The sequence below is a fragment of the Sphaeramia orbicularis genome, chromosome 16 (genome assembly GCF_902148855.1).
Source record: "Sphaeramia orbicularis chromosome 16, fSphaOr1.1, whole genome shotgun sequence".
NCBI lineage: Eukaryota > Metazoa > Chordata > Actinopteri > Kurtiformes > Apogonidae > Sphaeramia > Sphaeramia orbicularis.
This window is the reverse complement of record NC_043972.1, coordinates 4,451,089-4,739,446: the sequence shown is the minus strand read 5'-3', so window position 1 is coordinate 4,739,446 and position 288,358 is coordinate 4,451,089. Positions and strand designations below refer to the sequence as shown.

The 288,358-nt window shown below is 37.4% G+C and overlaps 4 protein-coding genes and 2 long non-coding RNA genes across 10 annotated transcripts; 4 read left to right on the top strand and 2 right to left on the bottom strand.

The window, feature by feature from the left end:
* Window positions 1–33,655: 33,655 nt before the first annotated feature.
* zdhhc3a (zDHHC palmitoyltransferase 3a) lies at window positions 33,656–62,770 on the top strand. 4 transcript variants are annotated; one of them, XM_030157708.1, is made up of 7 exons: window positions 33,656–33,729; window positions 37,505–37,920; window positions 39,523–39,647; window positions 39,898–39,994; window positions 41,027–41,108; window positions 47,976–48,106; window positions 62,371–62,770. In XM_030157708.1, exons 2-7 carry the CDS (start codon window positions 37,573–37,575, stop codon window positions 62,575–62,577), a joined length of 990 nt encoding a protein of 329 aa, XP_030013568.1. In that variant the 5' UTR covers window positions 33,656–33,729; window positions 37,505–37,572; the 3' UTR covers window positions 62,578–62,770. The 4 variants fall into 4 exon arrangements, with proteins under 4 accessions (XP_030013568.1, XP_030013570.1, XP_030013571.1 ...); XM_030157710.1 differs by lacking the exon at window positions 62,371–62,770 and adding an exon at window positions 52,839–54,592; XM_030157709.1 differs by having other exon boundaries at window positions 33,680–33,844.
* LOC115435361 (uncharacterized) lies at window positions 56,532–60,526 on the top strand. The gene is made up of 2 exons (XR_003937687.1): window positions 56,532–56,929; window positions 60,497–60,526. It is a non-coding gene; the product is annotated as an uncharacterized LOC115435361 (long non-coding RNA).
* Window positions 62,479–71,762, bottom strand: LOC115435360 (transmembrane protein 42-like). 2 transcript variants are annotated; one of them, XR_003937686.1, is made up of 5 exons: window positions 71,525–71,762; window positions 70,021–70,167; window positions 69,740–69,947; window positions 67,568–68,001; window positions 62,479–62,608 (listed from the first exon to the last, which is right to left on the bottom strand). XR_003937686.1 is itself a non-coding variant. In XM_030157714.1 (3 exons), the coding sequence occupies exons 1-3, from the start codon at window positions 71,720–71,722 to the stop codon at window positions 69,804–69,806; spliced, it is 489 nt and encodes a 162-aa protein (XP_030013574.1). In that variant the 5' UTR covers window positions 71,723–71,761; the 3' UTR covers window positions 68,897–69,803. The 2 variants fall into 2 exon arrangements, 1 of the variants encoding a protein (XP_030013574.1); XM_030157714.1 differs by lacking the exons at window positions 62,479–62,608; window positions 67,568–68,001 and having other exon boundaries at window positions 68,897–69,947; window positions 71,525–71,761.
* Window positions 71,763–72,045: 283 nt separating this feature from the next.
* kiaa1143 (KIAA1143 ortholog) lies at window positions 72,046–76,025 on the top strand. Its single transcript, XM_030157712.1, has 3 exons — window positions 72,046–72,249; window positions 72,530–72,677; window positions 74,960–76,025. The coding sequence occupies exons 1-3, from the start codon at window positions 72,055–72,057 to the stop codon at window positions 75,172–75,174; spliced, it is 558 nt and encodes a 185-aa protein (XP_030013572.1). The 5' UTR covers window positions 72,046–72,054; the 3' UTR covers window positions 75,175–76,025.
* Window positions 76,026–84,320: 8,295 nt separating this feature from the next.
* On the bottom strand, window positions 84,321–249,582 carry LOC115435750 (dolichyl-diphosphooligosaccharide--protein glycosyltransferase subunit STT3B-like). Its single transcript, XM_030158356.1, has 16 exons — window positions 248,926–249,582; window positions 169,793–169,901; window positions 164,480–164,767; window positions 161,547–161,612; window positions 156,549–156,648; window positions 141,457–141,555; window positions 138,187–138,333; window positions 125,921–125,969; window positions 118,092–118,246; window positions 117,581–117,792; window positions 106,488–106,675; window positions 103,010–103,181; window positions 88,621–88,794; window positions 88,340–88,453; window positions 86,695–86,904; window positions 84,321–85,313 (listed from the first exon to the last, which is right to left on the bottom strand). The coding sequence occupies exons 1-16, from the start codon at window positions 249,261–249,263 to the stop codon at window positions 85,233–85,235; spliced, it is 2,502 nt and encodes an 833-aa protein (XP_030014216.1). The 5' UTR covers window positions 249,264–249,582; the 3' UTR covers window positions 84,321–85,232.
* On the top strand, window positions 219,226–227,379 carry LOC115435751 (uncharacterized). The gene is made up of 3 exons (XR_003937735.1): window positions 219,226–219,238; window positions 227,027–227,028; window positions 227,256–227,379. It is a non-coding gene; the product is annotated as an uncharacterized LOC115435751 (long non-coding RNA).
* Window positions 249,583–288,358: the final 38,776 nt, after the last annotated feature.

The following is a 288,358-nucleotide window of genomic DNA, read 5'->3' as shown; positions in this document are numbered from 1 at the left end:
ATGTGTTGATGTGTTATGTATGTTTTTGTACTGGAAATCAATACAAAGGAAAAAAAAAAAGTACAGGAAAAAAGTATATACACTACAAACAAAAAGTTAAGGATATTTAATATTTTACACACAAAAAAGTAAAAAGTGTTTTGCAAGAATCCCAACTGAAAAAAATGCCCAAAAATTTTAAATATCCTTAACTTTTTGTTTTTGTGTGTGTAGTGTAAGTACAGTATATAAGAATTGGATTTCAGCATAAAATCGCAGTTTTCTAGTTTTCTATTCAACATTATTTCCCGTCACTGCCTATTTGAGAACTGGTCACAGAAGTGCATTTTCTCAGCTGTGAACTATAACTGTCAAATCATCATCAAACCCTGATCTGTTGGTAATGGACTGACCTTTAAGGGCCTCTGCGCTGCACTGTCCATCTCTATTCACAGTCTTTTCTTAACACAACGTCCCAGAACCTCAGCTGTTATTGTCTTCATCTACACCCTAGTAAAAGCTTCAGTTTATTATTACCTGCGCTGGTCTTGCTCTCCTGTTCTAGGTCAGTCATGTTCAGCCATACTAATTTGAAGACTATTCATTATGAGGCACCTTTCAAGCTTTTAAACAGACAGAACATTAGGATTCTAGTATAATACGTGTATTTGTATGCACCCATGCACTAAACAAATGGAACATCCAGTCTGCATGTTCTCGCTGCAAATATCCCATGGTATTGAAAATATGAAAGCTTCAATTAAATAGACAATCGTGCAGAAAGCCTTACTTGTTTCATGGTCCATTGGCCATTTCTGAAACAACCTTGTTTGGAGGCCTTTGAGCAGCGTCACTTTTTGTCATTTTCCAAGAGCATGGAAGAAAAAGGAGCTGATGTAAAAGCTGAAGTAAACACCTCTTCGAGTGGGTTTCACACAGTGGTTTGGGTTTATATGGGAACGGTGGTGGACGCTGTTGTTGTGGCCTTGTTAAGCAGCTAAACCAAGGCTGAGATACGTGTTGTTAGTTTGACTTTTGTTTTTTTTCTCCTCAGCATGTTCATTTAGGATATCGGCACAAGGACGACCTGTGATGCAACTCTCTCCTCCTGTTTTGTCTGTCTGTGTAGGCAGGTATAACCTTTTCTGAGTAATGTCTGGAGATATTTCATATTTTTTACACAAATGTGGAAAGATGTTACAGCATCACAGAATAGTTCATGTCTCCTGTAAGTGGCTGTATCCTCCTGAGACCCCCTTAAATAATTGCACTGATTGGAAACAGCATGATACAACAATGTTTTCAGATATATTTTTTATTATTTTGGTTTTGTATGGAATATCCTTTGCAGTGGACAGTGGTTTTTTTTTTTTTTTTTTTTAGTATATCTGTGAATCTCTTGTCCCCTACAGAGGACAAAAATACATTGTTGGGTCGCAGGAGGATATATTAAAAGTGACTATAAATTAACCCATAAAGACCCAAACATCCACTGTCAACCAAAAGCATCTACTCATCTAGACTTGTGGAAACCACAAATAGAATATATCAAACGCAAAATGTCCAAGGCTGTTGCGATTCTTTATAAAACTCGCGACTTGTTAAACAAAAAATGTTTGCATATGTTGTACTGTTCACTTGTAATGCCATATATGTCATACTGTGTGGAAATATGGGGCAATGTGTATAAAACTAATTTAGACCCGATAATTAAACTCCAAAAAAAAGCTATTAGTCATAAACAAAGCTGGTTATCTCCAATCAAGTAATCCACTTTTTGTAGAATCTGGTTTACTAAAATTTTTTGACATTGTATATTTAAAAACAATGGAATTTATATTTCGCGTTAAAAGTAAAAACCTTCCTTTTTGTATTCAGAAAATTTTTAAGTTAAGAGAAGGACATTATAATTTATGAGGGATGTTTGTGTTTGAAAAATGTAAAGTAAGAACAAACGTTAAATATCACTGTGTTTCAGTTATTGGTGTCAAGCTATGGAACAAACTGAAGGATGAAGTGAAATTGTGTAGCTCACTGTTGAGTTTCAAAAAGACTTTAATTTGTCAAATTCTGAAGGGCTATGAAAGTAATATGATTACAAAATGATTTATAACACTGAATGTAGTATAATTTGTGTTTAAGTATTTACCTGCTGCAACTACGGGTGTAGACGTGAATTAAGGATGTGAATAGGAGAAGCAGAAATAAGCCTCCGGCTTCAGCTTCTTCCTTTTTCAGTTACAAAATGTGTTAATTTTATGTTTGTTTGTTTTTTAATATGTATGTGTTTTGTTTTGTTGTTGTTTTTTAAATATGTATATGTTTTGTATTTTGTATTTAACTGAAATAAACATTCATTCATTCATTAATTCATTCAAAAACTGCCGATCCACTAATCCAGGGGTGTCAAACTCATTTTGGTTCAGGGACCACATTCAGCTAAATTTGATCTGAAGTGGGCTGAACCAGTAAAATAATAACATAATAATATATAAAAAAATGTCAACTCTAAACTTTTCTCTACGTTTTAGAGCAAAAAAAAGTAAATTTACATTATGAAAATGTTCACATCTACAAACTATCCTTTCAAAAGATGTGAATAACATGAACAGACTGAAAAAGTGAGTGTAATTTTAACAATATTATGCCTCAGCTTATCATTTACACATGTACATTATAACTTACAGGTCACAGTGGATCTAAAAATACACAAAATATTTAAAATCAGACAATATTGTTAAAATTGTACTTGCTTCTTTTAAGACATTTCAGGTTATTCACATTTTTTGGGGGGAAATTATACTTTGTTTTAGTGTAAATACATGAAAATATTTACATTTACAAAGAGAAAATTTTGGACTTGTCATTATTTTTATGTTATTATGATCGTATTTTACTGGTCTGACCCACCTGAAATTCAATTGATCTGAATGTGGAACCTGAACTAAGAGGATTGTGCACTAATCCTATTAATACATGTACATAATTGGTGTAAAATGCAGTTTGTTATCTTTTCATGGTCATCAGATGTGACCCATTTGGACGTTCAGAGGCTCCGTAGCGATCGTAGAAAAAACGCTATTTCCTATAACATTGATTCGCCAGTAAAACAAATGGAGTTGGATCACAAACTGTGAATGGACACACTGTGTTTATGTTCAGTTAATGATATATTTTACATCTAAAAGTCACCTTTTCTTCAGTTTTTTTCTGTTTTGATACAATAACCTTTGGATTTCCCTGAGCTTTTATGAACATCTGTGTGATCAGTCAATTAAAAATAGGAAAAAAGACGATTTTCACTGGACAAAAATGATAAAATCAGAGGATAACATAATAAATGTTGATAAATCACTTAGGACAGGTTAAATAGAGAGAAAAATTCATTTAGGAACTGCCACAAAACTCACACTGGGTCCTTATGGGTTAAAAAGCACTTAAAACAGTATATGTTCCCAAATATAAATGCTTTTAATCTTGTTCTGTGTGAGTGTCATAAAGTGTTAAAGGGGTCATATTTTGCTAAACCCACTTTTATTAGTCTTTGTTTCATTTATTTGTGTATTTGGACCCTAATAGTTCATAAAGTTTGAATTTGAACCCTCCAGGTGCTGCAAAGCTGTCTTTATATTCATTATGGCAAAAATCAAATGGATTTCTACAACCTGTTTTAATTCCTGCTTCATTTGTTACGTCGATAACTAGTTATGTCATGACATTTGCACATATAAGGTCAAGACTTCCGACGAACATTTCTCCAAGTACGACATAAGTGTTAATCAGCAGCAGTGGTTGTAGTAAAAACTGAAAATATTTCCAAACTTCGAGACGATTACCTAAAATGTTAAGTTGTTGGTTGAACAGGACAGAGCAGCACAGCCAACAACCTGGAGGGGGAGGGGCCTGAAGTGGCTCATGTGCATTTAAAGGGCCAGCGCTCAAAATGACCTTTCTGTTGTCATTACTCAGAAATAGGGTTGAAGATGGACCTGTGAAGGTGAATTAATGAAGAATTCAGACCCAAGCAGAGCATTTACAGTTTATGTAGACCACAAGGAAATGTTTGAAAAGGCAGACTTCCATTTAAAACAGCAAAATATCACTCCTTTAAGACATTTTGTTGAAATAAAAGTTGACTCTTTGCCGTCAAACCGTCAAAACCATGATAAGGAATATCAGGACTGTAATGTAAGAGAAAACTAGACTTTTACTTCAATCAAACCAGTCCACCAAGAGATGGGAAAAAATGAAAATAGAAATAGGTAATAAGAATGTCATCAATTTTGTAATATTTTTTCTTCTATTCCAGTACATCCAAAATGAGAAACTGAACGATCAGGCATCCCTTTATAGGTTTAGAAAATGACTATTAAAACTCCTCATGGATTAGCTGGAATATGCATCAACACAAACCTGAAAATAGGCTTTTTCTTCGCTCATGAAGCGTTGACTAAGAGTAGAGTTAAAGTATACGGTTCTCACAGGACGGAGATGCTACAAATTGAAGCAGACAGTTTTAGAAATTGCCTGAGAAGCCGCCAGCATCTCCCGAATCATTCATTCAATCTATAACAAATATGTGAGGATATAATAGAAGAAATATTGCAAAAGATTAAAGCTGTAGGAGCCAGAAATCAGAGAGGAGAATGTCTCCTTTGGCAGCTCATTCCTCTATGGAAAAGGGAAGGTGAAATTTCACTAGCTGCTGCTGTGGAGTGGGGTAGTAGAGTGGTATCTGAATGAATCTAAGCAGTGATCAGTAATTGCAGCTGTCAATCATACATTCAACCCCCGTATACCAATATGAAAACACATGAAAATGGCCACAAATCGTCCATCATGGGGTCGATTTTCTACAGAAACATGATGAGGTTCTGAAGAGTAGGGGTGGAGTGGGCCCCTTTTACAGCCCGGGAGTTTCATACTCAAACCGGACCACGTTTTCCATGGAGGAGGAATTTGAAATGAAACCACAGCTAGCTCTTACAACATCTTTTTATTACCTACACCAAGGAACGGCAGAGGTTATGTTTTCATCAGGGTTTGTCTGTTTGTTTGTTAGCAAGATAACTCAAAAAGTTACAGACAGATTTGGGTGAAATTATCAGGAAATGTTGATAGTGGCAAAAGCAACAAATTATTAAATTTTGGTGTTGATTGGAGGGGGTGATCTGCCTTGGCGGAGGTCTGCACTCTCCAAGTGCTTTTCTTGTTGGTTATAAGTTCAGGTATATGTTGGTAAGTTAACAGAAAAGGCTTCACTTTAACAATATGTTCAATTCAAATTTAAATCAGATAAAGACTTATAAGGTAAAAAAAAAATATGTATGATAAGGATGAAAACATATTTACCCTTGTACAGGAGCAATAAGTTGAACTTAAAATAATTTAAAAATGAGAGCAACAGAGAGCTGCTCTATTGTTGGGGGGGAGGGGGGGGGGGGGTGCTAAATATACACTACCAGTCAAAAGTTTGGACTCACCTGTTTTTTCTTTATTTTCACAACTGTTTATACTGTAGATTCTCACTGAAGACATCAAAACTATGAATGAACACATATGGAATTATGTAGTTAAAAGAAGTGTGACCTAACTCAAAGCGTGCTTTATATTTTAGATTCTTCAAAATAACCACATTTTGCTTTTATTACTGCTTTGCACGTTCTTGGCATTCTGTCGATGAGCTTCATGAGACAGTCACATGAAATGTTTTCCATTAGTCTTGAAGGAGTTCCCAGTGATGCTGAACACTTGTTGGCCATCTGTGGTCCATCTCATATCATTTAAATGAGAAGGTGATTCCAAACTTTCGAGTGGTTGTGTACATACATATGATATCCTTCTCTGAATTGTCATATTCCTCATATTCCGGACTGCTTGCTTTGTTTACAGAACATACTGTCCACTATGGTCATATTTTAAAACACAATATACACTTTAATCTTAATTAACCCTGAAGCTAAAATAAAAACGCCATAGCCTCAAAAATACCAAGACAATCTGATAGGTCAGCCTTTAGCCAACGGAGATTTAGTTCAACAGGTAGCAGGTTCAGATTGTGACGTGGAAGACCAGGGTTCAAATCCCAGCAAATTTTCCTGCAGATTTTCTGGGGGGCTGCGCAACACCAAGGGCTAGTCGGGCCAGTCTCTCTTCAGCAGCTTCATTTTCTTTAACATGGCCTGCGTTACTTTTTATAGTATTCTAAAATCTGAACATATTCCAAATTTAACCATTTGATATCTATTCTATGTTTTTACGTGAATAAAATTTGGATTTATGAGTTTTGCAAGTCATTACATTCTGTTTTATTTACACTTTACACAGCATCCCAAGTTCTTTTGGAATTGAAGGTTGTAAATACTTTTACTGAAGTCAGGTTTTAAATGCAGAACTTTTACCTACAGTGAAGAATTTTCACAGTGTGGTGCTTTTGCTGAAGTAAGTGTCCAGGGATGTTACCTTATTCTCACCTGTGTGCGAATACCACAACACTCTCACACAGCAAAAGGTGACCCACGTGCACTGAAGTGATTTTAAGCCCAGTTAATAGTGAAGGGAGTTCACAGTCTCTAAAGTCAACACAGGTCCCGAAAAAACAGAGGAGGCAAACTCAACTGAATGAGGTTTAAAAATGGGCTGCTGGAAAAATGAAACCAAAATATTAACCCATAAAGACCCAAAAAGGCACCGATGACACAAACCATCTACTGATCTAAACTGTTAAACACCTGTTGATCCACTAACTTTATCAATCCATGTAAATAATTGATGTAAAATACAGTTTGTCATCTTTTCATGGTCATCAGATATGACCCATTTGGACGTTCAGACGCTCCATAGTTACCATGGAAACACTGTCATCTTCTACAACATTGATTCACCACTAAAACCCATGGAGTTGGATCAATGACAGTGGATGGACACACTTGGTTTATGTTGAGATAATGATATATTTTCCAGAAAAAATAAGCTTTTTCTTCAGTTTTCTCTTTTTTGGATACAATAACTTTCAACTTTATTCTGAGATTTAATGAACATCTACATAGTCAGTACATTAAATATAAGAAAATACCAGATTTTCACTTAACCTATAAAAACCACTTGGTTTATGTTCAATTAATGCAAGATTTTGTTGGAAAAAGCCACTTTTTAGTCAGTTTTCTCTGTTTTCATATAACCTTCACCTTTACTCTGAGTTTTTATGCACCTCTACATGATCAGTCAATTAAATATATGAAAATACACGATTATCACAAAAAAAGCACAAAATACAGAGCATAATATTATAATAAATGGTGATAAGTCACTTAATAAAAGTTAAAATAAAGAGAAAAATTCATTTGGTAACTGGCACAAAAGTAGTACTGGGTCTTAATGCAGCCAAAGTATCAAAGCAGACCAGACAGTAAACAATGATTAACAACATAAAGGAAATGGTAAACACAGTAAAAAATAAATGCTGCAGCAAATTGAAGCAAAACACAACCAGCAAAACATCAGCTGACAACATATCATTTAGAAACACATCATTATACCCAATGTCACTGCACTAAGCTCAGTGACAAGCTGGAGGATAGAAAACAGCAGGAGACTGACAAAACATATGGGCAAAGACATGTTTTTTATGCAGGATACACCATATTTTTATGTATGAAACCAATAGTTTAAGAATTGCTTAATATTTCTGGGTAAATGTCCCATTATGCCCACTCTGGACAATTCACCAGCATAAATATCCCATCATTCACTGAAGTCGTTACAACATCGGACAATGACAGAAGGTGAACAGAGCCCAGTGGTGTATAGTACCACACAGATGTCGGTACAGTCTGTGGTATTACACACACCTGAGGAAGTGAGATTTGCTGGTTACCAAGGTTACTGCCTCCAACTGGCGAGAAAGCTTTCATCGAGCAACATGAATTCACACCCTGAGTAGTAAGTCCAGAGAAACAAGCAACAGTTTCTTTATACAAAACTCTTCCATGTACTTTCAAGGAACCAAATGTTCCAGATCACTGATACGTGTAATACAACAATTAAACAAAGTTACAGGAAATGGATGTGTGTTACGCAGCAGAGTAGAGTTAGAGAGTTGACAAAATAGAGCAAAACAAAGGCTTTTCTGCTTGGAAAATGAGGAAAAGTGAGCATATCAATAGAAGCTAGAAGGAAACAGATTTAATGAACAGATGAGTCAACCAGTAATGAGACGGCAACATCTACTGAATTAACAAGAGAAACAAATGTCTGACAGTAGCCCCTTTTACACAGCACTGCTGTTCCAGGAATAGTTCACCTTTATTCCGGAACAACATCTGTGCAAACAAATGGCGGGATCACTTCGTCTCACCTCTGTCTGGAGGTAGTAACAGAGGTGTGATACAGGTGAAATCATAATTCTGAAACGCTATGTAAAAGGAACACCAACTATTTAAAAGGAAGTACAGACACAACTTTTAAGAGGTACAGGGATGAGGGAGGTGTTGGGTATGACTGGGGGTTATAAGGATGGACAAGTATGTGTATGTATATGAATGTACAAGTGTGTATGTGTTTGTATTTACATATATGTGTAATTGTATTGCATGTTTATGTAAATCATATTGTATTTGTCCGTAATAATCTACAGACAGAAACCAAATTATTTAATAAGTTATCAGTCATATCATAGTAGTTGGTATAGATATGCTTAGACTAGGAAGATTATTACTGTTATTAATTATATAAAGAGAAGGGGTGGGAGTGTATAAGTTATGCGTCATGTATTGTATGTCTTATATGTAAGTGTTTTGTTAATTTTCTTCTGTTTTGACATTCATATTTGAAATAAATACATCAATCAATCAAACACCTCTTGTTGCGCAACCAAGTAGTGACGTTTTGATGACGTGTTGCGTGTGCAAGGATTTAAAAATGCAGACTGATCTCATGAAATCGTGTTGTACGTCACACCAGTTCTTGTGGCATTTGGTGTGCTATATGTATGCATTTTAATCCATTCACATGTTATTCAATGCCATTTGATTGCCTGTCAATGCATGCCAAGATGTCCAATTTATCTGTAACCTTTAGGTCTAACCCTAACCCCTATCCGCTAATCGCATGGTATTTGACACGGCGTGAACATACATGCAGAGAGCTTATAATGCATACAGATAACACGCCAATTAAAAGTGCTGTGTTATCTGTACGCAATTCATGATATCACGTTGTAAAAATGAGTGTGGGCTGTGTACAGTAAACAAACATATCAACACGACCAGAAAGATGTCGAACTGGGGAGACGCCGAGATCTGTGAGCTGTTGTCACTTCAAGCAGAGGACTCTATCCATGCTAACATTTGTGGAACGGAGAAAGACAAACCAACTCTGCTCAGGTTATTTCCAACGTGCAAGTTATTCGTCACACTATACATTGCATCACCACCCCTTTGATTCCGGATTAATGCTCCGCATTAAGACAAAAGCGGTGAGTCCGGTGACCTGGCTGTCGCCTCTTTCATGAAACCGCATATCATCCCTGACTCACATTTAGTAGTTTTGGATAATTCACAAGTACAGACCAGTTGCTAGGTTCGGAAGGATTACAATAGGAACTAAAGTGAGTATGGAATGAAATAGCTGGAGGCATGAAATGAGCAACAATGATTACTAATTTGTAGAATGATGAAATAAGAAATAAAACAAATTACAATTTAACAATGACAATATCAATAAACTGACATGGAAAGAAATAAAACCCCATACAAGTCCTATTGAGCTCAATACTTTAGTTTGCCCTTTTAGTCAGATGGTCAAGTCAAAATTCTCTTTAGGCCAGAGTTCAGTTCTTTTTCCTGGTGGTAGTTTGAGTTGTTACTACTTTGGTGATTCCACACTGAAGAACAAAATAATGATCTTCAATGACGGATTTGGTTTAGTGTGGGCGCGGGCTCGCCATTTCTGTCCGGAGAGAATCCAGGAATCCGATCCACGGTTTTCTTAATCAATAAGTGCATAGGAGAAAAAAAACTTTGCCTGCACAACAACAATGGTATTACGGAATAGAGCAGGATAAAATCAATTATTCAATTCTTTCTCATAGTTATAGCTTGGTTTTTACCTTTTCTCAAATCATATTACCGTCATAATACTACATGGTAATACTTTACATGCATACTTTTAACTCAAAATATCCTTTATTGTACATGAAATTAGTTTTAACCCGTGTAAAACAAATAAATACATTTCTCTTTATATCATATAATATTATTGAACCACGAAACTATGATTATTATTTTAAACCAATTGAATTACTGTTTTTATAAGCATTTTTGAATTTTTGAAAATCAGGAAATAAAATTCAATCAGTTTATTACATTACCAAGGAGGTAATAAAACAACAGTTTCCTATATCCTCCTTTTAAATCATCCCTTGTGTAAGTAAAATCCTATCTGGGCTACTAGATTTAGCATTACTTAGGAATTGGGTGTAAGCTTTCACATGGTAAATCATCAAACTGTGCATTTAGCATTAAAATAAACATTACATTGACCCAAAAATAGTGCAAGAAGAACCAAAAGTGCTTCGAAATACTTTTGTGAACTTAAATCTCATTTAACAAAAGCATACATTAAACAGAAATAGCTCTTTCATTGCTTTTAAACAGGAAATTTCCACTCGCGATTAGCGTTAGCGTAATGCTAACATCAGCATGGCGCTAACATGTTCTCGTTAGCAAGTACATGGTCTTAACTGACCGAGAGGAGGCACCGGCACGAGCACGACAATGGACACAGTCATGCGGCCTCTCTTGCTCGTGCTCCCATCAACTTAACTAAATAAATACCTCCAATTAGCGTTCGGATAGAGCAAATACATGTTTACAACCCATTTCTGAATCACAACTCACCAATATAAGCCATATATTTCCACAAGGAAAGGTCTGACAAGTTTTCCATTCATTCTCAGAGTGAAAAAGGCCGACAAACTAATGCGACATTCCATCCGCTGTTCGGAAGGCGGGACTAATACTGTTAACAACAAATGAGAAGGTCATTATCACCCAACGTGACCGTAAAAAAAAAAAAAAAAGGAAGTAAAGTTAAAGAGAGAGGATCACACTTCCTCTTTTCAAAATAAATGTTTTTCAAAATAAAATGGTGCAAATGCATTAAAATAAATATAAGGAGAGTAGTGGTCATTTTTCTCTACTGGGTTACACGCAGCAATGCTTACAAGAGAAAAACTGAAACTAAACTATCGATCTCAACATGCTAGTATTGATCTGATACTGATACAAACTCGGTATCGATTAGTGCTGGGCGGTGATTAAAATTTTTAATCGAAATTAATCGCGTGGATTTCTGCAATTAATCACAATAAATCGCATAGTTGTGTGTGTGTGTGTGTGTGTGTGTGTGTGGGGGGGGGGGGGGGGGGGGGGTGTGCCGGCATCAACAGTGTGTATTGCCTTTAAGTGATATTTCAGACTCAAAGCACTCCGGTGATAAAAAAATAATTCCACATTGCAGTGCTTCCAAACAACCCCACCATCTGAAGACATTTAAAATGAAAATGTCCATGGAACAGACTGCTACTTTTCTCCATGTTTATGTCCACACCAGTTTATTTCCAGTTGTGAGTGACTGACAGGAGTCTTAAGCCCACTAATAAGTACTAATACTAATAAGCCCAGTAATATGTGACGTTCAGTTGTTAAAAGCCAGCAAAGGGGGCCCTCTAGTGGTCAGAATAAGTTGCACCAACAAATGTTTTATCCTTTCGGTGTTACCGTAGTCAGTTCAGACATAAGAAGGAACTAACAGACACGTTTCTTTCACTCTGTATGGCCCCAAAAACGTTTGCCTGTGAGTATTTTATGTTCAGTTGTTGTCAGAATGAATAGTATCAAATATCTCTGATGTGAACCTTTGTTGCTGGATAAAACTTAAGTTAATCTGTAAATGCTAATCGTTAGCGTGTCTATGGATTTTCCCATTCAAGTCAGCATCGAGCTAGCGATCTTTTACCCATTCATTTAAATGTATAATGCCATGTAAATGTACAAAAGCAATGAACAGAACTCAGACATATTTTGTTTGTATGTTGCAGTTTTACAGTGTATCTCAAGTAAAAGATTTGGACCGAAGTTTTGGGTGTCCGGCTTTTCTTGGTAAACCTGTTGTCTATCTGCCGAGCTAATCGCTACACGCACCCAAGCAGAGGCATAAAAATAGGAGTTAGAATAAAACAGCATTAACGTGAGATTAAAAAAATTGTCGGCGTTATTTAATGAATGCGTTAACGCGGTAATAACGCGTTAACTTGCCCAGCCCTAATATCGATACTATTGATATTTGGATCAGTCCACCCACCCGCTCAGGTAGTACGTTAGCTTTGAAAATATTACATCTATGACAGCAAACCTTAAACCTTGATAATGAACCAGTTCTTAAAGGCCCTGAATCTTTACACTTAAACAGTTATCTATACCAATTATACACTGAACAAAAATATAAACGCACGACTTTTGTTTTTGCTCCCATTTTTCATGAGCTGAACTCAAAGATCTAAAACTTTTTCTATGTACACAAAAGGCCTATTTCTCTCAAATATTGTTCATAAATTTGTCTAAATCTGTGTTAGTGAGCACTTCTCCTTTGTCCTTTGCTGAGATAATCCATCCACCTCACAGGTGTGGCAGATCCAGATGCTGATTAGACAGCAGGATTATTGCACAGGTGTGACTTAGGCTGGCCACAATAAAAGGCCACTCTAAAATGTGCACTTTTACTGTATTGGGTGGTCCAGGGGGGTCAGAAAACCAGTCAGTATTTGGTGTGACCACCATTTTCCTCGCACAGTCTTCTTCATGAATTCTCTGAAACAGCTTTGCAGATGGCTTATGGTAGAGAAATGAACATTCGATTCACAGGCAAAAGCTCTGGTGGAGATTCCTGAAGTCAGCATGACCAGTGCATATTCCCTCAAAACTTGTGACATCTGTGGTATTGTGCTGTGTGATAAAACTGCCCATTTTAGAGTGGCTTTTTATTGTGGCCAGCCTAAGTCACACCTGTGCAAAAATCCTGCTGTCTAATCAGCATCTTGATATGCCACACCTGTGAGGTGGATGGATTATCTCAGCAAAGAAGAAGTGTTCACTAACACAAATTTAGACAGATTTGTGAACAATATTTGAGAGAAATAAACCTTGTGTGTACACAGAAAAAGTTTTAGATCTTTGAGTTCAGCTCATGAAAAATGGGAGCAAAAACAAAAGTGGTGCGTTTATATTTTTGTTCAGTGTATGTGTATGTTAAAGACTTATGTGATGATATTAACAAAACAGAGAATGTATATTGGATGTTATGTCATTTTTCTTACTGCTTTTCTGTGTTTCTGCCACAAACAGCCCATGTTACAGGACAGGTGAAGGTCACCGCCTACTTTTGATCAGCAAATGTTCTGATTGGCTAAACACAGATCAGCTAACGAGGCTCACATCAGTTTTAGACATTAAGTTTCTGTAAACAAACGATAAACACATACAGTAACATACAGATATGGCTGTGATTATAGTTCATTATCCCCATCAAGTTACTACGCTGACGCTTACTGACGCTGATGACATTAGCCATTAGACACACTGTGGCTGAATAAAATATGGATAATGGTCAAATGGCTACTACTGTCTGTCCTTATGTTATAATTTTGACAAAGCTGACAGGACCTGTTCTTACACACAGTTAACCCTTAGCAACAACTAAATTACCATCTCAGAAAATAAGAAAAAGACTGGAAATAAGTTGAAATTAATCTCTAAAAGTCATCTGGTGTGCAGGATTTCTGACCTTTAGAGGATGTTCAGTAGTTTTGATGAACTAAAGTAGAAATAATCCACTTTTCAGAGTTAGTTGCCTCATTATACTCTGCTGTTACTAACTCATAATTGCAAATGTGATTCACTTTCTCTTAAAATATCACAAGGATTTTCATCTTAACTTGTTTTGTCTACAGGAGTGCTGCAGAAGTTTTTTACTTTCACAGCTTTTTCTTTTTTTTTTTCTCACCTCAGAGTTTATACAGCTTCAGAAAAAAATATTATTAAGCCACCCTTGTTTTCTTCAGTTTCTTGTTCATTTTAATGCCTGGTACAACTAAAGGTACATTTGTTTGGACAAATATAATGATATCAACAAAAATAGCTCATAAGCGTTTAATTTCAGAGCTGATATCTATTCATTTTCCATGTTTTCTTGATAAAAACCAAAATCACTTCAGTTCTTACATCAATATCTATGGCATTGTACTGACAAAAACAGCGCTTTTAGGCATTCCATGTTTTCTTTTCTGTCTGTTTTAGTCACATGATACACACAGGAGTTAGGACTTGATTGCATAACCATTTTTTCCCGCAAGTGTACAAACCTGAAACCTAAAATTGGCAAAACATTTGGATGGAAACCCACATACAGTCAGGTCTGGAGGCGGAAGTTCAATGAAATGGATATAGTTTCATAGAAATCAGACAAAAAAATAAAAAGGCTTGATAAATTAGAATGTTTGTGGAAGTTTGTGTCACATTAAGAATCCAAGTGTTTTTTGGCAGTTTTACAGATTCATTTAGTTTCATTATTAGTTTTCTTTTTTCTTCAAATGAATATCTAACATAAGCACGACTAATAATACTAACACTGCAGCAGCAACTGTAGGTTTTTTCTGCATGAATAAGTTTTTAAATTAGTCTATAACCTCAGTTGTTTGGGGTGGATTCATGCACTTATTATTTCACTGTTTTTACTGTTTTTTTCCATGAAGTATATCTGCAGAAAACATTTTTGCGGGCACATTTTAGACCAGCTTGTAAAATTAGTTTAATTAGGTGGCTAAAGTAAAATAAAAAAGGTGAGAATGTACCTTCAGAATGATCTGCACTAATTACGACATTCTTCTTTTAATGCTGTCATTTCAATGCGAACTGAAAAAACATTTTAGGCTTATAATGAGGCAGCAAAGGAAGGAAAACGTGCAAGCATGCTTTTTATGCCTGAAGAATTTCTATAATGACAAGAAGCATGCAGAGAAAAGACTGACACATGGGTCATCAAACACTAACTGCACCGCAAAAGCTGGTCTTCATCTGTCGGGTTTATCTTGCATCAGTGACCACGATTTTCTGCAGTAAAGACACAACTAAACCACTGAAGTGATTGCTTTATGAGCCAAAAATATGAGTCAGCACTGATTGCACTTGTTTGATTGATCAGATAGAAAGGCTGAGAAAAAAGCAAACACAAAATGACAGCTATGATGGAAGCACGTGTGAGCGGGAGGTGATGGGAGGCGGCAGTGAAGCAGACAATATCTAAGATTGCTTGTGATGGAGCCCCAGCGAGTCAAAAACGTGTCTTGAATCACACAGTCCACCTTCTTGTTCTTATTCCTGCATCACCCCAATCACACCGGACTCTAAGGAGGATCAACAGATGTATGTTACATCGCAGGTAAATGCAAAAATGATTGCACCAGCGCCCTGCTCACTTCAAAGCAAGGACAGAAAGTTGGTGGAAAATTGTCATAAATCAGTACAAAGTGGCAGATATGTGTGGGTTTGACATCCTTTCTTTCTGGCAGGAGGTTTGAAGAAATAACTACATGTATTCACTTCAACTGTCACGAAGAAAAAAAAAAAACAGCAAACACCAACACACAAGTGAAAAGGACTATTTTGTTACTGTATGAAGTACAGGTTTCAGGCAATGCCTATTTATATTTCCATCTACTATTTATCTGTATGTTCCATTCCTTACATTTTCCACCTTGTCACATTAACCCATAAAAAACCCAGGGCTGCTTTTGTGTGTGTTCTTTCTCTATTTTTAAACTTTCTTAAGTGATTTATCACTATTTACTCTAATATTATGCACTGTATTTTGCATTTTTAACCCACATAGACCCAGTGCTATTTTAATGGCCGTTCCAAACTATTTTTTTCCTCTATATCTAAGTTTTCTTAAGTGATTTATCACCATTTATGATGATATTATCCTCTGTATTTTGCATTTTTTCATTGAACATCATGTATTTTATTTTATTTTTATTTACTGATCATGTAGATCTTCATAAAAGCTCAGATTAAAGTTGACGGTTATTGGATCAAAAACTGAGAAAACTGAAGAATAAGTGACTTTTTCCTGTAAAATCGCTCATTAACTGAACATAAACCCAGTGTGTCCATCCACTGTCGTTGATCCAACTCCATGGGTTTTACTGGTGAATCAATGTTGTAGAAGATGACGGTATTTCCATGTTCGCTCCAGAGCCTCTGAACGTCCAAATGGTTCATATCTGATGACCACGAAAAGATGACAAACTGCATTTTACATCAAGTATTTACATGTATTGATAAAATTAGTAGATCAACAGGTATTAAGGATTTTATAGATAGTTTTGGTCAACGATGGCTGTTTGGGTCTTTATGGGTAAAATCTGTTTTGTTTTTTTTTAATATGTATTTAATGTGCTGATTATGTAGATGTTCATAAAAGATCAGATTAAAGTTGACGGTTATTATATCAAAAACAGAGAAAACTGAAGAAAAAGTTACTTTTTGTGTAAAATATATCATTAACTGAACATAAACCCAGTGTGTCCATCCACTGTCATTGATCCAACTCAATGGGTTTTACTGTTGAATCAGTGTTGTAGAAGATGACGGTATTTCCATGTTCACTACAGAGCCTCTGAGCGTCCAAATGGTTCATATCTGATGACCATGAAAAGATGAATAACTACATTTTGCACCAATTATTTACATGTATTGATAGGATTAGTGGATCAATAGGTATTAAGGATTTTACATTAGATGGTTTTGGTCATCGGTGGCTGTTTGGGTCTTCATGGATTAAGTGAAAATGTGGTATTTTCCTATATTTAATGTATTGATTATGTAGATGTTCATTAAATCTCAGATTAAAGTTGAAAGTTATTGTATCCAAAACAGAGAAAACTGAAGAAAAAGCTTATTATTTCTGGAAAATATATCATTAACTCAACATAAACCAACTATCTCCATCCACTGTCACTGATCCAACTCCATTGATTTTACTGGTGATATTGTTTCCATGGTAACTACAAAGCCCCTAAACATCCAAATAGGTCATATCTGATGACCATAAAAAGACAACAAACTGTATTTTACACCAATTATTTACATGTATTAAAAGAATTAATGGATCAACAGGTATTAAACATTTTAGATCAGTGAATGATTTGGGTCGTCAATGGATGTTTGGGTCTTTATGGTTTAATTTGATGCAATTTCATAAACGATCATTACTGATTATTTTAATTTTTCATGATTTTCTTCCCAATATCAAGAAAATCTTCCAACTAAACATTGAAAAGATGATCCCATGGCGACAAAATGGCTGTAAAAGATGAAATAAATCGGAAGACGTGACTGGACCATGGAGGAAACATACAGTAATGTTTTATTCAGGACTTTAATAGTTAACTGAGCTTCATTTAACTTTGCACATTAACTGCGTATAGAAATGTCCTTCAAAGACCCACTTCATACCTATATACTTAGACCATGGACTTAGTCACTTTTACTTGATAGCTGAATCAGTACTTGACCTTTGACAAGACATGTTTTTTAATTTCTTTTTCTACTTGATTAAAGAATGTCTGCACTTTTGCAGACTTTGACGTCTCAAGAATGGATGCTATCGACCTGTGGATGCTACGATCTGCAGTTCAGGAAAAGAATGTGTGAAATATTAACCCTTTCATGCATACTGGTCACTACTGTGGACAGCTATTCTACAGGGTGTCCCATAAGTCTCCATACATAGGAAAAATAAACGTTTCTTGACATAAACCATTTTTATTTATATAATATATTCTATATGACTGCCATTTCATCAGGAACACATTTCAATGCGTGTCCTCCACTGCTGAAGAACTATAAAGAAGAAATATAAAGAAATACATGTTAGAACCATATGTATTATGTCTCCTATGTATGGAGACTTATGGGACACCCGGTAGAGCTGTTCTCTTGTATATTCATGGGTTTTGTTGTTCTTTTCGCTTTTTGTTTTTTTTTCTTTTTTTAAATTTTTTTTTTACACATACCTTTATCAAAGTTTTAAGACACTACATATCTTATCTGACATGAATTGATAGCATTATGTAGATCTCTCCTGAGCATAAACCCCCAGAATCACAAGCTCTCCCCATACTTTTCACACAGTTTATCAGTAAATACATGTTTCGGTGTGTCAAAAATTAAACGTGTGGTGTCCAGCTGAGTGGACATTTTTGCAACTTCATGAAAAATAGGTTCATAAGATTTTTTTAATTTTTTTTCATTATTATTTTTTAATGTGTTTTTAAATATTTTTTTTTAACTATTTTATTTATTTATGTATTTGTTTGTTTATTTTTCAGAAGAAAATTTTCAATCGCTTTGTTTTTTTCATGCCTAAAGAGGAATAAAAACACTCAGGAAAAAATTTTGATTAAGTTTCTCGTAATTTGTGCATGAAAGGGTTAAAGTAATGTTTGCGAAACAGTATTCTGAGTTTATTTTTGTTCTTATAAATGGAACACTGTTTTTTTTTTTTTAACATTTCAAGACAACTACATAGTGAGGACTATAGCACCCCCCCCCCCCCCACACACACACACACATACACACACATATTTCACAACTACACACAAATAGTGCTACCCCAAGAGCCATTTCCAATTTTTCTTTAATAGGTTTTCTTCTACTTCAGTGTTTGTCACTTCCTGATAAAGACCAACAGACACTGATTAACAGCATAAAAGAAAATCATTGAGCTGGAAAATTCCTGTTTTTTTTTTTGGCAGCTCAAACGTGACACATTCCCATTTCAACCCTGATTTTCTGATAAACCTGCCAAGCACGTTTCACATTATTGGTACATTTCATACAACTTGTTCAACAAAATCTAGGACACCTGATTCACCCAAACCAAAACTGAACAGCTTCTCTATAAGGGGAACTTACAGAAGACTAATTCTAGTTTCAATAAAAGGTGTTGTTATTGAATTTAGGTGCTAACGGGGCTGGGCTACAAAGCAAAAGTGACTCATTCAACCATGTGTCCCAATACTTTTGTCTACGTATTGTGTGACGCATCGATATGGGACAGCTCTAACTGAACTTGGTGGATTTTGTTTTTATTGAACTAACAATTCAAACCCAACACATGTTCACTTTACGTTTAGAAAAAAAACATCAAATCCCTGCATGTTTTGTTAGGGTTAGGGTTTTGCTTTTACCTGCACGCTTGTTTCAGGTCTCGAACATAATAATAATAATAATAATAATAATAATAATAATAATAATAATAATAATAATAATACTTTATTTGTAAAGCGCTTTCAATCAAAGTGCTGTACAGATATAAAATCAATGACAACATAAAAACTAAAAACATTAACACAGTAAAAACAAATCAAGACATATAACACAGAGTAAACAAGTGGGTCTTGAGCTTTGCTTTAAAAACATCCACAGAGCATGCCTGCCTTATTTGCATAACATATTTGAAGGCATAAGAGAATGGTGAAAAACATTGTAAAGTTTACAACAAATAAATATTTTGAGCAATGAATTCAGTTGTATGAACACATGAACTGACCGGACTAATATCAGTAGCTGGGTTTCCATTACAGTTTTCCACAAAATAAAAGCAATATTTTTACAATTCTGACAAAGTACAGTTGCTGCTTGTAGGTGTTTCCACTGAAGAGCGTTTGGCTTCTGATGCATGATTCTAGTAAAGTCCCGTCTCAAGACATGTTGTAATTCTCATAAAATACTGTATAGTTCTCACAAGACGCTTGTTTAAGGAACATGTTTCATAACGTTGGCTACCAGGAACACACAAACTCGTTATTCTTACAGTCAAAATTACTCAAGTTCACAGACATTGTGGACGATCAAACAGCTCAAATAATGTACAAAGCTAAAAATAATCTTTTACCAACAAATACACAGAAATTATTCAGTATTCATGAGGGGGGTTATGATTTAAGGGGGAAAATTAACTTTAAAATTCCCTTAATATGCACGACAAGGAAGGGTTTTAGTGTTTCTGTCAGCGGGGTGAGACTGTGGAACAGATTTAATATAGAGTTAAAGAATGTCCAAGCATGAAAGCATTTAAAAAGAGGTACAAAGACACAGTTTTACAGACGTACAGGGATGAGGGAGGGGAGGGGGATCACTGGGTGTTCTAAAGATGTACAAGTGTGTGGTAAGTGTGTGTAAATGTATGTATAGGTGTGTATGTGTGTGTGTGTGTATAAATGTAGGTGTATATGTGTGTATAGATCTGTGTATAAATATGTATTTACATATATGTGTTATTGTATTATGTGTTTATGTAAATCATATTATGTGTGTTCATTATAATATAAAGCCAGAAACCTAACTAGAAGCACTCGGAGAGCGCAGACCTCCGCCAAGGCTGATCAGTGGCCCCCCCCGTCGGCCCCCCCACCCCCGATCACCACCAAAATTTAATCATTTCTTCCTTATCCCATTTCCAACAAACCCTGAAAACTTCATCCAAATCTGTCCATAACGTTTTGAGTTATGTTGCACACTAACGGACAGACAAACAAACAAACAGACAAACAAACAAACAAACAAACCCTGGCAAAAACATAACCTCCTTGGCGGAGGTAATTATTTACTACTAAGTATCAGTCAAATTATGGCATAGTGTATAGATCTGATTAGACGAGGAAGGTTATTATTGTTATTAATTATACAAGGAGAAGGGGTGGAGTTTATAAGTTGTACTTCTTCTCACTCCTTTTCGAATATATATTATATGTCTTATGTTTAAGTGTTTTGTTTATTTATTTTCTTCTGTTTGACATTCATGTTCGAAATAAATACATCAATCAATCAGTCAATCAATCACTGCGTTTGAAACCAAACCTCCACAGTGTTCCTACTGTAGTGTCTGTTCATCTACTGCTATTACAGTGACTGTCTGAAACAAAAGAAGAAGAGAATGTAGAATTGTCTCAAGGCAAAGTCCTCATTCATGGCAGCGCCCACGCAGAATGGATTTCTCGGAGAGAACTGTGCACCAGGAATTCACCAACGAGTTGTGGATCCAGAATTTCCGAATGACCCGGGTCACGTTTACTGAACCGTGTGATGTTATTGAACCTCTCGTTGCACCAGACCTGTTCTGCCCTCAGGATGCAGTTCCTACACAAAAGCAAGTGGCTATTACCCGATACCAGGGGTTCCCAAAGTGGGGTACATGTACCCCCAGGGGTACTTGGAAGAAACCCAGGAGGGACTTGAAATATTTTTTGGAAAAATCCAGTCAATAAGTCATCATGTACTGAATACAAAATAAAAAATGAGAATTAATGCTGAAATATAAAACACAATAAATACATTCATATAATAGTTTTATTGTCAATCATCTTATTTTAGCTTTGATAACATTTTAAGAACATTTTTATTTTATATTATTCAAAATGAGTTCATTTGAATAGCTAAGTAATTATTTGTTGTTGATGAAAGGTTCATTTATTAATTAATGATCAATTTATTTATTTTGCTTATCAGTGAAAGAGGGTACTTTTCAGTTTATATTTTGCACACAAAATCTACTTTAAAAAATGTGTTATATATTTTTTTTTATATATTATAGTCAAATATATGTTTTTTGTTCCCAGAGTTTTGAGAATATAAACAAACACCTTTGGCACAGGAACAAATTGTGCTTAATTTTTTTTTTTTACCTGAAGTGAGAGTTGGGGGTACTTGGCTAAAAAAGTATATTTCAGGGGGTATTCCACTGTAAAAAGTTTGAGAACCACTGCCCTATACAAACTAGTGACCTGTTCTGAGTACAGGGTTTAAGTGAGATGTTTCGTGTGAGCAAAACCACCGTGTAGATGTGTGAAAATGTGCAAAATGTGTTTCCATTACACTTTTGCACTATACTTCTATATCAAAATGTCTCAAAAAAAAAAAAAAAAAAAAAACACCTCATGAGAGCATAAAAACTTGTTTGCGATCTATGACAGTTTTTGCGACATTTTGGTGTTTCCATTACCAGTTTTCTATTGCGCAATCTACATTTTTTGCATTTCTGAGGGTAATGGAAACCCAGCTGTTGATGCAGCATGGAACCACATATGGAACAAATAAGGTCCGATGTATGCATGAAATCCCAGTTGTTTTGATAGTTTATCATAAAGCTCAGTTTCCTTGAACTTTCGGAGTGCCGTATTTTAACTCTGCAAGAAGTGCCGTTTTCACAGGGAGGGTGGAAACTTCTGAAACAGCTTTTAGTTCACCGCGGAGCATTTAACAGAAACAATATCTTTTCGTGATTGCATTGCATGGTTGTTAGGCAGCCCCAATAGGAGAGGCTATTAGCAAGAAATCAGAGTAGATGAAACAAATTGCTCTTGAAAGACTCTGCAAAGTCTTCCTAATGTTTCTCAATCAGAAACTTATTAATGTAGAAGCTCTTGGTTGAATCCAGGGTGTGCTCTTAATTCTCAAAGGAAAAGTAAATATCAAAGCAGGCTTTCAGTGACTGACCACTGTAAGGCGGGTTATTTCTGAGTCACTGAGCTTCTTCATTTCCTGCTGAAAGGCCGGTTAGATTAAGAAAGGTTGAGTAAAGTTATCTTATCTAAGGGAGAGACTGAGAGCACCTGGGCTTATATTTACTATAGATGACAAGATAGTTGAATCTCTGTGTTTTCTTGGGTTAAATAAAACGACTAACGTGATGGATGTGGTGTAATTGCTAAGTAGGTCCTTTATTTTAGTGCAGCGAAGTTACATAACCCACCATGTTGCTGTGAAGAGATGACGTGAAACTTCCCTTGTCTCCAGAGGACTGTAAAGCCGAGCTGTTTCTCATTTCTTTTCTTTATTCTTCCACTTGTTGCATCAAGGGAGCTGTGCACATCTATAGGGAATGAAGCTGTGAACAAAACACCAACTGTTTCAGGTGTGTGGGAGAGAAATATGGCATGAGTCTGTTTGAGATAAAGTATATCCCTGCTGACCTGAACCCTGGAGGCGATGCTGCAGAGCTCTGAGTGATAATGTTTTTTTTTTCTGGAAGCTAAGAACATGCAAAAAAAAAATATGACAGATGTTAATATTGCATTTATACTGCCTACCTTATATGGGAAATATACTGCTGTCTGGATGAAGGTGAAAAACTGTTCTTCATATGTTTATCTAACAGTAGCACTACATGTACTTCACACATAACATGTTTTTTCATATAGACATTAGAGTTTTAAAAAACATTACAACAACTGTTTCTCAGCTGTAGAAATCGACCACATTGTTTAAATACTGACAAAACCAAACGGTGTGCATGTTATTTTCCTACTCAACCACCTTCTATAGTATTAAAACATGAAATTGGTCAAGGGTAGGGATGGGAAAAGTTAAGAATTTAACGATTCCGATTCCATTATCGATATTGCTTATCGATCCGATTCCTTATCGATTTTCTTATCGATTCTCATTGGGTGAGGGAATAAAAGAGTACAAACAGGTGTGTTTGCATTAACTGTCTTTTATATTTCCATCTCTGCACAGAAAATAGAACATATACAGTATGTACAAATAATAATAACAGATGACGCTGGGCCCGATTCGGGGGGGGGGGGGGGGGGGGGGGGGGTGTACAATGAAAATGAAACTACAGACTCTTTACTAATTCCTCTATTGCTGCATTTCTACTACGTGGATCCGGTTCGACTCAGCTCGGCTTGTCTCCCGTTGTTGTGCACCTCATTTCCTTTCCCTTCTTACCTTCAGAAACCTGTATTTGAGGAGTTACGACATTTGTTGCCCACACTGGAACCGGCCCGGCATTCGCTCTGCCGCTACATTCACAAACGCCGCTGAGTAGAGAATCAAATATGTGACATTCCTGTAAATGAATCACATGCTGTGGACAAATGTTTAAGGACAGTGGAGGGATTCCACCCTTTTGAAGACATGGAAGCTTTGACAGTGTTCAACTGGACCTGGTGTCGTCTGTTTAGACCGTTTCTGCCTCAACGCCATGTTGGCTACGTTCTGACCAAAACAATGCAGCGTACGTGGGACGTCATCGCGCATGCACAACGAAGGCGGAATCGATAAGCAGAATCGTTAAGCGGGCAGGCAAACGATTCCAAGGAATCGAGCTACTAGGAACTGGTTCTCAAAAAGAACCGGTTTTTGATTCCCATCCCTAGTCAAGGGGTATTGTTTTTGGTTCGGTTTGTTTGTTTCTTTGTTAATACCAGTGGTGTAGTCCAGGGTATATGGTGGTATACGACGACGGGGGGGGGGGGGGGGCGTCTGTCTGTCTGTTAGCAAGATAACTCAAAAAGTTATTGAAGGATTTTGATGAAATTTTCATGAAATGTTGATACTGGCACAAGGAACAAATGATTAAATTTTGGTGGTAATCAGGGGGGTGATCTGCCTTGGTGGAGGTCTGCGCTCTATGAGTGTTTTTCTAGTTTGTTTGTGTGTTTGTCTGTTAGCAAGATAACTCAAAAAGTTATGGACGAATTTTCTGATAATTTTAAGGAAATGTTGATACTGGCACAAGGAACAAATGATTAAATTTTGGTGGTGATCTGGGGGGCGCGCTGAGTGCTTTTATAGTTATATGATGTTCTTATCTTCGCTAAGTTGCCATTTGTTGATCCACAGTTCAGACTAAACTGTAACAGTTCTGACCTTGTTTGTTCGATTCCCAAAAGATCTTTAGTTCGGCTACTGACAACACAAACCGTACAGAAAACAGAGGTGATTTTTGGTTTTACTGTGGCTGTTTTCTGTCTAAAAACAGAGCTAAGCTAACAGAGCTATAATAAAAACTATCAGCTGATGCAGGATGTGAAGGTTGTAGAGGGTCTGCATGTGACGTCACCGCTTGCAGAAGTCACCGTGGTTCCGCCCACTGAGTGGAAGAAAGAGGGAGATGAGTGACAGCACTGGCTTCAATACTGTCTAAACTGAAGAACAATACTGAATAAAAATGGGGCAGAGCTGTTGTGTGATTCATTGTATGAACAGGTTCTTAAAGCAGTGGGAGCTATCGTTTTACAGACACCGAAAGACAAAGAAAAGAGAAGGAGATGGATCCACAAATTCGGCAACAAATCCTAGATTTGTGAATCCTGTTTGGTGTCAGCTAACATTAAAACCTCTTTAGCCCTATCAGGCCGAAAAAATTATATTAATATTCATCTACTTTAAAAATATAAGAAATCAGGACAATGAATGTTTTTTTCAATTTTTGCTCAAAGTTCAGACCCTAATGTTAATAAAAGTACATCAAAAGTGTATTTTAGTGCAAACTTTAATGTTCAAACATGATTTTTAATCTTTGTGGGGGGAAATATACACTATTAAAAATCTTCGACACGAACAATTAATTTATGCATATCATCGTCAATCCAACCGAAAAAAAACAGGCGAGGATAAAAAAAATTCTAATTTCTCTTTTAGTTTGTTACAGTTTACTCAAGCATAGTAATAGATACAATATTTTAGACAATGGGAATAGATTCTGTGAGGTCTGTAAATGTCCACAGACACCAAGAACATCCATATGAACCTTATTATTGTGAAGTAATTGTTCATTTACTTTGGGTATGTCTGTTTAGGCGTTTTTCCCTTGAAAATATGGTCAGGGTTAAACAGGTTAATTTATTTTGTATTTTTGGGTCAAATCATATCTTAAATTATGTATTGTTTTGGCTAACGTTCCTTCTTAGTGCAGCTCTTGGTTTCATGATCAGATCTTTCTTGGTTTTTGTCTTCATTTTGTGATTCTGAACCTTGTGCTCCTACATGATTAGTAAACTAACTGAAACTGAGGCTAACCTAGTTTTACAAATACGGGGGAACTGGAGAATAAAGCTACGACGGAGTATCACGGACCACAGAAGAAAAGAAAAACACTGGTCACTACGAGTATAAAGTCATAAAATATCGTTATAATTTTAAGGGGAACACAAAAAGAACCACAATGTCATGGGAATAAAGTCATAGTTACCAAAAAAACTCATAATTTAACAATAATGTCATTCGTTTATGAGATTAAAGTCGTCATATCCCAACAATAAAGCCATAATATTACAAGAATAATGTTGTAATTTAAAAACTGGCGGGAAAAATATAATTTACAAGAATAAAGTCGTCCCCTGCTGGTCCACAGTAGTATCTGTGTTGGATAAAGGACTGGATCTGAGAAGAAGGGGAGAGAACAAGAGAGAAGAAGGTGGCGAAGACCCTCACAAGAAAGTATCAACAATACAAACAGTAACAACCATGGTGACAATTATAATGGTGACAATAACTACAACCAGAACTGAGTAAACTGGGCAGAAGAGAGAGAAAAAAAACAAAACAAACAAAACTACAAAAAAAAACAAAAAAAAAAAACAATGATGAAATACATAAGACCTATGAAATGATGAATATAAGAAAAGACAGCATGAACAAAATATCGTATACCACGTTCGCACAAATAATACCAATAACAAATGATACCAGTAACATTTTAACATATTCTAATGCTAGTTATTACTCTTTTCATGGAGATAATATGCAAAAAAAAAAAAAAAAAAACAACTTTTTTTTCTAACAGATAACAATTGATTTCCACTCAAACATGTTAGTGCAGATCAGGTTTATCTAGCACAGTACAGTTACAGTAATGGTCTGAATGTCAGTGTATTATTATGGGATGGTGCATAAATGTCCACCGTGTTGGCTGATGTGGAACTAAAACAACAAAACCCATGAATATACAAGAGAACAGCTGGAGAAGAACTGTCCACTGGAGTGACCACTGTGCATGAAAGGGTTAATTCTTCTTAGCTCTGGCTGCATGATTACTGTCACTGAACTCAACTGAACAGTATAGATAAATAATAAAAATTCTGCCTTTTATCTATATAGCGCTTTTGAAAGCAAGGTACAAAGAGCTTTGCATAAGAAATACAATAAAAAATCAATTAAGAACACAGTGGGTGGAGAAACAATAAAGCAGACAGTAAAAGTAATTATGTAAAATAATGATGATTTTTTTTTTTTTTTAAAGGTACTTGGATTCCCTGATCTCCTCTGGCAGGTTGTTCTATAAATACAGAACAGGCTCGGTCACCTCTCTGATGTGTTTGTGAAGGACAGACTGGAATCCCCTCCCAAGAGGATCTCCGGTTGAATACAGGCTCGCAGAGGTCAGGAGGTCAGCGATATACCCTGGAGCTATTCAACCCTCTACAAGCTGTAAAAAGTGACTGATTGAATGATAAAACAGGCTGAAGGCTGATGTAACTACAGTCATATAGTGGCTAGACCTTGAATAAAGGAAACTTATTAAGATTATGTTGAGACAAGAGACGTGTGCGCCGTACTCATCCAACCAGGAGGAGATTAAACTATGGAGGAGGAGGACGTTTTGGACGCTTCAGTACATCCTCTTCACTACATTCTCTTCCTCATCCTTATTCCACTGAACCACAGAAGCATCTGCAGTGGATGACTCACCTCCCTGAAATGCAGGACTGGGTGCTACTAAAGATCTTTCATTCCTGCTGCATCAGACTGGACAACACATTAGACATTAAAATAGACGGGAGATTAAACGGAACTTGGACGGATTGTTCTGTGAATAATTCACTTTTTTTTATTTTCTCCTTTCTATTTCTTTTCTTGAGCTAAAAGACAAATGAGTTTCCCCTGAATCTGATTAAAAATGCATTTATACATGTGCAAAAATGCATCTGATTTAACAAACAACTCCATGTAAAAGTTTTCAAATGCAGACAGTTCTACAGAGTCAACTGTACACTAGCGCCCTCTAGTGAACAGTAGATGTAAAGGAGCTGTCTTTAACCCATAAAGACACAGTGCCACTTATACTGTATGCCAGTTCCCAAATGAAATTCTCTCTATATCTAACCTTTCTTAAACCTGTTTAACCCTGACCATATTTTCAGCGGAAAAACCCCTAAACAGACATACCCAAAGTAAATGAAGAATTCCTTCACAATAATAAGGTTCATATGGATGTTCTTGGTGTCTGTGGACATTTACAGACCTCACAGAATCTATTCCCATTGTCTAAAATAGTGTATCTATTACTCTGCCTGAGTAAACCGGAACAAACTAAAAGAGAAATTAGAATTTTTTATCCTCGCCTGTTTTTTTTCGGCTGGATTGACGATGATATGCATAAATTAATTGTTCGTGTCGGAGATTTTTTAATAGTGTATATTTCACCCCACAAAGATTAAAAATCATGTTTGAACATTAAAGTTTGCACTAACCAACCTAACCAAGCTATCTGGTTTAGTTGCTATTTACATTTATGATCTTTTTCATTGTAATATGACATTGTTGTTGTTTGTCAATACTCTGTCATTGTTGTTGTTTTTCATTTGTTTATTTGTAAGAGTTTCCCTTTGTTTATGTGTTGTTGTTTTTCTGTCCACATTGTCTTGTTAACTATCACTAATAAAAAAAAAAAAAGGAAAAAAAAAAAGTTTGCACTAAAATACACTTTTGACGTCCTTTTATTAACGTTAGGGTCTAAACTTTGAGCAAAAGTTGAAAAAAACATCCATTGTCCTGATTTATTATATTTTTATAGTAGCTGAATATTAATATAATTTTTTAGCCCTAATATAATATTTTAGCCCTATCGACCTGCCCGCGGGCCGATAGGGCTAAAGGGGTTTAAGTGATTTATCACCACTGATTTATGATAGTGTCCTTTCTATTAGTATTTTGTCAGTATAAATCAGGTATTTTCCTGTATTTCATTCACAAGATGTTCATAAAAGCTCAGAGTAAAGTTGAGGGTTATTATATCAGAAACACAGAAAACTGCAGAAAAGGTGACTTTTTCATGAAAACATGTCATTAACTGAACATAAACTATACATTTCCATCCGCTGTCATTGATCAAACTCCATGGGTTTTACTGGTGAATCAATGTTGTTGAAGATGATGGTGTTTCCATGGTAACTACATGGCTTCTGAACATCCAAATGGGTCATATCTGATGACCACGAAAAGATGACAAACTGCATTTTACACCAACTATTTACATGTATTGATAGCAGTGGTGATTTCTCTCAGACTGCAGTGGAAGCCCGGCTTCCCCTAAAATTACAAAAATTAAATGGTTAAATATGTACTGTTGTGTTGACATTTCATTGACTACAAATGTGTTAGAACACGTTCATTTCACAGATGAGTTCGTTCAGAATCTGCTTTATCACAAATCAACAGACTGGATGTTGTTCACTTCTCCTCCATTCCCGTGTCTGTGTTTTCTCCTCCATCTCTGCTCAGTGCATTTGTCCGTAGACTGTGTCCGTCTCTGGGCTTCGATGGGACTGAGTGGAACAGTTTTTTTCATTGCCTCAAAACTGGACGGTAATTGGATAAATGCCACGATGTTGTCCCGCCCCCGGACGCCGGGCGTCTCTGGGGGTGAATGGAGCTGTGGGCGGAGCTCGGCCGGGCTGGACGCCAGAATCCCGCATGCTGATTGGAGGATCAGTGGAAAGGCTGAATCCCGTTTGATTGACAGCTAGTTTCAGATCTACTCCTTCACTGACACAGTTCAGTTTAATACCGTCACACATTCTGCTGTGAAAGAGAGAGAGAAACTACTACGAAACTACTCGTTAATTTCTTGCACTGTAAATAAAAACACACTCATTGGACTTCCATCCATCCATCCATTATCCACCGCTTATCCGGGGCCGGGTCGCGGGGGTAACAGTCTAACCAGGGATGCCCAAACTTCCCTCATTGGACTTCCTTGTTTCAATTTAACATAAGTTCACTGTTTTCTTGTTTCAGTTTCATAATTTAATCATTTCTCGTTCAAGTTTAATATCGTTTTGTAGATAGTTAAATCAATCAAACTGTCGGCTAGGTCGCAGTGAAAGGAGCATCTGTTTAAAAAGGCTGAAGTCTGACATCCACAACACACTGGGCCAAGGCCGTCTGAGCAGAGAGGACACTGGTCCAGTCCTTGGAAAAGACGCCTACTGTGTATGATAAGGTTACTGAGCATTTTCTTAAAAAGGAACGGAGGGCCGAATGTATGTTTAAATAACTTGATTTTTTTGTTTGTTTGTTTGTTTGTTTTGATGTAAGCTGACAATGAGCTTCCCCTGTCTGAAAGACGAGCAGCCGCCACTGATTGATAGGATTAATGGATCAACAGGTATTAAACAGTTTGATCAGTAGATGCTGGATGTTTGGGTCTTTATGGGTTAAAACAAAACTAAATAAAATATGACATAATTAGTGCAATTAGTGCATAATTAGTGCAGACAAAAAACAAACAGCAGAATTAAATCAGTTAAACGTATGGTATCAGACAGTGTCGTGTGTTTATATCTGTACATGTTGTGAACTCATTTTGGGCTGAAGTTTTATCTTTCTGACATTTCATGTCGACACATCTGTTCTTCATCTATAACAAATTTTACAATTTGTCAACTCAACCTTCAACTCACTTTTGCAAAGTGAGAGTGAAAAGAGCTGCTTGAAGGTCTACAAATGGAAAAATGAGAACAACCTCTGTCCTCTCTATTGTACCAGACACTGTTTAAGAAATCACAGCATTAGAAAATAAAGTACAGACTAGAAACTTCAAGGTCTGCTGAGGATTCATCACTGCCTGTCTCAGTTTCTCCTCTCTTTTCTTTTAATTTTTTTAAAATAAATCCAGATATTTATGAATATTCTTATATTTCATTGTCATTATTATATATATGCCATTCTTCAGTATGAATATTTATGTCTGATAATACCTGCATGATAGACAGATCTGGATAAAAATCCAACCTATTGAGGTTAAACCAAATAGCTGAATAGTATATATTTAGTTTTTTTTTAACATTATTATTTATTTAATCAATTTGGAAAATGGCTCTGTAAATAAAGATTATTCTAGAAGTAAAGTAAACAATAGTGGCATATATAATAACAGATTAAAAACTATACTATTGTAAAATTGTAAGAATTGCATAACAAACAGTTTGTTGTATTTGCTACATCACTTATAAAGCAATATTACATGTAAAGTGTAATAACCTCTTTGAAAATGCATCTCTCTTTTTTTTTCACTTGCACCTTGTGTACTTTATACTTCACTGTAATAAACTGTGTTCATGTTCTTATGCTGCAGATTAGCAAAATGCATTGGTCTGAGCACCCTAATTACTGTGTAATGACAGTAAAGTCAATTATACAGTCTTATTATTTCCTATTCTGAAGATTTTCTTTGCTAGAAAAACATGGAATAAATACCAACAAACACACACAAAAAAATCAAAAGTCTATCTCTGTTAGCTATCTGCCAAATTCTTTTTTTTAATAAAATGTATAAATTGTTGTGGGCTGAGAATTTATCAAGCTCTGCACCTGCATTTTTTTTTTTTTTTTATTGATGCAACTTATCACTTTACCATACACCTTATTCACAAAGCTGCAATACTGCAAATTTATGTATATACATTTATATTTACATTTTTAACTTGTATGCGTAATTACAATTTTACTATTGGTGGCAGGTATAAAAATACATTTCACTGTGTATAGTATTATCTATAATAGTGCAATTTTCTAATCTTGTTTTGTTTTAAAGTGTGAACAGACAGAAACTGTTGACACTGGCTCCTTGTCTCTCAGAGAATAGACTGTAAAATTCTCTTGCTAGCATATAAAGCACTGAATAATAATAATAATAATAATAATAATAATAATAATAATAATAATAATAATAATAATAATGAATTAGATTTATATAGCACTTTTTTGGTCACTCAAAGCGCTTTACATTATTGACCCATTATTATTTAGGCCCAAAATCCATCAGAGACCTTCTAGTCCAGTCTGAACCACCCAGACCACTCAGGTGGTCTGGTGCAGGTCTGCTCTGGGTTCCAAAAGTCAGAACTAAACCTGGAGAATCAGCGTTCAGTTTCTATGCTCCGTAGATCTGGAACAAACTACCAGAAAATATCAGGTCTGAGATCTGAGAGTCTGAGTTCTGTTCAGTCTGGGTTCCAGACTCATCTGTTCACTGCTGCCGCTGACTAAAAGGCTTTTGACTTTTTACATTTTATATTCTCCTTCCAAACTCCGCACTGCAACTCTGACTTTAATATGTGTGTGTTTTTATATTTTTAGGTTTTATGTGTTGTTTTCTTACTTGCTGTTTTTAATCACCTTTTACATGTTTCTTTTATAATGTTTTAAATGTGTTTCTTTTCCCCTTGTCATTGTATTTTAATGTCCTGTGTGAAGCACCTTGAATTGCCTCGCTGCTGAAATGTGCTATACAAATAAACTTGCCTTGCCTATTTTAATTCAAACCTGGTAAAAACACTGTGTTTGGTTGTGTTTCTGTTAAATCATGTCTAGTGATGTGGCGTTCACGAACGAATCGAATCTTTTGAACGGCTCTTTGAAATGAACGATAGGAACAGAGTCTTTGTAAAGAATCGTTAATTTTTTTTATTTTTTAAATTTTTTTAAGGAGAGACTGTCTGCGCTAGAAAAACATGGAATAAATAACAACAAACACACACAAAAAAATCAAAAGTCTATCTCTGTTAGCTATCTGCCAAATTCTGTTTTATAAAATGTATAAATTGTTGTGGGCTGAGAATTTATCAAGCTCTGCACCTGTATTTTTCATTTTTTTTTTTTTTTTTTAAATTGATGCAACTTATCTATGCACAACCCCACTACTTCCTGAACTTTAAGTGGGTCCTTTATTTCCTGTCTTTCATTATTGGACACACTGATTAATCCAGGTGTGCCTAATTAATCAGTTGTCCCTAATTAATCAGTTGTCCCAACAAGTAGCAGACAGATAAAATAAATAAAAAGTAAAAAAAAAATAAAAAAGTAAAAAATAAAAAAGTAAAATAAAATATTAATAATAATAATAATAACAACAATAACAATAACAATAATAATAATAATAATAATAATCAGCTGGACACCATGCGTTTCATTTTTGAAGCAACGAAACATATATTTACTGATAAATTGTGTGAAAACTATGAGGGCTTGTGATTCTGGGGGTTTATGCTCAGGGGAGATCTACACAAGGTTACCAATTCATGTCAGAAAAGATAAGTAGTGTCTTAAAACTTTAATAAAGATATGTGTTTAAAATAAATAAATAAATAAATAAATAAATAAATAAATAATAATAATAATAATAATAATAATAATAATAATAATAATAATAATAATAAAAAATCCATGAATACACAAGAGAACAGCTGTCCAGTGTAGTGACCAGTATGCATGAAAGGGTTAAATTGTGAAAAATAAGAAGAAGTTTTTTAAAACGAAGTGCAAAGTGTGCCTAAAAGGATACCGGAGGGTTAAAACCTTGGTGTTTCACAATAATGCACAAAACACCAAAGAGCCAACAGTCCCATTATTAATTATGTCGCAGTTTTTTAGAGGAATGTAAATATGAAGAGGTTCGTCTGCGCGTGAAAAGGCTGGAGACCTTTCCGATGATCCTATTGGCTGTTCGGCTCCGTGCGTCATGTCGTCACATTGTTGGTGAAGGGGGCGGGGGCAGCAGTAAGGGGGGGGGCGACCAGGCAGCGGTGGAAGCGACTGAAGGATGCTTCTTTTTCAGGTGAGATTCAGCGGGATATAATAATAGTAAATAGAATGTAAAGAGCCGCGAACGTTGGCCGGTGTGTGTCGCGTTACAGCCGGAGTCCAGGACACTAAACAGGTTATTCACAGAGGTCAGTAAATGCATCACTTTTTTCACGTAAGCTAGCTGAGCGGCTAAGCTAACATTACGGTAAATGTGTCAGGTATCATGTAGGTTAGGCCTTTAAAACGTCTCACAGGCTGTTAAAAACCTCTTCCAACTCACAGAATTCACTTGCTTGGCTAAAAATAGTACTCCTGCCTTACTTACTTCTCAGTGAAATCGAAGTAGTTTCACCCATCAGCATAAACACAACATCAACATCTGTAATTTTAATGTCATATATCACAACAGACCCTAGTGGTATGTAACCTGAATGGACTTTTGAGCCCAAAGGGTTAGAATTTGCAGTTATTTTTCTGGGTGCAATGGACAATGATAACTCTAGGTCACGGTTTACCACCTTTCAGGTCCATCCAGTCCCAGGTCTCAGTAATTTGAGCTGAATCAGGATTGTTTGACCTCTGACAAGAACATAGTGGGTGGAGAAAGTATTTTGGCACTTTAGTTATGTCAAAGTACTCAAACCATACTCTGAAGATACTGCATTCCAAATAAAGGTTCTGCTTTCATGCTGAAATAAAAGTATGTTCAGTGTGATGAGTAAAAGTTATTGAGCTGTGAAAGGGTCAAAGTATAAGTATGTTACTGCTGCATTCACGTGCATTTTGTTCCTGATGATATTTAAGGTTGAGCTAATTTGATCAACTTTATATACAGCAAGACTGGGTGTTGTGGCCAGAATCTTCCACTTTTAAATCACATTAATTCACTTCAGTTCAGTTTTAGTTACATAGCACCAGTCATAATACGTGATTATCTCTAGGTGCTTCACATACTCTGGTGAAGGCCTGTAGTAATACATATATGGAGAAGACATCCAACAAAACATCCAAGAGCGAACCCAGAGCACAGGAAGGAGGAAAAAGTTCTTTTATGGAAGAAAAAACCGAGCCTCTGGTAGGCAGAGAGAGAGAGAGATTTATAGAACCTCTCAGAACCACAAGTTAAACATACATTCTCAGAGCAGTGTGTAATTGTTCTGTAAATCAACGCAGCAGAAGTTTAAAATGATTGTACTTTACTTCATCACGTTTGATAATTTCCTCTATTTGGAACTACTGTGCAGGCAGAAACATCTGTCTCACATGAGTCAACAGTTGAGTCACAAAATAAAAGACAAACGCAGACTCTATGAGTGTTAGTTCCTTCAGTTGGAAACAGTATTAACAAATATTTGCTTGTGCATAATTTTCCATCATTGCACATCATCATACAATTGCCCAACCTTAGTCCAGATGGCAACTAAACTAGAAACAATACAGCATAATATGTTGACATAATAGTCCTTCTCATGAGTTATAAAAACAGCTGTGTTTTCAGCTTTGTGACTGTCAGAGCTTAAAGAAATAAATCAAATAAATAGGTTTATTGGTAACACGTTAATAACCCTGTTTGACTCAGATCCTGTATATTGTGCTTATTTGATGATTTCATGTACACATTCACATTTCAGCTACAAACTTTGCTTATCTGTCTCAACCTCTTATTGAAAAGCAGAACAATTGGAGAGCTTCATGTAGTGATGATTGATCAAGCTCAACCAGTTTTTCAGCATCGTGACAGTACATTTTCCAGGGTTTTTAGAGTTTATTTATACGAGTCTCATATATAAGAGAATGAATTCACCTTGATATCAAATACAGTCCTTATACAACCGTAGGTCAAATATCTGGGTATCTTTCCAAAGGTGTCAATGACATACAAAACAATTCAAGAACTTTATATAGTGCTGATTAATTGAGCCAAACATTTATAAGTTTATAGTCCCGTTAACCTCTGCCTACTTTTTTACAGTGGCGGCTAATGAGGTTTAGATTATACTGAAGTCAACTACTACTGTGTATCGGCCTGTTTCCCATCAGGAGGTGGTGCCAAAAGGGTATGCTACAAAGGAATACATAAAGAATAAGAGCATTTTCTTTACCCATAATCCTTCAAACTTTCAACATCACCATATTTGGAGATGGTTGAGTCCAAGTTAGGGACAGTTGAAGTAAATGTAAATGTATAATGTTCAATTATAGACCAAGGCTCATGATACTTTGTCCCATCTGCACTCATCAGTTATTGACTGTGTTTACATGTACTGAACATTCACTGAAACTGAAGAAGTATTGTTCAGTTCATTTGATGTTTCAGCTTTTCTGTAGCTTTTATTTTGGTTCTTAATTATGTGACGAAGTTGATTTGCTTCCTCACATGGACCGAAAGTTTGCTGAAGAACAAGAAAGTTGAGTTTCACTAAGCAGCTCTTGTTTGTTAACTCTACCCTGGCGAGTCTTACCTGTCTCAGTGCAGGTCAAGTTAACTGTGGTTTATTGTGTAGTGAAAACAAGTCAGCGAAGATTCAAACTCAGGCAAAACCCAAGAGATCACGGACTAAAAAACAGGACATTTTTACAGCTGATGTAGCCCAGAGACTCCGAAAGGGTTTGACCCCAAGTCTTTAAAGCTTCTCCGTCCTCTTTCTCACATCTGGCCAGATAATCCTGTGTTTATTCTCTTTTTATGACTCCAGGTAATTGGCCAATGCCTTAACTTCAAGAAATCATTTCCTCTCTTGAACCAAGCTGTATAACAGCAGTTTGATTCTGGGGCTTTTTGTAATACAGCAGACTTACTTTTGCTACATTTGAGATGAGCTGTGTATCTGAAATACAGTCGCGGGAAAAATTATTAGACCATGAAAAGTCATCAAGAACAATGGTTATGTAATCAAGTGCTAACTCCTGTGTGTATCATGTGACTAAACAGACAGAAAAGAAAACATGGAATGCTTAAATGCATTGTTTTTTTCAGTACAATGCCATAGATATCGATGTAAGAACTGAAGGGATTTTGGTTATTATCAAGAAAACATGGAAAATGGATAGATATCAGCTCTGAAATTAAACTCTTATGAGCTACTTTTGTTGTTACCATTATATTTGTCCAAACAAATGTACCTTTAGTTGTACCAGGCATTAAAATGAACAAGAAATTGAAGAAAACAAGGGGTGGTGTAATGATTTTTTCTACAACTTTAAGTGTTTATTGCTAGACTACATTAAAATAGTGATGCTTTAAAATGTTTAATCGTTACTTTACAAAGAAACAATGTGGAAGGTTGTGGTCACAAACCAAAAATAAAAGTTTAGAGGTTTAGAAACAGTTCCACAGATGTTTTTTTTTAATGAATTAATTGTGTTGGCTGTAAAACACTGCTATGACAGATGTTTGTAAATATATTCCAAAGTCAAAACCAACACCTTCTAATTAGTTTGGCTGATGAACAGTAAAAAAATTGAAGATGACATATTAGCAATCACAAAGCAAAGAGAAACACAACAAATCATCACATTTGAGAAGCTTCAGTGCTGCTCTTTAATCAGCTCCGACAAACAGATTACTGAATTGTTGCTGACTTATTTATTTTTATCAATGAATCGTGTCATGATTTCACCTCTTGAGATGGGATTTCTTCTGTTTAGTGCTTGAGGTTTATTTATATTTGTGAAACAGAAGAATACACATGCATTAAAGTGATTGAGTTTCCATATAATCTGACTCTTTCCCGTCAGAAATCCCCCACAGATCGAAACCTTGTCCTCGGCTCTTAACTCACCTCCTTCTCTGTCTTTCCTCCCAGCATGCAGTGACTGATCCTGGAGCCTGAAGGCGCAGTGGGTCCGGTGGGCACCTGAGCTTAGATGAAGGATGAAGAGCCCGGTGCACAGATGCAGGGATGTGGAGCACGGGCGGGGGCGGTCTGGGTCCGGATCCGGTGGAACGTCCAACTGCCTCCAGCCCGAGCAGCGCATCCCGATCTCCAAAGACGTCATCACCTCCTCGTCTGCCTCGGCCATGTGGTTCATCAGGGACGCTTGCGGCATCATTTGCGCCGTCATCACCTGGCTGCTGGTGTTTTACGCGGAGTTCGTGGTGCTGTTTGTGATGCTGCTGCCCTCCAAGAATCTGACCTACAGCATAGTGAACGGGACTCTGTTCAACACGCTGGCCTTTCTTGCCCTTGCCTCACATCTCAGGGCGATGTGCACTGACCCTGTAAGTTCACCTGACTCAGCTACTACACAAATTCCATATCCTCCATAGACGCAGGAAAGTAAAAGTTTTGGCTTCTTTACATTCAATAATTGTCTTAATTGGAAACGGCAAAATGCAACAGAATTTTCAGATGCCTTTTTTTTTTATGGAACGTCCTTGACAGCATTTTTTTTAGAAATTATTTTTAGTTAAGCTGTGAAACTTGTCCCCTACAGAGGACATACATGCATTTCTGGGTCTCAAGAGGATATGTCAGTAAAGTAGGTTATAGTAAAAAGTTCATGTATAGAAGTTATGCTGGAAAAAAAGATACCAACTAGGGTCATCCCGATCTGTATTGGCTGCTGATCTGGCATTTTTTAGAAGATCGGATTGGGGGGGGGGGCGGCAAACAAACAACCTGTCTCCTAAAATTAAAGTTTCTGAAGGTAGGGAAAAGGAAAATTAGCTGCACAACAGCGGGAGATTTAGAGGAATTAATAAAGCGTCTATAAGTTTCATTTTCTGGTAGTGATGGTAGTGATGCGCGAGTCGGGTTTTTTTTAACCTGTGGGGCTTTTGTGGAATTATTTGACCCGACCCAACCCACCCCACAAATAAAGTGACATTCTTTTGACCCACCCCAACCCGATCTGCGAGTAACCTGCTGATCTGCGCATCACTAATGTACAGCACGGAACACACCCCTATATAATCCCTGGAAGGACTTGTCCATAGATGCGCTACAGCTGTGGCAAACATATGGGCTACGGGCCAAAACTGGCCTGCCAAAGGTTCTGATTTGTCCCACAGTATGGATTTGTAAAGTGCAAAAATGATACTAAAGTTATTAAGAGTCAAAGGTGTCATGTCTCCAGGTAGGGTTTGTTTTGTTGGTTTTATGCACATGTGACACTACGGCTCAGGCTAATGACATGTAGATACACATCATGTTAATTTACTTTAATTTTATTAAATGAATTAAATATATACATGAAATAACCACAAGGATAGAACCTATTTCATACTCATATGAAATAGGTTGATCTGGGTTATTTTTGTAATTTTCTATTCAGCATTTGTTAATCAAATATGCAATATTAATGCAAATGTAAATGTATAAAAACAGGAAACTTGAACATTTTCCATTTTCTGCTGTTGTCAGTATAAACCTAAAACAGTCAAAAATATCATAAGTAAACATATAATGACTGTTTATTGTAGCAAACAAAAATAGGACAGGCTTAACACAACTATCATGACAACATGGAATGTGATTAAGTTTAAGCTCTAGCAACAAAATAAAGCTCACCATCTCAAGTAAATTCAATATAATAAGTAAACAAAACTTCAAATGTAAATACCTGTTTACGATGAAAAGAACTGATGTAAAAAGACGATATTTTTCATCGTATCGCCCAGCTCTAATACAGATAAAATGCATCAGTCTGGTTATCTTTCAGCAGTTCCGATGACATTCACAGCTTTATATAGTGTTGATTAATCGAGCTGAACCATTGTAAAGTTATAGTCCACTTATCCTCTACCTACTTTTTATTATGATGATTAATGAGGTGCGGATTGTGCTGAAGTCACCTACAATCTGAGCGTGTTTCCTGCTAGGGGGCGGTGCCAAAAGGGAACGCTACAAAGGAATACATAGAAAGCCTTCAGCTGAAACCAGGGCAGGTGGTCTACAAATGTCCCAAGTGCTGCAGTATCAAGCCTGACCGAGCACACCACTGCAGGTAGGACGGAAAGGACATGAAATGCTCACTGTCACATCCAAAACTTTCACACAACAGCGGCGGGTTGTTGCAGAGCTGCGAGGAAGGCGACTGTTGGCGTGAATGTTGATTGCTTGTGAAATGCAGTGTGTGTTAGTGCCCTTCACTGTCTCCTAACATGGACCTTATTTTTACCTCAGGCTCCTTCATCTGACATTCCTTTCATTTGACCCTTTCCCCTTCTCTGTTCCACCTGCTGTCCCTCGCACAGTGTTTGCAAACGCTGCATACGGAAGATGGACCACCACTGCCCCTGGGTCAATAACTGTGTCGGAGAGAACAACCAAAAGTACTTTGTGCTTTTCACAGTAAGTGCACTGAAACTCAGGTGATAAATAAGGCAAATGGGCGATGTTAAGGGCGTCACGGATGGACCGCCCACTACTTTTTGATTCATAACTTTTGAACCAGACAAGTTTAAGACAAATATTACACATAGTTGTAAAGGTCTAAATGCCATCTTAAACATACTCAAAGGGCAAAATTTAGTTTCAAATGTTTTTAAATGAAAAATATCAAAAACTACTGCGTCACAGATGGACAAAAAATTAACGTCTATTTTTGCAAGAATTACAAAGTTCTCAAAAGTGAAGTTCCTATGACATTTTCATCCTAAAATGTATTCAGTGTAAACCTTAAAAGCTCTATTTTACAACCTAATAATTGGTTAGAGGAAAAAAATATTTGATCATATCTAAGTAATAAGAGTTTTGACAAATTGCAGAGTCATGAATGGACAACAAAAGTAAATATCAAATTAAACAATTTTTATTTCAATTATCAATAAGATATATACTTTTTTTTTTTTTTTTTACAATATTTAAAGCATACAAATAACATTATATTCAAATGTATTTTGCATAGATATATGCATTTATTAATTTTAAAGACTGTGTTTAGAATATGACATAAATAATATAATAGTCAAATATCAATGTATTTGGAATAAATTTAGTTTTTTTATGAGAGTTTATAAAATGAACCCAGAATGACGACAGAAAACTGTCACTTTCCAAACATTCACGCTCATAAAACTCACATTTTTTTTTCACAATTTTTTTCTCATTTCAAAATAAATTACTTAAAATAGTAAGTTATTTGCAATAAACATAGATATTGCATGAAAACAACCTCACCGGGTTTTTTTTTGACTCACTTAAATATCTAAGGGTTAAGAATACAGACCAATACCAAACAAAGACATTTACTAAAGATGCAGGAGTAATTTGGATGAATGTACGCTGATCACAGACTCATGCTTTGCTTTACAGATACAACTGTTTTGATGTTTTAGACCAAGTTCATGTTGTAATCTGTGTATATATTGTTTCTTAATTCAGATGTACATTGCACTCATCTCTCTCCACGCTCTAATCATGGTGGTCTTCCATTTCCTCTACTGCTTTGAAGATGATTGGACAAGTGAGTAGTTTTTTTTCTTTACCTCCTTCAATCCCTTTCATTGAACAAAAACATGCTTTTCATCTCTGAACTGGAGTTAGATTATATTCTGGTTTTAAGTCCTTTTATTGTGATGCACATTAATATTAGTGATATGAAGCAATACAGTCTAATGCACAGGTTGCATATAAACAACAGCTGCACTTAAGTCTATTGCATGTTGAGCACATAGATGATCACAAAAGGTTCAGTGTGTGTTTGGTGACATCAGATTCAGTTACACTGAGAACAGAGAGCTACTATGTAGAACATGAAAAGCTTGAGATTTTAGCTTAAGTTTTTGTTTGAGGTGCAGTTGCAAATCAAAATAATGGCTACAGTATTTGCAGTATGATTTTTTTTGTTTACCAAATTGTGCACCTATAATCCCATCTAAAGCTCAGTGTGTAGTTAACAGATATGGAATGAATAGCTGGACTCATTTTGTGTCAATACTCAGTGGGTGAAATATCTAAATTTACTCTTCATTGATCGCTGAATGTATGAAGCCTGTAGCTGTACTCCATCAGAAATACAATATTTTGCAGTCGTGGAAGAAAGTATTAGACCATCAAAAGTCATCAAAGACAATGGTTACGCAATCAAGTACTAACTCCTGTGTGTATCATGTGACTAAAACAGACAGAAAAGCAAAACACGAAATGTCTAAAAGCGCTGTTTTTGTCAGTACAATGCCATAGATATTGATGTAAGAACTGAAGGGATTTTGGTTATTATCAAGAAAACATGGAAAATGGATAGATATCAGCTCTGAAATTCAACTACTATGAGCTATTTTTGTTGTTATCATTATATATGTCCAAACAAATGTACCTTTAGTTGTACCAAGCATTAAAATGACCAAAAGATTGAAGAAAACAAGGTTGGTCTAACAATTTTTTCCGCAACTGTATAGTAATACATTAACGGACGACATTTTACAAGCTTTATCTTCCATCTGGGCTCCAGTGTTGCTTCTCTTCCCTTTTACTTTGGTTTGGAAGCACACCAAGAATCAGCAGCGATGAGTAGCATGTGGTCGGTGTGAACATCTGTAAACTGATTCACTCAGTTAGCATGTGAGCTACATTAGTGAGTCAAGTCACCCAGGGTCCAGTAATAATGAAAAAAAAAAAATACTAATGCTACTATGTTAAGTTTTATTAAATAGACATCTGTTTACAGGCCCATTCACAGTCACCCCCATTTGTCCTTTTCCTGATTAGGGGTGTGCAATATGACGATATTAATTTGTGAAGGATTAGAACATATCGACAATCCAACAAAGCAGAGAGATCATGGAATCGTCTATAATATGATGTAGTCAGAGCCATAGAGGATTCAGCGGCTCAGGATGTAGTTGTATGCAGACGCACAGACGCATCATGTCGGTTCACATCCATGTCCCGTGAATTTCACGTTATGTACAGGGCGGCGAAGCAAAATTTACAATGAACATTTAGTTGTTTTTTCTCAGCAGGCACTATGTCAGTTGTTTTGAAACCAAACATATATTGATGTCATAATCATACCTAACACTATTATCCATACCTTTTCAGAAACTTTTGCCCATATGAGTAATCAGGAAAGCAAACGTCAAAGAGTGTGTGATTTGCTGAATGCACTCGTCACACCAAAGGAGATTTCAAAAATAGTTGGAGTGTCCATAAAGACTGTTTAGAATGGAAAGAAGAGAATGACTATGAGCAAAACTATTACCAGAAAGTCTGGAAGATACTATTAAAGAAGAATGGGAGAAGTTGTCACCCCAATATTTGAGGAACACTTGCGCAAGTTTCAGGAAGCGTGTGAAGGCAGTTATTGAGAAAGAAGGAGGACACATAGAATAAAAGCATTTTCTATTATGGACATTTTCTTGTGGCAAATAAATTCTCATGACTTTCAATAAACTAATTGGTCATACACTGTCTTTCAATCCCTGCCTCAAAATATTGTACATTTTGCTTCCCCACCCTGTAGAGGGAGTCATGGCTGAACGAGTTGCTTCCTAAAAAGAACTCCACTTCCATCATATGGAATTGGTTCGGCTTTTCCCCAAACAACAAAGCGAAAACAGTAATTTGCAAAATTTGCACAGACACAGTTCACATGTCGGATGGCAACACTGTGAACCAATCACCTGGCAACGTGATATCACGACTCTCGTAAATATACACGCCACTTTTACAATATGTTGTGCGCCAAACTGCTAGAAGACCAGCCACACCGCAGCCCGAGGCAACAGGTAGCATTAAACAAAAGCAAACAACTTTAACGCAAGCATTTAGTAAAGGCCTCAAAGATCAATGTAAAGAACAGTAAAATCGAAATCATGATTTTATTTTTAAAAAAATCGTGATATGATATTTTTGCCACATCGCCCCCCCCCTACTCCTGATACTCTTTTGGGTGAGGTAATAGTTAATTTAGGTTCCAAATAGAGTTTTTAACAAGTCAATAAATATAAACATGTTCACATTCATCTTATAAAAACATTGACATTTATCAGATTATTTTAAAGGACCTTTAGGGCAAACATTTTAGTCGATTATTGCCATGAAACAGTGATTTGTGAGTCACATTAATGTCACTTCCACATTTTACGAGGCTGAGAAAAACATTCCAGCAGCAAAATTTCACCCCTTCCCCTCACATCAAACATGAGAGCAGAGCACAGAAATGTTTCTAAGCAGGATGACATTGAAACAGCAGACGTGTAAACATGCTGCTGGCTGTTGTCAATAGATTGATCAGTTTTGTTCCGTCCTATTAACATGGACAGATCTGTGTCAGTGTAGTAGCCAACGGTAGCAAACACCAGGCTTTCAGATCAAATGTCCAGGGCTGTAATGTTAACATTCCACTGAGTTCTGTCCCATTTCCGAGGTTAAGATTTCAACTCCTACCACTTGTCGCTCTGTCCTGAAGGGCCACTACCTGGTCAAGGACACTCCAAAAGTAGGTTAGGGCCGAGGGCGGACTTGAAATCAGACCCTAGAGTCTGAATGGACTTGATTTATAAAGTACTGTTATCCAGCGTTTCTGCAGCTACTGTATAATTTACGATTCTTACCCTGTAACTCAATGGCTGACCAGTTCAGGCTGAGTTATGGTTGCACTGATGCCACATACAGTCGTGGAAAAAATTATTAGACCACCCTTGTTTTCTTCAGTTTCTTGTTCATTTTAATGCCTGGTACAACTAAAGGTACATTTGTTTGGATAAATGTAGTAACAACAAAAAATAGCTCATAAGGGTACTTTTGTGAAACAGTGTACTTTTGTTTCTGATATGTGTATTATTGTCATGAAAAGGACAGAGTTTTTTTTTTGTTTTTTTTTAATATGTGTATTTTTGTTATGAAATGGACAGTTTATTTTTGTTTTGATACGTGAACCATTACTGTTATGGAAAGGACAGAGTTTATTTTAATGTGAAATGCTGCTGCAAAATGGACAGTCTATCCTTGATATGTACAGCAACTTTGTGTTTTATGCATTGTCAGAATTTTGTCTGATACGTGAAGATTTTTGAGTTATTTATGGAATCTGACATAGGAATTTAAGGTAGGTGAAGGATGGAGTAAGGGGGCGGGAGATGATAAATTAAACTTCATCCCGCTCCTTTTCAAATGGTTTACTTTCTTTTTTATATAATTCTTTTGTTGTTTGATTTTATTGCAAATATTTGAAATAAATAAACACACATTTCAGAGCTGATATCTATCCATTTTCCATGGTTTTCTTGATAATAACCAAAATCATTTAAATTCTTACATAAATATCTATGGCATTGTACTGACAAAAACAGTACTTTTGGACATTCCGTGTTTTCTTTTCTGTCTGTTTTAGTCACATGATACACAAAGGAGTTAGTACTTGATTGTATAGCCATTATTTTTGATGACTTTTGATGGTCTAATAATTTTTTCCGCGACTGTATATGAAAACGTAATTTTTCATGAACTCCAAGATCCTGGTTTGACTCACTTTCCCTCTTGAAAACTTCATGTACAGGTCAAAATAGGACTCGGTGACACATTGAATCAAAATTAATAATGATTACAGTGAAGAATAAATAATTTTCTTTCGTATTTAAAGGTTGTTTTTTGGTTCGTCTCTAACCAGATGCTTATTTGCTGTTGACACCAAACATTTCAGCAATTTAGAGGTATAACATAATCTGTCACTGGAAATACTCTACGGGAATAAGTGTGAACATTTCAGTCGTGTAGTGTTGGCAGGATTGTCATTCCTTTTCCTCCTGCCATCGGTGCATTTACACTTTTAAAATCCCCATCGCTACATGACAGAACGACAACATCCGAGCTGCCAATACACACTGAAAATAGTCTTTTGTGTACTGTTGTTTTCTGTAGGGACATAGTTATATTAATACCAGGTCGTCTGCCTCCTGTGCTTATCCAAAACAACTACAACGACTTCCCTCATGACAATATTTTGCAAACACAGTTATAGTACTTGCACGCAAGGCTGCCCAAGAGCTAGACAAACAACCCTGGTAACTTTCACCCATATTCCAGAGCAATAGTAGAGAGTGTCTGACCTTTTCTACTGACCTGGCACAGAACTATTGTAGTGTAGAAATAGGTTTGGATATGAGAGATATGAGAAGTATCGTGTTGTTGTTATTCATATGCAGTGCTGTGTAAAAGTCCTAGTCCAACATTCGGTTTGTTGGTTTAGGAAAGTTCTTACGGCCACACACATGCATTTGTCAGTGTCTCTATTAAGATCCAATCTGATATATGTGAAGTACAGCAGGAAAAATAGAAGATTCAGGGTAAAACCAGCTTCTATAAACCAAAGTGGTCGTATTTAGTGTGACCTCCCTGTGCACTTAACATGTCTTTAACCCTTTTATTCAGACAGTGTGAGGTTTTCTGACATTAATTTTCAGATCTTTTATACTAGGTTTCATTCAACACGTCAGCTGTTTCTAGTTGTTTGTGCTTCTTGTCATGGGGTCAGAGGTCACACTAAATACAAGGTTCCTACAGGTTTCTACAAGTTCAAGAGTTTTTAAGACTACTTAGAACAGAATTAAATGCCTATTCCACAGCCTATTTCAAGGCCATACTTGCAAAAATGCTTTACTCCTAGAATTTAGCAAAATGTAGCCTATTGATTTACTTAAACACCTTGATTCCTAGTGTTCTGAGTCATTTCTTACCAGGGGCTGTAAAGTTAGTGATAATTGGTTCCTAATTCCAATATAAATTTTTCAGGTTGGAACAGGTGGAACTGTGTAGACTAACACTGCTTTCTTGGACTTTTCCCAGATACATTTAAAACACAATACAGCCAACAAGATTGTGGCAACATAATTTAAGACCTACCATATCAAATTTAAGACTTTTTAAAGACTTTTTTAAGGTATTAAATGCAGATTTGTAAACTCAAGACTTTTAAGAGTTTTTAAGATCCCGCAGGAACCCTGTAAGTAGTGACTTAAACCTTTACGACATATTTAGTTCCGTTTTTGTGTGTCTTTTTTTTATATTTTATTTTTTATTTGTTTTAAAAACAAAATGTACAAAACAAGCAGAGAAATGGTCACAGGTACATTCAGACAGGGACGGGGGGTGTTTGTTTGTCTGTCTGTGTGCAAGATAACTCAAAAAGTTATGGAAGGATTTTAATGAAATTTTCAGGAAATGTTGATAATGGCGCAAGGAACAAATGATTACATTTTGGTGGTAATCAGGGTGGGGGGGACTGATGTGCCTTGGTGGAGGTCTGCACTCTCAGAGTGCTTTTCTAGTCTTGTTGTATGGGAAGAAAAGAAAATCAGAAATAAGTATGTATGTTCATTTCAACTTTGCAGAAACTACAATAATAGATACTTTTGCATAGGGCTGTATACTGAAAAAGAGATTGAATCAAATGTTTTATTTGTCAGTGTTAACAAACATCTAAAGACAAACAAATCGCTACAATGATAGAATAGAATGATTTGTGTTTAGGGGTGTAAGAAAATATCGGTTCTTTAGTATATCTTGATATTTCATTTCACAATACTGTATTGATATTAAAAAGTACTGTATCAATATTTTTAGGTATTTATTTAAATGCCGATATTGTGGAGGTTCATTTTTCTTTTTTGTTTTTCTTTTTTGTTTATATTTTATTTAACACTCTTATTAAATAATGTCAGTTCCTTTGTTGGGATTGCACAAAAATAATGTTCTGATGTTAGTTCTGAACTAATAGAATATGAACATTTGAACAGGATCTTAAACCGTAATGTCTGTAAAACATAATTGAAGTTTTAACACAGGAACATTTTGTGATATAGCATTAGATCCTGTTGTGATCAAATAAAAATGTGTTTAGTATTTGTGCAGATTTCTGGTGTAATTCAATTCTTCAAGGAAATAATCATTTAAAAAAAAAAAAAAAATTGCCTTTTTAACAGTATCATGACATATCGTATCGTGATCCTTGTATTGTGATTTGTATTGTATTGCCAGATTCTTACACACCCCTATTTGTGATATAAAAGAAACAGCTCAGTATCATATAAAAATAATATTTCAATGTGTTAAATCCCATTGTTGTTTTATTGTACAGGCATTTTGTTTCTGTACAGCTGGTGAATAACTTTAGTCACTAAATGAGTGTGTGAACGTCAGTACCGACAACACTAATTACCCAGCATTACTTTAAAGGTTTAATAGAAGTTGAAATCTTTGCCTCCTTGTTGCTGTGGCGCTGTGGATGAGTCACGGCCGTAGTGCAGTAGTTTCAGATTCGACTGTGCAGCTCACATTTCCTGGTAGTCCTGATCCTCTTCTGTGCCCTTTCACATATCCCTCCACCCCCCAGAGTGCAGTTCCTTCTCTCCTCCAGCAACAGTCATCCTCCTCATTCTCCTGTGCTTTGAGGGCCTCCTCTTCCTTATCTTCACCTCTGTGATGTTCGGCACCCAAGTCCACTCCATCTGTACCGACGAGACCGTAAGTGACCCACTCAGCCTCCCACTAGCCTCCCCCTTTTCCTCTTAACAACTCCCTACTCTTCAGAGCTTCTCCACCTGCTGACACCTGCTTTTTTAACCCCTTCGATTCAATCCTCTAACAGCCAAGTGATATCTCTTTTTCTGCAACTTGAGGTAGAATAAAGTCACAAATTTCCAGCAGACTTTCATTGAAAAACATCTATGAGTAACTGCCAAAAGGAAAGAAATTTCAGTAGTGGGTGACACCTGCAGAGCTAAAATTGAAGGTATGTAGGAGCGCAGTGTTTGTGAAGTTACTGAATTAATTTTTTGACAGGTTCATGGAGCCCTGAACACTAGACCTGCAATAAATCTTGTACACCTGCACTGCCGAGAGCAATAAAACGAGATTTAATGCAGAGCTCTGACACTTTGAATTTCTCATTTTGTCTGCTGAAAAGATCCATTGTGCTGAAAATGACAACAACGTTCGAGCAGCACATCTTCTGAAATGATAGGGGAAACGACAGGATGATAGGGCTGATGATGAGTGAACATCTGGTGCTGATCAAAGACGCGCGTCGTCTTAAGAAATATGGTGTCTGGAGGTCGGATACAGCAGCTCGTAAACCTGGGCCAAGTATGTCATTCAGTCGTGCTGTTACTTCACACTTAAGGAAGATGTTTTTGGTTTTTTTATACTTTGTTTTGATTTGCTTTATCAACAGACAAACAGTACAACACACACTGTGTGAACACAAAATATTTAAATGACAGACAGCAGTAATTATGCATTGTTTTGTTTATAGTCCAGCCATTTTCTCCAGTGCTTCATGAAGATATGTTCCATGAGTTGTAGGTAATAAGTCAGTCTTTCCATAGACTAGATTTCCTCTGTTGTAGCCACTGATCCCCATGGGGTGCGTCCATTTTGAGCCAGTTCCTTGTAATGGCCTTTTTGGAAGCAATTATAGTTTTTGTTTTTAATGCATGTTGATAGTAGCTTTCCAGTTTGGCTTAATTTTTCCTCTAGTGTGACTTTTTACCCCTCGGCCAACTTCAGGCTGAAGGGGTATTGTAATTGTTTTGTTGTCCGTCTGTCTATTCAGCAATGAAATCACATTATCTGAAGAATGCATTGACATATCTGCACCAAATTTATACTGTGGATGCATCTTGGCATGGAGCAGAAGCCAATTGAAAATAGGTGAACTTGACATACTTTTTCAAGGTCAAATAGCGACATTTCCTTTCAATGACATAATCGCATTATTGGAGGAATGCATTGAGATACTGGTACCAAAGACAATCTAATGTAAATCATAGGGCAGTAACTTTCAACAAAATCTTACACTATATTTGGCCGAGGGGTATTAAAAGTGTACAGCACGTTATGTTTTATCTGTGGAATCTTGTTAAAAGTGCAACATTTAATGTAGCATTAGAGCGTCAAGGATTCATGTATTACTTAAAACCATAAAACCATAGCACTACTGCTACTATGTGTTATTCTTACCAGAACAAGATCATTTTCATTATTGCGTAATTATGACCAGCGATACGCCAATGATGGTATCGGGGGATATTTTCCTATATTACTACCGTCAGCCTATCGGCAAATAAGACGACGCCCAATGCAGCTGCAGCGGCTGATGTTTATCTGCAGTTGAACTGAAGGATGTGTCTGCAGCTGCACCACATTCACTAGTGTTCAGTCTACTTCATCAAACTGCCAAGTAGTTAAGTCCGTTACATGAATCTCCAGGGGGCGGCAGTTCATTTAAGCCAAGGTCATAGATGCAGGTAGTGATTAACAACAGAATAAGAAGGCAATTTTCCAACTGGACTGAAGCAAACAAACAACTCAAAAACATCAACATCAGCCAAATAGTCCCTAAAACCACCAGTATTGTTACCGGTCCAGAAACTGAGGATGTGGCATCATTATTAATAATGACTGTTATTACACCCCACCCCCCAAGGGGTATTGTTTTTGGTTCAGTTTGTTTGTTCACACTTCAGCAGCACAACTATTGATTGAATTCATACCATATTTGGTTTATAGATTGCCAGTGACCCAGAATAGATGTGATTACATTTTGGGAAAAGTAGGTCAAAGTTAAATTTTTTAGTGAATTTTTAAATCTTTTTTTTCCCCCCATTCACTTCTAATGGACGAAATTTTAAATCGCTATAAAACTTCAATTTTAAGTCAGTTTACTTAAAACGTTGCTGAGATATAGTGATTAAACTTAGACATCACTCTGCAAAATATCTAAGTGACAGCTTGTTTTTGCAATTTTTTGTTACGTTTTTAAATCTTTTTCTTTTCCCATTTACTTATAATGGGCAAAATTTCAAATGTCTATGAAAACATCAATTTTGTTTCAATTTACTTCAAACTTGGCACATATATATAATTTTTATTGAATATGGATGAAAGAGTAGATCGATGCCAAAATAAGCTACAATACGTGCGAGGGGCGGGGTTTGTTGTGCCTGGCACCACTTGCTATCTTAATGTAGATTAGATCACATTACGTTTGATGTGATGTGGCGCATGTTTTCTGAATTAAGAAAATTAGCCACTGATCCTTTTTGTTTGTGTCTCTTTTTTATTAATTCCAGTTAAATTCTGAATAAGAAACGGTATCCAGTTGCTGCAGTGTCTGACCTTTTGGGATTTGCTTAAATAACAGATGTAGTGACTCAGGGCTCTGGACCTGGACCAGCTCGTACTCTCTTTGCTCCTACAGTTTGACTTTTTACCCTTCACTGTTTCCTTTATTTTGGCAGTTACTTCATGAGAGCAGTCTGTGAACCACAGATTGTGTTTTTAGTAAAAACTCGAGCTAAAAAGAGTCTGTACTGGTTTGTACAGTACTTGTGATTAATGCAGTATGTCAGTGTATTCAGTTATACACAACAGGCTTTTTATTTCCACAATGGTTTCAAATGGTTTCAGGTGCTTTATTGTTCACCTCTTTCCATTTAAAGCTATACTTTTAACATTTAGGATTTAAAGGTGTTTGTGATGAACTTGAACTGAAGAGATATGTTTGGATCCAAAGGTAAAACTGTCCATGTATCAGTGGAAGAAGGAATCAGAGTCTTTTCTTTAATGTTTGGTACCATCATAGTCCTTCAGTCTGATGGCTCACCAAACTAAACTAAACCAAACTCCTTTTCCTGCTTTTAAGCTTCTTTTTGTCTGCAACTCTAGAGTAGAGTCATGGGAGGCATTGGCTTCAAGACTAGACATAGTTTGGATTGTTTTAAATGGGATTGTATATTACTCATCCGCAGTCAGTGTATTATCTGTTGAAGATTTAAACGAACATACCTTTACATGAAATAGAAAACTGAATCTGTTTTATTAGTGTCTTCAATGCCAACAGACTGCTTTGTTAAAAATGGTCATTTACCTTGTGGAAGATGGAAATCGCAGGTCAACTGTGCCTCGATTAGTTTGTGTTTGTGCATTATTGTGCAAGTTTTTCTGTGTTTTAACCTTTATGTAATCTCAGAACATACTGAAGCGAAGGTCCTTAAACCAAATGAAAATACGAGGGGAAAATATCCTTAAGTCTATAACGTCAGTGTCAGCAAACCAAGAACATTACAACCCTTTTACTTAAAATCGCTTCTATATGGATGAATAAACTCCATCCACCCTTTCCAATGCTGATCAAAGATACATGTTTCAAATCTAAAAGCAAATGTCCTTCACAAAAATGCAAAACATTAAACGGGTCTCTTAATGTAAGCACTCTTAAACTAAATTTATTTTTTACAACAGGTTTTTTTGTTGTTGTTGTTTTTTAACCAACATTAAACGTACATCTAAACATACATGAAGCTGTTCTGACCGATTATCAAAGTAAAAAGCAGAACTCAGTTGTCATTTGTAAGACTTTTTGTCTAATTCAAGGGCAAAATGTGGGCAGAATTCTTGTTTCCTCTCAGACCACTTAGATTACAATATGCTGAAAGAAAACTGGATTTTATTCTCATTAATAATAATAATAATAATAATAATACTTTTTATTTATAGGCACCTTTTTTGGCACTCAAGAAACAAGGAGAGTATAAAACAAGCAATAAAACATAGACTAAAAAGTAAAAGGCAGGTTAAAAAATTGGACAATGCAACTGTGATCCCAAAAAGAAAGCGGTCCTAAACAGAAGGGTCACGAGTTTGGATTTGAAGAGAGGGAGTGAAGTGATATTTCTGAGCTTCTATTAATAATAGACACTATGAAGCTCTGCAGTTCTGAACTGATTTGAGGTAAAATCTGTTTTGGCTCTTCTGTTCAGCATGTGCACAGTTGTAAATAGTATTTATAGCTTTTTTTGATTTGTCTTTATCTATGATTTTGATCTTTTTACTCTTGTGTGCTTTGGTTGTACTCCACTCTTGCTGCTGTAAATCTGGAATTTCCACTTGTGGGATTAATAAAGGAATATCTTATCTTGTCTAGAAGCATGCAGGTTAATATAATACACTGACTATGGATGAGTACCCATACAACCGAAATGAAACACACCCAAACCAGCCCTCTGACAGAGGCAGTGAAAGGCTCTTAACTTGTCAGACTTTTAGAAACAAATACTGGATTCATGGCCGTCCTCAGAAACAGGCAAATTGACATTTTTTTTTTTTTTTTTTTTGGTTGCTTCATCTTGGGTTAAATAGAATCTGATTTGAATACTGACACGCCAACTGAAGTTTGGTTGTCTCTCGTTTTCAGGGCATAGAGCAGTTGAAAAAGGAAGAGAGAAGATGGGCTAAAAAAACTAAGTGGATGAACATGAGGGCGGTGTTCGGACACCCTTTCTCCTTATTGTGGTTTAGCCCCTTCTCCACCCCCGACCACGGGAAGGCGGAGACTTACCAGTATGTGGTGTGAGATCAGCGCAGGGAACGAGGCCACCGGGTCAAAACCAAAGTGGGAAAAAGGGGGCGAGCAGAAGGTTTTCTTCCACGTCCCCCCCCCCCCTCGCCCCTCCCCCCCACGCTGAACATGACGTACGCTCTGTCTCCCACAGTAGCCATGGACAGCTTTGCACCTGCTTTTTGTGTTGCCGACTAACTGCGCTATCCGTTTGATTCTGTTGTGTTGAGTACACCGAGTTGCAGAGAAAAAGAAACACTTTGAGTTTGTGAAACACTGTGATGGATCTGTGTGTTTTTCTGAGCTGTTACTATTTCTGTTGTATCCGAAGCCTTCTCTTTTCCTGCTCTGTCTTTTCTCCTGCTGTTCTTAAAGGGTCAGTTCAACACAAACTCACATTCACTTGGTTTTTAATGTTGGACTCGTGTCATGCAGGCAGTTTCTGGAAAACTCCTCAAAAACCTTGTTGAGCTGTGTCAAAAGGAACATTTCTGCACAAATTTTCTTAATTTACTTAAAACTTTTCCTTAGGGCTGGGTGATATAACCAAAGAAATCTGTCTTTTTCCAAATTTTACGGACGACTAAGACTTTAAAGTAACTTTTGTCCATGTGAACGTAAGATAAATAGTAACAAAAAAGCAGAACTTACAAGAGTGTTAATGTGCATAGGATTAAATAAAACCTCGATAGCAACATTGAGAATGAATATATTTCATCCAACAATCAGGTTGAATTATTAAAAACATCAATAATTGTCAAACAAATGGAAAAAAATTGATTACTTGAATTTTAAATGGGCGATAGTGTTTTTTTTTCTGTGTCAAGGATGATTTATGATTGTGTTCTTGCTACATGAACTGAAGACAAAGCTTGATCCAAAAATACTCACTCTTCATTAAACCTGTCATGCAGAACTGTAGAAACATATTCACAGTTAATGCGTGGTTGAAAAACAAAGTCCCTGTTGATGGACCTGTGGGGTTGAATTAATGAAGAATTCAGACCCAAGCAGAGCATTTACAGTTTATGTAGACCACAGGGAAGTGTTTTAAAATGCATAATTCCATTTAAAAAAAGCTAAATATATATCTCCTTTGATGCTAAAGTCAAGAGGTAAATAAGGGACGCGTAACGTAAATTAAGGACAAAATAATCTGTACAAAATAATGATTTATTTAACACAAATACTCAGAAACTGGAACCAAAGAGATGAAAAAAGACAAGGAAACTAATGCCAAACTAAAGGGATGAACGTCCCACAATTCCAAGCTAAAACTAGGACTAAAGGGAAGGATGGTGACTGCTTATCTCTTATATAATGAATCACACTATTAAAACCATAGCACTTTTGGGTCAGACTGTGTACATTACAAAAAGCAAACAGGTTGCAATAATAACATCATAATATAATTTTCATTGAGCATCAAACTTCTACAGAGGAATTATGCAGATTCTGTCATTTGTATTATTTTCAGAAAACATAACCTGCATTAATTGAATGAATTTGGTTTATAGTCGCTGAAAAAATTATTAGACCACCCCTTGTTTTCTTCAGTTTCTTGTTCATTTTAATGCCTGGTACAACTAAAGGTACATTTGTTTGGACGAAAATAATGATAACAACAAAAATAGCTCGTAAGAGTTGAATTTCAGAGCTGATATCTACCTGTTTAACATGTTTTCTTGATAAAAACCAAAATCACTTCATTTCTTACATCAATAGCGATGTGATTGTACTGACAAAAACAGTGCTTTTAGGGATTCCATGTTTTCTTTTCTGTCTGTTTTAGTCACATGATACACACAGGAGTTAGGACTGGATTGCATAACTATTGTTTTTGATGACTTTTCATGGTCTAATAATTTTTACGCGACTGTATATTTATTACCCAGCCCTACTTTTCAAAGATGTTGTATTAAGTAACTTTGTCAAATATTTCAGATTCAGGAAAAAAAAAAAATCTAATCATTCGTTCATGTCTGATGAGATGGTATACATTTAATTTAATTTTTTATAGCAGTTTGACTTGAGAGGGATGAACCAGAACTGTGTGCATGACCCGACGCTCCCTGACAGATTCCTAAACTTGGGGTTAACTGGCCCTTTAAGCCTTCGTGTTGTCAGGCAGTAGTCAGCAGTGTGTTCCAGACATGGATGAAATAACCCTTTAAACGGTTCCACTGTAGAACGGACCAACGCTTCAGTCCTAACACATCCATTCTGAGCGGATTAAATGGAAATACACAACAGAAAAACAACAGTATGACCAGTAGATTTAAGATCATGACAGTTGTTTTATTTCTGTTAAAGTGTTCCTTGTATTTAAGCCTCACAGGATTGGCTTTATTTTTTAAATTAACATCAGCTGAAACAAACGTATAAACCCGTGCATTAAATCCCCGTATTCGTCCATGTTGCCTCCATGTGGAACACGCTCCCTGATTCCTCTCTGATACATGCTCGACATGAACGAAGCCGCCGACAGAGAGCACACATGTACTTTTCTTTCTATTTATGGACAAAAACGCCATGAGGTTTGTGTTTGTGCAGAATCTCCCCGTTTGCTTCGACCGTGCCAAGTTTAGCTGAATCATTCCCGCGTCGCTGAGCGAGGAAGCGGTTCCAGTCAGTACTACCTTAACCCGTCTTTCAACTACAGCGGAACGTTGTCAGAATGTTGTTTACAGGCTGATGTGAAACACTTTGTAAAATACTCCAGTTTTTTTTGTTTTTTTTTTTCCTTCTCATAGACGGGTAACACAGACGCTGCCTATCTGTGCATGAAAACAGCCCTTTGTGTTGTTTTGATGTTGTGAGCGTGTGCCAAATTCAACAGATCGTACAATTACACAAGATTTGGATTTCCTTCAAAAGGAACAAGAACTTTTCTGCAGAAAACAGTTAAATCCTGCATTTTCTTGGTAGTTTTTCTAGGGTCAACCGGATGAGTTTTGCTCTTTTGAAAACATTTTATCTCTTCTAAGGCTTCGTTCAGACTGCAGGCAAATGTGGCCCAAATCCGATTATTTTACCCATATGTGACCAGAATCCGATCATTTAGTAAATATGGGTAAAGTTTTGCACAGATCTCCAATGGAAAAGCGACTGTTGTCACATTCATTTAGACTGACCTGTTCACCTGTTAGTGCATGTCTGGTGTCCTCCCTCTGTCCACATAGTACACAAAGACTGCGACAAACTGCAGGCAAATGTGACCCAAATCCGATTTTTTTTTTTTTTTTTTGTCCATATGTGACCTGTATCCGATCTGTTAAAGACAGTTTGAACAGCACTAATACGATTTTTTCCAATCCGACCCAGGCCACTTTCATATGTGGTCCTAAATCTGATGTGTATCTGATATTTTGCAATGTCAGTCTGAACAGCCAGGTCGCATTTATCCGACCTTTATGTCATTGAAATGCGACAAATGTCACAATTCTGCATCCCTCCATATTTATTGCTGTAAACACAGTGTGTGGTCACATATTACGTCAGGACCTCTTTTGTGCATGCGGGTCACTTCAGGGTCACATTCAGTTCAGACTCAAAACTGATAGAAGTCGCATTTAATGTGGAATATGAACGAGCACACGAAAAAATCAGATTTCACTAAAAAATCCGAATTATGCATTAAGACCTGCTGTCTGAACGTAGCCTTAGAGTTCTTCAGTTCTATTTGCTGGTGAGGTAGTGTAGACTTTTAAACCTGTAGGGGGAGGGGTCTGTGGTGGTTGTTCTTCCATATCTTAAAAGACCCAGTGGTACTTTTATGGCAGTTACCAAATTTATTTTTTACTCCATTTAACCTTTAAGTGATTTATTGCCATTTGTCATCATATTATCCATTGTATTTAGCATTTTTTCAGTGAAAATCAGGTTCTTTCCTATATTTAATTTACAGATCATGTACTTTAATTATCATGATGAGACTACATTTGAGGGTTTTGACCCCACCCCCTGAGGGAGAGGCAAGGGGTATTGTTTTTGGTTCGGTTTGTTTGTTTGTTAACACTCTAGCAGCAAAACTATTGGTTGAATTCATATCAAACTGGGTCTATAGATTATCAGTGACTCAGAATAGATCTGATTATATTTTGAGAAAAATAAGTTAAAGTTCACATATTTTATGAATTTTTTTTTTTTTTCCCCCCATTTACTTAAAATGGGCGAAATATCAAATATCTGTCGTAGCAAAACTATTAGTTGAATTCATACCAAATTGGGTTCATAGAAAAAGAGAAAAAAAAAAAAAAAAATTGGGTTTATAGATTGCCACTGACCCAGAAAAAATGTGATTACATTTTGGGAAAAGTAGGTCAAAGTTCAGCTTTTTTATGAATTTTTAAAATCTTTTTTTCTCCCATTTACTTATAATGAGCAAAATTTTAAATGTCTATATAAAACATCCATTTTGTTTCAATTTACTTCAGACTTGGGACATATATAGAGGCAGTTGACATGGTGACATCGGCTGGATCGATGCCAAAATAAGCTACAATATGCGTGAGGGGCGGGGTTTGTTGTGCCTGGAACCACTTGTTGTATAAAAACAGGGAAAGCTAAAGAAAAAGTGACTTTTTCTCAGTAAATATCATTAACTTAGTGTAAAAACAAGCATCTCCAACCACTGTCATTTATTAAACTCCATGGGTTTTACTGGTGAATCGTAAATGCTCTCCAGTGTTGAACCATGTGTTTATGGAGGGGAAACGTTTCCAAAAGAGCAAAACTAGTCCAGTTGAACCCAGAAAAACTACCAAGAACAATAATGACCTGCGTAAATGAGAACTTAGAGACGTTAAATCCTGCTGAGTCAAAGGGAAACGTCGTAAACTATCCGACCGCAGCAGGACGTTAACCGAACTGCAGATCTAACCAAGTATTAACCCGTCACCTTTGACCTTTCACATCAGTTAACACGAGTACTAAAACGGCTACTGAAGTGCTCTGGTTTTAAACATGTGCATTTTCTTCTTTTTACTCTTTGTTTACATGATATTGTGTGTATTTTTGTTATCTCTGAATGCATGGTACAGGTGAAGGCTAGTTTAGTTTTTAACGTATGTGAATCCCTGCAGGTGAGAGTGACGGTGAAGACGATTTGTTTTTTACAGAAATTCTTTCTAAATATTCTGAAGATATTTCAGCACACGTGCAGAGAATAAATACTTCTCAGTTGCAATGCACAAGGCGTGTTGGTTTGCTTTTGTGCGTGGTTGTTTTCCAGGTGCAGGTTTTCCATTCCGACCACGTTAAAAGGCTTCTGCTGTTAATCCCTCCCCTCATCCCGGCCCCCTTCACTCCGTCCTTTCATTCTCCTTCCCCGTTGCCGTTTGTTCCGTCCTCTCCACACTCATGCATTTGTTTTGGTTGATAACGCTCTCTGCCTAGAAGCTCTCTGAAGCAGACAACTCTTTGTAAACTTGACCGAGGTAAGCTCACGACAGAGGTCACCTTTTCCATCCAGCTTCTCCACGTCATGAGCATGCAGATCCGACCCGGAGGCCACAGTCAAAGCTCCTCTGTTTCATGTCTTTTGTTGCTGTTTCAGATTCAACCAAACGTTCAGAATGAATGAGTGAGCTCCGAGTGCAGCTCCATGCATGTCCTGACTGCTCTGTCTTTGACCGTGCATGATGGGTTTATTTATTTATTTATTTTTTTAAAGTTTTTTTTTCTGCTCTTGGGCTTTTTTTCATCAAAAGCTAAAGAAACACAACTGATGTTTAACACTGAATCTCAGGAAAAATATCAATCAGTTTCTTTTGCCATATGTACAATTTAGAGTCTGTGGTTGATGGAGACTTTTTCACAAGGTGGAAAAGAACCCTCGTTTGTCTTTGAAGGAAGGAATCTATGTACCTGCTGTTAATTACACTGGTCAACAACAAATGTATTGTTTAAGTTTTTTGAGCTGATTTACGATAATTTTGGTGTGCTGAATCCAAAAATCACATTATTTTTGCTCAATCAGGTCAACTTTCTGAACTGTGCTACATATTGGCTTTTGAACATTTTTGCTTACATTTATGGGCATTTTCACATCATATGATACAAAATTCTTTCATATTTCTTGCAATAAACGAGTTCTGAAGGTTTTACTTTTGCCAATTTATGATTGTTTTTTTTTAATATTACAAGTCAGAAGATCTTGCAAAAATAAGCCTGACGTATTCTGCTACATCTGCGGTGAATACACCATTGTACCTAACAGGAATCAAGTCACAAGTTTCATAAAGTGTGCTTACCAATCTTATTTTGGTATTAATTATTATATTTTGTGAGAAGATCACATTTTTCAAAATCAAATTAGCAAAAAAACCTGACCTGATTGAGAAAAACAGATGTCATTTTTGGATTTAGCGGTGCAAAATGGTCGTAACTCAGTTGAAAAAACCTAGACAACTTGCAAAAAACATTTTTTTGTAACCCAGTGTTATCAGACACAAAATGTAAAATGGGGATGTGCACCAATAATAATTTTCTCCATTAGTTAAAACAGTTACCTTTTTTTTTTTTTTTTTTTTTAAGAGTTGACAATTTTTAGTTAGAGCTGGAGGAGATTAATGTTTGACTTCATATGGAACTAAGGGTTTGTCTCCTTTCTGTCCCACTTTCATAGACTTACTCAGAAATAGTTGAATTTTTGATTCTAAGAAGGATCCATCTAATGTTGACATATATTGATCTTCTCCAACTACACTGGTCTACAAGGAAAATGCTTCCAGAATAAAAGTAATGAAATTTTACCACGAGAGTCACTGATAAAGAAAAATCAAGTAAAAAATGCTGGTTGGCTGAACTTTCCAAGATACAGCCTTGGGTCAAAATGTGAAATTCAAGAATTAACGAGAGAATGGGTTTGACTCCAAAGGAATATTTGTGTCAGAGCTACAAGATCTACTTCAAAACACTGTCTGCACATTAGAATACATTCACTTTACAGGTTCTATTTAGTGGAAGATTTATAAAACTATTATATAAATGTAGATAAACCAATATATGTGTGTAATAACACTTTATCGTATACCTTGAAAACATCAACAAACCGGCACTTTTGTCATTTATTTTCCAATTAATCTTATTAAAATACGTAACATTTCGCACATTTAATGTCTGAAGCAAATCATTTCTAAAAAATTGTAGACCGGTGTTATCTAAACCTCCTGCAGCTGAAGTCACCCCCCTTTAGCATCACCTGCACCAACAATATTTCCTAAAAATCACATCAATCACTGAACATGGTCCAAAATGAATTTCCAGACATAATTGTGCATTTGACTGAGCCACACACACACACACACACCTATGTTTAACCCATAAAAGCCCAGTGTTACTTTTGTCTCAAATCCCAAATTGTATATTTAACATTTCTTAAGTTATTTATCACCATTTATTATAATATCTTCTTTATTTTGTGTTTTTTTTTTCAGTGAAAATCAGGTATTTTTCTATATTTAATTTACTGATCATGAAGATGTTCATTGAAGTTCAGATTAAAGTTGAAGGTTATTATATCAAAAACAGAGAAAACTGAACAAAAAGGGACTTTTTCAGTAACATCTTTCATTAACTGAACATAAACCCAGTGTTTCCATCCACTGTCATTGATCCAACTCCATGGGTTTTACTGGGGACTCAATGGGTGCGGTTACATGATGTTTTTTAAATCCGATTTATTTTTCCAGAAGAAATTAATTTGGAACTGAAGTATTTTCTCATCTGTTTCCATGGAAATGTTAAACCCGAATAAAGGTTTACATGAGAAATGTTTATTCGGTTCTGGCAGCCCTTCTGTTAGCTTAGCTTAGCCCTTCTGTTAGCTTAGCTTAGCATAGTCACTGCATTTCCATGGTCACACGTAGCCAGTTTTTTAAAGGTGATTTGTCGTCTTTTGTAAGTGATTTTGTGAAATCTGATTCTCTCAAATTATTTCGTTAGATCTGCGACTTACTGCACTCATACAATCTTGGGACTGTTGTGTTGACGAAAGTTGGAAAATCTTTTTGTTGGAAGGGATTCATGCGCTAAACTAGCTTTGCTTTAGTGTTTTAGCTTTGCATTAGTTTTTATTTCCTCAGATTTTATTCCTGCAGTAAGTCACATCGCCATGATTTGAGCCTCAGTTTGTGATCATATTGACCCCAGCGGACTAAAGGAATGATTAGGGAGAACTGAATTTACCAAAATCACTCATAAAATACTATAAATCACCTATAAACGCCTGGCTACGTCTGACCAGAGGAATGAAGCCATTATGCTAAGCTAGGCTAAGCTAAGCTAACGGAAGGGCTGTGACAACAAGGCAGTTGGTGCACTGCAGTGCAAACTGATTTGCCCACTTATCAAATTCATTAGTTCATGACAAATGAATTAATAAAAAACAGGTGTTGAACTGTTCCTTCAGGGTTTTCCAGGCTGGTAGATCCCATCAGAATATTCCACTGGAACGCTTTGGGAAGACTAGACTGCTGTGAATATTCTTCCACCAGCGCAGAATGTGTGCGTCATCGCCACAGGACAAGACACTGAGCATGTGCAGAATGGAAGGAATAAAGTCCAAACAGAATAAAGGCTTTACATGTCCAGGAAGAATTTAGACCGGAATTAAAAGGGGATTAAACCAGTGACTTTATTTGGATTTAAATTTATTCCGAACTATTCTTTTTCAACTGGAATAAGGTGTTTACATGGGTATCTGAAATAGGATCTAACGTTTAATCAGATTAAACCAGGAATAAAAGTTGTCACGTAAACGCATGGAATGTTGTAGAAGATGACAGCGTTTCCATGGTAACTACGGAGCCTCTGAACGTCCAAATGGGTCATATCTGATGACCATGAAACGACGACAAACTGTATTTTACACCAATTATTTACATGTATTGGTAGGATTAGTGGATCAATAGGTATCAAACAGTTTAGATCAGTAGATGGTTTTGGTTACAGGTGGATGTTTGGGTCTTTATGGGTTCAAATAAATCCAAAAAGGGTAAAACAGATAGGATACCAGAACGTCCTTTGTGATTTCCACGACTAAGTTACCATTAGACTCGCACTGAAGTTTCATGTGAACTTCGGCTGAACTTTAAATGTGTTTTTCAGAGCTAGAGCTGTGGATTTAGTTCCTAATCCGTGGCCTTCAGGGCAAAGGAAGCTCCAACTCCACCAGTGAAGTCCATATGGCAACAAACTGACATTCAAAGATGGGATTCGACGGATGTAAAGTGCATGAAAACTGCCCAAACAGCCGACCCGTGACGTGTGTGTGTGTTCAGTTTTCCCATCGTTGTGTTTGTGTGGTGCTTCTGAGTGACGTATTCCAGACCCCCCCCCCCCCCCCCCCCAGGTCCTCTCACCTGACGTCCTCTGTCGTCTCCAGGGAATCGAGCGTCTGAAGGGGGAGACGGGGAAGTGGGGGAAGGTGCCGTGCTGGGAGGCCATGGAGGCGGCGTTCGGGGGCCGATTCTCCCTGTCCTGGTGCAGCCCCTTCTCCGGGCTGAGCTGCCGGAGGACCCCCCCGGACCTCGTCACCGTCCCACAGGGGGAAATCATCGAGGAGGACGTCATAGAGATCCCGCTGAGCTAGTCCCAGCTCCACGGACGGACTCGATCAGGGCCTTAAACAGATAAGGAACACCACCGTTCGGAGTTTATTTATATTTTTAAAGCCTTTTTGAATCTAAATGTAGCCGGTCTTTAAATGTTTTATTACTGTACATAGTTTATGACAAGGAGGGAATGGACCACTACGCACGGCTACGTTCACACTGCAGGTAAAAGAGGCCCAAATCTGACTTTTTACAACACAAATCTGATTTTTTTTCAAGGTGATATCGTGAAATTGCGTAAATGTACACACCACTTTTAATTAGCGTGTTATCTGTACGCATTATAAGCTTTTCACCTGTAGGTTCACGCCACGTCAAATACCACGCACTGAGGGTTAGGGTTATGTAAACCGGAGATCTTGGCATAAATTGACACAGGATCAGATAGCGTTGAATAACAGGATGAAAATGCGTACGTATAGCACGACAAATGCCATAAGAACTGGAGTGACATACAATGCGATTTCATGAGATCAGTCTCTTTTTTATTTTCTTCTCTAATCAGACCCAGGCCACTTTCATATGTGGTGTAAATCAGATTTTTTTGTTTGAATTAAGCAAAAAAAAAATCTTGAATTAAGCAAAAAAAATCTGCCGATGGAACAAGTGAAAATTAACTTGGTAAGATTTCTTGAAATAAGATTTTCCAGATCTGTTGTCTAAAAATCAGTTCTTATATCTCACTGAAAAGTTACTCTTTAATTCAGGGCTGTCAAACTCATTTTAGTTCAGTTCCACATTCAGCTGAATTAGATCTGCAGTGGGCCGAACCAGTCAAATAATAACAGAATAATACAGAAATAATGTCAACTCCAAACTTTTCTCTATGTTTAGAGCGAAAAAGTCAATTTACATTATGAAAAGGTTTACATCTGCAAACTATCCTTTCAATGTGAATAATATGAACAAACTGGAAAAAAAAAAAAAAGTAACACTTCTGCCTCAGTTTATCATTTCCACGTGTACATTATAACTTACAGATCACACATATTTAGTAACAGGTGGAATATTTTTAAAATTGTACTTCTCTTAAGACATTTCAGGTTCTTCAGATTTTTTTTGCTAAATTTTACTTTGTTTTAGTGTAAATACATGAAAATATTTACATTTACAAAAAGAAAAAATTGGAGTTGTGAGTGTTTATAGGCTATTAGGAGATTGAATTGGTCTGAATGTGGAACCTGGACTAAAACGATTGTTAATATCTTAGTATAAGTGTAGTGTAGTTTGCATTTCACTCATTCATCCAACGGGCCAGACTGGACCCTTTGGCAGGCCAGATTTGGCCCCCGGGCCACATGTTTGACACCTGTGCTTTAGGTGATGGTTATGTCTTATTTTAACCCTTTCATACATAGTGGTCACTCCAGTGGACAGTTACTCTCCAGCTGTTCTCTTGTATATTCATGGGTTTTGTTGTTTTAGTTCCATATCAGCCAACACTGTGGACACTTAAGCAACATCTCATAAACTGACATTCACACCATTATTGTAACTTTGCTGTTCTTGATTGGTTCTTGAGTGGAAATCAATTGTTAATATTTATTTTTTGCATATTATCTCCATGAAGTGAGTAATAACTAGTATTAGAATATGTTAAAATGTGAGAAAACATCAGATTAGCTGCATTAAACATGGTTTCATTTCACTGTTTTCATATCACTTTATGATATTGGGTTTTAAATACATGTTTCTTTGCTTCAAGAATAAAATTCATGGTGTAGCTGAGTGGACATTTTTGTAACTCTGTGAAAAACAGGTTGATTTAAAAAAAAAAAAAATTCAATCACATTGTTTTTTTTTTTATGCCTAAAGAGGAATAAAAACACTCAGGAAAAAAAAAATCTTGATTAAGGTTCTCATAATTCATGCATGAAAGGGTTAAGTGTGATGAGATATTTGGACTAGAAATGAGAAAAATACACTGGGTAAGATTCCTCATTCCGTTCTCCAGCTGTAACTCTCCCTCCACACGTGCACATTCACTCCTTACGTTTACTACCGAATATGACAAAGACCTTAGACTGTTCACACACCAGTCCAACATTTGGATTATAATACGAACAAACCAGGCAAAAAAAACCAAAACAAAACGATTTCATCAAAAACCTGAAATGATCATTAAAACCTGCAGTGTGAACGTAGCGCCACTTAAACCCACGCAGCCAAACCTTCAGTGTTTTGCCTCAGATGGATGAAGTTCTGCTGTTCTGGCATAACCAAAGTATTTCTGAAAGGGAAACATGGAGCCTCTAATCAATAACGCCGAATATAAACAGTAGCACTAAACCTGCTTCCAACCACTCTGCCTTTTCATGAGGAGTTGAATTCACACTGTGCCTTAAATCTGATCTAAGGGGACAAACCCACTTTGTATTGTACGTGTTCATTCCTCTCGTCCTGTGTGTTTAACTTTACTCACTGTTTGTCCTGTGTTTCACTCTGTTGCACATATGACATGGAGCCTGTCGTCGGTTGAAACCCGCCCCTGGATAAGGGCTTTTACTGCTAAACGGGTGCTGGACGGACCACTCATGTTTACATTCTGTTCATTTCCTGTGTAATGTTACCGTGTGGGTTTTATTTTTTAAATAAACTGACATGTTTCATACTCATACTTTACTGGCAGCGTCTTGAATACTTTCACTTGTTACTGGTGTGGCCACCGGGATCACATACTGGTCTGAAACTGCCTTAAAGAGCTGGATTGAGTATTAGTTCAGTTCTGTGTTAATCTGTAGGTTCTATAGTAGGTTTAAATAATTAACAAACAATAATACCCCAGCTCTTAAAGGAGTGATATTTAGCTTTAAAAAAATCGGACCAATGGCCCTGTAGCTGACCGGCCAAATTCAAAGCTTTGGGAAATGTATCCAGATGCCATTTATTCTCCCCCAGTTCTGTGTATTTATTCTATTACAGAAATAGTCCATGTTTTGCTCATATTCCAATCACATCTGTAAAAAAAATTCTAATTCACACTTGATATCATTGATACTGATTTATTGGATCAATCCACTTCCTATCTGTTATAATGGGAAAATTTTTGAAAGTGGCACCAAATCCAGAATCAGATCCGGATGGAAATAATTCCACTACCTTGTGTTGACATCATCATACAGAAGCTGTATAACAAGTTTGAAGTCAATCAGAACTGGAGTTTTGGACAAGAAGACGACTGAAATGTTTTTCCCATAAGAGCCCATGTGAAATTTTGCGTCAGTTCCAGATCCAGAAGAAGATCCTGATCAGCATGTGGACATTATGTTTGGGTCATCTCCCCATCAGGGCTGGACTGGAGACATTTACACTGGATATCATTTATATTTACTGAGTTATTGCATCCATCCACTTCCTATCTCTTATAATGGGGAAATTTTTCAAAGTGGCACCAAATCCAGAATCAGATCCAGATCCAAATAATTTCACTAACTTTTGTTGACATCATCATAAAGAAGCTGTATACCAAGTTTGAAGTCAATTGGAATTGTAGTTTCGGAGAAGAAGACGATTGAAGTTTTTGTAACAAACGACAGACGACGACGGACACCGCATGACGACAATAGCTTACGGCCTGTCAGCTGGTAAGCTAAAAAACGGAATTACACATTTAAAAACATTTCCCTGTGGTCTACATAAACTGTAAATGCTCTGCTTGGGTCTGAATTCTTCATTAATTCAACTCCACAGGTCCATCTTCAACACTATTTCTGAGTAATGACACCAGAAAGGTGGTTTGGAGCGCTGGCCCTTTAAATGCAAATGAGCCACTTCATGCTCCGCCCCCTCCAGGTTGTTGGCTGTGCTGCTCTGTCTGCCTGTGGAGTTGAATGAATGAAGAATTCAGACCCAAGCAGAGCATTTACAGTTTATGCAGACCACAGGGAAATGTTTGAAAATGTATAATTCCATTAAAAAAAGCAAAATACCACTCCTTAAAAAAAAAAAAAAAGTGCAATTTTACTAATATTCTACCTCAGTTTATCATTTCCACATGTACATTATAACTTTCAGATCACAGTGGATCTACAAATACACCAAACATTTAGTAACAGACAGAACATTGGTACAATTACATAACATTTCAAGTTGTTCATATTTGTTCAGGTTAGTCAGTTAGTTTATAAATGAAAACATTTTCTTGTAATTTTACTTTGTTTTAGTGTAAAAAAAAAAAAAAAAAAAGAGACATTTGTAGTAGTCATTTATAGGTTATTATGATAGTATTTTATTGGTCTGACCCACTTTAGATCTGAATGTGGAACCTGAACTAAAATGGATTTAACATCCTTAATTTTTAATATGTTCAGTGTAATTTTTGCATTTCACAAATTTATGTACTTATTTATTTATTTCATCTTTACTTAACCAGGTAAATTAGTTGAGAACTGATTCTCATTTTCAATAAATTCACCCCAGGGGCCCATTGGACCCTTTGGCGGGTCAGTTTTGACACCTGTGACTTATGTAAACCTTTGCACAGATTTACAGTTGGAGAAGAGTTCGGGTAGAATTATTAATTTGGCAGCAGCACACGTGTCCAAACTGTAGTCAAACACTTTCTACCTGTAACTGAAAATGTTCAAATAGTTTTTATAAAGATATTCCCCCTCATACGTCTAATATTTTATCTATTTCTTGAATGTATTTCCATCTGATTCCTGAAAAGTTGAAGTTGCATAAATTATGTCTCACTTAGAATGGAAATTAAATCAAGATTAAAACATGAATTTGGGAATAGCCTTGGGATAATCAAGTGTTTCATGAATTAAAGTGAATTTCTTTTTTTATTTCACCAAACAGAATCCCACTGAGACTGAGACCTTCGACAAAGGTGACCTGGCCAAGAGGTCAAGTGAATATATTATGTTCTACTTTTGGTGGGCGTGGCCTAAACCCCCTCTACCTTCTCTGTCCTGTTCCATACACATCTTATTTCCCAGTGTTGGAAAACTCCAGCTTCCTCACCTCTGTATGGGTCGACTCCTGGATCCGCTGTAGGTTTTCCATAACCCTGATAAACGAACCAACACGCGTCATCTTCATCATCATCTTCTTCATCTTGCCTGTGAGTCGTTTGGGTCCATGTTAGAGAAACGTCACATCAGTGCAGGTGGGCTTCACACCAGCTCGACATCCTGCAAAAAATGAACAGAGAAGAACTGACAAAACCTCATCCTGGTTCAAGGATTCTGTCGCTGGAGAAAGAACATGAATGTGACCTGGTTACAAATGAAAGGGCTCGTCCAGATGTTGAGGTCAACACGTTCGTCTGTAACGGCGTCTCTGAACGGTTCAGTAGGACGAGCACCGTCCTCACAGATGGGCCCTGGTTCAGAGTTCTGATGGTGGTGAAGAACGATGTCCATCATGTTGGTCCTAAAACTCCTTCAGGCTCAGATCTGGTGAGTTAAGTTCATAGCAGCGACAGTAATGCACACAATAAACTCAACAAACCAACCAGTGAGCATCTGTTCCCTGTGGACGGAGCAACGACATCCAGGAAAAGACCGATTACGTTAGGTCAGACCATTACCTACTTACTTACTTACTTTCTTCCTTTCATCCATACATACATACATTCTTCCTTCCATACATTCTTCCTTCCATCCATCCATCCATCCATCCATACAGGGTGGGGAAGCAAAATTTACAATGAACATTTAGTTGTTTTTTCTCAGCAGACACTACGTCAGTTGTTTTGAACCCAAACATATACTGATGTCATAATCATACCTAACACTATTATCCATACCTTTTCAGAAACTTTTGCCCATATGAGTAATCAGGAAAGCAAACGTCAAAGAGTGTGTGATTTGCTGAATGCACTCGTCACACCAAAGGAGATTTCAAAAATAGTTGGAGTGTCCATAAAGACTGTTTATAATGGAAAGAAGAGAATGACTATGAGCAAAACTATTACGACAAAGTCTGGAAGATAATATTAAAGAAGAATGGGAGAAGTTGTCACCCCAATATTTGAGGAACACTTGCGCAAGTTTCAGGAAGCGTGTGAAGGCAGTTATTGAGAAAGAAGGAGGACACATAGAATAAAAACATTTTCTATTATGGACATTTTCTTGTGGCAAATAAATTCTCATGACTTTCAATAAACTAATTGGTCATACACTGTCTTTCAATCCCTGCCTCAAAATATTGTACATTTTGCTTCCCCACCCTGTACATACTTACATACATACATACATACATAAACAAACAAACAAACGAATAAATAAATAAATAGGCTTCTGGTCCTTGTATCCTTCTTTTCACAGGTGTTTTTTTAAAGGTCTGAACAGTAAATGTAGACAGTGATGGGGACGAGGCTGCCACCATGAAACCAAGTCCGTTTTGACCCGTCACTCATCTTGTCTCAGCAGCTGAAGTCACTGACACTCACTGAACACAGAATCTTTGCATTGCATCATGGCACGTACTTTTCAAATAATGCCCGTCAACATTCCATATGTTTTTTTTTTATTATCAAAATTTATTTGTAATGATGGATATTTGGATTTTTTTTTTTGTTGCAAACATGAATGTAAAAAAATCTGTTGGTCTCGAGGACTCGCTCTGAAATTACGAGTCCTTCTCCTCCCACTGGGGTCCAAGACCAAGTCAAGACCGAGTCCTTGAAGGGTCAAGTCCAAGACCAGACCCAGAAAGCAGAAACTGGTCTCGAGTCCGGTCTCGAATACTACAGCACTGGTAGACGTAACATTAAAATCAGCCACAAACTTCCACGGAAAAGTTTCCTCATCGAGTCTCAAAGATAAGTTCCTGTCATTCAGGAACAATAAATTACATAAATAACCTTGTGTTATTCTTGCTTTTCACTCACACAATCACGCTCCAGTGGGTTGTGTAACCATGACGTGGCAGACTGTTGGCATGAGAACCGTTTTGTTCATCATCCAAAAATAAACACAACAGCGTCTCCTGTTTGTATGTGGATTCAGTTTTCATTTAGGAAACGTGTTCAGTTCTAAAGGCTTCAGATTCACTCGGACTGAAGGAAAACAGAATGAAGGAGATCTCAAAAAACAAAGTGCATTTAGTTTTTAGTTTCAGACTGCTCTGTTCAGCTGCTGGTGCTGAATAATCATCTGTGAATTGCACTTAACAGTAAGACTGAGTTACCAAAGTGTCTTCAAAACTCCAGAGCGTCCATGGTTTGAGGAAATCTTCCACCAGGTAACAGATGTCAATTGTCCTTTTTGTCGCCCTCTAGTGGCTGAGTTTGAGGCGTGGATCCATGAAGCAGCAGCAGCCCACACAGAGTGAGAGAGATGCCCACCCACCACAGAGCGGCATGAAGCTCCCCAAACATGAGTCTGCCAAAGACGGCCTGAACACACAAACACAAACAGTCACAGAGTATCCAGAAAACAGGACGACGCAGGTGAAGACACAGGACTCACAGAGGAGATGAAGTTGGACGCTGTGGTGGTGACGGTGGCTCTGGCTGAGGAGGAACAGTGTCTCAGAGCTTTGGAGAAGAACGTCCACATGACGGCATTACAGGCGAACAGCAGAGCTCCACAAAGCAGACGGAGAGGGAGGTGGAGCTAAAGGCACGAGAGGAGCACAGGTCAGAAATAAACTATGAAGACTGAAGGATCTGCATTTATTTACCTTTTACACAGTTTCCCTCAGACCAGACCATCTATTCCAGGGGGGTCAAACTCATTTTAGTTCAGGGGCCAGAATCAGACCAATGTGATTTCAAGTGGAGCAAACCAGTAAAATAACAACAACAACAACATAATAACATATAGAAAAAGACACCCTCAAGATTTTCTCTTTATTTTAGTGCAAAAAGTAAAATTACATTATGAAAATGTTTACAACTACAAACTCTATTTAAAAAAATGAAAATAACATGAACATGTCCAGGACCAGCTGAAAATCACTGCATTATGTCATTTCTTTTTGCTTTCATCTGTTCCTCAGCCTCTAAAATTGCTCATTTTTCAGTGGATTGGGCTGAAATTTAGACAAAACATTCAACAAATCCTATGCAGCAGGTAAATCAAATATCTAATTCAATCCAATCTTATTTGTAAAGCACTTTAAAACAACCGCAGTGGACCAAAGTGCTGCATAGAAGAATATTTAAAACCAAAATAGAAGTATAAAATACAGAATAAATGTAAAGACATAGAAACTGTACAAAAAAAGAAAAACAGTGTTATACACAAGAATAAATAAAACCCAAATAGAAGAATAAAATACAAGAATAGATTAAAAAACATAAAAAGCCACACAATTAAAAACAACAAAATAAATAAAATAAATAGATAAATAAGAACAATAAACCATTACCAAATAAAAACAATAGAATAAAGATAGTCCCTTCAAACATCTCACATGGTTTCAAAAGCCAATGAGAAAAGATGGGTTTTAAGAAGGGATTTAAAAACAGACAGAGAGGAGGCCTGTCTGATGTGTATAAATACGTAAAAAAAAAAAAAAAGTCAGTTTGTTGTGCTGGACCTAATAACTTCTATCTCCATAAATACAACACAAACTGACATTAATATACTTCTGAGGACAGTGGTTATATTTACTGTCAGCTCCTTTTGGACTTTACATGTCTTTAACCCTTCTGTTCAGACAATATGAGATTTAATGCATTCATTTCCTGATGTTTTACACCAGTTTTCATTCAACACATGTCAGGTGTTTCTAATTGTTTGTGCTGCTTCTTGTCATGGGGTCAGAGGTCAAACTAAACAGTGACTTTTACTTTTCAACACATTTAGTTCAGTTTTTTGTGTATCTTTTGACACTGTGCACATATTTCTTGTATTTTCTTGTATGTGAAGAAAAGAGAATGAGAAATAAATGTGTATGCTCATTTCAACCCTGCAAAAACAAAACAAAACAAAAAAACATGTCATGTTTACTGCCAGTTGGACTCACCCAGTCACAGGTGGACTTTCCTCCGCCTGTTTCTCTCCAGTCGTCGCCGTTTTTCAGCCCAGACTCACATATCTCTTTCAGATAATCCGCACCGAGGGATAGTTTGGCGCACAAAGAGGCTGTAGCTCCCATAAACCCCGCTAATAACGCGTAAAAAGAGCCAGAAATCATACCTGCAGAGGCTGAAACACGCTTCATTCACAGGACACTTAGAGACAAATGTCACATCAAAATAAACGGATACAAACCGGAAGAAAAGATTTTCAAACTAATATTCCGCTAGATGAGTTTCCACGATAAATCCTACAATTTACATCAAATCAATACAATTAGTCTGAGTATTTAATAAAAACATTATAAATTTTTCCATACCTTGTGATAAAACCGTATTTCTGTGTCCTTTTTATTAATTTTATGCTTTTATTATAAAGGCACGAGCCATTTTCTTTTCCATTTCCGTTAACGTAATTTCCGGTTTTCATTTCCACCAATAGCGGTAGATTCTGAAGTCATGTGACAAACTCCAGCTCATGTTGATGACGTATATTTGTTGTGGAGGACACCGATGCTCCTTTAGCCCGTTAGTTATCCTGAACATTTTGACTAAAACAATGAATAAAGGTAAAGCCAGTGGGGTGTCGTGGGTAAAACCATCAGAACCCTCTTTCCTGAAGAAGTTTAAAAATGACGTTGGGTACAAAGAAGGACCGACAGTTGATACTAAGGTAGGAAGTGGCGGCTAGTTTGGCTAATAAGCTAGCTGCCCTGGACAGAGGGTAGCATTAGCTGTCATTATTAAACTGTCAAATCTAACAGATATATAAGACTGTGTCAGCTTCGAGTTATTTAGTGCTGGCATTTGTTTGGTGGATTATTAAAAAGACCTGGTATTCGTAGTAGACACAGGCCCTGCCATTCAAAGTCATTGCAGGAGCAGCTCTGGTTCCTTCTGCGTCCACAGGCTGTTTCTGAACCAGTGTCCGCTCTTTGTGTTCCCTCTCTCAGCGTCAGGTGATGCCGACACTGGATGACGACAGCGGCAGTGATAAAGAGGATGAGTTACCGCAGGTTGTGGTGTTGAAAAGTGGAGATCTGACAGCGGAGGAGGCGAAGAAGATCAAGGAAGGAACGCGTGGAGGAGCCACAGACAAAGGTATGAACAGATCACATAAAAGCACTGCGATAAAAGAAGTATTCAGCTCCGTTACTGAAGTAAAACTACTAATGGTATTCTCAAAAAAAGCCAAAAAAGTCAGTGTTTCACCATCATGATTTGGATTCATTTTACTGCTGCAATAGTGTGTTTTTCTTTTTCTTGTAGATATTTAAGGTTGAGCTCCTTCTCTGCCTTCAAAAAATGTTAAGGAAATTAATCGAGGTGAAGTTAGCAGCGGGTTGGATATTCGACAGACATTCAAAAGCCATCGCCTTAGGGACTATCAATAAATTACTGCTCTAAATGTTTTTCTTCAATAGATTCTCAGTCATGTGACCCAGAGACTCCAAACCAGTCTCAAATTATTATAATAAAGAGGATCTTTAGGAAACGCCACTTAATATTTCTCTCCAGTCTATATTAATATTTTTTGTGAATATTATTCATATTTTTTTACACAAAAATGTCTGTTTTTCTTCAAGGACCTTTAGGAAACGCCACTTAATATTTCTCTCCAGTCTATATTAATATTTTTTTTTTGAATGTTATTCATATTTTTTATGAAAAACTGTTTATTTCCAATAAATTCTCAGTCATGTGACCCAGAGACTCCAAATCAGTCTCAAATTATTATAATAAGCAGGACCTTAAATAAACACCACTTAATATTTCTCTCCAGTCTATAATAATATTTTTTATGAATATTATTCATATTTTTTACCCAAAAATGTCTGTTTTTCTTCAAGGACCTTTAGGAAACACCACTGTTTCCTAAAGGTCCTCTTTATTATAATAATAATTTGAGACTGGTTTGAAGTCTCTGGGTCACATGACTAAGAATCTATTGAAGACAAACATTTACAGCAGTAATTTATTGATAGTCCCTAAGGCGATGGCTTTTGAATGTCTGTTGAATATCCAACCCGCTGCTAACTTCACCTCGGTAAGAAATTACTGTCTTTCTTTGTATAATACAGTATAACCTCTGTCAGAATCATGTTTGTTTTTTTTTAATGATGCTGTCTGAGTATGTGTGTGTGTGTGTGTGTGTGTACCCATGTGTGATTTTGTGGATGCTTGTGTGGGTGGAATATGTCGATGACTGTGTGTGAGTGGTGCCAGTGGGTGGTGATGAATATGTTGGTACGTTGTTGGGGGGTGGGGGTTGAGGGGGGATGTGGGTGAGGATGTTGTCAGTTGCTTTGGTCCCCTATCCATAAGCACTCTTGCTTCTTTGAGGTTCCTTTTCATGTTCATCTGTTGTAAAGTGCTCATATGTAACATATTTTTCTTTCTCAGTGCATGAATAAAAAAATCTGAATCATTTACTACTTTTATTTCTGTATCATTTAATCTACAGCAATTCATCCTATTCTAGAATATCTAATGTTATTTATCAGATAAAAACACAACTTTTCATAAACTGAGTTTCAACAGCTTTGTTTTCATCTTTGTGATAATTCATTTTCCAGCTAATACAAAAGGATTTTTAGATTCTCTCCATCCGTAAATGCACCTGAAATCAGTGTAAATTACATGCATGAAAGCTGAGATGAGTACGTCAGAGGATTAGGGTGACTGGAAAAAAAAAAAAAGGTCCAGTGTATTTAATTTATTATTCTGAGATTAAAGTCAGCATTCTGGAAAAAAATAATTCTGACTTTAATCTCAGAACAATAATAAAAAAAATATATTTATAACAGTCTGAGATTCAAGCCAGAATTCTGACTTTTTTTCTCAGAATAATAGTAAAAAAAATATATTGGACCTTACTTTTTTTCTCCAGTGGCCCTAATCATCTTCCATTGATACGTGTAACAGATTCAGTTTCAGATTCAAATTTATTTATCATTACAGCATATAGAATACACAGAAATGAAACATTCTACTCAGGTCCCTGACTGTCAGCAGCATTTAGTAAATAATATAAATTACTGATAAAAACAATAAAATACTGATATAAAAAAAACAATAATAACCCCCCCTAAAAATTACCTATAAATAACTAAAAAGGTTTATTTCTAAAGTGCACAGCAGTGCCAGTTTAAAGTGCATTCTGGGGCTCAAGTTCAGCAAGAGTTCATTATTCTAACCGCCTCTGGATAAAAGCTGTAACAGAGTAAAGAGTAAAATATTTGACTCTGAGATGGAGTGAAGTTGCATAACATGGAAAATACCCAAATAAAGAGTCTGTACCAGTGCAATACTGAAGTAAAAGTTCCTTCCACCACCGCTCTGCACCAACAGGACTAAAGTATCACACACCTGTCTGTCCACAGATGACAAACCGGCCGATGGTAAAATCCTTTTCAAGAAACCGGTCAAGCGCTCGTCTTCGGACAAATTCCAGGGAATCACTGCCAGTTCCAGTAAAAAGAAGAAGAGTGATGAAGATGAGAAGGAGGAGGAGAAGAAGGAAGTGAAGTCTGGAAAGAAAGTTAAAAACAACAGCCTTCTGTCATTTGGAGGCGACGAGGAGGAAGATGAGGACTGAGAGTTAAAGGTGAAGAATGACTGAAGGGTGACGTTCAGTTGTGTTTCCACAGTACAATCACCTATAAATGGAGGGGCACAATTAAAGGGGCAACTTCTAACATTATGATAAAAAAAAACAAACTCGAATTACCAACACATTGGAACAACATTTAACCAGAAAACTGTTTCTCTGTAATAAAAAATATCATTATCTTTGACTTAATGTCTTTACACTGTGCTGGTAATTTTGGTTAATTTTTTAAAAGGTTTTTAAAACTGAAAACATCACAAATTGCCACTTTAACAGTTACTGGTTCTGTATGAATTCATCCAATGTGAAGCCTGTTGTTTTTTTTGTAATGTAAAGAACAGTTTGTGTATTTTTGCCTTCATTCACCTACTGAATACAGACACTGATGACTCCCTGTTCATTTAACAACACAATTAAAGGGTTAAAATCTGCATAATTAAGCAACAATGTGATGCCCTCAACATCACACTGAAGTTAAAAAGACTCAATATGCAAACTCACCAGTGTGTTCCTTCAGTAAGTCTATGTATTTCCTTTTTTTTGTTTTTTTACATGTGATGCAGAGTTAGTGACATAATCCAAACTCCTGCTAATTCATGCATCTGTGTCGTCGTCATAGCGATATCAGTGAGTGTTTATTGTAGAATTTTGTGATACATTCAATCATTGATTGAATGTATAAATATATTCTAGCTTCGACAACGGAGCTGCAACAGTTGATGTAGAAGCGATGCATTCATGTCAATGCAGTTTTTTTTTTTTGATGTGGATTTGCTTTTGTTTTTTGCCTTTTTATGGAATGTGTTAAAAATGAAAACATTAAATCGAATTGAAGACTTTTCCTTTGTGTTTTTGTGCATCAGTGATCCTGACTTTTCCATTTATTAATATCTGTAGATTTTAAGATGAAGGTCTTTGTAAATATGTTCCTGTTGTCGGACAGAGATGGAAAGTCTCAGAGTCCATTTGTCAGATCCTTCACATAAATGCAGTTTTGATGCAGTTGAACTTGATGCAATACTTCCATTTTCATCCTTTCTACACTTACACTCCACTGCATTCAGAGGTAAAAGTTGTATTTTTAGATCAATTTTAAGAACCTTTAACATAATGGATAATAGAATAAACAGGATGTTTGCTCTATCCAAATAAAAATTCCAGACTTTTCCAAAACTGCTATTTTTCCACCAAGACCTTGACTTTATGTACTTTTATATTTGTAAAAGAGTTTATTTTAATAAATGTATGAATGAATGAATCCATAATTCACAGTAAATTGTTTTACTGACAGAAACATTTTCAAAACATGAAAATCATATTTTTGTGCTTTCCACAAGTGTAATATTTACTTCCTGAACTCAGACACATGACCTCAAATTGAACACATAGGCTGCATGAGTTTTGATGGAATATCATTCCAGTACCGACCGGTTAGTGAAATCATATCCAGTTTTTTTTATGTTTCCTCATGTATTTCTTACATGATTATGTGCCTTTGAACATAATTTAAAATTCCAGACTGATCTCAATAAATGCCGTTGTATGTCATGACAGTCAGTAGACTTAAAATTATTAGATTTGGTGGATTACAAAACAGCACAACTCATGTTTAAGGCATCAACAAAATGTCTTCCAGGTAATGTTAAAAAATTATTCAAAGACAGATTCTCAACATACATTCAACCTCAGAGGTATTAATAAATTGTGCCAATCAAAGGTAAGAACTACTTTAAAACCAATGTGCATGTCAGTAAGGGGAGTAGTACTGTGGAATGGTTTAGCAGATGAATTAAAAGAGTGTGCAAACATTTGTCAGTTTAAAAGAATGTTTAAAAAACAAATAGTGAAGAAGTAGTTGGAGGAGATGCAGTGACATTGATGCTCTAAACAGTGTGGGTGCCATTAGGGGGAGTGGGTCTGGGCCTGTTTATGTTCCTGTCTTGTGAGGATGTGATATTGTAATGTTCTGTATTGATCTACAGGGTGTTTCAAAAAAAAGTACATACTCAGAAAAATGCCTAAAAAATGAAAGTTCCATAAGTTTCAGAAAATATCTATACGGTTATTGATAGATCAAGGTCTCATGCTTTCATCACCACAATGGCAGGTATCAGCCATACCACGTGAGTGAGCACGGTCCTTGTACTTAATTGGGATAGAAAATGGCTTGCGCACAGATATGAGAGGGATAAAAGAAGATCAGACACAATTGGAAAGCTTAGGCAGGTGCTTTAATGCTGTGTAATTTACAAGAAAATTCAGTTAACCCTTTGTCTTCCAGAAGCCTCCAAACTTTGCACCCAGGCTGTGCCTTCCTTCACTCAAACAGCAATTCAGTTCAGTAATTTTGAAGGCCAGGAAGTGCAAATTTTTAAGGCCATGGTTCATTGATTTGTCAAAGAAGACAGCCACAGTCCATTTCAATCTGCCCTTAGCTCTCCACAGGCCTAAAATGGACTGTGGTCTGACAAATGTAAACAGTGCTTCGTAGCTTCCGAGAAATTTACGTAGTCATGCCTGGATGGCTCAACCTGGGTGCAAAGTTTGGAGGCTTCTGGAAGACGAAGGGTTAACTGAATTTTCTTGTAAATTACACAGCATTAAAGCACCTGCCTAAGCTTTCCAGTAGTGGTGTCTGATCTTGTTTTATCCCTCTCATATCTGTGAGCAAGCCATTTTCTATCCCAATAAAGTACAAGGACCGTGCTCACTCACGTGGAACGGCTGATACCTGCCATTGTGGAAATGAAAGCATGAGACCTTGATCTATCAATAACCATATAGATATTTTCTGAAACTTATGAAATTTTCATTTTTTAGGCGTTTTTCTGAGTGTATACTTTTTTTTGAAACACCCTGTATAATGTCTTGTATTGTTTTGTAATGTTCTGTATTGTTTTGGTGCAGTGAAATGTTGTGATGGGTTGTGTGTGGTTGGAGATTTAAAAGCAATGCTTCTTCCATTCCCTTTTCAAACCATGTGTTATCCAGTCGTCGTCTGTTAAGTGTATAAATGTGGTAGCAGGTTTGAAATAAACATGTGAAATGAAAAAAAAAAAAAAAAAAAAGAAGACAGTTCTTATGGCATTTGGCGCACTATACCTGTGCATTTTCGACCTTCTGCGTGTTATTCAAAGCCATTTGGCCTTCACTGGCTGACATTAACTAGCAATCACATGTCAGTTTACACCAAGATCTCCAGGTTCACATGACCCTAACCTTAACCTTCAGTGTCTGGTATTTGACACATCGATTCAGTTTGGACAGGGGGCTACTAACGGTGTGAACAAACACGAAGAAAGCTTATAATGTGAACAGATAACACTTCAATTAAAGTGCTGTGTATGTTTACGCATAGTCATGATATCACGTTGATTTTCAGTAATTGTTTAACCTTACCCCCCCCCCCCCCCAGGATCCATTGCTCTTTGATCGGGCTGCATTTGTAAATAAGAACAGAGAGTTTTAACAGAGGATTGCTTGCTTATGTAAATAAAGGTTAAGAAGAAGAAAATTTGACTATGAGATAAACTTTTTTCCATACTTTATTAAGACTTTCACACAGAATTCCAGACTTTTCAAGGTCTGGAAAACAGTGCTTCATAATTCCATACTTTTTAAGACTTTCAAGACCTGCGCCCACACCCTGAATAATAAAAATACCACCAGGTCACAGATTAAAACACTACTTTCCATCGTTTTTAGGTTCTAATGCTTGATGAAATGCAGCGTATAGTCGCCTCATATTTCAGTCTGAGTTGTTAAAAGGTGTTTGTATTATTTTTTTTTTCCATCTTATTCTTTTATAAAGTGGATGTTTATTGAATTCAGGCTGAAGTGTAAACTCAAGATGTATGAAATAGAAAAGAAACCGTCCAGACGTGAACTCACACTGTGAAAAATATTCAGTTCAAAACAGACAAATGTTTAAAACCCAAGACGAAACAGAGCCCCGGCGTTATTTCAACCTCTTTATTCAAAAAGGCATGTTTCATTCTCACACCTGCATCCAGATCATTACAATTGATGGAAGAACCCTTGACTTAGAAAATCAAAACAAAATAAAATCTTTGCTTCGCCGCAGGACGCTGCGCTCGTCTGAGTCATCGCAGCCTCCATCGTCCATGTAATAAATACTGTGGCTGCCCGTCCCCGTCCGGCTGGAAATGATATGATTGGTTTTTGATACGCGTTAAGGCCGATGCGATCCTCTTTCGTGATTTGATTAGTTTAAGGTGTTCCTCTGACGGAAACTGAATCAAAGTTGGATCAAAGTAAGATGGGTACGTAATTTTAGGAAATTTAGAGAAGCGATATAAGGCAAATTAAAGCACAGGGAAGGTTTGATTTGCAGAGGGAACAAATTACACTCCCAAATAATATCACACGTTGTAAGAAGTAAGAGACTTTTGTGACACGGTTTGCATGACAGAACCGCAGAAAAGAAAAAAAAAAAAAAACTGTGGAGATGATAAGAAACACCACCGGAGGAATCAGACAGACAGTAGTCGCTTTTCCACTGAACCTCAAATTGCGCAAATAAAAATAAGCCTAATGGAAAATCAAAACTCTTGTTCTTCGATGAAACGTTTTTGCGCTTGTAAGAGGTGGTTTTTCAGGCGTAGTGAAGTTGGTATAGCGCACAAAACTGCAATGGAAAGACCTTTTTGCGCAAATAGAGTCCCATGAACAAAGAAAAATGCATGTTGATGGATGTTACAACAAGTGAATAAACATGGCACCGTATGTGGACACGCCAGGAAACCAAATTACTTTTAAATTTAATTCAGGATAGAGGAGTTAAGAACATTCTAGATTCAAAACAACAGATATTTATGTTCGTCGACATGTTTATGGAATGACTTCTCGTGTTATCTCGCGATAGTAAATAAACAAATCGTCGCATTTGTGATTTAATGGAAAACCAGACATTATGTACTTGTGTTTTTTCCACATTTAGTAAATGCACTGCAAAAACCCAAATCTTTTCAAGTGTATTTTTATCATTTCTAGACCAAATATCTTATCACACTTAAAAATAAGACATAATCACCTAAAGAGGAACTTTACAGTGAGATATAAGAACTGGTTAATAGACAGTAGATCTGGAAAATCTGATTTCAAGAAATCTTACCAAGATAATTTTCACTTGTTCCACTGGCAGATTTTTTGTTTAATTCAAGATTTTTTTGTTTAATTCAAGATTTTTTTGTGCTTAATTCAAGATTTTTTTTTTTTTTGCTTAATTCAAGATTTTTTTTTGTTTAATTCAAGATTTTTTTTCATAATTCAAGATTTTTTTTGCTTAATTCAAGATTTTTTTTAAATTTGCTTAATTCAAGATTTTTTTTTGCTTAATTCAAGATTTTTTTTTGGCTTAATTCAAGATTTTTTTTTTGCTTAATTCAAGATTTTTTTTTAAATTTGCTTAATTCAAGATTTTTTTTTGCTTAATTCAAGATTTTTTTTTTTTGGCTTAATTCAAGATTTTTTTTTGCTTAATTGAAGATTTTTTTGCTTAATTCAAGATTTTTTTTGTTTAATTCAAGTTTTTTTTTTCTTAATTCAAGATTTTTTTTTTTGCCTAATTCAAGATTTTTTTTGCTTAATTCAAGTAAAAAAAATCTGCCAATGGAACAAGTGAAAATTATCTTTGTAAGATTTCTTGAAATCAGATTTTCCAGATCTATTGTCTAAAAATCAGTTCTTGTATCTCACTGTAAAGTTCCTCTTTAGGTGATTCTGTTTTATTTTAAACATGATGAGATATTTGGACTAGAAATGAGGAAAAATACATTTGGTAAGATTTGGATTTTTGCAGTGTATTGGTAAAGTTTTGCGCAGATGTCCAATGGAAAAGCGTAGACTTAAGTGTGTCGTGTCTTTAAAAGCCTCTGAAGATGCGTGTCACTGTCACACAAAGCCTCGGTCTGACAGCTCAGAACATTTGACTGAATCGTGTACGAGAACCCTCTGGTTCCTCTGGAGTATCTGAGTGACCGATTAGAACTAAAGCTACACACACGTGCATTTCCTGAAGCTCAGAACTAAACGCCTGTTCCTTGGGGCCGTCGTACCTTAACTTCCTCCGGAGCGGACTCTGACAGTGGCTGTGGATGCCAAAGGATTCTGCTGATTCTGTGTGAGAAACCGTTCACATGCAGAGGTTCGTTTCCATCCTCCCTCCAAAGATTCGTCAAACATGGATCTGAACACCGACAGTGTCCAGGTGAAGGTAAAAGCAGGGGTGTCAAACATGCGGCCCGCGGACCACAAACGGCCTTCTGAGTGGTTCAAACCGAAATTTAAGACACTGACAGTAACGAGATTCACTGAGTCTTGATAAGTTATATTTTTCAGTTCCAGATGCCCGTTAGGAGAGGTAGACCGATATATTGATTTTTTTCAATATCGGCCTTTTTTTTTTTTTTTGAAAGCCGATATTTGATCAGTAGCAAAAATGTTAGAAGATTTTTGATCAGGCATCTGTGTGGGCAGCACTTGAAGTTCTAAAAATGTTAAATGAGTATGTGTACGTGTATTAATAACACTGGGTTACAAAACAATATTTTTTGTAAGTTGTCTAGGTTTTTTCAACTGAATTAGGACCATTTTGCACCGCTAAATCCAAAAATGACATCTGTTTTTCTCAATCAGGTCAGGTTTTTTTGCTAATTTGATTTTGAAAAATTTGATCTTCTCACAAAATTGATTACATTTTTGCAAACTTTATCTTGGTCACCAAGTTTAATACCAAAATAAGATTGGTAAGCACACTTTATGAAACTTGTGACTTGATTCCTGTTAGGTACAATGGTGTATTCAGCGCAGATGTAGCAGAATACGTCAGGCTTATTTTTGCAAGATCTTCTAGTCGAAGCCATTTCATTCACCTGTAGTATTAAAAAAAAAAACATTAATCATAAATTGGCAAAAGTAAAATCTTCAGAACTCGTTTATTGCAAGAAATATGAAAGAATTTTGTATCATATGATGTGAAAATGCCCATAAATGTAAGCAAAAATGTTAAAAAGCCAATATGTAGCATAATTCAGAAAGTTGACCTGATTGAGCAAAATTACTGTGATTTTTGGATTCAGCACACCAGAATTATCCTAAATCAGCTCAAAAAACTGAAACAATAAATTTGTTGTTGACCAGTGAAATTTAATTTATATTGCTGCATTGCTTGTTTCAATTGTATTTTATGGTCAATGTCCTTTCTTTTTTTTTAAAAAAAGGACATTGACATTGACATTTAAAAAAAAAAAAAAAAAGGCCTTAAATATCGGCTTCAAAAATCAGCTGTAGATATCTGTCAACCTCTACCTGTTAATAAATGTTTGTGAACTATAAGTCATAATACACACGTCTAAATGATAAGCGGATGCATTCTGTTGTTAAAATCCACTTATTTTTCTTCAGAAATTTCAGCTTATTCGCATTTTTTTGTGAAGGACTGCAGAAGCCAATAATGTAATAACAACCAATAACATAATAAAGCCTGATAACGTAATAAATTTGCCATTTTTAAAATGTAATAGGCCAAAAACATAATGTAATAAAAGTCCTGAACCGATAACGGAATAGCTTTTGGCCAGTAACGTTATAACTTATTACGTTATTGGCTCAGTTATTACATTTGGAAAGAATTTTTTTTACCAGGCCAATAACGTAATAACCAGCCAATAAGTTATAACGTTATTGGCCAAAAGGTATTATGTTATCGGGTCAGGACTTTTATTACACTGTTGGCCAGATATTACATTTTTTGGCCTATTACATTTTAAAAATGGCAAATTTATTACGTTATCGGCTGTTATTACATTATTAGCTTCTACAAGGACAGTTTGCAAATATAACAATTTCAAGCTGTAATTGTACTTCTTGCACTAAACCAAACAGAAAAATTTGGAGTTTTCATTATTTATAAGTTACAATGTTATTATTTTACCGGTCCGGCCCACTTGAGATCATATTTGGGCTGAATGTGACTGAACTAAAATGAGTTTGACACCCCTGATATAAAGGATCCACAGGTTCATCATGACGTCATTTCTTATGTACAAATCCTTTAACACCCCAAAAGTTGATATTTATTTACTGCAAACAATCCAGAATCTCGTACAAACAAGATAATCACCTTAAAAATTCTAATTATCTTGTGCGTAAAAGAAGAAAAAAAAAAAACAACTAAAATAACAGCTGAGATCTGGGAGTGAAGCGACATTTCTACAACACGGGACCTGATGAAACAAACCAAAGTGAAGCCGGATTGGATCCTAAACGAAGGTGAAATGTTCCAACAATCCCTCGATGCTCAGGATTATGATGCGCACACTCGAGTGTAATACGTTAAAGCTAAAGCAGCAGAGTAGTATGTAAACTGGATACACGATGATAACGGACACTGAGAGGAATTGTTTAACACTTTAAACCTTCATTTGGAAAATCCACAGAATATTCCGACAGATGATCAGAGATTCAAAAAGACATCATCTGTTGAATATCAGTGATTCTTTTGACCCTTTCATGAGTGGATTATAACAAAAACTATCAATATTTTTGTTTTTATTTTCCAAAACTGAACATTTAACTATTCTTATTCATCCTATTTATTAAATATTAGACATAAACTGTTGAAATGTTACACATACTCTCTAATCTCTCTTCAGAATGAATGAAATTTAACAGAATTTCACTTAAGTTTTGTGTAATTTACATTTTTTGCGGAAAAAATTATTAGACCACCCCTTGTTTTCTTCAATTTCTTGTTCATTTTAATGCCTGGTACAACTAAAGGTACATTTGTTTGGATAAATATAATGATGACAACAAAAATAGCTCATAGTAGTTTAATTTCAGAGCTGATATCTATCCATTTAACATGTTTTCTTGATAAAAACCAAAATCACTTCAGTTCTTACATCTATAGCTAAAACAAAAACAGTGCTTTTAGATATTCCATGTTTTCTTTTCTGTCTGTTTTAGTCACATGATACACACAGGAGTTAGTACTTGATTGCATAACCGTTGTTTTTGGTGACTTTTGATGGTCTAATAATTTTTTCCGTGCCCGTTTCTCCTGATGCAGTTAAAGGATCTATTTGTAGTATTTCTACTTTCAGTTTCTCTTTAGAAATGAAAACCACCCCCCGATCTCAAACTGTAACTAACACGAGCACAATATGAGGTCGTTATAATTAAACTGCGATAAACCAGATGGATCCTTTAAACCGACTGAAATAAAATGAGGTCGGCTGACGTTGGCACATACTGTGTGTACATGCCCGCTGCTGATAATAGACTGTAAAGACAATATGAGAGGAAATGAATCATGGTGAACAGTAAACAGACTGTAGAGCGTCCCTGTTCTCCCACTGTGAGGCTCAATGTTCCAAAAGCATCTGAGCTCGTGACGCCGGCTGCTGATTCAGACTAAAGAAGAGAGCGGTAGATTTTCTATTTCATTCAGATTAGGTTTAATATTGACGAAGAATTTGCCGAAGCAGGTGAAAGCCCTACGCCGCAGGGTTTCTCCTGTGTGTGTGAGACGTGGTAGAACAGTGGTCTGTTTTCTGTACCTCTCTGAAGGATGCGATGCGAGGAGCGGTCGAGAACGGCGGCCGCTCCGTCGGGGACGCCTCATCTCTCACGGCACATTCAAGTACAAAAAAAAAAAAAAAAAGAAAAAAAAAAAAAAAAAAAGAAATGCGAGTCAAAGGTCACAGTTCCTCAGGTTAAAACCAATGTGGGGAGGGTCTACAGGACTGGCCCGCCCCTCTCCATTCTCCACCTCCTTGACCCCCGCTGAGCTGAGCAGGTCAAAGGTCAGATCTCCGGTTTCCTGGGTGATGTTAAACAGTTCCGGCCTGGACTTCCAGATGTGTACGCTCGGGATGACAAGGGTCTGGAGAACCTCTGGTGTTCCGCGTTCGACTTGATTGGTGGAATTACGTTTGCTGCTTGTTTTCGTTGGAAGGTTTGTGTTGACGTCAGATTTTTCCCTCTCTCGTCGACAGCGGGTCGCTGCCTCCGCCCACCGCCTATAAAGATTTCTTGGTCAGTTTCTTACCCTTCTTGAAGCTTAGCTTGTTCTTGATGTAACCCCGCTTCCTCTTGGCGGTCTGCAGAGGAGACAGGAAACGGCACGGTGAGGCGGACAAGTCGACAGTTAACTTCATATATGATAAGAGTGGATTAATCTGACGTTATTACAAAGGATTTAGGATATGATAAGGGTAAGATAGGGAGGATAGAGGATAAGATGAAATATGATAAGATACAATAAGATACAATAAAGATAAGATACGATAAGATAAAGATTCAATACGATAAGATATGATACGGTAAGATAAGATAAGATAAGATTAAGATAAGACTTTATTGATCCCACCATGGGGAAATTTAAGTTTACTGTAGCTATATGCAACACACCAGTGCAAAAGAAAAGGCAGGTAGAAATAAAGGTTCTTAAAAGTATAAAAATTTAAGGATAAATTTTAAAATATTTACACATTTGCATAGTCATTGCACATATACATGATGTGCTATGGGGGTGGTGGAGGGTCACTGTGTTCCATATCACTTTCTGATATTAGGTTTTAAATACATGTTTCTTTCCTTCAAGATTTAAATGCATGATGTCCGGTTGAGTGGACATTTTTGTAACTCCCTAAAAAGAAAACCTCAATCACATTGTTTTTTTCATGCCTAAACAGGAATAAAACCACTAAGGAAAAATATCTTGACAAAAGTTCTATAATTCATGTATGAAAGGGTTAATGTCTGAAGCAGATGTTTTCTAAGACATTGTAGAGCATTCATTCATTCATTCATTTTCTGAACCCGCTTTATCCTCACTAGGGTCACGGGGGTCGCTTGGAGCCTATCCCAGCTACATAGGGGCGAAGGCGGGGTACACCCTGGACAAGTCGCCAGTTCATCTCAGGGCTGAACATATAAAGATAAACAATCACTCTCACATTCACACTTATGGGCAATTTAGGGGAGAACATGCAAACTCTACACAGAAAGGTCCCACCCCCCGTCGACTGGTGTTGGAATCGAACCCAGGACCGTCTTGCTGTGAGGCACGAGTGCTAACCACTCCCATTGTAGAGCAGTGATACTGATATTGTAGCTCGGGACACCTCTGTAGCGTCACAAAGTGTCATTTTTAATCATATGTTGTGACACATTGGATCAAAACACATTTATACTTTAGTGTAGTGTGATTTCAGTATTATTCTCATAAACAGTTCAGTTCTAATTCGTGCTTAATAATGACTAATATGCATAACAATGTATAATCCAGTGACATCTAGTTAGTTTTCACACAGGTTTTAACCACTATCCACAGAATACAGTCGTCTTCAGGTTCTCATCTACTGTTACATCAGTGTTGGATAAACTACACCTTTGTATCTGTGCCTGTGTGTAATGTGGAGTGCGTTCAAACACACCCGCTGTGGCTGTGAACGTCACATTTCCCGCCTGAAAACGTACCTTTTTCGAGGTGTACTTCTGCTTAACGGAGTCGGTGCTCCTCAGCTTGTGCTCCAAACGGTCTCTGTTCTCCAGCTTTTTCACCTTATAAATCCTGACCAACCAGTGCTCGGAGGTGAACGCCTCCTCCAGGTGCTTCAGCTTTATGTCCTTGTTGCCGATCTCAGCGTTACGTGTCCTGTCAAAGCCTGGCGGCGTCCGGAAGTCCAGCTGCAAATGAACGAAAACGGATACGGATGAAGATGAATCAGGCCTTTAACATCTACGTGAGTCTTTAGTTCAATGAGCCTCAGTCACCAACATCATTAATAAGGTTTTCCGTAAATTAGACAGATTTATGATATGTTTACATTTTAGTTCTTATGTTTCATGTTTTCTTACCCTGGAACGGAATAAATGATACAAATGTTAACCTACTGAGATCCAAGAAAATAAAAATTTTGGCTTTTCTACATTAAATATTTGTCTTAATTGGAAACAGCACAATGCAACTTTTTTTTTTAATGGAATGTCTTTTGCAGTGGACGACATTTTTTTTAACCCATAAAGACCCAGTGTTAGTTTTGTGTCAGTTCCCAAGTGAATATTTATTTCTTAAATGATTTATCACCATTTATTACAATATTATCCTCTGTATTTTGCATTTTTTCAGTGAAAATCATGTGTTTTCCTATGTTTTATTCACTGATCATGGAGATGTTCATGAAAAGTCAGATTAAAGTTGAGGATTATTATATCAAAAACAGAGGAAACTGAAGAAAATGAGACTTTTTCAGTCAAATATATCATAAACTGAACATAAACCAAGTGTTTCCATCCACTGTCATTGATCCAACTCCACGGGTTTTACCAGGAATCAATGTTGGAGAAGATGACTGTGTTTCCACGGTAACTATGGAGTCTCTGAACATCCAAATGGCTCATATCTGATGACCATGAAAAGATGAATTAACTACTGTACACCAATTATTTACATGTATTGATAGAATTCGAGGATCAACAGGTATTAAACAGTTTAGATCAGTAGATGGTTTTGGTCGTTGGTGGATGTTTGGGTCTTTATGGGTTAAATTAGACAGATTCATGACACGTTTGCGTTTAATACTAATTCATATACCTGCCCTGGAACTGTATAAATAACAGAAATGTGAACCTCTTGAGAGCCAAGAAAGTAAAAGTGTCTTTTTTATATTAAATATTTATCTTGATTGGAAATAACATAATGCAAAAGTTTCGTCTGATACATTTTTTACTTTATTTTTCATAGAACGTCCTTTGCAGTGGACAACTTTTTTTTTTTGTTTTTTTTGTAAGTAAAGCTGTGAAACTCTTGTCCCTCCAGGATATAAATGTATTACTGGGTCTCAAGAGGTTTAATGCAATTACATCCCATAACTTAAAGTAAATGTACTAAACTGTGTAATGACTGTGCACTGGAATGAGTCTAAATTCTGTTTTTACTCATGACCAAATCTCAAATGAGAAAATAATGGAAAATGTCACAATCTTTTGTAAAAACTGCACATGTTATAAGCAGAAATGTCCTCCTATGAACAGTTGGCTCATTGTAACTGTCAGTAGTTTGTCTGGTCAGTTATTTTTACACCCCCACAGGTAAAAAAAAATAACCTGGATATTGACGTACCTGCATCTCTCCGAAGCGGTAATAAGACATTTTGTACATAAGGCAGTTGAGGAGGGTGGGGGAGCCGGCTTTGTCCACTCTGAACTCTCCCTGTGGGGTGAAGTAGTCACTTTCCTGGGATGACGAAGACGAGACAGATGGAGGGAGAGGAGCAGAGATGACACTTTGATTCATGATGTTATTTTATTTTCCGGCCGGTAGCATTAAAGTGCATTTAAACACGAGGCTCTCATTTCCTGCCTGTGATAAATGAAACCCTGTCGTTATGATGAATGCCTCACCCTGATGTCCCGCGGGTGCTCCCCCTCTGCGATGCGGACCATCCAGAGGAACTTGTTGATGTCGTCGCCCGAGTAACCGATCACACCCCCGAAGATGATGAGGACGTAGTCGACGTCCAGTGACCTCATGATTTCGTAGGCTGCGCTCTCATTGGACGACATGGCTTTTCCCACCTGGAGGAAACAAAACACGAGACAATATTAGAATTAGAGCTAATTTATGTCTCTGATTGTACCACTTATATTGCATGTTACTGCCCTGTCATGTAAAAAAAAAAGGTGTCTAAAAATATTTCTGTATTGAGTAAAGCAAAATATGTGTTGGACTATAGAGCAATGAGAATTTTATATTGTTCACTTATTCTGCTGTATTTGAGTTATTGTATTGAAGTATGGGGCAACACATATATGAGTAACACAGAACCATTGTTTTCATTACAGAAAAGAGCAATAAGAATCATGTATAATGTTAATTTCAGGGAACATACAAATGAGTTATTTATTAAATCAGGGTTGATTAAGTTTAAAGAGTTGGTTGAATTAAGGACATTGCTGATTGTGTTTAGAGCAAGAAACTGACTTTTGCTGCAAACTTGCAGAGATTATTTGTTTAAGTATCACAGGATGAAGAACATAGAAGGAAGTTTAATTTTAAACAGCAAAGGGTGCGGACTGATGGGAAGAAAATGTGTATTTCTGTTGTGGGTGTCAGGATGTGGAATTATTTGGCAGTGGAAGAGAAAAGCTTTACAAATATTTTTCAGTTTAAGAGGTTGTATAAGGAAAGAATAGAGAAGCTTTATAAAAGCATGGAATGACATAATTCAACTTATGGATGTTGGATTTATTTTATTTGCATTGACTATCAGGTAAACTGTTTACTGTAATAACTGTAATGGCAACGTATCTGATGTAAGCAGATGTTCCAAGAAAGGGGCAGGAATTATAAGTTTTCTACATCCTGCTCCTTTCCAATCATTTAAATTGGAATGAATGAATAAAATGAAATGAAAAATGAATGAAAATGTCTACTTTACTGAAGATGAGCCTTACTGTGATAATTCTGTTTCGCACCTACATCATGGTTTGTACTATTATTTACTGTATTATTTATTATTAATCATTCGTTGTAGAGCAGGGGTGTCAAACTCATTTTAGTTCAGGGGCCACATTCAGGCCAATATGATCTCAAATGGGCCGGACCAATAACATAATAAGTGAAAAAAGTAAAATTACATTATGAAAATGTTTACGTCTACAAAGTTTCCTGAATAACACGAACAACCGGAAATGTTTTAAGAAAAATTAGTGCTATTTTAACAATATCATGCCTCGGGTTATCATTTACACATGTGCATTACAAGTTACATTACAATTACAAATACACAAAACATTTAGTAACAGGCAGAATATTGGTAAAATTACACTCACTTTGCTTAAGTCATTTCAGTTTGTTCATATTTGTTCAAGTTGTTCACAATTTTTGTGAAAGTATAGTTTGTAAATGTGAATATTTTCATGTAATTTTACACAAAAAGAAAGAGAAAATTTGCAGTTTTCATTACTTCTAGGTTATCATGATAGTATTTTACTGGTCTGACCCACTTGAGATCATATTGGTCTGAATGTGGAACCCAAACTACAATGATAAACATCGTCAGTGTAATTCGTGCATTTCACAGATTTGGCCCACGGGCCGCATGTTTGACACCTGTGTTGTAGAGGGATTATTTTCTTTGAAAATGAATAAATACACTTGTTGAAAAAAAAAAAGAATTAAAGCTGCAAAATATATCGTATGAGCATCGTTATTGCGATATACGTGTGCGCAATAGTCACATCGCAGGTCCTGTAATGTAGGAGGCAAATGAACTCGACATGTTCTCATCTAATTTCAACCTGGGTACCTGACACACACTGCACACAGCGATCCACCAATCACAATCATTCGTAATCAGTTTGGAGCGAGTCACTGGAAACAATATTGAAAAATGAGCAATGAATCAGAGAAAATCACTGTAAATGAAGACGTGGTGCCAAAAAGAAAAGCAATGTCAGTTATCTGGAATTGTTTCAGCTACAAGAAGGATGAAACTGAAACGTGTTCTGTGTCGACAGTGTCTTACATCTGTTGACGCAATAAGAGGAAACACAACTAATTTGTTTGACCATTGACGTTGGCACCACACAGCTGTTATATCCTCCTGAGTAGTTTTTCATATTTCAGTATATATCGCGGGGTTAAAAAAAAAATAATCACAATGTCAGTTTTTTCCAATATTGTGCAGCCCTAATTAGAATCACACAATCTGAAAACCTAAATATAGACTAAAGTGCACAAAGCATGTCATATAAAGTTTAAGATAATTTATGTAAACAGGGTTCATACACATTTTTCAAGGTCCAATTCAAGCACTTTTAAGGATCATTTTCATTTTTATTCCCCACAGCACCTTAAAAAAATACATATCTACAGGAATACATATACTCATGATTATTTTTTTTTTCACTTTGTATCACAATGATGCACATTACATTATACTATAATCATCTAAAATTAAGTTTCATTATCAGAGAAAATTTAGAAATTAAAGGAGAACACAAAGTTTTATCCAAAAAAAGAGAAGCTACTTGGCGTTCTTCAGACACACACGCACCGAGACAAATGATTAAGATAAAAATGTACCTGGATTCGACCTGAGAAGACCCACAAATTTTCTTTTTTGGCATAAAGTTTTATTTTTCAAAATGTATCACCTCTCTGTAAGAAGCTTTAGTAGTACTTGCATGCATTTTCAAGCACTTAAAGTAAAATTCGAGCACTTTTCAGACCTTGAAAACACAACATTGAAATTCAAACATTTTCAAGAATTTTAAGCACCTGTACGAACCCTGTGTAAAGGGTGGAGAGACTCACCTTTACAAAAACTAACTTTACTGGATGAGATCATGTCTAATTTTGGTTTTATTATTGTTTTATTCTGATGTGATGTTATTTCTATTTCATTTCATATATTTTATTCCTTTATAAGCCTTAAAACAAACATTAATTTGCTTCTATCCTCCTCCATCCTTTGCCTCGGTCTGGAGTTCTGTCACATCACCAGTTACTTACACTGACTGTAATTCAACATATGCCCACTTGGAGGCGCAATACACCAAAGCAACATATAAACACGTCCACAGTGAAGTTAAAACCCTTCAGGACCTGTTTCTTTGTGCAGATATAAAAAAAAAAAAAAATGTGCAGCATCTTTCTATGAAGTTTCTTCATCAGGGCATTCAATGGGTGTTTTCATCCATTCACTAACGTCCAAAGTTTGGCTGAAGCTTTTATCTTTTTATCATTTTCTTATTTCCTGAGAACGAATAAAGTTGGTGCTTCAACTATAAGTTTTCTTTTTCCTTGCAGACAAAGCAGCTGAACTGTCACAGAAAACACTACAAAAGGAGTCATTTTGCACCGACTCCCTCTTTATGTCATGGATTTTCTTGGACAAAACATAGTGTTAAAACCTTTATTAAGCTCACTGGACCCTGAAGAATCCAGAAACTCGACCCAAATCCTGTTTTAACTTATGATTACTCTGAAGCCAATTAAAAACAAGCTGAAAGGTATCGCACAGAAACAGAAAACCTGTAAGTCAACATAATACCAAGCTAAGAAATAAAACCACTGAGTAAAATGGATGAAAAGGATGACATTATTTCTGCAAGACCAAATAACTTGTCGATAAAACAGAGCTATATTCATGGGGTCATATTTTGCTAAACCCACTTTTATTAGTCTTTGGTTCATTTATTTGTGTATTTGGACCCTAATATTTCAAAAAGTTTGAATTTTAACCCTCCAGGTGCTGCAAAGCTATCTTTATATTCATTTTGGCAAAAATCGAGTGGATTTCTACAAACTATTTCAATTCCTTCTTAACCCTATAACGCCAAACGTATCATATTTGATACATGAGTTTTGAAGCCCTCTACATGATCAGTGTGATATTTTTTCTTGAAAAACTCGATGTATACAATTAGATACATGCAATACACAAATAATCCACCAGGGGGGAGGGATTCATTCACCAGAGGCCTTTCCGGTGACACTACAAGACTGTCATTAATGAGGAAGGAGGCAGAGCTTTTTAAATTCCTTTTCAAAATTCGCAATTTGTTAGACATGTTTGTGTTATATTATGTTTTTGTTTGTTCAAAAATAATGATATTTTAGCAGTGAGACCCAATGTATCAAATATGATACAAAATTGAAAATCATACATTGAAATTGATATTTGAAAACTTTTTATTGGTTGTTCATAAGGACCAATAAAGGGTCCAGTTTCAAAGAACTGGAATTTTCTGTCAGATTTAATGGTTCAGGATTTACAGGGTTAAATTGTTGCGTCTATAATTAGTTACGTGATGACATTTGCACATATTAGGTCAAGACTTCTGATGAACATTTCTCTGAGTACGACATAATTGTCAGCAGCAGCGGTTTTAATAGAAACTGAAAATATGTCCAAATTTTGAGCTGATTACCTAAAATGTTCAGTTGTTGGTTGTATTAATGAACACAAGTGGTTGAATGGGACAGAAAGCACAGCCAATAACCTAAAGGGGGCGGGGCCTGAAGTGATTTGTGCATTTAAAGGGTCAGCGCTCAAAATTACCTTTCTGGTGTCATTACTCAGAAATAGGGTTGAAGATGGACCTGTGGAGTTGAATTAACCCTTTCATGCATGAATTATGATTATTGAAACAAAGATTTTTTTTCCTGAATGTTTTTATTCCTCTTTAGGCATGAAAAAAACGATGCGATTGAAATTTCTTTATGAAACTATTTTTCATGGAGTTACAAAAATGTCCCCTCAGCTGGACACCATGCTTTTAATTTCTGAAGCAAAGAAACATGTACTTACTGACATACTGTGTGAAAACTATGAAATAAAGTCATTTTTAAAGCTTTGAATCTGATGTTTCCTCACATTTTAACATACTATAATACTAGTTATTACTCAGTCAGATAATATGCAACAAAAAAAACAACTTTTTGTTTTAAAAGAAATTTAAATTACAGTCTGATAATTAACAATTGATTTAGACTCAAATATGTTACTACAGATCAGGTTTAGCAAGAACAGGAACAGTAATGGTATGAATTGTAATGTAGGGGGTGTTGCATAAGCGTCCATTGTGTTGGTTGATATGCAAGTAAAACAACAAAATCCATGAATATACAAGAGAACAACTGGAGAATAGCTGTTGACTGGAGTGACCGCTATGCATGAAAGGGTTAATGAAAAATTCAGACCGAAGCAGAGCATTTAGTTCATGTAGACCACAGGGAAATGTTTGAAAATGCATACTTCCATTTAAAAAAGAAAAATATCACTCCTTTAAAACTGTAAAAAACCCTGTAAGGAAGCCCGGTTTGTTTATCTGATGTCAACAGCAGCTTTTTACATGAAAACACTGCAAACTTGCGGATGTTCAGAAGAAATTCCAACCAAATCCAGTGAGAAATAACAAAAACGGCGCAGCTTAGAAGACTCTTAACCCTCAAAAAATTCATGAGTAAAAAAGTACTCGGGGATCTTTGGGATTGTTCAAGGTCTCATGAGGTAAATGCTAATTTTCACAGTTTTCGCATGAATTATTTCAAGTAAATCCATGGCAAGAACGCTGAACAGTTCTTCCATTCTGGATCCGTTTGCATGTCACGACCCCAAAACTGATTTGACAGGCCGCCGTAGCCATCTGACGTTCATGTGAAAAGACTGAAGTGTCTTTGTTATTAAAACCTTGGCCTTGGAGCAGGAGCAGGACAGAAACATGTAAAAGGACGAGGTTTGGAAGATGATACTCAGGGTTTCGGAAGGGATCAGCAAATCTAATTTAATGCCCTTTTTAATGTAACTTTAAACAAATTTAATGGCCATGTCCAACTGCAGATACAGTTTTATATATAGTTTTAAATATGGGTGCTTCTATGAAACTGGGTACATTTTGGTATTTGGCACTTCGCCGGCTTTTTAGACCCAATAATAAAAGAGACATTTAGACATATTTCCCCCCAGGATGTACCCAATAATGACCTCAAATAAATGCAAAAAAAATTATACTCTTCCTCTGAGCCATCCCAAAATTAATGAATTTTTAATAAAATACTTGAGCCAAAAATAGGACCAAACTTGGGACAGGAAAAACTGCCATTTTATTTTGAAAACATGGCTGTAAATGGTCTTATATACCGCTATAAATAAAGACACTGTGTTAAATTGGATGATCCTAGTGGTTTTTCTAATCCAGACATGTGGATTTTTCATGAATCTCAGTCTCATTCCAGGTCTTGTATGTAACCCATCGTGTCCACTTGCGTTACATGCAGAACCTGCCCACTTAAACACATATAAATTACAAATGATTTTGCAACAGCAGTCATTTTTGTGAAACACTCTGCTTTGCATAATTAGTTCAATTCACAAAATGTACCTGTGAGAGAATAAACAGATATTCAAAAAATAGTAGCGCATACTTTTCGTGTCCTTTTGACCGTGTTACATACAGATTTTTGTATAAAAGTAATACAAAAATAACATAAAAATGTGTTTTATCTGAAAAATAGTTTCTCTTTTATCTTAGTCAGTATTTATTTTTAAAATAGACCCCAAGTGCTTCCAAACTTGATTCCTAACATTAGTCTACATCTGGTTTGAATTTTTAGCCATGTCCAGTTTCATAGAAGCACCCCCATACATACGGTTTACCGTTGTCAGGCTTTAACCAGGCTCTGAATAGTTCCTCCTCCATTCACTTCTGCTGAAACTTTCATGTTCCCATTTTTCCGACATTTGTTAATATTCCCTCTGCTCTGAGCACGCTCACAGCACATTACATTCCAAGCATCCAGTGTTGTGACTTCGTGCATCGGCCATAAACAATAGCAGTGCTGTCCCGATCTGGATTTTTTTTGCTTCTGATCCAATCTGATTATTTTTAGGATTAGTTTTGCCGATACCGCTCTGATACCGACTTTTTACAGTAAAATTTTTATTATTTCATTATTTATAGGTTATTATACTTTTATTTCACTTGAGATCACAATTGGTTGAATGTGGAACCTGAACTAAAAAAAGTACGACACCTTTGACCCTTAACGACTTTAGCATCATTTTTGCCCTTTCCAAATTCATACTGTGGGCCAAATTAGACAGCCCCCACCCCACCCCCCCTCAGATCAGCTGCATCTAGTGACTAAATTTGATCCGATCGTCTAAAAAATGCCAGATCAGCAGCCGATACAGGTCTGTAGATAAGATCGAGGCATCCCTAAACAATAGGCAATTATAAGGTTCTACCTGTAAATCATCACACTATACTTCTGATCAAAATTTCTAAATGTTTATATAATCAAAATAAATTGTGAATAACAGTGCTTTTTATCCATCTAGTGTATTTAATTATTTAATTCCTCTGGACATTGAATTTCATGCTTTTTAATGCCATATAAGGCCTTAATTTTCATAAAATCTATTTAATTAATTTTAATGAAACCCTGATATTGCTCCTTTTTTTTTGTCAAACCCTGCGAAGAAGCCGAAACAATAATCTGACAGCTTTCCGATACTTTCACATTCCTACCCTGCTCCTCTGTGGTTTCTACTGAGAATATACAGTACATCTCTCTTTCTTCAACGCTCTCCTTTAAGACTCGCTTGTGCTGGAGTCTGTTGTTGTTGTTGTTTTTCTGTCGGTGTGAGCTGACGGCATTTCTAGGCAAACAGCTTCTGGTGTTGCAAAGTGTTGCAGGGTCAGAGAAACAGGAGAGGTACTGAAGAACTGGAGATGAACTGCCAAGTCGTGTAGAAATGTGCACGCAGAGGTTCTTTATCGCAGATGTAGACGACAGAGGCTGATGGGAGACTGCTGGTGGAGTTTACTAATGTCATGTCCGACTCAGAGCACCAAACAGACCCCAACAGAAACCTCGCGAAAGCAAAAACAAACCGTCTTCCACGTCAAACGGTTATTTCATTTCCTCGTTGGTCTACATTTTATCCTTATAAAACACGGAGTCGACACAGACGCAGAAATTGTACCTTATTCTGTGTCTGCGTTCTGCTGTCTGCACACTATGCTCTGTACTCTGTCCTTCACCTCAGTCTCCACACTACAGACACTATAAACCACAGGTGTCAAACATGTGGCCCGGGGGCCAAATCCGGCCCGCCAAAGGGTCCAGTCCGGCCCGCCAAAGGGTCCAGTCCAGCCCTTGGGATGAATTTGTGAAATGCAAAAATTACACTTAAGATATTAACAATCCTTTTAGTTCAGGTTGATGAAGATAAAACAAAATTTATGGTTTTTGGTGGTGCTAGGGTAAATTATGATATAAAACTGAAAATTAATGGAATTGAAATTGAAAGTGTGTATGAAACAAAATTTTTGGGAGTGATTATTGACCATAAACTCTGTTGGAAACCACAAATAGAATACATCAAACGTAAAATGTCCAAGGCTGTTGCGATTCTTTATAAAACTCGAGATTTGTTAAAAAAAAAAAAAAAGTTTGCATATATTGTATTGTTCACTTGTAATGCCATATATGTCATACGGTGAGGAAATATGGGGCAATGTGTATAAAACGAATATAAACCCGATAATTAAACTCCACAAAAAAGCTATTAGAGTCATAAACAAAGCTGCTTATCTCCAATCAAGTAATCCACTTTTTGTAGAATCTGGTTTACTAAAATTTTTTGATATTGTATATTTAAAAACAATGGAATTTATGTTTCGTGCTAAAAGTAAAAATCTTCCTGTTTGTATTCAGAAAATTTTTAAGTTAAGAAAAGGGAATTATAATTTAAGAGGGATGTTTGTGTTTGAAACATGTAAAGTAAGAACAAACGTTAAATATCACTGTGTTTCTGTTACTGGAGTCAAATTATGGAACAAATCGAAGGATGAAGTGAAATTGTGTAGCTCGCTGTCGAGTTTCAAAAAAAGCTTTAATTTGTCAAATTCTCAAGGGCTATGAAAGTAATATGATTTCAAAGTGACTTAAGAAGCCGAATGTAGAATAATTTGTGTTAATGTTTTATCTGCTGCAACTTCAGGTGTGGAGTTGGAGTAAGGATGGGAATAGGAGAAGCAGAAATAAGCCTCTGGTTTCAGCTTCTTCCTTTTTCAGTTAACAACTGTGTTAATTTTATGTTTGTTTGTTTGTTTTTTTTAATTTATGTGTTTTGTACAACTGAAATAAAAATATTCATATTCATTCATTCATTCAGGTTCCACATTCAGACCAATTCAGTCTCAAGTGGGTCAGGCCAGTAAAATACTATCATAATAACATAAAAATAATGACAACTCCAAATGTTTCTCTTTGTAAATGTAAATATTTTCATGTATTTACACTAAAACGAAGTATAATTTTGCAAAAAATGCAAATAACTTGAAATGTCTTAAGAGAAGCAAGTACAATTTTAACAAGATTCTGTCTGTAACTCAATGTTTTGTGCATTTATAGATCCACTATGATCTGTAAGTTATAATGTACATGTGGAAATGATAAACTCAGGCAGAATATTGTTAAAATTACACTTATTTTTTCAGTTTGTTCATGTTATTCACATCTTTTGAAAGGATAGTTTGTAGATTTAAACCTGTTCAAAATGTAAATTAACTTTTTTCGCTCTAAAACATAGAGAAAAGTTTGGAGTTGACATTATGTATATATTATTATGCTATTATTTTACTGGGCCGGCCCATTTCAGATCGAATTTAGCTGAATCTGGCCCCTGAACTAAAATGAGTTAGACACCCCTGCTATAAAGTATACACTCAGGTCCCAGAGTCAGAACCAGACACAGAGAAGCTGCGTTCAGCTTCTATGTTCCACATGTCTGGAACAAACTCCCAGAGAGCCTCAGATCAGCTGAAACAATCAGTTTATTTAAATCCAGGTTACAGACCCACCTGTTCTCAGCGGCATTTGAACAGAGTTTTTATTCAGAAGTTCAGATCTGCACTGTTTCTTTTAAGCTTAAACTTTTTATCTGTTTTTCATCTATTTTTTTTTTTTTTTTATTTCATGCCTATACATTTTATTGCTTCCCTGCTGTGATGCTTTTAATGTTTTATGTAAAGCACTTTGAATTGTCTAGTACCTGAAATGTGCTATATAAATAAACCTGCCTGGCCTATATGGACAAAAGTATTGGGACATGTTAAATTCAGGTGTTTCTTTTCTAACATTCATTCATTTATTTGTTTTGAGCCGAAAACAAAACAAAACAAAACATTTTTATATGTACAAGGAAAAATATCAGAACAAATACATTAATTAATAAGGGTGATCAAGAGAATATAGTAATTGCCATGTGCACAATAAAACAATAACAATAAATGTCATAATATAGTTTTATATTGGGATAAATATCATCACACTGGTTAGTTTTTTGTTTAAATTGTTATCTTAGCTTCCAAAATGTCTCAGAAATGGTTTTTACTTAATCTCTCTCAACATTATTATTTTTTTTAATCCATAATTATGATTTTAAATGTTCTACCTCTAAATGTCTAAAATATGTTTCTTGCTCTGACTGTAAATAATAATTTCTACCACAACTAACCATTTACTTTCTTTACATTTCACTAAATATTGAAATATTGTTGTTTATGAACAATATGGACAAAAATATTGGGACACATCATGGCTACAGCTGTAAGATGTCCTGTTCATGATGATTTGAGACATTATTTGAGTTGAGAAATTTAGAGGTAGAACATTTAAAATCATAGTCATGGATTAAAAAAAAAAAAAAAAAAAAAAAAACATTTGTACATTTTTAAATAGAAAACATCTCTGTGGCATTTTGGAAGCAAATAAAACAATTTAAACAAAACTAACCAATGCAATGATATTTATCCCAATATAAAACTATATTATAACATTTATCATTATTGTTTTGCATTCCAGACCCGTTAGAAAAGAAACACCTGAATTCAACGTGTCCACATACTTTTGTTTATATCGTGCATCTACAGCTGAAGGTTCATAGACATACTGGGTCTTAACTATGTGCATCTGCCTCCTTTAGGGATGTGCATACGTGCATCGGTTGCTATGTTTTCCTTAGGTTCCTCATTTACATTGTACTTTGTTAGATCAGTTATGAACAGACACACTCACTCTGTCCTCCACTTTGGACCAAAGGCCTAGTTACGATATTTGCACCACACAAGGTTTGTGCATTCAGAACTAGATAATTCAGTCTCCTGTATTGAGCGATAGATTCTGACAAGGTCGTTTTCTGTGTGATTCATGCAGAGAGTCTTCCTCGTTCTTCAGAGTTGTTCCATGACTGCTCACAGAAAAAAATCCAGATCAGAGGCTAATTATTTGTCATATTAATTTGAGAATTTTTGGTGGAGTTTGTGTGGCGAGTTCTCTTTGGCTAAATTCAGACAGCAGGTCTTAATGCACGATTCCGATTTTTTGGTGAAATCCGATTTTTTTGTGTGCTCGTTCATACTGCACATTAAATACGACTTCTATCAGTTTTGAGTATGAACTGAATGTGACCCTGAAGTGACCCACATGCGCAAAAGAGGTCCTGACATAATACGTTTATGGAAGTAAATATGTTTTTCCCACTGCTCTTCCTCCTGGGACGCAGAATTGTGACGTTTGTCGCATTTCAATCATGTAAAGGACGGATAAATGCAATCTGGACGTTCAGACTGAAGTCGCATTGCAGAATATTGGATACATATCGTATTTAGAACCATATATGAAAGTGGCCTGGGTCGGATTTGAAAAAATCAGATTTGTGCTGTTGAAACTGTCTTTAACAGATCAGATACAGGTCACATATGGGCAAAAAAAAATTGGATTTGGACTTTTTTTTTGCCTGCAGTCTGAACATGGCCTTTGTGTACTCTGGTTTCCTCCCACTGTCCACGGACAGGCACAAACAGGTTAATAGGTCAACCTAAATGAACATGACAGTAGTCGCTTTTTCCATTGGACATATGCGGAATATTTTACAGATATTTACTAAATGTCAGAAAAACAGAAGTGCGTAATGTTGGTTTTTCCATTAAATCACAAATGCGATGCAAATTTGTTTATTGTCGCGAAATGACACGAGAAGTCATTCCATAAACATGGCGACAAACATAAATATCATGTTGATTTACAGATATATTCATTATTATTACATAGTACCCCCCATCCGGTACTAAATTAAAATTTACTCGGTTTGTCAGTGTGTCCACACATACTGTGCCATGTTTCTTTTAAAACTCTTCTTTACTTGTTGTAACGTCCGTCAACATCCTTTTTTTTTTAAGTCACGTGACTGTATTTGCAGAAAAAGGTCTTTCCATTGCAGTTTTGCTTGATATACCAATTGCACTATGCCTGAAAAACCACCTCTTACCAACGCAAAAACTTTTAATTGAAAAATTAGACTTTATGGCAAAATTGTTGTTTTTCCATTAGGTAAATTTGAGGGTCACTGGAAAAGCGACCAGTGAATGGTGGTTCGTCTCTATGTCAGCACTAGGGATGCTCCGATACCGATACCAGTATCGGCCATCGGCTCCGATACTCAGTGTGTGTACTCGTACTCGTAAAAGATATCCGATACAAATGCACCGATACCACTTACGGCTGTGTGACATTCCCAGTTCAGTGCAGCAGGCACGCAGCAGTGGAATAATGTGTGTGGAGTGTGAAGAGTGTGGAGATTTTTCAAAGTAAATGACGGTGATAAAAGTAACGCTGACTGACAGTAACGTTCCAGACACAGACAGATACAGACGCAGCGTTCTGTCCGTCCTCTGCGTACATTCCATCTGTTTTCCAGGTGCTGGTGGATATGTACCCAGACAGAGAATACCAGCGGGAGTACGGAATGGTGCGGACCGCCGCCAGTGGAAGTGAAAATGAAACTTATCACTCATTTCTCTTTTCTCTTCCTGCTTAAGCTAAACTTTTAAACCTTACCAGCAAAAATGCTGCAATGTTAGTATCACATTAGTGTTTCCTCTGTCGTCTCCATGTTTGTTATTACTGACTTTCTTCTTCTCAAAAAAACGTTCCTCTTCTTCGTGGTATTTGTCCAGTATGGTTAATTCAGAGCGGCGCCCCCTGGTGGATTAATTGACAAACGCTCATTCCAACACATTAAATGTCAGTAGCAGCATTTTTTTTTTTCCCCAGTCAGACTAATGACAACGACAATAAAGCACATTTACAAAGGAACCGACAACTGGAACGGGATTATTAAGTACTCGTATCGGTACTCGGTATCGGCAAGTACTCAAATGTAAGTACTCGTACGCGGTCTGGAAAAAAATGGTATCGGTGCATCCCTAGTCAGCACTGACTCCGACAACCCTCACAATGATGAAGCGGTTTGGAAAATAAATGAATGAATTATCTGTTTTATTAATGTTTTGTGTCTTTGTCTTTGAGTTGCGGGTCATAGATAATGTTCACCTTCTTCCTGGTTTAGTAAAAGATGCAGCTGAGGGATGATGTTCGCAGATCACACTGAACTATAGCCTGTGGTGTAATGAGTTTAGCTGGAGTTAGGTTTGCTTTGTATTTAGATAATTTAGATAAACCATCCATAAGCTTTTCCCCGTCTCTTCCCAAAGTCCTTGAAGAAATACTGGCATTTGTACTTTGTCTTTCTTTTTTGCTTTTTTTTTTTTTTATGTCCCTTGACAAAGAAATCTTCATTATAAATATAAAATACTCACTATAATAAAGCCTTGCAGTCTGTCATCACATTATCTTTGAATGAACACATATTCAATCAAACACAATACTGAAAAAAACCTTTAATATCCTCCTGAGACAACAGAAAGTGAAGGTTTGGAGTTGTCATATTAAATAATTACCTTAATTGGAAACAGCATGACGTGACGTTTTTTTTCAGACACATTTTTAATTTATTGATTTTTTTAATGGAATGTACTTTGCAGTGAACTTTTTTTTTTTTTTTTAAGTGAAGCTGTGAAACTCTAGTCTCCTATTAAGGACAGAAATGCATTGCTGGGTCTCAGGAGGATAAAACATGACATATATTGCAGACACCGACGTCTGGTAGAAATATCAGAGCCTCCCTAGTTTTCCACTTAATTATTTTGGTCAGTACACTATATATGTGTCACTGTGTTCAATTTGTTCAGTTATTATCCTCTTGTTTAGTTGCTGATATTTTGAGTACTCACATAGTGTTGCAGCCTAATTATTATATTCTTGGCTGTGTTTTCTTTATGCATTTCTTTGGGTAAATAATCCCGTCTCCTCAACAGTTGACAATTAGAAAACACAGACTGGTTGTTATTTTAATGTTCCGGCAGCTCTCACCAGGGCTATATGACTGTTGTTCCACGTGTTGTTGTCGACCAGCGTGGTTCTGTTGGCCATGCCTGCGATCTGGTAACCGTAGTCCCACCATGACATCACTCTGGCGTGTTCGTCTGTGTTCTGCCTCAGCCAATAATAGGCCTCCCTGAAGTCGTCCAAGATGTTACGGGATCTGGGGGCGGAGTTACAGATGGATACGGTCACTTTACATTTAACTAATTACATGCTACGGTGTCAGAGAAGTGTATTACAAAATACAATATTAGACCATCAAAAGTCCTCAAAAACAATGGTTATGCAAACCAGTCCTAACTCCTGTGTGTATCATGTGACTAAAACAGACAGAAAAGAAAACATGGAATGAATAAAAGCACTGTTTTTGTCAGTACAATGACATAGATCACAGGTGTCAAACATGTGGCCCAGGGGCCAAATCCGGCCCACCAAAAGGCCCAGTCCGCCTCTTGGGATGAATTTGTGAATTGCAAAAATTATAATAAGCTGTTGACATTCATTTTAGTTCAAGTTCCACATTCAGACCAATTCAGTCTCAAGTGGGTCATAATAACCTATAAATAGTCACAACTCCAAATTTTTCTCCTTGTAAATGTTTTCATGTATTTACACTAAAGCAAAGTATAATATCTCAAAAATGTCCGAATAACCTAAACAAATATGAACAATCTGAAATGTCTTAAGAGAAGTAAGTGCAATTTTAATAATATTCCACCTGTTTCTAAATATTTTGTGTGTTTGTAGATCCACTGTGATCTGTAAAGTTGTAATGTACATGTGTAAATGATAATCAGAAGCATAATATTGTTAAAATTACAATTTTTTTTTTCAGTTTTTTCATATTATTCACATTGTTTGAAAGGATAGTTTGTAAATGCAAACATTTTCATAATGTAATTTTACTTTTTTCGCTCTTAAACACAGAGAAAAGTTTGGAGTTGACATTATTTATATATTATTATATTATTATTTTACTGGTCCAGCCCACTTCAGATCAAATTTAGCTGAATGTGGCCCCTGAACTAAAATGAGTTTGACATCTCTAACATAGATATTGATGTAAGAACTAAAGTGATTTTGGTTATTATCAAGAAAACATGTTAAATGGATAGATATCAGCTCTGAAATTAAACTCTTATGAGTTATTTTTGTTGTTATCATTATATTTGTCCAAACAAATGTACCTTTAGTTGTACCAGGCATTAAAATGAGCAAAAAATTAAAGAAAACAAGGGGTGGTCTCAATTTTTTTCATGACTGTAAAAGTTAAAAATGTGGATAAATGTTGATGATTACAGCAGTCGTACATCTGAACCAAATCCTTTAATTTAGTAGATTTTCCCTGTTCTTTATTACGTCCTCTTGTCACCTGTCATCTACAAATCACATCCATGCGCATTTATTCAAGTAAACAGAGTTTGTCATAACCCATGCACTGCAAAAATCAAAATCTTACCAAGTGTATTTTTCTCATTTCTAGTCAAAATATCTCATCACACTTTAAATATGACATAATCACCTTAAGAGTAACTTTTCAGTGCGATATAAGAGCTTATTTTTAGACAATAAATCTTGAAAATCTTATTTCAAGAAATCTTACCAAGGTAATTTTCACTTGTTCCATTGGCAGATTTTTTTGCTTAATTCAAGATTTTTTTATTTGCTAAATTCAAGCAAAAAAAAATCTGCCAATGGAACAAGTGAAAATTATCTTGGAAAGATTTCTTGAAATAAGATTTTCAAGATCTATTGTCTAAAAATAAGTTCCTATATCTCACTGAAAAGTTACTCTTAAGGTGATTATGTCTTATTTTAAGTGTGATGAGATATTTGGACTAGAAATGAGAAAAATAACCTTGGTAAGATTTAGATTTTTGCCGTGCGGGAACCAGATGACCACAAAAACATGATGTGTGATCAACATTCTTGTGATTCGTTTTGGTGGTTGAGGTAAAAAGCAAAAACATTCTCATCTTAACTGAATCAATTTATATACAGGACAGATTGGCAGTTATCAGTGTTGAAGTTTACTGTCTGCTTTACATTATGTTTTCAGTTTTATTCACCTCCAGACATGTTAGAAAAGTTAAGTTTTGAAATGGTCGGTTCACTTCCACATTTCTCGTATTCCTGAGCGGCCCCAGTTTTTCCACAGTTTTTATGAAGATCTACTTGCATTTTCATCTGCAGTCCAACTTCTTCACTTGTTTATTATTCTGTCCTACAGATACACTGTAGGATTGTAGAATTGTGAAACCAACTCTCAAAGTGTGTGTGTATTATTTATACATATATATATATATATATATATATATATATATATATATATATATATGTATATATTACAATAATAATATATATTATAACATAATATTCCCTCCACTCTTTCACCACAGTATGAGCATGCTCACAGCACGTTACATTCCAAGCATCCAGTGTTGTGACTTCGTGCACTGGCCGTAAACAATAGCCAATTAAAGGGTTCCACCTGTCAATCATCACACTATACTTCAGATCAAAATTATTAAATGTTCATATAATCAAAATAAACAGTGAATAACAATGTTTTTTTTTCCTCCATCAAGTGTATTTAATTATTTAATGCCTCTGGGCATCAAATTTATTGCTTTTTAATGCCATTTAAGGCCTTAATTTTTGCACAATCTATGAAAACAGTGAGAACAACTCATCCTAAATGCCAATTTTAGTATTGGTATACATCAGTGCATCCATTTCAACCCTTTCATGCACAGTGGTCACTCCAGTGGACAGCTATTCTCCAGCTGTTCTCTTGTATATTCATGGATTTTGTTGTTTTACTTGCATATCAACCAACACAGTGGATACTTATGCACCATCCGATAATACACTGCTTACTGTAACATTCCTGTTCTTGATAAACCTGATCTGCAGCAACATATTTGAGTGTAAATCAAATGCTAATTGTTATTAGACTGTAATTAACAGTTGGGTTTTTTTTAAGTTGTTGTGTTTTGTTGTTTTTTGCATATTATCTGAGTGAGTAATAACTACTATTATAGTATGTTAAAATGTGAGAAAACATGAGATTAGCAACATTAAAAAACATTTATTTCATAGTTTTCACACAGTATGACAGTAAATGCATGTTTCTTTGCTTCAAAAATTAAACGCATGGTGTCCGGCTGAGTGGAAATTTATGTAACTTCAAGAAAAATAGGTTCACAAAAAAAAAAAAAAAAAAATTCAATCACATTGTTTTTTTCATGCCTAAAGAGGAATAAAAACACTCAGGAAAAAAGTCTTGATTAAGGTTCTAATAATTCATGCATGAAAGGGTTAATTAATAATCTATAACCTCTTACCTTTCATATCTATGCAGTAATAGTTAACTCAAATCGAAGGTACTTCTATCAATATGAAAAGTAAATAAAGCACAGTTTACTCAACAATTAACAGACCCCAGAGTGTATTATTCTCTCACCCGTCGTGGTTGTACGATGCCAGCACCACGCTGGGGCTGGAGTAGGCGTTACTGGTGACCCATGTGCAGTGAACGGCGAACATCATGAGCAGCATCAGCATCAACATGGTGACTAAGGACTTGATGTTGGGACCCAGGCCCTCCTCCGCCTTCTCCTGCTCGGACACATGTTTGCGAACCTTCCCGGCCTGCAGGACGGAGCAGACGGGACACCGTATGGAAAGGTTACCCAGTATACGACATGACAGGCGCACGATAAAAATGAGCTGTTAATGTACTGGAAGACTGTTAATTGTCCCCATTGAGAGAATTCTCGGGCAGACAATTAACTGTTGTAGCTGTTTTATGGTGTCTCTTGCAGCAGCGCCTTTCAGGAGACCTGTGATAGGTTTACAATTCATTACTCCCACTGCATCGATTTGGAAGAAAAGAAGCAAAAGGATGACAAAAACATGGCAAATCAGCGCTATCTGGTTCGTTGAGGAAGAAGGAGGAGGGTAATGGGGATACAGTTGAGTCAGATACAAGCAAAGAATATTCAGCTTCAAGGAATCCAGCACTTTTCCAGGGTATCTGCAGGTTTGAGAGAGGCTGAATTTTAAGACATTTTTTAATCTTTGGTCAAACTTAAGACCTTAAATTGGCAGTAATGTAAAGTAAGTTTCTCACTTAAGAACCATTTATTGGCATTTAACAATAGAACATACAAATAATGAAGCCAAATTTATGAATTTAAGACATTTTTCAAGGTGTCTTTGGTCAAATTTCAGACCTTATATTCACATAAATACCAGTCCAACAGGCCTCATAGTTATTGTGTTGAACCAGTCTTAACTATGGTTCAGTCCACTAATGTTCCATTTCTATTTGTCCATGACTAATGTTTGTGCTACTGATGTTTCTGCTGCTACAGCTCACACCTGAAACCCTCCACCCATAGACGACTGTTGGAGGCTCCACTCATTCCCATCTCCATTAGGATAAAATGATCAACACTAATTACACATTTAATTCTGCACAAAGATTTACAAAGCAATTATTCATTTATCATTTATTGTGTCTGGGATTTTTAAGACCTTTGAGTGTCAGATTTAACCCACAGAGACCCTGTGCTACTTTTGTGTCAGTTCCCAAATAAATTTTTCTCTAAATTTAACCTTTCTTAAGTGATTTTTCACCATTGATTGTAATATCATCCTCCTTATTTTGCATTTTCTCAGTGTAAATCATGTATTTTCCTATATTTACCTCTGCCAAGGAGGTTATGTTTTTGTCGGTGCTGGTTTGTCTGTTTGTCTGTGTGCAAGATAACTCAAAAAGTTATGGATGGATTTGGATGAAAATTTCAGGAAATGTTGATACTGGCACAAGAAACAAATGATTAAATTTTGGTGGTGATCGGGGGTGGGGGCACTGATCTGCCTTGGCGGAGGTCTGTGCTCTACGAGTGCTTTTCTAGAAAAGACAGCGCAGACCTCCTCCAAGGCAGATCAGTCCCCCCACCCCCGATCACCACCAAAATTTAATCATTTGTTCCTTGTGCCAGTATCAACATTTCCTGAAATTTTCATCCAAATCCAGGGCACTGATCTGCCTTGGCAGAGGTCTGCACTCTACGAGTGCTTCTAGTTGATTGATTGATTATGTAGACGTTCATAAAAGACACAAAGAAAACTGAAGAAACCGTGACTTTTTCAGTTAATCTATCATTAACTGAACATAAAAACAAGTGTCTCCATCCACTGTCTTTGATCCAACTCCATGGGTTTTAGTAGTGAATCAATGTTGTAGAAGATGACGGTGTTTCCACGTTCACTACAGAGCCTCTGAACATCCAAATGGGTCACATCTGATGACTATGAAAAGATGACAAACTGTATTTTACACCAATTATTTACCTGTATTGACATGATTAGTGGATCAGCAGGTATTAAACAGTTAAGACAGGTAGATGTTTTTTGTCGCCAGTTGTTGTTTGGGTCTTTATGGATTAATAATAACTTTATTGCAGACACAGGTCCATAGATCATAAGCACACAACATACAAAATAAATAAAATAAAAATATTAAGGATTAATTATCAATTTTAACCCTGTAAAGCCTGAACCATTAAATCATTGACAGAAAATTCCAGTTCTTTGAAATTGAAGCCTTTATTGGTCTTTCTGAACAGCCCCAATTTTTTTTTTTCCAAAACATCAATTCCCACGTATGAGTTTCAATTTTGTATCGTATTTGATACATCGGGTCTCAATGCTCACATATTATTTTTGAACAAAAACATAATACAACACAAACATGTCTAACAAATTGGCAATTCCTTTTCAAAATTGGCAAAGTTCTGCCTCCTTATAGTGTCACTGGTGAACAAATTCCTCCCCCCTGGTGGATTATCTGTGTATTGCATGCATCTAATTGTATACATCAGGTTTTTCAAGAAAAAAAAATATCACACTGATCATGTAGAGGGCTTCAAAACTTATGTATCAAATATAATACGTTTGGCATTATAGGGTTAAGAATAATTAAGGCCTTAATTTAGGACAACTTTTTCAGGATTTGCAGACACCCTGTTTTCTCTTTAACTTTGACCAAAATGAGTTTTAATGAAAATAATATAATCTGTTATTGAAGATCTCTGGCTCCCATCTCTAACTGCTGGTTTATGTCATTAGATGCTGCCATGCTGGCTACAATATGTGTTGAACTGAAACAAAAACACAAGATAAGAAATAAAAACAAAGCTGTACTAGAGGTCAGAGACTCCAAAGGTGAATCCTCTTGTATTAAATATCTTTGTGGTTCAGGTTCTCTGCCGTGAAGTGGAGATAAGGTCTGGTACTTGTTATTTATTTATCAGTGAAATTAACTGAGTGGAAGCGCTGTGTTCACTGAGGTCAGGTGGAGTTTAAAGATCCCCAACAGTCAAGTTATGAGACATAATAGAACAACCCTGCACTCAATGATCATTTTTGTCTGAAACATCTCCCAGGAAAAAAAAAAAAAAAAGAAAAGAAAAGAAAAAAAGTCATTGTTCAGATGGCATCTGCTCGTCCCCCGGTGAAAAATCCAGAATCTATCAATATGTAAATATCGTTCATTTAACTGCTGGATGTTTCCCGCTCTTATAAAAAGTCAATTTTCAGAGTGGGAGCAGTGATGGCTTTAAGATCCACCTCACACTGGTACAGGCTGCAAACCGATCACAGAAGAATGTGAAAACATGAAACTGATGCTCAAACATTACTGTTAAGACACAAGAGTGGAGGTGGACGGGCTGAGTTATTTATACTTGCAGTATATTGTGTGGTGTTTTTATACATTAAAAAAAAAAAAAATCAACAGGAACAATGTGATTGAACGTGTAGGAGTAGGTTTACTGAGGTGTAATCCTGGAAAAATAAAGAAGAAAATGTACCAAAACTATGAACACAGATGCAGTCGGTTCATTTCAATAATGGCCTGTGCTGCTCTACCGAGACCAGCACACATTAGCACAGAGCCAGCCTGTGCATAGACCTGATGAGGATGCAGGAACTGTGCAATAACACACACAGCTTGTTAAACAGTAATGTGACAGAAGTACATGTGGGTTTTATGCACGCTTCTCTGTCTGGAAACAGCAACACAGAAAGACAGAAAGAGGGGTGGCAGGAGTAGGAGTTTTGTGTGGTCCAACTGGAGGAGGCAGAGGACGAATGGGGCCTCGACTAAAATAGGGGCGAAATAAAATCACAACATCCACCTGTTCGCAGAGGCTTATCGGGATCATCACTGCGATCTGCGTCAATAAATACAGGAGGGGGAGGATGGTTGGACAGAGGAAATGAAAGGAGGGGACACAAGACTCATGGAGAAGTGACGTCAGGGTTCCCACTCTTTGCCTGAAATTATTTTCCAGGACATTTTCAGCCGCTACAGAGGCAAGTATCACATCGTACACTAATCCACTCCCACTCATTCTTTGGAGGTGTTCTTTTCTACAGTTGTAACTTGCATTTACACAGATTGTTTCGATATTTATTACTCAGAAATTTGATGTGCACTCTATGCCTATAATTTATCTATGAAAAATAATACTGACAAATATATCATATATGGAATAATGCAAACACACCCACAGATTACAGCGTAGCACTTCATTAGCCTGACAAATAGGGATGAGAATCCCAGTAGCTCGATTCCTTGGAATCGTTTGCCTGCCTGCTTAACGATTCTGCTTATCGATTCCGCCTTCATTGTGTATGTGCGATGACGTCACACGTACACTGCATTGTTTTGGTCAGAACGTAGCCAAAATGGTGTTGAGGCAGAGATGGAAATATAAAAGACAGTTAATGCAAACACACCCATTTGTACTCTTTTATTCCCTCACCCAATGAGAATCAATAAGGAATCGGATCGATAAGCTATATCGATAATGGAATCGGAATCGTTAAATTCTTAAGGATTCCCATCCCTACTGACAAACTGGAGTTACAATGTTCAGCTGGAACACTCCCAACTCAAGTTTCTCTTCTCTCTTATTTTCTCTCCTGCATTTCCTCTAAAAAATATTTGTATATTTTAAATAGATCACTGAAAAACAGTTTCCTTTGTTTCATCTCAGTTTAGGCACACAAGGTCACAAGGCAGGGGGACGATCAATAATTTTCAAGGATAACTTAACTGTTTCCAGGACATTTTACCTTTTTTCTCATTTTCCATGACATGGCTTAATTCAAGCAAAAAAATCTGCCAATGGAACAAGTGAAAATTATCTCGGTAAGATTTCTTGCAATAAGATTTTCAAGATCTATTGTCTAAAAATAAGTTCTTATACCTCACTGAAAAGTTCCTCTTTAGGTGATTATGTCTTATTTTAAGTGTGATGAGATATTTTGACTAGAAATGAGAAAAATACACTTGGCAAGATTTTGATTTTTGCAGTGCAAGACTGATCTGATGAAATCACCATGTATGTCACACCAGCTCTTATGGCAGTGTTTTTTCAACCTTGGGGTCTGGACCCCACATGGGTTCACCTGAAATTTCTAGTAGTTGATAAAAATCAAAACAAAAACTTACAAATAAAAATATATGGTGAGTTGACAGAGACAATCTCAATACATAACAGACATGACAAACTCTGAAGCTGAAACTGAAGCACTGTGGTCAGTTTCAGATGCTGCAGCTCTTTCATAATTCATAGTTTCAGTTCTTGTTTGTTCAGTATTAATTGTCCTCCTTGTAAATCACAGCTGGACTGACTGTACATATCCTGACCAAGGAAAATAAAATTCTCACTTTGTGCAGTAATCTACACCTGGATTTACTGCCTCTGTCCAAAATAATATACATTATATTGACTGAATGTCCTCGGAAATTAACATTTATTTGCAACATAGTATAGCAAACTATACATGATCAAAAACAAATTAATTTTAGCAAAAAAAAAAAAGTCTCTGTTTTGAATGTCTGGGGTCGCCAAAAATTTGTGATCTTAAAATGGGGTCACGAGTCAAAAAAGGTTGGGAACCACTGTCTTATGGCATGGGGCGTGCTATACGTACACATTCTCGCCCTTTAACATGTTATTCAATGCCATTTGGTCGCATGTCAATTTACGCCAAAATCTCCTGTTCACATATCTGTAACCCCTAACCCTAACCCTCAGTGCATTGTATTTGATGTGGCGTGAACATATACGTGGAAAGCTTATTATGCGTACAGATAACACGCCAATTAAAAGTGGCGTGTACATTGGATAATCAACATAAATACCACTTTGTAAATATACTATTTTCTTTTGTTCAGACAAGGTATAATTATCTCTGCCAAGGAGGTTATATTTTTGCCAGGGTTTGTTTGTTTGTTTGTTTGTCTGTCCGTTAGTGTGCAACATAACTCAAAAAGTTATGGACAGATTTGGATGAAATTTTCAGGGTTTGTTGGAAATGGGATAAGGAAGAAATGATTAAATTTTGGTGGTGATTGAGGGTGGGGGGGCCACTGATCAGCCTTGGCGGAGGTCTGCGCTCTCCGAGTGCTTCTAGTTTATAGATGTTACCTGCTTGACAGTCGAAACTGTCAAGCAGGTAACATCTATAAACTATACCTTGTCTGAACAAAAGAAAATAGTATATTTACATAAACCAGAAGACAAAATGAACGTCTTTAGCCATAAATACCACTTTGCCGTTAATGGTCATAATGTTATGGCTGATCAGTGAACCAACAAACTACTACACTACTGCAACTAGAAGCACTCGGAGAGCGCAGACCTCCACCAGGGCTGATCAGTGGCGCCCCCCGTGGGCCCCCCCACCCCCGATCACCACCAAAATTTAATCATTTCTTCCTTATCCCATTTCCAACAAACCCTGAAAATTTCATCCAAATCTGTCCATAACTTTTTGAGTTATGTTGCACACTAACGGACAGACAAACAAACAAACAAACAAACCCTGGCAAAAACATAACCTCCTTGGCGGGGGTAATTAGCTAAAAGTAACTACGTTCACTCCATTCCATCACTATTTTTTACTGAAGTGTGAGTGAATCTGGTCCTTAATCTCCACTGTCAGCTTTATTCCCTGTGTCCTTGTGATGTTTTGGGATCTGTAAAATGAAGACGTGTGCTGACGCTGTTCTCATTTTTCTGAATTGTGTACTCGTCTGAATGAAGAGAAACAGAGAGTTTAAGATAACACAGATACAATCGCAATGTGTTCTTAGTCCAGAAAATAACAATCACCTTTATTTTTCCATCACTCTTCCATACAATAACATCTAGGTATATAAATAAACACCCACAGACGCCGTGCTTTCAGCAGAGAAGCAGCTTATGCATTAGTAATGTCGTACCACAACCAGCAACCTCATCACACTCATAAATTCACAAATAAACCTGTCGTATATAGGGTTAACTTTCATTTAAAATAAATTATCTCTGCTGCACAATGACATTACTGCCAGTATGCACAAATCAGCCATGAAATTATAGCGCTGTAGGAGTTATAGGACTGAGAAAATATGAGCGTATACAGAGGCCGTATGAGAAAAACGATCGTAAAGCAGCAGTGCAACCGCCGCCTTCAGGTAGAAGAGTCAAGACACCGGCGTGCAAATCAAACTCAGACACTTACTGTGGTAAAGCGGCGGCGGGTCACGCAAGCACCGAAGCCCTCGACGTTCTAAACCGTCACGTATGTTTTATCGATGATGGGCTGGTTTTTATTGTTGTCAGCGTCAAATGTCTCCATGTTCGTTTTATGAAATGCAGCTGTAGACTGTAGCGCTGAGGCCAAGACAAATTTTTCCCCAGGGACGATAAAGTTTAACTTATAACCCGACGCCATGTGTGAAGTCTGAGATGGTCTCGAGTATTACGTAACTGCCTGATCGCAATTTAATCCTGTTATATCGACTTACTGGAGGATTAGTAACACCAGTTATGCATCCTGAGATGGTTCCTTTGTGTTTTGGTCATTGTACACTGTGTATTTTGATTATTACAGCCCGTCTGTGTCAGTACTTTATATACTTTAAGTTAATATCGAGGATGAACCGATTTGATGTGCGATGAATGAATGAATGAAATCTTTATTTTGAACATGTAGACAGTGAAATCAAAACAAAAATCAACTAACAAAATATAAGCACTGGTACATAAATGATTGATAAGCAAACAAACAACAATAATAATAACAATAATAATTAAACTAATGAAATGAAATTATACGTACTCGAAAAGGAGTAGGAAGAAGTAAAAACTTATGTACAGGGTGAGGAAGCAAAATTTACAATGAGCATTTAGTTGTTTTTTCTCAGCAGACACTACGTCAATTGTTTTGAAACCAAACATATACTGATGTCATAATCATACCTAACACTATTATCCATACCTTTTCACAAACTTTTGCCCATATGAGTAATCAGGAAAGCAAACGTCAAAGAGTGTGTGATTTGCTGAATGCACTCGTCACACCAAAGGAGATTTCAAAAATAGTTGGAGTGTCCATAAAGACTGTTATAATGGAAAGAAGAGAATGACTATGAGCAAAACTATTACCAGAAAGTCTGGAAGATACTATTAAAGAAGAATGGGAGAAGTTGTCACCCCAATATTTGAGGAACACTTGCGCAAGTTTCAGGAAACGTGTGAAGGCAGTTATTGAGAAAGGAGGAGGACACATAGAATAAAAACATTTTCTATTATGGACATTTTCTTGTGGCAAATAAATTCTCATGACTAATTGGTCATACACTGTTTTTCAATCCCTGCCTCAAAATATTGTAAATTTTGCTTCCCCACCCTGTACTCCTACCCCCAATTTCTGATTTCTGATGACGATATGTTATCTATCTATCTGTTACAACCCTGAGGTCATATATGTGTATCTGTAATTTGTCCTGTTATCCCACCCTGGCCTGTAGAGGGCCAGTGGTGTATTTGTCTATATATGTTTGTGTGTTTCAGTCCAGGTGGCTGTATTGGATTGGTGGAACATGCGTCCTGGGGATTGGCCAGCCTGGAGCGCACGGGCCGCTAATTGGTGGAGGAAGACAGAGTCCGCCTTTAAAACCGCCTGTCGACAACCCAGCCCCGCTCCTCGCCCTCGCCTTGCTCCCAACTAACGCCGCCAGTTTCGCATCATTAGAGAGAGTGAGTTTCAACATTTTGAATTCTGTATTTATGCACATTGTAAATAGTTTATGGACACCGCAGCACTTGTTTAGGGTGAGAAGTCAATTTTATTTTCATCACATTTTCTCCTGTTTTTGAGTTAGGAGGCCAGGTTAGTCCTGTGTATTTTTTGTTCTTTTATTTTTATTAGGGAAGTACAGAGTGATTGACTTGGTTTTGTTTGTTATTTTTGTCACTGCTCACCCTACATTAATTAAACTGCTGCTCGGTTTTAATTTAACATTATTTGTCACGGTCTTCCTTGGGAGTGGGAATCGAGTGGGGAGTCATTTTATGTTATGCCTTTTTTTTTACCCCTAGACTAGGGCGTAACAAGTACTGGTACATAAATGATTGATAAGCAAACAAACAACTAAATAAGTAAATAAATAATAAAACTAATGAAATGAAATTATACGTGCTCGAAAAGGAGTAGGAAGAAGTAAAAACTTATGTACTCCTACCCCCAATTTCTGATGACAATATGTTCTCTCTCTCTCTCTCTCTCTCTCTCTCTCTCTCTCTCTCTCAGTGGTTCCCAACCTTTTTTGGCTCATTGCCAAAATTTTAACGTCACAAATTTCTGTCGGCCCCAGACATTCAAAACAGAGACCTTTTTTTTTTTTGTTTTCACTAAAATTAATGTTTTTGATTATGTAATAGTTTACTCTATTATGTTGCAAATAAATGCTAATTTTAGACGACATTTAGTCGACATAATGTATATTATTCTGGATGGAGGCTGTAAATCCAGGTGTAGATTACTGCACAAAGTGAGAATATGATTTTCCTTGGTCAGTCCAGCTTGGATTTACAAGGAGGACAATTAATACTGAACAAACAAGAACTGAAACTATGAATTATGAAAGAGCTGCAGCATTTGAAACAGACCACAATGAACATTTGACAGATAAACAGAACCACAGTGCTGCAGTTTCAGACTCACAGTTTGTCATGCCTTTTATGGATTGGGATTGTCTCTGTCAACTCACCATATAATTTTTATTAGTAATGTCTTTGTTGGTTTTTTTTATTATCAACTACTAGAAATTTCAGGTGACCCCACGGTTGAAAAACACTGGTTTTATAACATAATTAGTTACTTATTACTATTTATTATTAAAACTACTTCATTATTTGCTGTTTTTACTCGTACTTTCTAATGTGCAATTGTCTGTTTTTTCACTGTTGTTTTTATATGGACCTCCTCGCTTACTCTCACCAGTCTGGATGGACCCCCTCACCCTCACCAGACGCACCCCCTCAGCAGTCTGCATATACCCCCACCCTACTGCATCCCCACAGACTAGAATTACATCAGCAAATGGATGTGGGTCAGTCCTGGTCTCATCTACAGCCTGTCCGTCCATGGCAGTGGATCTCTCCTTCACTGTGGTTCTCCCTGAGGTTTCTTTTTTTCCCACTGGGTTTTTTTGGAGTTTTTCCTTGCTGAGATGGAGACTCTAAGGATGGAGGATGCCCGAGACATTGATCCATTTGCTTCACCGACTGTTTACTAACTGATTACTTGACTGTTTGTATATTTTCATTGTGTTTTTTTTTTTTTTTTTAATCAATTCAACAATTTCTGTAAAGCCCTGTGAGGCGACTTTGTTGTGATACTGGGCTCTAAGAATAGAATTGAATTATAGTTATTGTTATTCATATTTTCTTGTGCTGCTTTTGGAACCTCAATTTCCTGAGGGCTCTGCCCAAAGAATCAATAAGGCTCTATCTAATCTAACCTTTTTTATTTATTTATTTATTTTTTGGCTTCGTCAATTGGGACTTTTGTGCTAGTCCCCTTATTTTTTTTTTGGCCTTCCCTTGTTGTTGATATCTTTAGCAAATGAACAAAGAAATACCATTACATCTAATCTAATGTAATTTAAAATAATATAATTTAATCTAACCTAATCTAAATTGAACACCATGTATTATTAAATACTAGAAAATACTAGATTTTTACTGAAAAATACAAAATGTACAGGAGAGAAAATAGTAATGAATCACTTATGAAAGGTTAAATGCAGAGAAAAATTCGTCTGGAAGGTCTAATGAGCCTGGGTATAACTCTAGTTCAGTCGCTGATGGATAAAAATCTGAGCTAAATTCAGCTAATGTTTGTAAAATATCCTAATGGGTCGATCTCTTCTTAAGCGGTATGTAAGATAATTACTGATTACTAATACAAATGCACTCGATGACCCCTGACCTTAAGGCTAATGACGTTCATCTTGTCATCTGTTAACTATTTATTTATTTTGAACATGCAAAGAAACAAAATAACATAAAACAAAGCAAATTGAGACAAAAAAAAAAAAAAAACATTTAAATGAACAGAATCTATCTTCAAGTACGTGCAAGTCTGAATTTTGCACGGTCGAAAAGGAGTAGGAAGAAGTATAAACTTATGACCCCTGACCTTGTCGTAGAGGTTGCCGGCGTTCTTTCTGTCGTCCTCGTCGCTGCTGTCCTCTGCCGGCGGGCTCTGCCTCTTCATGTCGTCGCCCAGGTAGTGTTCGAAGACGCTGGAGAAGGCCACGGCCGACAGCATGCACACCACCGGGGTCAGCGTGAGCATCAGACGCACCATGACGCCGGCGAAGTACACGGCGCTGATGGCGTACAAGGCCACTGCAGACAGGAAGTACAGAGACGGAGGAGGTTACAGGTGGTCGGGACGCTCACACCCAAGCATGACGAGGTTAATGTCACTAAAATATCAGCTAATGTGTTCAGTTTAGTTCAATTTAACGCTGTCGGGTCGTATTAGAAGTTCAGTGCCTCTCTGCTCTGCTGTGGCAGTGACGTGGAACTCAAACACTATAACTAGAGGAATATGAGCGGGTGCATGTGCGGTTTTATCCAAGCAAAAAATTAAAATGAGTACGTAAGAGGAACTAAAGCGACGATTCTCGATAAACTGTTCTTACCAAACACGCGCTCATCATTGATGTTCTTGATGCAGAACCAAAGGCCTGCTGGGAAGGTGCAGACCAGGATGTGGAGGTCAAAGAAGAAGGAGACCCAGGTGGTGGGCTGGTGCTCCGACACTGACGCAATAATGGGGATGTGGATCTTGGCGTAGCTGTGGAGAAATGAGAGAGGACGTTGTTATACTGCAAGTATTAAAGACTTACCTGTTTAGACCGGCTTTTAACCCTTAGCACTGAGACACTATTAGGTTTTACTCTGTGGTCTCTTTTATCATTGTGTGTTGTGTCTTATTGTTTTATGCATATTTATGGTACTTGATTAACCTGTTTCTATCTTATAATTTAATCATGGTTTTAGATGGAAAGCACTTTGGGCTTCTTTACGTTGTTGTAAAGTGCTATAGAAATAAACTTTGATTTGAAGTACAGGGTGGGGAAGCAAAATTTACAATATTTTGAGGCAGGGATTGAAAGACAGTGTATGACCAATTAGTTTATTGAAAGTCATGAGAATTGCCACGAGAAAATTTACATCATAGAAAATGTTTTTATTCTATGTGTCCTCCTTCTTTCTCAATAACTGCCTTCACACGTTTCCTGAAACTTGCGCAAGTGTTCCTCAAATATTGGGGTGACAACTTCTCCCATTCTTCTTTAATAGTATCTTCCAGACTTTCTGGTAATAGTTTTGCTCATAGTCATTCTCTTCTTTCCATTATAAACAGTCTTTATGGACACTCCAAGTATTTTTGCAATCTCCTTTGGTGTGACGAGTGCATTCAGCAAATCACACACTCTTTGATGTTTGCTTTCCTGATTACTCATATGGGCAAAAGTTTCTGAAAAGGTATGGATAATAGTGTTAGGTATGATTATGACATCAGTATATGTTTGGTTTCAAAACAATTGACGTAATGCCTGCTGAGAAAAAACAACTAAATGTTCATTGTAAATTTTGCTTCCCCACCCTGTATTACAAACACAGACGAGACTATCATCTTATAATGAGTTCAAAATGAATCTAAAAACTGTCAAATTATATTTTTATTGCACCACATCATAACAAAATTTATCTCCTGACACTTTACATATAGAGTTGGTCGAAACCAGACTCAAGCCAATTTACAGAATCCAACAGAATCTTGGGTACAGTAATAATTGGAGCTGCCAACATTAGAAGTGTTTTAGTCCTGTCTCTGTTCTATTTTTTTAATATGTCTAAGTGCCAACTGTATTTTAATGGTTTAATTTTTTTTTAACTTACTTTGGCTGATGTGTTATTAATTGTAAATTTTTGTATTGCCAAACTTGTATTGTACTTGTCTGTGTTTCGGTATTTTCTGTTTCATATTTTTTATTGGTGTATACAAGAGGAAACAAAAGTACGTACATATACCAGGGCACACTGATGTCAACATTTACCATGTTTGTATACACCATGAGATATAGATTTGCATTTTTTTAAGAACAAACAACAATGAAACCTGACAGACAATACAATGAAAAGAATAATAAGACATAGTCTGTGTAAAATAATGAAACTGGTCACAAAAACATGAGAAAAAATCAAAATAAAGAAATAAATAAAAGACAAAAAAGGGGGAAGGGAATTATGTTTATGTTTATGTTTACGCATTTGGCAGACGCTTTTTTCCAAAGCAACTTACAGGGGAAAACCAATTAAATCACTCAATCAATCAAAATTTTATTTATATAGCGCCAGATCACAAAAAAAAAGTTATCTCTTGACATTTTATATATAGAGTTGGTCAAAACCAGACTCTAAGTCAATTTACAGAAACCCAACAGAATTACATTGTCTCAAAAAAAAAAAAAAAATTCCATAAACGGTTTCCATTTATTGTAGAATTTGTTCAAGTTTCCCTGTTTTGAATATCTATTTTTTTCTACTTTTAAAAAGGACTGTGTTTCAGTATTTTAAACTTTGTTTTTAAGTTGCATGTTTACAATCTTGTGCTACCTTTTAAGGTGACAATTTAACATCTGTCCAAGGACTGCAGATGAAAAAAATCCATTAGGCAACTGGTGCATTTACAGCAATATGAATGAATGTACAATGTCCCTGTTAAATAAACCAATATATTTAAAAAAAACAAAACAAAAAAAAACAAAAAAAAAAAACAGAAAAGGTCATATTAATGACTGTAATTGTTATCGGACAGGTTTCCTATGACTTAGCACATGTTGTGTTTAAGGCTTTTTATGGTCAACTAATTTTTTTTTTTTTAAGACCACTTTGAAGCACAGTGAAGTCATCTATACTTGGCCTTTCCCAAAAACTGCTGACACTGAAAACACATAATCCACATCTGAAATTAACCATGTGTGACTTTGTTAGAAACTGGATAATTACTGAACTAAACACCCATAGAACTAAACACCTGAATAATAAATATGCATGAATAAACTTCAAACTAAGAGTAATGAAGCAATGAACGTAGAAATAAACATCTGAAATAGGGCTGATTAGACATGGTGATGTATGATTTAATCTGTGGAATAATGTTTGATATTTAATTTTCAACAGTAGAAGATCATAATGTTATTCTATTGTTAATAATAGTGCACATCTAATATAAAAAACACAGAACATTGTGCAAGTTAATGATGTAAACGTGGTTACTGCACACATTACATGTTTACATTTGAATGACATTTTATGACTTTAATTTATGTTGCTAAATAAGTGGTCGAACAATCTTTTAGGAGTTCTCAGACCATTGCTATATTTAAATATTTAACAATCCCTTATAGCTCATAACTGTTTTTCTATATATTTTACTTTACATGCATTACTGTGACATAATAGTTTGTTTTTTTGCTTCTAAATTTGCACTGAAATCATTGAACTCCTTACAAATTAGCTGGTTTTTTTTGTCATTTTTATTTTCTGAGATATTAGCATCACCATTTAGAAACCTAATATCAAGTAGAGGCAACTTCTATTGATACCATTTCTAATACTCAGAGTAAAATAAAGTCCTTCTATACAAATGCTGCTGGAGTTCTTGGCCTGTAGTTAGATTCCCTCCGTCACGTACTTGGAAATCGGTGAAGTTGTGCCAGTATCTTCTCCTTAAACACCGACAGTAATGACAAACATTTGGACAATTTTGCCCAAATGTTCACAGCAACAATTTCTGGTCCAGCGAAAAAAGTTAATCAATATTCAAATGTTTTTATGTTCAAAAAAAGAACTCATCCCAGAGTGGAAAATCATGAGCGATTTGTAAAAACATTTGGCTGAGAACTCCAACTCTGAGCAGCTCATCTATTGCACATCACAGGACTGCATCCCCTGCTAGTTAGTAACTCTTTTTCTCCAGCTGTGGTGTGAATCTGCAGGATTTCATCAATCCTGCCTCTATCTGTTATGATTCTGCCACAGTTTGGCATCTGTTACTGGGTTGACTTGGCAGTTCGGTTTCTCACTCCGCTTGTGGTGTTCCACTGCCTCCATTCCCTTCATGCCAAGTCTGAAACACTCCCACAGTAGAATACACCATGCCTCATGTACATTTATATTTATACGTCTGGCAGCAGTTTCATCCATGCCGTTGTTGGATACCCAATTTTCATTCAATTTGCAATTCCCCTCTTCATTACTCTGAGCGTCCCCCGAAATATGAATGATGTTGGTTCTAAAATCCATCTGTGTGGCGCAAATTACAAGAAAAATACTATCAATTAGTGTAACATTTACAATCACAACTTGAGGGAAAAGTGATTAATAAAATCGAAATCCCTTTGCCGTAGATTTAGGCAGAAAGTTTCAAGGCAAAGTTTCAGGAGGCAGTATTTTTCCTTTCATAGGGTTTGATGTGTATTTTCAGTTCTGACATTTTCCCACCTGACTCCTGCCTTCTGGAGCTTCAATCCAATACCTTTTAAGACTCAGGAAACCACTAAAACCCTGCACGACGCTCACATCCACGTCTTATTGACAGTGAAGGAGAGAGATCTGACTCTGGGAGAGAAAATCAAGTTTGGCTGATGTCAGTTATCTCAGGTCCACGGCTGACCCTTCGCTTTTACTGCACTGCAGCAAAACCTGGCTTCCATCAAACACACTCCGACACACACCGAAGAGCGCTGAGCCGTGTGCACGAAAACACACACATGTATGTGCTCATAAATGTGGTGAGAGTTTGAGAGTTTTACAGCTGATGCTGCAGTCTGGCAGTTTTCTGTAAGCCCAGATCTGCGAGGGAAGAAAAGGAGCATTATCTGTTTAGGATTTTATGACGGGGCTGAGTGACGGGATGACTGACTCACTGCTCCGATATAAAATAGTATTTTGGTAGCTGGAAAAGCTGAGACAAGACTGAAATTCATGGTTTGCAGTTTTGTGTAAGTTGTTGCCATCAGGATAATTAGTTGACTGTTAATTCTCATACAAATAATTGGATTTCATTGTCTTTTTCTGTTCTGTTTATGCCTAAGGAGCATGAGAACTTATATATTCCACTCAAGAACTAAATATTTGTAATAAACCTTGGAACACACAAATAACTTATCTGCAGGTTGGATGAAGCCAAATTTGTGCCTTTTCAAGACCTTACATTTGCATAAATAACAGTTTCACAGTACTCATTATTATTGTGTTGAACCAGTCTTAACCATGTTTGTTGGTGTTATTATTCACCAACATGCGCAAAAAATACACGAAAGAACACAAAACTATATACCAAAAATGTGCTAAAATACACTTAAATGCACAAAAATACATAAAAAAAACACTTTAAAATAGACCAAAATGCACCAAAATACATTAAGAGAATATCTGCAGGTTTGATGAAGGTGAATCTATAACTTTTTTACGACATTTTTCTCTGGGTCTTTGGTCAAATTTCAGTCCTTATATTCACATGAATAACAGTTCAACAGTACTCATACTTATTGTGTTGAACCAGTCTTAACCATGTTTGTTGGAGTTATTATACACCAACATGCACAAAAAATATGCTAAAATACAGAACACAAAAATACAGGGGTTGGACAAAATAATGGAAACACCTTAAAAAATCAACAAAATATAATTTAATATGGTGTAGGTCCGCCTTTTGCGGCAATTACAGCCTCAATTCTCCGAGGTATTGATTCATACAACTTGTGAATTGTTTCCAAAGGAATTTGAAGCCATTCTTCAGTTAGAATACCCTCCAACTCTTTTAGACACGATGGCGGTGGAAATCGACGTCTTACTTGAATCTCTAAAACTGACCATAAATGCTCAATAATGTTGAGGTCTGGGGACTGTGCCGGCCATACGAGATGCTCAACTTCATTAGAATGTTCCTCATGCCATTCTTTAACAATTCTAGCTGTATGGATTGGGGCATTATCATCTTGAGGTGAAGATGTTTCCATTATTTTGTCCAACCCCTGTATATAACAAAAATATGCTAAGATACAAATACACAAAAATACATGAAAAACACTTTAAAATACACTATAATACATAAAGGGGTTGTCTGCAGGTTTGATGAAGGTGAATTTATAACTTTTTAAGACATTTTTCTCTGCGTCTTTGGTCAAATTTCAGTCCTTATATTCACATGAATAACAGTTCAACAGTACTCATACTTATTGTGTTGAACCAGTCTGAACAATGTTTGTTGGAGTTATTATAAACCAACATGCATAAAACATACTAAAATACACTAAAGAACACAAAAACATATTCCAAATATATGATCAAATACACAAAATTACATGAAAAACACCTTAAAATACACAAAAATACACAATAATACATAAAGGGGTTGTCTGGAAGTTTGATGAAGGTGAATCTATAACTTGTTAAGACATTTTTCTCTGCGTCTTTGGTCAAATTTCAGTCCTTATATTCACATGAATAACAGTCTAACAGGCCTCATATTTATTGCGTTGAACCAATCTAAATCATGTTTGTTGGAGTTATTATACCACAACATGCACAAAAAACACACTAAAATACACTAAAGAACACAAAACATATACCAAATATATGATAAAATACACAAAAATACATGAAAAACACCTTAAAATACACTATAATACATAAAGGGGTTGTCTGCAGGTTTGATGAAGGTGAATTTATAACTTTTTAAGACATTTTTCTCTGCGTCTTTGGTCAAATTTCAGTCCTTATATTCACATGAATAACAGTTCAACAGTACTCATACTTATTGTGTTGAACCAGTCTGAACAATGTTTGTTGGAGTTATTATAAACCAACATGCATAAAACATACTAAAATACACTAAAGAACACAAAAACATATTCCAAATATATGATCAAATACACAAAATTACATGAAAAACACCTTAAAATACACAAAAATACACAATAATACATAAAGGGGTTGTCTGGAAGTTTGATGAAGGTGAATCTATAACTTGTTAAGACATTTTTCTCTGCGTCTTTGGTCAAATTTCAGTCCTTATATTCACATGAATAACAGTCTAACAGGCCTCATATTTATTGCGTTGAACCAATCTAAATCATGTTTGTTAGAGTTATTATACCACAACATGCACAAAAAACACACTAAAATACACTAAAGAACACAAAACATATACCAAATATATGATAAAATACACAAAAATACATGAAAAACACCTTAAAATACACTATAATACATAAAGGGGTTGTCTGGAAGTTTGATGAAGGTGAATTTATAACTTTTTAAGACATTTTTCTCTGCGTCTTTGGTCAAATTTCAGTTGTTATATTCACATAAATACCAGTCCAATAGACCTCATAGTTATTGTGTTGAACCAGTCTTAATCGTATTTCAATCCACTAACTTTACGTTTCCATTTGTCCAGGACTAATGTTTCTGCTGCTAAAGCTCATACCTGAACCCCTCCACCCATAGACCAATGTTGGAGGCTCCACTCATTCCCATCTCCGTTAGGATAAAATGATCAACACTAATTACACATTTGACTAACTCTGTACAAAGATTTACAAAGCAAATATAAGGTATTGTGTCTGTGAAATTTTTAATACATCTGAGTGTCAGATTTAAGGATTAATAATCAATTTTACGGATAATTCAGGCCTTAGTTTAGGACACATGTAAGAGTTTTTAAAGATCTGGGAACAACCTGAATAAAGGAAAAAGCCTCTGAAAATGGACTATGATTAAAAAAAGCTGTAATTCCTACATAGTTAATGCAATATTTATATTAAAATCCTTGAATTAAAGCTGAAAGTTGTTTCATTCACTGTTTCAGATCCACTGTGATGGCAAAAAGCGGCAGAATTACAGAATTTTTGCCACAGTTTAAATACTTATGCCTATTACAGAAACAAAGACACTCCTGTAATGACAGGTGCTGACAGAAGTTAAACACCTCAAGATAAGGTCATTTAAAGAGCGTGACAACAGTAACATTTTCTCTGTTTCTGTCCAGATAAATAGATGTAAATATTATGTAATAATCGTCTCCGCCGTATCGTTGGCGTTTGACTAAAATATTGAAATGTCCCAATTTACCTTTGTAAAAACAGATTATAACTTTCTGTACAATAAAGAATAATTATCGATATTATTCTTTACTTAACTCTCAGGGGAGATTAAACTTGAATACATTAAAACTTGGGCTTCACACTAAATGAACCAGCAGACGAGGTGAAATAAATCTGCACTGATAATTACTCTATTTCTCACCTCGCCGTTTTATCTCCGACAATTTCCAAGATTTATATTAAAGGCGTTAGAGTACCTAATTTAAAGCCAATTTATTATCGGTACTGAGGTAAGGAGCTTCACATCCGGTGGAAAAAAGTACAACTCACCAATTTTAACGACTTACCCAGTATCCCACAGGGAGTAGAAGCGCCCACTCCACGGAGCAATGTACCCTGAAGGTGAAAAACACACACAGCAGCCATATGGATTCAGTTAGATTGTGCTTGTTAAGTACATTTAAAACAAACTGGCATCCGTTCCACAGCCCACACAGGGGGACCTGCGAGCGGCTCGGCCCGTCGGAGCCGTGTGGTCACGCGTCGTTGAGACGTGTAATTGGTGTGCAACGTTGGTGCTGCACGTATCGATCATATAACGACTCTGTAATGTGTGTGCGCGGTTGTGTGTTGCGGACATGATTGGTGGCCTTAATGAGCTCTCCGTGCCCTGCTGTCCACTCAGCTCGGCAGCACCGTGATAAATGAGGACACGCAAACTAATCACCGCCGTTGCGTCGCGAAACGGCGAGGCCAGCAGGTGCCGTTATCGTACGTTCAGCACCAAATGGATGCGTGATGTCAGAGGACGGCTGCCTCTAATCATAAACAGCGATCGTATTGCATGTAGCGTTTCAGAGGCTGCCGGAGGGGAGATAAATCTTTTAATTAGAGTGAAAGTGCTTATCACAGCGACTAAGTGTCTCCTGTCGTATGAGCGCCCGAAGCCACTGTCTGTTTGGGTGGAAAGTCACACAGGGTGTCAATCACACTGTAGAGCAGGGGTCTCAAACATGCGGCCCGGGGGCCAAATCCGGCCCGCTAAAGATTCCAATCCGGCCTGTGAGATGAATTTACAAAGTGCAAAAAATCCACAATCAGGTTCCACAAACAGACCAATACAATCTCAAGTAAAATAATAACATAATAACCTACAAAAAAGAATGACTCCATATTTTCCTTCTCTTTCTGATGTAAAAAAAAAAATTACATTATGTCACTGAATAATGACAACTTCAAATTTTTGTCTTTGTTTGAGTGCAAAAAATAACATTAAATTATGAAAATATACACATTTAAAAACTATCCTGTAACAATTAAATGTGAATAACCTGAACAAATATGAACAACCTGAAATGTCTAAAGAAAATTCAGCACAATTTGAACAATTTTCTGCCTGTTCCTCTGTGTTTAGTGTCTTTGTAGATCTGATCCATAAATGCACATGTAGAAATGATAAGTCGAGGCAGAATATAGTTAAAATTGTACTTGCTATTCTTCAGAAATTTCAGTTTTTTCATGTTATTCACATCTTTTTTGTTTGGATAGTTTATAAAAGTAAGTATTTTCATAATTTAATGGATTTTTTTGCACTGAAACAAAGACAAAATTTGGAGTTGTCATTATTTATAGGTTATTATGTTATTATTTTACTGATGTGGTCCACTGGAGATCAAATCGGGCTGAATGCGGAACCTGAAAGAAAATAAGTTTGAGACCCCTGCTGTAGAACATCTTCACGTTTTTACCAAAGCATTCCTCTGACTTTCACATCTATTTGAAGCATAAACAATATGGACAAAATTATTCAGACATGTTGATAATATTTGTCGTTCTCTGACTGTAAATAATAATTTTCTGCCATGACTAACCATCTACTTTCTTCACCCTTTACACAGGATGGAGATCGCTGGGTGACCATTGAGCGATCGAAAATTGGACGGATCTCTCAACGATCTCCTAAGCCTCGAAAATGCCGTTTCTGTGTTAAATGTTTGGGAGATCCTTGTGCGCTCGTTGTGCCTTTGACCCCCTTCGAGATAGTTGTACCCGTTCCCTAATTGATCTCTCAACCATCTCTACCTTCGGGGTGAAAAATTTGGCGTTCATTGAAAGATTGCTCACTGGGAGATTGATGAGATCGTTGAGGACTTCTTGAGCATTCGTTGAGAGTTTGCTTCCCTTGGCGTTCGTTGAGATTGTTTTGGACCAAGTCAAAACTTTGAGGAGACCGTGGAGAACACTGAAACATCTTTGAGAAATCTGGCCATTTTTTCCATCGCTCAACGATCTCTCAACGATCACCAAAGGGTTAGAAAAATCTCTCAATCTTTTATATCTCAAATCAGCATGAACAGGATATCTTAGAGCTGTGGCCATGATGTGTCCCAATATTTTTGTCCATATAGTTTATAAAACATTAATATTTCCTTAAGGTTTAAGGGAGGATTTTTCTTCCTAAGTGAGATGTGAAGAAAGTAGATGGTTATTTGTGGTAGGAAAATATTATTTACAGTCAGGGCATGAAAAATATTTTAGAAATTTAGTGGTAGAACGTTGAAAATCATCATCATGGAGAGAAAACAAAACAAAACAAAAAAACAGTCTTGAGAGAAATTAAGTAAAAACCACCTCTGGACCAAAGATAAAACAAAACTAACCAATGGAATGATATTAGTCACAAAATAAAACTATATTATGACATTTATCATAACCGTTTTGTATCCCAGACCCCTGTTGGAAAAGAAACACCTGAATTCAACATGTCCCAATACTTTTGTCTATATAGTGTATTTTCCTCAACATACACTATTTACTATTTATACACTATAGAGGCAGAACTTCAAATTCAGCTATATTTCCTGTGTATAGTGATGAAACATCTCAGTGCCTGACATTTATTCCTTTGGCTTGAAGGTTCCGGTTGGGTTCTTCTTTGTATTTGATCAAAGTTTTTAAGTATTAGTGTGTATCTGCGTAACTTTACTCTCCTAACACTGCTGATTCCCTTTTCATCATTCGTTATAACCTGAAAAAAAAAGTATGACTTTGGCAGTTATGCTATGAGACTAATAATACGCAGATGTCTTCAGGTCCAGTCTCTGATTAAACATGAAAAGTGTGCGGAGGGTCAAAATACGACTCAGGTGTAATAACTTCCTGTCTCGTGGTGAATCATTAAAATTTGTCTTCAGGGCAAGCCTTGAACCAGTCAGACTGGACTAAATACCTGTGAGGTGTAACAACTTCGGTTTCATGATAAATCCACAAATTTAAAAATGTAAAATCAAATGTGCGGTAGTTTTGTAGAGCAATTTAATATCCTTTAATCGCCGGCGTCTGTAGGTGATGTTGACCAAATTTCAACTCATTTAACTCAAGTGTATGAGAGGAGTTTGAGAAAATATGTGGGAAAAGAAAAACTTCACAAAAAATGAACAGAACATAACATATGATTCAATATGGTAGACTTCCTGTTCTGTTGAGGTCATGTGACCAATTCCAGTTTCTGTAGTTATTGATGTGGCAGTCCTCTATAGACATGCAGTATATGGTGAGTGGGGATGTAACGATATGAAAATTTCATATTACGGTTATTGTGACCAAAATTATCACGGTTATCATTACACTGGTCAACAGCACATTTATTGTTTAAGTTTTTTGAGCTGATTTAGGATCATTTTGGTGTGCTGAATCCAAAAATCACATTAATTTTGCTCAATCAGGTCAACTTTCTGAACTATGCTACATATTGGCTTTTTAACATTTTTGCTTACATTTATGGGTATTTTCACATCATGTGATACAAAATTCTTTCATATTTCTTGCAATAAACGAGTTCTGAAGATTTTGCTTTTGCCAATTTATGATTAATGTTTTTTTTAATATTACAGGTGAATGAAATGGCTTCGACTAGAAGATCTTGCAAAAATAAGCCTGACGTATTCTGCTACATCTGCGCTGAATACACCATTGTACCTAACAGGAATCAAGTCACAAGTTTCATAAAGTGTGCTTACCAATCTTATTTTGGTATTAATTATTATATTTTGTGAGAAGATCAAATTTTTCAAAATCAAATTAGCAAAAGTACCTGACCTGATTGAGAAAAACAGATGTCATTTTTGGATTTAGTGGTGCAAAATGGTCCTAATTCAGTTGAAAAAACCTAGACAACTTGCAAAAAACATTTTTTTGTAACCCAGTGTTATTATTGTGGTATTGTTGTAATGTGTTCAAAATGTTCAAAAACTACTTATACACACACTGAAATAATGTAACCAAGTTGTATTTTGAAAAAAAACAACAAAAAACAAAGAAATGACACACACAATGTACTTTCTGTGACAGAAACGTTCAAATATTAACCTGTCAACATCAAACATACAAATGTGCATTAAAGATAGCACCTTATGAGCCATAAGAGATATCTGCACCAGGGGTGGAAATAATAGGATTTTATCAATATTAATGTTATTGTGGATTCTGTTTACCAATCCAATTCCTTATCAAGACTCCTATCGGTTCCTGAGTGTTTCTTTGAGTGAGGAAAAAAAGGAGTTGGACAGGTCTGTCAGCTGGATGAGGATCTGAAGCAGCAGGGGGGTGGGGTGGGGGACGGTTTTACAGTAGCATGGACCCGGTCCGTGCACGCGCTCAAACGAACCGGGTCCGTGTGCTCGCTCACTGGGATGGACCCGGGTCCATGTGCACGTAATCGGACAGACCGGGTCCTTGCAGGAGCCCATTATCCCCCAAGTGTGGAGCTGTGTCCATGCAGGTGCCTTCCACCATGTTTTCAGAGGCCAAACATTACAAACTGCATACACACGCCTGGAGTGTCGCTGCTTGACCAGGAAACGAAGAGCATCACCGTGATTTTTAGAGTGCGGTAATCGAACACGGTTATCATAATAATTAGAATTTAAACGGTAACACTAACCGTCAGAAATTTTACCGCGGTTTATCATTATACCGGTAATCGTTACATCCCCAATGGTGAGTAACTATTTTTGGTAATTTCTGCACACATTACAAGGCAGTGATAGAAATCCTAACCAAGTGAGGACAGTGAGTCAACGATCTCAGGTCCAATGTGGTCTCCAGGGTCTGTAAGGTCCACCTCTGCATGAACAGTGAGCGGACCTGCTTTGTTAGGTACCATGAAGTAATGGTACTAATGTAAGGAATGGTGTTCAGAGGGATCATGTGGATGTGGACAGGGGTCTGGATCAGCACTTATTTTGTTGTAATGTTCTAAAAGTTATGTTCTAATGTTCTAAAACAGTGGTTCTCAACTGACAATATCATCTGACCCCGCCCCCTTAACCACCTAATCACATAATCCCCTAAAGAGTAACTTGTAAGTGAGATATAAGAACTTATTTTTAGACAATAAACCTTGAAAATCTTATTTCAAGAAATCTTACCAAGATCATTTTCACTTGTTCCATTGGCAGATTTTTTTTTTTGCTTAATTCAAGCAAAAACATCAACAAATCTGAAAAATACACTTGGTAGAATTTAGATTTTTGCAGTGAGGTGAGTGGTGATCACTTTGACTTTCTCACAGCTTTATCTACAGAGCTATATAACCCACCACGTCCTCCTCATATGGGTCTGATGCGTTACTTTTAAAATTACGTACCACCACCCCACCCCACAAATTTTTTCCGGGCATGGGGAAGACGCTAGTAGGCCCATGATGCCTTTAGTGGGGCGTGGTTCAAAAAAGGTTGAGAAACTCTGTTCTAAAATACATGTTCCTTTCACATTACATGTATTTTTGTTGTATTTTCTATATTTAGTTCTTAGATTTTTTTTTTCTTTTTTTTGCTACTTACAGGTAAGGAACCAAATATGGTACCTTGATTGACCTTGAGTTTTTACACAACAACATTTTTTGACAAATTTCACAACAGTAATATAGTCGTTATATCCTCCAATAACGCACTAAGGTTGAAATTTTGAATTTCAGAGTATTTCTATGAGTGAAATATTAAGGGTGAATCATGAATTCCAAGAAAGAAAGAAATAAAGTGTAAAATAAATAAATTAATAATAATAATTGAAATTGCCAAGCCTGGTGTGTGTGCAAATTATCCATGTCCGTCAAACACAGAATAAAATGAGTAAAAGCTGTGGGTTTTAGGGCTGCGCAGTCACGATGTAGAATGTACTTGTTAAAAATGTCATTAAACAACTTTTCTGCTGCTTGACACAAAAGGAAAACTGACATCGGCTGTCTGATGTAATAGAACACAGAGCCAATTGTACTCGCTCTTGATCACTTTGTCAGTGATCTGACTGATTTCACTCACAGAAAAGGGATGAAACATGACTGTGAAAAACCAGCAAAAATGAAAATGTGCTTGTGAGATGAAAATAAACACCAGCTGTATGAAATTATTAGCGACAGACAGGATGATCTCGACTAAAATCAAGTAACTGTGTCGACAAAAAGATTCACCCTGCTAAAAAACATCCCGATCATTATTTCTTCCCAAATTCAGAGTCATCCTGTTGAGACTGTGTGTTTCAGTGAAAAACTACATGTTGTAAAGTTGTTTTTCCAGTATCGTGCAGCTGAACATTACTTACATCGCAGCTCTGACCCCGTTCAAACTGGCAAATGTTTTACACGGTTCACACAGTTTGTGCCGGTCTTTCTCACAGTGATTTATCCTCGTCAGTCATTATCAAAGTGACCTTTTACTGGCATTTTGCAAATTTACACTTTGAATAAAAATGGATTTTGTCTTAGAACAGACACTTCTGCACAGACACCTGCTGGTTTGACTTCATTGAAGCTCTCATTTGGACAGACTAGACCTGAAACTACGGCTGCTCGGATCTTTAGTTGGTCTTTTGGTCACTGAAGTCCCGCCCTGAGTCCCTAATGTTTCCATTTCTGGTTAAAACCCTGTTGTAGTCGAGTAAATAGATGGTGCCAGTTTTCCTTGTCCTACGCCAGTTCTTTGGGAAGTGAAACAGAAAGACGTGGTTGGAGAAAAAGTACTGGCTCTGAACTAGTACTGGAGCTGCCTCAGAGGAAAAGAAGGATTTGTCAAAGTATGAGTTACAACTTTCCCTCGCACATAAAACTCTAACTGATCTGCCCAAATATTACAGCACAATTTAAAAAATCATCGCTGTAGGGCAGAAACCTTGTAAGTACATTTTTGGTCTCAATAAAACGATTCTATTGATCGGTCTTCACACTGACCTGATGGTTTTAGAAATATTTAACCAATGAAAAGTGTTGAAAATGGCTTGTGACTACATCTCTTAACTCCATTCATTTACTTAGAATATGCATCGTTTTTCCAGTTCCCTGGAAAATAACACTGGGTTACCAAAAAATGTTTTTTGCAAGTTGTCTAGGTTTTTTCAACTGAATTAGGACCATTTTGCACTGCTAAATCCAAAAATGACATCTGTTTTTCTCAATCAGGTCGGGTTTTTTTTGCTAATTTGATTTTGAAAAATTTGATCTTCTCACAAAATTGATTACATTTTTGTGACTTTATCAGTTGATTTTTTATATAATTCTCACCCAAAATAGGTTTTAAGAGAAAAAAAATCATTTTCTAACAGGATTCCTGTTAGGTACAATGGTGTATTCACCGCAGATGTAGCAGAATACGTCAGGCTTATTTTTGCAAGATCTTCTAGTCGAAGCCATTTCATTCACCTGTAATATTAAAAAAAAACATTCATCATAAATTGGCAGAAGTAAAATCTTCAGAACTCGTTTATTGCAAGAAATATGAAAGAATTTTGTATCATATGATGTGAAAATGCCCATAAATGTAAGCAAAAATGTTAAAAAGCCAATATGTAGCATAGTTCAGAAAGTTGACCTGATTGAGCAAAATTAATGTGATTTTTGGATTCAGCACACCAAAATGATCCTAAATCAGCTCAAAAAACTTAAACAATAAATTTGTTGTTGACCAGTGTAATCATTTTGGACTAAGAGGTTTCCACCCAACAGCAACAGCACAGGCGTAAGAGCAGCCGCAGCACACACGCTAATGTTTGGGCTGCAGCAGGAGGTAATGACTGTTCCCTCCGGAGAAAATCTGACTGAGAACTCCGGCGAACGGGTTAATGAAAAGTAGGATGCAGCACAGAAGCCATGAGTCGGACGTTCAAAGCATGTTAAGTTTCATTTTAGTGCTGCGACTCACGACTAATTTTCTAACAACCAATCTTTTGACTAGTCAACAAATATACATGATTAATTTAACCCTTTCATGCATACTGTCACTACAGTGGACAGTTATTCTACAGCTGCTCTCTTGTATGTTTATGGGTTTTGTTGTTTTAGTTCCATATCAGCCAACACAGTGGAAGCTTATGCATCATCTCATACACTGACATTCATCCCATTACTGTAACGTTGCTGATCTTGATAAACCTGGTCTGCAGTTATACATTTTAGTGTAAATCAATTCGGAATTTTGTCGCGACGTGCATAGTGGGAAAGGGAGGTTCGCGCAGCCGCCTGACAGCGGCAGTGCAACCATACAGGGTGGGGAAGCAAAATGTACAATATTTTGAGGCAGGGATTAAAAGACAGTGTATGACCAGTTAGTTTATTGAAAGTCATGAGAATTTATTTGCCACAAGAAAATTGACATAATAGAAAATGTTTTTAATTCTATGTGTCCTCCTTCTTTCTCAATAACTGCCTTCACACGCTTCCTGAAACTTGCGCAAGTGTTCCTCAAATATTGGGGTGACAACTTCTCCCATTCTTCTTTAATAGTATCTTCCAGACTTTCTCGTAATAGTTTTGCTCATAGTCATTCTCTTCTTTACATTATAAACAGTCTTTATGGACACTCCAACTATTTTTGAAATCTCCTTTGGTGTGACGAGTGCATTCAGCAAATCACACACTCTTTGACGTTTGCTTTCCTGATTACTCATATGGGCAAAAGTTTGTGAAAAGGTATGGATAATAGTGTTAGGTATGATTATGACATCAGTATATGTTTGGTTTCAAAACAATTGACGTAGTGCCTGCTGAGAAAAAACAACTAAATGCTCATTGTAAATTTTGCTTCCCCACCCTGTATGATATTATATGAATGAAGCAAACATGCGGAAACGGCGGAAATGGTGGAGGAATATGCATAGAGGGAAGGGAGCTCCTGCCGTTTCCGCGTCGTGTCTGTAGCAGCTGCCACTGTCAGGCGGCTGCGCAAACCTCCCTTTCCCACAATGCACGTCGCGACAAAATTCCGAAGATACCCGTGTTACCTCCCGGCTCTGTTTGTAAACACATGGTCTGTTTGTGGTGGATGACACTAAGAAATTGTTCACCGTAATGCAAGAGACTCAGGTGAGTAATGACAGAAAGACTTACAGATTCGTGATACATAGGCTACGACTGAGGTTTTACAGATTTGATGAAAAATTGGTCACGAAAGTCTCCCGCACCTTTAAACATACTTCACGATTACTCACAAGGGACACTGACAACACAATACTCCTCACCACTCACCAGCGATGTGTTACAGAGGAGTCATTTATCAGACCTTCTATGTGTCCTACAGTGATGCTATTTGACTGACGTCCTGCGCGAAGACCAGACACCCACAGCAGATTACAGTTCATCTGTGCATCCAGATCTATTATCTCTGACAGAGTTAAGTCTCCAGCATGAAATTGCTATCATCAGTGACTGTGACTGTTTCAGTGTGTGGAAGAAAAAGACATTCTGCATCATAATAGAAATCACCTACCTACTTAAAATACCCACATGCTGCATCAACTCCCAATCCATTACACCATCTGAACAACTGTCACTCTCTCCACAGTTCAATTTCCTCATAATTGCTGTTTGCTGATAAGCGCCTGTTGCTTCCTTCTACCATTCATTAAAAAACCCAGACAAGCTTGCTTTAATCTGAGGAATGTGTGACAGGTTTTTTAAATCGTGTACAGCCAGACGGGAGAAACTTAAAACCAACAAACAAGCATTAAAATGACAAAACAGTCCCGTGCAGAACCAGGTGACTAGTTCTAATCAAGTGTGCACGACCAGGATTTGTTAGCCTTGTAGCATAATTACCTAAGTCAATCACTATATGGACAAAAGTATTGGGACACATTGAATTGAGGTGTTTCTTTTCTAACAGGGGTCTAGGATACAAAACAATGACGAAAAATATGATAATAGTTTTATATTGTGATAAATATCATTGCACTGGTTAGTTTGGTTTAAATTGTTATCTTTGCCTCCAAAATGCCTCAGATGTTTTTTACTTAATTTCTCTCAACATTGTTTTTTTTTTTTTTTTTCTATCCATGACTGATTTTAAATGTTCCTTTTTTTGTGTTCTGACTATAAATAATCATTTTCCACCACAAATAACCATCTGCTTTCTTCACATCTAGCTTACAAACATCTCACATTAAAGCTGCGTATGACTTTTGTCATCAATTCTTCATCAAATCTGTAAAACCCGAGTCATAGCCTAAGTGTCACAAATCCGTAAGTCTTTCCATGATGACGCACCTCAATCTCTTCCCTCACAGTGAACAGTTTCAAAGTGTACCACACACCCGCTTTCCCTCGGTCGACATGTTTGTTGTTGCTGCTACTGCGGCCGTGTGGAGCTCCGCCTCCCACAATGCACATCTTGACAAATTTCCGAAAATGCCTGAGTGACCTACCGGCTCTGTTTGTAATGGATTGTTTATGGTGGACAACACTTCGAAATTGTTCACTGTGAAGGAAGAGAATCGGGTGCGTAATCACGGACAGACTTACGGATTCGTGACACTTAGGCTATGACTCAGGTTTTACAGATTTGATGAACAAATGGTGACATAAGTCATACGCAGCTTTAATGTGAGATTTCTGTAAGGCAAGGCAAGTTTATTTGTATAGCACATTTCAGCAGCAAGGCAATTCAAGGTGCTTCACAAAGGACACTGAAATACAACGACAGGGAAAAAGAAACACATTTAAAACATTAGAAAAGAAACATGTAAAAGGTGATTAAAAACAGCAAGTAAGAAAACACATAAAATCCAAAAATAAGCTAGATGTGACGAAAGCAGATGGTTATTTGTGGTAAAAAATAATTACTTATAGTCAGAACACGAAAAATAAATACTGCTGAAAATACCGGAAATACTGCTGTTTATAAACTATAGGGACAAAAATATTGGGACACATCATGGCTACAGCTTGTAGGATGTCCTGTTCACAATGATTTGCAATATAAACATCAATATCAATAATCAATATGACATTTTTCACAATATAAAACTATATTATGACATTTGTTGTTATCGTTTTGTATCCCAGACCCCTGTTAGAAAAGAAACACCCGAATTCAACATGTCCAATTACTTTTGTCCATATAGTGTAGCTGTGGTCAGAGGTCCAGCCTCCTCTCACTCTATTCTCTAATAAAGCAGAGCACCATCTCCTCTCCACCTGAATTCAACATGTCCCCATACTTTTGTCCATATAATCGATAAATTAGGCAACTGTGCTAATTCTATAGTGTCTTTGATATCGACATACATATTCTTGAGTGTTTTTCTATTACACTCAAGGAAAAAAGAAACGCGCCATTTTCATTTCCTCGATTTTTTCAGAAATATGACAGTTATTGCAAAATTGCAAACTACAATGAGTTCAGTACTGTTCTGAGTCCAAATTAAATGATTGTTTTCCTGGTTCCGGTTGATTGATTTTGAGTTGCAATCAGAACTGTATTTGTGCATTCCTCACCCATGTCTGCTCATGAGTGAAACTCACAGATGAATTGGACCTCTCCTTAATTGTGCACAACCATTCCCTATAAAAAGACACCGAAATGGAGCAAAAACACATTTGTCCACAATGCCACCACTACTGTAACTGGAGAGAGATCGGGCCATCGGCATGTTTCAAGCTGGACGGAGCAGACGGGCCGTAGCCACGGTGTTTGGAGTCCACCACTCTACCGCTGGATGCCTTGCTGAGGGTTACCACACCACCGGCTCCTCCAACAACCGTCCCAGATCTGGTCGACCACATGTTACAACCGCTGCACAGGACCGTCCCAATAGGCTGTCACATCTCTGTGACAGGTTTCGGCCCAACATGGCCCGGTCTCTCTCTGGTTGCAGTAGTGGTGGCATTGTGGATAAATGTGTTTCTGCTCCATTTTGGTGTCTTTTTATAGGGAATGGTTGTGCACAATTGAGGAGAGGTCCAATTCATCTGTGAGTTTCACTCATGAGCAGACATGGGTGAGGAGTACACAAATACAGTTCTTACTGCTAATCAAAATCAATCAACTGGAACCAGGAAAACAATCATTTCATTTTGACTCAGAATAATACTGAACTCATTGCAGTTTGTAATTTTGCAATAACTGTCATATTTCTGGAAAAATCGAGAGAATGAAAATGGTGCGTTTCTTTTTTCCTTGAGTGTATATTTTTTCGTTATTTGTATCTAGCCGAGAACTACCTCTTAGAAAAATTTTGTTATGGTGCACGTAATGACAATAAACATTCTTGAATCTTGAATATATGAGGCTAACAAAATGATGCATCAGGTGCAGTGTGTGATTTCAGAATTTCAATGTGAACTGACCTATGTATGTCAGGTAGATGACCGAGAGGAAAACCACGCCGGCCGCCAGAGACACCCCCAGGAAGAAGAGCGTCTGGAACTCCTGTCTGGTCAGCCTGTCCTTCAGGTACTGCAGGAAGGCGTAGACCTGGAGCAGCACAAACACACCTGCAGGGACCAACAAGACCAGGGTCACCATCTCAAAGTCACTGTTCAGCGCTTTTCCACTTTAATGTGATGATACAGGGTGTTACAGGGGATGAGGAAAACTAAAACAGCACATATTGTCAGGCATTCTTCATCATTGTTTACTTACTCATCTCTACTTTATATTCTTCATTATTTCAGCTAAACCGTGTGTTTTTGGTTTGTGGATAAACTATTGAACGTCTTCAGTAACCATCCAATTCATGCGTTTCCTTTTGCTTTTATTGGATTTGTTACCTTTGTCTTCTTTCATCTGTGCTTAAAAAACCTGTCCACACTAACAAGGATATTTTTCTGAACAGATATTTTCTTCCTCCATTTTTTTCCCCTTAAAACCTTCATTTTATTAAATATCTCTGTCCATACAACTCAAACTCAACTCCAAACACTCAGACAAACCAAACCACATTGTTGTTTTTCCCAAAGATAATTATTTTGTCTGAAACTCTGTCCACACTAATGCTGATATTTTTGCTAAACTGAACATTTTCTCTATTTGTTCCTCTATATCACATGTAAACAGCTAAAGTCTGGTTTGTATGCATCTAAAGCCTCTGCGTCTTCTACATCCAGTATTATCCAGTATTATAGCTGTTGTTGTCCACATGTTGGACAACAACAATTATGGCTTGAATGAGTCTTTCCACTGGTTTTGGAGTCATTCTAACGTAGTCATGGGTTTTATAAAACTAAGAAAAATATCTGTGGCATAAGATTAATTTAAAGGGGTCATATTTTGCTAAACCAACTTTTATTAGTCTTTAGTTCATTTATTTGTGTCTTTGGGGACCCTAACAATTCAAAAAGTTTGAATTTGAACCCTCCAGGTGCTGCAAAGGTATCTTTAATATTCATTCCAGCAAAAATCAAGTGGATTTCTACAACCCTGTTTCAATTCCTGCTTAACCCATAAGGACCCAGAGTGAGTTTTGTGGCAGTTCCCAAATGAATTTTTCTCCCTATTTAACCTTTTCTAAGTGATTTATCACCATTTATTATAATATTATCCTCTGAATATTTTTTTTTCAAGGAAAATCATCTATTTTTGCTATGTTTCATTGACTAATCATGCAAATGTTCATAAAAGCTCAGAGTAAAGTCAAAAGTTATTGTATCAAAACAGAAAAGACTTAAGAAAAAGCATCTTTTTCAGTCATAAATATCATTAACTGAACATAAACCCAGTGTGTCCATCCACTGTCATTGATCCAACTCCATGGGTTTTACTGGTGAATCAATGTTGTAGAAGATGACAGTGTTTCCATGATAACTACAGAGCCTCTGAACATCCAAATGGGTCATATCTGATGACCATAAAAAGATGACAAACTGTATTTTACACCAATTATGTACATGGAATGATAGAATAAATGGATGAACAATTTTGATCCGTGGATACTTTTGGTGGATGGTGGATGTCTGGATCTTTATGGGTTAATTTGTTATGTTTAACCCTTTCATGCATGAATTATGAGAACTTCAATCAAGATTTTTTTCTTGAGTGTTTTTGTTTCTCTTTAGGTATGAAAAAAGCAGTGTAATTGAATTTTTTTTTTTTTTTTTTATGAACCTATTTTTCATGGGGTTACAAAATGCTGGACAGCATGCATTTACTGACATACTGTGTGAAAACTATGAAATACATTTTTTTAATGCTGTTAATCTGTTCTCACATTTTAACATTCTATAACCTCCTGAGACCCAGCAATGCATTTTTGTCCTCTGTAGGGGACAAGAGTTTTACAGCTTTATCTATCTATCTATCTATCTATCTATAAAAAAAGGATGTCCACTGCAAAGGACATTCCATATTAAAAAAAAATCTATCTGAAAAAACTGTTGCATCATACTATTTCCAATCAATACAATTATTAAATGTAAAAAAAGCCAAAACCTTTCCTTTTCTGGGTCTCTAGTTGTTACTCAGATATGCCCAAAAAAAATGTTGTTTAAAAAAACCCTGCTAATTACAGTCTAATAACCATTAGCAATTGATTTACATTTAAATATGTTACTGCAGATCAGGTTGATCAAGAACAGTAATGGTATGAATTGCATTGTATGGGATGGTGCATAAGCGTCCACTGTGTTGGTTGATATGCAAGTAAAACAACAAAATCCATGAATATACAAGAGAACAGCTTTGAATAGCTGTCCACTGGAGTGACCAGTATGCATGAAAGGGTTAATAATTAGTTATGTCACGATATTTGCACATATAAGGTCAAGACTTCCGACGAACATTTCTCTGAGTACGCCATAATTGTTTATCAGCAGCAGCGGTTGTAGTAAAAACTGAAAATATGTCCAAACTTCGAGCCGATTACCTAAAATGTTCAGTTGTTGGTTGTATTAATAAACACACGAGAACGAGACAGAGCAGCACTGCCAACAGCCTGGAGGGGGTGGGGTGTGAAGTGGCTCATTTGGATTTAAAGGGCCAGCGCTCAAAACCACCCTTCTCATGTCATTACTAAGAAATATTGTTGAAGATGGACCTGTGGAGTTGAATGAATGAAGAATTTAGACCCAAGCAGAGCATTTACAGTTGATGCAGACCACAGGGAAATGTTTTAAAATGCATACTTCCATTTAAAAAAAAAAGAAAAATATCACTCCTTTAACATATGAATGATTTGAGTCATTTACAGGTGCCTACATGCATTCATTTCACAGTGTGGATATTTATGGTTTGTGTTTGTTTTTTTATTCATTTCATTCTGAACAAACAACAAATATAATCTCTCATTATGCGGCTCTGTTCCCAAGCCATTATATCAACACCAACTAAAAAAGCTGACATTATTTACACACTTATTTTCTCCTGTATTTCTGTTCAGGTGAAGGCCTTTTTGTTTTCTTCATTTCTCTTGTTGCGTGGCTATTAAATTATTTCCTGATTTGTGTTCTTTTTTTATGCTACACTGATGCTTCATCTGCAGTCAGAGTCAAAGTGTTTTTCTGCTTCGTGTGAGGACTAACAATATTATTTTACACAGCTATAAAAGCCTGCAGTAAACACATTACTCGCTCAATATGATTTTTTCCACTCCCCATCCAGCCCTGAGGTGATTGGTTTCTGACCTGCTGCGGCCATGTGTTCACTGGTCCTGATTGGCTGAAAGCCCACAAAAGGGATCTGCATAGAGAGGACCAGGCCGATGATGTAGAAGGTGCTGTAGGCTGAAGAGAAGGAGAAAAAAAAAACACAAGTTAGAAGGAATTACAGATGAACAGGTGAATATCGGGTCTATTTATTGGTCAGATCCGATGTATTTGTGTTGTTTTGTACATCATTAGACAATATCAGGTCAAAAATAAAGACGTCACAGTGTGCTGTCGTACAGAAGTAAACCTGGAAGCACCTGAAGTCGGCATTTACGGTTCATTTATGAGCTGATGTGCAGACGAAGACAGACATTGAAGATAAGGAGGCTTTCTGTAAAGTAATATTTGCTACATCTGTGCATGTAGATAAGACAATGCATGAGTTGCATCCTAATAGTTGTTTCAGTTCCTTTTTTTTCTTGGTAAAACATAATGAGATATATCAGGGGTGTCAAAACATACGGCCAACGGACCAAAAATGGCCCGGCAAAAGGTTCAATCTGGGCCCATGTGATGAATATGCAAAAAAAAAAAAAAAAAAAAAAAAAAAAAAAAAAAAGGGTGTCACTGAGTCTTGAGAAGTAATTTTGATCATAAAGTTAAATACTATATTTTTCATTTCCAGATGCCTGTTACTAAATGTTTCATGCCTTCGTAGATCCATTGTGATCTGTAAATTGTAATGTGTAAATGTGAGCTGAGGCATAATATTGTTAAAATTGCACATATTTTTCTTAAAGGAGATTAGATTAGATTAGATTAGATTAGATTAGATTAGATTAGATTAGATTAGTTTGGATTGAACTTTATTGATCCTTTGGGCAGAGCCTCTGGGAAATTAAGTTTCCAGTAGCAGCACAACATTGAATGTACAGATATAAGAATTAGAATATAAAAAAAGGAAATAATAAAACAATAATAGCAATAACTATAGAAACAGGGGTAAAAACAGGCAGGTGCACAGTACAAGTCGTGATAAATATTCATAGTAGTAGTAACAAGATTTTGTTGCTTAATTCAAGTAAAAAAATCTGCCAATGGAACAAGTGAAGATTATCTTGATAAGATTTCTTGAAATAAGATTTTCAAGATCTATTGTCTAAAAATAAGTTCTTATAGCTCACTGAAAAGTTACTCTTTAAGTGATTATGTCTTATTTTAAGTGTGATGAGATATTTGGACTAGAAATGAGAAAAATACACTTGGTAAGATTTTTTATTTTTACAGAGTGGACTTGGGACTCTAGTGCTTACAGTCTAAACAAGAGACCAATTGAGGATGGGAATAAATGTAGTCAGAAACGCATCCAAGACGTCAGCAAATCAGTTAAGAAGCCTATTGTCAAGGCCTACAAACTGTTGAATATGGAGGACAAAGATATCCAAAGACACAATGGTAGTGATTGTACTGTAGCAGCCTTTCTCCACCCTCCCCCTCCCATCTTCGCCTGGAAACAAACTTGCAAAGTCCTTGACGCGATACACAAGAACAAAATACCATTTGGGCTTAAATCATGACTGACAGTTTAAGCATGATTAAGCCTCGGAGTTCAAACGATTTACACACTCGGGAGTTTCGCTGCAAAACCCAACAACGGGCGCTCTGTGAAAACTCCGCCGAAACCTGAAAACCGTTTCAAACAAGCCCACAGGGGTCACGTCCAAAACGCTGAAACAAAGATCCCGTAATAAAGCTTTCGAATAAAGCTCCTCTGGTCCGATACAGCCACAGCGCAGCCAATGAGACTAAAGCATCAGCTCTGTCGAACAACCTGCAGAGTCTTATTACAAACTGGAGACACAAGCCGAGAGATGAAGATGTGTAAAATTGGCACCTCGGGCTGGAAATCAGATTCTTGGCATCATGAGTTGGCTTTATAACAACGCAAATATCTGTCTAGTAGAGTCATGTGTGTTTGTAGTGGGCTCTGCTTCATTAATACAACACGACAGGGTCTAGAAAACCTCAGGAAGTGGGTGGAAGTCCATTTAAGGTCAGCGTTAACAAAAGGGAAGTGGGTGTCCCACAGATGATGGACTCAGTTATTGTTGTTTCACTGTGGTTGTGCTTAAAATCACTGAGGTCCATTTACATGCACAATAATGCTCTGATCTTAATGTCATCAGGTTATGCAAGTGATCATGTAAATAGTATAATCTGATATGCTTTATCAGTAATCTGATTACAAAATTAGGTTAATACAGTTGGATTTCTCCCAAATACTCTGATGTCTTCATGCATGTACACTGACAGTCAATAGAAACTTTGCGGTAGAAATGTCTGCGTATTTCTACTTGTAGGGGGGTTGTAATTATTCATTGTGGATTTACTGATGACTTAGTGCTCGGGTCGTGTAGATAATGATGAGTTGTCATGTTGTCACGGTTCACTGCACATGGGTTGGTCTCTTTGCAAAAGTACAAATACACATTGGGTAATACTCAGTGGGTATGTGCACAATTTGAGGATTGGTTTGGAAGGTCTATACAGGGTGAGTCAGAAAAAACGCTCTTTTCATTTAAAGAAATTGTACCACTGAAATGGAAATGCTTATTTTTCTTTTGATCATACAGTCATATTGATGTGGTTATTGAGCATGTCTGGCGATTGAATCATTGATTTATGGCATAGCATAACAGAGGGAATGTCCATTGTTTATTGTGCACCAAAATATTTGCCAACACAGTTTATGCCACCGTGAATGAAATTGAAATTGTCAACCATTACAGCATGTTTACTCGCCATCAAAATGTTTTGTCTCAACGAAGTCGTCCGGCACGACCTTCAACCTGGCTACCATTCAGATTGATGCAAATCTGTGCTAGTTGTCGCATCTCTAACACAGCTCTTCTCGCCATTCGTGTTCGTCGTAGAGCTTGGATTTCAGCCGTGATGCGATTTCGGAGTTCCTGAAGAGTTTGTGGAACAGTCTGATACACACGGTTTTTAAGATACCCCCACAAGAAAAAATCAAGGGGGGTCAAGTCTGGGGATCTAGGTGGCCACTCTCTCTCCTGACCCAAACAGACAACTCGATGAGGAAATAATACCTGCAATCGCTGTGGTCTTGCCATGATGAAAACTCCCTGGGCACTGTCATGTAGGCCTATGTCCTGAGTGTGAAAGCAAAGCCCCGACTCCTGTAATTGTTGTCAATTTCAAGTTTGTTCACTGTGGCATACATTGTGTTGGCAGGTATTTCAGTGCCCAATAAACAATGGACCTTCTCTCTCTTATGCAATGCAATAAATCTATGACTACATCACCAGACATGCTCAATAACCACATCAATATGACTGTATGGTCAAAAGAAAAACCAGTGTTTCCGTTTTAGCAGTACAATTTCTTTGAATGGAAAGAGCGTTTTTTCTGACTCACCCTGTATAAAAGCCACCATTGTTAGTCCAGTGAACGGCATCATTCCATGTCTATCACCTGAACAACGTCTCCGGGTTGGCACTGGGTATGGTGGAGGTCGGTTTGAGCTCCAGTCATATAGCCAGGCCTATGTATGGGCTGTTCCCAACCCACAATCACAAACCTGGTTGAACGCCACAACATCACAGGCTCTGCTGACGATAGACCGCATAGTCCAGGGAGAGAGGGAGTGACAACTGCAGACCAGGACCGCTACTGTTGGGACTTTGTGTTCAGCAGGTGCCATTTTCTTTTGTTAAGTTTCTTGTTTTGAAAGTACTCTTGAAACTTTAGATTTTTGTTTCTGTATGCCAATATCCTAAACAAATGATTCATGTGAAAAAAATCCAGTTTAGGGTTTCAAAATAAAAATTATGACGAAAATTATGGTCTCAAAGTTTCCACTGACTGAGTGTATATCTTTATCTGATTAGTTTCGTTCTTTTACATCTACGCATGTGCAAAAACAAATAAAATCATAGAACATAACCTGCACGCACTTGAAAACCCTCGGCCTTCAGTCCACACCAACGTTTTTGCACATACAGACGGACGATGTCCCAAATGATTTTTATATTTTTCTATACTCCTCGTGGCACCGTGGGCCTTACAGCTCTGTAAATTCACTTTGCTGTATACACTGAATATATGGCAAAACTTACAACTAAACTGAAAAAATTACATTATGTTAGACTTAGACAAACTTTACTGTCATTCAGGTATGCACTCTGAAACAAACCCAACAATGGACTGAAACGTCTAAACCAGGGTCGACTGTCATATTTCTCAAGTGCATGTAAACGCATCAGATCTTATTATAAGAGCTATCCAATTACTCCCAGTCATCATACGTAAACAGTCTCATCGTATGTTTACAGTTATATTGAATGTTCATGGTAACATTCTATTTTTTTACATTTTCATATTTTTCTATGTTCCTTGTGGCACCGTGGGTCTTAGCGCTCTGAAATTTCAATTTGTTATATGCGCTGAATATATGGAAAAACTTACAGATAAACTGAAAAAAATGACATATGTACGCACTCCGAAACAAACCCGATAATGGACTGAAATGTCTAAACCAGGGTTGACTGTCGTATTTCCCAAGTGCATATGAACGCATCAGATCTTATTATAACAGTTATATGATTACTCCCAGTTATTAGATTTTTGTGATAATGTTAACAGGCTCATTGTATGTTTATAGTACCTTCATAATTATATTCTATCTTCCTAATATTTTCATATTTTTCTGCTATGTTCCTTGTGGCACCGTGGGTCTTAGAGCTCTGAAATTTAAATTTGTTGTATGCACTGAATATATGGCAAAACTTACAAATACATTGAAAAAAATTACATATGTACGTACTCTGAAACAAACCTGATAATGGACTGAAACGTCTAAACCAGGGTCGACTGTCGTATTTCTCAAGTGCATATGAACGCATCAGATCTCATTATAACAGTTATACGATTACTCCCAGTTATTAGATTTTTATGATAATGTTAACAGGCTCATTGTATGTTTATAATACCTTCATAATTATATTCTATCTTTTTAATATTTTCATATTTTTCTGCTATGTTCCTTGTGGCACCGTGAGCCTTAGATCTCTGTAATTTCAATTTGCTGTATGCACTGAATATATGGCAAAACTTACAAATAAATTGAAAAAAATTACATATGTACGTACTCTGAAACAAACCCGATAATGGACTGAAACGTCTAAACCAGGGTCGACTGTCGTATTTCTCAAGTGCATATGAACGCATCAGATCTCATTATAACAGTTATACGATTACTCCCAGTTATTAGATTTTTATGATAATGTTAACAGGCTCATTGTATGTTTATAATACCTTCATAATTATATTCTATCTTTTTAATATTTTCATATTTTTCTGCTATGTTCCTTGTGGCACCGTGAGCCTTAGATCTCTGTAATTTCAATTTGCTGTATGCACTGAATATATGGCAAAACTTACAAATAAATTGAAAAAAATTACATATGTACGTACTCTGAAACAAACCCGATAATGGACTGAAACGTCTAAACCAGGGTCGACTGTCGTATTTCTCAAGTGCATGTAAATGCATCAGATCTTATTATAACAGTTATCCAATTACTCCCAGTTATTAGATTTGTATGGTTATATATCCAGACTCCCTCTGAAGGGAAATGTGGGGAAGAAAAAAAAAACAAAAAAAAACAAAAAAAAAACATCTACGCCAACTTGTTTCTGGGCAGCGAATCAAACCTCGACTCTCTCTGCAGCCGCCTTCACAAGTAGGCTTGATTAGTATTGCTATTACACCAAAAGATGTGTATCCTGCTGTGAGAAGAGCCTGCTGTCCTGTTGGAACAGCGCACATCTTCAGAATAATTTACATCATGATTATCTCATCGCCTTGTCGAGAGCGGAGGATAACACATCTACTAGCCAGCTGGAATCAATGCATTCTTAGATGGTTCCTTCCGCTGCAGGTCACATTCATTAAACCCTGCAGACCAGACGCACATGCAGAAGCTGCTCTGTCTCTGAATCTATCACTGCTGATTTTACCGTATTCTGTTCAGAGCAACATTATTGGAGATGCCAGAGTGAGAAAATGGAAATCAAGGTTGTTGCTACCCCTTCTCACCCACCTACACTTGTTTTTCTATATTACAGTGTAACAAATAGCTGCGGTGGATTAATATACACACTGATCTTTAAAAAGCTGAACGCGTACGTATCTGCCTGTACATGCGCTCTCCTTTCTCAAGTGCTTAAACGTTCAATTGAATTACAAGACTGTGTGATGTTTTTCCCAGCTCTGGTTTTATCTACTGTCTGGTCATCTCTATTCTAAGATGAAAATGAAAAGTTTAGGAAAATTTACAGAGTGGAAATGAAAATGATTTATTTATGGTCAAAATGAAGGAGGATGGTGAGCAGGATGTGGGTCATATGCAATTTTTTTTGGCAGTGTACAAAACTATCCCAATATTGGAATAATATCAGTGAAGAACTGGGAAAAATATTGGGAGACGAACTACCAAGGACATGTTCTGTGTTATATTTGGGTCATTTAATAGGAAAAGACATACAGAGTAGGGATGTAACGATTACCGGTATAACGATAAACTGCGGTAAAATTGCAGATGATTAGTATTACCGTTTAAATTCTAATTATCATGATAACCATGTTTGATTACCGCACTTTTAAGGAGAAAATGCCTATGTAAAGATCTGCTTTTATGTCAAATATTTGAGTATAGTTTTAATTTATTACAATTTTAATTTTATATACCTAATATTTGGAACCAATATTCACTTTTAAAGTCTTTGAGAAGGTTCGTTAAACATCTGTGTGTTATTTATGCAGTAAATTATAAACATTTTACAAATCAGATTTTATATTTTTTGTGTATTTTTGGTCCTTTTGTGTTGATATAATAGGTTAAAGTGAAAAAAATAATAGACAGATGATACAGATGAAGTTGTGCTGAAAAAACAGATCCCAAACATGGGTATAGTAAACATTTGTTTATATAATATATAAAGGCAAAATCAAAAGGACTGAAAAACGGCCAAAATAGGCTCAGACCACTAAGGGTTAATATTTGAATGTTTCTGCAACAGAAGGTACATCGTGCCAGTTATTTTATTTGTTTTTGTTTTGTTGTTTTTTGTTTTTTGTTTTTCTTTTTCAAATACAACTTGGTTAAATTATTTCAGTGTGTGTATTAGTACTTTTTGAACATTTTGAGCACAATTTCAACAATACTGAGATAATAATGATAACTGTGATAATTTTGGTCACAATAACCGTGATATGAAATTTTCATATCGTTACATCCCTAATACAGAGTAAGGATAAATATTTGATTAAAATCCTATTGGCATCGTCTAAAAAAGCCATCACACGAAAATGGTGCAAAGAGGAACCCCCCCTACCCTAAATAATTAGAGAGACATTATGGAAAAAATTCACAACATGGAGAGACTTACGTATATCATAAGACTACAGCAAGCAACATGTGAATATTGATGGAAAAAGTGGACAATATACAGGACAACTGACACTATGTTCGAAATGTTTGTGTTGTAAAAGTTCAAAAATGAAACAATAAAATATAGGTTTAAAAAAAAAAAAAAAATGAAGGAGGATTCTGAAATGGGAATGGGGAACATATTACATCTTAAAAAGATTAGATACAATGACAAATAAAGACTCTTCCCTAAGATCTGGGACCCTTTATTAGTGTTCATTAATAATGAAGGCTGATTCACCTCTGCAGCTGAGTACACTCATACTACCTCAGTAGTGCAGCGACTAAGGACTAATTTTCTAACGATAAATCTTTCGACTAGTTTTTCGATTAGTCAAGTAATCTAAAAAAAAAAATCAAGTGTTTGTTATTTTGTTGTGTCCATTTTATTTTGAATACAACTCAAGGGCCAAAACATAAAATGTCACATCTACCATGACAAATGTAAACAATATAAATAACTTAAATATTACTAAACAAAAAATGACAAAGTGGGGAAGTCTGAACAGTGCGCACAGATTTGTGGACCATGATGCTGTTTTTTTGTCATATGCTCATGTGCTTTGTTTATACTGCAGTTAAAATAAAAAAATTAAAAATTAAAAAAAATGAAGGAGGACACTAGAAACAACTATCTCTTAATACTTAATACTAGTTATCATTTTTTCTTTTAACTGTAGTTTTTATTTATTTCGAAAATGTTTATTCAGTTCTAGTTTTCATCATTTTGTTAGTTTCCGATAATAACCTTGGTGAGGGCAGTGTTATGATCTGGGGTTGATTCAGTTGGTCATCTTTGTTTTCACCAGTTTGCAATGAAATGCCTGAATTCAACATGTCTCCATGCTTTATTCAGTCCGACTGGTGGCAAAAAAATCATAAAAAATTTCAAATAAATACCTTAATTAAAAAAGGGAGGTTAAATACTTCTCTGCGGTGCAAATCAACACAGATTAATAGAATAATGACCTCGAGCGTCTTCTTTTCAACCACTCTGGCCAGCGCTGCTTTGATTTGGCAGTGAAATGGAAAAGCTGTCTGTAGGTGGTCATTTCTGCAAACAGATGTCGGGTATTTTTTTCTACTGGAAATGCATCCAAACTAAAAGATGATGAATACACATGTCGTCCTCCACTCAAAACCCCTCTCATCACGTCTAATCTAATCATTTTGTCCTGCCGGGCAGAGCTGCTCGGTAATGGATGAGGTGGGCGTCGTCCTGCCGAAGCCTCCCGGTAGGCGGCACGCTGCACCTGCTCTGCGGACGCTGAATGATGTGACGGCCCTGGAACCGCCACCGGGAACCAGCAGCCGAGCACATGCCCGTAAGCGGAGAAAAGACATCCATCATAGAGGATATGTATTCAAAAGGTTCAAGTTGGCTGCAGAGGAGACGGCGCTCTGCTTTATTAGACAGAGGGAATAGAGCAAGAGGAGGCTGGAGCGTGACAGCAGGTCGCAGACTGGACCTCCGACCGCAGCTACACTATGTAGACAAAAGTATTTGGACACTTGACTGATGATCATGTGGAACAGAGGTAGGGATGGGAATCGAGAACCGGTTCCCAGTAGCGCGATTCCTTGGAATCGTTTGCCTGCCTGTTTAATGATTCTGCTTATCAATTCCGCCTTAGTTGCGCATGCGCGATGACATCACGCTTACGCTGCATTGTTTTGGTCAGAACGTAGCCAACATGGTGTTGAGGCAGAAACGGTCTAAAAAGTCACCTAAAACCATCTAAAAAGTGTCACCAGGGCCACCTGTAACACTGTCAAAGCTTCCATGTCTTCAAAAGGGTGGAATCCCTCTCGTATGCTCAAACATTTGTCCACAACATGGAAATCATTTACAGGAATGTCACGTATTTGAGTCGCTACTTAGCGGCGCTTGTGAATGTAGCAGCAGAGTGAACACCGGGCCCAGTTCCGGTTCCGGTGCAGGCAACAAACGTCGTACCCAAATACAAGTTTCCGGAGGTAGGAGAAAGGAAATGAGGTGCACAACAACGGGAGACAAGCCAAGTCGAACCGGTTCCACGTAGTAGAAATGTGGCAATAGAGGAATTAGTAAAGAGTCTTTAGTTTAATTTTCACTGCATCCCGCTGCCGGTGCTGCCACTGCCACCACCCCCCTGAACCAGGCCTGGCGTCATCTGTTCTTATTATTTGTACATACTGTATATGGTATATTTTATGTGCAGATGGAAATATAAATGACAGTTAATGCAAACACACCCGTTTGTACTCTTTTATTCCCTCACCCAATGAGAATCGATAAGGAATCGGATCGATAAGCAAAATCGATAATGGAATTGGAATCGTTAAATTCTTAACGATTCCCATCCCTAAACAGGGGTGTTAAACTCATTTTCTTTCAGGGGCCGCATTCAGCCCAGTTTGACCTCCAGTGGGCCGGACCAGTAAAATAGTAGCATAATAGTCTATAAATAATGACAACTCCAAATTTTTTATATGCAAAAAATAACATTAAATTACGAAATCATTTACATTTTACAAACTATCCAAACAAAAAAAGATGTGAATAACCTGAAAAAACTGCAATTTCTGAAGAAAAATGAGAAGAAATAATAAGAAAAATTTGATCAGTATTCTGCCTCAACTTATGATTTCTATGTGTACATTACAGATCAGATCTACCGAGGCATAAAACAGGCAGAATATTGTTAAAATTACACGTATTTTTCTTTAGATATTTCAGGCCATTCATATTTGTTCAGGTTATTGACGTTTTATTATTAAAGGATATCAGAATTTAATGTTCTTTGCAATAAATCAAAGAGAAAAAATTGGTGTTGCCATTGTTTAGAGGCATGATGTCACATTATTTTTTTCACATTAAACCAAGAGGAACATTTGGAGTCATTATTTTTAGGTTTTTATGATGTTATTTTTGAGTTTGACGCCCTTGACTGTTAATATCTTCTGCACTTTACAAATTCATCCCACAGGTTGGATTGGAACCTTTCGCGGGCCGCATGTTTGACACCTGTGTGGCTATTGCACACTCATGCACTACGATGATGATGATGCTCAAACGATATATTGTGCAGCTCTACAATATATGGACAAAAGTATTGGGACACTTGACTGATGATCATGTGAAAGTCTGTCTGGAACCAGCAAATACTGTCTGGATTCTGAACCCAGGATAAAAGCATCCAGTACAAGTAATATCTTGTTTTGTTTCTGGAACTTTCCTTCTTGTAAATAGGGTAGCCATAAATAAACTGGTGCTTCAGCCCACGCCTTTTCGCCCATGTTTAATATAGAAATCCAAACTGTATGTACATATGTATACATCATGTTTTGGTGAATGGACAAATAAATTACTACTCAAAGTCATCAGAGTATGAAACTGACCATGAATTGATTGAACTGTATTGGGTTATAAGTGTTCATACATTTATTATGCAAGGGACACCTATTACATTGGGTATGCAATATATGGACAGAAGTATTGGGATACGTTGAATTGAGGTGTTTCTTTTCTAACAAAGGTCTGGGATACAAAACAATAATGATAAATGTCGCAATATAGATAAATATCATTACATTGCTTAGTTTGGTCTAAATTGTTATCTTTGTTTCCAAAATACCTCAGAGATGGTTTGTACTTAATTTCTCTCAACATTGCCTTTTTTTTTTTTTTTTTTTAAATCCATGACTATGATTTTAAATGTTCTACTTAGACATTTCTCAAATCAAATAATGTCTCAAATCATCATGAACAGGACATCTTACAGCTGCAGCCATGATGCATCTCAATATTTTTGTCCATACAGTTTAAGAACATCAATATTTCTTTCAAGTTTAATAGGAGATTTGTAATCTTAAATGAGGTGTGAAGAAAGTAGAGGGTTAGTTTCACTTATTCCACAGCTGATCGGATCAGCCAATTTGATGTGCCCTTTTCATTTTTCATTCATCTTGTAATGTTATTTGCTGTGGCGTCAAGTGTCTTTGAGTACCTCGAAAAGCGCTATATAAAACTGATGTATTATTATTGTAGTCATGGTAGAAATTATTATTTACTGTCAGACACGTTGAATTCAGGTGTTTCTTTTCTAACAGGGGTCTGGGATACAAAACAATAATGACAAATGATAATGTAGTTTTATATTGGTTATATATTATATTATATCATTGCATTAGTTAGTTTTGATTTGTCATCTTTGCTTCCAAAATCCCTCAGAGACTGTTTTAACTCCATTTCTCTCAACATTTTTTTTCATCCATGACTATGGTTTTAAATGTTATAAATTTCGAAAATATTTTTACTGCACTGACTGTATATAGTAATTTTCTGTCTCAACTAACCATCTACTTTCTTCATATCTCAGAAATATTGATGTTTATGAAGTATATGGACAAAAATATTGGGGTTTTTTGGGAAATTATGGCTTCAGCTCATAAGACGTCCTGTTGATAGTGATTTGAGATACAAACATCAATATTTCCTAAAGTTTAATCGGAGGTTTTTCTTCCTAAGTGAGATGTGAAGAAAGTAGATGGTTAGTTGTGGTAGAAAATTACTATTTACAGTCAGAGCATTAAAAATATTTGAGAAATTTAGAGGTCGAACATTTAAAATTATAGTCATGGATAAAAACAAAAAACAAAATCCATGTTGAGAGACAAGCATCTCTGAGGCATTTGGAAGCAAACATAACAATTTAAACAAAAGTATCCAATGTAATACAATGATATTAATCACAATATATAACTATATTATGAGATTTATCATTATTGTTCTGTATCCCAGACCGCTGTTAGAAAGGAAACACTTGAATTTAACATGTCCCAATACTTTTGTCCATATAGTATGCCGGGTATGCGACAGAACACAGTGAATTATTACAACTTGGAGCAATTAGGTGGTTTGTTGTGGTAGAAAATTATTATTTACAGTCACAACACAAAAAATAAGAACATTTAAAATCATAGTAATGGATTACTAAAAAAAAAATCTGAGTTGAAATTAGGTAAAAAGTAAATTAAGTTGTTAAGTAAAAACTATCTCTGAGGCATTTTGGAAACAAACATAACAATTTAAACAAAAGTACCCAATGCAATACAATGATATTAATCACAATATATAACTACATTATGAGATTTGTCATTATTGTTTTGTATCCCAGACCCCTGTTAGAAAGGAAACACTTGAATTTAACGTGTCCCAATACTTTTGTCCATATAGTGTGCAGGATATGCGACAGAACACAGTGAATTAGTACAACTTGGAGCTATTAGGTGGTTTGTTGTGGTAGAAAATTATTATTTACAGTCACAACACAAAATATAAGAACATTTATAAAATCACAGTAATGGATTAATTTTTAAAAAATCTATGTTGAAATTAGGTAAAATAATAAAAACCATCTCTGAGGCATTTTGGAAGCAAAGAAAACAATTGAAACAAAACTAACGAATACAATGCAATGATATTTACCCCAATATAAAACTACATTAGAACTTTTGTTATAAATGTTTTGTGTCCCAGACATACCCCATACGAGGTATGAGACAGAATGTAGTGAATTATTACAACTTGGCGCTATTAGATGGTTTGTTGTGGTAGAAAATTATTATTTACAGTCACAACACAAAAAATAAGAACATTTATAAAATCATAGTAATGGATTAATTTTAAAAAAATCTATGTTGAAATTAGGTAAAATAATAAAAACCATCTCTGAGGCATTTTGGAAGCAAAGAAAACAATTTAAACAAAACTAACCAATGCAATGCAATGATATTTACCACAATATAAAACTATATTATGACTTTTATTATAATTGTTTTGTGTCCCAGACATACCCCATACGAGGTATGAGACAGAATGTAGTGAATTAATACAACTTGGAGCTATTAGATGGTTTGTTGTGGTAGAAAATTATTATTTACAGTCATATATTCAAATATTTTAAAAATTTAGAGAAAGAACATTTAAAATCATAGTCATGGATTAACCTAATAAAAAAATCTATGCTGAAATTAGGTAAAATAATAAAAACCATCTCTGAGGCATTCTGGAAGCAAAGAAAACAATTTAAACAAAACTAACGAATACAATGCAGTGATATTTACCACAATATAAAACTATATTAACATTAGTCATTGTTTTTTATCCCAGACCCCTGTTAGAAAAGAAACACCTGAATTCAACGTGTCCCAATACTTTTGTCCATATAGTGTGCAGGGTATGCGACAGAACACAGTGAATTACTACAACTTGGAGCTATTAGGTGGGTTGTTGTGGTAGAAAATTATTATTTACAGTCACAACACAAAAAATAAGAACATTTATAAAATCATAGTAATGGATTAATTTTTAAAAAAATCTATGTTGAAATCAGGTAAAATAATAAAAACCATCTCTGAGGCATTTTGGAAGCAAAAAAAAATATTTAAACAAAACTAACAAATACAATGCAGTGATATTTACCCCAATACAAAACTATATTAACATTAGTCATTGTTTTTTATCCCAGACCCCTGTTAGAAAAGAAACACCTGAATTTAATGTGTCCCAATACTTTTGTCCATATAGTGTGCAGGGTATGCGACAGAACACAGTGAATTATTACAACTTGGAGCTAACTGTACCGCCTGCTGCAGGTAGAGTGGACAGTATGTACAGGTATTCAGAAACAGATCCAGAGGTAAAAGAAGAGAGCCGCGCAGTACAGAGGGAGAAGCTAAATTATTCATTTTGCCAATAATGTTATTGAGGATGTCGAACCCACCAGTCACCTCGTCTCATCTTCCTCCTCTGTTCTTGCCTCGAGTTTTAGCGGCGCTCGGTATGTCCTCCCTTTGATTTCACTCTGTCACGCTTTCTTCTGTCATCGTTGCCAGGTTAACCTCACCCAACCGTGTGCTCCTTATGCCATGATATATCATTATTTCCCTGGGAATATCAACGCTTTTGGCAGGTATGGGCTACTGATTTGGATCAGAAACAATGGGGTGGTGTTGCAGCATCAGTGGGGAGCTGGGAGCTCTAGGTTAGGACTCGATTCATGATCAGCGAGGCGAGTTCAGAGTGTGCGACGAGGCGAGCTCTTTGAAGGGAAGGCAGCTTTAATCTTTTTTTTCCCCTTCTCGTTTTTTTTTTTTTTTTTCCGCTGCTTGCAATTCCACTTTCAATGTCTCTTTTATCATGTATTTCTTTGCCGTTCACTGGGGCACCGGTGTTAAGCTGATATCTGTCGCATTACAGACACATCAGCTGCTAATGGATGGTATCAATTATCAGTAACACTTATTGTACAATGTCAGTATGCTAAAGAGAATAATACCCGGTGTGTCACATCAACAGCCGTGTGCATCGCTTTAGTGTGCTGCCAGTGTAAAAAAAAAATAAATAAATAAAATAAAAAATCACAGCGTTAGAGTGTGAGAGTGTGTGGGCATGCTGATTGTACAGTTGCCTTGGCCTTTGTGTTGCCTTTTTACTCCCTATGTGCAACACTGAATGTCAAATGAGCACTATAGTAACCCCCCCAAGTCATCTGTTTATGGTGTTGAATTAATGTGGACATAAATAAAATATTCATGTTTCTGAGAGCGTGTACGTGTGCTGAATCTCACCTATGTAGACTCTCCTGCTGAAGCGTTGCATGAGCAGCAGGACGAACACATGAAGAGGAATTAGGTTGATGATGAAGACGTAGCCACCCCAAGCTGAAACCTGGAAGAAAGACGGAGTTCAACAGGAGCGTTAATGGAGATAAATGAGTCTCCTGTTGATCACAAACGCATTTTTACACCATTAAGTGTACAAAATGTGTCATGTTTTTTGTTTTTTGTTTTTTTGCATAATTTAGGCTGTTGCACAAATACACAGCAATTTGAACATGTGTACAAATATTTGTAATGTTTTTTGGGGTTTTTTTTGCAGTATTTACAGATTAGTAAATGTGTGTTTGCATAGATCAGGTTCCATTCAGAGTTAAGACACCACCTCCTGGGATTCAGCCCAACACAGATTCACTAAAGCAATAGTTCTCTAACTTTTTACAGTGGAGTACCTGCTGAAATATACTTTTTTAGCCAAGTACCCCCAACTCTTACTTCTGCATTTTTGGTTGAAGAAAATAGGACAAAATTTGTTCCTGTGTCAAAGGTGTCTGTTTATAGTTTCAAAACACTGTAAACAAACAACATATATTTAACCCATAAAGACCCAGTGCTACTTTTGTGTCAGTTCCCAAATACATTTTTCTCCATATTGAACATTTCTTAAGTGATTTATCACCATTTATTGTAATATTAACTTCTTTATTTGGCATTTTTTCAGCGAAAATAAGATAATTTCCTATATTTAATTTACAAATCATCTAGATGTTCATTAAAGCTCAGATTAAAGTTGAGGGTTATTATATTAAAGCAGAAAAAAATGAGGAAAAAGTGACTTTTTTAGTAAAATTTATCATTAACTGAACATAAACCAAGTGTCTCCATCCACTGTCACTTTATTAAACTCCTTGGTTTTTTCTTAATGAATCAAAGTTGTAGAAGATGATGGTGTTTCCACGGTAACTACGGAGCCTCTGAAAGTCCAAATGGTCCTACCTGATGACCATGAAAAGATGAATAACTGTATTTTACACCAATTATTTACATAGATGGATAGGATTAGTGGATCAACAGGTGTTAAACATTTTAAATCAGTTGATGGTTTTGGTTGCCAGTGGCTGTTTGAGTCTTTATGGGTTAACTGTAATATATATTTAAAAAAATAAAAAATAAAAGTAGATTTTTGTGCAAAATATAAACTGAAAAGTGCCCTCTTTCCTTGATAAGAAAAATAAATAAATTGGTCATTAATTAATAACTGAACCTTTCATTTTTCATTAACAAAACATAATTACTTAGCTGCTCAAATAAACTCATTTTGAATCATATTAAATATAAATGTTCTTCAAATGTTACCAAAGCTTAAACAAGGTGACTGACAATAAAAGTACTATATGAATGTATTTATTGTGTTTTATATTTCAGCATTAATTCTCATTATTTTGTATTCAGTACACCATGACTTATTTAATGTATTTTTCCAAATAAGTACCTCCTGGGCTTCTTCCAAGTACCCCTGGGAGTATGCAGACCCCACTTTGGGAACCCCTGCACTAATGCATGCTACATTTACAAGTCCTGCAGCAAAACTATTAGACTTTTAACAAACTTATGTGTAATTCTAAAATGGGAAAAGAGTTTTGTAAATACTACTTCTATCACTTTATATTTTATATTTCACAAGTGTACATTTTTCTGTTTTCTGTCTTTCCTGCACTTTATTTTTGTAAGTTGCTGCTGTCGACTGAGAAATGTCTCCGTGGTGGGATCAATTAAGTCTATCTAATCTTATCTAATCTTGAAACAGCATGACACTCAATAAGGATTTAGTCTTTATTAGACAGTGTGGGAGACTGACATTTAATAAAATGACTTCAGTACCTGTGTTAATTAGAGTTTACTAGTGACAGAGCACCACAACAAGAACATCTGTTGTCATCAACTAACATCAGGTGCAGGTAACATTATCTAACAGAAATACTGAGCTCTGAATTATATTCATACTGCGAAACCAACACGAAAACATATTTGCATTCATTGGTTATTGTTTATAGTTTGTAGACACAACTGAAGCTGGAACGAGCAAATCTGAGTTGGACCGAAGGAACCAAAAAACAGCTGGTACATGTATGTTCTGTTAAAAACTCTGTCCCACTCTGAGCCTAGAGATCCAGGTTTTCCACCAGAATTTGTCAATCTGTGCAGAACTGATTCACAAATGTAAGATTTGTCAGGCGATCCGTGCACACACATTTAATAATCTGCGAACAAATGCAAAAAAAAAAAAAAAAAAAAAAAAAGAGCAAGAGAGAAAAGACTCATGAATATTTTTAGACATGTGCCTGGAAAAGTAGGTGTTTCAAAAGCTAAAATGAGCAGATCTGTGAAGTTACAATCTGCTTGTACAAGAGCTGGGTGATCCAGCCACATAATGAATGTTTTTTTCAGTGTTATGGATGATTTATGTTTTCTGGCTACATGAACTGAAGACAAAACAACTGAAAACTTGTCATTCTTTATTAAAACTACATGTCATATACGACTGCAGAAACACAATCAGTTCATATATCTCTAGTAGGGATGTAACGATTACCGCTATAACGATAAAACGCAGTAAAATTCCTGACGGTTAGTATTACCGTTTAAATTCTAATTATCGTGATAACCGTGTTTGATTACCGCACTTTGAAAACTAATGGTACTGCTCATTTCCTGGAGAAGCAGCAGCACTCCAGGTTCTCTCTATCTATCTATGAAAAACAAACTCAAACAAATCAAACTTGACATGGAAAATGGTCAAACAGTGCCCATAAGGTGACATCTTTCATGTACATTTGTTTACATGTTAATATTTTAATGTTCCTGCCACCAGAAAGTAGATTGTGGCTATTATTATATTGTATTTATTTATTTATTTTTCAAAATACAACTTGGTTAAATTATTTCAGTGTGTGTATAAGTACTTTTTCAACATGTTGAGCACAATTTCAACAATATCACAATAATAATGATAGCCATGATAATTTTGGTCAAAATATTCGTGATATGAAATTTTAATATCGTTACATCCCTAATCTCTAGAAATACAGGTTGCATCTTCCATGGAGCAAGAAAAGTCTCCAGATATTTGCAATTTAAGCATTTAGGTGATTATCAGAAGGCAAAATATTACTAAGCCCTAATTCATATTTATTCCAAGTGTGAGCATGTGAAAAGTGGTTGTACACGTGTTCAAGCCGTTTGATATTTGTGTGTGGATTGGAACACGCACGATATGATTATTCTCATCTGGATTGTGTGATTTGTGACTTTTCTGAAAATAATTTATCATCATTCTTTTAGACATACACAATTGTATTGGTCAATATTAGCATCTGTACATAAGATGCTACGGCTAAACTAAACTAAAAGTCTGACCAGCAGGCAAAAGCTACCAAGTTTTAAAAGAGAACACAAACATAACAGACCATCTTCACCAAACATCACCAAACAATCTTCACATTCATTTTGCTCAATCAGGTCAACTTTCTGAAATATGCTACATATTGGCTTTTTAACATTTTTGCTTACATTTATGGGCATTTTCACATCATATGATACAAAATTCTTTCATATTTCTTGCAATAAACGAGTTCTGAAGATTTTACTTCTGCCAATTTATGATTGTTTTTTTTTAACAGTACAGGTGAATGAAATGGCTTCGACTAGAAGATCTTGCAAAAATAAACCTGACGTATTCTGCTACATCTGCGGTGAATACACCATTGTACCGAACAGGAATCAAGTCACAAGTTTCATAAAGTGTGCTTGTGAAAATGATTTTTTTTCTCTTAAAACCTATTTTGGGTGAGAACTATACATAAATCAACTGATAAAGTCACAAAAATGTAATCAATTTTGTGAGAAGATCAAATTTAAAAAAAAAAAAAACCTGACCTGATTGAGAAAAACAGATGTCATTTTTGGATTTAGCGGTGCAAAATGGTCCTAATTCAGTTGAAAAAACCTCGACAACTTGCAAAAAACATTTTTTTGTAACCCAGTGTTATATATCGTTATATCGCCCAGCCCTATTACTACTACTACTACTCATCATCATCATCCCCCTTCGGTCAGAAGTTGGCCAAGGGGTAAAAACTAAATAATTAAACAAAAAATTCCAAATTACTGTTTTAAATATAGATGCACTTGTCGCAGCCCTGAAACACATGCATACCTGCACACAGATCCACATGGTGCAGGTGTGTGTTCCTTAGTTTGCAGCTTTTTATCAAGATAAGAATTTGATCCCGGCTGAATGTGTGCGGTGCTTTGAACTGCAGCAGATAATCAGTATTGTAAAACACCCGTGGGTCCCCGTGGGCTGAGAACGGATGGGTGGGCTGTATTTTCCCTTATTCACGACACGAACACACACACACACATAGTGCCATAATGAGACAGTGGGCAGCGATACGAGGGAGGGAGTAAAGCTGCACGGCCCACCTGAGAGCTGTGAAGTCATTATGAGCTACGGCATTAAGACTGCCATTCACATTACGCTGCCAGTCCCCAAACTCTCGACGCGCACAGTACACGCGATTAGCCAGACACACATCTCCACCTCGTCTCAAGCTTTGTGCCTATTGTCTCCGAGTGTCACGTAGCTGCCAGGCGGTGTGCGGCTGCCAGAAAAAAAAGAGGCGTCGCAGCTTACAGCGCCAGGCGTTCAAGTGATTCATCATGGATTCATCACAGTCTGGTTGAATGATAGGTGGGTGTGGGAAAAGGTTCTCAAATTATCTGTTTTTGTCTGATGAAAAATGGCTTCTGGGTGCAGGGAGTTCAACCAAGTATAATAAACATGCACACTTTTTGATTATTATTCCCATCTGTAAAGAATCTGTAAGTGGATTTGTGATTGCGTTCTTGCTTGTTTCCGTCCCCTTGTGTTTAGTTTTGCTGTAGGAGTTGGGTTATGTTTACAAGGTCACATTATGGAATGAATGCAGTCGACACAAGTGTTCTCACCATATAGAAATAAGAGAGGCAGCATCCGATGGTCCAGAAGACTGAGCCCGTCTTCACCGATTTCACCTGGATGACACAGGAAAATGTTACGAAAAACAAACATACATAAAGTCAGGCTTAAATCAGCTGCTTTCATGAGCTTAGCGGCCCTGTTCGCTCTGCTGCCGCTTACCCGACGTGACTGAATTATTCATCGTGTTTCCCTCTTTTAATGACCTGCACAAAGCACAGCGGCATGTCCTACACATCTTTACCTTCCTCAAAGTGGTACGGCGGCGGCTGCTAACAAGGGCTTAACAAGACTAACAAGCCCTGACTTTAGGAATGCACAGGCCGGAGACGCCGCTGTTGGCCGAATGATTATAGATGAGCGCTAAAAGACGAGCCAATGGGATGGAAGAGGACGGAGGCAGAGGGGAGGGATCAGGGAAAACAGAAGAGAAAAAAAGAGGACGGAGGAACGCAAACCGTGTCGACTATTATTAAAGTCCTGCTGTGTTTCCGCTCTGAATTGTTTATTTTTATTGTTTCCGTGTATGATTAATTCAGAGAGGGAATTAATCTAGATCTGTTTAAAACGCCCGGAGAACAAATACGTTTTAACTTTAAACCAGGTTATGTTATTCCCCATATATCCACGCCACAAATTAGCCAGATCTTCATAATTGGGATAGTGAACTGCTTCTTTAAGTCTCTGTGGTATACATGAAATGTCAGTTGATTATGTCCTCTATGAATAGCATTAGCCTATATAGCAACATGCGCAAACCACAAAGGAGCAGTATATGGAATAAATCTTCAGAAACACATGGAGATACTACAACTACAATGGGACTGTAGATCACAAACAGGCTGTCGGTGGTAAATATGAACAACACAGCTGATCACTGTTGTATTATTTTACAATGTTCCGAGTAAAAGTAGATGTGTTACGCATAGGTCAAACATATTGGCCTCCTGCTCTGAGCTACAGGACCCTATAAATGAACACTGAGCGTTCACATGAATGTCACACGCGAGGTGAGGCATTTTCACAGACCATAAAGTCGTTACAATGAGCTTTTAAGCAAATGGTTGGCTATTTAAAGAGCCGAGACACCGAACTCATCTGAGGTCATGTTTCTAGTCACCTAATGACCCTTAACAGTAACATTTACTGTCAGTGCAGCAGGTTTTGATCTGCACAAACTCAAGCGAATGTCTCTTTGGCTTTTAAGCCGAGTAAATGGTCTGCTGTGTTAAATATGTACTTTTCAGTTTTGTCTTTCATTTCCTCTAACGACGCCGACTCTTTGTAGGGTTATAATGATCTGTGCCCTTTTTCTCACCATTGTGATACCAACATACTACTTAGAGCCGAACAGATTGTGTTACTACACATTTTGCAGGATGATATGGTCAGAGTAATCCTTCAGATGGTGCGGTAACACTGCCGTTATCCACACAGAGAGTCTGTGAGTAACCAACAGATGTTCAGACTTTACTCAGGATTGTGTGCATCAACTTTGAAGGCTTCATTCATTTCCATTTCCTCACAAAAGCTTCAGTTTTGATACCTGTTTATTTACTTTAAAAGACTTTTTAATACAGACACAGATGTTATTTTCAGTTTCTTTATTTTATTTTTCCTGTTATTTATCCCGGTAACAATGAAAACTTCCATATAAATATAAAAAAGTTAATATTTGAAAGTTTTTCAGCCCTTCACTGCATTATCTTTGAATGAACACTAATATAATGTAACATATCTGTATATGTAAAAAAAAAAAAAAATCTTATATGTTGTCGTTGATATCAGCAGATGTCCAGAGGTTCTGTTGGTGCAACCCTACTTTTTGGTTCAGTGCATGTGAAATGGAACTAGTGTACACTGCTAGAGGTTGAAACATTTAGGGAACAAGCAAAAAGGTACAAATTTCGCTTTGAAAGTTGATGCAAATCATTCCTAACTCTCCTTACAAACCTATCTGGATAAAATCAGTATTAGATTGGACTGACGGATTGTTTAGGCTACATCAGACAGCAATATTCGATATTTGTATTCTATAATGGTGAGAAAAAGGCAATTAGCAAAGGACTGATCACAACTCCTTAAGTGTGTATCTTTCATTTAGGGAAACCTTTGAAAAATTCATAGTTTTCAGCATGAATTACTCATAAAATGTGATCTGATCTGCCTCTAAGTCACATAACACCATGTACTTAACCTAATACCACAAAACAATTATAATATTTTTTGTTTTTATTGAACACAGGTATAAAACACTCACAGTGCTGCAGAAAAAGCAAGTGAATCCAGAAAAAGCTTATTGGAATCAGGATTTAGCAAACCTAAAGTCCAAGCTGTTCAATAAAGAAATGAAATATTATGATTGTTTGTTTGGTATTGGATTAAGAACACTGTGTTTGTCTTTATGCGTGACTCAGATGCAGATCAGATGACATTTTATGACCATTTCCTGCAAAAAACTAGGACATTTCATAGGGTTCGCACACACAGTAGGTGTCCTAAACTGCTGACCTTCAGTGTCCTCCCATAGACAGACTGTGCAGTTGTTTCATTAGAGGTTTTTTCAAGCGGGTAAGAGAACGGAATAACATGTAACAAAGCTAAAGAGACTGTCAGCCCGGTTCCAGACCCATAAATGCTCTGCCACATCTCAGTCTTTTTGGGAAATCAAACAGTTCTAGTGGTGAAAAAGACACAGAGCATTGTGATGATGTTTAGAAGTTTCTCGGCTTTAACGCCAGAAAAATAGTGACTAAAAACTTTGATGCTACAGCAAAAGGGATCAAGCTTGGATCAGACAGTTGTTTGAAGTAAACTTGCAGAAATACCAACTGTTATGCTGACAGTTAACGCTGGTGGGGGGAAAAAAACCTGAAGCAGCTCTGAGAAATGTTCTATTAGAGTGAGAAGACAGTAGGCGTACCCAGAGATAATAAGTGAACTGCAGAGCGAAGATGGCGATGCCTTCGTTGTCGAAAGAGCCGGCAACGGAGCGGGAGATGTAGCCGGGGACGATGGCGATGAAGCAGGCCGCCAGTAGGCCCGCCCCCTGGTTCCATAGCTCCCTGGTCAGCAGGAAGGTGGAGATGGCGGTGAGGCCGCTGAACACGGGCGCCAGGAACACGCAGACATCCCGGATGTGGACGGTGATGTGCAGCAAGTTGAGGACATAGTGGATGAGGCCAGCGGTGACCATGAGACCCGGGTAGACCTGGACGACACGGACGAAACACGGACATTCATTAGCGTCTTCTCAGATAGGAAACAGAAATTCAATGGTTTTGTAAATTCCATTATTCATTCATTCATTTATTTATTTTCTGAGTCCAGTTTATCCTCACTAGGGTCACGGGGGTCGTTGGGGCCTATCCCAGCCACTTAAAGGCGAAGGTGGGGTACACCCTGGACATGTCACCAGTTCATCGCAGGGCTGATGTATAGAGACAAACAATCACTCTCACATTCACACCTATGGGCGATTTAGATTAACCGATTAACCCAGTGCTTTTCAACCTTGGGGTTGGGATGCCACATGGGATCGCCTGGAATTCAAATAGGGTCGCCTGAAATTTCTAGTGATTGATTTACAATAAAAAATAAAAACTTACTATAAAAAAAAATATGGTGAGTTGAGAAAGGCAATCACTCAATCAATCAATCAGTCCATAAAAGACATGACAAACTGTGAAGCTGAAACCGAAGCACTGTGGTTCTGTTTATCTGTCACATGGTCATTGTGGTCAGTTTCAGATGCTGCAGCTCTTTCATAATTCAAAGTTTCAGTTCTTGTTTGTTCAGTATTAATTGTCAGCCTTGTAAATCACAGCTGGACTGACTGTACATATCCTGACCAAGGAAAATCAAATTCTCACTTTGTGCAGTAATCTGCACCTGGTTTTACCGCCTCTGTCCATAATAACATATATTATACAGACCACAGGTGTCAAACATGCGGCCCGGGGGCCAAAACTGGCCCGCCAAAGGTTCCAATCCGGCCCGCGGGATGAATAAGCAAATTGCAAGATAGGGCATCAAATTCAAAAATAATATCATAATAACCTGTAAATAATGACAACACCATTTTTTTCTCTTTGATTTAGTGCATAAAAAAACATTAAAATATGAAAATAGTTACATTAACAAGCTATCCTTTAAAAATAAAATGTGAATAACCTGAACAAATATGAACAACCTGAAATGTCTAAAGAAAATTAAGTGCAATTTTCACAATATTTTGCCTGTTACTAAATGTTTTGTGCCTTTGTAGATCTGACCTATAATGCATATGTATAAATGATAAGTCGAGGCGTAATATTGACAAAATTGTACTTACATTTGTTAGCAAATTTCATTTTTTTCAGGTTATTCACATCTTTTTTGTTTGGATGGTTTGTAAAATGTAAATATTGGCATAATTGAATGATATTTTTAGCACTAAAACAATTTGGAGTTGTCATTCTTTATTGGCTATCATGCTAGTATTTGACTGGTTCCGGCACACTGCAGATTAAATTGGGCTGGATGTGACCCCCGGAAGAAAATGAGTTTGACACCCCTGATATAGACTAAATGTCATCTAAAATTAACATTTATTTGCAACATAGTACAGCAAATTATACATGATCAAAAACAAATTAACTTTAGCAAAAGAAAAGTCTCTTGTTTTAATTGTCACCAGAAATTTGTGATGTTAAAATGGAGTCACGAACCAAAAAAGGCTGGAAACCACTGGATTAACCCATTAACCTATCAGTGCATGTCTTTGGATGGTGGGAGGAAGCCGGAGTACCCGGAGAGAACCCACGCGGACACGGGGAGAACATGCTAACTCCACACAGAAAGGTCCCACCCCATTGACTAGTGTTGGAATTGAACCCAGGACCTTCTTGTTGTGAGGCACAAGTGTTATCCACTGCACCACCGCGTCACCTTAATTTCTATTAATGTTGTTTTTTTTTTTTATATCAGTCCAGTCTGGAAAGGCATTAAAAGAGAGAGCTCCATCTTTTCACATCAGTTTTTCATCACACATTCATGTAATATGCATTTAACGTGATGAGAGGAGCAGAATAACAGCCAATATTGACAAGCCAGCAAGAGCGGCGAACAAATGAAAATGCTGTTCTGTGCATCTTCTCACTGCTGTGACTGCAAAATGCCATCATTAATGGTCTGAATGGGCAATTCAACGGAAAAAAAAAAAGAAAATCACACTCCTGTACATGGTTATTGCTTGTCAGTGGAGGCACTGAACGGAAAATGGGCTTTTAACCAGCTGATGTGATTTACCTGACAAATAAAGTCGTGGTGACAGCAAATGTGTGCATTTCCTAAACAATCTGCCTTCAGCAACTCCATCCTGAAATGTATTTATGACATTGATGATTATAGTCGGGTACTTTTCTGAATGTTAACATTACTGCTCTGCTCTCTAAAAAGACAAACATTTAAACACCTATGGACCAGTTTTCCACTATTAACATATAGGAGTTATAACATTATAAGAAAAATAGTTCTATGACTCAACATATGCACTTTCCATTAACTTTTTATTGTTATTTCATGTGACTGAATTCTATTTTTGTAAGTTTTAGGTGAGTTTTAACCAGTTTCAACCTTTTTTGTGACACAGAATACTCGTCAGGGGTAGAATACAAAAAAACTCAGCAAGTATTGTGTAATAAAAATTCAATGAAATATTGCACCATGATAAAAACTGTATAAAATTGTACCATCCACAAAAGTCAGCTATAAAATGTGTCTTAGTGTGTTTCTGTATCCTTAACACAAAACACTCATTTAGGCACAACTATAACAGCAACAACAGTAAATAAAATGTAAATGTGGTCACAGTTATGTAAATGTTTAACTCATTCTATACTGAATATTCCACATATTTTATTACTTAACACTACAAGACAAGACACAGAAGAGTGTTAGATAAGAGTGAAGACATTTTTCTGCTCCACGAAACCCTAAATGGAACTTTCTCTCAACTTTCAATGCAATAACACAAAGCTGGTACAGCTAAAATGTAGGAAGATAGAAGTCTTCTGAATTCTAAACACTTATGGATGAACTAAATGGACAAATTAGTCACTTTCTCTATAGTTTTAGTTCAATTTTGTAATCAACCAAAACAGTTTCATTTATTTGTTTTCCTGTAAAGCCTTTTATTTTTAATACAAAATGCTTCGTAGGGATGCATGTAATCATGCTATGACAAAATATTGGCATGTTAGTCGTCATTTCATCAATGATAATGGCAGATCTTTATCTGTTGTTTTATCTTATGTATGATTGAATTTATGCTCATTCATAGATAACACTGGTCAACAATGATTTTACTACAGGGAGAAAAATCTGATTGGACCTAAATCAGATACACTGATCACAATTTCTCAAGAACATCAGGATGTTGAATTTTTCACTAGTCAACATATAGCCGTTAGCGGCGTATCTCATGTGCGTTTTAGTTCTATAAAGTCTAAGTGATGGGAATTCAGATGCTTTCAAGACCTGAAAGAAAAACATGGTCCAGTCCAAAGTGATGCAAATCTGAAAGATAGAATTCCATTGGACCCAGATTGATCATTAATATTGGTTCTACAGCAGGAAACTGTCACAACCACAAGAACAAGAAACATTTAGAACAACTCTGATCCAAATGACGGATTCTGATACTGAGATGAGAGTGAATTTGACCAGTTTAGTAAAAGATTATCTTCACATTGCTAAAGGTGCTGGAGACTTTGGTGACCAGTTTTTCATCAAATCTATAAAACCTCAGTCACAGCCTAAGTATCATGAATCTGTAAGTTTTTCTGTTATTACTCACCTGAATCTCTTGCATTACGGTGAACAATTTTGAAGTGCCATCCACCAGAAACAGTCCATGTGTTTACAAACGAGCCGGCAGGTCACTCGGGCATCTTCAGAATTTTGTCGCGACATGCATTGTGGGAAGCGAAGGCTCGCGCAGCCACCTGACAGCGGCAGCTGGAACAGACACGATCGGAAACGGCTGGAACTCCCTTCCTTCTATGCATATTCCTCCAGCCATTTCCGCGTGTTTGTTTCATCCATATAATACCATATGGTTGCGCTGCCACTGCCAGGTGGCTGCGCGAACCTCTGTTTCCCACAATGCACGTCGCAACAAAATTCCAAAGATGCCCAAGTGACCTCCCGGGTCAGTTTGTAAACACATGGTTTGTTTACAGTGGATGGCACTTCGAAATTGTTCACCATAATGCAAGAGATTCAGGTGAGTAACCACAGAAAGACTTACAGATTCGTGATACTTAGGCTGTGACTGAGGTTTGACAGATTTGATGAAAAACTGGTCACGAAAGTCTCCAGCGCCTTTAACTAGAAAAGCACTCAGACAGTGCAGACCTCCACCAAGACAGGGAAATGTTTTAAAATGCAGAACTCCATTTAAAAAAGCAAAATATCATTCTTTTAAGGTTAAATATGATAATTGCATGAACAGTAATATGTTAATTGCTTCTACTGCTCATCACAGAAGCAACATGGTAGCTCCTATAACTGCAATATTTTGTCTTCACTTTTCCAGATGTGCGTCAAACACCATCAGGTCACCTAAGTTTACATTTAACCTTTGGACAGAGAAGAGGTCGCTGCAGAGAGAAGATGTTTAAAATCTAATTCTGCCTTTTTTTCCCCCTTATTTCAGCTGCTGTGTTTTTAACAAATGATGAGCTCGGTTTATGGAGTAGAAGCTCGATAGTGTGTTCATGTGTTAAGGAGAGAATGTGCTTTGTGCTGCTTTTCTCTCGCGTGCCGTACGATGCAGAGGAGTTGCTTCAAAGTCAAAATAACATGCTTTAAGCCGTCGCTAATAGTGCACTCTGGGAACAGATTAGCCCACAACAATTAATTCTCCTCCATCAGCCCGTATATAGACATCACATGGAGATGAAACACAGCGCCAAGAGATGAAGCGCGGCGTAATGACGTGTTAAAAGTGACCCCGTCTGCGTGTCCTTTAGCTGTTATGAAGACAGATCTACTCGACGTGTGATACGAGCGCTTTCCACTTACTCACCACGTCCCCAAGGAGCTGTTTAACCATCCAGCAAATCTTACCCTGTGTGGATGTGAGTGTACGATGTGTGGTCCGGAGTGTGTTTAAGAGAATGACTGAAGATCCATCACACATCGAGGCGTAAGGGCAAGAAAAGGGTGAGGTCGAAGGAGACGAAACGCTTACCGTGCCCCCCACTATCCTGCCCAGAGGGTACCAGGCCCTTTCGTCAAACCAGTTGAGGAACTCGTAGAAACCGTTGGTGGTGAGGTGGTGAGTCGACCTGTAGTTGAACCTGTGAACAGAGTGAGAAAAAAAACATTAGAGCGAGCACAAAGAGCACATATAGAGGACGTCGGGAAGCCCTGAAGGGAGTAGCTTGCATCCTTTTTTGTTTGTTTGTTCGTTCATTACCAGAGCGATAACTTCACATCTACAAACTGATCGACCTTCAGGATAAAATCTATACAAATTAATCCAAATACACTTTGCAAAAAAACAGGCTCCTGAGGCACATCATCTTATCAATATGCAGTGACTGAAGGCTACCTGGTGTATTTTTAATCTGAAAACTCTTAAATATATAAAAAAAAAATAAAAAAAAAATCACAAATAATACACCTGACTCAGGAATAACAAAACAGTCCTGGTTGAATATAATTATTGGAATTCATTGTTTCTCAAGGATACTTTGAAAATGTGAAGATTTGATGCTTGTAGTAAACTAAACACTTAAAGTTGAGCTGCAAGGAAAAAAAAAAGAGCAATTTCAACACAGCATCTTCTCTCGTGAGAAAATAAAAGGTGATTAATATCAGCAGCAAAAGATTCTGCAGGACCAACAAAAAGTTCAGCAGTGGAGTAAAATGTGATCCATCCTTTCTGACTGTTTAGACGCTTTATATCCACAGATTCATATTCTTGTGATAATCTCCAGATAAAACTAATTATGAGACTGTTTGTGTTTTTCTCAACTTCAATATCACACCCCTTCAACATGACCTTTTGATATCCTGTTTTTGGAACATTAATTATTCTTAGATGAGCATCAGATTTTCTTTACATTCATTTTGTATGTTGCTCGTCACTGTAAAAATGGTGATTTTGTTTGTTTTAGATTTCTATATTATATTTCTAAAGCAAACACGCAAATGTCACATATATCTTGCCAAAGAAGAAACGCCTGAAGGTCAAATATTTGATAAATATCGACTTTTCACAACGTTTTTAGCATTGTTTTCCGAAAGCCGTATATGAACTCCCACACAGGTTGTAATGTTATATTTATGTACTGCATTCCCTACCAGACTGGGAACAAATGAAGAAATTGACTGATTGGTTTATTAAAAATAGGGACGGATCATGTGCAAAATACTTGGCTGATCCCTGTACAAATATTTTGCTATTGTTTTCATTTAGTCCCTATCAAAAGAAATCTTCATAATAAATAGAAAAATAGTTGTCATTTTAATTTCAGCCCTTCACTACATTACCTCTGAGTGAACAAAGACTCAAACATAAATATTTAGGAAAACCATTTAATATAGACTGATCAGCCATATCATTCTGACCACTGGTGGCAAAGTGGTATTAATGTTGATTATCTCATTCCAATGGGACCTGTCAGTGGGTGGATATATTAGACAGCAAGTGAACATGTCAAAGTTGGTGAGTTAGAAACGGCAAAATGGGCAAGAGTAGGGATTTGAGCAACTTTGACGAGCGAGAAACAGTGATGGGTCAAAGTATTTCCAGGTCTTGTTCATTCCCAATGTAAAGTGGTTAGTACATATTAAAAGTTGTCAAAAGAACAACCAGTTCTCAACCAATCCAGGATTTATGGCAGCAGAACATCATTACCACCTGTCTAATATTGTATAGCTTCTGCTTTTTGAACAAAAACAGCTGTGACCCGAGGCCTAGACTCCACCAGACCTCTGAAGGTGTGCTGCGGTATCCGGACCAAGACATTAGCAGCAGATCCCTGAAGTCCTGGAAGTTGTGAAATGTGAAGGATTGGACTTGCTTATCCAGTACGTTCCAGGATGTTCAAAGGTCCTGAAATTGGGATATCCTTCCATAGTCCACTTTTGGTCTGTACTAACCACTGCAGACCAGGAACATCCAACAAGACCTACAGCTGTGGTGATGTTCTGACCCAGTCATCACCATGACAATTCAGCCGTTGACAAAGGCACCCAGTTCCTTAGGTGGCTTATTTTGCCGCTTCCAACACATCAGCTTCAAGGACTAAATGTTCACTTACTGCCTAATATATCCAACCCAGTGAAAGGCACCACTGTAATAAAATAATCAATATCATTACCACTTCTCCCGCCAGTGGTCAGAATAGTATGGCTAATCGGTGTATCATTACAAATTAATATCTAACAGTACCATCACTAAAAAGACACCTTATATCCAGATACCAATGTCTCCCTGATATAATCACTGAAGCTCTAATTAAAACACTGATATAATTATAGTAATTACAGCCCTAGTATGGAGAGTGGACAGTATAGAACCCTTTACATTTCTTTTCATATTTGTCTCTTTATCAAAACATCAGTTAATCTTGAGTTTCGGTATATTCCTGCTGAACAAAGCAGAGCTGCTGGTCTCTTATCTCTATGCAAAGTAACAAGGTGTGCAGGCAGCAATGAAAAGTACAAATACATTGAATTCTGAGTGGAAAAAAAAAAACACCAGACAAGCTAAAACACAAGCATTAACCACAAAAGCTTTGAGAAGCGAGGTGAACATCCTCACAATAAAAAAGGGCTCCAAGTCGCAGTATGGAATGATTTCAAAGACACTACACAGCTAAAGCGATGAGATGCCATCCATGTGACGCAGACTAACTTTCACCGGTAAACAACAGGAGTTTGACTGAATTTACTGCAGCATGAAAAGAGAAGGAGTTGAGAGGTGCACGAAAACCAGTAGCAGCATTAGGGCCACAGCTGAGAAGAAGCCGACACGAGGATGGAAGTGAACACCAGAGACATGTTCCAAACTGAAAAGGGTTTCAGATTTATCGTGCTTTGAGCTCATGGACTGCGTACAGTAGTATAGACTAGGGCTGCTCGATTATAGAAAAAAAAAATAATCACGATTATTTTAGCAATAATTGAAATCACGATTATTAAAAACGATTATTTGTTAACCTTAAAGTTGTTTATTTTTTTCTTGCAAAACAATGTAAAATATACTCTTTAAACATAAATAAAGCTTTTAACCACTGAAACAAAGTATTTTCACTTTTGTACAAAACAAAAAAATCTTTGAAATCAAATAAGTGTACTGTAAATTCAAGTATGTTCAATGTAGTATGAAACATAGTAAATTCAGTGGCGTGCCGTGAGGTTTCAGTTCAGGCCTTCTGTATACATCAGCCATCTACAGGGTGTCCTATAAGTCTCCATACATAGGAGACATAATACATATTGTTCTAACATGTATTTCTTTATATTTCTTCTTTATAGTTCTTCAGCAGTGGAGGACACGCATTGAAATGTGTTCCCGACAAAATGGCAGTCATATAGAGCATATTATATAAATAAAAATGGTTTATGTCAAGAAACGTTTATTTTTCCTATGTATGGAGACTTATGGGACACCCTGTAGAATACGTACGTTAGGGTTATACGGGTTAGGGTTAGGTTAATACGGGAGTTGCAGCGTAAAGAGATTCGGAGACTGAAGATTGCATTGCGGACGAAGTTGTTTTTATGCGTTTTAGTTTTTCATAGGATAAAGATTCTGATAAAGGTGGCGGTGGTTAAACTTTAGATGGTTAAAAAGGTTTGTTGTGTTAGCGGTCGGTGCGGACACAACTACGAAACACTTTTTGCACGTGATGTGTTTTTGCTCTTCGTCTTCTTCATCAAACCCAAAGTGATTCCATACAATTGAATTTGACTTGCCTGTTTTGTTTACCAAGCACTTCTGCTGTGATCCTCTTGCCATTTTTCCAGACTGCTAGGTACAACTGTCCTCTTGGGGTGGACCTGCCGGCTAGCAGGCAGCAGTACCTTAGAGGGGGGCGGGGCAGAGCAGCTCATGGTAGCTTGTGTGCACGTGAATTAAAACAACTCAAAATTAATAATCGTTTTTTCTCAATTACATAATTTTTGTAATCGTTGCGTGTAATAATCGAAATCGTAATTGAATTTCGATTAATTGCACAGCCCTAGTATAGACACATAAAAGAAAACCAGGCTGCAAATCAAATACATCAAGGACCAATACTTCTTGGAGTGTGATCTAAGGATGCAAGAAAATACTGGTGCATTTAAGTACTGGGAAGTTAATGTATTTATTCTCAAATTGACTTTTTTTGTTGTGTTAGCCTTAAAGCGAAGACACATCAACCCGATTTTCGTCGGTCGGATGGTGAGGTCAGTGACATGAGTCTGTTTGGTGTGTTCCAGGCAATCTGCTGTCGTTAATGCCGTCGCCATTATTTTCAACTAATTCAACGTGTAATCGGCCATTACTCAGTTGCTCAGTCTGACCAATCTGAGTGGTGGAGGGATAGCCCTTGACTAGTGAATCAGTGAACAAGAAGACCGGAATCTTTCCTGTTCCACAAAAAGAAGCCTGAGAGCTGACAACGCCAGTATCTTCTTATTACTAGCCATCTGTTCAACGAGTACAACAACAATCCTTCTTGACTACTCAACACTCTCTGCTGACAACAACGACTGATGACAGTGAGCCCTGTGTTTTGGTTGAGAGAGATGTTCCGTCATTTCCGGTTTTTAATTTTTTTGGGCCACAATACAGATTAGCACCACCTGCTGTTATGGAGACCTTACTTTTCGCACAAGCGCAGAACATACACTCAAGTCGGTAGTCGATTTGGTGTGTTCTTCACACTTTTTTGACCGTGTCAGGGAGACAAGAGCTGACTGATCAGTCAAACTACCTTTTCTGGCGACGATCGGCAGTTGGTTTGGTGTGTCTGCACCTTTAATTTTGTGTTTAGATTGACAAATAGTATTTCTACTTTTAAATATAAAAAATTACCTAAACTTCTCATTAGTGTTTAGAATGAAGAGCTGTAAAGTTTTGCCAAAGATGCTGGTGTAATGGATTATAGAGATTTAATTTATTTCCAGCAATGGGCCGGGGATTTATGTGACCACTAGAGGGAGTAGTGAGTCACTATGCCAGTCTCCCATGCTGAGGAAAACTAACGCACAGGCAGAGATGAGGATAGAAACTATTAAGAGACAACTTCCAAAGTCAAAGAAAAGGAGGTATTTGTGGTTTTTCTGTGGCTGTTTTCAGTCTATAAACAGAGCAATAATGTAAACTATCAGCTGATGCAGCACGTGAAGATTATAAGACTGTGATTTTGAGTTCTGGTTTGAAGAAGTAAACTTGATACCATAATATAGATGTGTGTAAACAATGAGCTTTATACTTTATTCAGTGACTGATACAGTCTGTGGATACATAGGGTTGATTTGTTGGTAGTTTTGGTCCTAAGTTCCCTACTGGTGAGAGTTTAGAAAAATCAATACTACTTAGAACCTCTTGTACTTATACTGAGCCATTTAACTAAACATTTTTACACATACTTTGCTCATATAGTGGTGTCGGTTTTATACTATGGACTTTTTATATTATGCTCTAAAAAACTTGCATTAACCCTCTGGTATCCCATCCACCAAGGCCCTTACTAAGCACCAAGTGTGTCTTTTTGGCACACTTGTGGAATAATGTCAAAAAAAATTCATACAGTTTGTTTTTTAATTCTTTTACACTTTTTTCTATTTAATCAACTTGAGCCGTAAATAAAAATACCAAATACTCAATAATTGTCACATTTTTTAACCTTTTAAATGTCATGTTTGTAATGTAAACAAACCATTTTTTGGGGGGGGATGCAAAAAACATAAAAAATTATTTTTTTTCAATAAACTACATAAAAAGTGGATCACATATTATTTGATTTTTTCATCCTGGCATATGTCAATGATTAACTCCAACACTGGTTAATTTGCATTATTATTTTTGGCGCTAGGTCAAATGTTCAAAAACACTAGCATCTGTCACCAAGTGTGCCAAAAATGCACACCTATAAATCAAACTATTAAATATTATATATTGATTTATTTTTCTGCTCTAATTTGATTTTATTTTTGTAAACCAAGGTCAGTCCTAATCATACATATCAAATGGAAGAAATAGTGTGTTTTAGGTACACTTGGGAGACAGATGCTAGTCTGGTAATTTTCTTTTGTTTACAACGTGCAAATTTTAGTTGGTGGCCAGAATGTAAAAGATCGTGCAAAAATGAACAACTTTTTGAATTCTAACCTTATTTAAATTGCGAAAAATAATATGAAGTTTTTTAACAGAAAGTGTAAAGTGTGCCTAAAAGGTGCACCTGGATACCGGAGGGTTAAATTTAAAGAAAATAGAAGTGTACTAAATCCATGTATGACAGTTGTCGAGCATAGCCACATTCTTGTCAATACACAACCCTACAGTGAACCAAAATCCATCACTACACCGAAGCCAGGAAGTGATCAGGTTTAACAAGCTCTGACATGTTTGTTTGTCAGCCATGTTCAGATGTTGTGTGTCCCTGAAGTGGGGTCTGTGAGTCGGGTTTCCGGGGAACGACGAAGAAATGCAGTGATCAACTGAAACGCCATCACAACTGACAAGGCATGTAACGAGCGCAAACTTCACATTTCCACGTCTTCTCAAACTACTGTGACTGCAGGTAACAACACAGGTGAGTCACATCCGTACCCACACGCTGGCACGTCACTGGTTTTCCACAGAGTGCAAAAACAAAAACAGCAAAACTTTTACAAATGAGTTGTCAAGTGAAATGAACGTCATAGGTATTGTGCCAGGTTGCTACTTTGAGCTGTGAGTAATTGCTCACCTGCTGCTGCACTGACGCAAAAGTTAACATGTAAATAAAACGGGAGACTCAATGGTATTCATTTCAAGTGCAGTGACCTAGAGAACTTTTATTTCATTTTAGAGTGTGGAAAATGTAAACGACAGATTGCGAAAATGGTGGGAGAGAACGAAAATAGGAGTCAGAACATCAGACGTTTAAGAAAACTGTAACTGGCCAAGAATATACCCTCCAGGTGAAGATAAACATAAAGAAAAGCCCTCCATTACGGTCTTACTCACACTTCTACTCTCGATTTTCATCCGCTCAGCCTTCTTTTTGATCTTATTTACACTCACCAAATCTTTAAGAGGAACAGTCCAGCTACCGGCCTGTCTATAATTAGGACACTTTGCTAAATAGACTCGTGTTGTTGTACAAATTCTGCATTGAACCTCAGTACTTCAGACAGAGACGGAGCTGATACGCAGCAGTTAGTCTCCTCGTCCCCTGAGCTTTTCAGAGTGTTCAATACAAACTGCCCCTCCATGAAAAACTTGAATTTGATGGAGGGATTGCAGCATATGGCTTGCTCAGCCCCCCTAGGAGCGAGTGCTAGATTGAGGCTACGTGCCTGGCGTTCATGCCCATTCTTGAGGCTCAGTCAATTGATTGAAAGGGAAGAGGAGAGAAAAAGTACCAGCATGCTGCTCTTTCCATCACGGCTGCTCTGATTCATGCCTCTATCCATGTAGTGGCTGCATTCTGGAGCATTCAGCCGGACTCTTGACTCACCGGATGATTGGCTCTTAAGCCTTTTCAGCGTGTGTCACATGAAGACAACTCTAACAAACCCAACGGACGTGTGCTTATTAAAACATATGAAGCCGTTTTCAAGTGCAGACTGCCCGGAAACATGCTAACTCGGCTTTCCAAAAGGCTGTTGTAGACGAGCACTGGAGATTAAGTTCAAACACAAGATGAATGAATATGCGGGTAGGTTTTAGCTGCTGCTGGTGGATTTGACTGTACTGATGATCTCCTTTAGATCAGATACCAGAGATGACTGTTATAGACCATTAAAAAAAATAAATAAATAAAAAATATTAAAAATAATAATAATAATTTATTTGTAAAGCACTTTCAATCAAAGTGCTGTACAGATATAAAATCAATCACAATAAAACATAAAAACTAAAAAGATTAACAGTAAAAACAAATCAAGACATAGAACACAGAGTAAACAAGTGGGTCAATTGGTGACAAGTTTAATGTTCAAAACTTATGTCAGAACAAAAACTTCAAGAAGAGAAACAGGGCTCGGACTGAATCCATTAAGTCCAACTTTTCCAAACTAATTAGTTATTTTAGAGGCTTTTCAGAAATGGAATTCATTATGACACTTTGACTACAACTCCGAAAAAGTTATCACAATTATTTGTCCTTCATGAAAACTGCGACTTAAAACACTCTACATCTTTAAAGTAACAGTGGGAGAAGAATCATCAACATCTGTTACTTTATACCGCATCAACACTAATGCGGATATTTTTGAAAAACAGGTATTTTTCTCTGTTTATTCCTCTTGTTAACACGTAAACATATTAGGTTGGAAAAAATGGAAATAAAAAAATAATAATAAAAACACTTTCCAGGTCTTTGTATCCATGTGTTCAGCCGAAACAGATTGTTACTCGATGGTGTCACATCCCATTTTGCTCATGTTTATTTTGTCTTTGTGTAATGAAACTGCACCTGAAACATCAAATCCAGGTGTGTAAATCAGTGTATGACCTGCAACAGATCGAGGTCAGCACAGATACCTTTGGGAAATGGACCGGACCGCACCAGCATTATGGACAAATCCACATCATCTAAAGAATACACTTCTATAACAACCAACACTTAAGGTAATGACAGTTCACAACTGAAGTGTTTGTTGCTGCTTCACCTTCATGACAGATTAAAGCCTCTGCGTCTACGTCCAGTATTATCCACGGTGTCCACAGGTTGGACCACAACTACTATGGTTCGTCTGACACTCTGGACCAGTTTGAAGTTGCTTTTGCATCATCATGTGGAAAGAAAAAATATGGTGCTAGAAAATATTTGTTTAGAAATTATCTGTTAGTGTAGACGGAAAATTAGAAAAAGTCCTACCGTCACTCTGTAAAAACACTCCAATAAAAGCTATAGCTGTGAATTGCAAGTTTTTGACTGCGATTTCTAGTGAATCCAAGAGGGATTTATTGAGTCTATTTAGTTTGAGAAAGATTTTCTCTAAGGAAATAAGATAGAGAACTGAAATGAAGTTCAGCTTATCTGAAACACTGAACATCAACAAATTGGGAGAGAAGATCTGATCTAAAGATCTGAAAATAACTCTGGCTGTCGGATGAATATGGCCAAGTAAAAAGTTAAATATTTGCCTCTGAGATGCTGTGGAACAGATATATAAAGCTGCATAAAACAGAAATAAAAAGTACAAGCGTCTCAAATTAAGAAAATATGCCCTCACTGTTAAGTCAATTCCTGGGAATGTGCAGCTACATGTGTCGGATTGCCCAAAAGTTGGACCAGAGTCAACTTCTTTTCTGGAATGACCCCTTCATATGAATGAGGGGGATGTGGTTTTAACATGCCCAGCCAGAGTGGGTCCAAATACGGCTTAATATCTTTGGAAATTCCTTGTAATCCTGTTAAATAGTATCAAAGCCGTCAACTGTTTCACCTACTGACGCCAGAGGTTGCTCGACAACTTAACGGGCATTAAACGTAGCGGCTGCCTTAGAAGTCACATGACCAGCTCCACTAATTACAAAGTGTTCTTTAGTCATCCCCTGAGTGTAAAGTAATTAATTGCTGGACGGTGGAATTAATGTAGACGGAGCAGAAGGGGACCGGGAACCGATGGGTCGCTATTAGATTGGGTCTGTTCTAATTACATTAAATCACTCGTCAGTATTGGCCTGAAAAAGCTTGATAATAGTATTTGAGACCAAGTGATGACTTCAGAGTAAACTATAATACAAAGCCTGGGAGTGCAGATAGCGTCCTACTTCTGTCAGCCACATCCCTGTGCCTGGAAGATAAACTAATAATACAAATATGAGATGTATGGTTCTGCTGGTGGCGGGATGAACTCTGTACATTATTCACTCTTCGCTAATAGCTTTAGTGCGCAGAGAAGAATGCAGTCAGGTGGCCATTTGTTTAAACTCACGGCAAGAAACCATTGTGTGTTTTCTTTCTAGTTTTTCACTTAAACATACTGCTGACACGGCGTATGCATGACGGATTCAGTAAGTCTCAAATCCAACACTAAGTCTGTTCCAGCAGCAGCTTCCTGGGTAAAACAGGAATACTCAGGAGCTCCGGGAAAGTAAGAAAGAAAAACATCCATCACTCTTAGTCAATTGTCATTAGGCAAATAAGAGTTAGCAATACAAATTAAAGTGTGTAAATAATTCAGACGCACACCTGAGAGATTTATTGCACTGAAGTAAATCTATGTTGCTTTCCAGCCCGTGGGACTCACTGTAAAGAGCTCCGTGTCCCCCAGAAGCCAACGCCGATGCAGTGAATGAAAGTAAAAATACAAGCATCAATTTGAGCTAATCACCATGGCAACGCCGAGAGCAGCCTCCTGCTGCATATAAAAAATCATTTATTTCCCACTCAATATTTACACAAATCAGAGCTGTGATTGTAAAAGCAGGACAACCTAATTCTAATATTTAATACAGTTAGTGATTAATTTGTGCTACATCAGAAGGTTGATGCTGGAGCTAAAACTAAATACTTTTCCTATGCTCCCTTCCCACGTCAGGTTCTTTGTAGGTGAGTCCATACATTCCTCTAGGCCCACACAGTACATTATTTTACTTTTTACAGTGGCCGTTATGTCTGCAGCAAAGATAAGATTGAGGTCTTAAACTTAAGCATTAAGAAAACTCACCTCTGGTCAGATGGATGGATCAGGGTTATTACAGTCAAATAGAACTGAGATTAAAGCTGCAACTAGCAGAAAATGAAACCTCTTTTTCCAAACTGAAAAGCAAATAAACAGTAGAATCAACAATGCAATAAAAGCAAATACTCGTCGGCCTGGGCAATCTGACCAAAAGATCAATGATCTTTTGAGGTAAAATCATCTCTTATGAATAAAACATGCAGCCAAGTTTCAACCAAACGACTATTGTGTAGTTTTAGGGCAATATTTCAATAATATCTAGATGAAATAAACAAACATATTCACATGCTCATGCACATACACCTGCAGTGTCTCCATTAATCCTTTAGATTGTGGCCTACTTTGCTCCATTAGAGTTTCATAATAAATCAATAACTATTTCACTCTAGCAAAGTCTACAGCATCTGTATGAATCAGATGTCGGCAGTGTGTCTGCAGTTGATGGACTTGAGTACTTCAGTAGCAGGAAAATAATGTGTTACACAAACTAAAAGTAAATGTGGACTGAAACTGAACATTTTAGTGCACACAGACATAATAGAAACTGAAATAGACCAATTAGCCTAGTGACCTGTGTCAGCAACTTCACTATGTTAAAGAAACTATGTAAAATACTGTAATTACAACTTTTATACTCGCTGAATATTTTTCAATGACAATACGTACAATCCAGGTAAACTAGTACTAGTAAAGTAACTCCATTTTTGTTAAAGGTTCACAGTTCATGATGCACAAGAATAGCTCTCTTTGGACTCATTAGCCTGAGAGTTTATGCTTTTTCCCAAAAGCACTGTAAGAGAGTCAATAGCTGTGTTCAGTTAAGACATGAAATATTATAATTGTTTGTGTGGTATTATGGTCTGCTGGGGAAAAATAGTGAATCCTCACACTAATGCCTCCAAAAAGAACTAATTGGTGTCCAGAGTTAGCAAATCTGAAGTCTAAGCGGTTCAATATAGGCATGAAACATTATAATTATTTGTTTGGTATTAGCTTAACAACATTGTTTATACTTATGACAAAGATGCAGATCAGATCACATCTTATGACTAATTCATGTAGAAAACTAGGACATTTCCAAGGGTTTGCATACTTTTTCTTTGTTGCCATTGGATTTGATGTCGCCGTGTATTCAGATGTTGTAACAAGGACTTAAAGCAGGGAAATTAAAACTGGATGAAAGCAAACGTAAAAACATAGATAAATAATGTAAAACTGAAAGATTAAATCTAAATGATTGAAAGTAGGGCTGCCAAACAATTCCAATTTTTAATCAGATTAATCACAAGGTTGCTGTGGATTATTTTCGATTAATGTGCGTTAATGTGATATTTGAAGCTGGAAGTGTTTCAGTGAAAAGAAAACTCCTTCCTGCAGAGTGTGCATAATACTTCATGTCGGTCGACTGTTCCATCTTGGGGGTTTTTTGTCCTCATATTTCCATCCAGAGGGCCAACGTGCTGTTTTGTGTCTTCCATCTTTATTGGTCGGTTCTGCTGCCCGTCACTACCGGATCAACCGCCCATTTGCACATGTGCGACGCTAACTCTACTTGGACAAACTGCCCCAAATGCATTGGCAGAGACGTCCAGAGTCATTCTGCACTGCAGATGGGTAAACTGGATTAAATTTTTAAATCAGAATAATCATGATGATGGATTAATCTGCATTAATGCGTTAATTTTGACAGCCCTAATTGAAAGCGAATCCTAATTTTAGTATAGTCTTGCTTACAATTAAGCTAATTTGCCGAACTGGGATTGCTTCACGACAGGGCTGTCAAACTCATTTTAGTTCAGTTCCACATTCAGCCCGATGTGATCTCCAGTGGGCCGAACCAGTAAAATAATAACAGTGAAAAAAGTAAAATTCTATTATGATCAGGTTTACATCTACAAAGTTTCCTTAAAATCTGAATAACACGAACAACTTGAATTGTCTTAAGAAAAACGAGTGCAATTTTAACAATAATAGGCCTCAGTTTATCAGTTTATCATTTACACGTGTGCATTGCAATCACACACATCATTTAGTAACAGGCAGAATATTGGTAAAATTGCATTTACTTTTCTTAAGATATTTCCGTTTGTTCATATTTGTTCAGGTTATTCACATTTTTTGTAGAAGTATAGTTTAGTAATGTAAACATTTTCATGTAATTTTACTTTTTTTACACCAAAAAATGAGAAAATTTGGGGTTGTCATTATTTATGAGTTATTTTGATAATATTTTACTGGTTCTGACTCACTTTAAATCTCATTGGACTGTATGTGTCTGTATGTGGAACCTGAATTAAAATGATTTTGACACCATTGATTACCTCCGCCAAGGAGGTTATGTTTTTGCCAGGGTTTGTTTGTTTGTTTGTTTGTCTGTCTGTTTGTTTGTCTGTCCGTTAGTGTGCAACATAACTCAAAAAGTTATGGACAGATTTGGATGAAATTTTCAGGGTTTGTTGGAAATGGGATAAGGAAGAAATGATTAAATTTTGGTGGTGATCGAGGGTGGGGGGGCCCACGGGGGGGGCCACTGATCGTTAGTGTGCAACATAACTCAAAAAGTTATGGACAGATTTGGATGAAATTTTCAGGGTTTGTTGGAAATGGGATGAGGAAGAAATGATTAAATTTTGGTGGTGATCGGGGGTGGGGGGGGCCCACAGGGGGGGCCACTGATCAGCCTTGGCGGAGGTCTGCGCTCTCCGAATGCTTCTAGTTGTTAATATCTTCAGTGTAATTTTTTGCAATTTGTCACAAATTCATCCTGCGGGCTGGATTGGACCCTTTGGCGGGACGGATTTGGTCCCCGGGCCGCATGTTTGACACCTGTGCTTTACGACCAGAGCCAAACCCTTGAAAAGCTGTTTATTTTTTGGTTCTACACGAAGAGGTGACCCAGTTTATCCATATATCTCTAGTGTGTCAAGTTTTTGGACAGAATGATGTCAAATGTGGGAGTGATCCCCCATTTTCAACTCTAATCACAAGCTGTACCTCTGGCGAACGTCCGTCCGTCCTGCCTCTGTGCATGTCGACTACTGCTGCGCTGTACATTTTACCTTGGCCGCCGTCCAGAGCACCTGAGCCACAGCGAGAGCAGAGTCACCTTTTAACGACCCACACTACTATGCCTACCAAGGACAGGCAGCAACCTCAGCGGTGGGATCGCAGTCCCCGCTGCTTTCAGAAGCCACCTGAAAACTAGCAGCACAGGAAGGGGAGGTGGGGATGCACACGGTGGCGAAGAGATGGCAGGAGGTGCCATCAAAGAGCCTCACACAGCTGCACTTCAATCACATGTAGCATGCACAAAATCTTTGCAGAGGATGAACAGGAAATGCACACAAAGACCGCCTGCGAAGATATTTACACAAAAAAGTCCAGGAGGAATCACGTGGTTCGCATCCTGACGAGGGAGCTGAAATTGAGAGGTAGAAACTCAAGACTAAGTGGATGCATATGGCAGGTTTAGGGCATGTTTTCAATCAATATGCAGATTATTTCCTCTTAACCGTAATCCCTCCCCCCTCAAAAGGCCAAAGCTACAATATTTATACATGGTGCTATAAATTCAGCGTGGTCTAGTTAGAATGGTATAGATTTAGTCATCAATCTGCAACGTAATGTTAGACGGTAAACAATTGTTTTAATCTATAAAATACTACGGAGCCACGCCATCACATTTTTCCTGCATGGACCCATTTAAGGAGAATGCATCAGAGACAAACTGTACTCCAGCAGCAGGTGTACACACGATTTGAGGAGTTACAATGAAGTACTAGGATACATCATTTCCTGCAGCTGCTGTGAGACTGACTCTGCCGCCCCATCCTTCAAAACCCTAATTTTATTGTGCTGAATAATGGGCGGCGAGTGACAATTTATTTAAGACACCACGGAGCAAACAGAGCTGAAGCTACATGCAGCGCAAACTGTCATCCCAGACAGATGTTCCACGAATCGAGTTTTCAAAAAAAGTGATTCGTGGCACTTCTGCTTGTCAGAGCGACCAAACACTTCCTGAACATTCAGAGCTGGCAGAGCAGAGGAATTGCTCGAGTTGTTGCTTAAGGCTGATCTACTTCTAGCCAAGAAAATTATCGTATGCAGACTTCTTCCAAGGTAACAAGATGAATGAACACCTCTGACCAAACGACTGCCATCCGTTGAACATCTTTTTCTGCATAAATATGACCTTAACATGATGAGATTCACTTGTAAGTAAGCCTGCCAGGTACAATACAATCACTCCATTGTGAGCATGTGAAGCTAACCTTGATTATTTTCATAATTACGAGACTCGTTGACGAAGGACGTTGGTTCTCCCAGAGCATTCCAACTAAATTCAGGACAGGACTTTGACCCTGGCTTTAAAAAAACACTCCATTTCTTCTGCGTAAATCATTCCTTTTAAAAAAAACTTATATGCTCAGGTCCTCGTCTTGCTGCAACACCCTCTCTCTGTTGAACTTCGGTTCACAGATGGATACTTTGACCTTTTCCTGTAGAATTTTACAGACTATTACACATCTTGCTCTTGGTGTGATCTTTGTTGGATGGTCAGTCTGATGATGTTGAATGTTCCCCGAATGGTTTGCCACCCGGTGTAGTCCTAGCTTGTCAGAAATTCTTTTGCAAAACTTTCAAGCCCTGGGGAGTTTTGATAAACTGGGTTCTTCTGAGGTGTTCAGAAGTTTTCTTTGTTCAAGCCATGACACTTCGATAAAGACCCAGGTTATTGTTTTTGACTAACCTGATTGCCCTCACATTGGCTGAACTCCTAGAGATACACCTATTTTGGACATATATTAATGAATTAAGTGTAATATTCTGTCTGATTTGTATAATTTTATTTCCTTCATAAACATTTTAGACTTCTGTGAGAATCATATCATTAGAGAAACATCAACTTTGAAGCACCACTGCATGTTCTACCTCCAGGCAAAGAAGAGCTAAAGATGTATTATTCCTTATTGTGGGCTGCACACAACAGTTGTATGCATCAAACAGCTGACTTCAGAGCACACCAAGCGCACTCTGAAAATGTAACTCTAGTTCTTTTACTTAGGAGTGATATAACAGACAGGATAAACCCAGCCAAGTCTGTCTTAAAGCTGTGTCATGTTCACCGACACCCCGGGACAAAACAAAGGACATGAATATTTCCTTTAAATATCCTGTTTCTGCAGAGAGCTAGGAGAACCTGGACATGTTGAGGACTTGTATAAGCACTTAAGGAGAAGTTTACCTGTGTGCATGGATATCTTTACCTGTGTCTAAAATATAAAAATGTGCAAAGTGCCATAGAATTCATCATATGAGACTACCTTGCACGCAACAAAAATAAAACTGTAGAGCAGTTGCATCTGCAGGGTGAGCTGTGCTGCGAGATCATGTACAATAAAGAAATAAAGAACTCTTAATTAAGTTGTGGCAATAAGTGCTTTGTTTTGTACAACAGACATCTCAGATATTAAAACGCTGTGAGCCCAGTAATGATTGTAAAAACAGCATGTGATGGGAGATATTCAAGCATTTGCCTGGTTCTGTTTTCTCTTCATGTTGATATTTGACTGGAAGTGTAAATGTTTTTTATTATCCAATGCTGAAGAGCCATTTCTTACATTTGTTGCTTTGGAAATTTTACTGATGTTTATGTGCAATTTGCACTGCCCAAATTCCCATTAAATGTGTCTGTTTATGAATTTTAGAAATATACAAGGAAAACACCATATTTCATCAATTACTGGCCAGAGGCTATAATCCCATCAGATCCAGAAGGTACCAGGCCTTTATGTGAAGGAGGCTTGAATGAAGGAGTTGCCTTTATTTCCATTTTTTTCTTGTTTAGTAACTGTAAATGGTTGTATTACATTTCTTCATAGACAATACTACATTATAGAACTATCCAAACCACCAACAAATCAACATTATGTATCCACAGACTGTATCAGTCACTGAATAAAGTCCACACATCTGTATTATGGTTCCATCAAGTGTTCTTCTTCGAAATAAAACGTATTGATGCTTATTTTGACAGTTGATCAAAATAACAGTGTCATATAATCTTAATGTGCTGCTTCAGCTGATAGTTTACATTATAGCTCTGTTAGCTCTGTTTTTAGACAGAAAACAGCCACAGAAAAACCACAAATCACCTCTGTTTTCTGTTCTGTTTGTGTTGTCAGTAGCTAAACTAAAGATCTGTTTGGAATCTATTGCCCCGTTTCCACTGCGAGGTATCAGCTCGACTCGGCTCGGCCTTTTTGCGTTTCCATTACGAAAAAGGACCTGGAATCTGGTACCCAGTACTACTTTTATGGTATCACCTCCGCCAAGGCTCCAAGACTGGGGACCAGATACTAAAACATGACATGTAAACACTGCACACCAATGATTGGTCAGAGGGTTGTCTCTGTGACCCGCCGTTTTACAAAAAACAGATGCGGAAGTGGACAGTAAATATAGCGGTACATTAATCCACATGATAACAGCCCAAAACTACACCATGGTCGGTCAAGGAGATTCAGTCGCATCGCTATGACGACCAGGTACTGTAAAGTCAGTAGTATCCTGTAATGGAAACGGTCTCCAGGAATACAGAGTCGAGCCGAGCCGAGCTGGTTCCACATGGTAGAAACGCGGCATAACAACAAGGTCAGAACTGTTACAGTTTAGTCTGAACCATATATCAACCAACAGCAACTTAGCACAGATAATAGCACCACATAATACCTTTACACCTTCACAAGCCTCAGAATCAAACTCACCTTTGTAGAAGAAAGCTGCAATTTCAGCATCAAACTCCATTTCAACTCCATACTAGCAGAGGCCAACACATAGCCTACATTTGATTCATATATCTACAAAACAGTACATTGGTGTCTTTGCCAGAACTCCACAGCTCTTTATTCTAAACTCTCTGACTATAACTTTAGATTATATCTTTAATATTCCATAGAAGAAATACCACATATTGACCCTTAGACCTTTAGACATAAAAACATTGTAAAATTTAACCCATTTATGTGGCCTTGGTCTGATTTCAATGAGTAGAAATGTGCACTTGAGAGGCAGTTTACTAAAATTATGCAATTCATGTCATTTGGATCTCTGTATAGTATTACATTTTACACTCAAAATCAAATTTGAAAAAAAAAAAAAAAAAAGGGGTAAAAGCAAATGATACAACCGAGAGCTCGAATAAAGCAAAGTTAAGTTTGCCTTTATTATCCCTGAGAGGAAGATTGAGCTGACACAAACAGCCAGTCTTAGAACATCGCAGGAGTGGAGGCAAAGGTCAGAACGGGGCAGCTGGCTAAAATATATCGAGCCTGATACCATGCTGAAGAGTGTTAGGCAGATATCCAGAGGAGTGGGCCGGGGTCAGAGGCCCCGGGGTGAAATAGATGGAAACTATAATAGCCTTTTCTGCTGACCTATCTGGTCTGTGCAGCCGTGGAAGCAGAGAGTTGTGTAAGTTCTGAATGCGTTTCATGAGACTGAAGCAGCCATCATGACAGAAACCAGCCTCTCTTCTACCTTTCCATCTGTCTGTAACGGCAAACAACACTTCTCTAAATCACCCCCTTCATCTCCAAACTCCACCGGTCTCGTTTTAAGTAAAAACCTAATTTCACACTCCATGAAAATAACAGAAGCAGGTGGAGGAGGTGCGCTCCTTTTCTTCTTCTGTTTTTACACTGGTGCATTGTTCTGATGAGTGCTTGAGATTTAATCTACAGGTACAGTAAGAGATGGAAAGCAGATGGAATAGCAGTAGAGTGTAGCAGAAGGAGAAGGTGAAAAGGAGTTGTATATTTCGACACCAATTCAAAACACCAATTTCTGAAGCATCATAAATACTCAGAAACATATGGACACAAGTTTCAGCTAAAGATTTTATTCATCAGTTGATGTTTCAGTCACTTGGGCTGAAGTTTTTCTCTTATTTTTATCCAATTATGACTGTTACACATTTCTCTGGTCTACACGATTTTGGAAGCTATCTGCTTCAAAGAGAAAATGTGCTAAAATTTACAGATGAATTGGCAGACAAATAATTAAAGTTCTGTTTCGATAACATTTCCTCGTTATATGATAAAGTGCCAATATTTCACTCATCAATACTACTATAATATAGTGTCTACAGAAGCGGGAAAAAAATATTAGACTAGTTAGATTAACATTAGAATAATATTAGATTCATTTCAGAGCTGATATCTAGGCATTTTCCATGGTTTTCTTGATAATAACCAAAATCACTTCAGTTCTTACATTAATATCTGTGTCATTGTACTGACAAAAACAGTGCTTTTAGGCATTGAATGTTTTCTTTTCTGTCTGTTTTAGTCACACGATACACACAGGAGTTAGTATTTGATTGCATAACCATTGTTTTTGATGACTTTTGATGGTCTGATAATTTTTTCTGCCACTGTATATTCTGCACATTCTGTATGCTAATGTAAAGGATGTGTTTTGACGTCGCAGAGACAAGCACTCCTTATGAATAATACCAAATCTCTCATTAATTCATGGAATTTCGCATTTAAATCTAAGCAAACCTACAAAACTGGTCTAACTCAGTGTCCATTCTGGTTTTATTTGGTGTGAAAGTATAGCATTTAGGCTTATTTTGAGCAAATGGAAAACGAGATACCTACAATCCCACTCAAATGTCAGGAATAATGTGATGATACATTTACAACCGGAAAAGATTACATTCTCACTGACAGGAAATGTAAACATGCTCTTTTTCATAAGTCTATCTTATGCATACTATCTTGGAAATAAGCAACAACCACGTCTACAGTCACAATCATTGCAAGTTATTTCTCATTATGAAACTCTAAACTTCACATATTGGACATTTTTGATTGAAATAGGACCTAAACTAATGAGTAAATATCAAAATTGGATCAACCGCTATGGGAACAACTGACATATCATTACAAATTCACAAGAAGTTCAATTTCCCATGACATAAAACAAACTATCAAAGTAATTGCAGCTCCAGTTCTACTATCGAGCCACTGATCTGACACCTGACTCAGCATCACTCGCTAAATGAGGCTGCGAGATGTGGCTGAAAGCTCCGAACGCATGATATTTACAGTAGTTCTCCCAAATGTCAAATACGCCATCCACGGTGAATTATACAGTAAACAGAGTGCTGTTTTAACTGTTCCGTGGTGTGACGCCGTATGCTTCGACAGACAGCGCATCTGTTATGACCCTGAGAAGAATAGACTTGACTTGAATGAAGCATCTGTCAACTACAGCGCCTGCAGATGTTTGGTGTCAAAAATCAGTTACATACTGTGTTGAGATGAGAAAATCCTCATGGCCCACAATCACAACTCAACCTACAACTGACTTTTTTGCATTTCCCTATTGTCAAGGGGGAGAATGTGACTCAAAGTAAAAGTAGGGACATTAAACAGAGGGGGAAAAAAACATTACATTACTACATTAAGGTGTAATCAGGTTTTGGTGCTTATTAAAAATATCAATTACAGTGCGAGTGTTCACATCAGGGTATCAATAGAAAAACAACACAACTTCACACTAGAACTTACCTTGAATTGGACCCTGGAGCGAACCTGGTTTCTTGAGTTTTAATTAAAGTCAGTGATTCAAAATGTTAGATGTTAGAAATGTTCTAGGAGAGTCAAACGATGAGAGGAAGATGGAGCCGAGCAAGAGAACAAACATGTCGGAAGAGACAGATAAGCAGAAAGTAAGCTCTGGTATTAAGCTACATGTAGTATTTCTACGTTTATTAAAGTAAGACTTAAAATTATCAGTGTTTAGAAGAGGGAGATGAGAAATTCTGCCAAAGATGTCAATGTATCAGACTGTAGAGATTAGGGCTGGGTATCATAGCCAATTTCCTTAATCGATTCGATTTAGATTCACAAGGTTCTGAATCGATTAATTGCAATTCGATTCAGTATTAATTGATTGATTCAGATTCATTTAGTGATACCAAAGTACAATTTTGAGTTGTAACTTGATTATTTGACTACTGTAGCCATGCAACACAGAATCTATATTGATAGTAGAAAGGAAATAAATCTGACATTTCAGCAGTAAAAAGATAAATCTGCTCTGAAATAATGAACAGGACACAAACACGTCCATATTTCTCCAGTGGCTCAGATCGGACTTCTGCCTCATCTTTATTCTGTTTTATACCTGGTGCTTCCAGCCTTAAGGCAAATTACTATCACCCTGGGGCACTGACACCAGTTTGGCCCCTCTGAAACAGACTCATGTTGGGTCCTCGGTACAAGAAACTCACTGGAGGGGGAGGGTGGGCAGAGCTTCGTGATTTCCACTTTACTATTCCTCTAACTCCGCCCTCAGCCACAGGTGATCCAAGTTAATATTTGTAGAATGACCGGCTTCTGCAACCCGCCTCCACCGGCCAGTTCCTCCGCACTGCGGGTTCGAGTTTGAGGCCAGGAGGACCTCCCACTGAGGGGTTTTCCACACCCTGCCTCCGCGTTCCTTCCGCGCCAGAACCGTCACAAGCACGACCAAGATGCCCCTGCTCCGCGAGGGGCTCGTGAGACGGAGCCAGCTGTGCTTCTGCGTCGGCGGTTTCCGGGTCATTTACTCGTGGTCCTGCTCTGAAAAATCGATCTCATCTAACATTAATTGATTACACAAAACTAAAAAGAAATCGATCCAAAACTGATTAAATCGATTTTTTTACCCAGCCCTAGTAGAGATCTGAACTGAATTTATTTAAAGTGACAGGCCAGAGGGATTTACGTGACCACTAGAGGGAGTAGTGAGTCACTCTGTCGGTTTCCCATGGTGAGGAAAACGAACACCACAGGGCCTTTGACCAAAGCATCAGAAAGCAAACAAATGGGATGAAAACTACTAAGAAAGAAATATTAAAGTCGCGAAAAGTAATAAAAATTGAAGCACTGTTGTTTTCTCCACTGGACACAGCCCTAAATGGGAAGAATGGAGTTTGATGCTGAAATGCCAGCGTTTCTTCTGCACTGGTGAGTTTGATTCTGAGGCTTATGAAGGTATAAAGTTATTATGGGATGTTCTTCTCTTTGCCAAGTTGTTGTTTGTTGATCCACGGTTCAGACTAAACTGTGACAGTTCTGACCTTGTTCAATTTTAAGCAGATCTTTAGTTGCAGCAATTGCCAACACAAATTGTACAGAAAACAGAGACGATTTGTGGTTTTGCTGTGGCTGTTTTCAGTCTAAAAACAGAGCTAAGCTAACAGAACTATAATGTAAACTATCAGCTGATGCAGCACACAAAGATTATAAGACACGATAGTCACTTTTCCATTGACCCTCAAATTGCGCAAATATAACTTGCACATTAAAATTTACCTAATGGAAAAACGTCAATTTTGCCAAAACTCTTTTTTCGATTAAAAGGTGTTGGTGGTTTTTCGGGCATAGCAGAATTAGTATATCATGCAAAACTGCAGTGGAAAGACCTTTTTCCGCAACTAGAGTCACGTGAATGAAAAAAAAAGGTTGACAGACGTTACAACAAGCGAAGAAGAAGAGTTTTTAAAAAACATGGCGTGGTATGTGTGGACACACAAGGAAACCCAATTACATTTTAATTTAGTATGGGTAATATATAATAATAATGAATATATCTGTAAATCAACACCATATTTACGTTCACTGCCATCTTTATGGTAAAGTTTATTTACCATTTATTTATTTTTTATATTGGTAAAGTTTTGCACTTATGTCCAATGAAAAAGTGACTAGTGTTATTTTGAGTGACTGTCAAAATAAGCATCAATGAAATTATGTTTGAGGAAAAAAACTTGATGATACCATAATACAGATGTGTGTAAACAATGGGCTTTATATTTTGTTCGGTGAGTGATACAGTTTGTGGATACATGGTGTTGATTCGTTGGTGGTTTTGGTTTTAAGTGTTCTGGTCCCAGACTTCCCCCTGCTGGTGAGAGCTTTTTACTTGAACATGGGTTTTTTTTATCATCCTATCTGAGTGTTTCATTGGTGTAGAGCTGCCCGAGTGCATGGAAACAACACTGTACCACTGAATTTAGAACATTCACAGTTCACTTTTTGTGGTTGAAACTGAGGCATAATTTAACTCTCTGCTATGCATGAGAACCAATAAAAACAAATGAAACGGTCAAAGTTTCATGTGAACATTTAGGCCGAACTGTTTACAACCACAACTCATGCTCTGAATAACAGACAAGAAAACATTCCACCCTAAAACTTGTTGGCAGTGTCTGAACGGCACAGTGAATTAAAATATTTTTTTCCTACCACTAACATTGAGCTAGGAAAGATGAAAAGGCATCAAAACCTCTTTCATTCATCATTCACTCTTGATTATCTGTGAAGCATTTCCAAAGCCAGTCAGTTAAACTTTGCACTACGCAAAATACCCGCTGGAGATGAAAGCTTGCACTGCATTTTAGAACATGATGAGCGTTTTATTGGTGTATGGACCAGGTGAATGAGAACCAATCACTCAAGGCACGTTCTAACCCCAGATGTGAACGGATGTACTTAGACCTGTTCATTTATCTGTTTCATATTTTTTTATTGACGTGTATACAAGAGAAACAGAGGTACATACATATACCAGGGTACACTGATGTCAACATTAACCATATTTGTATACCCCATTAGATTTAGATTTGCATACTTTTAAGAACAAATAACAATGAAATCCGACAAACTATACAATGAAAAGAATATTAAGACATAGTGTGTATAAAATAATTAAACTGGTCACATAGACATAAGAAAAAATAAAAATAAATAAATAAAAGAAAAAAAAAGGAAAAAAAAAAAAGGATGGGAATTACATTGTCTAAAAAAAATCCATCAACTGTTGCCATTTATTGTAGAATTTCTTCAAGTTTCCCCATTTTGAATATTTAATTTTCTCTACTTTTAAAAAGGACATAACCTCGCTAATCCATAGTGCGCTAGAGGGGGCTGTTGTGGATTTCCATTTAAGAAGGAGGTGGCATAGACCTGTCCATTTGTGACTGGATCAACAGGGGCAAAAAAAAGCTAGGTTAAAGGTGTGTTTGTAACAGGCTAGCCTTCAGATATCACTTTACAGACGGGGCTTATGTTTGGAAAGCCGGCAATTTGAGCCATGCAAACATTACAGGTGGTTTTCATTAAATCCACCTGTAATGCACGGCTACACTTGACAACATTAGCGCTGAGGGCAATTAAAAACATATGCAGGAAGAAAAGGAAGGCGATTTACTTTAATGCAAAGTGAGAAGAGGAGCGGAGGATTACTCTGCTTTCCCGTCCCACGTTTTTGTTGGGTTTGCAGAGGAGTAGGGGAGGTGTGTTCGAGTCAAAGCCAGAGAGTGGAAACTAAGCCGGTTTAGAGCGGGACCTCACACAAAAGCATTTATTAAAATCGCATGATGTCTCATCAAATTCCCACAAATCCTACAGTGTGGTGAACGGGGGCGTGTGAGGAGACACAATTAGGATGGCTGCACCTGAATAACTGCAGCACCTTAGGGCGAATATAGGTAGAACAAACAATTATAGAACAAACCCTCCACTTTCATTCCAAAGCCAAACGAATGAGATAAACTCATTTTCCTGCCTAAACCGACCTAAAGCCTCCTGCTCAGTTTGCACCTCGGAGGATTTAGGTAAGATAAGGAATCAGAATTGGGAAAATTACCGGAGGAAGCCATAATTGTTCATTCTCAACAGGCGAAAAGAGCGAGCAGCAGGGGACAAAAGGGACGGACAGGACGCTTTATCTCACATGTTATCTTCTGGCCTCTAACAAAAGCAAATTACAGAAATATTATGTTACCCTGGAGCCGGCTCAGAATAGAGGGCCTATCTACGGCCTATGTGGACTGAAGCTCCGGGCAGGACTACAGAGCCAGAACAACACCCAGTATCTGCCTTGTAGTCCCAGATAGTCAGATCTGTGCAAAGAGGAGACTAAGGGCTGAACATCAGGACCGAAAACTCGTAAAGGTTGTTGTCATGGTCAAATAACGAGACATGAATACGTAGTTTTACATATTTCGTCAAACAGTGGTACAGGAGCTTTTACTGCAGCTGTAGAAGGTACTGGGTCTGCATTAGAGACAGGCCTTAGTTGTCATTTTCTTTCTTTAATAAGTAGAAATTGACACAATTAGAGCAAAACCTCATTTTGATCAACTTCAATTCACAATGTCAGTAGTACTGCATTAAGTGTTTCTACAAATCTTTCCTTAACATTTTTAAATCTCCTTTTCTTGGGACTAATAAAGCATGAGCTTACAAAATAAAAGCCCTGTAGCATTTCAGTGGATGAAACCATTTGATCTTTGAGGGTTTTCATTGTGTGAACGTCTTTCTGTAATGCCATTTAGTTTCGAAAATAAGATAGTATCGCTAAACTGTAAGACACACACCTGCAGTGACCGAGATTGAAAACTAACACTTCATATGACTGATCTTCAATGACAAAGTGTTTCAGCACTTTACTGTACTTTTTGGGTATAATTCCTGATAGTATGACAGATAAAAATTCCAAATCTTTACTTAGAATCCTGCTTCTGACAGCGAAAAAGACGATAACAGCTTCCTGGTTAAAACTATAACCTCCCAACATAATGCAATGGAAAGACAGGGTAAAAAATGTGTTTATCATGAAGAAAACCACAGCAAGAGTACAGCTGCAAACAGACTTGTTTGTTAAAAGACTCATTATTAATACAGGCAATGCCAGAACTCTGGTCACTTCCCCTCTTTTTCTTTCTTTTTTTTTTTTTTAATTTTTTTCCATTGTAAAGTACTTGTGCTAATGTTGAACGCAGATCAAAGTTTAACGGAGAGAAGGTGAAGAATGGGCGATGAGAAATATGTTGTACAAGTTTAAGACACTGAATGTTATTAACAAAGATCTAATCCATAACAAAATTAGAAAAGACTTTAAAACAATGTGAAGCAAATGTAACTGTGTATATATATATATATATATATATATATATATATATATATATATATATATATATATATATATATTATACATCTCCTCTGTGTTTGTTGTGTTTGTGTGTGTCAAATAAAAAAAGTTATAAAAAAAAATAGAATGACAAAATGTTTAATATAACTGGATTGAATTGTTGAATGCATTAAATTAAACTTATAGAGGTAAACACTGTCCAGCAGCACATTATATGCAGGCACCTGAAGGTTATGCATATCATTTTCACTAAACCTGTATTTGTTTGCATCAACCTTCACACTAGATAACATTAGAAGCTCAGCTTATAACTGGCTTCCAGTTTTTATTTGAGGGGATACGTGGATACGCATGTTTCTTATCATATTTTCAATTATATTCTCTTGAGGCCCAGCAATGCATTTGTGTCCTCTGTAGGGGACAAGTGTTTCACAGTTTTCTTAAGGAAAAAAAGGGGGGAAAAAAACACTGTCCACTGCAAAGGACAGGCCATAAAAATATAACGAAAATGTATCTGGAAAAAACTGCTGCATTATGCCATTTCCGATCAAGACAATTATTTAATGTAAAAAATAAAAACTTTTCCTTTCCTGAGTAGGAGGATATAAAAAGTATTCACCCATATTTGGTCAATTTTCCTTTTTTTTTTTTTTTTTCTCAAACACCTTAAAAGGTTCCCATATCTTTTCGAACATATCCTGCCTTCCTTCCGTTTGGTCAATTTTCTACGTTCATTTTAAACCATTGTGATAATTTCAATTAAATACGTAACTAAATATAAAATATTTCTACATGACACAAAACATCTAAACCAAAGTATGATATCATGGCTTGAATAGCAAACAAACCAAAAGAGGATGCAACTTCCCAAACTCCACAACACTGAAGAGTTGGATGCTGTAGCGATGTTTTGCTAGTGTCATTGAATTTGATCACTGAAAGCATGAGTCGAGTAGTTTTGAGTAGTTTACGAGTTGTTTACTAGAGAAATGTGAAGTGGTTTTGTAATTCTCTTCTGGGAACAAAATGATGACAAATGGCGCGATGGTCGACCACCACTTGAAAACAGAACTGAAATAGTAGTAGATGTAGTGGAAAAATACAGAATGGATTTCCAGTTGGACTCTGAAACAAAATAATGACGGGTAGACAGACATTCTGATCAATATATCCAACGATGCATCATTAAATGCCACAAGAATGAAAATGAACACAGGACTCAAATATTTCTACTCAAAATAATACAGATAAATATGGAAACCCTTTAAACAGAAACTACAGGAAAAAAAACAAACTCATTTTTAGGGCTGCACTGTAACATTTCAACTGATACTATAATATATAACTGGACCAAATCTCATCCAAGGAAAATATAGCCAGGGAATCTTACCTGTATAAGCATTACATTTTAGTTTTTGGTTCGGTTTGTTTCTCTGTTTGTCTGTTTCTTTCTTTGCTAACACATTATGACCCCAAGAAGAGTAGCTGCTGTGGTGTGCGGCAGCTAATGGGGGTCAAACTAACTAATAAACTAATAAACACTTCAGCCACAAAACTATTGGTTTAATTCATACCAAATTTGGTTTATAGATTGCCAGTGACCCAGAAGAGATGTCATTACATTTTGGTAAAAATAGGTCAAAGTTCAAATTTGTTATGACTTTTTTTTTTTTTTTTTTAATCTTCCCATTTACTCATAATGGGCAAAATACGTACAAGGGGTGGGGTTTGTTGTGCCTGGCACCACTTGTTTTATTTTATTTCTAATACAGTCAAATTACTTGTTCTGTTGTCTCTCATTAAATATTCCACTCTTCTTTTTTGTCATTTCTTTTATTCAAAGAGGAGATGTACAGCTTTATCTTAAAAGTAAGAAAGTAAAAACTAAATATGCTTCATCTGTTAAGTTAAAAAAAAAAAATTCTGTTTTCATTTCTTTTAACGTCATTTTAAAGGACTGATATTTTGCTTTTTTAAATGGAATTATGCATTTTAAAACATTCCCCAACATAAACTGTAAATGCTGTGCTTGGGTCTGAATTCTTCATTAATTAAATTCGACAGGTCCATCTTCAATCCTATTTCTGAGAAATGACACCAGAAAGGTGGTTTTGAGTGCTGGCCCTTTAAATGCAAATGAGCCCACCCTCTTCCAGGTTGTTGGCTGTGCTGCTCTGTCCCATTCATCCAACAAATGAACATTTGAACATTTGCTCGAAGTTTGGACATATTTTCAATATGGACTACAACCACCGCTGCTGACAATTATGGCAGAAATGTTCTTCAGAAGTCTTGACCTTATATGAGCAAATGTCGTGACGTAACTAGTTATAAAAGATAACAAACCGAGAAAGAATTAGAACAGGGTTGTAGAAATCCACTAGATTTACGCTGGAATGAATATAAAGATAATGCTGCAGCACCTGGAGGGTTCAAATTCAAACTTTTTAAACTGTTAGGGTCCAAATACACAAATAAATGAACCAAAGACTAATAAAAGTGGGTTTAGCAAAATATGACCCCTTTAAATTAATCTTATGCCACAGATATTTTTCTTAGTTTTATAAAACCCATGACTACATTAGAATGACTCCAAACCAGTGGAAAGTCTCATTCAAACCATAATTGTTGTTGTCTAACATGTGGACAACAATAGCTATAATACTGGATAATACTGGATGTAGCCGACACAGAGGCTTTAGATACATACACACCAGAGTTTGGGTTTAGCAAAATATGACCCCTTTAACTGACAGGCACATAATTGTACAATGATACTGTGAAATAGTGATGTTTTTGGGTGTTATACCATGAAACTTAATCACAGTATAAATTAAAAAAAAAAAAAACATTACACATTTGACATCATCATACCACATAGAACTACGGAGTCTTATACAAAAGAAGAGACTAGAAGACGAGCAGAGTTTGTTCAGTCCATGTTTCATATTCCACTCAAACACCAACTGTAGAACACAAAGCAGCAACAATGTGTGTTCCAATGATGTCGTTACGAGCAAAAACCAAGCGTACCTCAAAAAAATCCTTTTCAAAAGAAGTCATTTAAGTTAGCATCCCATTTCATGGTCTGATTCTCCGCTCCACAGAGTCCATTTCAGAAACTGATTAGAAGAGAAAAGGACCTTTAGAAAGCAGAGCATTTGAGTGGTCACTGTTCGCCTCAGCTCATCATGTTCTTCTGATTCCAAACATCAATCTACACTGGTCGCTGTTTCACAAACTGAGCTGTTATTCAACTTTTGGCTTAAATGTCGTGCTTTCCTTTGTGGTACAGCATCGAGGGGGGTTAAAGAGTTCTCCAAACCCATGAAAATTAAGAGAAAAAATTAAATTAAAACAAAATTCAGTTACATACAATCATTATATTCAGTGATGACACAAAAAGCATCACAGACGAGTTTAATTTTTAGACATAATTAAAGGAAATCAATGAAAATCCAATAAGTGTGACTTGTATTTGCAGTTTCCTGACACTACTTGGGTTAAATGATGAATAAACTAATTAAAACATAACTGCTGGATTACTCAATAAGAAAACATAATCACAAATTGCGGCTCTAGCCTGTATTGCTTTTCTATAACTCATACATTACTAACTAACATACACATTTAGTTTCAGCACCAAAGGAGACCATTCAGACATGCACAGCAGAAAAGTCTGCGCTAGTTACACAACTTTGAGAATCTGACTGAGGATAGATTAGGTGGTTAGACGTCAGTGGAGTGCACAGTGAAGCAGAACCGGTCTCGGACGGAGCAGGTGGTTTCAGAAAAGACTCTAAAACCTAATTTTTTTTCCTACAAAGTCGAGAGCTGTGGTTTAATAAGTAGCACGTTGAGGTGGTACATGTTCTTTCAGCTGCACCCACTCTTCTATTTGCATTCTCTCACTTTCACAGATATCAGTAAGACATTGCTGTTAATTAACAGAGATGTGTTACTGCGTTCCTCTGTGCAGATACAGAGGGGGAAGGTATTTGTCTTGTATATTAATACCACCTATGTAAAATAAACAGTTAATATGGGAGCTCAAAGGTTGCTTTTGTGTTAGGTTACAGTTAAATGGCCGCATAACGGGGCCAGATGACACACTAGCCTCCTTAAAGTGCCTGCCTTGCTGAGTGGTAAGATTAGAGATCTGTGGAAAAAAACCTCTCCCCTGGACAGAAGATACTATAAAATATGCATTAAGGAAAGTGTGTCCTTCTGGAGTTTTGAAGCAAATGTGGGAAAAGGTCCTGAGGCAGCGATCTGAGGGTGACGGGGAGAATTTACAGTAGTGTTTGTACTGATTCTTTAAGTCCATATATGCTGTATTTCTACTTTCTGACCTAAAATTATCATTATGATGTTTAGAATAAAGAGCTCTGAAGTTCTGCTAAAGATACGAACTGCAATTATTTCAAATGACAGACTGGGGGATTTATGTGACCACTAGAGGGAGTAGCGAGTCACTCTACCAGACTATTGCGGTGAGGAAAACTAACGCCACAGGGCCTTTGACCAAAGCATCAGAAAGTGACCAGATGGGATGAGAACTAGGGATGCTCCGATACCGATACGAGTATCGGGCATCGGCTCCGATACTCAGTGTGTGTACTTGTACTTGTACTCGTAAAAGTAATCCGATACAACTGCACCGATACCACTTACGGCCGTGTGACATTCGCAGTTCAGTGCAGCAGGTACGAGGAGGAATAATGTGTGAGGAGTGTGAAGAGTGTGGAGATTTTTCAAAATAAATGACGATAAAAGTAACGCTGACTGAAAGTAACGTTACAGACACAGACAGATACAGACGCAGCGTTCTGTCCGTCCTCTGCGTACATTCCATCCATTTTTCAGGTGTTGGTGGATGTGTAAACAGACAGAGTCAGACACCAGGAGTATGGAGCGCTGCAGACCGCCGCCAGCGGAAATGAAAGCGAAACTTATCACTCATTTCTCTTTTCTCTTCCTGCTGAAGCTTCGCTTTTAAACCTTACTAACGAAAACGCTGCAATATTAGTATCACATTAGTGTTGCCTCTGTCATCTCCATGTTTGTTATTACTGATTTTCTTCTTCTTCTTCTCAAAAAACTTTACTCTTCTTCGTGGTATTTGTCCAGTATGGTTAATTAAGAGTGGCGCCCCCTGGTGGATTAATCAAGAAACACTCATTCCAACACATTAAATGTCAGTAGCAGCACTTTGTTCCAGTCAGACTAATGACAACGACAATAAAGCACATTTACAAAAGGAACTAACAACTAGAATGGTATCATTAAGTACTTGTATCAGTACTCAGTATCGGCAAGTACTCAAATGTAAGTACTCGTACTCGGTCTGGAAAAAAGTGGTATCAGTGCATCCCTAATGAGAACCACTAAGAAACAACTTTTAGAGTCAAAGATAGAGACTCTGTGATAATATCTAGGAGTACTGTAGTTATATTCTTCACTGGACGCGGCTCTAAATGAAAACAATTGAGTTTGATGTTGAAATGGCAGTGTTTCTTCTACATGGGTGAGTCTGATTATGAGACTTATGGAGGTATAAAGTTATTAGGTCAGGGGTGTCAAACTCATTTTGGTTCAGGGGCCATATTTAGCTCAGTTTGATCTCCAGTGGGCCGGATCAGTCAAATAATAGCATAATAACCTAGAAATAATGACAACTCCAAATTTTTTTAGTGCAAAAAATAAACATTAGATGATGAAACTATTTCTATCCAAAACAAAAAAAGATGTGACTAACTGGAAAAAATGAAATTTCTGAAGAAAAACAAGCACAATTTTATCAATATTCTGCCTCAACTTATGATTTCTACATGTGCATTACAGATCAGATCTACCAAGACACAAAACAGGCAGAATATTGTTAAAATTGCACTTATTTTTCTTTAGACATTCCACGTTGTTCATATTTGTTCAGGTTGGCATTTTATTACTAAAGGATATCAGAATTTAATGTTCTTTGCAATAAATCGGAGAAAAAATTGGTGTTGCCATTATTTAGAGGCATAATATCATATTATTTTTCTCACATTAAACGAAGAAGAAAATTTGGAGTCATCATTTCTAGGTTATTCTGCTATTATTTTTGAGTTTGATGCCCTTGACTGTTAATACCTTCAGGGTAATTTTTGCATTTTGCACTTTGTAAATTCATCTCGGGGGCCCGATTGGAACCTTTGCCAGGCCGGTTTTGGCCCCCGGGCCGCATGTTTGACACCTGTGTATTAGGTGATATTATCTTTACTAACTTTTTTTCTGACCTTGTTTGGATGATTCCAAACAGATCTTTAGTTCAGCTACTGACAGCGCAAACCATTCAGAAAATGGAGGTGGTTTGTGGCTATTTTCTGGCTGTTTTCTGTCTAAAGACAGCGCTAAGCTAACAGAGCTATAATGTAAACTATCAGCTGCTGCAGCACATGAAGAGGTGAGGTGTAAGACAGTATTATTTCAAGTGACTGTCAAAATAAGTGCCTATGAGTTTTAGTTTAAAGATGAAAACTTGATGATACTATAATAAAGATTTGTGGAAACAATGATCTTTATACTTTTTTTCAGTGAGTAATACAGTCTGTGGAAACATAGCATTGATTTGTTTGTGATTTTGGTCCCAAGTGTGTTCTGGTACCAGACCTCTCCATGCTGGTGAAAGTTTGGATTATAAATACTACATAGAAACACTTTAACTTGTCTGCCCTGACCACAGAAGTGGTTCAGATGCTTTAACTTTGTGCAAAATGCATAACTTTAAAATGCAGTTATACGTAGTTGTACATGGATGGTTAGAATTTCTATTCACGTCTCCGGAAGAATCAAGCTTACATTATGACAGCTCAAAGTTCTACTTGACAGAATTTACATAATTGCTGTGCCTTTAATAAAAGCCGAGTTCACAGGGTTGGTTTGAGCTCCTCTTCGGCAGTTCTGGTTGGTCAGTCAGAAGCACTAACAGCCTAACAACAACACTGTCTCAGCCCATTGCAGTCATGATGATTATTTAATGAGGAGTTGCTTTGCTTCTCCAACCAGCTGCTCAACACATCCGAGTGCCTCAGGAGCAGATCGCAGATGAGACAGACCAGCTCTGCAAACTATCATTTACCGCACTCACGCAGCACGCTGAGGAAGCATGGGCTATTCACACAGCCTCTGGAAAAATAATAAAGGCTTATTGACCACACTGTGAGCGGCGGTGCAAGCAAACGGTAAAAGGAAAAGTGCACTGTGACAAGCTCATGTTCCTATTTCATTCCCATATTCATACAATCCTACAAAATAATGCAGTAATTAAATGACAGAATACAGAAATATGGTTTCAATGTGCACCGTAGTGTGGTATAGGGTGTGTATTAATAATGCAGCTATTGAGGAAGCAGTTACTATGCTATAGTAGAACAGTTGACTCTTTGTAGTTGACAGCATCCACACCGGCTTATTTCAACTAGAAAAGAGGCTTGTGCTGCCTCTTAAACAGCCTGTAGTGCTTTTAAATCAGCTTACAGCTACTTTTCGGCAGTGCTTTCCAAAATGCCTGGAAGTGCCTTAAGGACAGACCAAGGGTGCAACAAGTTTAATTTTTTTCATTTTTCACAACAGGCCTACGTTCCAACACCATCACATAGCATATTTTCTTGAAGACTTCCACATTACAAAGGAGTAATAAAAAAATCATAACGATCCCCATGATAAATTACTGTTAAATATATGCAAGTAGCTGTAAAGTAGTTAGAAAGAGTGAGTAGGTAAGGGACTGTGGACTCATGTGGACTGTGATATTTCTCTATTAATAGTAATAACGGTCCAATCAGAATACAAATGCCTTATTTAACCAACTCAATCACATGACATTTCAATCAGGCTGAGAGCTATGATAATATGTTCAATGAAATATTGTCACCCTTGTTAAGGGTTGATAATAACCTTTACCATATTATCAACTCTCATTAATGGTTGATAACATAGGTAAAAACTTCATCTCATAGCTACTGTTTGATTGGTATCAATATATTATTTCTGTACTTGTTGAAAATGGTGCGACATGTTTCTAGGAGGGACAACATAATATGTGCCTCTTAAAACTTTTAATATCACCAACAAAAAGGTTGTGAGGACCGTTAGGGATTTAAATAGAAAGAAAAGGTGTTCACACAGGTGTTGATGAATCAGAATCCACCAACACCATCTACAACAACTTTGTCTGTAAGATTTCTGGCAGATTAGATGATTCATGGAGGATGGAAGCACTTCACACATGCCCAAAAAATCTATTCTGGTTAAACGCTTCATGCTTTGTAAACAGATCTCTGTATTTAGCATCCAGAAAAACAGTTAATGATGTGAGACCGGCCCTGTAACCATAGATATTTCTGCGTCTGAGTCATAAATGGAGATTTAATATGGAAAAAAACCAAAAACAAACAAAAAAAAAAAAAAAAAAAAAAACGAAACCAAGAAAACTATTTAAAATAGTGGAGATGAAAATGAATATTTCAGTAGTGTGGTGTCAGGATTGGCGTTCTCTTTACTTCTGCCAGCTGGTTGCCATTTTACTATGTGAAAGAACCTCAGAGCTGCAACTACACAATGAAAATGGCAAGTTTTGACAAAAGCACAGGACTAGTACCACCTGTAGACCTCTGGTATTTTGTAGTAACTGCAGGGGTCGTCTGTGATCTTTCCAAAACAAATTAACGACCCATTTCAGTGAAGACAAAGGTTCTGTAATTATATTAGACCTGTATGAATCAACATCTCTTGACATTTTTTGTTTCCGTCCCACATTTATTCAGTCTGCTTTATTGGTCGTGGATGACAGTGGAACTTCTGGTGATGATAAATTAAAGTTTTGGTGTAAATTCAGGAGGTTCAGGGATATTTACTGAAGGAGCCAACTTCAGAAAGTGTCAGAAAAGCCACATCTCAGCAGACGATGAGACGGATGACATGATGATTACAGGGTATCTACGGGTTTAAGACTTTTATGATGTCTGCAGACACTCTGGGACAGCTACATGTCTTATTTTCTAACGGGTGAACCTGCCCTTGACATCAGAACTGGGGAGTAATGTCAGTAAATTCAAGTAAAAAACTAATTTCATTCATTCATTGCATGAAACACAGAAATGGAAGGTTACTTTTCAGATAACTGCAGGTCAACAGGTTACACTTAGGCCATGTCCACATGAAACAGCATCTTTTCCTATCTGATTTTTGTTTTTGTCAGTTTCAAAAAAGTGCTCCGTAAACACAGTCATTTCAGGAAATATGGCGTCCACATGAAACCACTGAAAATGACTGAAAACGATGTAGTACAAATGACAGGCCTGTATATGCCATTGTAATGCTCTCGCAAAAAACGGAGATGAAGAAGTGGAGCATGTGCATAAAGCTTGCTTGGTTCTACCGAATCTGATCTAATATTTCCTCCTGGTTGCCCCTCTTCGCAGTAGATCCAAGAGCATGTAGTAAATATTGTTAGCTATGGTTGTTTGCTGCTCATTATAATGAAAGAGTAGCCAAAGATTTTGTTTCAGTATTTCCAATAAGCTTCAATAGCTGTTGTAGCACGGGCACTACTCTGTAGTCCGCCGTTATTGTTGTTGTTGTGAAGTGGCGTCTTGCTTCTGGGGTGAAAGTTTAGAGAGGTGGGGCTATGACATCATCGTTTTAGAAAAGTTGCGGTTTGAAATTTATCCATTCTGAGACAAGGCTTCAAAAAGTTGCAGTTTCAGTGACTGCAAACACCGGTGTCGTGTAGATGAAAGGCCTATTCCAGGGGTGTCAAACTCATTTTCTTTCAGGGGCCACATTCAGCCCAATTTGATCTCCAGTGGGCCGGACCAGTAAAATAATAGCATAATAGCCTATAAATAATGACAACTCCAAATTTTTTATATGCAAAAATAACATTAAATTATGAAATCGTTTACATTTTACAAACTATCCAAACAAAAAAGATGTCAATAACCTGAAAAAACTGAAATTTCTGAAGAAAAATAAGAAGAAATAATAAGAAAAATTTTATCAATATTATGCCTCAACTTATGATTCATACATGTGCATTACAGATCAGATCTACCAAGACACAAAACAGGCAGAATATTGTTAAAAATACACTTATTTTTCTTCAGACATTTCAGGTTGTTCATATTTGTTCAGGTTATTGATGTTTTCTTATTAAAGGATATCAGAATTTAATGTTCTTTGCAATATATCAAAGAGAAAAAAATCGGTGTTGCCATTATTTATAGGCATAATGTCATAATATTTTTATCACATCAAACCAAGAACATTTGGAGTCATTATTTCTATTTCTATTGTGCTATTATTTTCGAGTTCAATGCCCTTGACTGTTAATATCTTCTGCACTTTGCAAAGTCATCCCGCGGGCTGGATTGGAACCTTTAGGAGGCCGGTTTTGGGCCCCGGGCCGCATGTTTGACACCTGTGGCCTATACAATACAAAACTTTTGCGGATACGATCAAAACCATCTTAGTATGGACAGGGTCTTAGATAAAGACACATGCTTTTATGTTTTCTTTTGTTTGGTGCTATTGTTGCTGCCTCTCCTGCTCAACTCTACCGAAGATGAGTGTTGATTCATTTACAGAAGAAGACAAACCATCCAAGGAAGTTAAACTCTATTCCAGAATGTTAGTGGATGCTCTAAGACTTATCTCTAGCACTGACACGGAGCTAACAAAGTGTCAAGATAGATCTATTTATGTCAGAACTGCTACTGTCTTGCAACTGAACTTATTATGGAGGAGACGTCTTAATAATAGAAGTGTCTAAATGAAGCTATTTTTTCTACTTATTCAGGCCCTTCCACTAATTTCCATAAGGTGTCTTCTCACCGCTAAAGACAGGTCTCTAACTCCCCTTGTTCTCCATCTGATTTGCATCAATATAATTAACCCACAACACACACAAAGCACTATCACCTCGCTCAGCTGTCTTTTTTTTTTTTTTTTTTTTAAGTTTCCGCTGTGACTTCAGGGCAAAAACCAGTATGGACACGCTGCCCACGTTGTCTGGAAGTTCTCATGAGTTCATTGGCCATTTTCACTTTATTAAAAAGGTCAAAGCAGAGTCTTGGTGCTGAATAAAATCTCCAACTGATGGCTGATTACTTGCCACCATGTCTGACAGATGAGACAAACTGACCAGCCGCGGCAAACACTGACCTCCATTTAGCTGGTGGCTTGCTGCCATTACTCACCCTGTATGTCACAGTGGGTTATTAAGTACTTAGTATACAGCGTGGGTACACAAGTGATGTGGACGCACTGCTAGAAAAGCCTCTATGGGAGAAGACAAACATGGGTAAGAGCTTATATTTCTGAAAATTCAATATGCTCTTGCCTTCCTGGGTATGCACATTTATCTCTTTAACATTTAAGAGGAAACTCTCAAAGAATATTCAACTTTTCTCTGAGGGAAACCGTGATTTCCCCAGTTAAATGACACTAAACAACAATTTTCCCCACAAATGTCAACAAGATATGCACAAAACAAATTTTACTCGTCGAATAAAAATCACGCTGGATATTTTGTGATTCATAAAGCGCGATACGGATTCATATTGTGCTTGTCAAATTTACAGCGTTGGTAACACACAGGCTTGAGCTCTTTGAAGTGTCTGTCTCGGTCTTTCATATTTTCCGCTGAGTGATGAGTCCATTTCCTTTCGAGTCGCTGCAGCCCTCGCCGGAGGACTGCTGGTTTGTGACTACAGAGCCTTCGCACCACCACCATAAAATCAAACAGGTTTAGTGGGAATTCAGAGGATACAGCAGATTTGGCTGCGTGAGTTTGAGAGTGCATGTGCTGAGTGAAGACTATAAAAATGTACCTCGGAGGAATATGAGGGCAGAGTTATCCATATGAAAGCACTGCTGCATCTCAGGAGGGGTAATGTATGCAACGGGCTCTACGCACAGCCCCACTACTTCCTGAACTTCAGGTGGCTCCTTTATCTCCTGTTAGGGATGCAAATTATCGATTAATTCATTAATCGTTAGTTGGTTGACCTTATCAATTGACTAACGATTAATTGATAAGCAGCAATTTTCCTGAGAACCTGAATTTCTCTTTCGACAGCGTCTGTAAGAATAAAAGTTAAATATTATTTATATACTTCATGAAAAAAGCATGTCATATTCCTTAATGATTGATTTATTGTACCGCTGGATACAGTACAGGCAATGACATTGATGGAGTAGAACTAGATAAATTCTGCAGAGAAATTCAATAAAATAAATGGATCTGAAGAGGGGCAGTTTAGAAGAAATGGGCTTTTCTGACTTTGCATCACTGACATGATGGAGCGAGATTTCAGCGGAGATGCTTAGGTTGTCACTATTTCTTTGGGGACAAATGTTTGTGAATGCTTCTTTCAGCTACTGAAGAAGACAATCAAACCAAAGGAAGGTAGTCTTTTTCCCAGAAGGATATGAAAATGGTTTAGTTTTGCAAGAAGTGATCTAAAAAAAGACTACCATGCTGATGAAAAAAAGAATCAGGCAGAACTAAAGGCAGCCGCGTGACAAATTTGTTAAAGTAACTTAATCAAAAGCAGTAAGGCTATTATTATTTAAAGATAATACACAGTGACACAAAGACGAGTGCTGATTTTCTCATAATTGTGACATGTTGATAATGTACATGCACTACCTTTACTGGAAAAGGTTTTGACTCATGCCTTGGGTTGCATCTCTGCTCTCTGAGCATCTCTGTAGTGGTTCCCTGTGATTTTGTCCAAAGAACTTTCATTCATTCATTTTCTGAGCTGCTTAATCCTTCTTAATCCTTCACAGGGAGGCTGGCTGAAGGAGGGCACCACCCTGGACATGTCACCACTTCATCACAGACTCAATGTCAATGGTGAGAGGTTGTTTTTTTTATTATCGAAAATATGTATTGAATTATGTATCATGTACACCTGATATTTCTCAATTTAAATGATAATTTTACAAGTCAAGAGAGTCACATTGTTGTGAAACTGATGAAGTGTCATCAGACTGTGAAAACATAAATATAAAGACTATACCTGCCTCAATGTCATGAAGGTAACATTGAAACTGTCTGTCTATGAACGGTTTAGAGTCTGAGGATGTCTGTGCAGCTTCAACAAGACAAGACTGGATGGATTTTAAACTCTTAATAACTTTTCACCTCACTCTCAAAGACTGAGGCAAAATGTGTGAAGGTATAACATTGGTGACATGCATCACCTGAAACTAGAGACCCAGTCCTGTCAGCTGTCTGATACAAAACTGGATGTTTCTTTAATATCTGTACCACATCCACTACTTTCTTGACTTGTAAAATCATCTTTTAAAAATAGGACCAATGGCCCTGTATCTTACCGGCCAAATTAAAAGCTTTGGGAAATGTATCCAGATGCCATTTATTATCACCCAATTCTGTGTATTTATTCTATTACAGAAATAGCCCATGTTTTGGTCATATTCCAATCAGATCTGTAAAAAATTCAAATTCCAACTTGATATCATTGATACTGATTTATTGGATCAATCCACTTCCTATCTCTTATAATGGGAAAATTTTTCAAAGTCGCACCAAATCCAGAATCAGATCTGGATCGAAATAATTTTAATACCTTGTGTTGACATCATCATACAGAAGCTGTATACCAAGTTTGAAGTCAATCAGAACTGGAGTTTCGGAGAAGAAGACGATTGAAATTTTTTCCCATAAGAGCCCATGTTAAATTTTCCGTAAGTTCCCGGATCTAGAAGAAGATCCTGATCAGCATGTGGACATTATGTTTTGGTCATCTCCCCATCAGGGCTGGACTGGAGAAATTCACACTGGATATCATTTATATTTACTGAGTTATTGCATCGATCCACTTCCTATCTCTTATAATGGGGAAATTTTTCAAAGTTGCACTAAATCTAGAATCAGATCCAGATCCAAATAATTTCACTAACTTTTGTTGACATCATCATAAAGAAGCTGTATACCAAGTTTGAAGTCAATCGGAATTGTAGTTTTGGAGAAGACGACGATTGAAAGTTTTGTAACGGATGACAGACGCCACATGAGGAACGTAGCTTACAGCCTTTCAGCCGGTAAGATACAAATTAGCAAACATCACGTGTGAATGATGGAAACATTCAAACAGGATCAAAAAATGATTTGTCTCCATTGACCATCGACCGCTGTTCATGTTTTGTCCAAAGTTAGGTGTCATGAGGCACGTCGGAAGGGGCGGGACTTTAGCTTTCTATAGAAACAAACAACCAATCACAGTCACACCTATGGGGGTGTTGGATTAACCAGTTAACCTATTAAGGTGCATGTTTCTGGGCAGTGGGGGGAAGTTCTGCGTTGGGTTCGAGCCCAGGACCTTCTTACTGTGCATTGACATTGCTGATCACTACTGCAGCAACACACTGCCTCAAAGAAACATATCCAAACGAATATTTTAACATTTGAACACTTCGCTTTCTTTGTGTTTAGACCTAAAGATAGTCTAACATTGTCCATCTTTGAAAAAAATGTCTTTACTTTATCCATAAGCTGCACATTTTTAATCATTACACACTGATTTTTTTACATAATGCATCAGTTTTGAGTTTTAGAAATAATAAAAACATTAAAACTCTCAACTGTTTTCTTTACTGCTGTTGTATAATATGATAAATGCACTAAACATTGCATTGTTGCTACAATACCGCAAAGTTCAAGTACCAAATAATCCTTAAAAGGCTTCCACAGAGTAAAAGCATCTGTTTACATTGAACAGTTTGTTGATCCCTGACATAGACAGACGAAAAACAAAAAAACAGTGAAAAATCTATAACATAAGAGTGAGTTTTTTTCTCTGTATTGTCAAGCTCTACTGCCTCTTGATTCCAGACTACAGACATGTATCTAAGGCTGAGTGGGTGTCCGCCTGGCCTTGGTTTACTTGTTTACAGTGTTACTCAAGCCTCTGACCATTCATTTGAGAATAAAACGCTCTGTCTCTAAAATTGCTGTTGAGATGATAAAATTCCCACAGCTAAGCAGGCTGCTCCTCTGCCCTGCTTCTCGTGGCCTATATCCTGATTCTCCTATACTTTGCTTCCATTTAAGGTCACATTACTAAGAATAAATGACACAGAGCTACAGCAGTGGAAAAGGCGGCGGAGGTACGTATATAAAAAAAGCAGGGCATCGACAGGTATCATTGTCCACGGCCTGGTATGACTTCTATTATGCAGGGGAACATGTAGGTCGATGTGGTCACACTGGGTCTACGCTGTGGAGAAAAGGGACGCAGATACGTTCAGGGTAAGCAGAGCAGTTACAGTCGCTGTGAGGCCTGGAGCTTCGTTTCTTAAATTAGAGGTCACGAGCCTATCTATGGTGGGCGGCTGCCCACATGATGAAGGAGGCAATATGTTCCATGAGTCTGGCTTCCAGGGCAAGACTGTCCTATTTGTCAAAGGAGGCTGAGATTTCTCTTTCAGCCTGAAAGCGAAGTGACAGAGCATCTTCCTTTCACTTCAAATGGGACTCAATGCATAAGAAGATGCATCCAAAGGAAAGGTTTTTGTTTTGTAATCTGGTATAAATTTAAGGGTGATAAAATCATAAATGCATGTATTTGTCTGACCAAATACTTAAAGGAATGATATTCTGCTTTTTTTTTTTAAATGGAATTATGCATTTTAAAACATTTCCCTGTGGCCTACATAAACTGTAAATGCTAATGCAAATATTTCTGCTCAAAATAATACAAATAACTAGAAGCACTCGGAGAGCGCAGACCTCCACCAAGGCTGATCAGTGGCCCCCCCGTGGGCTCCCCCACCCCCGATCACCACCAAAATTTAATCATTTCTTCCTTATCCCATTTCCAACAAACCCTGAAAATTTCATCAAAATCTGTCCATAACTTTTTGAGTTATGTTGCACACTAACGGACAGACAAACAGACAGACAAACCCTGGCAAAAACATAACCTCCTTGGCGGAGGTAAATATGGATACCCTTTAAACATAAATTACAGCGGTTAAAAAAAACAAACAAAAAAAAAAACCACTGCACTATAACATTTCAACTGATACTATAATATATAACGGGACCAAGTCTCATCTAAGGAAAAATACAGCCAGGGAATCTTACCTGTATAAGCATTACATTGTAGTTTTTGGTTCAGTTTGTTTCTTTGTCTGTTTCTTTCTTTGCTAACACGTTATGACCCCAGGAAGAGTAGCTGCTGTGGGGTGCAGCAGCTAATGGGAGTCAAACTAACTAATAAACACAAAACTATCGGTTTAATTCATACCAAATTTAGTTTATAGATTGCCAGTGACCCAGAAGAGATGTCACTACATTTGGTAAAAGTAGGTCAAAGTTCAAATTTGTTATGATTTTTTTTTTTTTTTAATCTTCCCATTTACTTTTTAATGGGGGAAATACATGCAAGGGGCGAGGTTTGTTGATTTATTTAATTTCTAATACAGTCAAATTACTTGTACTGTTGTATCTTGTTAAATATTCTGCTTTTCTTCTTTGTCATTTTTCTTTTATTCGAAGAGGAGACTTATAGCTTTATTTTAAAAGTACGAAAGTAAAAACTAAATATGCTTACTTAATACTTTTTACTTTTCAAGTTTCAGTCATAGCAAAATCTGTTAAGTTAAAAAAAAACAACTTCTGTTTTCATTTCCTTTAAGGTCATATTAAAGGAGTGAGTTTGCTTTTTTAAATGGAATTATGCATTTTTAAAACATTTCCCTCTGGTCTACACAAACTGTAAATGCTCTGCTTGGGCCTGAATTCTTCATTAATTCAACTCCACAGGTCCATCTTCAACCCTATTTCTGAGTAATGACACCAGAAAGGTGGTTTTGAGCACTGGCCCTTTAAATGCAAATGAGCCACTTCACACCCCACCCCCTCCAAGTTGTTGGCTGCACTGCTCTGTCCCATTCAACCAACAGCTGAACATTTTAGGTAATCAGCTTGAAGTTTGGACATATTTTCAGTATGGACTACAACAGCAGTTATGTCGTACTCTGAGAAATGTTCGTTGGAAGTCTTGACCTTATATGTGCAAATGTTGTGACATAACTAGTTATAAAATGTAACAAATTAAGCAGGAATTAAAACAGGTTGTAGAAATCCACTCGATTTTTGCCAGAATGAATATAAAGATAGCTTTGCAGCACCTGGAGGGTTCAAACTCAAACTTTTTAAACTATTAGGGTCCAAATACACAAATAAATAAACCAAAGACTAATAAAAGTGGGTTTAGCAAAATATGACCCCTTTAACCCCTAACAGCCATAACAGCGCCTAATGAACCTCAAACGAACCTCATTCGAGCTCTAAAAAAGTAAGCGATAACATTGTTTTACTTAAAGCTACTGTGAATAAAGTGACACAAAAACAGCCAGTCATTTAACAGATATGACAACTGCTTACAGAGTGAAGTGTATGCTGGTGACACTTGATGATAAACTGCTTAGAAGTCACACAGAGGCAGCTGTTGCATATGTAGTTTCCCTGGAAATTATCATCGAGTCTTGCTAAGTCACAGTAAGGTGGCTAGCGGTGTTAACCAACATGACTTGGCATTGAAAGTACCACGTAAGACAGAAAAATGAAGGAAAAAAAAAAAAACAGCGTTGCGCTATCAGCCAATTTCCAGACTGATAACCATAACCAAATGATTAAGCGGGCTCACCAACCTGACATTCCCTACTGTGTTTGCAGCTCTGTGTGAGAATTAGACTGAATAATGTGGCTTTAAGTGGCAAAATGACACATTAGTCGCAGGTCTGCTGCAGTGGCTTCTAGTTATTCACCTGCACGCCCCAATTGTTATGTCTTAATTAAAAGAAAATTGTAATCAATGATAGAATAAATAGATAAATATATAGGCTACTGTTTAACACAAGCAAAAAAGCAACATCATTAAAAAGGTATTGATTTTTGCCTGTTTAACACACATACAGTGTACTTTCATAAAACCACAGAACATACTGACTGATTTAATTTCTCCCTTTCAGATTCTCAGGTTTCTCCGTGGAGAACACAGGACTCATTAAAATACATACAGATTCACTGCTGTTGGAAAATGCTTCACTGCATTCACAGACTCTGTGAAGCCAAAGGGTCACGCTTGTTGTTCTTGAATACCCACAATGCAGCGTCTGTCTGCAAACTTATATCACCAGCTTTACTCCACATAAACGACGGTACTGAGGAGAGTGTCTTCTTATTTGGTTTCTATGACTACCAACAGTTCTCTTTTCTCTCTGGGGCATGTAAAAAGTATTCTCTAATCAAATGTTAGCTTTCACTGGCAGATTCGTAGATGTTGCCTGTGGTTTTGAGACACAAGCAGCTTAGTGACCCGAGACAGAACAGGTTAGCGTCCCGGTCTCATCAGGTCATCAGCCGGGATTCAGCAGCATCTAATCAGCGGCGCACATCAATCTCCTTATTCAGACCTTTATAATCTCTTTACCTGAGTAAAACAGCCCTACTCTGCCCTGCGTCTGCTTTCCCAGCTCCCACATACGGCGTGTTCACTTCGCCGTTCGCAGCCGTGCCACGCCGGAACATGTAAAGGCCTGCCGCTCCGTCGGGAGTCGGGCCACATGACATGGACAAACCAGAAAAACAGAACGAACAAGGGAACAAGGGCGACGTGGAGACAGAAGATAAGAGAGAATGAGAAAAAGGAACAACCAGAGTAAGGGAGAGTGCAGGGACTGGCTAGATTTCATCAAACAGGAATGTTGGGCTATATAATAAATAAATGAGCTTCTCTAACTGCCAAAACACAGCAGAAGCGCATCGGCTGGAGGGACCGAAAAAAAAAAAAAAAAAAAAAATTAGAGAAGACGACAAAGAAGGAAGGCTGGCTCGGAATTAAGCAGCGCCACAGCGACATTTTTCAATTTAAGTCTCTAATTTGTGCGACACATTTTAACAAGCTTCATGTTACAGAAGGCGAACATGCTCCTTTGTCTTTTTTTTTTTTATGTCTGTTATCAAACTGGGACAAAGAATGTGTAATCCTGATAAATATTTATCACTAACACTCACAGAGACTCTGTTTGTTGTCACATTAGAAGATTCATCAGCTGTGAAAAGAAAGCAAGGCCATTATGATAATTTCTAGCTTTGTTTGTACATTTAATCAGGCTAACAGCATTTGTTTGATGGGAAGTTAGCGGCGTAGTCACTTCCTTTCATGCACCCTTCCAGTGGATCTTAGCAGAGGGACAGTGGAGAGGAATATGGAGGATGTGGAAGGGAAATGAGCTGTAGTTTTCCACTCCAGGCCTGGTTATAACTCCCTGGCATTTCTCACGAAGATCAATTTGCATTTCTGACACATTTGGGTGTCTCGTTTGCTTAACCTGCCTTTTTAACTCCGGTGTCATAGGTCCATTATCGCTCTGGAAAATCCCACTTAACCCATGCCGTGGAAAGTGGCTGCAGCAATAAACAGCGTTCCTTCTGTGATTACTAACAAGCTAATGGAGGATATAAGATAATGGAAAGTAAACACATCAGCTGGGATTTTCCCTGAACACAGCACGGATCAGTTCACAGCTGGTGTAGCTTGGTAGCCGCTGTGCTAACACCACAAAACGGGGCGGCTGGATGTGTGTAGCTAGCCGACCTACCGAGGCACAGCTAATTTATGAGTGCTGAGTCGAAGCTTTAAGTGAGCGGACAGACGGCGTGCCAAAGAAAAATGAAACGACTTTAAGATTCTGCAACGGTATGTTCTTAAGGAATATGCAATACGGCGCAGAGGCGGCATTACTGGTTTACAAGTGCCTAATTTATCATGCACATCTACGTATGAATAAACACTGCTAATAATGTGCAGAATGTGTGAATCAAAGAGATGACAGTACCCAAACAGCATTTTGAACCACATCCAGTTAAACCTGTTCTTCCATAAAAGAAAAATCTACATGTTTGAAATATGTTTGATAGAAAGATGCATGAATACTACAGTTATTTTTTAGTTTTTTGTGTCATGAAGGCATAAAACTGACATAATCATGCTAACCATGATGTATAGAGCAACTGAAAATGGACGTTTCTATGCTCTATGTCTATCTCAGCTTTATATTTTATTTGAATTTAAAGGGATCATATTTTGCTAAACCCACTTTTTATTAGTCTTTATTTGTATATTTGGACCCTAATAGTTTAAAAAGTTTGAATTTGAACCTCCAGGTGCTGCAAAACTATCTTGATATTCATTTTGGCAAAAATCGAGTGGATTTCTACAACCCGTTTTAATTCTTGCTTAATTTGTTACGTCTATAACTAGTTACATCACGACTTTTGCACATATAAGGTCAAGACTTCCACTGAACATTTCTCCGAGTATGCCATAATTGTTGTTGTAGTCCATACTGAACATATGTCCAAACTTTGAGCCGATTACCTAAAATGTTCACTTGTTGGTTGTACTAACAAACACAAGTGGCTGAACGAGACAGAGAAGCACGGTCACCAACCTGGAGGGGGTGGGGCATGAAGTGGCTCATTTGCATTTAAAGGGCCAGCGCTCGAAACCACCTTTCTGGTGTCGTTATTCAGAAATATGGTTGGATATGGACCTGTGGAGTTGAATTAATGAAGAATTCAGACCCAAGCAGAGCATTTACAGTTTATGTAGGCCACAGGGAAATGTTTTAAAATGCATAATTCCATTTTAAAAAGCAAAATATCACTCCTTTAAGCCTGGGTGATAAAACACTACCCACGTGAAGCAGCAATAGAGACTCCATCAGCAGAGACAACAAGAAAACGGTTTCATAGAATAGTTTAAATGCAAACCACTGAGAAATTGCCTTTAAGATGCAGGTATTTTATTCCTTGCCTGGCTGATACAGATAATCACATCATCTGACAATGGGGTCTGCTGTAAGTGACATGCAAACAGTTATTTACCAGGCGTGTTGTTCAGCCGCATCATCAACATTTTACACAACAGCGTGGACTGTGTGTGAGTGACTGATAAAGACACTAATGTATGTCCATATATTGTATACACAGGGTGGGGAAGCAAAATTTACAATGAACATTTAGTTGTTTTTTCTCAGCAGGCACTACGTCAATTGTTTTGAAACCAAACATATATTGATGTCATAATCATACCTAACACTATTATCCATACCTTTTCACAAACTTTTGCCCATATGAGTAATCAGGAAAGCAAACGTCAAAGAGTGTGTGATTTGCTGAACGCACTCGTCACACCAAAGGAGATTTCAAAAATAGTTGGAGTGTCCATAAAGACTGTTTATAATGGAAAGAAGAGAATGACTATGAGCAAAACTATTACCAGAAAGTCTGGAAGTGGAGGAAGCAACAAAAAACGTACCAAAGCTTTTATTAAAGCTCTCAAATCCAAAATCCTAAAGGATCCAACCAAATCCAGGAGAAAAATGGCAATTGAACTTGAGGTAGACAACAAGACCGTTAGAAATGCAGTAAAATATGATTTGAAGATTTAAATTCTCATGACTTTCAATAAACTAATTGGTCATACACTGTCTTTCAATCCCTGCCTCAAAATATTGTAAATTTTGCTTCCCCACCCTGTATGTGTAAACTAGTGCTATCAAACATGCTTCTATTATGATATTGGATTATTATATCTCAAAACAGACAGGCTTGAGGTATTCTAATATTTATTTTTGTGTATTTTATCCACAAATACTGGAAAAGATAAATCTTTTGAAATAAAATAGATTATTTATATGTTTCTCTGGAGGCATTTTAGAAGATCTCAACTTACATATTGTGGACCCTCCATCAAGCCGTGCTGTAATTTTCCCATGTTTTATATATCTATGGTTATAACTTAGTGTTTTACCTGCAGTAGATCTCTTGTACCAGTGTTTTATGGAAGGAAAGAATGGAATAGGAAAAATACTTATTTCCCATTAACTGTATTTTAGGTTACTATGTATATTTTTGCTATTTCTGTCATTGCTCCCCGATATGAGTATGTTTTTGTTTGTTTTTCTTTACATATATAGAAGTTATAAACCTGATGTAATAAAATGCTGATAAGATTATTCTGCCTGAAAATAATACAAAGTTAATTACAAAAAAAAATAACTAAATAAGGGTTTGCCTCAACACACTTTCTGAGGGTTTAAATACATACTAATGAATAATTGATTAGTATTAATATTTGTGAATGTATTTCTCCAGTAACATTATTACTATGTATTTATTTGTATGTGTTTCTTAAGCTTCTTGTGAATAATAAAGCAGCCAAATTACACAGTGGTTAAGTTGAAAATAAAAGGGACAAATTAAATATTTTCCACTTGGCCCCGTTTCAAAACCCAGTAAAACGATTTGGGAGTTAAAGACCAGATAAAATACTGTCCAGTTTATTCAGAAAAACTAAGTTGTTGTTGTTTGAATCCGATCCAAACCCATTGTTAAGACCATTTAGCTTCTGTCTTCTGTTAAGATAATAGAGCCATGAAGTGTACGCTTGAAATTATATCTTAAATACCAGGTATGAACGTAAAATGGAGACCATATTCAGGATTTTAAGCTTCTAGTGCTTTACTATAAATCTTGACATGATATAAAACTAATCTGAAGCTATCTCTGGCTGATTTATAGAACAGGTGGGGAGGCAGAGAGGGAATCCCTTCAGAAGAAAACAGTGAATAGTGAATGAGAAAAGGCCTGCAGCCAGGATGCATCTGTTTACTCATCAAATGAACCATAATAAATCCTCACTGCTTATGCACACAAGCACCAACAACATTCATTCGACTTGAGCAGATACAAAATGGACTCAAATCGTTACAGATGACTGTTTTCGATATAATGAGACCGACTGCAAACGCGGCACATTTACTCTTTAACTGATGCAATTAGAAGCGGAGATGCACGGTCTGAACCAGACGTGTAAGAGTGATGCTACGTGGGTAAATGTGAATTAAAAGCAGGTGATCTGAGCAGCGGGACAGCCGTGGAGAAATGGGACAGAGCGAGACAAATTCATTGCTGAGAATGAATCCCTCAATCTTGGTGACAGTTTACCTATTGCGCAATTTAAACTACAAGCCAAATTAAGCTGTGATCAGGCGACAGCAGTTGGCAACTTCAGGAAAATGCTGCGTTTGGGTTAATGTTTTTTAGATGAAAACATATGCAGCTAATTACAATGTGGAGTGGGCAGCGGTTCAAAAAGGGTCAGCAGTTGTGCAGATGCTGTGATTATGAGGAATACATTTAGATCTGTGTCTATGGCAGCAAAACTTAATCTTTCACAAATGTAAAAATCTGTAGCTTCTGTGGTGAAACTGAATCAATACTAATCCCAAAGTAAACTACACAGAAGATAAACTACACTAATTAACAAAGACAAAGGTGAGGGTCAAAATGCTTTCTAAAATCTGCAGAGTGATGATGAAGGTTTATTCACATCATCTGTAGAACAGTTGTGAAAGAAACCTGGCAACAAACTATTAGAAATGCTCAGAAAACCACTGTTCGTGTTTCAGATGATATTAGACGCTGCACATGCAGAGATTTTAATTCAGTGTATTTCAACCTTGGGGGCGGGACCCCATGTGGGGTTGCCTGAAATTCAAATGGCGTCATCTGAAATTTCTAGTAATTGATAAAAAATTTTAAAAAACTTACTAAAGAAAAATATACGGTGAGTTGAGAGAGACAATCAACAATCCATAAAAGACATGACAAACTGTGTAACTGAAACTGCAGCACTGTGGTTCTGTTTATCTGTCAAATGTTCATTGTGGTCAGTTTCAGATGCTGCAGCTCTTTCATAATTAATAGTTTCAGTTCTTGTTTGTTCAGTATTAATTGTCAGCCTTGTACCTCCAAGCTGGACTGACTGTACATATCCTGACCAAGGAAAATCAAATTCTCACTTTGTGCAGTAATCTACACCTGGCTTTTCTGCCTCCGTCCATAATAATATACATTATATAGACTAAATGTCATCTAAAATTAATGTTTATTTGCAACATCGTATAGCAAACTATCACATGATCAAAAACAAATTAATTTTGGCAAAAAAAAAAAAAAAGCCTCCGTTTTGAATGTCTGGGGTCGCCAGAAATTTGTAATGTCAAAATGGGGTCACGAGACAAAAACGGTTCGGAACCACTGCTTTAATCTGTCATGAGCAGCAACAACAGGCTCAGTTATAAACTTAAGTACTGGTTCAGTTGTTGAAAGTATATGATACAGATTTCTATCTCCACAATACCAGTGCACGAGTCTGGCCTCAAATGTGACCTCGATCTCCAGTAAAATAAACATCGACCAACTTGACACAATAAATGACCTGCATTTGATATTTCAGGGACAGATTCATTACACAAAGAAACAAGAGGTAGGAATTTAGGTGTGAGGCCATTGTGTGTGTGTCTGGGTGTTTTCAAAACTCTGTTAAAGTGACTTCAAATGGCGTTTGTGTGTGGGAAAACAGCCCCAAACATAGAGGAAAAAAGTTTGTTTTGGAAATTATTTGTATTAGTGTGGACGGGATAAATTCGTAGAAGATTCATGTGTATGGATGGGAGGTTTGGACACCTTCCTGTAAGAAAACCACACTTTAATTTGATGAAAAATACATCATTTTAATTCATATGGATCGTATCAGTTCATGTGCAAAAATCTGGAGCAAGTAATAACCAAAAAGACAAAACTAAAACTTCATCCATTAAATCTGGATAAAGTCATTTTAAGGTGAGTACAGTTAAGGAGGATTTAATTGTAAAAACCAAAACTAATATTTTCATTAAAGCAGTGTATGACTTTGATTACTAATGTTTCTTCAAATTTGTAAAACCTGAGTGATAGTCTACTTATCACTAATCAATTCGTCTTTCCGTGCTAATGCATCTAAATCACTTTCCTCACAGTGAACAATTTGGAAGAGTACTCCAAAATTCCAACAGTCCGTTTGTTTACATTCCAAACTGAAACTTCACTTGGACCTTTTCAGGAATTTTGTCATGAAGTGCATTGTGGGAATGGGAATTCCATGCAGCCAAAGCAGCAGCAACAAACATATGGAGACAAGCAATAAACCCATGTCCACGACCAGGTCAGAAGAAATGGAAGGAATCCCTATAAGTCAACTGTCATCTTATAATTTGGGGTGTGTGATGGTAAAAAACAATACTTAGACATCAGTTTCATGGCTTTTTGAATGTTTTCTCTCTTTTTTATGTGTGTGAATACCTGTGTTAATTACACTGGTCAACAACAAATTTATTGTTTAAGTTTTTTGAGCTGATTTAGGATAATTTTGGTGTGCTGAATCCAAAAATCGCATTAATTTTGCTCAATCAAGTCAACTTTCTGAACTATGCTACATACTGGCTTTTGAACATTTTTGCTTACATTTATGGGCATTTTCACATCATATGATACAAAATTCTTTCATATTTCTTGCAATAAACGAGTTCTGAAGATTTTACTTTTGCCAATTTATGATTAATGTTTTTTTAATATTACAGGTGAATGAAATGGCTTCGACTAGAAGATCTTGCAAAAATAAGCCTGACGTATTCTGCTACATCTGCGGTGAATACACCATTGTACCTAACAGGAATCAAGTCACAAGTTTCATAAAGTGTGCTTACCAATCTTATTTTGGTATTAATTATTATATTTTGTGAGAAGATCAAATTTTTCAAAATCAACTTAGCAAAAAAACCTGACCTGATTGAGAAAAACAGATGTAATTTTTGGATTTAGCGGTGCAAAATAGTCCTAATTCAGTAGAAAAAACCTAGACAACTTGCAAAAAACATTTTTTTGTAACCCAGTGTTATCATTGTTCTGTATTTTGAAAATTCAATAAACATAACTAAACAGACAAAGTTAGTGATGAAAGTCATATGCTGCTTTAAGAAATCGTGGTTTTCTGACCATAAAACAAACACTTTACATCTACCGAGAAACTGACGTTCTGCCATATTGCACAACCACATAGTTCATAAAGAACTTCCTCGTCTGCTTAAGGAAGTGAAGTACTGTATATCTGAGCCTTCATCAGTTAGTATCTCCTGACATAAAAAGCTCAAAATGCATGAAACAAACTGAACTGAACCTTTAATTAGATGTAATGCTGTTTGCCTTTATTTTACATTACTATGGCTTCAATGGAGCCAAAAACTAATAAGTCCTAGGAGGGTCGGGGTCCAGCCTTCACCACTCAGATGACATTTAACCCCACAAAAGGTCAAAGTACACACTCTTTCCCCTTTGCCTGAGGGAACATGTACTTTAGGTTGTTTGTGGATGTCTTAGAATTACCAGTGAGTAACTTTCCATTGTCTAACAGCATAATGGGACTTAGTTGATCATTGTTAGCTTATTTATTGAAGCTCTTGTCCTTCTATTCATCATATAAAAACACAATAAATGAGCAGGAGCTGGTCCTCTGTACTTTAACATGGCATCTAAAATACATCTATTTCTACAAGTGTCCAGAAGGGCTCATGTGCTGCATCTAAGCCTAATACTGTTAAATAAAGCCCTGCCCTTGTATAGTGTGAATGTAGAATGGATTCAGGAGTGTTTGCTAAAAGTTGTTTCAGTCAGCGCAGCTTGTATTCAGAGATCAGCTGCAAATACAGATGAGACATCAAACGTCTACCACAAAGTGTTTCTATACGGGAGCTCAGAAGCACCACTTAGAAGAAAAAAGAGAATTTCTTTAACTTTGAAGTGGAAACGGGCTGCATGATTGGGCTGGAAGAGAATGGCGCTCTACGAAAGAGGAAATCGAGCCTATTTACCTCCTCCTCGTCCCCGCTGAGCCACAGACACAAACCGTTATGTTGCAATGTACATCACGACAGCTTGACATATGATAGAGAAAACGTAGGATCGATATAAACACACAAACTGACAGCATCACCCCTCAATCCCCTACAAATCTGGCATCAAGCACTTGTCTTGTCTGGGGAAAACCTCATGAAAGCTGTGTGTCTGGACAGTGTCTCAATAATGTGATTAGAAAGACTGTATAAACTCATGTGTTAGCAGTATCGAGGCTTGCGGTTCAAAGCGAGATGGGAGCGGAGGCGGGGAAAACGCCATTACCCACAAAGAAGAACTTGCTTAAGTGGCTATTCACCGAATTTTAAGCCTCATGCTCAAATCATCTGGTAAGTGATGTCAAGAGCTCAAACAGCTGGAGTGCTGAGAGAAAAGCCTCCATGTTACACCTTACTGTTGATGCCAAGTGTGTCTTTGCCTCCCATCGAGCAGAGCAGTGCTTGTGTACTGCACAAATTGGGAAAAAACAGCATGCTACAGGATTTAGACTCAGCGCTATGACCTCCATCACTCCTGAACACTGAAGACACTCGTACAAAATACATGCACAATGCAGAAGACCTGCTAATGCCACCAAAAGATGTGTTCTAGTTACACCTAAAACTAACGAGTCTTACATTGTCTGGGGGCCGACAGTTAGGGTACATCCCCAAACACCCCCCCCCCCCCCCCCCCCAATCCTCTGCTATATATAAATATATCCACAATAATAGTTAGACAATCGATATGAACTCAATTTGAGCTACATGGATCTGATAGTGGCAGAATAAAGGCCAGAGAAACAATTTTTCCCACAAAACTCCACCTGGTTTTTGAAGGTTACAATTGTTAAGATCTAATAATTAATAAGCAAGTAATTTATTTTCTACTCTCTATTAAATTTCCATTAATTTGGTTGGTTATGTTTTCTGTTTTCCTGATTCAGTTTCACTTCTTTGTTTTTATTTGTTCGGTTGGTTGTTTGCAATTTTGTTTCTTCTTTTTCCTATGCTGGGTAGCTTAATTTGTTATGTAGGACAGGCATTAATATAAGCATTATGCTTCTACCCTTGCTTTTTCAGTCACTAACCTGTTGGTAATGTTTGTAGTGTTGACAGTAGTTGCATTATGTAATAATGACTGAATAAAGAATTTCATCATCATCAATGAAAATGACACCATATGAACTCTGGACGGAAGCGAGAAAATGGACATTTGTAAGTCGAACAATATGAACCAAATTTTATCTCAATCAGCCTATCATTGCTTGATTTAGCGCCCCCATTTGGATGACTTCTAAACTCACAGAGAAGCTAAAATCGATAGTATTCTTCCATTAGGGGTCTCCAATGTTTGTTATCAAAGGACAAGAAATACAACCAAATCTGTCCTAGTTATTGCGTTCACACAAATATCCCCGAAACTCAATATCGAGGATATAAAAAAAGGACCAATGGCCCTGTATATCACTGGCATGTTCTGTTAATAATCCATAAAAAGTTGAATTTGTAGGGTTGTCAGGTTCTGTCTCCTTGTTAGAGTCCTGTGATGTTGATGCAGGAGATCAGTCTCCCAATAGAAGTGGGTGATACTTTCACTAGAGGAGAACTGAACAAACAACATGAAAGTCCATATATGACTGCCTACCAGTGCTCAATAGTAACGATTAGGGATGTAACGATATGAAAATTTCGTATCATGGTTATTGTGACCAAAATTATCACGGTTATCATTATTATCGTGGTATTGTTGAAATTGTGCTGAATATGTTCAAAAAGTACTAATACACACACTGAAATAATTTAACCAAGTTGTATTTTGGAAATAAATTAATTAATTAATCAAAATAATTGGCACAATGTCCCTTCTGTTGCAGAAACATTCAAATATTAACCCTTAGTGGTCTGAGCCTATTTTGTCTGTTTTTCAGTCCTTTTGATTTTGCCTTTATATACTATATAAACAAATGTTTACTATACCCATGTTTGGGATCTGTTTTTTTCAGCAAAACTTCATCTATCTCATCTGTCTATTATTTTTTTCACTTTAACCTGGTACATCAACACAAAAGGTCAAAAACCACAAAAAAAATATAAATCTGATTTGAAAAATGTATATCATTCATTGCATAAATAACACACAGATGCTTAATGAACCTTTTCAAAGACTTTAAAAGTGAATATTGGTTCCAAATATTAGGTATATAAAATTAAAATTGTAATAAATTCAAACTATACTCAAATATTTGACATAAAAGCAGATCTTTACATAGGGTTTTCTCCCCTAAAAGTGCGGTAATCAAACACGGTTATCATGAGAATTAGAATTTAAATGGTAATACTAACCGTCTGCAATTTTACCGTGGTTTATTGTTATACCGGTAATCGTTACATCCCCAGTAACTATATTGATATCTGTGACAATTTCTATGTTACAACTCATCAAAAAGTGGCCCATTATAAGTAAAGGCAAATTTTCAATATTTCAAAAATTTGTCAAAATTTCAAAAATCTAATTTTCTCAAAACTGTGAACGAACTTAGTAGACGTTGTCCCACGGAAGTGACATAAAAAAATCTGAAATGAATCCGACCAGTAGTTTTGTCAGAGAAGATGTCAATCATTAATCACAGTAGTAAACACAGCCCTAGTTACTTTCCATCTAAATATCACAGGATGTGTATGATGGACGAATAAAAGCAGCATAGAAATGTTTTGTCTGGGTTCAGAAGTACTTCTTCAGCTTGTCAAGGTCATGAGTTTGTCTGGAGTCAGATAAGTGCATGCCGTTCTCGCCTCGGTCTCTTTGATGCCGGTATTGTCGGACCATCACACCTCCACACGGCAAGACAAGTCCCGGGGAGACGTAAAGAGAAGCCAATTAAGTGCTGACAGGGGAAAACACAGCAGAGCAGGAGGAGGCTACAGAGCTGAGAGAGCGGAGCGTGGAGGGGTGGATGGAAAACAACGGCACTGATATTTGTGAGGTGGAAGTTCTTCTACCCGGTCATAGGGATGTACCGATTAGAGATTTTGGTGCTACGATTATCGTCACAGAAATAATCACGGTTTCGCGATTTGCAGGGGTTTATATGTGGGGGTGCAGTCCATGCCACGCATACCCCACAATAGGTACACGCAGACCATACGACCATGCACCGTTTGCAAAGTGAAAGTTAAACTTAACACGCGTTACTAATAGGGGTGTTTGAAAATATCGGTTCAGCAACATATCACGGTATTTCATTTCCCAATACTGTATCAATATTAAAAAGTACTGTATCAATATTTTTAGGTATTTATTCAAATGCAGATATGGCAGAGGTTCATTTTTATTTTTTGGTTTTCTTTATTGATTATATCTTATTTAATATTTAACACTATTTTATTAAATAAGGGTTATCTGAAGCATCCTAAAAGCACTTTTACTGTCTGAGAGGCAAATGTTAGTTCCTTTGTTGGGATCGCACAAAAATACTGTTCTGATGATAGTTCTGAACAAACAGAATCTGAACATTTGAACAGGATCTGAAACTGTGATGTCCGTAAAACAGAATTTAAGTTTGAACACAGAAACATTTTGTGATATACCATTAGATCCTGATGTGATCAAATAAAAATGCGTTTAGTATTTGTACATATTTCTGGTGTAGTTCAATTCTTCCAGGAAATAATCATTTTTTTTAAAAACAAACAAAAAAATTGCCTTTTTCACAGTATCGTGATATATTGTGATATATCATATCGTGATCCTAGTATTGTGATTTGTCTTGTATCGCCAGATTCCTGCCAATACACAGCCCTAGTTACTAATTCCTCTACGTCTCTATGTGTTGTGAAGCTCATTTACCTTTTCCCTACCCCTTGTAACTTCACTAACTTTCATTTGAGGGGGCAGGACGTTTACAGGCACATCAGACTATTTTATGCAGTTTGCCTTGTGATCAAACAGAGTGTGTTTACTGCATCAATTCACAAATTAAGCTTGTATGACAGTCTGAACTGGAGAAGAACGGCCTTACTCTACCAAAACTATGCAGACAGACTGTTGTGAATGGGTTGTGCAATGGTAGCCTGAAGCTGCGCAGATGATGGTAGTGAATGCAAACTGTATGGAAACTAGGGATGTAACGATATGAAAATTTCATATCACAGTTATTGTGACCAAAATTATCATGGTTATCATTATTATCGTGGTATTATTGAAATTGAGCTCAAAATGTTCAAAAAGTGCTAATACACACTGAAATAATTTAACCAAGCTGTATTTTGGAGAAAAAAATAAATAAATAAAATAAAATAATTGGCACAATGTACCCTCTGTTGCAGAAACATTCAAATATTAACCCTTAGTGGTCTGAGCCTATTTTGTCTGTTTTTCAGTCCTTTTGATTTTGCCTTTATATAGTATATAAACATATGTTTACTATACCCATGTTTGGGATCTGTTTTTTCAGAACAACTTCATCTATATTATCTGTCTATTATTTTTTCACTTTAACCTACTATAAAAACATAAAAGGACAAAAAACACAAAAAAATATAAAATTTGATTCAAAAAATTCATATAATTTATTGCATAAATAACACAAAGATGCTTAACGAACCTTTTCACAGACTTTAAAAGTGAATACTGGTTCCAAATATTAGGTATAGAACATCAAAATTGTAATAAATTAAAACTATACTGAAATATTTGACATAAAAGCAGATCTTTACATAGGCGTTTTCTCCAAAAAAGTTTGGTAATCAAACACGGTTATCATGATAATAAGATTTTAAGCGGTAATACTAACCTTCAGCAATTTTACCATGGTTTATCGTTATACCAGTAATCGTTACATCCCTAATGAAAACGAAAGTGAGCTCGCATCGAAAATATATTTACGGTCAAGATGATTTAGAAATATGTCCGCCCCCTGAGATAGACAGTCAGCTTGCTCCTTTTTTAGTCATTTTATGTGTTTTACTTGTTTTTATCCATTGTATTGTGCTTTTGAGTGTGTTGGGGTGTTTTTAATGCATGTGTGGTTTTTAAATTTTGTCTTACAGCCGTGACAAAAGATGAATTTATGTTTTTACTTGGAATACACAACAAAGTTATCTATCTATCTATCTATCTATCTATCTATCTATCTATCTATCTATCTATCTATCTATCTATCTATCTATCTATCACTTGTGAAATGTTGCAACTTGTGTAACGTTGCTTTCGTTCCGTGTAAGAAGCACACATTGGCGAGTCTTTGGTTCCACTCTTAATCTGCTGCACTTTATGAGATGCTTTTGCCAACCTTGATGATTATTTGATTGCAATTAATCATAATACCGTGACACTGTTAAAACCCTACTCGGTCACATGGTCTCTACTGTAACGCAGGAGGTCAACGGACGGGTAGATCGGACTCTGTTGAAGAGTAGTGTGGTGTAGTGTTGCGGAAAAGCAGAAGTACAGCTCAAACGAACCTTCACAATCTGATAAAAAAAAAAAAAAACATGGCCTCAAATTTCCTTCCTCAAACTCATGTGAGCCACGGCATCCTCGAGGTATTCGCTAAATCAGTTTGACAAATGAATCAAGCCAACACAAACAAAAAGAGGATCTGGTTCAGACGAAGGGGAAGGAGCCGAAGCAACGACAGCACAACAGAACTGGATAGAGTCGGGTTTGTAGTAACTCTGACTGACAGTGGCGGCTCTTCCTTGTGATCTGCACATTATCCTGTTTCTACTGTTTTCTCCCCTTATGAACCACAGTAACCCGAGCTTCGACTCTGTTATCAACACTTCCTGTTATATCATATGTGGGATTAGTGGTTCTGTTTACTTCAGCAACTTCACGTTTTATCTAATACCTATTCACTTCCTTTCAATGATTATTATTATTATACTGTTTTTAATTACAGTTTATCTTTTATACTGTTATTATCATCACCATTATTATTAGTAGTAGTAGTAGGAGTAATAATTTGTATTTAATTTGATTTAAAATGTATTAATTTTCTCTCATTATTATTATTATTATTATTATTATTATTATTATTATTATTATTATTATTATTATAATTACTACAACTACTAAAACTGTTTATAATAATTTGCTTTTTTAATTTTATCATCACCACCATTATTACTACTATTTACTTTTGTATAATTTGACTCTTGTTTCTGCCTTCTTTCATTTTTAGCTTTTATTTCATTTTTTTTCAATTTCTTTCATGTCTTTACTGTGATCATTATAGCATTTTTTTCATTTAATACGTATTTTGTCTATCTATGCAACTACTACTATATAAAACTGATGTATTATTATTACTATTATTTACTACTTTTTATTGATTATATTTTGCTTTTTAAATTCATTAACATCATCATTATTTATATATTTATTTATAATTCGTTTTACTATTCTTTTTTTTGGCCTTATTTTATTTTTTACTTTATTATTTTGTTCATTTTCTTTCTTAATTATTATTTTAACAACTACTGCTGTTTTTATTTATTAAATATAATTTGTTGTTTTATTCTTTCTTTATCATTATTGTTGTCATCATTAATTTTGTCTTCTTCATTCACTCATTCGTTCGTTTTGTTCAGGATGACTTTATGGTGGGTTTGTCCTCTTACATGTCGTGGTTCAATGGGTTCCACCTCATGTCGTCCAATGAAAACTCCAAACAAATGTAGTTTCATTACAAGTTGTTGACATGTTTCTGTCCTTTACACTGGCTCTGACAGTAATGGCTGTTTGCACCATTAAAAACATTTTAACTGTCATTGTGCTTCAGCTGTTTTTCTAATTTCTTTTTGCCTCCCATCTTCAATAGTCCTAATGATTTCCTGCTCCTATTCATACAGAAGTAATACCTGCTACTGACGAACAGGTCGCCTGATCAATTTTAAGATTCAATCTGCACCAGCAAACTCACAAAAAATATGCATTAATTTGAGATGCACAATATTTGAAAAATTGACCTTGAATTTTTCCACTTCTTTACGGAAAAAAAAAGACAGTAATTTTAAATGAGTTGGAGTGAACTGAACTGGATGCTTATTTGGAGAGAATTACTCACTCTGGAATGACTGGGGTGATTGGATCTGCATAGACAGGAAAACGAATCACAGTAATAAAAGTTGAAAATTGCATTTTACTGTGAAGACCATTTGTGAATGGGGACTAGGCTTCCTTGAACATTAATGCTGGGTAAATTATTCCAATGCACCCGACAGAACAGCAGGTGAACACTATGTCTATGTCTCTCAAATGAGTTTTGGAAGGAAATTATGTTGTTTAATACACTGACGCACTGCAGATGAAGCAGCTGTTTTGGTCAACATCGTTCTTCCTGCAGCCGAAATAATCTAATACTTGTTTTAGACTTTGGTTTGTTATGTAACATTAGGTTTGGATCCGAGTACTCGTTCAGACACATCTAGATTCAATTTAAACAATCAAACATTTGCTTGTTTAATTATACAGAAGCAATAAAGTCATCATGTAGAAGTCACCACTACACAATGCTTCTTATATTGGTTTTTATGGTTTAAAGAAGTGGTACATCCTGCCACACACAACCTATATTGGTTCTTTAGCATTACTGTGGCTAGGCTAGTGGGTTTATTTCATTTTACTGTGATTTTGTCTGCTATAAAATTGCTTGGTTCCTTCACTTTAACCTGCAGAACTTTGTGTCGAGTGTTTTGACAATGAAACACACACCAATATTACTTTTAAGTGTCTTTTATTTGCACCTCAGGTAAGATGTGGCACTGCAATAAAAGTTGTTATTCACTTGGATGTCGCAGAAAACTATACTGTGGTGAACAAGCTAACGGCAGAGGCGACCATCCAACAGTCATCACCTAGCTTGATTCACAGTGACTGCCCCCTGCTGGTGATAAATGGAATCCAAATTAATCTTTCACTGCAGTCCCACATCTTACCTAAAATCCTGCACCTTAGTACAGGCTATTGGATATTGAATTGTATTATTTTAACATTAATGAAACTGTTGGGCCATTTTACACTGATCTAGTGTATGTTGTGTTTATCAACTTTATCAGTTTATCATGTTATGTGTGAATTCACTGACAATCACTGACAAAGCATTGGAGAGCTAAAAGGGGTATGTGACCAGGTATGCAATGACAACAGAATAGACCAGAACAGACCAAAACCAACAAAAATAGACCTGAAGAGACTGAAACAGACCGAAGCAAACCACATCAGACCAGACCTGATGAAAGCAAACTGCATCAGACCAGACCAAACCAGACCTGAACAAAACAGAACAGAATCTTTATTGTCACTGTAAATTGTGCAATGTATATTAAAGTGCAATCTACTTTAAATGCAAAAAATAGCTATAAAAAGTATGCATATGAATTAAAAGTGCGATAAAATCCCTAAAACAATCTAGTAAAACCCACACGACAAATCACCTTCTGCCCGTTAAACATGAAATGCTGAAATGTTACTGATAATACTGTATTGCGCATTGCTAATGTTAATCAACTACCAACTCCAGCTACAAACTGCCAACTTTAACCTGCATTTACACTTGAAACGACTCCACACTCCAGTTTAGTTCATAGAGACAGACTTTCTTTGCTCTTTTGCTCTGTCACAGATGGTCTATCTCCGAGTCCTCATACACTGCCCCATAATGCGCATCAATATTTATCAGCCTTTGTGCCAAATGGCACCGACTGGGCACCAGTCAGAGCAACAGAACTCCACCAACTCATCCAAAGTTTAGATTTAGCTGCGAGTAGCTGCACGTTCTTCATGGACGCTGATGTTAAGACCTTGTTTGTGGAGCTGCAGGTCCACAGCATAGACTGGTAATGCAAATTATTGACACCGGGGGTTTAACAAGACCTGCAACCTCCAGTGAATGTGTGTTTAGAACAATGAGTGACAAAGAGTAGGGAGGGGAAAGGTCGACAGGTAATTAAGGCCTGCGTTTCTTTATTTTTAACTCAGTGGGATTCACCAGTAATGGGTGGGCCAGCCCATCACTAATTAAGCCTGGACACATGCGCAGAAAACTACCGAATGCCCCACACATTGAAAAAACACACAAATGATTGATTTGTGCACCAACTTGTTTAATCTAGGGCTGCACAATATTGGAAAAAAATGACACTGCAATTTTTTTTAACCCTGCAATATATATTGCAATATAAAAAAATACTCAGGAGGATATAATATCTGTGTGGCGCCGACATAAATGGTCAAAAAAATTAGTTGTGTTACCTCTCGTTGTGGCAACAGGTGCAAGGCACTGTCGACACAGAACATGTGTTCCAGTTTCGTCCTTCTTGTAGCTGAAATAAATCCACATAATTGATGTTGCTTTTCTTTTTGGCGCCATGTCTTCATTTTCGGTGATTTCCTCTTGTTCGTTGCTCATTTTTCAATGTTGTTACCAGCGACTGGGCGTGGTCTGCTTCAGCAAACTGATTAAGAACGATTGTGATTGGTGGATCACTTTGCGCAGTATGTGTTAGGTACCCAGGCTTAAATTAGAAGAGAACACGTTGAGTTCATTTGCCTCCTACATTGCAGAACTTACGATGTGACTATTGCAAACCCGTACATTGCGATGACGATGCTCAAACAATAGATTGTGCAGCTCTAGTTTAGAACAATGAGTGACCAAGAGTAGGGAGGGGGAAGGTTGACAGGTAATTAAGGCCTGCATTTCTTTATTTTTAGCTCAATGGGACTCACGGGTAATGGGTCAGCCAACCTATCACTAATTAAGCCTGGACACATGCGCAGAAAACATACAACTGTCCCACACTTTGAAAAAAAAAACCCAAAACAAAACATTGATTTATGCACCAACTTGTTTAGTCCAAATCAAGTTTTAAACAAATGCTAGAAAATCTCCCTCAACTCCAAGATGCCATTTTATTCACCTCCAAACAAAACATCAGTTAATCAGAAGCCAAAGACATTCAGTTTGCAGATTTGTAAAAAAAAAAAAAAAAAAAAAAAGCAGCAAAACGCCAGAGGTCTTGTTTCTGCTAAATAAATGAAAAGCTCAGACTATTTTAAAAGACATTGTTAAAGGTTGATTTATGCACTGGATTCACAGCTCCACATCCAACACCTGTTACAACTACACACCTCACACTCCTGTTATTACATTTATAATGAGGAGCTGAAATAATGAGTCGAACAAATGATTGGACGGTTGACAAAAAACTAAAAATAATAACTAACAATACTGATAACATTTCAAAGTTATTACTGGAAAAGTCACAACAAACTACAGCATTCTTCTGTGTTGCACTACTTTTTAAGGTTGCACTGACGGTAGATTTGGATCATGCTGATACCACTGGACGGTATTTTCTGCTTCTTTAACAAATCTTCACTATGAATTTAAAAATACTATTGCTATTTTCAGTCTTTCATTCATAAAAGAACCGATGATATAACATGACAGATAAATATCCATCACTGCCAAAAATAAAAAGACATGCGATGTACCAGTATTGGCAGATGTCCAGCCAATATATTGGAACATCCTTAAAAAAAATAAATAAATACTCATTGCATCTTGTAGAATAAAAGGAAGCTTCATCAAAAGATCGAGTTAATAAGAACCCAAACACATTCAATTTGCAATTCTATTAAAAAAAAAAAAAGAGAAAAGAAAAGAAAAGCTCTGACTATTATAAAAAAGACTGTTTATGGGCTGATTTCACAGCTTTAGATCCATCTGCACAACCACACTTCTTTCTTTAATTAGTAAAAATAAAAATTAACAACAGAACTGACGACTGTGGAGCAAAAAAGACGACACCGAGCATTCATATTAAATCCATGTAGAGCAAATCATCACATGTGGGCAGAGGTTAAAGATGATTACCATGGTAACAAGGATACTGTGTCTGTGCGAAATCATGAACACTTGAGTGATGAAAAGTACTAATTTAGCAACACATTTAAATGTAGTGAGGAAAATGTTTAATTCAGTCACATTTTTTCACTAGAATCACACACGTACTGTTCTCTCATCAGGCCTTACGTTCATTTTTCTTTCAGCTTTTACAAATGTAATAAAAAAAAAGTTAAAATAAAAAGGAGCAATTATCTTATAAAGCTCAATGATTTATTATAGTAAATTTCAGTGTATGATAAATGATTATCCAGAGTTAAAATTAAAGATAAGCTTTAAGTTTAAGGTCCAAAAAATGAAATCCTAACAGTACCCGTTAGCTGTTAACCTTCTGTCATTAATAATCCACCAAATGTCTAGTCTAATCTCTTTGACTTGAAACAAAGTTTAAGGCGCTTTGAGCTCTGATGCCACTTTGCACGACTGTGAACAGACCATAACATAAAACAGAGATGACACCACAAAAGCCGACACAGAAAAACTGCACAAACAAAAGACATGATCAGAAGATGCCTGAAAGAACATGAAGGCCCATTGCACTGCTGTTTCATCATCACTGTCTGTCAGTATGCGTATACAGTAATTGCTTTTTGGGACAAAGAAATCCGGCTCTGGGGTTAATATCCTGCACAGAAGTATCATAACAGATTATAGCGCGACTTGCAAATATGGACGCGTGCTTTTCACAGGCGATAAAAGACACGGCTGTGGTGGGAGTCATACATCAAAAAGTAGCAGAGGAAGGGGAACTGTCACGCTCCAAAGTGTGATAAAGTAAAGTTCACAGCTCCAGTAACGGCTTGACCACAGTGCGTATAGATACACAGCCTGATAAACTGATAACTGCGTCTGTTACTTCTGACTGCAAATTCACTGTTGAACTAGCGGAGATATTAGCAGGAACACAACATTTTAGCTTAATGTCTCAATGCAACAACTGAAAAGATAACCACAGCAAACACACTGAGACTGCAGAGATCTAGTACAGATGCAAACACGTGTACTTGCTGCTAAAATAAACATTATAGAGTAAAGCACAGTGGCTAAATTTGTAAACTTTACTCCTGTGCCACTTGTTATTCCACCCTCCCCTCTGAGTGATAGCTTAAAATGACTCATCCCCATTCTGATGTTGCGTAATGAAACACAAGAATTAGTATTACGTAACCCGAATAACGGGGATCTTCCACATGTTCGGGGTAAGGCAGGATATCCTCATGAAAATCCAATGACTGAGAGACAGAGACACACTCAAAAGCTTAAACTTAAATTGGAATTCAGCAACCAGTGACGCAGATTAACCTGAACTTTTCCCATGTTTGTGCAGTCGACGAGCATTTGAACATCCAACCTGAACAGGCCGAAGCTGCAGGCAAATGAGGACACGCTGGCAGTTGTTTTATTAAGCAAAGCAGGGTGGCGACTTTTTTTTTTAACCTTTATTTAACCAGGAAGCCCCTTGAGATAAAATCTCTTTTTCGAGGGAAACCTGACCAAGAGGCACATCAGTACAACACAAATGAACCAACAGAATATAAATTTTACACACAATTAAGACAACATAAAAGAGCTAAAAACCAGTTTAACCCATAAGGACCCAGTGTTATGTTTGTGGCAGTTCCCAAATGAATTTTTCTCTACATTTAACCTCACTTAAGTCATTTATCACCATTTATTGTTGTATTATCTTCTGTATTTTGTGTTTTTTCAATGAAAATCAGATATTTGCCTACATTTTTTTTTTTTTTTTATTCTTTGTTTATTCAGAAAAGCAGATCGTACAAAACTTCCCTTTCAGGTACAGTTCAAAGTCCACACCTCAAATGTGAACGAAGAGTGAGCTGCAAATCCAAGTTTTTTTTAGTTAAATATAGGACAAAAATAACAAGTGGGCGGGAGGAGAGGGCTTGCTCCGCTTCTTCATCAGCAAGATAGGTCACAATAAGGTGTGTATGTTTACACAAACCTAAACAGAAATCTATATCATATATATATATGTTTTCACAAAACCAATATTTTCCTACATTTAATTTACTGATCATGTAGATGTTCACAAAAGCTCAGAGTGAAGGTTATTATATCAAAAACAGAGAAAACTGAAGAAAAAGTGACTTTTTCAGCAAAATCTATATTAACTGAACATAAACCCAGTGTGTCCATCCGTTGTCATTGATCCAACTCCATGGGTTTTACTGGTGAATCAATGTTGTAGAAGATGACTGTGTTTCCACAGTAACTACAGAACCTCTGAAGGTCCAAATGGGTCATATCTGATGACCATGAAAAGATGATGAACTGTATTTTACACCAATTATTTACATGTATTAATAGGAGTAATAGATCAACAGATATGAAATATTTAAATCAGTAAATGGATTTGGTCGGCGGTGGTGGTTTGGGTTTCTATGGGTTAAGAATAGCAGTTACACACTTCTGTTAGTTTGACAGAACAGATTTGACTTCACTCAGGGTAATGAAATGCTGAATGTGAAGTGAGCTTTGTAAATTGTTCCACAACTATGGCGATGTTGAAAGAAAAACCTTCCTGAAGAGACCAGTGTCCAATGAAGCCAAGTTTATAATTACCAACACCCAGCCTGGCAATCACTGACAAGCAGGAGTGCAAAATACATGGCAGCATGATATTAAACCTGAAGAATAAAGAAGAGGGTGCACAAAGGCTTTAACATCTTCACTGGCTCTTTATTGCATTGCACTTCACAGAGATTCTTTACTTCGTGGCTTAAGCTGCAACACCAAACACGACTGCTGACAGTAAATACAGAGGAAAGGCTTACAGTGATCACAGTTACAGCGATAAACCACTTTTCTGGATCAAAAAGCCTGAGACAAAAACACTTAAGTGCAAATGCTCCTCCTTAAGAAGATTTTAGGATAGCTGAGTAGTCTGCTTACAGTGTACATTTTGAGGATTTTCACGCCTGAAGGTGGTGTTGCGTGCATTTCCTCGAAACAAACGACGTACAGGAGTGAAACCTGCCAACAGCGAGAAGCCGTCGTGCATTCTGATGAACAGAACTTGCGAAGGGAAAGGACCTGTGGTTGAAACCATCCTCGTCGAGTGGATTGAGAATGTTCAGTCTCATAAAACCGTAGAGGAGTTGGCCGTGAGCCTGGGGAGGAACAATCTGAAAGTTTCCAAAGGTTTATTAAGAAAAACTAAGGGGAAGATGCCGAGACAACAACTAGGATGAGGCTGAGTTCATGCCTTATTGTCAGAATCACAACTATGAGCAGACGAGTGAGGAAAAACAACCTCATTTGTGATTTTTTTCCTCTTATAATACATGCAAGAAATGAGTATTTTAATGACATCACTAGTAACACATGGCCTAACCCAGAGTAGTAATAAAACAAACTGACAACCAAGTACCGCGTTTAATCTTTTGAAATACTTGAAGAGTTTAGTCAACATATGCTGAAGCTGCTCAAGCTGAAATACAGCCACAAACACTCGTTCAACATCTCCAGGAAGTAAAACATAAATCTTCTCTCATTACAGCGGTGACTAATCGATTCTTCATGCTCATCCCTCATACATACAAAAGCCACCACAATCCACAGTTCAAGAAAAATAAGCACAATCAAATGAGGACCTAATAATCATTCACTTATAGTTATAAATTTAATCTGTGATCAGTGATTAAGTAATCTCCACTGTGGTTAAAAATATAATTGATAAATACAAGATACCCCTCAGATATCATGCAGTCTAGCCCAAAATCCACTGGGGCTATGAAAGATATAAAAGACAGCTTTAATGTGACTAAAACAGTTATCTTCTTTCCACTAAAACATGTTTTTGTATCAATGCTGGTGATAATGCACATAAAAAAATTAAATGTCAAAATAATCTGCAGCAAAGAGCTGAAAACTGCTAAAATCAACACTTCCTCTTTGAAAATCTTCACACTCATTGCATGTGTCAGACTTTTAAAGGAGTGATACTTTGGGTTTTTTTTTTAAATGGAATTATGCATTTAAAACATTTCCCTGTGGTCTACATAAACTGTAAATGCTCTGCTTGGGTCTGAATTCTTCATTCATTCAACTCCACAGGTCCATCTTCAACCATATTTCTGACTAATGACACCAGAAAGGTCATTTTGAGCGCTGGCCCTTTAAATGCACATGAGCCACTTCAGGCCCTGCCCCCTCCAGGTTGCTGGCTGTGTTGCTCTGTCCCATTCAACCAACCACTGAACATTTTAGGTAATCGGCTCGAAGTTTGGACATATTTTCAGTTTTTACTACAACCGCTGCTGCTGACAAACAGTTATGTCATACTCGGAGAAATGTTCGTCGGAAGTCTTGACCTTATATGAGCAAATGTGACATAACTATTTATAGACGTAACAAAGTAAGCCGGAATTGAAACAGGTTGTAGAAATCCACTCAATTTTTACCAAAATGAATATAAAGATAGCTTTGCAGCACCCGGAGGGTTCAAATTCAAACTTTTTGATTTATTAGGGTCCAAATACACAAATAAAAAAACCAAAGACTAATAAAAGTGGGTTTAGCAAAATATGACCCCTTTAAATACAAATAAAATATAAAGCTGAGATAGGCATAGAACACAGAAACGTCCACTAGTGAACTATTAGGGTCCCCAAATACACAAATAAATGTACCAAAGACTAAAAAAAATGGGTTTAGCAAAATATGACCCTTTTTATAGATAGATAGATAGATAGATAGATAGATAGATAGATAGATAGATAGATAGATAGATAGATAGATAGATAGATAGATAGATAGATAGATAGACAGATAGACAGACAGACAGACAGACAGACAGATAGATTTTTTTTGTTTTTACTACATCTCTATGTCATGAAACTTGCATAAAAAACAATATTAATACCGCTAATCAAAGGTGCTCAGTTCATTTTTCCTTCAGATTCTGTCAAATGTAATTCATTTTCAGTTGAACTGAAAACATTTCAGTCTATTTGAAAACACTGGAGTGATGGTGAAGGCAACAATTTCACCTCATACAACACTTCCTTGATTGATTCATTTGTTTGTCTGTTATAATCCAAGCAAATGTGACACAACATAGGCAACAGATGGCTTTTTTGTTGGCAGGTTTAAAAGCACGTCAGGGCTTCAGATCCAGTTGGAAAAGACTGTGTGACTGCAACTAAACAGGGCAAAAACTATTCTAAATGTTGCACACACATAAATGGATATTAGCCCTTAATTAAGTGGTGAAACCAGAACAAAAACTCAAACTAACCCTTTCAGAGCCTCATACAGTTCTGTGTGATTCTCTCTTTTACGGATGAACTTGAAGTAGTCCTGTGTCACATCCAGACACTCATTCATTCATTCATTCATTTATTTATTTGTTTTGAGCAGAAGCAAAAAGATTCAACATTTTTTGTGTACAAGGAACTAATTTCTGAGCAAATACATTAATAAATAAAGATGATGAAGACAAAATAGCAATTACCATGTACACCAGTAATAATAGAATAAATTCAGTATGTACTGCTTAATAAGGAGTGGGAAGAAGAAAACGTATTAAATCCCACCCTCATCTCACATTTATACAACATAACACATTACTTTTACTTCATTAATGATACAGTAACATCTATTTAGAGTCCTAATTATGTAAATGACCGATAGAAAACAGACTAAGAAAACTGAAGTATATTACACTTAGTAACTACACTACAAACAAAAAGTTGAGGATATTTTAAATTTTGGGGCTATTTTTTTTTTTTTTCAGTTGGGATTCTTGTACAGCACTTTTTGTTTTTTTGTGAGTGAATTGAATTGAAACAGATTTTTTTAATGGCCAGACATGGTTTTATTTTCAAATGGCAAAAATGACCAAAAACAAGACAAAAAAAAAAGAAATATCCTTAACTTTTTGTTTGTAGTGTATCTAAATGATAGTCTGCATAACTTATAATGCAATATATTTCAATAATCACTTATCAACAATGGTAATGGAAGTGGAACATACCAAACACATAACAAAAGTTAGTTGTTGATCATCTGTTGTTTTTATATATATGTCGAGGCCCAAAACGGAATCTGTCCCGATTCTGAAGCGGGCCGGCCCAGAATGGAATTCTATTCTAGGCCGGCCTAGAATGGAATCTCTATAGGATTCCATTCTGGGCCGGCCCAGAAAGGAATCCTAACTCAACCTGGCCCTGAATGGAATTCCATTCTGGGCCAGCCAGCCCAATTCAGAATCAGGCCGGCCCAGATTGGAATTCTATTCTGGGCTGGCCTAGAATGGAATCCTGCTGCTATAATTTTATTTTTATACCATGTTTAATGCAAATGATCCATAATTCCAGAATTTGTCAAATATACATATATTTGAGTATATTTAAGAGAACACAAAAACACAAAAACCTTTGATGAAGCCATCAAAGACTGTATATAACCCTTTTTATTTTTTTATTTTTTTTTTTTTTTAAGTTTTTTTATATTCTATGCACTGTAATTATTTACATGTCTGATACAAATAAATAAATGAAAAATGAAATGAAAATCATCTCCATCTCAGAGCAGAAATGTTCAGAGTCATGCAGAAGACGGCTTTAGTTTCTTCACAGATCTTTTAAAGCCTGCAAACGATACAGAGCATTTAACTCCTGTTTAATTTCGAAAGCAACTCTGCAAACAGGAACGTTTTGTATGTTTGTCCTGTTAATTTCCGATAAATACTCGGAACATGAATTACTGGAAGGAGTAGCAGTGATAATGAGCTGTAACGAGCTCGACTCTGTGGTGGGCGTCATGTTACAGCAATAATGCAGCAGCAGGCTCGGCCCTTATGTCAACAGCAGAGCATTATAAGACCACAAAAGGCAGGATTTACTGCTACGCTGGTCCGTGTGATTGAATTACACTGTATGGATGCTACTGTACAAACTGTAAGTAGGGAAATATCTGCAGCCAGTAGCAAAGTAGTAGAGGCTCAAACAAGGTCAATGTCTGGGAGGTTTTCCAGAGCGCCGTTCATCTCTTCGCTTTGACTCACAGGCTGCAGCTCAGACTGTTCGCTGTTCGGTCAGGTCACCGCCACCGAAGAATCAGATTTCAGGTGACCGGCTCAATCTGTCAACAGGAGCACAAACTGTCACGACCCCCCATGACCAAGCAGACTGCACGGCAAGAGGCACCTAATAGGAACCAGCGGGGGTACGCTCGGCCTCCATGAATCAGAAGCCAAAATCCTGACATGGCTTTCCAACACGCTGCTAACTCTGTTTTTATTTTACAGCTAGGATCCCTGAGACAAGGTACTTTTTTACTTTTTTAAGTCACCTAAACCCGTAAGAGTAAAAAACGAAATATAATACCGTTCTCCTTCATAGTCTGACCTCAACTGGAGTGAGGAAATGAAACGATAAAGCAGAAATAAGTGAGAAAAAATTGATCTGAAGAGGCAGGCGGTGTAAATGAAGCCAACGGGGCTAAATCTAGGAACTGCTTTCCCATTCCGTTTCAAGCCAACACTTTTCATTTCTCCTCCCAAGCCTACCTTCTTTTCATTTTATGCCTTCAAAGCGCCTTTTTCCTCTCAGGAAAGTAAAGAGGAAGAGCTAGATCTTTGCAGACAGACGTGCAACGGCAACACCCGCCCGGTCTAATACCTGTTCATCACCCGCCACAAACCTGGCGCTGGCGTTCTGCGAAAGCCTCATAACGTGGCACAACTGATAACCCATTGTGCATCCTTGGGTGCAGTAAAGCCACACATCATCAACTCCAACCTCAATAAACACCAGGCTATTTCCTATTATCTCCCACTAATGCATGCAAGAACAAGAACAGAACACTCATATTCGACAAGAGCCATTAAAATCCACACATTTCCTGCTCTTACTTTAAAATTATAGGCTTCAACTTTTTCCTTTGCAGGCATCAGTTATGGATTGTAATTTTATGGCAAATCAGTCGCAAATTAAACCCTGTTGCTGACACAGCACCTGCGTTTTAGCTGTATTTGATATGCAATAGGCTGTCACTTCAGATACTCTCTACAAATACAGTGAAGCATATATTTAAATTTAAGATAAAGTTCAATCCCAGTACGATTTAACAAATTAGTGTGTAAGATTAATGATGCCCAATGCAAGCTTTTGATACTGGTTGGGTTTTAGTTGCAAAAAAAAAAACAAAAAAACAGTAGGCCAAACCAAGTATAATTCTTATTATTCATCCAATAAGTCACCAGTGTTAAGTATATGCATGAGAAAAATGTAAAAGCGAAATAAAGAAAGTAGTTTTTCATCTGGTAATAAATGTCACGTCATTATTTGCCGATATGCAAAGTGAAAATTCCCACAAATCACAATTAGCCAGTGTCACATCAAGAGCAAAATGATAATTACAGATTAAAAAGGTTAATATACATTGTTTTACATCTATGACAGACATTATTACAAGGAGCTAAATTTCCTATCTAATGAAGGATGACATTTATAAAATTAATTACGAGATGACTGTGAATATTCCCTCTGCAAGCGCTGGTAATTAAAGGAAAAGTACGTTCATGTTATATTGACTCATACAACAATAATCCTCCTCCATCATCTCGTCTGACCCTCTGTCAGTGTGTGGTGATGTGTTTACTTCTTATTTTGCTTTGTTCGAGATGTTTTTGGGTGTTTCTGGAGGGACAAACGGTGTGTGTACCTCCAGCCAATAACAGCAGAACATAAACAACAATGAAGCAACTCCAGTTCATTCTGCTCTTTTCACTTATTGCACTGTTCTTCAGGTGTTTGTGAAAGTTCAACCTAAGGTGCTCATGTGGAAGTTTTAGTAGACCACTGAAGTCACTGTTTACATGTCATGCATCATTCATTGATAAAAAAAAAAAACAACAAACTTTGGTTCAGTTTGATCCAGACTAAGCCCACGTCTTTTGTTCAAACCAGACCAGGTGTATGCTTTCGATTGGATTTCTTGTAGAACATCCCCGGATTCGTGCAGTGGTGTGGGCAGGTTTATGTGCATTTTAGAGCATGAATGGAAAATGTTTTGAACATTTCATTGCTTTTTTCTCACCACTGCCAATCGCTCTCTCTCATTCAATCTACTCCTCTTTCAAACACCACTGTCTGCCTGGTTCTCTAAGCAGAAAAGGATGACGTTTGACATTTTGTTATCAACACAAGCAAGTTTTACATACAATTGTTTCTTATTAATAGAGCTCAACCGATATGGGGTGTTGGGGGCTAAAAAAGCTGATATCCAATATACTGGCGATATCCGATATATCAGCCGATATATGAAATAAGAGCATTGATTTACAAAGGATTTTTTTTTTCTGCCCAGTTTGCTCAGTTCTGGTTCTAGTTATTATTACCATTGTATTTATCACCATGGTTGTTATTGTTGGTATTGTTGATATTTTCTTGTGAGGGTCTTTGCCATCTTCTGTCTTTTTCTCCTCCCTTCACTCTTTCCTTCTCTTTCCCCCTGTTCCTTCATGTCAGGTATGGCATCAAAATGTGGTTCAACGAAACTCAAAATAAAGACAGCAGAATATCAAGGGGACCCTCATATACTTTATGAAGTTTCCCTTGGCAAAGCAAATTTGTTCGGCACCAAAAGGCAGTCAGACTACCATTCTGCTGTTATGATGCTGGACTAGACAAGTTAAAAAGAAAGGAAAAATATATATATATACACAGGATATAATATTAGATAATGGTGGACATGAATCAACAGTTGCATAAATCTTTGTTTATCTCACAAAGACAATTTACACAATAGCGGTCCGTGATTTAGCGTGATTGTCAGAGCAGAAGTGAAAGTGAAACTGGCACACTTCAGTATTCCTCTACCTCTAAGGACAGCACAGACACACAGGAGCAGCGAGCGACAAAATCTCTGCACAGTAAAAAAGTTAATACATCAGTTACATATTGGCCGATGTTGATTAATCCATGATACACTATAATCGGCCCGATTAATCCGTCGGGTTCTACTCCTTAATGGCACTATGTTCAGACTAACTGAAAATATTACGCTTAGCAGAATCTCACTTTTACATGTTGCTAACAGTCAAAGTTAATTTTTGAGACCAACTTGGAACACTCTTAAGCACAGCAATAACAACGAAATCATACAAACTATATTTTACAGTATAACCTACATGAGCAGACCCAGAACCAGCAGCATCTGAAACCATGAGAGCTGCAGCTGCAACATGTAAATCAACTAAATTCAATTAATTAAGGTGAGTAATAATGTCAACACCAATATTACTGTCATGTGTTAGCTAATTACTGTTTGTCAGTAACCAACGGTTCATTTTACAGTGAACTCAGCAGGTCCTCAACAGCAGCAAACAAACCCAGTAGCATGAATAACACTTGTCTCTAGAAAAACATCTCAAAAAAGAAGAATTATTAAATATCGTTGAACATCATTTCCTAAGACAAATACGTCAGCAATTAGCCGTAAGTAAGTTATGAAGTCGACATGCAAACTGGTCTGCGCTTATTTTGATTCCATTCAGATTCCAACAGTAACAATGTAAATCCAAATGAAAAACTCTCACAACAAACATCCACTTCAGGATTAAGAAGTTGGCAATGCAAAAAGCTGACATTGGCAGAACTTAATCCGTCCCTGTGAAGAAGCAGAGTTCTACAATGTAATGGAAAATGTCTGTTACTGTGCAAAATTACCAGACCTCAACAGTGAAATGTGACAATTTTAATAATTCAACATTTTGGGTTAAAATCTTACAAACAACAGATGGGTTGAAAGCATACCCTGCTCTCTCATCTAATGTTTTCAGTTCATTAATAATAAAAAACAGCAATAAAAAGTTGAAATTTTATTTTAAAAAAGGCTTTAAAAGGGTTGACAACTTGACAATATTAATAACCCTCCACTCACAACACAGAAACAGTAAAAGTCTGTGGGAGACACTGGAAACTTTACTTTCAATGTGCTCCCAGCAATATAAAAACCTGAAACTCCTGCATAACAACTGTACGTCTGAAAACCAAAAGCAGACCGTTCCTGGATATCATTTCAGCTCAATATCTCAGAGAAGAATCGCCTTCAATACTAATTCCAACAAAGACATTAGTTGTTTTGTCTGTATTATCTGTGAGTGAATGGTGTAATGGTTTCACGTCTGCATTAATATGAACTGTGTCGTTCTTCATAAGAGAAACGAACACCAAGTGACACTAATTACACCCAAATCTCCCATGAGCCATTATTCAAAGAGCCGGGGCTTAAAGCACAAGATGACAGGTGGATCTGATCACGTCTCCTTGCCAGACTTTGCTCTGAGGGAGGTCCAGCTTGTTGGTGAGTAACCTTTAGTGCATCGGACAGAGACATAAGGACTAATGAAGCTGTGCTTTCTTTTCTCTCAGTGCTACTCTGTGCATGATTAACACATCTGTAAAACTCAAAGGATATCTCAGTATGTACAGGTCGGCTGCCTACTGCCAGTCCCGGCCCACTCTGCTGTCAGATCTAATACCTGATCTAAGGAAAAGGACTATTAAGTAGCCACATCAAAAGGACACATCAGAGAGGGTATAAGGGGGGACAGAAGGGGAACAAACAGGGCAGCTGAGGGGTGATGCGCCTGTTAGCCCTCGTACAATCATCTTAAAAGAGAAGTTACAGCATGAACGTAAGCCAGCGGTGAGCAGAACATGAGCAAGTGTCATCCAACTGTGATCAGAAGGAGCTAAAAGCCTCACTGTCTTTTACTCTCCCCAGCGCTGACAACCTTAAAGTTTCTGTAACAGGACCTCGGGCTACCTCTATACAAGTAAAACGTACAACTCTAACCTTTTGTGCATTTGGAGGTTTACACAAGTTCCATTCCTGACTCTTTCGCTTGATCTTCTAAGGCCATTATGAGGCCAATTCAAGACCCATGTCACGTCCGTACCAGGAAAAAAAATAAATAAATATGGCAGGAGTCTGACTTTGATGATACTGGGGCATTCAGAAAAATTCTGGGTGATGGTCTTTACGGCAGCTTTCTGACTTCTTGTGCAACTCTAGTGTCTAATTTACAGGTTATCTTGAAAACGGTGCAATTTTGTCCGTTTCAGAAGGATCCAAATTTGCTCTGAATGTACTGCTGTCAAGCCAGACCTTGAACCTGTACTCACCCACATTAGATAAAGGCTGTTTCTTCTAGAAGTACAATTCTTTTAGATAAAGGCTGTTTCTTCTAGAAGTACAATTCTTTTATGCGACTAGACTCCTCTCCTGTCTAAACCCTGTGATTTGTAGTAGGGGGTTTATCTATTACATGCTGGTTTGGTTTTATAGTTTTGTTACAGTGTGATCATCAATTTTTCCTCAAGAACATATTAAAAAGTGAGACTAATGTTACTGCCACATTATGCAACTTATAGGTAATATTAACACCAGGAAACCAAATCATTTTTTAATTTAGTACGGGATAGAGGGGTAATATATAATAATAATGAATATATCTGTAAATCAACATGATATTTATGTTCATCGCCATGTTTATGGAATGACTTCCCGTGTCATGCACTTCTGTTTTTTCCACATTTAGTAAATATTGGTAAAGTTTTGCGCATATGTCCGATGGAAAAGCAACTAGTGACAAGACATCTAATATCCCAAAACCAAAATTGGCAAACATCAGCAAATTTGAGATGATGCTGATGTCCAGCCTTTGAATCCCTGATTGTAATCCTGTCACTTTTACTTTTTCATAGATGTTTCGAGGCCTGGCTTCTAATTACTGGACTTCTGACATTTCCAGAACCAGTGGAAACCCTGACTTACAGCAATCATACAGAGACAAACAGCAGCTGCACTCAACCAGCAGGGGTTTCCCCATCACCACGCTAATGATGTTGTACTGTCGTAACAAGAACTCAGAGACATTTGCATACATAATCCAGTGTATGACTGAGGTGTAAAACATTACCAACAGCTGCCCTTTCATATAAACCATCATCTGACCTCGGTCTGTAGGGAAAACACTGACACACACTGGTTCTGGATGTCTCCAAAGACCTAGTTTACATAATGCTACCAGTCTGACAGCAAAGGGAGACTGAAAGAACAATGAAGCAGTGTATGAATAAATTTCACTCCATGTCATGCCATGTTAAGCTTTAAGACAGCGACACACAGAAACTGAAGGATTCTTGCCCAGGCGAAGCTTTCAAGCCTCCTCTTTTATTCGGCAGACAGACATGAAGCAGTTTAATCCACACTGCTGGTCTCAGAATAATCATTAAATGCTTTCAGTGATGCAATGCAGGCTTGGGCCAGGCAATAGTCCCTTAGAGTACAAATAAAAAGCCTGGACATTTTCTGGCAGGAAGCGAGCCGGTTACAATTTTTGAAATGAAACACAAACAATATCACGGTCAGCACAAAAGAGCATCAGCTCTGTTTTAGGCACAGCGGCAGGCTGTTTAATCCGAGGTATTCCACCCTCGTAAAAATAAACTGTACGTGCTGGAAGATAACATGAAGAGGTGCAAAATCAAGGTATAGTCTTTGACAGTTTTGGCTCTTTCTGCTCGTTCTTTATCTTCCAGGAAAATCTGTTAACCTCACTGTCCTACTGTCAACTGCTGCCCATGAGGAAATCTTCACACACTTGAAGTAAAACCAGCAGCTTTTGCTTGAGGTCGAAAAATTGAGGATTTTTCAAGGCCACTAGTTTGGAGAAAGCAAAAGTAGAAAGCACAAGAATCAGAGCAAAAACACTTTGACACCGTCGGAGATTAACCATCTCTGAATCTGATAACCCTTAGGCTAAACATCCATGTCAAAGTAATAAATACCCAAATAAATCAGTCAGTCTCGATCACTTAAAATCAAACCAACTAGCAATTTCTTGCTGTTTATCCTGTCTGAGTCCACAACTTCAGCTGCGGAGCCAAATATAGCCTATTAGCCACAACTGGAGCCAAGTTCTGCTAAATCCAATACTTTGTAAACTGTCCTATCAGCTCTGATTTATCTACCGGTGTTCAACAGCACTGCTTTAACATTTAACACCAACTGCAACTGAACAGCCCTGTAAAAACAATGCATTTAAATCTAAAAATAGTAGTTTAATAAACATCAGAACAATAGCATGGAAATACAAAAGCCACACAGGTGGAATACTGTGAATAATTGACAAGATAAATGTCAGTTGGAGCTGGTTTTTAGATGAGGTTCAACACATATGCACCTAAGAGCCTGCTGGTGGTGTAAGTGGCAGTGTGCAAACGGGAAGTCAAAGGTGATCCGTGGGCGATAAAAAGAAAATCTGTGTCAGGAGGACTTCAACCCGAGTCAAACCATGCTGTCACCACCGTCCTGGTTTACTCTGGTTGAAACCCCTCCTCCACCTCCACCCCACAATGCTGCACTTCATAATGAAATAACAGACTTATGTAGGTCCTTGGAGCTGTAAGATAAAGTTAAAGATAAAGGTAAAAATAAAAATAAAGATAAAGATAGTGGAGCCACTGTAACATGTGCAGTTACGGATAACAGTTACTGAAGCCAAGCTGACCCTTTTTTTTGTCTCTCCAAAATGATTCATCACTGTTCACTATAATATTACCCTCTGCATTTTGCATTTTGGGGTGAAAATCTGTTACCTTCCTACATTTAATTTACTGATCATGTAGATGTTGACAAAATCTCAGAGTAAATTCAAAGGTTATTATATCAAATCAGGAAAACATGAATAAACAGCCCTTTTCAACCAAATATATGATTAACTGAACACAAAAACAAGTATCAACATGCACTGTCATCTGTAAAATAATGTGCGTTTTAACAGGTGAATAAATGTTGCAGAGGATGACAGTATTTCCACGGTAACTACGGAACCTCTGAACATCCAAATGGGTCATATCTGATGACCATGAAAAGACTTATAACTGCCTTTTAGCTGAATTTCATACACGTACTGACAGGATTAGTGGCTCAACAGTTATTAAATATGTCATATCAGTGAATGCTTTTGATCGGAGGTGCATGTTTATGGCTATTTATGGGTTAATACAAACTACTAGTGCTATTCTAATATTTTTAAGCATCTTTGTTGGATGACACTTCCATGCTTTTATATTAACCTTTGCATTTTGCATTTTCAAGTGAAAATCTGTTATCTTCCTATATTTAATTCACTGATCATGAAGATGTTGACAAAATCTCAGAGTAAATTCAAAGGTTATTATATCAAATCAGGAAAACATGAATAAATAGATCGCTTTTCAACCAAATATATGATTAACTGAACACAAAAACAAGCGTCAACATGCACTGTCATCTGTAAAACAATGTGGGTTTTAACAGGTGAATCAATGTTGCAGAGGATGACGGTGTTTCCATGTTCAGTAGGGAGACTCTGAACATCCAAATGGGTCATATCTGATGACCATGAAAAGACTTATAACTGCATTTTAGCTGAATTTCATACACGTACTGACAGGATTAGTGGCTCAACAGTTATTAAACATGTCATATCAGTGAATGCTTTTGATCGGAGGTGCATGTTTATGGCTATTTATGGGTTAATACAAACTACTAGTGCTATTCTAATATTTTTAAGCATCTTTGTTGGATGACACTTCCATGCTTTCACATAAACTTCCCCACGGAGCTTTGCCAAGTCTCGAAACCTCCTATTTCTTGCAGCTTTGTGGCCGGAAAAACTCACCAGGGGTCAAACTCATGGATGATGCTCTCGAAGCGGATGACAGCGAAGAGCCTGGAGCTGAAACCGGCCAGCCAGGCCAGGAACAGGATGGTGAAAGACAGCAGGGACTGCCACCCGGCCGGCTGCGACAGGCCGCCGGACAGCCCTCCTCCTCCTCCGGCTGCTCCTGCTCCCGGTCCCGGTCCTGCCCCGGCACTGCTGCTGCCGCCTCCTCCTCCTCCTCCTCCTCCTCTCTCCACCACCGCCGTGCTGCTGCGTCCATTCCCGGAGTACGACGGAGCTCCGGAGTTGAGCGAAGATTTGTGTTTGTTGTCGGAAACCGGGTGATGCTCCGCCATATTCTACGTCAGTCCCGTCGTGGCAGCAAAGCGAAGCGAAGCTAACTGGTATCACACAGGAAAGAAAAGCCCCCCCCTTCTTCCTTTTCTCTGCCACGCTCCACTTCCGAAACCACTCGCGCCACCTTCCCAACGCGCCCCGCGCCCCCAAAACACCGGCTGTGATTCCTAACTTTCTAACCTTACGTCCCACCGACCGCAAAACAGGCTAAAATATCCCAGGGAGTCACATAGCAGCGCGGTTTCGGAGCATTCTGGAAGTGACACATGCGACTCGAGCGGTTCCTCCTTCCTTCCTTGGAGCTGGATTGAACGGGGGCGGGAGCTACGTTTGGAGCCGGAAGAGCCGCTAGCCAATCACAGCGAGACAGGTACGGCCAAGCGGGACGCGGCTCAAGGATGTATCCAGTCACACCGCAGTATTTGTTTGATGGTCAGTAGTAGTGACCAATCACGGCAGAGCACTGGGACAGACGAAAATGTGCTGGTGCGAGAGAAAAAGTGAAAGACGGGGATGATTGACAGGTGGGAGAGCCTATAGGATGTGAACACACGGGTCACACGGACCAATGAAATAAATGAATTTCAGAGAAAATCCTACACAGCCAATAAGGATAGAGGTGGGGGAAGCAGTCAGCTATGACAGCAGGTAAGAATACTCCAATACTCCAGGATAGATAAGAAGTAAAAAAAAAAAAAAAAAGTCCTGCATCAAAATCTGGAGTTTCGAAGAATGACAGAAGAATAAAAACAAATTTAGATTTTTTTAAAAAAATCTTTTTACATTTTTGACTTCAGGTGAAATATTGGATGATTTCAAAGGGCAAGGACCTTGGCTCCAAATTGAAGCTAATGCGGAAGTATATTAAAGTTGTAATACCACTAACAGCCACTAGATGCTGCTCCGAAAAACCTTGGCTCCCATAGACTTACATTGAACTTCTCTAAAAAAAATACTAAGTCAATCGTATTTTAGCAAAACAGGCTAAAATATCCCAGGGAGTCACATAGCAGCGCGGTTTCGGAGCATTCTGGAAGTGACACATGCGACCCGAGCAGTTCCTCCTTCCTTCCTTGGAGCTGGATTGAACAGGGGCGGGAGCTACGTTTGGAGCCGGAAGAGCCGACAACCAATCACAGCGAGACAGGTACGGCCAAGAGGGATGTAGCTCAAGGATGTATCCAGTCACACCGCAGTATTTGTTTGACGGTCAGTAGCAGTGACCAATCACGGCAGAGCACTGGGACAGACGAAAATGTGCTGGTGCGAGAGAAAAAGTGAAAGACGGGGATGACTGACAGGTGAGAGAGCCTATAGGATGTGAACACACGGATCACACGGACCAATGAAATAAATGAATTTCAGAGAAAATCCCACACAGCCAATAAGGATAGAGGTGGGAGAAGCAGTCAGCTATGACAGCAGGTAAGAATACTCCAATACTCCAGGATAGATAAGAAGTAAAAAGTCCTGCATCAAAATCTGGAGTTTCGAAGAACGACAAAAGAAGAAAAACAAATTTTGATTTTTTTTTTCTTCCATTTACATTTTTGACTTGAGGTGAAATATTGGATTATTTCAAAGGGCAAGGACCTTGGCTCCAAATTGAAGCTAATGCGGAAGTATATTAAAGTTGTAATACCACTAACAGCCACTAGATGCTGCTCCAAAAAACCCTGGCTCCCATAGACTTACATTGAACTTCGCTAAAAAAAAAAACAACTTTATTTATTTATGTAGTTAGTTAGTTAGTTATTCTGAAGATGCAAAGAAACAAAAATAAAACAAAACGAAGCAAATTGAGACAAAAACAAAATAACATTTAAATGAACAGAATCTATCTCTTCAAGCACATACAAGTCTGAATTTTGCATGGTCAAAAAGGAGTAGGAAGAAGTATAAACTAAGTCAGCCCCCCCCCCCCATACTAAATCTAACCAATTAAACCAATTAAATTAAGTCTTGTTTTATTGGACTGTCTAATAAGTGATCAGGTCCATCCATAAATCTTTCCTCCATGATGTCCACCATGTCGAGCTTTGATTGACATTTGATTGATCTGTTTCCACCATGAGAACAACAACAAAATCAATACAACTAATAACAAAGATGGCAAAAATCTAGCTTTTGCTTTTTTATCATCCAATCAATGAACTGTATTGGGTCATGCTGGTCTAGCTCCGCCCTATCTGTACCATACCATTTTCCTTTGGACCTCCAACAGAAGGGTTTCAAGAAATAGGCTGTTTGGGCCCTTTTTACCATGAAAACACATAAAATAGCTTACTTTACCAACACGGACCACATCATTCAGTGGAAACACACTAATAGTTCCACCCCTTCTTTCCAAATATGATAATTTCTGGGTCCAAAACGCTCACATAGTGATGGTGAAATTGCAAAAAAAAAAGGTGACTCAAGCTTTAACTGTTTGATGAAGCTGCTCCCACCTCAGACATCCAACTACACACTGTTTTTAGACTTCACAACGACAAGAAGGTTGTAAAACGCTGATAGTATTTTAAAAGCCTGATATTTTATCCATTGTGTAAAACCAGCATCTTGAAAGTAACAACAAGTGACAGCCAAATGTAGTGCAGCATTTCCCTTATTTCCTTTTGAAATGTAGTGGAGTGGAAATATAAAGTAGTATAAAATGGAAAAGCGGGTCTCAGAAATGTACATTACTTGACTAAATGGGCTGCCCACTGTCAAAATAGAAATGCTCTATCAGTATTTATTTAGACAACGCTGCTGTGGCGGTTTACATTCTGATGCGTAACCCTGTGCAAAGATGGAATTAATGATATGCTTTAAAACAGATCAGATGGAATCAGAGAAGAAACACGCATTATTCAAAAGTGGGGATAGCTTTGGAGAAGAGGCGAAATAACTGTAGTCAGAACAAAAAAAAACATCTTTTCTCTGCCTATGACCCGGTGTCTGTATTGGAAGGGTCAGGCAGATGGTAAAGTACAAGCCTGGAGCAGCGAACTAATGCCCGGACAACGACCTTAATGGGTTTTACTGATGCTGGGGAAGACAATGGTCTGGACACCATCCCCCATGACCCCATTCACTGCTCTAACTCTGACCACCAACTGCCCACCACGGCGACCCCCTGAGGACGTAAACACACTCTGCAAGAAGTACAAGTAGGATTCTTTCATGACCCGTGTCCATTTCCAGTGTTCAGAGATGTTTTCAACACATCACTGGAGACCTGCCACCTTCATCATCATCCCTGATCACAACAAATACAAGAAGAACAGAATTATTTAACTGAATTTAATTCACTTCACAAATCATTAACCCTTGTAAATAATAATAATAATAATAATAAAAAAAAGATATTCCTTGGTAGTTATTATAAGTTATTTAATGTTTCCTCTGACATTTGATGAAATTTTAGATGAGAAATTATGTATGTATGTATGTATGTATTTATTTATTATTTATTTTTTGTATATGAAATATTGAAAATGTATTTCATGCATATATTGATTTTATGATTGTATTTTGTTTTTATATCTGTATTCTCTTGTATTGTATGTATTGTGTTATATGTTAAATGTTTGACAAAGTTTGTAAATTGATATTTAAATAAAGTTAAAAAAAACAAAACAAAACAGAATTTAATGAGTCAGAAATACCATTAGTCACTTTTCCATTGACCCTCAAATTGCTCAAATATAACTTGCGCATAAAAATGTACCAAATGGAAAAACGACAATTTTGCCAAAAGTCTAATTTTTTGATTAAAAGTTTTTGCGCTGGCAAGAGGTGTTTTTTTTGGTGGTAGCGCAAATGGTATATCACGCAAAACTGCAACGGAAAGACCTTTTTTCGCAACTAGAGTCAGGTGAATTTAAAAAACAGATGCTGACGGATGTTACAACAAGAGAAGAAGAAGAAGAAACATGTCGCGGTATGTGTGGACACACCAGGAAACCCAGTCATTTTTTAACCCTTTCAATGCATTGTGGTCACTCCAGTGGACAGTTCTTTTCCAGCTGTTCTCTTGTATATTCATAGGTTTTATTGTTTTAGTTCCATATAAGCCAACTCAGTGGACACTTATGCAACATCCCATAATACACTACAATTCATACCATTACTATACAGGGTGGGGAAGCAAAATTTACAATGAACATTTAGTTGTTTTTTCTCAGCAGGCACTACATCAATTCTTTTGAAACCAAACATATACTGATGTCATAATCATACCTAACACTATTATCCATACCTTTTCAGAAACTTTTGCCCATATGAGTAATCAGGAAAGCAAACGTCAAAGAGTGTGTGATTTGCTGAATGCACTCGTCACACCAAAGGAGATTTCAAAAATAGTTGGCGTGTCCATAAAGACTGTTTATAATGGAAAGAAGAGAATGACTATGAGCAAAACTATTACCAGAAAGTCTGGAAGATACTATTAAAGAAGAATGGGAGAAGTTGTCACCCCAATATTTGAGGAACACTTGCGCAAGTTTCAGGAAGCGTGTGAAGGCAGTTATTGAGAAAGAAGGAGGACACAAAGAATAAAAACATTTTCTATTATGGACATTTTCTTGTGGCAAATAAATTCTCATGACTTTCAATAAACTAACTGGTCATACACTGTCTTTCAATCCCTGCCTCAAAATATTGTAAATTTTGCTTCCCCACCCTGTAACTTTGCTGTTCTTGATAAACCTGATCTGCAGTAACATGTTTAAGTGTAAATCAGTTGTTATTTGTTAGACAAAAAGAGTTGTTTTTCGCATATTATATGAGGTAATAACTAACATTACAGTATGTTAAAATGTGAGAAAACATCAAATTAGCAGCCTTAACAATGTTTTCATTTCATTGTTTTCATTTTACTTTTTGATATTGGGTTTTAAATACATATTTCTTTACTTAAAAAATTAAACGCATGGACATTTTTCTAACTCCATGAAAAAAAATACTTGATCGCAATTTTTTTTTATGCAAAAGGAGGGATAAAAACACTCCAGAAAAAAAATCTTGACTAAGGTTCTCATAATTCATACATGAAAGGGTTAATTTAGCACAGGATAGAAGGGTAATATATAATAATCATGAATATATCTCTAAATCAACACCGTATTTACGTGCGTCACCATGTTTATGGAATGACTTCTCGTGTCATCTCGCTCTAATACATAAACAAATCATCACATTTGTGATTTAATGGAAAAACTGACATTACATAGTTATGTTTTGTCGACATTTAGTAAATATCGGTCAAGTTTTGCACAGATGTCCAACGGAAAAGTGACAACTGAGACACATTCTGCAGTTGGCCCACAGAGTCAAGAGGTTCACAGACACAGTAAACACTTCATCTTCATCTTCTTTGCCCTCTACTCTTCTTCCTGTGCCTCCAGTCATCACTTTGTCAAGCTCCTGAAGTCTGAAGATGAAACCAACCCTCACTGGACTGACTTCTGATATGAGATTGGATGTTTTTACAGATTACAGATTACAGATTTCTTTATTGTCATTTGACAGTACAGAGTACATACAGCACAGAGTACATCAAACGAGATTTCCATCGATGATTAGGGACATCAGGCCGCTATGGTGGTGCGCCACCATAGAACCCTTTTCTTCGAAATTTGCAGTGAAGTGAAGAACAGAAGAGAACAGAACAGAACAGAAATTAAGTCCTGGTGTGAGCTTAACATCCTCCATCTTAATGCTCCAAAGTAGGGGTGTCAAACATACGGCCCATGGGCCAAAAGCGGCCCAGTAAAGGGTCCAATCTGGCCCGTGGGATGAATTTGTGAAATGAAAAAATTACACTGAAGATATGATATATGATGAAATGAGATGAGATACAATAAGATAAAATAAGATAAGGTAAGATACTGAGATGATACTCAAGCAAATGTTATATTCCGTACTGCTGAATGTCTGTCAGTCAGTGTTCTATAAAATATCATGGACCACATTTTTGGAATAATCTACGACCTGAACTTCAATCAACATCTTCTTTATCATTATTTAAAAAGCATCTGAAAAGGACTCTAATTTATGAAAAAATGTAACACTTTATATCATTCGATTTGTATCCCTGTTGTTTTTACTTTAGATTATTATTTCAGTTATATTGTATTTTTAATTCTTTTTTTCCCTGTGTATTGTTTATTTCCGGGGAGGTATTTATATAAGCCTTTTTTGGCTTCTATCCTCTTCTGAATAATGGTGTTACTTGCATGAAAATTGTTTTTTTTAAATTTTACTCTTGCTGTTTATGATGTGCAAATAAATAAAATAAAATAAAATAAAATAAAATAAAATAAAATAAAATAAAATTAAATTAAATTAAATTAAATTAAACAAAGAAAAGATAAGATAAGATAAGATAAGACAGTACTTTAATGGAAAACAGAAATTTGGTTCACATATTTGCAAGATAAGCTCAAGATATACACAACAACATAACAAAGACAAACAACATTTAACATTTCACATTCATGTGAAATCTGAGTCTGTGGTGCAGTGTTCATGTCATCTTCTTCTGGGTCAGGAGTGAGATGGAATATGTCACAAAAAAGTTTTTAACAGTCAAGGATGTCAAATCATTTTAGTGCAGGGGCCACATATAGACCAATTAGAATTCAAGTGGGTTGGACCAGGAAAATGATGGCGTAATAGCTTATAAATAATGACGACTCCCAAAATGTTCTCTTTGTTTTAATGCAAAAAGTAGAATTACACAAAAACATTTACGTTTGCAAATGTTTCTCTATGTTTTAGAGTGAAAAAAGTAAAATAACATAATAAAAATTTTAAAATCTACAAACTATCCTTTGATAAAATGTGAACAGCCTGAACAAATATGAAGAACTTAAAATGTTTCAAGAAAAACAAGTGTAATTTTAACAACATTTTGCCTGTTCCAAAATTTTTTGTGTATTTGTAGATTCGCTGTGATCTGAACATTATAATACACATGTTTAAATGATAAACTGAGGCATAATGTTCACTGTAACAACTTACTGTAAAAAAAAACAGTAAATTTTGTACAGTATCATGCTGTTATTTGCAAATAAAGAATAATGCTGTAAATAATGAGGTCTTTAAGGTGCAAATTTAAAACAGTAAGCTACTGCTAAATTGTACAGTATTCTACAGTATTTTCTCCAGTTCCTCCACTGCTGTCCGCCCAGAACTAGTTTGAACAAAATCATCTAGCATCAAGTCCCACCAGCTCATTTTGAAAAGATTCAATCAAACGAACGTTAACTATAGACTTGCTGCGTCAAAGGTAAGTGGTTCTTTTTTGAAGCAGTAGGATAAAATAAAATGAGAAAATAACTGAGGATGATTATTTTCACCTGGACTTAACCCCGTACAGGCTGGGAACAGAACCACCTGATGCTTCTACCAACACTGACAGAACTCCATTCTGCTCCAGTTGTTCATTTATCAAGGAAATTGTGATTTTATCAACGTAACTGTGGCATTTTGGGTTCATTAAACATTAAATTGCCTCCATAAACTGGATGCAACTTGCACAGTATAACATGCGTGATAATACTGTTCCTATATGGGGGTGTTAGCCGTATGTAGCAAACATGCAGCTAATTTAAGCTGAAGCATACTTGCTTGCTGTGAAGTGGACACCGTTAAACTAAACAGCGTGTCAATTTACCAGGTGATATGTTATAATGTTACCTCTTGGTTGAGCTTTTTCTAGCAATGTTCATGATTTTGTATTTTAAAATGTAATTTGAAATGTTAAAATCCTAGATTTTCGCTGTGTTATACTGTAAATATTACATTAAATATGTTTTACAGTAATATATTGTGTCTTGGAATACGGTAGTTACTGTAAAATGCAGCAACTGTGGCTAACAGTATTTTACTGTAAAAGGTACATTTAATACAGCCCAATACCGTAATACTTTTTACAGCAAGAAACTGTAGTTGTAGATTACAGTAGAGATACTGTAGAATAACAGTAACATGCTGGCAACTCTAGCTGCCAGTATTTTACTGTTATTTAACAGTAAAATTTGTTACAGTGTTGTTAAAATTCCACTAATTTTTCTTAAGAAATTTCAGGTTTTTGTTAAAGGATAGTTTGTAGACGTAAACATTTTCATCATATAATTTAACTTTTTTCACTCTAAAAATAGGGAAAACTTTAAGTTAGGTTAGGTTAGTTTATTTCAGACACAGACATAATACAAAACATGAAACAAAAATAAAATAAAAATAATAAATAATGCACAAATAAAAAAATCAAACAATAGAAAATTAATAACAATAATAATAATGATAAACAATACACAAAAAATCAAATAATAGAGGAGTTGACTTGATTTATGGGTTATTTCAGTTTTTTACTGGTTCTGTCCAGCTGAGATCAAACTGGACTGTATGTGGCCCCTGAACCAAAATGAGTTTGACAGCCTTGTTCTAAAGTGGACTTCCAGAGAACCTGTCCTCGACACCATGGAGTCCATCACCGTCACCCAGGACCTCGTCTGAACCATGACCACCAGCCTCCTCGTCAAAAACACCTACAACAGAGCATCTACTTCCTGCAGCAGCTAGAGGGTGTTTAACCTTCCGGTGACAGTGATGGTGCTGGTCTTCACTGTTGTCATTGGGTTCGTCCTCACCTCCTCCATCACCATCTGCTGCTGCTGAAGCTGCCAAGGACGAGGGCAGACTGCGGCGTAGGACTCCTTCTGCTGAGACGGTGATTGGCTGCATGTACAATCCCTTCAGGACCTGTTTGTCTCCAGGACTCCACAGGTAAGACTGAGGTCGACCCCTCAGCCTCTGAACATTCTGTCCATCTGTGGATCAGGACCAGAACCTCATGTCGTCTGAGGAGCTTCTTCTCATGAACATTGTCCAGGATCTCCACAGACCCAGACTCCTCCCTCCATAGACTGTAACATAAGCAGACATGATTAAAGAGTGGCTTTTAGTCTGGTTATATTTTTTCCAAATGCTTCTGAGGTACACTGAAGAACATTTATAAGCATTTTAGGAGCTTCTGTCAACTTATATCTGCTAATAAATTACTTTTATGCCAGGAGTCATTTCAAGTCTCTACCAAGACTGAATATAAATAATAATGATAATAATAAAAATGTGTTATGTTAGCATCATCACATTTAACAGTAGGTGTCTCCTCTGTACAGTGCAAATATCCCCTTGCACATCATGCTTTTTTTGTTTTGCATGTCTCTATTTGCACAATTCTGCAAAAACTGTAGTTTAGTTCTCATGCATTTCTCTTCTATTAAGTCTTCCCCTGTTCTCTATTGCAAATCATTTTGCTTATTCTATGTATTTTACTTTCTGACTCTTGATTTAAAGTATCCAATCCAATTCAACTTTACTTGTAAAGCACTTTAAAGCAACCACAGACCTCTGCCAAGACAGATCTGTGCCCCCCACCCCATGGATCACCACCAAAATTTAATAATTTCTTCCTTGTGTGTGATTTTCCTGAAAATATCATGAAAATCCATCCATAACTTTTTGAGTTATCTTGCTCACAAACAAACAAACAAACAAACAAACAAACAAACAAACAAACAAAGCGATCACAATAGGAGGTAATAATAATAATAATAATAATAATAATAATAATAATAATAATAATAATAATAATAATAATAATAACAACAACAACTAGAAGCATTCGGCCAAGGCAGATCTGTGCCCCCCCCCCCCCCCCCCCCCAGCGGATCACCACCAAAATTTAAACATTTGCTTCTTGTGCCAGTATCAACATTTTCTGAAATTTTCATCCAAATCTGTCCATAACTTTTTGAGTTATCTTGCACACAAACAGACAAACCAACGCCAACAAAAACATAACCTCCTTGGCAGAGATAGTAATAATAATAATAATAATAATAATAATAATAATAATAATAATAATAATAATAATAATAATAATAATAATAGCTTTATTTATATAGCACCTTTAAAAACTGAGTTTACAAAGTGCTTTGACAGACAAAGCAGAAGGGCACAACAGCAGAATACAATTGGGAAAAAAAAACAAAAAACAACAAGATGCAAGCAAAGACACTAAAGCATAGAAAACAGCACAACACAATAAAAGAGATAAAAATAAATAAATAAATAAATAAATAAATAAATGAATAATACATATATAATAAATAAAAGAGACAGTGGACCAAAGTGCTGTACAGAAGAATAAATTAAACCTAAATAAAGAATAAAATACAAGAACAGTTTAAAAAAACATAAAAAGCTGTACAATTAAAAACAACAAAAAATAAGAACAATAAACCAACACCCAATAAAACAATAGAATAAAAATAATACATTCAAACATTGCACAAAGTGTATGTTTTTATTATTTCTGTTATTTCTACATTGTTCTTGTTGAAAATCTGTCAGTAGAGAACACAAAAGTCAGTGCTGGTCTTATGTATGAGTTTATTCACCCCTTTCATGGAGAACCCGTCTCTAATGCAAACACAAGGCTGAAGTGTCGGAGGAAAAGGGGTCAGGAGGAGTACAGGCAGTGAGCTTTTGTCCACTAAAGACATGATACCTACAGAAAGGAAGACTAAGTAAAAGTCAGCTGACGAGGTTAAAACATCATGGAGTCATCATGAGACAGACAGGAGACACTTAGGGAGAACTGGGGGGGGGGGGGGGGGGGGGGGGGGTCACAAGATGAAAGATAGGGGGGCTTCTGGTCATGTGAGTGAGCGTGAGACAAAACACTCCATGTTCTTCTACTGTACGATGGTCCAAGGATGTACTGTGACATATGTGATCACTTAGAGCACAGGTGTCAAACATGCGGCCTGGGGGCCTAATCTGGCCCGCCAAAGGTTCCATTCCGGCCCTGCAGGATGAAAGTGCAAAAATGAACCTGAACAGTCCAGGTTGTCCAGATCCTTTTGGTTCAGGTTCCACATATAGACCAATGTGATCTACAGTAAAAATAACAACACATAAATAACCCATAAATAATGACAACTACAAATTTTCTTTGTGAAAAATTATGTGAAAAAAATTTAACTGAAAAAAATAAGATTACACTGTGAAAATATTTACATTTACAAAACTATTCTTTCACAATAAAATGCAAATAAATACATAAATAAAAACAAAGATTAACAACCCGAAATGTGCAATTTGAACAATATTCTGCCTGTTACTAAAAGTTTTGTGCATTTATAGATCCATTGTGATCTGGAGTTGTGTTAATAATAATAACAGATGTAATATTGGAGAAATTGTTCAAATTTTAGTTCCAAACTCCAAAATTTTAACAATATTCTGCCTGTTACTAAATGTTTATGTAACATTGTGTGTAAATGTACATGTAGAAATAACACTGGGTTACAAAAAAATGTTTTTTGCAAGTTGTCTAGGTTTTTTCAACTGAATTAGGACCATTTTGCACCGCTAAATCCAAAAATGACATCTGTTTTTCTCAATCAGGTCAGGTTTGTTTTGCTAATTTGATTTTGAAAAATTTGATCTTCTCACAAAATTGATAACACTTTTGTGACTTTATCAGTTGATTTTTTATATAGTTCTCACCCAAAATAGGTTTTAAGAGAAAAAAAATCATTTTCTAACAGGATGTATTTATTAAGTGTTACAAACTGTAGCAGAATACATCAGGCTTATTTTTGCAAGATCTTCTAGTCGAAGCCATTTCATTCACCTGTAATATTAAAAAAAACATTAATCATAAATTGGCAAAAGAAAAATCTTCAGAACTCGTTTATTGCAAGAAATATGAAAGAATTTTGTATCATATGATGTGAAAATGCCCATAAATGTAAGCAAAAATGTTCAAAAGCCAATATGTAGCATAGTTCAGAAAGTTGACCTGATTGAGCAAAATGAATGTGATTTTTGGATTCAGCACACCAAAATGATCCTAAATCAGCTCAAAAAACTTAAACAATAAATTTGTTGTTGACCAGTGTAATAAGTCGAGGCATAATATTGTTAAAATTGCATGAATTTTTCAAATGAAATTTCTGTTTTTTCAAGTTATTCACATCTTTTTTGTAAAATGTAAATATTTTCATAAGTTAATTGAGGTTTTTTTGGTACTTAAACAAAATGAAAAACTTGGATTTGTCATTATTTATAGGTCATTAACTCATTATTTTACTGGTCTGGCCCACTTGAGATCAAATTGGGCTAAATATGGAACTGAACCAAAATGACTTTGACAGCCCTGACTCAGAGAAAGAAGAGGTTTAAAGTAAGAGGAACACAACTTATACAATGATATGAGTTTGCATAGTTAGAATTACACAAATGTCAGATTTGAGTTGCCTTAGTGACCTGGGTTTGACAGTGACATAAGTGACATATCAGGTCACCACTACATTTTCTTTTTCTATGCAACAACATACATGGACAATTTCTGTATATTGTAATAAATGTACTTGTTAATAAACCATTTTTTCATTTGATTCTGCATCTTTGAAGTATTTGACTCAGTGCAAACCAAACAGATGGAAAAATTTGATCAACTAAAGCTGCTCCAAAACGATCATCTTTACAATGTGGAAGATCTGAATACATAAGAAAATATAACTGCAAAAGTTGACCTGACTGTCAAAATTCCACTAGCTTGAGTTTTCTGCCGAATTGTTCAACTTTTAGTTTCATAATGAGGAGAACAGAGGGCAGAGCCACTTCACCTACAGTAGAGATGCAAAGGAAAACATATAAATAAAAAATATTCTTTGACTTTTATGGCCTCAAACTGTCTGTAGTTTCAGCACTGAACTCAGAAATGCAAAACAAAAGTTGTGTAATAACCTGAATCTCTGTGCAAATAGAAAATGTTGAAAAATATCATTATGGCTACAAGCAGTTAGAGTCCACACCACTGATGTTCTGTTAAGAAGCCAATCATCAGTACATTTACATTGTAATATCAAACAGGGGCTGAGAAACCTTCAACATTACTGATAATTATAAAAACATTTTTGTTCAACGTATCAGAAAGGGAAAAGCTCTGGACACCCCAAACCCATTTAACCCATAAAGACCCAAACAGCCAAAGGCAACCAGAACCATCTACTGATTTAAAATGTTCAATAACTTCTGAACCAATAAACCCATCAATACGTTGAAATAATTGGCGTAAAATACAGTTTTTCACCTTTTCATGGTCATCAGATATGACCCATTTGGACATTCAGAGGCTCCGTGGTTACCATGGAAACACCGTCATCTTCTACAACATTGATTCACCAGTAAAACCAATGGAATTGGATCAATGACAGTGAATGGAGACACTAGGTTTATGTTCAGCTAATGATAGATTTGGCTGAAAAAGTGCCTTTTTCTACAGTTTTCTCTGTTTCTGATATGATAACCCTCAAATTTAATCTAAGCTTTTATGAACATCTACATGATCAGTAAATTAAATATAGAAAAATACTTGATTTTCCTGAAAAAAAACACAAAATACAGAAGATAACATTTTATGAATGATGAAAAAGTCACTTAAGTACAGAAGAAGATTAGGGTCACTGGGGAAAAAAATATATAAAAATAATGTCCAATATATTTTTTAAAATTATTACTAGGGCTGGGCAAGTTAACGCGTTATTACCACGTTAACGCATTCATTAAATAACGCTGACAATTTATTTTATCTCCCGTTAATGCCGTTTTATTCTAACTCCTATTCTTCTTTACCTGCTTGTGTGCGTGTAGCGATTAGCTGCAGATAGACAACAGGTTTACCAAGAAAAGCCGGACACCCAAAACTTGTGTCCAAATCTGTTCCTGTAGACTCACTGTAAAACTGACACATACAAACAAAGTATGTCTGAGTTCTGTTCACTGCCTTAGTACATTTACATGGCATTATACATTTAAATGAATGGGAAAAAGATCGCTAGCTCGATGCTAACTTGAATGGGAAAATCCATAGACACACTAACAATTAGCATTTACAGATTAAGATTTACAACATCTTTTTATCCAGCAACAAAGGTTCACATCAGAGATATTTGATACTATTCATTCTGACAACAACTGAACATAAAATACTCACAGACAAATGTTTTTCGGTCCATACAAACAGAGAGAAAGAAACGTGTCTGTTAGTTCCTTCTTATGTCTGAACATGACAACGGTAACACCGAAAGGACAAAACATACGTTAGTGCAATTTATTCCGACCACTAGAGGGCCCCCTGTGAACATCACATATTACTGGGCTTATTAGTATTAGTACTGATTAGTGGGCTTAAGACTCCTGTCAATCACTCACAACCGGAAATAAACTGGCGTGGACATAAACATGGAGGAAAGTAGCGGTCTGTTCCATGGACATTTTCATTTTAAATGTCTTCAGATGGTGGGGTTGTCTGGAAGCACTGCAATGTGGAATTATTTTTTATCACCAGAGTAATTTGAGTCTGAAATATCACTTAAAGGCAATTCACGCTGTTGATGCCGGCAAACCCCCACCATATAACTATGTGATTAATCGTGATTAATCGCAGAAATCCACGCGATTAATTGCGATTAAAAATTTTAATCACCGCCCAGCACTAATTATTAGATCAAAGTCAGAATTGGGAGGGGAAAAAAAGGCAGAATTCTGACTTTAATCTCTGAATTTAGAAGAATATATTGGACCTTTCAGAATTCTGGGGAGAAACAAAAAAAGAATAAGAATTCTGGGAAAAAATAAAAGTCAAAATTCAGAGAAAAAAGTCAGAATTCTGAAGAAACAAAAAAAGAGTCATAATTCTGAGAAAAAAGTCAGAATCCTAACTTCTGAATTCTGTCTTTTTTGTCAGAATAATAATTTTAAAAATTATTGGACCTTAATTCTTCTTTTTCTTCCCAGCGGCCCTAATCCTCTTCCATACTTAAGAAAATATAGAGGGAAAAAAAATATTTTGGAACTGCCACAAAGTAGCACAAGGTCTTTATGGGTTAAGATGAATAATTAAGTTTCTCTACGCATGAATAATGGCTGTTCTTAAAGTTATTCTTCGCAGCCAATCTCTCTGGCTCTAAATGATTGATTCATCATGAAGTGTTAGCTCATGTTTCTTCTTTTTAAATCATCCTCATTCTTATTCTATCCCATGTTCTATCACACAGAGCAGCACGGCTCGCTGTTTTATTGAACCAACAGATTCCCGATACTTGACTTCCTTTCCAGGATACATCTTCACTGGCCCATAAAACAACGTTCAATCCTTCAAGCAGTTTGGGGAATCTGAGACCATTAGATCTGCGTGTCTCGGATACAAGCAGACAGACAGAGCGGAAAAGAGCAAAGCAATACTCTGACATGAAAGAGCTGCGCTGTTCGTGGAGGACCTCGAGATTTGATGATTTATCAGGTATCTGGGGGAGCGAAGGGAGGCTTTTTACACAACAGAAAGACTGGAGACTGTAATGAGCTTCACCTCTGAGCCGGGAAGTCTGCTCTCCTGGGACGTACCACCTAAAGGTTAATAAGGACTAAACCCTAAAAGCAAAGTGGCTGCATTGTTCCAAACCAGGATTTGTTCCAGGATTTTACAGAGAATTAACCTGGAGGGATCTAAACTTAATTAAATATGTGCTCTTTATACATTTTTCATGAGACAGCAGTGAGAGGAATGGATAAATGTTATTTTATGCAGAAAAAATTAGGAGTAGATGATTCACTGGGTCAGAAACACAAAATACTGTATAGGTGTAGATGTAAATAAAGGAATACGGTTCTTACTGAAGAACAGGTGTGGAATGCATGAGAAACAATGGAGCACAAATAGCACAGGAAATCAATCATTAAAGTGGTACAAAAATAAAACAGCCAGGAACAAGTTCACGACACTGAAAATTAAAATGAAATTAAACTAAATTAAATTAAATCTGAGATCTGTCCTTTGTTGTCGCTTCATGACAGTAGGATTCAATAGAAAACTAGAGACAAAAATCGGACCAATGGCCCTGTATCTTACCGGCCAAATTAAAAGCTTTGGGAAATGTATCCAGATGCCGTTTATTCTCACCCAGTTCTGTGTATTTATTCTATTACAGAAATAGCCCATGTTTTGGTCATATTCCAATCAGATCTGTAAAAAATTCAAATTCCAACTTGATATCATTGATACTGATTTATTGGATCAATCCACTTCCTATCTGTTATAATGGGGAAATTTTTCAAAGTCGCACCAAATCCAGAATCAGATCCGGATCCAAATAATTTCAATCCCTTGTGTTGACATCATCATACAGAAGCTGTATAACAAGTTTGAAGTCAATCAGAACTGGAGTTTCGGAGAAAAAGACGATTGAAATGTTTTCTCCATAAGAGCCCATGTTAAATTTTGCGTCAGTTCCAGATCCAGAAGAAGATCCTGCTCAGCATGTGGACATTATGTTTGGGTCATCTCCCCATCAGGGCTGGACTGGAGAAATTTACCCTGGATATCATTTATATTTACTGAGTTATTGCATCTATCCACTTCCTATCTCTTATAATGGGGATATTTTTCAAAGTGGCACCAAATCCAGAATCAGATCCGGATCCAAGTAATTTCACTAACTTTTGTTGACATCATCATAAAGAAGCTGTATACCAAGTCTGAAGTCAATTGGAATTGTAGTTTCAGAGAAGAAGATGATTGAAATTTTTTTGTAATGGACGACAGACGACGCCGGACGCCGTATGACAACAATAGCTTACAGCCTGTTAAGATAAAAATGAAGGTGAAGCAGCATTTAGAAATAAACTTAACCCATAAAGACCCAGTGCTATTTTTATTTCAGTTCCCAAATGAAATATTCTCTATATCTAACCTTTAACTCTTTCTTGCTTTTTTGCTCTTTTGGTTTCATTTTTAAAATTTTTTATTTATTTATTTTTGGCATATTTCTTATTCTCTGACCTCTACACTTTAGATTAATCGGATCTCATGGCTTCTTTTTGCCCTACAGATCGTGTACCCCATGAAAACCTCCTATCAGACCTGACTCTTCTCCGGTTTTGTTCTCAAAAGGTTAAACAGTGTTTCTGCTCATGTCCTGAATTCAACTTAAAGACTCTTTAAAACCTGACGTGTCATCGCTGACTTACCTTAGGCATATGCAGTTTGGATGGCTGTAACTCTGTCGCTGTTTGTGCAATTGGAAAAACTCCAACAGTTTCTGAAACTTTAGACATATTGCGCTTTATTGGTTTTATTGGGTCGTTACGGTAATTTCACTCACACCTGTACTAGAAGCTGGAGAAGAAGCCCTTTTAGCAGAATTATAAAATGCAGTAAATTGTAAATGTTTGCTAGATATTGAAAGATCTTGAAAAATGGGCAAACGGACTCACTCACAGCATATTTTCAAACTTTTTTAATAGTCAAAATAATAATAATTGTTAATTTAAATGATTATTTATCTAAGTTGAGAGCATTTGCACTGTTCTTTTATGTGGTATTGTTGTGAAAGATATTAATGTTCTGTCTGATCTGGTTTACAGCTGTGTTTTTGTTGTTATGTATCGTTGCAAAAATTAATAAAAGTGTGGGGGTAAAAAAAAAATGTCGAGGCAGACCATTTTAGTCTTAGGGTTTAAAGGGTTAAATAACATCTGAGTTTGGTGAAGAGGTTTTAACTGGTCGTTCATGTCTTAGTCTCTGGTTTCATCTGTTACAGGAAGTTTTTTTTTTCATTTTCTTTGGATGGATGGTATACATGCATGATAATTCAAAGCTCATGTTGCTTATTTTTTTTTTTTACCAAAATGCTTTCAATAAATACCATTTTCTCACCTCCAGTAACAGTTGTCCTTTCAGATTCACAGGACTGACTTTTCCACTTGAGTCAACACCTGTTTTTCTGAGTGAACATGCACTATGTGTTTGAGGAAAATAGGGAGATTGAGGACAAATAACAACAAAGAAACCATCTCTGTTGTTTGTGAGGACAAACTCTACTCACACAGATTATACTGCTTTCTTTGCAGACTCTGCAAAAACACATTTAATCTCCTTCAGGTATAGAGCACGGCAGGAATGGCATGTTTACACCAAACTGTGAAACTGGTGACTGAGTTGTTGTAGAATCTAGCGGCATATTTCCTGTCCTCATATCTTGATCAAATTATTTATAGTGCAGGAAGGAAGCTTTGCATGAAACCAGTTAAATTCAGTATCTTACTTGGTAGAACATATTCAGCCCAATATGATCTCAAATGGGCTGCAACAGTAAAACAATATCAATGAAAAAAGTGAAATTACCTGATGAAAATGTTTACATCTACAACGTTTCCTTAAAAATGTGAATTACATGAACAACCTGAAATGTCTTATATATATATATATTCTTTATTGAACGAGGTAAAAAAGCCTCATTGGGTTTACAAATCTCTTTTTCAAGAGTGACCTGGCCAAGAAAAGCAGCATAACACAGTTTCTGACAAGACAAGACATAATCAACACATAATACAAAAACTTACAATCGATAGTGTTACGCCCCGGCCTAGGGGTTCACCAGGGTGAACATAATATTGCTCTACTTTTGTCCCCTCCCAGCTCCCAAGCACACACATCAGTCAAAAACCAAAGGTCACAAGATTTATTTTTTACAACTAAAGAAGGGTTAGGGGAGGGCGCGGCTAAAACAGCAAACAAAATATCTTCTTCACTGTTCAACACTAAATTACCTAATCCAAAATAAATTCAAGAAATAAAATACAGAAAACTAACCTAAACTCCCGAACCAAAAACAGGAGCAAAGGGGAAAATAAAAGAGCTGTCCTCCCCTACCAGAAAAAGGATCAAATTTACAAAAATACTATTTACAACTACATACAATCTTGAATAAACACATGAACACACGAAGACTGACAGTCACACACGCAGGAACACGGTTGGAAGCTGGCAGGAGGCAAGAGAGAGAGCAAACGGCCCTCTTTCCAGGGCTATTTAAAGGGGCCGGGCAATCACACTCCACCAATCAGCTTCCTACAAAAAAAACAAAACAAAAAACAGGACAGACACAAAAAACACCTACAGGACGGTGGAGAACACACACTATACAGAAAACATACATATAACCACAAATAGACAAATTATGACCCAGGGTCATAACAATAGTGACAAAGCAATCATATGTGTACGTTTAATAACAGTTCCATTGACCAAGCTCACTGGTTTCACACTCCTTTAAACTCACCTATAGTAACAAGTTCAGATAGATGGAGGTTGTTTTGCAGAGGGGGCAGCATACTGAAATGCAGTCTTACCCAACTCTGTTCTGGCTCTAAGAAAGAGCTCTTACGAAAAACAAGTGAATTTTAACAATATTATGCTTCAGTTTATTGTACATTACATCACATGTATATTACAACTTATAAATATTATATTAATATTTTTATTCCTTCTGCCATCAGGCTGTTAAATACCAGTGACAGTGCATAGTGTAGGGCAGGGGTGCCCAACCCTGGTCCTCGAGGGCTACTATCCTGCATGTTTTAGATGTATCCCTCTTCCAACCCACCTGATTCAAATGATAGGCCTATCATCAGGCTCTGCAGAAGCCTGATAATGACCGTCAGGTGTGCTGGGAGAGGGATACATCTAAAACATGCAGGATAGTAGCCCTCGAGGACCAGGGTTGGGCACCCCTGGTGTAGGGTGTACACTGGTCATTTACATGTGTTGTTTTCCAGGTTTTAACATCTATTTTATCTGTTTATTGCTACTGTTGCACTTTGCCACTGCTGCACTTTATGGCTGGACCCTTCAGCTGTTCTGTTCACTGACGGATCTGAGTGTCCTATTGTGGGGCCCTAAGTAATTAACCCTGTCATGCATGAATTATGAGAACCTTAATCAAGATTTTTTGTTTTCCAGAGTTTTTACTCCTCTTTAAGCATGGAAAAAAAACCCAAAAAACAATACGACTGAACATTTTCTTCTGAACCTATTTTAAATTTACTTCCAAAAATGTCCACGCAGCTGGAAATTTTTGAAGCACAGAAACATATATTTACCAATATACTGTGTGAAAACTATGAAATAAAAACATTTTTAATGCTGCTATTCTGATGTTTTTACACATTTTAACATACTCTAATACTAGTTACTAGTCACTTCATGGAGATAATATGCAAAAAACCCCCACCTTTTTGTTAAAAAAAAAAGTTAATTGCAGTCTAACAATAATAAGCAATTGATTTACAGTCAAACATGTTAGTGCAGATCAGGTTTATCAAGAGCAGCAAAGTTACAGTAATGGTATGAATTACAGTGTTTGGGATGATCCATAAGTGTCCACTGTGTTGGCTGATATGGAACTAAAACAACAAAAATCCATGAATATACAAGAGAACCCCTGTGGACAGCTGTCCACTGTAGTGACCACTATGCATGAAAGGGTTAATGTCAGTGTTAACGAACACTGGTCACCCCCCCCCCCCATTATTATTATTATCTTTTTTTTTTTTTTTTTGAGCATTCTTTTTATTGAACATTTTCAAAGTTATACAGTCCAACACAGTACACACAGGTTGCACGAAACACACAGCAAATCCAAAATATATATCTACAGCAATGATCTCCAAAGTCCCCACTAGGTCTATCTCAGGTAGTTCCAGTCCTAGCCCCCCCCCCAACCAAACTCCACTGCAAAGACATCCCTCCGATCATCAATACAAAATTTTAATCTCTCCTGTTATAATTTTGCTTGTTGACGGTTTTATTTATTTGCAGTAACAGCTGTTATATTTTGGGCATATTTTTGGTCACACTGATACAGTTGGATTCAGGCGTTGTGGGGGCGGTGGTCCCAAGGGGGTCCTCAGGTGGGACACGTGTGGTTAGCAGCTAAGTGTCTGAAGTGTGTCTGATTTGCTGCACGAAAGAAAGCTAACCTATTTCTGAAAAAGTCACGCACGCCTGGAACTCCGTTTGTGTCCGAGTGTGCAGCATTATGGGATGTGTCTAATGTCTCATGTCCTGTCCTCTGCTGCGACTCATTTCTGCAAACTGAAATGTCCCTTGGGGATAAATAAAGTGAACCGAATCTGAAACTGAAATGCAAATACACAAAACATTCAATAACAGGCAAAATACTGGTCAGATTTCAGTTATTTCGCTTAAGACATTTCAGGTTGTTCATTTTTGTTCAGGTTATTCTCATTTTTGTGAAAGGATTGTTGGGAAATATAAAGTTTTTCATGTAACTTTATTTTTTTTTTTTACTCTAAAACACTGTTACGCCCTGGCCTAGGGGTTCACCAGGGCGAACATAATATGCTCACTTTTGTCCCCTCCCAGCTCCCAAGCACACACGTCAGTCGAAACTCAAGTTCACAGTATTTATTTTTTTAAGCAACTAAAGGAGGGTTAGGGGAGGGCGCGACTAAAACAACAAACAAAATATCTTCTCTATAGTTCAAACTAAATTACCTAACCAAAATAAATGGAAGAAATAAAATACAGAAAACTCACCTGAACTTCCAAACCAAAAAACAGGAGAAAACGGGAAAAACAAAAGGTTCAGTTTTACAAAACATTTATTTACAACTATATACAATCAAATTGTCACAGGAGCGCACGAAGACTGACGGTCACACACAGAACACAGGGTTGAGAGCTGAAGGAGGCAAGAGAGAGGACCAACTGAAGCTCCAGGGCCATTTTTAAAGGGGCCGGGCAATCACCCTCCACCAATCAGCCTCCTACAAAACAAACAGACACAAAAAGGGCACAGCACGCCTACAGGACAGGAGGAGAACACACACACTATACAGAAAACATATACATATAAATAGACAAATTATGACCCAGGGTCATAACAACACAGAAAATTTGTAGTTGTCATTATTTATCGGTTATTATGATAGTATTTTACTGGTCTGATCCACTCAGGATCATTTTGGGTGAAAACGAGTTTCACATCCGTGATTATTAATATCTTCAGTGTCATTTTTGCATTTGACAGATTTAGGCCATATTGGAGCCTTCAGTGGGCCGGCTTTGGCCCACAGGCCGTATGTTTGACACCTGTGACCTAAATGATAAAACCATGAATTTCCAAAGCTAATATGCTGTTTCAAGAGGTTCAGTATGAAGTATATGAACACCACAGCTCATTAGCACTGAACACAACCTCGTCCTAAGGCTGATGGGTAATTAGTTTGAAAGCTGTTTGCTAGTAAAGTGTCAGACAAATTGAGGTTTTGACCTACAAAAAGACGAAAAATCCTGAGTGCAGAAAAATAATCCTGGGGAAAATGTCAAAGCCGACTGTTCCAGTGTTTGTCAGAATCAGAAATGCAAACCACAGGGTGGTGCTAGAGGAAAAGTCAGGAGATGAAACCCTGAGGATTCCCAACCAGGAATGAAGAAAGCCAACAGAGGTTTGAACCCATCTAATTAGTAGTCGAAGTAGAAAGTCAGAGGATGATCATTCCATCCATGAGCAGATTGGACATCTGTGACTAAATGCAGGACAATCTGTTGAAAATTAAAGGCATCAGGACAATGACGATCAGTGGCAAACAATAAATAAATAAATAAATAAATAAATAAATAAGATTCAGCTTCTGAAGACCATAAATGTGTCAGATTTAATAGCAAAACATCCATTAATTTTCAGCCTGAACCCACAGACAGAATGACATTACTTTCCTTTAGCCTGTGAGACTTAACCCACAGGGTTCTCCACTCTGGATTTGCATGATGTGGTTAATGTGAAAACCAGAAACGGACTAGTTTCATGTTTCACTTCAGGGAGTTGAGAATGTAACATGAGGACTTAACCTTCCCTCAGTTTTAACACCCAACTTATTGAAACTATTTATTTGTCAAGTTGTTTGTTATGAGACATGTTATTTATGCCCCGGGGATTTACAATAACTTCACGCTCTGCAGAGTGTGTAAACATTCATGTGTCTTAAAAGTAACAAAAAAAATTGTAATTATTATTTTAACCCATAAAGACCCAAACGTCCTTCACAGACCAAACCCATCCACTGATCTAAACTGTTTAAGACCTGAGCCGTTCAGAGGCTCTGTGGTTACCATGGAAACACTGTCATCTTCTACAACATTGATTCACCAGTAAAACCCATGGAGTTGGATCACTGACAGTGGATGGAAATGCTTGGTTTATGTTCAGTTAATGAGAGATTTGACTGAAAAAGTCACTTTTTCTGCAGTTACAACAAAGCAGGTACGCTCACTGTTCATGTAGAGGTGGACCTGACAGACCCTGGAGACCACATTGGACCTTACAGACCCTGGAGACCACATTGGACCTGACAGACCCTGGAGACCACATTGGACCTGACAGACCCTGGAGACCACATTGGACCTTACAGACCCTGAAGACCACATTGGACCTTACAGACCCTGGAGACCACATTGGACCTGACAGACCCTGAAGACCACATTGGACCTTACAGACCCTGAAGACCACATTGGACCTGACAGACCCTGGAGACCACATTGGACCTGACAGACCCTGAAGACCACATTGGACCTGACAGACCCTGAAGACCACATTGGACCTTACAGACCCTGAAGACCACATTGGACCTGACAGACCCTGGAGACCACATTGGACCTGAAACTGTTGACTCACTGTCCTCACTGTAACTGTTGCTGCCACTGTCTTGCAATGTTTACGGAAATGACCAAAAATAGTCACTTGCCCGATAAAGGGTTAACACTTTATAGGGCACAGATAGAAATACTCTGAAACTCTGAATTTCAACCATAGTGTGGTACTAGAGGACATAATAAGACTTTATTACTTTTGTGAAATTAAAAAAAAAAAAAAGTATTGTTATGTAGAAAATCAAGGTCAGCGAAGTTACCATTTTTGGTTCCTTACCCGTACGTGTTTTAAAAAAAAACAAAAAAAAACCAAGATGTAATTTAAGAAATACAAGAAAAACATGTGTAAGGTGAAAGGAACATGTATTTTTGAACATTAGAAAATTATTTTTAGATCATCAGACCATCATCAGTGCTGATCCAGACCCCTGTCCACATCCACATGATCCCCTTGAACATCATTCCTTACATTAGTACCATTGCTGCATGGTACCAAACAAAGCAGGTCCACTCACTGTTCATGCAGAGGTGGACCTGACAGACCCTGGAGACCACATTGGACCTGAAACTGCTGACTCACTGTCCTCACTAGAACTATTGCTGTAACTCTTGTAATGTGCGCAGAAATTACCAAAAATAGTCACTTGCCCGATAAAAGGTTAACCTATTAATATTAAATTCATTCTGAAACAGTAGAGGGAGATTTTTTTCCTCCTTGTGACACATTGATTCATTTCTTTCATTTCTGCTCCATGTGCTCACCAGCTGCAGAATCAGCGATAACTTCTGAAACACAGGAAGCTGTTTGCGGTGAGCTGAGCTTCTGCTGTGAGCAAGGTGGCAAACCATAACTGTGTTCACCAAGCGAAGGTGTCATACAGTTTTCCGTCTGAGTTTTCTCGTTTGACAGCGATACAGCTGATTGAGATTTAACGCCTACGCAACTTTAAGATTTTCAGTATTTCAACATCTCGTTAATTTAAACATGAATATGAATTTAGGAAATTGTAGTACAACAGGAATTACACATAATGTTGTGTTTAATGCAGGGGTGTTACACTCGTTTTAGTTCAGTGGTCACATACAGCTCAGTTCTATCTCAAATGGACCAGATCAGTAAAATAACAGCATGATAACTTATAATAAATAATGACAATAAAAAAATTTTTTCTCTTTATTTTAGCAAAAAACATTAAATCAGAGTACAGGGGTTGGACAAAATAATGGAAACACCTTCACCTCAAGATGATAATGCCCCAATCCATACAGCTAGAATTGTTAAAGAATGGCATGAGGAACATTCTAATGAAGTTGAGCATCTCGTATGGCCGGCACAGTCCCCAGACCTCAACATTATTGAGCATTTATGGTCAGTTTTAGAGATTCAAGTAAGACGTCGATTTCCACCGCCATCGTCTCTAAAAGAGTTGGAGGGTATTCTAACTGAAGAATGGCTTAAAATTCCTTTGGAAACAATTCACAAGTTGTATGAATCAATACCTCGGAGAATTGAGGCTGTAATTGCCGCAAAAGGCGGAACTACACCATATTAAATTATATTTTGTTGATTTTTTAAGGTGTTTCCATTATTTTGTCCAACCCCTGTATGTATGTGTTTACATTTACAAGCTATACTTTAAACAAAAAATGTGAATAACTTAATCATCCACTTTCTTAAGAATAATATCATCCTCTATATTTTGCATTTTGGCTGATCCTGTAGAAAGCAAAAAAGTGACACTTTCAGCAGAATTTATAATTAACTGAAAAACAAGCATCTACTGTACATCCACTGTCATTTATCAAACTCTGTGGGTTTTACTGGTGAATCAATGTTACAGAAGATGACAGTGTTTCCATGGTAACTACAGAGCCTGTGAACGTCCAAATGAGTCATATCTGACGACCGTTTTATTTATTGTATTTACACGTATTGATAGGATTAGTGGTTCATAAGTTATTCTGCATTTTATATCAGTAGATGATTTTTATTTATTAATTTATTTTCTCTCCAGGTGCTGTTAAGGTCTATGAGGGTTAATATGAACAGACCGAAGTCCTTTATCTTCTGCTGAATGTTGTCACCCACTTAATGATGACCTCCGTCTGCTCATGTTTTCAGTACAGTTACAACAAGAATATTCTATAGCATCTCAAAGGTCAGAACACCAGCTCTGCATTTGCATACTCATTAATTGATACTTAACATGAAATAAAAAGAACATGATGAAGTCAAAGTAATAGTTCGAGGCTGAATGTAGAACAAGAAGTACAAAAAGGTTTTCAGAAAGTTCATTTAGTCCAGTATGTAAATATAGGACATGTGCAAAGACTATAAGCACAGCTAATTAACTTATATAATATAGGCCTATGTATATATTTATATTATTAACTTACTTATGAAAATGAGGAGAAGGAATTATACAAAGCATCTGATGTTTTCACCTGAATCTGAACAAAACACGATGTCTGGAAATTATCAGACACATAGAAATATAGAAATACTAATGCAGACATCAGGACATGAGGCAAGGTCAGGGTATTTATACAGTACTTCATGTATTTACATGAAGTGAACCCAGTGTGCTGCACGTTAACAAAAGGAACCTGGAGAGAGAAATGAAGCAAAGTGCTATTAAAATTAGTGCTGTCGAACGATAAAAATTTTTAATCAGATTAATCACAGGGTTGCTGTGGATTAATTTTGATTAATCATGATTAAATATCATTCATTTTTAATCTATATAAATTGCATTTCATTTTGCATGAGCAAACAGACTCAAGAAAGAAGGGAATATATATATATATAGTAGGCCTGTAACGGTACACAAAGTTTTCGGTTCGGTACATTTTCGGTTTTGAAAGTCACGGTTGTTTTTTTTTCGGTTCGGTACAGGAAGAAAGAAAACCCCTCAAAATGTCTTTAATACATTTATGAATTTTTGAACATTTCCCCCCAATTTTTTGACACAATAGAATATAGAAAAACAGGAATAATATAACTCTGCTGCTACAAATCAAATAGAAAATAAAATAAATTATTAATATTACTAAACGTATTTTAAACATTAGTATTGCACTTTTCCCTGAAAGGTAGTTTCGATCAAACAAGAAAAATCTAATCACTGTTCTGTTTGTTCACATTCTTCGTAAAAATAACAACAAAAAAATGAAGAGCAACATTAACAAGAGGACAAACTGGTATTCTGTTTGAACAAACTGAAGAGCAACTTTGACAACAAAAATTAACCAAATTATTTATTTTAGGACAGAGAACAAACTGTTGAGGCCACTTTGTGTACTTGTGTGTGTGTGTGTGTGTGTGTGTGTGTGCGTGCGTGCAGGGTGTGATTTGTTTGTTTGTTTGGTTTTTTTGGTGAGAGTTGGGGGGGAGAGGGTTGCGGTCCATAACTAACGCTGGCGTGAGATGAAAGTGAAACTTTACATCCTGTCAACATTCAACTCTGGGTTCTATTCCTCTATTAGACAGCATGCATGTGAGAGAGAGAGAGAGAGAGAGAGAGAGAGAGAGAGAGAGAGAGAGAGAGAGAGAGAGAGAGAGAGAGAGAGAGAGAGAGAGAGAGAGAGAGAGAGAGAGAGAGAGAGAGAGAGAGAGAGAGAGAGAGAGAGAGAGAGAGAGAGAGAGAGAGAGAGAGAGAGAGAGAGAGAGAGAGAGAGAGAGAGAGAGCTTGTGTGTTTTAGAACTACCGTAGTTCCTAGGGGCCAAACAACATTCGTCTTATCACCGTCTCTTTCCTGGTTGTTGTCTTTCACCTGAACCTGAACTGATCCAAACTGGACTGGACTGATGCTGGAGGGTCTGCAGTCTCTTCCTTCCAGGTTCAAATCATATTTGTTGTTGTTTTTTTTACTTATATCAGCTGCTGTTTCATATTTTGGGTAAATGTGCGCAGCCTTCAATATGTCCGTGTGAAACTTGCGTGGATTTAAAGTTCCGCATCGAACGACGTCTTTCATTCCTTTTTCTTTTTCTCAAAATTCTGTGCTGTTTGGGTACAGCTGTGTACCGAACCGAACAGGTGTGTACCGAAACGGTTCGGTACGTGTACCGTTACAGGCCTAATATATATATATGGGTCATTTCAGAATTGCGGGTACATTTCGCTTCCCAGATACACCCTTTGTTTTTTTCTCTCCAGACAAATCTTTATTGAATGACTTTTTAATAATACTACTAATTGAATCAAACTTTAACAAAAAATAATGCTTTTTGTTTATTTTTGACAAAGTGTATACAGAAAATATTAGCCTAAGAAGTCCCACCCCATCCACAATCGACTGTCTTCAGCTCAGCATTCATACATTAAACTTGAATTAAAATGAAATAATTTAATATCATTTTCTGTTTTTTTTGTGCTCACTCTAATAACATCAATAAAATCAATTGCACAGTGTATCTATTTTCTGTATTATATGAAATTTCAGCATTAAATAAATATGTTTTTTGTCTGTTTATACGTTCTGGTCAACTTTGTTATCTCTGTTATAAAACTCCATAAAAATCATATAAAAACATGAGACCTGCATCCTGTGATGTCACTTCCTCTGGCAGAAAACATGTTGAAGGCAGTAAGGTCTATCATTTTTCTTCTCCCATTATTTTGTACAAAATATTTAGGATACACCAATAGTAGATTAATTACTTGTCAACTCTGTTATTGTTAAATCATGGTGAATCAATCATGAAACCTTTAAAAACCAATGATTCAAGCCTTTATCAGGAAGTCAAACCTTGAAGCCGAAACGTGTTGAAGTGTTTTTTGGGTCTAGATATGACTGTGCCATGGTAATAAAGGCATTTGAATGTTTAACCTGTTTAACCCTGACCATATTTTCAGGGGAAAAACGCCGAAAAAGACATACCCAAAGTAAATGAAGAATTACTTTTAATACTTATAATAATAAGGTTCATATGGATGTTCTTGGTGTCTGTGGACATTTACAGACCTCACAGAATCTATTCCCATTGTCTAAAACATTATATATATTACTCTGCCTGAGTAAACTGTAACAAACTAAAAGAGAAATTACAATTTTTTATCCTCGTCTGTTTTTTTTCGGCTGGATTGACGATGATATGCATAAATTAATTGTTTGTGTCGGAGATTTTTAATAGCGTATATTTCACCCCACAAAGATTAAAAATCATGTTTGAACATTAAAGTTTGCACTAAAATACACTTTTGATGTACTTTTATTAACATTAGGGTCTAAACTTTGAGCAAAAATTGAAAAAAAACATTCATTGTCCGGATTTATTATATTTTTATAGTAGATGAATATTAATATAATTTTTTCGGCCTGCCGGCGGGCTGATAGGGCTAAAGGTTAAGAGAGTGCCTTGAATTTTTCTTCCAGTTTGATGTCTACTTTTTGAATCCCTTTGTCCAAAGAGCACCTCGAACACACCCTGTTTTGGTCCGAGAAGCATCCCTTCCCGTGAATTTTCTGAAATTACTCATTTACATTTGGGATTAGTTCTGTATTCTGCTTTTGCTTCTGACCTGAACTCTACTGTTCATCATCATTCATCAGTTTCCACTGTACTCATTGGTCGACACCCTTCTACTCCTGTCTGACTCATTTGTTACAAAAATGAAACACAACAACAAAAAAACTCAACATACAACAAAAACCCTCTTTTAGGCCCTGAACTGAAAAAATGCTTGACCCAGGTTTGACACATAGTATAAATCACAATTACATTCAATAATAAATAATAGCAATAAAATAAAGTACGACTATTTGGAGGGTCTGAACGTGATGTCACTGTGGTTACGCCCACTGAGTGGAAGAAAGAGGGAGATGAGTGACAGCGTCGGCTTCAGTACTGTCTAAACTGAAGAACAATGACACTGATCAACAACAAATTTATTGTTGAAGTTTTCTGAGCTGATTTAGGATAATTTTGGTGCTGAATCCAAAAATCACATTAATTTTGCTCAGTCAGGTCAACTTTCTGAACTATGCTACATATTGGCTTTTGAACATTTTTGCTTACATTTATGGGCATTTTCACATCATATGATACAAAATTCTTTCATATTTCTTGCAATAAACGAGTTCTGAAGATTTTACTTTTGATAATTTATGATTAATGGTTGTTTTTAATATTACAGGTGACTGAAATGGCTTAATGATAAATAATAATAAATACATCCTGTTAGAAAAAGATTTTTTTTCTCTTAAAACCTATTTTGGGTGAGAACTATATAAAAAATCAACTGATAAAGTCACAAAAATGTAATCAATTTTGTGAGAAGATCAAATTTTTCAAAATCAAATTAGCAAAAAAACCTGACCTGATTGAGAAAAACACATGTCATTTTTGGATTTAGCGGTGCAAAATGGTCCTAATTCAGCTGAAAAAACCGAGACAACTTGCAAAAAACATTTTTTTGGAACCCAGTGTAATCAGTAAAAACGAGGAAGAGCTGTTGTGAGACTGATAGTATTTTCAGGTTCTTAAAGCAGTGGGAGCTATCGTTTTACAGACACCGAAAGACAAAGAAAAGAGAAGGAGATGGATCCACAAATCCAGGAAACCAAACCTAGATCTGTGGATCCTGTTTGGTGTCAGCTAACATTCATTTCTGCTGTATTTTTGGGTCCAATCAGACCTGAAATAACCTATTGTTTTGGCTAACGTTCCTTCTTAGTGCAGCTCTTGGTTTCATGATCAGATCTTTCATGGTTTTTGTCTTCAGTTTGTGATTCTGAACCTTGTGCTCCTACATGATTAGTAAACTAACTGAAACTGAGGCCAACCTAGTTTTACAAATACGGAGGAACTGGAGAATAAAGCTACGACGGAGTATTAGGACCACAGAAGAAAAGAAAAACACTGGTCACTATGAGAATAAAGTCATAAAATATCGTTATAATTTTAAGGTGAATACAAAAAGAACCACAATGTCATGGGAATAAAGACAGTTACTAAAAAACCTCATAATTTAACAAAAGTGTCATTTGTTTATGAGATTAAAGTCATCATATTCCAACAATAAAGCCATAATATTACAAGAATAATGTTGTAATTTAAAAACAGGTGGGAAAAATATCATAATTTCCCAGAATGCAGTGGTGCCCTGCTGGTCCACAGCAGTAGTATCTGTGTTGGATAAAGGACTGGATCTGAACTAGACTCAGTAAATCTGCTCAGTCCCAGTAGATCCTGCATATATTCACTGGGGTCAGTCCACGGTCTACTGGAAATGACCTTTGGATCAGCTGGTTCTGGGCCCTAGTTTTGGACCCTTTGGATCAGCTGGTTCTGGGCTCTAGTTTTGGACCCTTTGGATCAGCTGGTTCTGGGCCCTAGTTTTGGACCCTTTGGATCAGCTGGTTCTGGGCTCTAGTTTTGGACCCTTTGGATCAGCTGGTTCTGGGCCCTAGTTTTGGACCCTTTGGATCAGCTGGTTCTGGTCCTAGTTTTGGACCCTTTGGATCAGCAGGTTCCGGGCCCTAGTTTTGGACCCTTTGGATCAGCTGGTTCCGGGCCCTAGTTTTGGACCCTTTGGATCAGCTGGTTCTGGTCCTAGTTTTGGACCTTTTGGATCAGCAGGTTCCGGGCCCTAGTTTTGGACCCTTTGGATCAGCTGGTTCTGGGCCCTAGTTTTAGACCCTTTGGATCAGCTGGTTCTGGGCCCTAGTTTTGGACCCTTTGGATCAGCTGGTTCTGGTCCTAGTTTTGGAGCCTTTGGATCAGCAGGTTCCGGGCCCTAGTTTTGGACCCTTTGGATCAGCTGGTTCCGGGCCCTAGTTTTGGACCCTTTGGATCAGCTGGTTCCGGGCCCTAGTTTTGGACCCTTTGGATCAGCTGGTTCCGGGGCCTAGTTTTGGACCCTTTGGATCAGCTGGTTCTGGGCTCTAGTTTTGGACCCTTTGGATCAGCTGGTTCTGGGCCCTAGTTTTGGACCCTTTGGATCAGCTGGTTCTGGGCTCTAGTTTTGGACCCTTTGGATCAGCTGGTTCTGGGCCCTAGTTTTGGACCCTTTGGATCAGCTGGTTCTGGGCCCTAGTTTTGGACCCTTTGGATCAGCTGGTTCTGGTCCTAGTTTTGGAGCCTTTGGATCAGCAGGTTCCGGGCCCTAGTTTTGGACCCTTTGGATCAGCTGGTTCTGGGCCCTAGTTTTGGACCCTTTGGATCAGCTGGTTCTGGTCCTAGTTTTGGACCTTTTGGATCAGCAGGTTCCGGGCCCTAGTTTTGGACCCTTTGGATCAGCTGGTTCTGGGCCCTAGTTTTAGACCCTTTGGATCAGCTGGTTCTGGGCCCTAGTTTTGGACCCTTTGGATCAGCTGGTTCTGGGCCCTAGTTTTGGACCCTTTGGATCAGCTGGTTCTGGGCTCTAGTTTTGGACCCTTTGGATCAGCTGGTTCTGGGCCCTAGTTTTGGACCCTTTGGATCAGCTGGTTCTGGGCTCTAGTTTTGGACCCTTTGGATCAGCTGGTTCTGGGCCCTAGTTTTGGACCCTTTGGATCAGCTGGTTCTGGTCCTAGTTTTGGAGCCTTTGGATCAGCAGGTTCCGGGCCCTAGTTTTGGACCCTTTGGATCAGCTGGTTCCGGGCCCTAGTTTTGGACCCTTTGGATCAGCTGGTTCTGGTCCTAGTTTTGGACCTTTTGGATCAGCAGGTTCCGGGCCCTAGTTTTGGACCCTTTGGATCAGCTGGTTCTGGGCCCTAGTTTTAGACCCTTTGGATCAGCTGGTTCTGGGCCCTAGTTTTGGACCCTTTGGATCAGCTGGTTCTGGTCCTAGTTTTGGAGCCTTTGGATCAGCAGGTTCCGGGCCCTAGTTTTGGACCCTTTGGATCAGCTGGTTCCGGGCCCTAGTTTTGGACCCTTTGGATCAGCTGGTTCCGGGCCCTAGTTTTGGACCCTTTGGATCAGCTGGTTCCGGGGCCTAGTTTTGGACCCTTTGGATCAGCTGGTTCTGGGCCCTAGTTTTGGACCCTTTGGATCAGCTGGTTCTGGGCCCTAGTTTTGGACCCTTTGGATCAGCTGGTTCTGGGCTCTAGTTTTGGACCCTTTGGATCAGCTGGTTCTGGGCCCTAGTTTTGGACCCTTTGGATCAGCTGGTTCTGGGCCCTAGTTTTGGACCCTTTGGATCAGCTGGTTCTGGTCCTAGTTTTGGAGCCTTTGGATCAGCAGGTTCCGGGCCCTAGTTTTGGACCCTTTGGATCAGCTGGTTCTGGGCCCTAGTTTTGGACCCTTTGGATCAGCTGGTTCTGGTCCTAGTTTTGGACCTTTTGGATCAGCAGGTTCCGGGCCCTAGTTTTGGACCCTTTGGATCAGCTGGTTCTGGGCCCTAGTTTTAGACCCTTTGGATCAGCTGGTTCTGGGCCCTAGTTTTGGACCCTTTGGATCAGCTGGTTCTGGGCCCTAGTTTTGGACCCTTTGGATCAGCTGGTTCTGGTCCTAGTTTTGGAGCCTTTGGATCAGCAGGTTCCGGGCCCTAGTTTTGGACCCTTTGGATCAGCTGGTTCCGGGCCCTAGTTTTGGACCCTTTGGATCAGCTGGTTCCGGGGCCTAGTTTTGGAGCCTTTGGATCAGCTGGTTCTGGGCCCTAGTTTTGGAGCCTTTGGATCAGCTGGTTCCGGGGCCTTGTTTTAGACCCTTTGGATCAGCAGGTTCCGGGCCCTAGTTTTGGACCCTTTGGATCAGCTGGTTCTGGGCCCTAGTTTTGGACCCTTTGGATCAGCTGGTTCTGGGCCCTAGTTTTGGAGCCTTTGGATCAGCTGGTTCTGGGCTCTAGTTTTGGAGCCTTTGGATCAGCTGGTTCTGGGCCCTAGTTTTGGACCCTTTGGATCAGCTGGTTCTGGGCTCTAGTTTTGGACCCTTTGGATCAGCTGGTTCTGGGCCCTAGTTTTGGACCCTTTGGATCAGCTGGTTCTGGGCTCTAGTTTTGGACCCTTTGGATCAGCTGGTTCTGGGCCCTAGTTTTGGACCCTTTGGATCAGCTGGTTCTGGTCCTAGTTTTGGAGCCTTTGGATCAGCAGGTTCCGGGCCCTAGTTTTGGACCCTTTGGATCAGCTGGTTCCGGGCCCTAGTTTTGGACCCTTTGGATCAGCTGGTTCTGGTCCTAGTTTTGGACCTTTTGGATCAGCAGGTTCCGGGCCCTAGTTTTGGACCCTTTGGATCAGCTGGTTCTGGGCCCTAGTTTTAGACCCTTTGGATCAGCTGGTTCTGGGCCCTAGTTTTGGACCCTTTGGATCAGCTGGTTCTGGGCCCTAGTTTTGGACCCTTTGGATCAGCTGGTTCTGGTCCTAGTTTTGGAGCCTTTGGATCAGCAGGTTCCGGGCCCTAGTTTTGGACCCTTTGGATCAGCTGGTTCCGGGCCCTAGTTTTGGACCCTTTGGATCAGCTGGTTCCGGGCCCTAGTTTTGGACCCTTTGGATCAGCTGGTTCCGGGGCCTAGTTTTGGACCCTTTGGATCAGCTGGTTCTGGGCTCTAGTTTTGGACCCTTTGGATCAGCTGGTTCTGGGCCCTAGTTTTGGTCCCTTTGGATCAGCTGGTTCTGGGCTCTAGTTTTGGACCCTTTGGATCAGCTGGTTCTGGGCCCTAGTTTTGGACCCTTTGGATCAGCTGGTTCTGGGCCCTAGTTTTGGACCCTTTGGATCAGCTGGTTCTGGTCCTAGTTTTGGAGCCTTTGGATCAGCAGGTTCCGGGCCCTAGTTTTGGACCCTTTGGATCAGCTGGTTCCGGGCCCTAGTTTTGGACCCTTTGGATCAGCTGGTTCTGGTCCTAGTTTTGGACCTTTTGGATCAGCAGGTTCCGGGCCCTAGTTTTGGACCCTTTGGATCAGCTGGTTCTGGGCCCTAGTTTTAGACCCTTTGGATCAGCTGGTTCTGGGCCCTAGTTTTGGACCCTTTGGATCAGCTGGTTCTGGGCCCTAGTTTTGGACCCTTTGGATCAGCTGGTTCTGGTCCTAGTTTTGGAGCCTTTGGATCAGCAGGTTCCGGGCCCTAGTTTTGGACCCTTTGGATCAGCTGGTTCCGGGCCCTAGTTTTGGACCCTTTGGATCAGCTGGTTCCGGGGCCTAGTTTTGGAGCCTTTGGATCAGCTGGTTCTGGGCCCTAGTTTTGGAGCCTTTGGATCAGCTGGTTCCGGGGCCTTGTTTTAGACCCTTTGGATCAGCAGGTTCCGGGCCCTAGTTTTGGACCCTTTGGATCAGCTGGTTCTGGGCCCTAGTTTTGGACCCTTTGGATCAGCTGGTTCCGGGGCCTAGTTTTGGAGCCTTTGGATCAGCTGGTTCTGGGCTCTAGTTTTGGAGCCTTTGGATCAGCTGGTTCTGGGCCCTAGTTTTGGACCCTTTGGATCAGCTGGTTCTGGGCTCTAGTTTTGGACCCTTTGGATCAGCTGGTTCTGGGCCCTAGTTTTGGACCCTTTGGATCAGCTGGTTCTGGGCTCTAGTTTTGGACCCTTTGGATCAGCTGGTTCTGGGCCCTAGTTTTGGACCCTTTGGATCAGCTGGTTCTGGGCCCTAGTTTTGGACCCTTTGGATCAGCTGGTTCTGGTCCTAGTTTTGGAGCCTTTGGATCAGCAGGTTCCGGGCCCTAGTTTTGGACCCTTTGGATCAGCTGGTTCTGGGCCCTAGTTTTGGACCCTTTGGATCAGCTGGTTCTGGTCCTAGTTTTGGACCTTTTGGATCAGCAGGTTCCGGGCCCTAGTTTTGGACCCTTTGGATCAGCTGGTTCTGGGCCCTAGTTTTAGACCCTTTGGATCAGCTGGTTCTGGGCCCTAGTTTTGGACCCTTTGGATCAGCTGGTTCTGGGCCCTAGTTTTGGACCCTTTGGATCAGCTGGTTCTGGTCCTAGTTTTGGAGCCTTTGGATCAGCAGTTTCCGGGCCCTAGTTTTGGACCCTTTGGATCAGCTGGTTCCGGGCCCTAGTTTTGGACCCTTTGGATCAGCTGGTTCCGGGGCCTAGTTTTGGAGCCTTTGGATCAGCTGGTTCTGGGCCCTAGTTTTGGAGCCTTTGGATCAGCTGGTTCCGGGGCCTTGTTTTAGACCCTTTGGATCAGCAGGTTCCGGGCCCTAGTTTTGGACCCTTTGGATCAGCTGGTTCTGGGCCCTAGTTTTGGACCCTTTGGATCAGCTGGTTCCGGGGCCTAGTTTTGGAGCCTTTGGATCAGCTGGTTCTGGGCTCTAGTTTTGGAGCCTTTGGATCAGCTGGTTCTGGGCCCTAGTTTTGGACCCTTTGGATCAGCTGGTTCTGGGCTCTAGTTTTAGACCCTTTGGATCAGCTGGTTCTGGGCCCTAGTTTTGGACCCTTTGGATCAGCTGGTTCTGGGCCCTAGTTTTGGAGCCTTTGGATCAGCTGGTTCTGGGCCCTAGTTTTGGAGCCTTTGGATCAGCTGGTTCTGGGCTCTAGTTTTAGACCCTTTGGATCAGCTGGTTCTGGGCCCTAGTTTTGGAGCCTTTGGATCAGCTGGTTCTGGGCCATAGTTTTGGACCCTTTGGATCAGCTGGTTCTGGGCCCTAGTTTTGGAGCCTTTGGATCAGCTGGTTCTGGGCTCTAGTTTTGGAGCCTTTGGATCAGCTGGTTCTGGGCCTTAGTTTTAGACCCTTTGGATCAGCTGGTTCTGGGCTCTAGTTTTAGACCCTTTGGATCAGCTGGTTCTGGGCCCTAGTTTTGGACCCTTTGGATCAGCTGGTTCTGGGCCCTAGTTTTGGACCCTTTGGATCAGCTGGTTCCGGGCCCTAGTTTTGGACCCTTTGGATCAGCTGGTTCCGGGCCCTAGTTTTGGACCCTTTGGATCAGCTGGTTCTGGGCCCTAGTTTTGGAGCCTTTGGATCAGCTGGTTCTGGGCCCTAGTTTTGGACCCTTTGGATCAGCTGGTTCTGGGCTCTAGTTTTAGACCCTTTGGATCAGCTGGTTCTGGGCCCTAGTTTTGGACCCTTTGGATCAGCTGGTTCTGGGCCCTAGTTTTGGAGCCTTTGGATCAGCTGGTTCTGGGCCCTAGTTTTGGAGCCTTTGGATCAGCTGGTTCCGGGGCCTAGTTTTGGAGCCTTTGGATCAGCTGGTTCTGGGCCCTAGTTTTGGAGCCTTTGGATCAGCTGGTTCCGGGCCATAGTTTTGGACCCTTTGGATCAGCTGGTTCCGGGCCCTAGTTTTAGACCCTTTGGATCAGCTGGTTCTGGGCCCTAGTTTTAGACCCTTTGGATCAGCTGGTTCTGGGCCCTAGTTTTGGAGCCTTTGGATCAGCTGGTTCCGGGCCCTAGTTTTGGACCCTTTGGATCAGCTGGTTCCGGGCCCTAGTTTTAGACCCTTTGGATCAGCTGGTTCCGGGCCCTAGTTTTGGACCCTTTGGATCAGCTGGTTCTGGGCCCTAGTTTTGGAGCCTTTGGATCAGCTGGTTCTGGGCCCTAGTTTTGGAGCCTTTGGATCAGCTGGTTCTGGGCCCTAGTTTTGGACCCTTTGGATCAGCTGGTTCCGGGCCCTAGTTTTAGACCCTTTGGATCAGCTGGTTCTGGGCTCTAGTTTTGGAGCCTTTGGATCAGCTGGTTCTGGGCCCTAGTTTTGGACCCTTTGGATCAGCTGGTTCTGGGCTCTAGTTTTGGACCCTTTGGATCAGCTGGTTCTGGGCCCTAGTTTTGGACCCTTTGGATCAGCTGGTTCTGGGCTCTAGTTTTAGACCCTTTGGATCAGCTGGTTCTGGGCCCTAGTTTTGGACCCTTTGGATCAGCTGGTTCTGGGCCCTAGTTTTGGAGCCTTTGGATCAGCTGGTTCTGGGCTCTAGTTTTAGACCCTTTGGATCAGCTGGTTCTGGGCCCTAGTTTTGGACCCTTTGGATCAGCTGGTTCTGGGCTCTAGTTTTAGACCCTTTGGATCAGCTGGTTCTGGGCCCTAGTTTTGGACCCTTTGGATCAGCTGGTTCTGGGCCTTAGTTTTGGAGCCTTTGGATCAGCTGGTTCTGGGCCTTAGTTTTGGAGCCTTTGGATCAGCTGGTTCTGGGCTCTAGTTTTGGAGCCTTTGGATCAGCTGGTTCTGGGCCTTAGTTTTAGACCCTTTGGATCAGCTGGTTCTGGGCTCTAGTTTTGGAGCCTTTGGATCAGCTGGTTCTGGGCCTTAGTTTTAGACCCTTTGGATCAGCTGGTTCTGGGCCCTAGTTTTGGAGCCTTTGGATCAGCTGGTTCTGGGCCTTAGTTTTAGACCCTTTGGATCAGCTGGTTCTGGGCTCTAGTTTTAGACCCTTTGGATCAGCTGGTTCTGGGCCCTAGTTTTGGACCCTTTGGATCAGCTGGTTCTGGGCCCTAGTTTTGGACCCTTTGGATCAGCTGGTTCCGGGCCCTAGTTTTGGACCCTTTGGATCAGCTGGTTCCGGGCCCTAGTTTTGGACCCTTTGGATCAGCTGGTTCTGGGCCCTAGTTTTGGAGCCTTTGGATCAGCTGGTTCTGGGCCCTAGTTTTGGACCCTTTGGATCAGCTGGTTCTGGGCTCTAGTTTTAGACCCTTTGGATCAGCTGGTTCTGGGCCCTAGTTTTGGACCCTTTGGATCAGCTGGTTCTGGGCCCTAGTTTTGGAGCCTTTGGATCAGCTGGTTCTGGGCCCTAGTTTTGGACCCTTTGGATCAGCTGGTTCCGGGGCCTAGTTTTGGAGCCTTTGGATCAGCTGGTTCTGGGCCCTAGTTTTGGAGCCTTTGGATCAGCTGGTTCCGGGCCATAGTTTTGGACCCTTTGGATCAGCTGGTTCCGGGCCCTAGTTTTGGACCCTTTGGATCAGCTGGTTCCGGGCCCTAGTTTTAGACCCTTTGGATCAGCTGGTTCCGGGCCCTAGTTTTAGACCCTTTGGATCAGCTGGTTCTGGGCCCTAGTTTTGGAGCCTTTGGATCAGCTGGTTCCGGGCCCTAGTTTTGGACCCTTTGGATCAGCTGGTTCCGGGCCCTAGTTTTAGACCCTTTGGATCAGCTGGTTCCGGGCCCTAGTTTTGGACCCTTTGGATCAGCTGGTTCTGGGCCCTAGTTTTGGAGCCTTTGGATCAGCTGGTTCTGGGCCTAGTTTTGGAGCCTTTGGATCAGCTGGTTCTGGGCCCTAGTTTTGGAGCCTTTGGATCAGCTGGTTCTGGGCCCTAGTTTTGGAGCCTTTGGATCAGCTGGTTCTGGGCCCTAGTTTTGGAGCCTTTGGATCAGCTGGTTCTGGGCTCTAGTTTTGGAGCCTTTGGATCAGCTGGTTCTGGGCCCTAGTTTTGGAGCCTTTGGATCAGCTGGTTCCGGGGCCTTGTTTTAGACCCTTTGGATCAGCCGGTTCTGGGCCCTAGTTTTGGAGCCTTTGGATCAGCTGGTTCTGGGCCCTAGTTTTGGAGCCTTTGGATCAGCTGGTTCTGGGCCCTAGTTTTGGACCCTTTGGATCAGCTGGTTCCGGGCCCTAGTTTTAGACCCTTTGGATCAGCTGGTTCTGGGCTCTAGTTTTGGAGCCTTTGGATCAGCTGGTTCTGGGCCCTAGTTTTGGAGCCTTTGGATCAGCTGGTTCTGGGCTCTAGTTTTGGAGCCTTTGG

Coding starts and splice junctions, on each gene's coding strand:
- zdhhc3a (XM_030157708.1), top strand. CDS start 37,573: ATGAAGAGCCCGGTGCACAGATGCAGGGATGTGGAGCACGGGCGGGGG. Junction 37,921..39,522: donor GGGCGATGTGCACTGACCCT/GTAAGTTCACCT, acceptor GTTTCCTGCTAG/GGGGCGGTGCCAAAAGGGAA. Junction 41,109..47,975: donor CTTTGAAGATGATTGGACAA/GTGAGTAGTTTT, acceptor TCCACCCCCCAG/AGTGCAGTTCCTTCTCTCCT.
- LOC115435360 (XM_030157714.1), bottom strand. CDS start 71,722: ATGAAGCGTGTTTCAGCCTCTGCAGGTATGATTTCTGGCTCTTTTTAC. Junction 70,168..71,524: donor GAAAGTCCACCTGTGACTGG/GTGAGTCCAACT, acceptor TCGTGCCTTTAG/CTCCACCTCCCTCTCCGTCT. Junction 69,948..70,020: donor CGTCCAACTTCATCTCCTCT/GTGAGTCCTGTG, acceptor TTGTGTGTTCAG/GCCGTCTTTGGCAGACTCAT.
- kiaa1143 (XM_030157712.1), top strand. CDS start 72,055: ATGTTGATGACGTATATTTGTTGTGGAGGACACCGATGCTCCTTTAGC. Junction 72,250..72,529: donor GACCGACAGTTGATACTAAG/GTAGGAAGTGGC, acceptor TCCCTCTCTCAG/CGTCAGGTGATGCCGACACT. Junction 72,678..74,959: donor TGGAGGAGCCACAGACAAAG/GTATGAACAGAT, acceptor GTCTGTCCACAG/ATGACAAACCGGCCGATGGT.
- LOC115435750 (XM_030158356.1), bottom strand. CDS start 249,263: ATGGCGGAGCATCACCCGGTTTCCGACAACAAACACAAATCTTCGCTC. Junction 156,649..161,546: donor GCCTCTCTTATTTCTATATG/GTGAGAACACTT, acceptor TCTTTCTTCCAG/GTTTCAGCTTGGGGTGGCTA. Junction 85,314..86,694: donor AGAAGTACACCTCGAAAAAG/GTACGTTTTCAG, acceptor TCTCCTCTGCAG/ACCGCCAAGAGGAAGCGGGG.